Here is a 288,358-nt window from a genome sequence, read left to right as displayed (position 1 = left end):
TATGGAAAGAGGCCCCTCCAGCCCTGCTTTAAGAAGATATGTGGGCCATTTTGAATTGACCAAGGCTGAGATCCACAGACAGACTCTCCCGACTGACTGGATCTGTTAGTATAAGACCGGAGGGCATTTCTTTCATCATGAGCTCCATTTTGTCTCCAGTAAAAAAAGAAGAAAAAGGAGACAAACTGAATTTTCAAACAGTAATCAGTTTTCCTTTGGTTGTCATCTTCACAAATCCGGTCTATATGGAAGTCTGGGGAGACTAAAGCCTTTCTTGAAATAAACTAAGAAGCTGTTTGCAGTTCATGCCAGGAATACAGCACACATGAACAAAATGTTCTGGTCATTAAACTAAAATTCTACTTGTGGCCTTGAAAGCAAAAATAATGTGTGTGGTAGAAAATTAGCAATTACACATCACCCTGAACACACTATTCCCATGGGGAAACATGGCGGTGGCAGCATCATGCTGTAGAAATACGTTTCTTAAGGAGGGACGGCTAAGCTGGTCAGAGTTGATCGGAGGATGGATGGAGCTAAATTCAGGGCAATACTGGAAGAAAGCCTGTCAGAGGTGGGAAAAGGCTTCCACACCGTCCAGCAGGATAACCTCCAAAAAACACAGCGCCACAGCTCATGTGTTGGAGTGGCCCAGTCAAAGTCCAGATTTCAATCCAAACACAAATCTGTGTTGATCTCAGCCAAATCTGGCAGGAAGAAAAATTAGCAAAACCTTTGGTTTGGTAGAGATTCCCCCCTAGAGCAGCAAATGCAGGAAAAGAGCCTTCCATGCATCATAAATACATCACACCGTTTCAGACTTTTATTTCTTTAAAAAAAAAAAAAAAAAAATACATTAAACAATGTATGGTTTTCCATCCAGCTCACAAATGCACACCATTTTGCTGGTGAAGATTCTCAGTCATCCAGGTAATGGTCATTCCAAAAAAAGTAAAAACAAAACAACTGGACTTGTTTTCCGTAGTGAAGACGTTTCGCTTCCTCTCCAGGAAGCTTTCTCAATTCAAAAAGTCAATTTGCTTTTGAATTGAGAAAGCTTCCTGGAGAGGAAGCGAAACGTCTTCACTACGGAAAACAAGTCCAGTTGTTTTGTTTTTACTTTTTTTGGAATGCACACCATTTTGTTTTGGTCTATCATATAAATCCCAGTGAAATAGAATAAAGTTTAGCGTTGTAATGCAATAAAACCTTCTAAAGGTGATGCTCATTCTGCAACCTGTTGTCTTCTAGTTATATGCAATTTAAAGTATAAACTAAGTGCAAGGCATTCGAAGGAAAAGTCCCGCATATTTGTATTTTTTTGGTCTTAAGACAGTTTTTGCAGACGGGTAACTGAAAGTTTGGTTTGATCTCCAAGATGACGACCAATTCCCCAAGATGTGTTCTCCACAGCCTTTTTCCCCCCAATCTTCTCTTAGCAGAAAGGTCACATTTAGCGCTGAGATCCACAGATTTGGTCAAACTACCTTATCTGATCTCTGCCATCAATAGCATTTTATCAGCACCTTTTCCTCCCGACATGGGCTGGGCTTTTGTCCTTTGGCAATTCTGAGGACTCAAAACGATTTGTTTTTGTCCTGATTCTACCCACAAGGTTTTATTTTTATCGAGGCGACACAGTAGCATGCTGAATATGCTGGGGATTATTTTTTTAAGGAAGGACATTTGATTAGATCTGTAGAAGGGGAAAAAAAGACAAGGATGCAGAAATGCTTGTGTCGTGATACAGAAAATGAGTTTATTCTCATGTTAATGTCTCAACATACAAATAACATTCTTTTAATAAAAGAAAAGAGTTCAATCAGTACCTGGCATCTAGACTCTTTAAAAGACCTTTTTCTCTAAATACACAACCATCTCATCTTGCATTTTCGCTCTAAAGTTGGTTTACCCTAACTACTCAGAAAAATAGTAACATTACAATTTGCTTCTTCTCCTTTAGCCCAATAGTCACACTCATGGACAATTTTGCATTAAAAATGTGCAAGAACAGATCCCTTTTAATAACTCAAATAAGAACTGATCCTTTTTTTTTTTTTAAATCAACAGTTTAAAAAAAAAAGGCCATCAATGAAATGTAAGGAACTGATGTGAAACATAAAAACAATAATTAGAGTAGAAATTATAGTACCTATCTGTAGTATGCTGTAAACCTAACAACAGTTACATGTTTAGGGTTCACAGATAAACAAGTGCAAAAAGGAAATATACGGTATAATATAAGGATAAAGGTATTTCAGTGGATTTTGGCACAGTAAGATGAAGGATATAGCTTTAATGAAGGGTGATTATTTTGGGGATTGTTTTTTTTTTTTTTTTGCATCCTGAATAAACAACAGTTAAAAGTCACTAACGTTTAAAATTTGCAAGAGGAAAATCCCTAAGGGTGTCAACCTGCAAACTATGCTTCGTAGCGTGCCTTTAAATTGAGTACGGTGATAAGTGACTGACAACCAACCACGAGGAATAAAAGAAAAAACATGCTAAAAGCCTGCTGAGGCGTGACATCACTGCCAAACGCTCATAGGAGTGTTACCAAGAGACAATACATGTAATATATAGTTCTATACGTTTTCTTCCCAGATTTGTCTGCATACTACTTACGCAGCGCACTCTATAGTATTAAATATGTTTTAAAGGAACAGACTGAGCTACACAGTGGTTAGTCTTAACCTGGAGTCGATTCTGACGAGATAATCTGCTGGCCGCCGCGTCGGCGTCAATTCACAGCCTCACCGTTGTTACATGCTCTAAACTGTGCTGGGATCAAATCAGCCTCTTAATCATCCAGTCCATAACAGGTTAGTGGACTGTTTAAAAAAAAAAGAAGCTAAAAGTGTTCCTAATTAGTATTAAATGACCCAGGGTTGGTTTCAGATAGCTGTTCTTTTGTAAAGGCACTTCTGAAAGGCCTACGGACTTGTCCACACACCCAGCTGCTATGGGAACTATGCATAGAGCGAAACATGAGAGACTGGTGGGAGGCGGCTTCATTAAACCCACAGCTACACATGTTAACGAGGTTAAATGCGTTTGCACTTTTGGAGAAACGTAATGAGTGATCTGGATGCTGGTTTTCCACTTCCATGGCACTGCATCTCTGCTACAAACCATGACGCGTCTCTGCAGAAATCGACATTATGGTTTCATCATAAAGCTGTTCTCCCAACCCCACTTTCAAACCCTCACGTGCACAAAAAAAAAAAAAGAAGAAATTTAAATAAATTACAATTAGTTGTCAGTCATCATCAAATGGGTGCATATTTGTAGGAAAAAAAAAAAAATCACAAATGTCAGGAGCGGCAGAACTTCATTAGTGTTGAGGTTTATGGTCAAGGGACACTCATTCTAGCAATTATTGAACACCAATATTCAGACTTATCTCAGGACTGTAAACGGACGCGCACAATGCAGCATAACGAACACACCGACAGAAATCCTCAGGGAAGACTGATTGAACCTTAACGTTAATATGCAATGCTACCAACCTGCTTCAGAGTACATCAGAGATAAAGGAGACCGATTATAAAACATAACAAAGACAAAATAAAAAAAATATATCAATAATTTACACAACTAGCTCACGGTAGTGTACCTACTGGTAAAGTGTGAAACAGTTAATTAGTGTGGGAGGAATGAAGAGCAGAGCCTCGGCTCGCTGTAGTGGCGGCCAGTCTCCTCTAGGGGGAGCCAAGTGGAGTCCACAGGACTTTACTTTGTTCTTGATCAACTATAGTGGTGATCTGAGTGCAAATGTACGGGAGGTTGCCGCCTTGGACAATACCTGAGAAGAATAAAAGGAGTTACCTAAGGCTGACAGATCATGAATCAAATTACAAAAAACCTGGAGATGTTTGGGTTTAATGCCACTTTTTCAGCGTGTTTTTGTTTACGGACGGCATACGAACCTGTGAAAAATTTGCTGTATTCTTGCTCTATCTTCTGCGCGCTTTCAAATTGCTCCTTGGAATGTTTTTGAGATACTTTATCCCGCAGAAATATGGGATCCTTCTGTTCCCTGAGAGGAAAAACAAAGGACGGTCATAACCAAGTTCCCCGATGTGTCAACTTAAGCAATATTTTTATTTTAAATCAAGCATCTAAGCACTTAAAGATATTCAACGCTAAAGTTACAAGTGGGGCTTTGGGGAGCAGGAAGATACAAAAAAATAACCAAACTGGAATGTGTCACACATAAATTGAAAGATGAAATTGTATGCATTGTTAATTTTGTGTAGCATTTGATTTAAAACTTTACATCTGTTTTGTCACTTTGGACAAAAATGTTCACCTCAAAACAACTATAAAAATAGAGATTCATTTCCTTTGAGTATTTTTGGTACTAAATTATCAAATATTAATCATTGTTAACATTTGAACCCTTTAATTAAACTAATAATAAAAAATACTTTTTTCCCTGAAAAATCCACAGAAATTAAATTATTTTTCATATAACACATATTGGGGGCCAGGAAATGATAAAAAAAACAAACAAAAAAAAGCCTTGGATATGTTAGGGATAAAATAGAAGATCTACTTTTATGCATCATATTTTGTGTAGCAGCTCATTTGAAAATGTCCCAGTGAATCAAGTTATAAAAAGAATTTATAATCTCACAGATTACAAAATACAACCTGTATTGTTCCCAGCTATAATTATAGACTTATGTATTAAATTAGTTTTTCATTTGTAATCATTTTTAAACCCACCGTTTTGGGGGGGGGGGGGGGGTGATTTGATGCTGATGTGCTAAAAAGATTGATTCGTTCTGTGTGAAACTGATACCAAAGAATAACTTTACAAGATGCCCCACATTCCTGGTTTTAATGCAGGAGAAAGGCTTCTCTTTTTTTGGAAGAGTTCTTACAAAAATACGACTTTATTTTCGTAATTTCCCAAAAAAAAAATAAGGGGGAAAAACGTCAAAAAGGGGTGACCAGTCTCAGGCATTGTTACTTTAGGGGGCTGCAGGCTGAAATGTTTGGGAACTCCTGGTCTAGCACATAAAATGTCAAAGAAACCCACTGGAGTTTGTGGTTGTGATGAGGTAAAATGTTCTTATATCAGCCTCACACAGAGCAGACAGGACACCCCTCCATCATCCTCATTGCCTCCTAATCTATGTCATGAAACGGGTTGAAACTTACTTAATTTGCTTGGCGTTTTTGTAGCGAATGAAGACAACAATGGGATAGATGTGAACACTGTGGAGCCTTTCGATGGCGTGCGGGGCGATGTCAAGCAAACAATGACAGCCCTGTAATTTCACATAATAAAACAAAAAACAGTAAACAATTTGATGTTACCAGCAGGAACGTGCAATCAACAGCATCCAAGAGTCTGATAAGCAGCAATCTTGATGATTTATGGGTAAAAGCAGATATTAAGGACAGACGGAGGCCACTTGGCTCCTGATAAAGTAGGACGCGGACCTGAGGGCATTGACGCATACCTTATCAGCCATTTCCTTTATAGACGCGACGGTGGTGACATCAAAATGTCCGCTCCTGCGCTTGTAATCGATAAAGAGGCAATCTTTGACGCCGCGTTCGATGGCTTGCTGGGAGGCCTTCATCACCTCTGCAGACGTGACAAACAGAACAAGAAACAAAGTACATGACGCAAAGCAACGGCTCGCTAAAGTCTCATCGGTTCCCGCAAAACGTTTGGCTTTTTATTAGAAGTGACACATCTGGATGAGGGGGATCTCACCCAGCAGGCATCTGCAGAACTTCCCGGGAGATTCTTTAACCAGCATCTCCTTGACCGGGTCGCTGAGAGGCCCGAGTACGAGTACCGGTCGGGGAGAGGTGCACTCCACCTTCTGGACCCTCTGGTAAGCCAGGCTCACACAGTCTGGAAAGAAAAGGTGAAATATAATCCCTCCTGTCGTTTCTACCCATAATCCCATCCGTTCTTCCTCACCGTCCAAGAAGGGGATGGAATCGGTGCTGATGGTGTCCAGAGCCACCATCTCTTTGCTGTCTTTGGAGCTGCTGCGTTTGTGTTTCTGTTTCCTCCTGAAGAACGATCGGCGGGCGGCTGCAGAGACCGTCTTGCTGGAATCTTCCTTCATTTCTGTCACGCTGTGTCGACGGTAAAACTCTTGGTCCATCCTACATGGCGCCGGAAAAAAGCCCAACACAGTTTCTGTAAAAGGTGCTGCAGCACCACGGTTGGAGAGCAGAGCTTTTACTTGATGTGTGTAGTTATTAGAGATGCACAGAGGAATCAGCTGACCGCCTGAATTAGCTGGTAACTAAAAATCCAATTGTTTTTCTGGGCAGTGAATGCACCACATGTGCCCAGGTTTTGCTCGTCGGAGCTGAAGTTGTTACTGAGAGAGGAAGCCTGAAAGGTCGGCATTTTCAGTCTCAGTGGGGTGTTTTTGATGGAAAAGGTGACATCTTGTTGAGCCACAGAGCTGTTAAACACCTTCTATCTTATCCAAAAAGTACAATAATAAAGTAACGTGTTGTTAATTAGAATTATTTTGAGTAAAACCGTAAAAAGTGGCTATACAGGAATCGGTGACGCGAAACTGGCCGCACATGTTCAGGTCGGTGCATCTCCAGTAACTTGCTCGCTCCACCCACATGTATTTGCTGGGGATCTGTCCTCTCTGGATCTGCTGCGCGTTCTCATCCAGCTGCCAGGCCATCCAGGTCCCAAAGCTGCCCTTTGGTAGCGACTCATCCACATAAAGGATGTCATCCTTCTTAAAGCTGAGGTCTCCTTCAGCCTCCCCCACCCTGTCGTAAAGTGCTCTGTTGGGAGGCAGAGACAAAGATAGATAGGGAGTTATTAAGAGAAGGGCGGCACGAGGGCACCGGGAGGAGCGCCGGGCTGATAAAAACGGGAGAGAAGACGAGGTGTGAGGAGAACAAGATCAAGAACCTACAATGCAGGAGTAGGGTGACAAAGGAAGCACAGAGCAAGTTTATCTATCAACACCGAAGGCCTGGCTAGCGTCTTGCTGGGGGATCGTAAGTTATTCCCAAGCGGCCTATCTGTGTCAGCCAGGCAAGCTGAGTGTATTTACTGCAGATGACATCACAAACCTGCCTGGCTTCATGACAAGTGACTGTGGCAGCTGTGGCAACACACCGAGAATAAAACTCAATCAAAGCTCCAGCCTCCGTAGTGTGATTTAACGGACCAAAGAAAACAATAAGAACCAAAAAGGATTTAGATCACTTAAAGTGGAGGTAAATTAGAGCCGCTGCAGTCACACAATGGATCTGGGACATAAATGGCCGGCTAAGAATGGGACAAACTGTCCGAAGGGCTTTCTAGTCTATACATAGCGTAGCAGCAATAAAGCTGCCGTGGAAGAAAAAAAACTCACGACAGAGTGGAGTTAATTGTGATACCATACAAAAATGTTGTCTCAGTAAAGGAATTCATTAAGTTAAATTGATGTAAAATACACAGAGAATGTAATTACACAGAGAATAACATATTTCAAGCGTTATTGTTGTTAATTCTGATGATGGTGGCTTACAGCTTATGAAAACCAAAAATTTGGCTTTTCATAGAATCTGGAAATTATCCAAGAATTAAAAATAATTTTAATATGGAACCGGCACGGCCATGTTAGGCCCTCACTCTCCTGGGGAAGACAGTTGTCCAACAAACAGCAATTGACTCTACAGGGAGTGCTGATCCCAAGCCTGTTGTTGGAAAGTTGAGAGGAAGGAAAAAGTGTGTGGTCTTGTTCAGACCACACACTTTTTCCATCCATGTTCCAACATTATGAGAGGAAACAGCCCACCAGTCCAACAACTGCCTGCTGGACAGCGGTCAAGTAAACGCTTTTCTCCATGAATTTACAGACAGAAACATTACATTCCTGTATTTAGATACTTATTTTATAAGTATTAGGTAATATTCAAATTTTCTGAGTAGCAATTTCTGAAACATAAAATATCAAAATTAAGAAAAATAAATAAATAAATAAATAAATAAATAAATATAAATATATATATATATATATATATATATATATATATATATATATATATATATATATATATATATATATATATATATATATATATATATATATATGTAGACTTTTTTTCAATGAACTACTAACTACTAAAGCATGACTTTCGAAGGACATTGTAATATATAGAGACGCTTCCTTTTACAGGCAAGTACACACCTAATATAAAAACCATCTCCTGGTACGTCTTTGACGGTGCTGAAATCATCCGGCCGATGCTGCACCTTTAATGCAACCGTCTCTGCAGGTTTCAGCATCTCGACGTACACCTCTTCAGCCGTCTTATTCTTCATGTTCACCGAGTTATACTGAAGCAGAAACAAGAGGATGAGGACAGCAGACACAAGTTTCAACCAAAGCACAGGCGAGTACAAGTGTTGCATCATAAAAACTCAGACAAAAGGAAGAAAGTGATGACTGCAAAAATTATTTCCCCCGACTGAAGGCTCAGCTAGTAAATAGCGACATTTCCTCCAAGCTTTCAGCGCCATTAAAGTGTCGCAGTATTGATTTGTGCCACGTATGAGGAAGGAAAACAAACAAGGAGATTGAAGGACGGCGTGAAGCTGTGCGGTCTGATGACAGGACTGCATGGCAATTTCCACCGCAGACTCTCTGAGGCGGAGAGCTTAAGTAGGAGCATGCCAGGAAATGTCTATCAAGAATTTGTGGGGTTCTAGAAAGATTACCAATGTGGAAGGAGACCGAGCAGATCAATGAGACGCGATGGCATGGAGGAAAATGCCAGCACCTTCTCAGATTAAAAGGAACAGAGGAAGCACAAAGCTTATCGAGGCTGAATGGCTTTAAAATCTACAGCTTGCTTCAAAAAGTGTTTTGCAACCAATTTTCTTTACTACTGAAAAAGAATGATGAAAAAAACTGATCAAAATCTCCAGTTCTCTCCTAAAGGAATGAAATGTCCAAAGTATGTTAAAAGCAGCAACTTGTTGCCAAAAGCATGAACAAACCTGCCTTGCGTTGCAAAATGATCGTATGCGTACGCATGCCCATACCTCCAGGATGAGGTCCCCAGGAAGAAGCCCATCAGGGCCTCTAGCAGGACTGTCCTCCTCCACACTCTCTATGTAGACGCCCCGCAGGTTCCCCCCGCAGAGAGTAACTCCCACCTCCACCCCGGGCCTGTGGACCGTCACAAGTCGGGGCTCGCCGACCTTCCTGTTCCCCCCAGATGGCACTCTGGAGGAGGACAAGAGACGGCTTCAGATGCTGGTGAGGCCCCGCCCCTTCACATTTTTCTTCAGGGAATCTTTTAGATCAACGATTTGGACATTTTTACCTGACGAAACTGTTAGGGCTGGTAGTAGGAGTGGTCTGCTTGGATGAGGGAGTGAGCGTGCCTTCGTCCTGCTCGCTGAGCGTATCGATGGCAGAGTGACTGTCAGGAGTCGCGGTCCCGCTCCCCTGGGGAGTCACCTGAGTGCTGACGGGCTCAAGACGGGAGCTGCAGGGGGACAACAGAGGTTTCAGCTGATAAGAGTGGATTCATGGAAAAATATAGCTCAAATTATGAAATATAATTAGATTTAATTAGCTGTGCTTTTATATTTCTGCAAAAAACAGGTTCAATATAAGAATAAACAGACATGTTTCATGTGAAGACAGGGACACACAAACCTTATCGTAGAAAATGAAAAGCGACGTTCAGCAAACATGGTCCCATAAATAAATATTGCACATAAAGTGTGTATAAATCAGAATTTACATGTTTAATGTAGTTCACATTGTTTCTATTATTCTGGCCTCTCGAAAGGAGAAACCAGTCGTGTGATTTTTGAAAGGAAAACATCTTAAGAACAAAATGTTATTAGAATATGCAATATTGTGATTTAAAATAGGCGGGAAACGATGGCTACTTTATAAGAAAGTTGCTTTGCAACCCTTGAGGCATGTGTTGTTGCACTGGTAACAGGCGCCACAAATTACTAATTTAGATCACATCGACCTTTCAGAGAGAAGCACAATAGCTGGCGGGGCTCATGGGTTGCCTTGTTTAGCTCATATTTAGGCATTCATGCCTTTTACGTCTCGGTGATTGCTTTTACAATGATGGAGGGCTTTTCAAACAATGTCATTAGGAGAAAAGATGAAGAAATAAATTTGAATTAAAAAAGTTTGAAGATCAAACAAATATGAGACACCGCTTTGGCAGAATTTATCCCTTTTCACTGCAACTACACGGTTTCATAGAGAAGGAAAGATCTACAGCTCTAACTGGCTGCACATTGAAATGTTTAACTAGTAAAAGTATGTTTAAATTCATTATAAAAGAACAAATGAAAAAGTTTATTTTTAGGAACGAATAGCACCTGGATTTCTGAATAGTAACTGGTGGATTTAAAGTAAAAAAAAACAGTGTTACCTGGAGCGGGAGTGGTTGCCCAGCTGGTACATGTGTGGGTTGTACTGGGCCATGATGGTGATGGTGTCACACGGCGGTCCAATGATGAAGCGAGCTTGCTGCTCCGTAGCGTTCCGTAAATTGATACCGTTGAACTGATGAAGGGAGGAGAGAACATTAGGAAAACTGATGTGGCTAAACGGGCTTTGAGACCCAAGACCAGCGTGTGTCCAGTCTGTAAACAGCTTGAAATGATTAGAACTGCTGGTGAAAACTAACAGGGGGGGGTTGGATTTACATTAATATTATTGCTCTTTAAATGTATGGCTATTTCAAAAGCTAGTCATTAATATTTATCACTTAGATGCCCCATGTGACAACATGCTTAAAACTCGCAGTTTGGGTGCACTGAGGTGAGGAGGCCCTCATTTAATACGACAGATATAAATAAGGTGAAGAGGAAAATCTGGTTATTATACAGAAATAAATGAATAATATGTGAAGCAGACTAAAACATGCAACAATGTTTACATAATCATGCAGTTTGGTTTTATTTTTAAACTCTTTAATAACCAAACATTGCACGATAGGTTGCAGATGCCTGCTTGATGTGACGCCACTGCAGACGCTCCGTCGGCTCAGTTTGTTACGCAACAAAAAGCTGATTTCGCCTAATCTATTTAGACAATAAACAAAAAAAATTCTAAATAAGTTTTAGAGTTTAAAAAAAAATCCTGAAATTGCCACACTTGTAAATGGAGCCTAACCAGATAGTAAAGTTATAAAGAATACATGATTGATATAAAAAGCAAAAAAACATCATCAGGCAAACGCTACACCTTTGCCTTCTTTCATATTTCTGAGAAAACCTTTTATTTTCTGCAGTTTTTGAGCCATGATCTGTGGCATTCAGCGGGTTGTTCTTACCTCCAGTAATTGGTCTCCATACTCCAGCCCTGCCTGGTGGGCGATGCTTCCTCCAGTAACCTTTGAGACAAAGATTCCTCCGTTCTCCCCGCTGACGATAGAGATGCCCAGAGGCTCTGCGCCTTTGTGAACGATGACGTTGCGCGGCTCCTCCAAGTATGGCCTGGGGTCAAAGAGGGAGCCGCATCAGTATGGAGCGCCACAGGAACACAGCTGGATGACTCCACACAGTAGTGAAGAAGGTAAGGGATAATGGGGCTTCCATGAAAACCTGGGGACTCTACAGGCTTTTGCTAAAATTATGTTACTCAGAGAATAGCAACAGAAAAATGATGTTGAGTTTCAGGTTAAATAAGAGCCCCTTAAGTCTGTGCTGGTTTATGTTTCAAGAGCAATGATTTTCAATCCTGTCCCTCAGGACCCAGTGTCCTGCATGAATGCGGTTCCCCCTGGCTCCCACACACCTCATTCAAATCATCTAGTCTTCTGTTCAGACTCTAAAGCACTTTAAGACCCTTGTTAGAATGCATGGCATCATGGCCTCTGCTTGTAAACTGAAAAAGGATCACCTTTGGCTCTTTCAGTACCCCCCCCCCCTTTACCAATGAAATACAATGTTCTGAATAAACGTCCCCCATTTGGTTTTAGCTTTTTTTGTTAAATGATCAGTACAGCTTTCAAGCTGATTCAGACATTCATTGGAAAAGGGAATCAAATCCTGTGGCCTAGGTTATCACAGACATGGTGATAACAGATTGAATAAGATGTTCAAGTTTCAGCAGTTTAATCATAACAATAATAATAACTTATTTAACCAGATCAAACCTCATTGAGATATAAAATCTACTTTTCAACAGGGACCTGGGCCCTACTATCCCTGTGTAGATTTGGCGCTATGATAAAACACGCAGCCAAGATTTACACATAAATGCTTCATCGGGCACCAAACTAACTTCCTTACATGGTGCTCCACGGAGGAAAAGCCGAAGATTTCCTCTCTAGGGGTGGAGCGAGTGCTTCTCGTTAGGCAAAGCAAAAACACAGTGGGGATCTAAATAATTGTGCCACCATTGGTTTAGCTGTAGGTGCTCATTATTTCTTTGTTGCTTTTTGCTCCCACTTGATACATCTACTTAAATTGGATTTTTTTTTTATTTATAGGTACTGCAAAAAAAAGATGAATTTACAGCATTTTTTTTAACCAGGGCTGTCAATTAGTTGCCCCGGTGATCCAATCTCAGATTGTACACATAGGTGTATAGTTACTTAATTTCATTATTCCTATTTTCCTTTCTGATAGTACTTGTACAAAGAGGAAAAAGGGATTGTATATATATAAGATGTAATTTGCTAAAAAAGCGATTTAAAGGAAAGGAAACAGCGAAAAGTCAAAACGATGCAGGGCAGTGGGTCTTGTGGACTGCTACTGAAAAGCACAGTTCTGGAGTTACTTTAGGACTGGCTCACAGAAGAACATGGAGGGATTTGGATAACACCGGATAAAAAATAAAGGAAGCAGTAAAAGCACTGGGGATCAGGGAAAAAACCCTTATGTAAAGGACACTTGTATGAACCTTTTGTCTTCATAACAAGGTGGGCTTGAGCATGCCTTCCAATTTCATGAACACTGATAAGAGGAAATGGACGGCAGCCAGACACTGAGGTAAACAAGAGTGCTGGTGTACGGACAGGAATATGACCCAGAAGCTGGATGTTGAATAATACATTGCATAACATACATACTGCAGACTGAAGGTGGTCTGGCCTAAGGGCAGAGATGCACACATGCATACAGCATTATTGGTACATGCACTGAGATTCAAGTGGGTCTCTGGACATGGACGGTGTAATGTGCAGGCACAAAAATAACGCAGAACCTTTGAAGTTCACAAAGTGTAGCTAATCTGAGTTTGTGTCTTTTCCTAAGGCACAAATCATACTGTCGCATGCAAAGAAACAGTAATCTCCAAATTAAACTGCTCTCCCGGGGCGCTGGGTGAAGGAAAAAAAAAAAAAAAACATCACAAAACCTCTTTTTGCATTCCACAAAGTGCACATAAACTGCAAAAGAGTGTTCTGCTCCTCCAGGATATTCACTATACATCCACCATCTTATCTGCTCTAAAACACTTGAAACACTGTGGACTCGTGGGGGACAGGGAAGGGTAAGAGTGGTGGCATTCCCTGCTTTGCAGCGTGGAGAGGGAGGACAAACCTGAGGCTCCTGAGAGAGGAGAACCTCGGCCTTGCAGCCAGAGGAATCCTTAGAAAAGAGCGATTACGATAAAGAGATCTGGAGGGGGAGGGTTGCAAAGAGGTGGGAGGAAGATAAAGAGAAGAATGGGGAGAGACAGATATATAGAGACAGAGACAGTGTCAAAGCCAGGGACATGCCGTCAATAAAACATGGGACAAGAACGTTGAAGGAATGAATCAATTAATTCCTGTAAAGTTCGTCAACAACAGATCACACAGTTGATAACGGCAGCCTTGTCGCCAGGCAACTCCTCGGCATTATCCCCGAGAGCTGATGTACCAGCTATAACTATAAACACCAAGGCTACACTGAGGCAACTCAGATAAACTAGACAGCCACCTGCAACATTTGAACAGAGCGATTAAGAAACAAGTCAACGACACAAACATGTGGTCCAGATGCTCACAAGCTCCTTAAGGCGAGCTGGACTACCCATTAAATTAGATACCTGTCTTTTCTGCGCTCCCCTATTGGCACAGGACTGACTGAGATGCGCGGCAGCGTGGAAATGGAGCCTTGTGATTGGCTGCTGGCAAACGAGGAAGTCTCCAGATTGAGTGGCGACTGCGGAGGGGTGATGAGGCTGGGACTGCTACACTCAGACTGCGACAGAGAGCCTGGAGTTATGGACAGAGAAGCAGAAAGGGAGACAATGAGAGTGTGTAATTACCTCTAAATGCAGGAACCTTAAACATTTGTCATACAGAGCTTCAGAGACATCAAAGATCATTGCATTTGTTATGCTTCATTCTTCTCGAGCAGCTTTTAACCTGTGGACAAGGTCTTGTTTTTAGTGATTATCTGATTTGTACAAATTGAAAGTACCGTTTCTGGTTCTTTAAATGCTCCAGTATAAAAAAAAAAAACATTTTTCTTTCTAAGCACAACCAGACATCATTAGGGGAGGATTGATCTGTGTGCATTTCAACACCTGAGACGTTACCATCATGTTTCAGCGTGAATGAGGATGTAAAAATGTCCATAGAGTAGAATCAGCATCAAATCATCAAATGTGTTAGATGTAAGATTCCCCCGGCCATCTCTTCTGTGTTGGAGTTAGTTTCTCCAGTTTAATTCTTTCTCCTGCTAAACTGTCTCTGTGGCTGATTAGATAGCAATGAAGGGCACAGGAAAGAAAGGAAGGACACAAGTGAGGAAAATAGGAAGGTGATGAGGAGGGAGGAGGAAAGGACAGAAGGAAAGAGACTAGGAAGGTAGAAAGAAGACAAACTTTAACAATAGAACATAGAATAAAATCTGGGAAGAATTTTTTTTTCCCCCAGACTTCTTGAAACCTGAAAAAGATTTGAAGCAAAGTCCAAACATTCCCCACTTAGGTAGAAACCCTTCGCTCAGCTTGTGTCTGGGGATTTTTACTCACTGGGTGACCAGACTGGCCTCTAAACTTTGCTCCAACACTGAACCTAAACTCTAACCCATCAAGTAACAACAACAACAACACTCTTCGGTGTGAATGCTGTAACTGTATGAAGGAACGTAAAAGTTAGCCAGCATCAGTAATGTTCTTAAAGGGATGCCAGAGAAAGCAGAAAAGATGTAACAAAAAAGCTGACAAGGAAACCATTTAGAAAAAAGCAGAAGCGTGATGGCTGGTTCATTCAGACCGACACGGAGACATTAACAGATACCACCCTGGTATCTGTTGATGTCTTATCTGTTTTAGCTTCCAAGCTCTGTAGTAGGATATGCTGGATGTGGAAATGTTGGCAACCTTTAGGAAGTCTCAGAGCTGAGGTAAAGGTATATATTATCTGGAGAGAACACAGAATGCTGAATGCTGTTTACAGCCAGTATGTAAATGGCTGGTTGGATATACGGATGTCTTGTGACAACTGCTCTGTTCCACACATACACAAAATGTGGAATCATGATCTCTCTCAAAGAAACTCAAATCTACTAAAATACTTATTGGTAGGTAAGAGCTTTAAAACAGCTTGTGGAGTGAGGAAAAATCACAATCCTTAAATGATTTTAATAAATAATTTATAATAAACACATTTAGTAAATCTTTCTCCAATATGAAGCCCTTACCTCTGTCTGAGCCCAGCATGGAGCGGGGATAACGGGGAGTTGAGGGGATTTTGATCCTCTCAGTGCGGTACTGGACATTGCTGGAAGAACCTGAAGATAACGAGACGTACGACTGAAACCCTTTGTCACCATATTCAGAAGGACAAAGCGGAAAGGAGTTAGAAACCCTTCATATGTGTTGGCGTGCGTGTGTGGGTGTCAGACTGACCGAGCCGGGCGCTGGAGGGCAGTGAGTTTGTACCGTGTGACGCTCTGCTGCTGCGTGACGAGGACGTTTCAGAGTAATCGCTAGTGCGCTTCTGCTGGCTCAGGTCCAGGCTCAGGCGACCCTGGTGCTGGGGGCTGCACAGACACGCACAAAGTTAGGAACCGTGCACAAAACATGCCTATTAAAAAAAAAACATGTTTTATTAAAGAATCAATTGAATCAGTGGGCTGAGCTACACAAACACAATGTAAAATTTAATTAGCAATTTTTGCCTTTGGGATTGGAATAATTTAGAGTTGCTGGTCGTTACAACGAGCCCATAAGGAACAGAACATTAAATAAGCTGTGCAATAAAACCTTAATGCAAATTTCAAATGGTACGCCTCATAGAAGTGGACAACAATAATAGAGGGCATCCCCACACTATTATTTACTGGGTATAGCTAGAAGACTTATCAGCCATAAAGAGGGAACAGAGGGAGAAACTGGATGGTCAAACGGCGGCGTGCCTTGTGGATAATCAGGGCCATTTTTAGAGTAATTCTCCATTAAATAGTATTTAAAGAAGCAAACATGTTGATAGTGAAAGGACTTTAGGAAGTTGCAAAGAATAAACTAACAGGAAGTTTGTAGCATGTTTCACTGAAGTAAATAATATTGATAAAAAAATATAAACCACGAGGTGCTTTACAGTAAGAATCTGCACAGAAGATAAAAGTGTCAGAGATAAAAACGCACAACATAAAACTAGTTAAAAGCCAGTCTGAATCAATAAGTCTTCAACTGCTTCTTAAAATTACCAACAGAATCAAGACAAGAGCGAAGTTGGAGGCAATGCATTTCACAATCTTGGGGCCACTGCGCCAAATAAGCTATCCTCTCTCGTCTTAAAATGTGTTCCTGGAACTACTAACAGCCTTTGACTAGAAGATCACAGACAGCGAGAAGAGCTGCAGGGCTCCAGAAGGTCAGAGATATAGCCTGGGGCTTCACTGTTCAAGGCTCTTAAATTTTAAAATACACCCAACAATGTATGTGTAACCAATGTAAAGAGAGTGAAACTGGGGAAACGTGCCGTCTCTTTCTTTGTGTTGGTTAAAAACCTTAGAGCAACATTCTCCACAGGCTGGAGACAATCGAGATTTCTCTTATTCAGAAACATATAAAAGCTGTGACAGTGATCACGATGGGATAAAAACAAGAATAATCATCTCTAATTCAGCATCTGACGTCAGAGCTGAAAGCTTAGGAATATTTGTTAGCTGTGACAAACAGTTTCTATTGAATTCATGAAAATGGCACTCATCGACTTGGCAGAATCAAAAATGGCACCAAAGTTTCTGATGTTTTGTTTACCAGAGGAGGCCAATACATCAAGATATTGCTTTATTTCAGATATTCTGTTCTCATAGGCTATAATTAGGGAGTGAATTCTTTAGTCACTTGCTATTAGTTTCCACAGAGTCACGGTTTGATACTACCAAACGAGTTTATCGAGGACAACTTTAAATATTCAGTTGGCTTAAAACAACAGTAGAACTGAATACCATTAGCCTAAAAGTAATAAGACAAACACAAAAACTGCCTGATTATTTGGCCTAGGGGGAAAAAGAAAGAATAGGTCATATGAGTGATCCCTGTGGTACCCCACATGGCTTTTAGAGTCTGACATGTTCTGGTTTGCAAAAACACTGAATATTCTGCCATAAAGATAGGACTTAAACCACTCTAGAACCACAAATATAGACTTCTGTGGCTCTTTTTTACCCTTTAGAGCCTGATCAATTGAAATACTGTAATCTACAGCATCAAACACAGATTTAAGATGCAGGAGAACCACTACAGCGGACGCTCCAGAGTCAGCCGACATCAAAATGTCATAAAAATTTGAGTAAAGCAGTTTTGGTGGAGTGGAGCTTACAAAAGCCAGACTGAAATTTGTCAATGTCATCATGCTTATCAAAAAAAAAAAAAAGCAGTGGGCGTTTAAAACTACCTACAGAAGCAGAGTACTGTTTATAATGCTAGATTTGATTGAGAAATGAAAGATGACAGTGGTAAATCGAAGCGAACCTGGTGTGGGTGTGCTGGTGACATATCTGAGATGCTACAGATGGACAGTTGCTAGTATGAACACGGTGACTGCGCACAGTATATACAGGATTCCTCATCACAGCAGTAACAGCGGGGCAAGGGGACAGACCGCGATGGGCTGAATCTGGTTAGACACAGACATGCCAACATGTTAAAAAAAAAGAGTGTAATCTAATTATTCTGGCTATGTTTAAGCCTGTGTCGCTTGAGCAGCTTACTAGGAGGTAGGGAGCCGTTGTAGACAGCGGGTACCAAACCGACGCTGTGGCGATTTGAGGGGCCAGGGGAGGAGTGCAGCACATCCCTGGACTCTGGTGAATGCTCGTCGTTGGAGTAGCTCTGTGCAGAATCGGAGACAAACAACATGTCTAGGAAAGCATGTTTGAGCCTTTATTGAAAGGATCCCATGAGGAAAAAAATGACAGCATGCACATCCTACAAAATAAAATGAATGGATTTTACAGAGCCCAGTAAAAGTATTTGTACACCTTAAGCATTGCTATGTCACATATTCTTTTGAGATTTTGTGTGATAAATCAACACAAAGTAGTGCATCAAAGTAAATTGATAGAAAAGATATTTAGTTTATACTTTCCATTCTGAAACATGACTATGCTTTGATCTAAACCATCACATTGTAATTCAGGCTGTATGTTAGGGCTATGCTGCTGGAAGGTGAACCTCCATCCCAGTTCCAAGTGTTTTTCAGGCTCTAATAGGTTTTATTACATTATTTTCCCACATTTAGCTCCAGCTATGTCCAAGTATGACCAACTTTGCTGTTCCTGCTGAAGACAAGCATCCCAACCGTGCTTCCATCATTTTCCTACTACTGCCCTGCTCCATGTTGATTTATAACAATAAATCCTAATAGAATACACTGAAGTTTGTGGCTGCAATGTGAAAACGTTTGAGAGGGGTATTAAGTCTTTTGTAGACTCCATATTTATGCTAAAGCTGCTCACCTGGAAGGTTGGATAAGTGATATTCTTTGGGGTCCGACGTCGAAGAGCAGGGGCCGATTTAGGACGAGGCCTCTTCACTTCTGGCTCCTCCCCTCTGGTACGGCCAATGTCCTCGTCACAGGACTTCCTTGAAGTCAGGACCTTTCCCTCCAGGAAGTAGTGGTTTCCGTTCCTGTCCCTTTCTCGCTCGCTTCTTTCTCTGCTCTCTCCTGCTGCCATGGAGATGGACGCCTCCCCTTTGCCATCGGAGGTTATCGTGCAGTCTGAGGCGGAGCTGCTTTGATGTTTGTGCTTGAATTTGAAAGAGTCACTGCGGGTGGGAGGGGTAGGAGGAGTTGGGGTCGGGGTAGACGAGGATGAGAGAGACTCCGTCTTTGAAGGCTGTGGGGAGTGCGAAGCTACAGCTGCAATCTGATTGGCTGCCAAGTACTCCAGCTTGGAGGAGGGGGTTTCAGGACGCTTGAAGGTGTCTGGGTCGAAGATTGACTTCCTCTGCTTGGGTGATTTATAGATAGAGAGTTGGGTGGCTGCTGTGATTGGACTGGCATTGTCTGGAACCACCGACATAGCTCCAACAATCATCTTGGGCCACGTGCCGCCGCTGTGCTTCTTCTCCATGGCGGTCTCCATACTGATGCATTCAGGGTGAGAAAGGGGCTCAAACGGCAAGGAGGACGGCGCCTTCGTGTACGAGCAGCACTCCTGAAACGCACTGGGTCCGTAGCGGCCCGTTCCCAGGTCTACCAACGGTCGCAGACTGGTGGCATGCAGGGAAACGCTGGAGAACGGTTTGCTCACGTCCCCGTAGAGCTCATCAGATTCCCCTCGGACCTTCCTCCTCTCCCCGGAGATACTACTTGAGCTGGCGCTTCCGACGTCAGGACAGAAGATGTCCGTCTGCGTCGAGCTGTTGTGTTTTAGGTTGCGGCCGTTTCTGGAGTGCATCTCCGACAAAAGAACCCGCCCATTGGACTTCTCTGATGAATCCCGCAGGCTCTCAAAGATGTTCTGGCCCGATGTGCTGTGAGGGAAAAACTAGGGAACAACAAAGTAATAAAAAAAAAAACATGATACATTTATAAAAAGCAATAAGAGAGGTATAACATAATTTGTGCAACTAAAGTGTTTCAACTGCTATTTAGGGCACAAAGAGTTGGAGAGAAAGTTCTGGTTTCAATGAGAAAAGGAGCTCGGGAAGAGAGATGAGAACTGGCTCACCTTCATAAGGGAGAGGCTCAGCGAGTCCCTGCAGCTCCGCAGCAGAGCCTCACACTCTGTCACAGATTTGTTATCAAGAGCAATTCCATTAATCTGCACAGAGACACAATGAAAATAGGGACAGGTCACTATACTGAAAGAAAAGCACTGGAAGTGAATCTTCTACAGTCCTTCTGGTGTGTACGAGTGCGTCTTTGGCATCAGTATTCTTAAAGAAATGCAAAACTACGAGCACACTGTGGTGACAGCGGCAGTAGCTTCAAGTGCGTGTCGCAGTGTTATAATGGGAAAACTAAAAGAGATCTAGGTCAGCACATTTTAGTCTGCGGTACTCTCACATTTCCACCATAAAAGATTCAACTGGAGTTTTGAAACTGAGAAAGTCTAACGTGTGCACGCATCCAACAGACGCTGCCTCTGAAACAGAGTATATTGCATATCTTTGTTTCCTTTAAGCACTCTGTAACATTTTGCACACAATTAGGCAGCTAAGATAACATAAACTCTAAAATGTAAAATGCATATGTATCTCCATTATTTATCGGGGTTTTAACAGATCTATTATTAGGTGTATTAGCATCAGACATGAGCTGGTATGAGATTCTCAAAGCATATTAGCCTGGAGCGAAGATTTTTGCTTTTATACAAACATCTTAATAGAAAATCTGACATAATCAAAAAGCTTTAATTTTAAATATGAAAACCACAATTATCAGACATATACTATTAAAGTAGCATTGATTATAATGCTATCCAGATCTAAGCAAAATGTAGAATAAACACCTGGCCTGCTAAATAAAGCAGCATTTAATTGGTAGTAGTTTTCACCATTCTGCTCTTCACAGACTAACATGAAAACCAAGCTCATATTAGCCTGATATTAGTCAGGCTCTCTGCTCAGGTAGAGCTAGCAGTCAGCTGATTGACCGATAAGCAACTCATCGCTTACCTGCAGCTTTAAAAACGTGTCACCTTAACGTGTTTCTCATAACTGGAGGTAGTTCTCACAGCCAAAACTGTCTTTTTGTAAGCTAAGAAAAGGGCAGCCCCTTCCTTTGGACCAACTGGTGGTGAGGGGTCACCCTGAGTTACTCTATGCTCCTGGAAGCTGGAAAAAAACACTAAGATCGGTCTATGACGTTCTCTGGCACCTCATCCAAAAAAGACTTTAAACCGAGGGAACAGTAAGATCTAGTGAATGCTGCTCGTTACGACTCTTTGACCAATCAATCTGTGTGATTCGCCTGAATTTGACTTTGTAAAGTGCCTTGACATGACGTGTTGTGAATTAGTGGTATATTAATAAAATGTAACTGAATTAAGATGAAAACTGTTGGTGGTTTTAAAACTGAGGTAAACCTTGGTGTGCTGGCTAAGATCTAATTTAGCTCACTTAATAAAAAGTGGGTTACAGCTGTGTAGTAAAACACAGATGTTGAGGTTTAATAACCAGAAAGAAAAACAGAATCTACTCCTACTGACAGATTAATATTACAGACGCCATGTCTTTTTAACTTTGTTCAGTACGTGTATATTGTTCTATTTGTAGAGAGAGACTCAGCAAGTTCTCTCAATCAGCTGATTCTCAGGGATTTAAACACAACTAAATCTCACCTTATCTGGGTCGGGTATGTCTGTTCTGGATTGGTCTACAGTACTGTGGTAAGGGAACCTGCGCTTATAAATGTTGACAAAACAAGCCCTAAAAAAAAAGGGATTTGAAGGTGTATTTAAATTACTCACAGCAATAAGCCTGTCTCCGACTGTGAGCGAGCCTTCCCGGGCAGCGGGACTTCCCTGGGCAACGGCAGTGACAAACACCCCACTCTCCAGACCAATACCGCTGTCTGAAACAGAGGAGAAAACGAAGTGGCACAGGGGGACGGAAAATATAAACGCATGCAGAAACACAACAGCTGCATCTCAATAAAAACTTAATGACACGTGCCTCGATAAACTGAAAATGAATCCTCGCTGGGTCTTGCAGCAGAATAACGGCACATAATGGCTCAGACACATGAACCTTCCTCCATGGCTTTATCAGTTTTCAGAACTAAATCTCACAGAAAGCCTTTGGGTGAAGCGGAAGAGAGTCTACAAGAGGACCCCAGGACCAGATGCGCTCGAGAGATACTGAAACATCTGTATGTTTCAACCTTGTAAAAAGACTAGTTTTTTCTCTGAAGAAATTAACTCAAATTCAAAAGTGGGAGTCATCCCTCTGAGATGATGCCACCGTGATAAAAGAGGACTTTAGTTCAAAGCTTATAGATAAGAAGTTTGAGTGTCTTAGGGCTGGACGATAGAAAGAAGTGTATTGATAAAATAGAAATCATATTGATCAATATCAATAAATATCAAAAAATTCAAAACATATTTTAAGTGCAGCCCTGCTAATTTTATGTTGGTGCTTGATGACCTATTTTAGATAAAGAACTAAAAGACTGAGATCAAGATAAACTCTCTGTTAAACCAACTTTTTACCAAAACTGCAAGTTTTTAAAAAATAACCTGTGCTCTCTCAACTCTTTGAAGGGGGCGGAGCTTGGAGCATTCCTGGGTCTGCGTTTGTGATTGGTTGGGAGGATGTACTGAGTGTAGAACTAACCTACATAATAGGTCAGAATGCAAAATGAAGCAAAACTGTTCTTCTGCTGAACTTTTTACTGACCTATTTCTCCCCATTAGACTACACGTCTATAGATTAATGTATATTGTCATTGAATTATGCTCCGGCTCTACTGTGTCTGCTACTAAAGTGTAATTTACCTTTATGTCCCATAAGGTTGATGTGAACAGGAGTGACCAGCCTTCCGCCCAGAGACTTCCTCCTTCGTACCACCATGTTGATCAATCCGCCTCCGTTCAGGACAGCCTTCACCACTTGCTTTCTGTCCTTGTTGGTCAGGTCGATGTCATTAATCTTTAACAACCAATCGTTCACCCTGGAGTCCAAACAAAGGAAACGGTGATGAATTCGACAGACCTCCGTCCACATAATAATGTTTATTCAGGAGGCTCATACCTTAACCTTCCATCAGCAACACTTCCTTTATCCACCCTAGTAACAAATATCCCACAGTCTCCAGGTAAATAGGGATCATTTACCCCCTCGGCAATGTCAAACCCAAGAGCCTTCAAATCCATGTCCTCCTATTAAGGCAATGACAAACAAGTCAGTCAACTTTCTTCTCATTACCTCCTGTTTGCTGCTGTCCTTTTCTGGCCGTCTTGAGACGAGCCTCAGTCTCACCCTGTCTTTCTCAAACTCCACCACCTCCGTCTCCCATTCCAGGGAGTCTGTGTCAATGGCAGAGTCGTGAGAGCTATGCGCCATGAGCTGACAGAACCGGGCCTCCTTCTCCAGCTGGTTCTCCATCTTTTCCCTTAACACAAAGCAACAGGGTCAACGGTCAGTCACTAATGCCAATTTACCCTGGCTAAAACAGATTTTTCAAACAAACCAATCGTTTCTTGGTAAATCTAAATCTGTCCAGAAGTATGTTATTGAGATTTTATACATTAGACCACAGTTTGAGTTTTTTTGTGTTTTGTTTTTACTTAAAAAAAAATAAATCAGTAAAATCAGATATTTTAGGCATGCATTTGACCCCTAATACATCACTCTGGAGAACCACTTTTCTCTGAAATCAAATCTGCAAATCTTTTAGAGCATTTTGCACATCTGAAAGAACTGAAAGTTCGCCCACTATGGTTTGCAAAATAGCTCACCTGAGATGAACAGATTAGAAAGCAGTTTTTACCCCCCATCCATCACCACATAAACTTTAACTTCCCCGTTCCTGCTGACAAAATGGGAATGATGCGTTCAAGATCATCTGCCGTGTTATTGTTCCTCCTCACGTAGTATTTTCCATAGAGGCCAAAAAGCTGCATTGTGCGCTTATCTGATGAGAGCACCTTCCTCTATGTGTTCACTGAGTCTCCTTAGTGGCTTGTTGTAAATTTATTATGGACTTCTTATGCTTTTAATCTACCCTTTTTGTTGCCACTCTGCCCATAAAGGCAACATTTGTAGACTGGATGACCAATCTTTGTCCTGATATGTTCCATTACCTGCACTGTAGATCTCTGCAGCTCCTCCAAAGCCCTGAGAACCGTCCACAGACATTTTACCCATTTAATAGTCAAACGTACCTATTGCCTACATTTCTTGTGACAAATGTCTACATTTCCCACGCTTTCTGCCAGTGGGACGAAGCAGAGAAATGGATAGCAGCATTTTTATATAGCTAGTTGAGCACCTAGAGCAGCTTCTTGCCCAGCAGGTACCCACCACACACCTGTCAGCGTGGCACAGAGAGGCTTTGACGCAGCGCGTCCTTGGGATCGCCTGACCTGTCTGCTGTGTTCACTGGTCTTCATGGTGCCATTTGCTCACTAGTATTCTCTAACAAACCTCTGAAGGGTCCACAGAACTGCTGTGGTTCTAGTTAGATTGAGTTACCGAGCTGGACTCTGCTAATAAGGTGACCTCTGAAGGCGGCTGGTTCCACTGGTTTTCATTTCGGGGACTAAACACCGATCTAAACTAGAAAACCTACACACAGTGATGATTTACTAAATTCCCAATTAAATACATTCAAATTGTTGGTTGTGATGTCAAAGATGTAAAAAAGTTGAAAGATACAAATACCTTTGTGAGGCACTCACAAAGGTATTGAAAGCATTCAATTTAAACTTCTGAAAATAGGCCTCAGAGTTTGTTTTAAAACATCGGACGTCCTTTAAAAAAAAAGGAAAGAAAAAAAACTTTTCTGCTTTGCCGATTGGGGAATATAAATCATATTTAAAGCAGAAAAAACTAAAAGCAGACTGCACTTGTCAGCAAGATGTATGAGGTGCTATTGAGGCTTGCCTGCAGGGTAGCAGTGACATTCAAAGCCCAAAGGTACACGTCCTTTAAGGAGGATAAAGAGGGACTGTTTAGAAAGTTACAGCGTGATCTAGAATTACATACAGGAGAAGCAGCTGATTCCCAAGCTTGAACGTAGAAAAAGATAGATAGATAGACAACTGGGGTCTTGATGAAGCAACTTATAGTCAGGTAACATCAAACTTTTAGCAAAAACCTCATTTTAAGCCATAACAGTCCACATGAGCTCTCCATACACAGATTTGACTAAGAAATGACTGTCATGTACGCTTTCACCAGCAGAGGGAGCCTTTACATGCAGTATAGCTTCAGTCATAAACACAGAATTAGGGACAGTGTGACTTGAAATGTTTACATGTGTTCAAAACACTAATGCTTTCCGGGATAAAAAAATTTAATCTGCGTAAATGGAAGTGCTGCCAAAAAAAAAAAAGAAATCCCCACCGAGCTCCATGATGGCTCGATGTGAGAGGGGGAGGGCAGCACAGCGGGGAGGAAACGCAGATACAAAGTAAAACCATGTGCTGTGTGCTCCAACTATGGTGTGGGGAGGAGGGGGGGCTTTACTTGGGAGGAGACTCACTTTAGTTCTTTGAGTTCTCGCAAAGCATCGTTCTTCTGCTTCCTCGTGTCGTCCAAGTTGCGCAGGGCGTCGGCCAGATCGCTCACGGCCCGGTCCCTTTCTCGCCGCAAGTTATCACACAGAGTTCTGAGGGAAGCGGGACAACAGATGGTGGCAGGATGTGAAGAAAAAACAGGTAAAAAGCATATTGGAATGAGTATAAATAAACACTACTGATACAGCACCTTGTGTTTGAAGATTAAATAAATAAAATGGGTTTAAAAATACACACACACACACACACCTTATGCTCTCTCTCTCTGCCACTATTTTGTCCCTCTCTTGGAAGGCCCAGTCCCTTCGACATTTGGCCACCTCGGCTTCCTGCGTGGCCTCCTTCAGCTCCTGGGACATGGCTTCATACTGTTTCCTCAGCATCTCGATCTCCTTGTTGGCTCGTTCCATGTCCAGGGTAGCAGAATCTTGTTTCTGAAGACATTCATTGATTTAGTCTTTATATTTATTTCCCAGACTGTTATAGCTTGCATATCCAGTATCTGCTCTATATGTGTAGTTCAAAAGGAATAAGCAAAACAACACAGGAAAGCAAATTTTTCAGAGCAAAGAAGCGCTGGAAAAACTTACTGAATACAAACATGGATTTTTCTACTTTTTTAATGTGGTAAAACAAATAATTATCTAAATAAAAGCTGGCCTATTTTTGGCTTCATGTTAATGGTTTCAGGGATCGATCCCTTACTCTTAAAGATTTGTGAAAAGTTTAAAATATGTGGAAGGACACCGTTTCATCCACACATAAATCTCCATTATGTCTACAAGTTTTATCCTGTACAGAAAAATGAAATTCTACACTGTGGCGCTCCAGCTAAATGGGTTATTTCACGACGTTTTAAGTCAGGAAAATGCATTTATTCTGAGCATAAATGCTTTACATGTCCCATTCTCTCTACATGTTTCACTAGAGGAAGAGGAGGTGACGCATGGCCTCCTACCTCAGGCTAACTTAGTCAAAAATCCATTCATGGGCCATGACAGAGGTCGCAGATGAGACGGGCATGATAGGAGATCATGGGAAGAAAAAAAAATAATAATAATAGAAAGATGCCTTTAGGAGGCTTGAGAGCGGCCGGATGAAGGATCACCTGTCTGGCCTGATAGTATTCTCGGAGCAGCTGATCCCTTTGAATGATGGCCTCCGTCCTCTCCTTGCGGGCCACGTCCCTCTCCTCCCGGACCATCTCGATGTCCTTACAGGCCTGGCTCAGCTCCTTCTGGGCCTCTGCTTTGTCCTTCACTTCGTCGCAGTACTTCTCCAGCAGCTCGTTCCTCTCACAGATGGCTCGGTCCCGGTCCACCAGCGACGAGTTCAGCTCCTGTCCCAAAACAAAAGGAGGGTCCTAGTGAGAGAAAGGCTAGCATCCACATCTGCTCCTTGTTAAAAGTATTTTGACTTATTACCTGCTCCCAGAGCAGAGCATCAGCTCAGATTTTAGAAAGCAGGAACTGGCCAATATAATTTATAACTTTAAAAAAACCACAACAGGCAGCTAATCCAAACTTGTGTGGAAACTGCTGCTTGCAAAAACTAAATTCAATTAGCACAAGGCACTTTATATCCAGCACCTATTAATGTATTTTTTTTTTATGCATGGTTAAGTGTTAGTAGTTATGTTACCTACTCGGGGACGACGAACACCAGGAGCTGTCCTGTTAACATGTTTATATCTGTATTTGTCACCGATGGTCGTTATTGTGCTCCTCACTTGTAAAAGGCGTCACCTCTTCACTAAATATTGCATTTTAAAACAATTACAAAAATCTATCTACTTTGAATTGAAATCTTTCAACAACAAAAAAATATTGGTTTAGCTTATAATATAACGACCAGTCGGCTATATTTCAGGATTAACCAACTTGATCTTTCCAACTTGACAGATTCTGCAGAGGGAGTGTAACACACGTGTTTAGAGAGATGACTTTGATCAGAACGATGTAATTCCTCCGTAGCCGACGTCTGAAAGGTTGCAGTTAGGCACCATGAGAAAACCACTGTGCTCTGTGCAACATCAAAATTAAGAATTCAGCCCACGAGTAGTCAACTTTACGGCATCTCCGTTTTGCAGCAACGGCTGCTAATTTGAGGTTTAACAGAGATTTTTTAAAAATGTGGCAGAAGAAATGATGACGCAACAAACAGTCCTTTACATGTTCATGTGCACTCAATCTGAACCCATTTAGACACGGAACATCATAACTACTGTCAAAGTAGTAGCTTTTGGTTGCATTAATAAAAGCCCCGCTTTGCATAATTTGCTCCCACCCCCCACCAACCCCACCACGAGGGCATAAAATTGTGCAGATCAGTGTCTCGTTTTCTGTCGGCCTCCTATTAACGCAGCAGTACAACTGGAACACAGCATGTGGAAATCTAAATTTAGCACAATGTTTACCTCCTACGTTTTTTTTTTTCCTCTAATTTTTTTTTTCCTGACAATTAAAGCCCGCCGCTGCTAAAATTTCTCACAATCAGGGCGCCGTTTCATTTTAATTGGAGACGCAGCAATCAGGCTTTTCCTGGCCATTACACATCAGTAGTTCTCTCAAACATCTGACCTTGAGATTTTGTCTGATTCCTCTCAGAACTGTAACAGTGTTTACTGCTTTGATTCGACAACTGCATGCATCAAAGGTTTAATATACAAGGAAAAAAAAAAAAAAACATGCTTCAGGTTTTTAATAATCTTTAATGATCAAACAGAAAATGAAAGGATTTTAAGATCATCCTCATGTCGTTAACCTTCATCTGATTTTTAATAAACTCTAAAGAGGGTCCATCACTGCACTGCTGGTTGATGCATTTATAGACCAAAAGAAAAAAAACCTGGAAGCTTTGACGCCCTTGTCGCATGGTGAAAAGAGGCATTTTTTTCCCAGTAATCTGACCTACTCATCTCTAATTAGAGCCGATCGAGGGGCGGCTGGTTAATGCATAAAGGATGCATCCCTCATTTTAACCGGTAGTCTGTGTGTAATCTGCTCCTCAGCAGACATGCAGCCTAAAAATCGGTGCTCACTCAGCCAGTGAGATGGTACAGCAGGGAGGGCTGTGTTTACATAACGGCATTTTAACACTACATTTGAACTTGTGGGTAGAAAGGGACAAAAATAACATCAAAGTGAAGTGCAGTTTGGGTCTGGGTGATAAGGGGTCTGGCATCTGCAAAGAACCGCGCGTCATATCTGACGAAGCGCCTGCACGACCCGGCCAACCCGCTCGATGCTACAGCCCCAGAGGTTTGCCTTGAACCCTGCAGGAGCGGGCAATATCGGCAGGAAGTTTTCAAACATGACCGGTTACATGGAGGATAAAATGCTGCAGATGCAATGTGCAGAGTCAAGGTTGCACAGAGCCTGGTAAGCTTCAAACTGCTAGCATCTGCTGCTAGCATTTATGGTCCCATCCTGCAGAGTTACAGATAAGCAATTATGTTTTATGACACCTACAGCCTATTTGGTAACTCACTGTAGATATTTAACTCCTTTTCAAACAGTAGGAGAGGCTAAGATCTCGACATTAAGACCAGTATTTGAAGTAGTAGTTACATTTATATGCATTAACATTTGTGTATCACAGTGCAACGCAAAACTATTTGTACATTTTGAACTTTCGTGGTTTTCGTGGGTTTTTTTCCCCTCACATTGCAATCACAGCATTTCGTGTATTTTATTGGGATTTTGTGAGAGACAAAAAATAACTATGAAGGAAAGGAATAAATCCTAACAATTAATATGAAAAGTGTGGCTTCCAATGCCACTTTTCCCCAAGACCGTATAAATAAATCCAACACTTAGTTGTTGTTTTATTGCAAGGGGCTCATCCTTCTTTGCAAAATAGCTCCAACTTGCTCAGATCGGCTGAAGCGCTCCTATGAACAGCAATTATCTATCAGATTTAGGTCTGGACGTGGCCTGGGTCGTGCCAGGAGCGGAATAAGCTTTGAACTAAACCATTTCATTGTAGCTCCAGCTGTTTGTTTAGGGCAGGGCTGCCAAAGTCCAGCCCTGGAGAGCTACTATCCTGCGACTCTTAGATGACTCCCTTCTCCAACGCGCCTGAATTAAACGGCTGAATTCCCTCATCAGCAGTCAGTCATTCAGCTCTGCAGAGGCCTGGCAATGAGCCATTCACTGGATTCAGCCATGCTTGAAAGTGGGATGCAGCTTAAAAGTTGCAGGACAGTAGCTTCCAGGGCTGGACCTGTGGAGTCCTTGTTCAGGGTCACTGTTCTGCTGGAAGGTGGACCTCTGACCGGGTCTCAAGTTGTTCTGCAGCCTTTAACAGTTTTTCTTCCAGAATTACCCTCTACTGAGCTCCATCCATCTTATCATCATCATCATCATCAGCTCCCACCGCCGTGTTTCACTGCACATTTCCTACATGGTCTGTGGCAAACTGGACTTTTTACAGCCTTCTTTCAACAAAGGAGTTCTTCTTGCCACCACTCACTAAAAGAGAGCCAGACTGATGGTTGTCCTGACCCAAGATGCTTTCCCCTGAACTGAGGGTCTGTGCACCTCTTCTGAAGCTACCATCCCTGAGTCGTGTTGGACTCCCGTGTATCATTAGGAGCGTTATAGGAGCCCGCTTTCCATTCTCAGATAACGAACTGAACACTGCTGCATGCTATGAAACTGGACTTATAATTACAGCATCTTTCACGAGAAATGACCCCTCTTCCCATTACGCGGGCTCAAAACGTACAGTGAGGTTAAGCTGCACACACCAAAACATGTGTTAGTCTCATACCTGTCTGAGGGCTTCCAGCTCTTCGCTGGCCACCACCCGCTCCGACGAAGTGTTCTTCAGTCGTGCTTCGGCGGCCTCCAGCTCCGTCTGCAGCTTGTCCAGCTCTTTGATCACCTGGTCCCTCTCGCTCATGATGAGACGGTACTCGTTGAAGACAGAGTCCCTCTCCTCCTTGTACTTCTCGCAGTCCTTGGCCGCCTTCAGCTGCAGGTTTTTGTAGCGCGTCACCTCCGACTGCAGCCGCTCCATCTCCCTCTGCAGCTCCTTGTTCTGAGCCGAGGACTTGTTCAGCTCCTGCTGCACCGAGTCAAACCTGAGGACCGAAAGGATGGCGGTAAGCATCCGGGCCTTTTAGAGATTCATCATTAACTCCTCTGACTGAATTATAGGAGATTTAAATCGCATGGTGTGAGTGCTTTCACCTCCTCATCGACGTGGAGAACTGCTGCTGGTAGTGCATGGCGGAGTCCCTCTGCTTTAACAACGCGTCCGTCTGCTTCTGCAGCCTGCGGTTCTCCTCCTCGGCCTGCTCCAGGCGGCTCAGGTCGGTGTTGTGGTTGGCCACCTTCTCGCCGTAGCGCTTGCTGAGGGCGTCGTAGTCCTTCTTGACGCCCTCCAGTTTGTCCATCGCCGTGTCGTACAGCTTATTCAACACCTCTGAGGAGCCTTTCTCCCTCATCACCTGGACAGGACGACGCGCGGTAAACTGGTCACTGGTGCCGTCGCTGTGCAGCTTTTTAGCAGCAGGTGGCATCGGTGTGCAGAGAGGCTTCGATTTTTACAATCAAAAAGGAATTTGGTGCATTTCTAAACATAAACAGACTCCTTGACCTGCAGTTGTGTTCCCGACTGAAACCTCATGAGTTGGATAAAAAGCTATTTATGGACAACGTTCGGTCAGTCAGACTCCATTATTAATCCTCAATGAGACTCTCTCTCTCTCCTGCCCCTGACAGTCTTGCTGATCCAGACTTGCTGATTCCTGAGAGAGCCGCTGTGACCCGAGGGCTGGATTGACCTCAGCTGAGCAACATATACTGCATATACCGCGATCTTGTAGCTACACGGTTTAGGTCAGCTTGCCCTTTGCCGGAGCCGAGCCCCTATTCGTCTGTTTGCCCTTTTCAGAAATGCTCTGTATGCATCTCCCTCCCGTTGCCTGCCCTGTGTTTACAGGGCGCCCGTGGGTGCTGTGTAAGAGAACTTTACTGTAATACAAAAAAGGGTCACCACTCCCTTGGGACAAATTGCACACAGCATAGAACATAAACGGACAGATTTTTTATACAGTTTAGGTAAAAAACCAAAAGCTCTGTGAAGTTTCAGCACATAAACTCCATTTAATGCGAACTGAACTGTGCGTCATGTTCATCAGACGACACGGGGACAGCGTCATCCGCCTCTCGGCTGTGTGTTTTTTGTCGGAGGCGTACCTGCTGTTGCTGCAGCCGAAGGTCTGCCAACTCCTTCTGGTCTTGACTGTGCAGCCGTTCGAGCTCCTCGCAGTTCTGCTTCAGGTGGTTGTGCTCTCGGACGAGCTGGGCGTTTTCCCTCCTGACCGTCTCCACCTCCTCCTTCAGCTGAGTCTGGTCGCCCAGGACGCGGCTGTGCAGCATGCTGGGGGCAGACGCGCGGGAATAAACAGCGTTAAAAGCCCAGAACTTTGGCAGTATTTAACTGCAAATCGAAAAACGGTTTCAGGGACAGAAATTGATTCGATTTTTAAAATATGGCAACAGAGTCATGACCCAACTATTTCCTCATGCTTTTTTAAAGGTTAGAGGTTCTTGTTTCATCCTGCACAGTAAACCGGATCCTTGCATGCTCCACACAGACCTTACAGGGTTCCTCTACCTCTTTTACCCTGAAAATTGCTGAATTCTCAGTCATTTTAAACCAATTATTGAATTAGAGAAATAAAACTTCATAGTGAGGTTATAGCTAATATTTTCAATAGAGGTCAGGGTTTAAAAAAAAAAAAAAAAAAAAAGATCTGGACAAGGGGACGGCTTGACCAACAGCTGGCTGGACAGATGGACGGATGTCGGGCTGAATGCACAGAGGGACGAGCCACACGGATGGATGGATGGATGGCAGGTTAGGTGGATGGCTGCATGGCTGAATGAAGGATGGGATAAATGGGACAGAAAGAGCAAGATGGCTGGAAGGTTAGGTGGATGTCTGATAGATCGCAGGAGAACGGGATAAACAGACCGATGGATGGACGGACACGACTGATTAATAGAGAAACAGATGGGGATAAGTAATAAAGCCTGGACAAACAAAGATTTTCCCAGATTACCATTTCCTTTTAGCATACTTATGTGGTCCTGGGAATTTAAATCAGCTACTTTTCCAAACTGTATAGAAAACCATGTTTATTGAGCAGTGTGTGTGGATTACAATTCCTAAATGCTCTTTTACCCCAGATATATGATCTCTAAAGGCTATAAGCAACAACAGCATTACAGTAATAAGCCAACTGCATATCTTAAAATACGCCAACTTGCTAAACTCTCTAACAGCTGACATATGATCTCCCTGGATGCTACTGAAACTTCGCCTCGACTCCCAAGCTGTTCCGCTGAATGATTCAATCACATAAACGGCTTCATTTCAGAGCTTTAAAAAAAATAAATAAAAATAAAATAAAAAAAACGGGCAGGATTGCTGTCCTGCCGGGGCTCTGGTGGTGCAAAAACTGGCTGCAGCTACAAGGGAACGCTCTTTCAATCAGGCTAATGGAAGCGCCATGCCAGCATTTGGTACAAACGCTGTAAAACAAGGCTATAAAATTTTATTATTCCAAGCAGGTTGCTTGTGACAAAATGCTCAACCTCCTTTTTTGTTTGAAAACGAGTAGCATGACAAACTCACCACTGCAGTGCAATCTGAATGTGTTGAATGCAGCGCATTGCATAATCGCCCTTCATTATTGCTGTGAACGAGAAAACAGGTGGAAACGGGAGAAATGCTTACTGGTAGAAGTCGGCTTCCTTCACAGCCTCCTCACACCTCTTCAGGGTTTTGGTGTGCTGGTTCTGGAGAGACTGCAGATCCGCCATGGCCCTCATGCACTGACTTTTCAGGCGCTCATAGTCATGGCTGGCTTTGGGGTTTGGCCTATCAAAGACAAAAATGTCAAAATTCTACTCAATTTGATTATTTTCTAATTAAAAGATGTGAAATGGCAGGAATTTTTTTTCTCATTGTCCAGCAGAATATAATACCAACAGGAAATGTCTGGGCAAACAGAAATTTAAGCTAGGAAGAAATGTAAGCAATCATACATTATATTGAAAGGCCTGATGACTAGAGCACATCGGGCTCAAAGACAAACAGCTTCTGTGTTTGTGGAGTCAACATTATTCCTGAGAGCAGGGAATTAGCAGATGAAAAGACGGCAGAAAGAACCGACGACAGTAATCTCAGTGGGTTTACCTTACCGAACAAACCATTACTGATCAAACTATGCCACTCTCAGGAGGATATTGTGTGAAGAAACGAACAGCCAGAGCCAGAGCAGCTCCGCCCGGATTTGTACCTGCAGTCATCGAAGGTGGTCCCGGGCGACGCCAACGCCAGACGCTTGCGGAGCTCGTCCCGCTCCCTGGTCACCTGGCGGAGCTGCAGGAGGATGGTGTCCAGGTTGTCGCCCGCGTGGCGGTTGTCGTTGACGGCTGGGGGAGGGGAGGACGTTTCACCGTTTACAGGCGAGCCTGCAACAATGAGGCCGTTACCAGAGGCTGGAGCTATGGGTCGCGTATTGCTCAATTATTTACCATCTTAACTGATTCACCAATGGTTACAGGGATGACACAGAATCTGGGAATAAAGTCAGGAAATCTCTTTTTTTTTTTTTTTACTTTCGGTTTTAACTTTGCTGAACTGCTTGATTTAAGAGGTCTAAATACTATGAAAATGATCTGAGGGACCGCAGGTTTAGGATGATCCACTGTATCTCCTAACAGACTTGTTATTTAAGAGCATTTGCTTGAATTTGATTCTACTTTTTGGAGCAATTGTTCAGCTTTAATTCGAATGAAACTCCTCCGGCCAGTAGATAGACTTGTGGTACTTTGTCAGTGCAGTAACAAGTCCATACTTAATTGTTGTAACTCTTTGCCAACTAGACAAATCAGATTTAAGGAGAAGGATAATTTAGTCCCATTGTTTTTCTTCAAAAGGACCCCCCCGGCAGGATGTCAGGCGATTATGTGCATCTTTGAGTCAACTTTTGGATCTTTCTCGGGTTTATGTAACACAGCTGAGTCATTTGGACCTTTGTCGGGAACAGGGAGAGGCAAACGTGGCGAACTTCCTTCCAAAACAAGGACAAACTGATCGACTGTTTTTGCACACATTGTGGGCTTTAAAAGGACAAATAAATCCAACTTCCTGTCCTTCAACTCTCAGCTTTCCTTAACCTCCCTGATTTTACTCCTCCGGTGCATCTTTTAAACACAGCCGCCGTCCATCGGCATACATACCAACGCTGCTGAGAGAGCTGCTGCTTTCTGAGTCGGACGGCATGGTGGACAGGACGCTGTAGGTGGAACCTGCCGGGAGAGGAGAGCAGAGCCGTTCAGACGTACAGCAGGATCAGATTTGTAAGCCTCCCAAACACAGAGGCCTGAATTAACAGCCAGCGCAGCGAGGAGAGAAACGACTGCTACACAGTCAGCTCTTTACTTAAAGCAAAGTCGAGTGATAAATGTGGAGCGGGGCTTGTACTTGAAATAATAACTTCCACCGCTTCTCCTCACTAGGCTCTAGATCATCGCCGCAGACCCTGTTGTCGTTAAACCTCCCCCCCCCCCTTGGTGTGCAATCCGCCCTGCTTTGATGTATCGTCTCCAGACGTTTCTGCTACACGGCCGTAACGTCGCGGCGGATATGGGATTTACCCTTTTTTATGACATGGAGAAGAAGAAGAAGAAAAAAGATGGAGAAAGAAGATTATTCCTCGGTCTGAACGGACGCAGAGGTCGTTAAGCGGGCGGGTATTCCCAACAATCCAAGAAATGAATAAAATAAAACCCTCAGGAGATTCCCGATACTTTACAGGCAAAAGGCAGCATAAACAGCCCTGAATCCAATGAACACCTCACTGCTTTTATTCCTCAATTTATTCGATTTTACAAAAGGAGAAATCGAGGTGAACTCATCTGAATATATATTTTAAATCTAAACCCGGCTAAAAGCTTCTTCGTTAATAACTGCTACAAACTGTAAACAAAAAAAAAAAGCTTTAGTTTTATAAAATACAGCCATTAAATAATTACAATTGTTTTTAAAAATAAGATATTTTCCTCCACATATGGGTAGGTGCACCTATTATTATTTCTGGCCATTTTTGATTCATTTAAAGAATTACATATGACATGATTACATTTGTATTGGCCAGTAAACGCCTGACTGGTGCATCTCTGAATAATTTTAGTCTGGCTGTAATTATACATTCAGCTCATGAGACAAGACTGCACCGGTTAATTAAGCTCAGGAGAAAGAGGCGCAGCAAGATTTTAAAAATATTTAAAGGACACAAATTTATTTTTTTGTTTTTTTCCCCACAAGCTATTTCAAATATTCCAAAATATTAATAGAAGCAGTCCATCTAGATATTCCCAGCCTATATAATGTACTTTTTATAAAATAAACTACTCCTTAAACTGGTTTAAGGAATCTTTGTGTAAAAAAAATACATTTTCAGGCACAGATTACCATGTAAAAAAGCAATAAAAATAGCTCTACAAAATTGGCTTTACTGCTTCGCAAACAATACATGAGTGGTGGAGTTTTCTTCAGGCTTCTTTCTTACAGCAACCAGGTCACATTAACTCATGTTTAGCCTCCTCACACACGGCAGTGTTTGTGGTACTGCAGCCTTTCGCTGTCATTATCAAGGACAAGCGTTTATTTAATTTGCCCCTTGAGCCGGGGTGAAAATCCAACTTTCCAATCGTCTTTAAAAGCACCCTCAGCATATTAACTCAGGACATCCAATAACATACCCAGAGGTTGCAGCAGCTGAATCGTAGGTGTTGCCTTTTACAAACCTCTGCCGGATCAAAGCAGGACTGAATGTTTCCATTTATTTGCACAGAGCAGGTCTGAGCTCAGATGGAGGGGTGAGCTTTTTGAACAGGCAGGCTGGTTTCTATAGGCTCCTTCAGACCAATACAGAACAACATGTGCGGTCCTGAAATACCCACAGCATAAGAAATGTTCAGGGCTGCAGCTATCAGTTATTTAGTAATTGATTAATGTATTGGTTATTGTTTTGATTAATCAATTTATCTAAAAAGAAATACTCTGAGTACATTACCATCTTGTAATTAGCAAGAGTTTATTGCATATTTTGAATGCATTGTAAATGGCAAAAGTATGCAAAAAAAATAGATTCAATGCTCACAACATGGCAGTATAATTAAGGTCTTTAAATATAAAGCTCCCCTTTATTAGTAAGATTATTGAAAAATCTGTGTTTCAACACATTTGATGTTTTCCAGTCAGGTTTCCATGCTCACCACAGTTCAGAGACCATCCTTGTCAAGGTGTTTAGTAACATTCTGATAAATGCAGAACCACTGTGCTGATATTATTGGACCTCAGTGCAGCATTTGATACCATTGATCATTCTGTTAGAGCGCCTAGAAAACTAGGGTCGGCCTTTCTGGTACAGCACTCAACTGGTTTAAATCCTACTTAAAGGACAGGGACTTTTTTGTGTCAGTAGATAACTTTACATTATGGATGGCAAAAATCAAGGGTCCATCTTGGATCCTCTCCTGTTCAGTATCTACATGCTCCCCCTGGCTCAGATAAAAACAACATCAGTTACCATAACTACGCAGATGACACACAACTCTACTTCACCATGTCACCAGGTGACTATGAACCCATTCAAGCCAAAATGCCAAAATGTTCTTCAATTGAATAAAACAAAACTGAAGTAATTATATGTGGACCAACAGAGGAGCAATGAAGAGTTAGCTTCAGTCTCTTCAGCTATTAACCACTAATCAGGCCCGAAATCTGGGTGTAGTGATCGACTCAGACCTGAACCTCCAAAATCTAAAGACAGTTACAAGGTCGGCTTTCTATCACCTGAGGAACATTTCCAGGATTAAAGGACTAATGTCTCAGCAGGATCTGGAAAAACTAATCCATGCATTTATCTTTAGCAGGATTGATTACTGCAACGGTGTCTTCACAGGTCTGCCTAAAAAGTGGATCAGACAGCTGCAGCTGATCCAGAACGCTGCTGCCCGCATCCTCACTAAGACTAAGAAAGTAGAGCATATCACCCCAGTTCTAAAGTCCTTACACTGGCTCCCTATATCTCAGAGAATAGAATTTAAAATACTTCTATAAATCCCTGAATGGCTTAGCACCTAAATACATCACAGACTTGTTATCAGTGTATCAACCCTCCAGACCATTCAGGTCGTCTGACTCCAGCCTGCTCTGTTCCAGATAAGTGGAGCATAGGAACTAAATGCTGCTTCTCTGTGTCTGGTTCTGATTCTGGGTCTGCAAAAGTGCTGAAAGCCTGAGTTCTTTTAAATCAAGATTAAAAACATTTGTTTAAGATTGCCTTTGACTGTTCCAGTTAAACTGTTTAACTTACTGAAACATCATTAGTTTAACTTTGCAGTCCAACTGTTTTTAAAATCATTAATATTTGCTTTTAGTTTCCATTTTCCTCCAACTTTTTTTTAACCTAATTTTATTCTTTTATTTTCCTGGGTTTTATTAATGCAACGTACTTTGCGTTGTCCTTGTGCTGAAATGTGCTATACCAATAACTTTGCCTTGCCTATGTGTACGTATGTATAACTAGGGTCGGATTATTTTGTTAATTAATTAATCTGTTGACTATTTCACAGTTAATTGACTAATACAGCAAATTGTTAATAGGAGATTTGTTTTTAAAGAACTTGAACCAGGTGAAGCACTGCAGGAGCTTTGGACAGAACATACAGCACTTCCCGACGAAAAAGGGTTTTCACCTTAAATGCCAAACGGATATTTTAGTGCTGTTCAATTCCTAAATCAGTTGACGATTATTTCAATAATCAATTAATCAAGATTAACCCGTTTGTTTCAGCACAATAAAATTTGATAAAAAGAAAAGGCTTTTAAAGATCTAGGTGAAAAAAAAAGATGTATATATTCTAATGAAGCATCCTGAATCAAGCATACCACTGGAATATTATGCGGTGGAGTCATGTTGTGAAAATAGGCCATACCGACGCTACATGTGCTCCTAATTAGCGCATCCAAACAAGCTCACCTGAATGCAGGCATTACAAGAAATCCAGGTGGAAACAGAGACAGACAATTCATTTCATCTCGCCAGCTTTATACAGGCCAACGGAGACGACTAACGGCTACGCATACAGCTTGTGGTTATAGCTCAGAAATCAGTAATAGGCATAAAGCTAGTTGTAAAAGAAATTAAAAACAAGGCTTAAAGAGCCATCATCAGCGGCAGGCTAGCCGTAGTTTGACAGCCACAGTTCTTGACTTCTACTTCTGCCCTTGTTCCCCACTGGCTTTAGCTGCGGCTCTCCTGTGTGACGAGGCCAAGCCTAATTAACTATGAGCTCCGTGCGACTGAGCCACTCCATCTTAGGGCCGGCAGACAGAGGAGAGGAGAAACACAGAGGAGGCATGGACAAGCAGAGGATGGACGAAGAGAGATAGCCTAATAAGTAAGTCAGAGAAAAGATAAGAAGAAACGTAGATGAGAGGAGGAAAAGGGGAGAGGAGCAAAGCGCAAAAAAGGCTTTTAATATGTTCTGACATTCCCTGTCTGACGCTCAGCCCTCCTGCTCTGCAAAGTGCTCAAAGCACACAGCTTTGATTGCATATTGTTCCACCAGACATGATGAGAAGCGCTGTGGAGTTGCTCAGCAGTCGCTCTCTACAATCAGCCCATCTATGCAGAAAGCCGTTCCTCGTTTCTTTGCCGGCGTTCGGAAGCGACGTCTGACCGTCTCGAACCCGGCGCGTGACCGACGGCGTCTCGCTGGAAACAGACGCGAGCCACTGGGAGGCGTTATGTCACGGCTGTGGGATAAATCCTTTTCATAATATCCTGCAGACAAACTCAGCCGAGCTCTGATAGCACGCAAACACAACAACAACAACAACAACAAAAAGCAAGGAGTATTTGAGGGCGACCTTGTGGCAAAGTTATGAGGACACACGCTGCTGCATCGGCTGAAACCCCCCTCATCTGATAAAAACTCAACTCAAAAAGCTGCGTGTATGCATCTCCTTCCTCCAGTCTTCATGTAATCCATATTTACAGTTTTTTAGCATTTATTTTCCACCTCTACGTTTTTAGAAAGAAAAGCAAACAGCTCGACATTAACTAGATGTGAACGGATCAGGCTTCTGCGCCCAAATCAATGTGCATTTTCCTCTCTGGTCCGCCCTCACGTTTACAACAGATTCTGGCTTTTTTTTTTTTTCTCCTCTACTCTCATTTGAAAGACTAACCAAAGAAAAAATATTTACGCTACAGGTGATTTGATTCAGGTAGACACACACGCAGCACTGCAGCAACTATCTGGGTAACTGTTCACACCGACTGTCGACATCAATATCTTTAATGAGCAGAGTTTTTTTTTTTTTAAACTAACAAACTCTTTTCCTTTAGTGCTGTGTGTGTGGTAACCCCCCCCCCTCCCGGCTGCCGTCCTCAGCTGTAGCTGTGTGCGCCAGTCGTGTTCAGCCCCGGCCATTTGCTTGGCTACAGCTAGGCTGGTTATGTTTCCCAGTAAAATGAGACGGTTTAGAGGCGTTTCTCAAAGACCAACGTGGTTCTAAAAGCATGGGAGTGCATCTGTCAGGACAACAGCCAATGGGGAGTTGGGTGCTACGTGAGGTCACGTTACATCATCACAGCAGTTCAAGAGCGACGCCTGATGAGCATCTAGAGAGACGACACCCGGGGCTAGCATGGGCCCACAGACAAAACACGCATGTAATTTGGATTACTTTTAAACATCCATTTCAAACCGTCTTTCATTTCAACGTCGACGGAAATATCCAAGTTAACAGCAGTTAAAGCAGACAAACTCACAAAAACACTCATTTCAGGCTCCATTATATAAACCAAAAGTATAATTACGGCAATATCACTAATATATATCAAGCACATCTTTGCAATGTCAGCAAAATTCCAAAGAACTGCTTGGATGCCTGCAATAAATATTAGATAAATGCTTTTCATCTCATATTAATATAAAAATAAATATATATTAAATGAATGTACAAAGCTTTTAGCCTCTCCATGCCAGTAATACGTTTGGTGGTCCTTCTCGTTTAGTGCAGAAAAAAAAAATCCCACAGACATTAAGAATTAGGATGCTTTATTAAAGTCAACAAAGGGGACCTATTGTGCAAAATTACCTTTTCTAATGTTTTTATACTTCCATTTAAGTCTCTACTGCTTCTAGAAACAGTCCAGGTGCTAAAAAACAAAACCCATCTAGCTGTTTTGGGCAACATGTAAACGTTTTGTTGGTTTCTGGAAAATTAAATGTTTCAAATCCCGCGATTATTACGTCACAATCTGCGGGCTCTGCTCCTCACCTAGCAACCCCAGCCAAGCTCCGCCCACTTCATCAGCTGCTTTTACCGGTGTATATGCTGTGTGTACTGGCTGTTCATCATGAACATGATTAGTCATTTAGCACAAGCTAGCACTATCAACAGGTCACTGGTAGCCTTGTGTCCATTTAGAAACCACTGTAAGTGTTGCTGCATCCTTGCTGGCTGTGCAGGAGGCTCCACTTCTTTTCTGCTCCTGCGTCTGACTCAGGGTCAGTGATGTACAGTTGTACCATTGTGCATCTGTTTGTAGCCATTTTCATGTGTATTAAGTGTGAGTGTAAACGCTGAGTTGGGGGCGTGACCGGCTACAAAAAAGTGCCAGTGCTCTAAAAACGGCTCATTCTGAAAGGAGCTCAAACTAGGTGAAACTCGGGAGATGAAATCTAATTATCTGACAATGATTTTGCGCAGAGAATTTAATGAACATGTTTTGTTCCTATCCTATCCTAACTCATTTAAAAAAGGAAGCTAAAACCAAGTTTGTCCCGTGCCAGAACAGCAGCTGTGCCAAACAACGCTTTCAATAAAACAATGTCACTTATTGTTATTAAACATAAGCCATGTAAAACTAAATTGCGGTCTGTTTTTATTGATTTTCATGTACAGTCGGCATATTTGAAATTCTGAATACTCAGGCTTTCTTTATTTGTAAATATATAAACAAGCGTTTCATTACATTTTTATTGAGTTCAATTAGATCTTTATGCATGATTAAACAAATGCATAAAGATTTATGATGAAATAAATGTTTGAATAAATTTTTTTTTATCCTATAGAATAAAAATAGATGACAAAAAAGTAGTTGTTAGTGTCAACCTGAATTCACCAGAAAATGAAGAGATCATAAGATTATCCCCATTTATATACCAGAGCACGCCCCTAAACTTTACCTGGTTTTTATGAAACTATAAAGAGTGCCGGTTTATAAACCTAGATAAATCCTGATTGTTAATGCATCAGTAGGACAAAAACAGCAAGAGTTCTTAGTTCTGATGATATTAATGAAATGAGCCTGATTTTTCCACCACTTCACCTTCTGACCACCTTTGACGCTCCTGATCGACTAGATCAAGAGAAAAATGTCCTGTCCGTATCCCTGGCTGACTGACCGGTGCATCTCTGAAAATCGCCTTCTGTGCGATTTGAAAAAACACAAATCCCGGTAATCTCCGTTCCTAAAGGCACTCAAAGCAACACGCAGCTATAACTCCCACGCTTGAAGCAGTTCTGGGACAGTCTTTAGAATTACACAACATGGATTCTCTGCGAGGACAAATTATGCGCACCCCTATTTCTATAACAAGATCACAGACTGATAAGTCGGCCCAGTAGGCAGGACAACGAATGCAGTATGGGATTCATGTGAGACACACGTTGGCTCTCTGTAGTCAGCGATGAGTCGGTGGCGAGAAGCTTTTTTTTTATTATCGATACCAATTAGCACCAGAAGCAAACTGTGAGGCTGATCATTTGTTCACTGTATCAATAAAATGGAGCTCCATTAGGGAAGCATAGATCTAAGCCCTGAGTGGAAGAAGGTACCAGTCTTTACCCAAAGATACAAAAAGGACCAGAGGAGTTCTGTTAAACGGTGAAGGCTAATCCTGCTTCTAAAACCCCATAGTATATTTTAAATCTATTATAAACAGGCGAGCATCTAAGGTGAGGCTCATTCCAGCGGTGGACCTGAGGCAACGGTAACAAAGGCCCTTTTGCTGTGATCTAAATAGGTCAGGGGAGTGCTAGCTCCACTGACGGGGGTTCCACTTCCCCCACTCCTCCGTCTGCTTCTCTTCACGATCAAACCGCGTACGCCGCTTCCAACGGTCGCTTCAGACAACCAGATTACGTTCTCCAGCTCATAAAGCAAGATGGCACGCGTTGCCATGGAGAACGTGGATGAGAGGGAAACCGACTTTGCAAACGTGCTGAAAAGAAAGAGCCTCAAGAGCAAGATGCCGAGCGCGGCTCCAACCTTTCGCTGCCGGCTCAGAATAAAATGTTCAAGCCCCCCCTCCTTCTGACAAAAAATAACAAGAAAATACAAAAATGACAATGAAAATATCAGACAATATACCGCTGTGCTCAAAATAGCAGCGTGTTCAAACAAAAACATTCACATAATATTTTTGATCGGATATTTCCACGTATGAAAGGCGTATCAGGAGCACTGCGCATTCTATTGCAAAGCAAAACAGGAAGAAAATAAATTATCCGATTTTATACCAGAAAGCGCGGAAAGAACAAATATTACTGTTAAAAAAAATTGTGAAGAAAAATACACACACCAACTCAAACAATTACTGTTAAAAACGAAATGCGCTTGAATAATAAGCTTTCATGTAAATCAGTGATAATAATATTTAGCAGAACAAACACAGGTCCCAGCTAGTAAATGGTTTGGTGGCGCAGGTGTTAGGGAGTTCGTCCTGGAAACACTCCTCCAGCTCCGACCGTCTCAGTCGTGCCCCTGGGCAAGGCACTGCTGGCGGCGGTCAGAGGGCCCGGTATACAAGCCATTTGCCATCTAGACATACAATATTTACTGATTTGGTTAGTGATGGTGCATCGCTTATGTCTCGAACACAACTGTAAAATGTAAGAAAAAAATTAATCTTTGTGAAAGGAAGCCTTAAAGTATCAACTTTAACAAAAAAAATTCAATATACATTTAAGAGTCACTCAGAGCATCAGGAAAGGTATATTTCCATACAACTATCCAGCTTATATTATGGTTTAGAAGCCGCTGCAAGATTCACTTTCTGTCAGAGAGCAACAATGAGAGCAAATATCCCTCGATTCCTTTGTGTCGCCTGCTTCACGCTCATTTAAACGACAGTGGAGCAAATACAATCAGCACTAATGCTGCTGAAAACTACCCACTCATTTTACTGCGTATTTAAGTGAAGCTAAAGGATGCGGCAGTGTGAAGCTAGAGAGCTGAAAGGTTTCCTTCCCCAGTCTGACAGCTAAATCCTGACGGGGGCTCCATGCGCTGTACGGATGATGTACTTTAAATTAGCAACATTTCAGTCCCGCAAATCTCTCCGCAATACCGCTTCCCATTCCTCAACTTGTAATATCTACAGAGATTGAGCACCGAGCCGGCACCGGCGCTCCGTTATCCCTCGTTTCCAATCTATATTCTGTGTATATCACTTTCTGTAACGGTTTAGGCTCGGCGACAGAGAGCTACGTCCACTCCGCATCTTAAACGTAGCAGATTTATAGACTGAAACAAGGCATTTTTCAGACTATTTCCTTCGAGGCGTGAACGATGCGTCTGCTTTGCACATGTTGCCGAGGTCTAGGAGGGAAAGCAGCGCAGGGGGGGGCAGGGGTTTAAGTTGCTGTGGTGCCAATATACCTTTAAGTCAGATCAGAGCTGGACACAGGGCTGAAAAAAGTGGGTTTGTAAAGGAAGGCAAAGGAGACTGAGCTCTGCTGGCATTCAACAACTTTCTATTCGTAAGCACATTGATTATATTACGCTTTGCTTTATCAGGGCCCGATTGTACCGCTGCTGTTAAGATTTTTTTTTACAGCTAAAAATCTGAAAAGGTTGCATTTAATCTCCCTGACTCAACATTTTGTAGAACCAACGTTTCACGTGATTTCAGCTGCAAGCCTTTAAGGGAGCATCTCCGGCAGCTGTGCACGCCTACACACCAAAAACGTTGGCCGTTCTTCTTTGCAAAACGGCTCTAGCTCAGTCACAACAAATTAAACGTTTCTGCAGACGTTACGCTCTTGCCACTAATTCCCAACTACATTTAGGGCTGGGCTTTAACTGGGCCGTTCTAATACGCAAATGTGCTTTGATCAAAACCATTTCATTGTCCGTTTAGTGATAATCCCCGCTGCTGGGTGATCCACCTCCCAGGTCTCAAGTCTTTTGCTGCCTGGAACAGGTTTTTTTTTTCAGGATTACCCTCCATCCATCTTCCCATCCGCTCTGAGCAGCTCAATAAAAAGAATCCCCAACACATGATTCTGTCCCTGATTCACTATTGATTGCAAGCTGTAGTTAATTTGAAATGCTTATCCTTCTGCCACGACGAGAGACGGAGGTTTGCCCCGGGAGGCAGAGGGATGAAGGTGAGCCGTAGCTAAACAGAATCCGTGGGTGAATGAGAGGGACCTTAGTGGAGCCGTGAGGTTACAGGGAGCAGAGATGGAGAAGGTGGAGGATTTTATGGACTTGGGGTCAAACGTCCAGAGCGGCGGCGGGCCCGGGAAAGAGGTAAAGGAAAGGTGCCCACGCAGGTTGGAAGAGGCGGAGAAAAGTTTCAGGTGTGCTGTGTGATAAATGAGTATTAGCAAAAATCAAAAGAAAAAGGTGTACAGGACAGTGGTGAGACCAGCGAAGTTAAAGTTCTCTTTGGGAGAGACGAGGATGGAAAGCAGTGAGTTAATCAGAGTGTTATCAGAATGTTCTGGTGATAAAGGCAGAGAGACCAGACTGAGACGGTTTAGACATGTACAGAGGAGGCATCGCCAGTACATCGGCAGAAGGGTGCTGAGGCTGGAGCTGCCAGGCAGCAGGCCCAGAGGAAGATCGCCAACATCTGGTCGTTCAACATCTGCAACAAGCTGTTGGAGATGTTCTACCACCAGTCTGCGGTTGCCAGTGTCCTCTTCTACGCCTGGGGGAGCAGCACATCCAACAAGGACACCTCCAGAATGGACAAACTGGTCAGGTGAGTCGGCTCTGTGATTTGCAAGAAGCTGGACTCTCTGGAGACGGTGGCAGAGACAAGGACACTTAAACTGCTGGACATTACGGACAATGCCAGCCACCCTCTGCACATCGTCTTCACCACTCAGAGGAGCCTGATCAGTGGGAGATTGCTGCTCCCCAAAATTAGGACCAACAGACTGCTGAACTCCTTTGTTCTTCAAGCTTTACAACTCCTCACTTGAGGGAAAGAGGAGGTGATAGGAAGAGGGACGAGGGACAAGGGTCAGCCCCCCCCCCTTTGGACTTCTTGTCCAAAACATTACCTATTGTCACTCATGTGCAATATTTTTTATCTCTCATTGCAATAAACACATGCCAACTACCGTGTAGTTTGGGTAATTTTTTATTTGTCAGATTCCAGCACATTAAAACTTTTTTATACTCTTTTGCACTATATACACTCTTTTCATATTGTATTTTATTGTCTGTTGTATTCTATCTTTAATGGCTCCAATTCTGCCCTTTGTATTCTGTATAGCAGGGATGTCAAACTCATTTCTATATGGGGCCACTTTGGCATCATGAAGTCATTAAAAGGGCCGGTAGACGATACTTTTCATTTCATAATTTCATTCCAGTTTACATAGAAGTATAAAAAATGCACAGCAACATAAAAATATCAACCTTAGGCCCAGTTTATACAGTTTATCAGCAAGAAAAGTTGATATTGCGGTGAGTTACACTTACAGCAGGCACAGTTTTAGCCACTTTATACACTTTAAAAGGATATATACCTCTAATTTATGACATGATATGCCTTTTTTTTTTTTGGCTCTTGAGGGCCGGATAATTTACCTTGACGGGCCGGATTCGGCCCGCGGGCCTTAAGTTTGACACCTGTGCTGTATAGGCTACTGGAACCAGAATTTCCCTGAAGGAGCAATCCCAAGGGATAAATAAAGTTGAGTCTAAGTCTAACAAGGAGGTTTATGGATTGTGTTACAGAGGACATGCAGGTAGCTGGTGTGTGAGAAGGGGGTCTGGTGCCTATCTCCAGTGATCATTGGGTGAGGGGCAGGGTACACCCTGGACATGTTATCAGTCCGTAAACAGGGTGACAGAAAACAATCACAACAAAGAACCCTGCAAACAAACACACACCCACCTAGCCGTAGTGACACCAGCACAACAGGCAAACTTTAAAAGGGGACATATCAAGCTTTAAGGCCTTCCTCGTCACATTTACACCATTTAGTGGTGGTCCATATAAAGTGGAACTGTAATCCTTTGGGCTGAATTCCTTGTTATTGTAGCTCTACAGCCCCTCTTTTGCCCCTGTTCTGAGGTGCATCAGAGAGCAACTCATTTTGGTGCCGTCTCTTTAAATGCAAATGAGACACTTTATACCCCACCCCCCCTTCCTGGTCACAGAGCATACCACTCCACCCCATTCGGCCATTTTTTTTAAAGTGCTGAGGGACGGTGTAATGAAGTGTGTTATTACACCCAATGACCGAACATTTTGGCTAATCCTCTTGTAGCTTTGGCATCCTTCAGCTTGGACTACAAAATCACAGCAAACAATTAAAATGTCATATTCACAAAACGGGTAAGCTAGAAGTCCAATGGTCTTGTTTAGCAGTTCCGCAACAAATACTGTGATATAACTGTTAAAAAAAAAACGCAATAGACAACAGATTTGCTTAAAAAACGAGACCCAAACATAAAGATATCAATGCAGCACCTGGAAAGACTAACTAGAGACTCCACATTATTAAGGGTTAAAAAATTGGGCTTTGCATGATATGTCCCCTCTGAGCAGATCACCGAGCCGGGACCTTTCTTGCTGTGACGCAACAGCTGAAACAATATTAACAGTGAAAACATACTTCTTCTAAAAAAGCAGCTCAGGGCTTTTTCCAGTTAAGACAGCAACACTCCTCAAGACTTTAAAAAGTTTAAAATGGTAACTATGTAACCTAAAACAAATGCTAAGTAATTTGATATATCCTTCCCTGTTTTCTGGGTCTTACTGTAAGCTGTGAGGGGGCCTGATTTCTGGGATGGCAGCAACACCACTGACCAGGCTTCTGGGCATGGAGCCAGAGAAACCTTACTGACAGAGTGAAAGATTGATCATCCGCCTTCGAGAGTTTGTGCTTGGCCAAAAACATTACGACAACCACACGATGACTCTATGAGGCAGGGGCACTCCGAGGCTAGGTAGCACACCGCCTGTCTCACGCCTCAGTGCTCTTCATAACTTGGTAAATCCTACATATATTTTGCATGTAAAAGGGCCAACGCTGGCCTCCGGTGCATCCCAAAACATTCTCTGTTCCCCCATCTGACTAAAAAAAAAAAAAAAAAAACAAGGCTGCTGTGAACAGCTTTAACCTTACAGCATCTTCAGACGTGTGCAAGTCATCTGAAGCCGGGAAGAGAAATGTTTCGTCCCAATGAACCTGTCAGAGCAGCTATGCAGCACTAGAATCCAAAAAAAAGCACATGGGTGCCATCCAGTCCAGCCCATTATCTCTACGCTAAGAGGCCTAGCTCAGCAGAAATGAGGCGTAATTTCCCCAGCGAACAGCTTGCCTCTTCCAAGGGTCAGAATTAAAAAGGGTGAAAGATGTCTGCGACGTGTCCTCCAAATGCTGCGTGACATGCTGCGGCGTGCACAAACACAAGCTAAAAACCGAGCCAAAAAAGCCCGCGCCGAGCCAAAAGAGCACAATGACTTCAAATGGCATTAACTAAAAAGGGCTTCTAATCATTACTCAAACAACGCTACAGATATGAAAAATGAGATTTCAGCAAAACCTTGCATCTGATAATGTTAAGAAAAAAAAATGATCTGGACTCTTGAATAAAACTAAAAATCTTTAAAATGTATCATCATTGCAATATGATTATATTCAATAGTACTATCTCTGAGGACTGCAATAATAAGTTGAGCATTGGAAACGGGCGATAAAACTAAAGCAATATACATCTCAAAATACTTTTTCCTCCATAGACACGACAAATGGTCGATAAAGACCTTCAATAGACATAAGATGAAGAGCCACGGGTATTAAAAGTCGCTCCACGCGGGACCAATCTTGGCTGGAATAGAGCCACATAGAGACATTACCGAAGAGAATAAAAAAAATAGCGTCATGGAGGAAGAAACGACTGAACAATTTACATCGTTGACGAGAAAAGCCGGAAAAGGTCAGTTGCGACGAGGCATTTGGGCCATTTTAAGTCAGGGCGTGGCGCGCACTGCAAATTATGTCTGTTTTACCATTAGACCAAACCGAATGTAAAACTTTACAATCCCAGATGAGAGCGAGTGCTGAGCCCCCCTCCCTCCCCAAAAACAACCCACCATAGAGTCGACTGTCTCTAGCCTCATGCCTGATTTGTTTTATATCATGATATATCGACTGATATGACAGATATTATCGTGATAAGATTTTATTCCCATATCACCCAGCCCTATGGGCCATTATAACTTCAAGTGCCACGAATTGACTCTCTGCAGGCCAAGCAGGCCGTCAGATGGAGCCTCAGTGCCCTACAGACCCACGCCGTGACTCTGATGCGCAGGGACGGTAGCGCTGCAGGGAGCGCGTAGGACACAGTGGGTTTATTTAGCACACGTCGCACTGCCGTCACATTACTAAAAACAAATCCATTTATTTAAAAATCGAGAGGCCGGAATTAGGAGATAGACAATTTATTCTGAATATTACTCATTGAAGCCTCAGCATCTCCTTTGCCAACAACCCAGACTTGATTAAGTTCTACAAGCAAGTCAACCTAGTTCGGTTTTCGTTACCGGGGGACGTCTGACATAAGAGCTTTAGCAAGTAGAACCAGCGCCGCAGTGAGATCAGGCCAGTCTCTACTGTGTTGAGTGGAAGAGAGCTGCATGTGATTCCCTTTATCTGCGTTAGATTACAAGTGCTCCAATGGCGTGGTGAAAGCCAGGCTTCTCCTGTAAACACCAACCTTTTCTCACCCCTTCAGACAGTCAGGAACCTTTAGGTTGTAGTAAAGCTGATCTGAGCCGGGGTATTCTGTGGTTCTAGGTGGCTGGCTGCCTGTTTTGACACAAGTACTTAAAAAAAATAAAAATTCAGAGGGAGCATAAAATATAACGGGCATTGTGTGCGTGCACAAACGTGTTCCCGTTTTATTTTCCCATCCGCTGCCATCTGGTTTCATTATTCGGGGACAGAAAGTGTTTGTGCAGGAACAGGACGTCACAGAAGAGAAGTTTTTATTCCAAAGTGCAACGAAAAAGGGCCTGAAGCGTTCTCGTTGTACTTCAGCAGCGTTTGGACAGAAGACGTGAAACGGGTCATTTAGGAGCATGCCAAACACAGGCGGGGGGGGGGAGAAATCTACAAGAAGCATCACACCGCATCAGTTTTAGAAACAAAAAGGGCCACTGAAATTAAGCATGTTTTCCAAGAACTTCATCTGTTTTTACCATTCTGTTTTTTTTTTGTTTTTTGCTGCGTTTATCATGGAGTACATGAATAAATGTGGCCGTTCCCGCTCTGCAGCCGCTGAGGCGAGTGAACGTAAAGACAGCTTTGGCTCGAGCCATTTCGGTTTGGCCTGTAACGTGGAGCGCGCGCGTCAACGCCGATGGAAGATCACCGAATCAAAGTGACGCCTGGTGTCAGCCGCAGCTCCACCGCATATCCAACCGAGGTCGTGATCGCAGAGTCTGCAACGCCGCTAGGACGCCGTACACGGCGAGCTGAAATCTACATACTGTGACGTCTGACATCGAAGTAATCAGACAAATGCTCACGGTCTTGGTGTACGTGCACCTCCTCGGTATCTGATATGACCTGGGACGGTCGTTTCATGCATCCTATCACCAGCTTTTCACAAGAGTTCGCCTTCATTTTGTCCCACGCAGCTGACAGAACCGGCTCAGCCGAGTCAGGCTCACGGGTCACCTTTTCCATCGCTGCCGGCAACTATCGCTTTAAACTCTGTCTCAAGTTGGGGCTTTGTGGCGGGACAGCCCAAAAACACTGACTCCGATGTCCTGATTTGACAGGATGAGTTGGACGGCTGTCCATTTGGAAGGCCCGTTATCACCCAGGCTTTAACTTGCTGCCTGATATTACTGAAAAGCTTCTGTTCTCATGGTGTCATGCTTTCTCCTGCAGCAACACACCCACACACCATGATGCTGCTGCCCCCGTACTTCATAGCTGGGATAGTGATCTCAGTTGCAAGCTTCCCCCTTTCTCCTCCATATATAAAAATGGTCTTCATGGTTAAAAGCTCAATCATCATGCCGGGTATGGAAATCTCTGCTTTCAACTGTATATGTCATGTAGCACTCATTACAGCCCTTTAAGCCGATGGTTGTGATTTAATGTACTGTGCAGCTCTACTAAATCGCTGATAAGCCTAGAATTAGACATGGATGCATGTGGAAAACCAGAGGAGACGTATTAAACTAGTGAAAGTGACAAGGCCTGTAAGTATCCATGTGAATGTCTTCCAACGGCCGATCTGTGTGTTGACAGCACTGCTTGGAGGCGGTGAAGTCCGGGGAGGGGACAAAGAGCAACGAGGGGAGAGATGGTGGGGTGACAAGGTGAGTGGCAGCGTGCGTCACACAGTGACGGACACTGACGCAAACTCGGACTGACGAAGACAGCGGAGGCAGGTCGAGCTCCTGGGAGGTATTTAAAAGCCTCGCCTGAGACAAAGAGCGCCGGGGTCATAATTTATTTTGCCAGGGAGGGGAAAAAAACAGAAAAAAAAAAGATGTAGTTTATGGAGAGGGAAAGAAAGTCGCTGACAAAGAGGACAGCAACCCCCCCACCCCACCCCCTTCAACACAGAAACACTGCCCCATGTCCTGGGCTGCTGTACACAGAGCAAGCTGCTGACTGTGCACTTTGTGGGGCTGCTCAACTTCTCAACAAAAGCCCTGTTGTCTCCATCGCTCTTGCTCCCTCTGCCTATCGCCCTCCTCTGTCTGGCTGGCGACTCCTCTTTAGCGTGCAGAGAAATATAGCAACACATACGGAGAAAGACTCTTAATGAGTCGTGCTTAAAGCGTGTGTGTGTGTGTGAGAATGAGTCCAAAAAAAAAAAAAAACTGTACAAAACAAAGGATCAAAAGACTCAAAAATAAGAAAACTAAGCCTAGAAAGTAAGACAGAACCAGACCAGAAATGTAGGCCAACACAAACTAGGGCATAAGTTCAAGAAAAGATGATAGAGGTTTGAATATATGCACTTTTTATACAAATAAAAATCTAAAATGTGTGCATTCATATTCACTCCATCCGTCTTCCCTTCAGCACCGACCAGCATGATGCTGCCAACGTGGGCTTGTTACAGCGAGGAAGCTTTAGTCCCCACACCCCAGATACCATGTTTAGCATGGAGGCTAAAACAGAAGCTTGGCTGTGTCCCATACGTCGTTTATCAGCTTGCGATGCAAACAGTCCATTTTATGGCTCTCTTTCACAGTCCTTCTTCTTGCAACATTTGCGGAGTGCATGACAGATCGTTGTCCTGTCCATGGATTCCCCCACCTGAGCCGTGGATCTCTGCAGCTCCTCCAGAGTGTTACACAGTGTGAAAGAGTTCAAGTGGCATGAATGTGTCAGCAAGGAGCTGTAGATCTTTACTGCTTCGATCTAAGGGTGCGTGGAAATTGGCACACATGAATACAGCTCAGTTTCTAGTGCTTGAACTTCTAAAACTGTAAATAAATCAGAGAACACACGGAGACTTCTCTCTCCTGCAGCACGGCGAAGTAAAAGCACATCACAGATGCTCCGTGTTCCAAGCAAATCTTTTGCAGAGGGAGAGCTGCAGCGTCTCGGGGGCGCAGGTCCAAAAAAAAAAAAAAAAGGAGAAAAACCAGGCCCTGAATAATGAGTGTTTGTCCCCCACAGAAAATACAAAGCAGTTCGCCATGTTTGCCACTAATAATTTACGGATCGCGGGCTCTGATCGTTGCGTATTAATGCGAGCACCTGCGCCCATTTTCCTTTGGCAGCACCACGTTGTCTGCGGACGGTTGGGTACGCCGCGTCTTTGGAGGCTTAGCTGGCGCACGGGAGGCAAAGCGGGGAACGAGCGCAGGCAGGCGGCATGAGACGAGGACGAGCTGAGAGCAGGCTGCTGTCAGCCCCTCTCCTCTCACACCCTGCCTCGTTCACAGACACGCCAGCACGCCGAGGATTTCATCCCCCATGATCCCTTCCTACCAGCTTCTCTGCCTGAAGGTACACCGTGGAGCTGCTTCTCTTTAAAAAAAAAAAGAATATATATATATATATATATATATATATATATATATATATATATATATATATATATATATATATATATATATATATATATATATATATATATATATATATATATATACACACACACACACACACAGAAGGTCACTCATTTCACTGTCTCAAAATGACAAACATTATCAACAACTGTGAAAAGAGTGAAGGCAGAGACCCAGCCACTAACACAAATGAATTAAAAAGCGCGTCTCGCAGGGAAAGTTTAATCCCGGAGCGAGGAGAGCCGGGTATAATCCTCTGTTGAATAACCACAGACTGACAAGTCAGACCCCGCCACTGGTGCTTGCTTTCTCCAAACACAACACATGTCGCCTCCGAGGCCCGGTGCTTCGCAATGAAAAAAAAAAAAAAGGTGTGTGTGTGTAAAGCAGCGCCCAGATCCTTAAGGCTGAGCCCGATTCTGCAGCAGCGGCGCTCGATACAAGAGAGTAATAAAGCTTAAGGGAGGCGTTGGTGATCCTGTCTGCCGAGCCACGGCGAACCAACTCAGCACAAGTTGCAACGGTCTACTTCCAACCAGTAGACTAGAGGCGCACTTTGCTGCAGCTCGGAACAATAGATTTGACCCTCTAGGAATAAAGCTGCTGCTATGTTATTATTTATTATTTACTTGCAAGGTTGTTTTCTATGTGACTCGCTGTACATGTCTGCATCTCCTCTGAACCTTCAGATCTCAAGGCTCATCAAGCATGCCAGCCTCCGGGGTATGGTGCTGGTTGCGAGAGAGCCACTCGCTGGCTTTAGTTAGCGAGCCAACCACATAAACCACAAGAGCAAAACGGGCTAAACTAGACTGGACTTTTACACTCGGGTGCCCTTTGTCTCTGAGAAACAGCAACCAAAAACACTGAAGTGGAGGCAGTAGCTGTGAGGACAGGAAACAAGTCAAATGGCCACGCTGGAGACAGTTGGTCGCAGCATAAAACACTCACTGGTAGGACTGGAACGGCGGGGGTGGGGGTGGCTAGTATGGGACCACTTTGTTTAATTCTGCAGCTAAAAATCTGCTAAAACAAAAGATCCCGTGTGGCGTCCCTCAGGGCTCCACTCTCAGGCCACTTGTGTTCAGCACAGATACGCTCCCACTCACTCACAGTGCCATAAAGTCCACTAAACATAACTAAATATAAACTCTTAACATAACGCACAACTAAAGCGTGCAGCACCAATGTGAGCAACACCAAAACGAAACACAGTTGCGTGGTTCCTCAATAAAAAAAATTAAAAAAAAAAAAAGTGTCCTGCTTGGGAACGTTCGTTTTTTTCTGTCAACTACGTTGATGATGGAGAAAGAAAGTAGGAGCAGACCAAAGCTTTTTGTCAACACTTCTAAAGATATGTAAAGGGACTTTATTTTCTTGAAAGAACATCAAGCATGAAACCACACAGCTCAGAGCTGAGGTCGATTTCAAACTATTCTTTTAGTGACAAAATCAGATGAAATCTACAGCCAGTTCAATACTTTTTGAAATGCCAAAACATGTTGGGGGGAGGGGTGAAAAAATAGAATGAGATAGAAATTCAACCATTCTTCTTCACGCTTTTGATTCTCGTGACTGAACTGTGACTTTAAAACGGAGGTGCACACTGACTGAACCATGGTTGACTGCCATTAAATCACTAACATGTACGCTGACCTAATCAACAAATCACAGCAAAGAGTGCTATATGTTCTTTGGATGTTTCAGTAGTTCTGATCATTTTCATGCTGTCTGGGCACCTGCAGCTCATGCAAAGTGCTGCCGCCAGAGTCTTGACCCATAGCAGGGAAATGGACCACACTCCTCAAATCACTGCAACGGCTTGTAAACATATACACTGTAAAATCTTGATATCCAATATAAAAGGCACTGGAGGATCTTGGGCCCTCAGAAATTTCAGAGATGCCCACAAGGCCTGAACCATCTTGATCCTTCTCCACCAGAGACCCGTTAACTCAGTGTTTCCAGGGCCTCCACTAAACAAGGACCGGCGGTATTTAATTTCTAGTCTTCTGCGCTCTGGGACCAACTTTCAGAAAACATGGAATAACTGTGGAACATTTTTTAAGAATTTTTGATAGAGATCTACTGCAGGAAATATGTTATTGTTAAAGAAACGCCCTTTATGTCTGTTTTGAGGTTAAAAAAAAAGAGGATGGACAGGATGTTGATATTTGTGGATAATGATGATGAAAAATCATAGTATCCAACATAGTGAAAAAATATTGATTTAAAATTAAATACTACTGGCACTTTTAGAATCAATCATTCTGTTGTGAAAATTAAAAGCAATTATTAGCAAAAAAAAAACGCTAAAACTTGCATTTATTATCCTTATTACATTTAAATACCATAATAAAAATATAATTTGCAGCCAAAGTCATTAAGAGCCACTGTGGAAGGTCCAAAGAGCCACAGGTTGCAGACCCCTGATCTAAAAAGTACTATATTAATTCATTGGTTCTTTTTTTGTTCTATTTAAAGTCTGCAGTTTATTTCCCAACCATGATTGTTTTCTGTTATTATTCTTCCTCTAAGCCACTGGTGGACCCGCTCCACAAACACATCATCCTCCCTTTCCAACCGGAAACGGAGAGCGGTTCTGAACGTGAACGCACCATCACTATAACCGCGACAAATTCGGGATGCGGACTCAAACGTGTCAGCAGCGACGTCCAGTCCCGTTGTCATGGCAACAACTCACAGACTACGTACGGCGCTAAACCGTAACGTCTGTGGTGGATGTGCAAAAAAATGGTTTGCCTTCCAAAACAGAGCTGCGTTGATCTCGACTCCTACTTCGGCAAAAATGTGCTCAAGATCGGAATCTTCTGCTTAAGTGTTAAACTCTCAGCTGGTTAAAAAAAAAAAGTCATCTGGTGTTATAGCAACACGGCTTACGGGAATATGTTACATCACTACGCATCAACGTATTTTTTTATTTTTCTATTTATTGTAGTTTTTAGCCGATAGTAAAAACAAGCTTCGGGTCTTGCACGTTTTTCTTGCACCAGACATCCCAGATTGCATTCGCTGCATGTGGCCAAGTCGGCAGGCTTTTTTTTTTTTTATCGTTATTACTGTTGTTATTATTATGCGTGGCGCTCTTACCGGTGGAGTGGTCCACGGGTCCCCCGCCGTTGTTGCCGAACAGGGCAGCGTACAGGTCAGGGTACGCCTTCTCCAGGGCCACACACAGGTCGAGGAAATGGTCGCTCTCCTTGTTCATCAGCATCTTCAGGAGGTGGTCGACTTTCTCGGCGCTGGACGAGCAGTTCTGGTCCAGCTCGAACCGGTCCAGCTGGCTCAGAGTGCCCGAGACTATCAGCAGCTCGATCACCCGGTCCGCATCTGTTATGGACTCCAGTAAGTTCTGGTGGCACTGGTCTAGCAACTCTTTGTGCTTTGGCTCCATGGCTGTGTGCCGTAGTTCCGTAGCTTCCCCAGCTAACCCCCCCTCCTCCCCACCCCCCCAGACGGCCAAGTGAACGTTAAGGATCCTCACCGATCAAAAGTACCGAACGATAGCCGAACTGAACTCGCCGCAGCTCGCAGAAGTTCGCCGGAACCACCACGGCATTGGGCTGCACGGGAAATCGGGTTTTATAGCATGTTGAAAAAGGCACAAGAAGCCATATTTGTTGCCCAAGGCTGTTGACTGCACTAAACAGCGATACATGTTTCCATCTTCCTAACGTGGAGCAGTTCCGGTTGTTTTTTGCGTCGCCTCCGCGTACGCGTCGCCGGAACACGTTCTTCTCCCCCTCTGTATCATTTCAGGCTCGCTTCGCTAACTCGACCGCTGGGAAAAACTCACTCAACTCCGCCGCTGATCCTCAGTTACACTGTACCCTCCGCCATGTCTGAGCAACTCAGCAGCTGCTGGCCGCTGTCAATCAACGAGCCGTACGTTACCATATAAGGCAAGGAGGGCGGCGCCTGGCACAAAGCCCGCCCATTTCTTCAATGGGCGTGCACGTTACTCCAGCCTTCAAAAAATCCCGTGCGGATAAACTGAGAACAGAGAGGATAATATTCAGGAGGAAAACACACATTTTAAGATGATCTTAAAAACGCTTTGCTGAACGTGTTCATTATATCCAAGACAATTACTCCTCAAATTAAATTCCTTAAACTTTTTTTTTTTTTTTTAATTCCTCAAACTAAATGCAAGGGAGAAAATCAGAGGTTCCTTGCTGACTCAGAGCTCTAAATTCAAAATGGCTACGTTTGGCCGTAAAACGTAGTGATTCTAAGAAATAAAACAGTTTAGTTTCCCAAAGTACGCATCTAATTAAATGTTTTATTGACATAGTAGCCTAATAAACAACCTCCTTAAGTGAACATGCCGCAACAATGTTGTTAGCCTGTTATTGCTAATAGCAGATGGCTAGACTACTGAGGGCATCTATGAGCATATGCTTTTCAAGCTTGAAACTGGAACATGTTTGGGCTGATGTCCAAGTTTCCACTTCAGAGCTAACAGCAGCTTTCACAAGTGCGCACACCTCTGTTAAAATGTCATGTGTTTGTGATGTAACAAGAAGCACCAGAAGTATTTTTCCACATACAGTACAAATCTATTCAATACAATTCCACCGTAAAATAAAGAAATCTTTTTGAAGAAAGAAAAAAAAAACATATTATAATAAAGTTTCAATAATCTGGTTGGCATTGTTCAATCTGTTTACAGTCTTCTTGAGTTCACACCTATCATCGATTTCATTGCATCTGGTTGACTTGAAATAAGCTTCAACTTTCCTTGTGGGATTTTCCTGACTTTTCCACTGTTGTATCCTATACCTTGAAGCCATAGCTTGGAAAGAGGTTACAAAGGATCACATGGAACTCAAGGTACAAAGGTATCAGTCAGGAGAATATTATATTTATTATTATCATTATGTTTTGGTTATCTATTCATATCATTAGCATTTCTAATGTTTATACAGAGACTTACAGAAAATTAAACAGAAGCAAAATGTAGTACTAGTTTTCAAGTGCTTATTGTGCAGGGTGTTAAAATGTTTGTACTTCTGCTCTTAACCTGAGGGTCCGTTTTGATACTAGCTGCTTAAAAAGATGGACTATGCAACTGCAGGCGGCTCCTTAGCATGCTCGCTACTCATAGTTGCCAATAGTATTCCTGCGACAGCTTTCCCTTAAATGAGGTAAATGTTTATCATGACATTTTGTTGAACATACTGAACGATGATAGAAGTGACCGTAGAAGTGTTTGTGTGTTTTTGCCTGCAAACATGTTACTGCATGAAATCTGAGCCTTACAAAAGCAAATAATGCTCTGAAAGTAAAACTCACTCACTCACAAAAAGGCTCAATCACTGGCCTACTAGACGTTACATATTAGTAACATGTAATCATATTTTGGGCTTTGCAAACATCATCAGTTGGCACAGGTCAACTCCTTTTTATTACAATATTTGATTGCAACAATACCAATAAGTAATAACATAATTACCAGCATAGACAACTTGTAGTTATAGCTTCAATGAGCCAGCTGACTGGCAGTGAGCAGTAACAAGTGGAGGAGGGGGAGCACTGTGTGTCTTGAACTGAAAATTCAGATCAGTCTAGCGCTTCCTCTGGCATCTCACTGATATAATTGTAAAGGATCAGTATGGCTGAAAATAAAAGGGGTTTTGAAAGCATAGCTTTTTAAAACATTGGGAGCCAATCCATGACTCTTTTTAATAAAGTATAATCATCGGTTATTCAAAACATAATAAAGTTCTAACTTTTTTTTCTGCTTGAAAATGCTTTCATAATTAATTTTTTAATCTATCTATTTATTTATTTTGGAGAATTATGATGATAGCTTTGGCTTGAAAGGCGATCTTAAAAATCTGCAATCTAATCCAGACATTTTATTTGAAGAAATAACAGAAGAAAAGGTCACCCTGGAGTGTGTGAAATCGCTTTCAGTCAGTTGCCCGGTCACATTTCAACAGAAGAAAATAGGGCTCAGATTCCCTGAGGAGCTGCATCCTTCCCTAGCTGGGATGTGAATGCAGTTTAATTAAAGCTGAGTGTCCCGACTTCAAGTCAGTAAATGTATTATGGAACATAACTTGAATATGTTGTGTTATAAAAGCTAAGCATATTAGCTACTGTGCAATTGTCCAAGTGCTCAGTTGTAGTGGCATAAATTAGTAAAACAATAAAAGATTAAGCCAACAGAGCTGCATCAAGTCAGCTTTCTGACCACATGAAACATCTTATTCGTTGAAAAATGCTTTTTTTTTTTTCTTCCATAAATAGAGATTTATTCATTCCTTGCATAATGCTGCTGCTACAGCTACAGGCTTATGCACCTTTTCTGAGCTGCAACCAATTTCATAGAGTGCTCTGTCTCCATGAAGGGATAAGATATTAGAGGGCGGCACGCCGTTTATCAACAACCGGGCCATTTATGAGGATGACAAATGAAATGTGTATTTTAGGAGGATTTGTAAAACGCAGTGCGATGACGACAGATGCGCCCTGCTTCCCAGTCTGCCGCTGAAACACAGAGATTTGTTGGCACAGAGGCAGGCGACTGCGGGCATACCTCTCAAACCGTGACCTTATTCATGCATGCCGTGAATCCCATTGTGACATCTGCAACTCGTTCCCCTCCTCCCCTCTCCCTTTCCCTACCCTGATGGCTGCATAGCTTGCGCAACCATGTGCCTTCCATTTGGATGAAAAATTAATTACGATTCATTCATATCAAAGGGAAGCGAGTCCCTTCTGCTGACACAGATTGGACAATTGAGTCTGTATCCGGTTTCTGAGGACTCTCATGTGAATGAGGGGCAGCCTGATGCTTTTTATCTTGAGGGGTTTGAGCGTGTTTATTATTTAGACAACTAAAGGGCTCTTTCTGGCTGTCCTGACTATTCACTGAAATATGGTTTCAAAAATTTGTTTATCAGTCAGCCTAGAAGTGGGGAGATAATAGCCTTATCTTTTATTGAGGCGACTGTCAGCAAGGATATCCATCACTTATGCTGGCCCGGTGGCCTCAAAGGAAAAAGAATCCCTGCATTTTACAGATTTATTTTTTTTCCATTACAAGCTGGAGTAGAGATTCAGCTAAAGCTGTCAGAGTTAAGGGTGGCAAAACAATTACTGCAGTGTGCACTCTTTTTTTCTCACTCTTTTATTCACTGCATCACAGGAATGTAACAGTTTTATTCAAATCCTGCCAGAAAGCAAGGAACGATACAATCCCAATATGCTGAGTGTTCGCAACAAATGAAAAAAAAAAAAAACAAGCTGTGAAAAGGAGGATAAGTTTGTTCATGCCGTTTGGCACAAGCTAAAGGTTTTAAGGATTATTTCGAGGCAGAATATTTTTTATAATGCTCAGATCTATAGAGCACGACAATCAAAGGCAAAACAGTATGGGCAGAATTTCATAGAATACAATAAAGAACGTTTCTCTCTAGCTAAAAACATGTTCAAGTGTAGGTAACCGAAATGAAAAAAGCAAAAAAAAAAAAAAGATAAAACTGTAACAAAACCAAGTACTGCACTGCATTTAAAATCACACTGGATTACATTCAATGTCACTTAAAGGGGCCATATTTTCAGTTCTTCCTTTTTGACATCGAAATCATTCAGTTGTGGTGTCTACAAAATTGAACTGCAATGTTTTGGTCTGAATACCTTGTTAATTACCTCCACTTTCCCCAATGTTCCCCCTGTTCTTAGGTGTGTCTGAGAGCAACTCATTTTTGGTGCCATCTCTTTAAATCTAAAGGAGGCACTTTGCCCTTAAATAAATTTTGTTGTGTACTTGGAGTCTCTAGGAATCCGGAAAATTTCAACATAGTCTGTCCCTGTTCTCTATTACATTTTATTTAACAATTTGCTGTATTTGCTGCGAGGTCATGCAGCAAGGTCATGGACGTCCATTGGACCAATTTTGTGAATTCGCCATTTTTTTATTTCTTGGAACAATTTTATAGTCCAAGTTCAAGGATGCTGAAGCTACAAGTGGCTAAGTGAAAGTGTTTGGTTGTTCATTACGCCGTCCCCTAGCATACAAGAATGGCCTAATGCTATGGAGTGGAACGCTCGGTGAACTGGAGCGGGACAGGGTGTGAAGTGCCTACTTTAGATTTAAAGAGACGGCACCAAAACGAGTTGCTCTCAGACACACCTCAGGACAAGGGTAAAAAGAGGGAACGTGGGGGTAAATTAATGAGGAATTCAGACCAAAGCATTTCAGTTCCACTTTATATAGACCACAACTGAAGGATTTCAATGTGAAAAGGAGGAACTGAAAAGCATGTCATGTTCCCTTTATTTTGTTTCTACATTTTATTCCAACTTGGCTTTATTCTGTTTTATTTTCCTGTGTTTTAATCATGTAAAGCACTTTGCATTGTCTTTGTACTGAAATGTGCTATACAAATAAATTTGCCTTGCCTTGCCTTCAAGTGGATAAAACACAGATGACTATAACCTCAAGTATATTTTACGAAACACACAAAATATGTGCGAAAGCATACAGTGCATAAGCTTGACAGCAGTTCAGTTTTCCACACCTTAAGGCAGGAAGGTGTTCACCAATCTTGTGGGTCTGCTGTTGATTTTGCCATATCATCTTCCTGATGGCAGCAGATTAGAAATTTCACATGGGAGGGTGTGAGGAGTCTCTGTTCCTGCAGCGGCCCTGAAACAAGTCCAGGACAGAAGGCAGGGCATAGGCGTTGCCAGACCCATTTTATGGCAGGCCTACATGCCCCAGGATATATCTTATGCGCTCCAGTAAAATTCCTAATCACACTTTGACAAGTTGCCATAGTTAGATAAAGAAAGGTGCATAAAGATTCACTTTAAAGATTACAAAAAAACCAAAGGATTATGCACGGTTTGTGCAGACGGGACTGCATTTTAAAGCCAGTTAAATTAGCATTATACTGTACATGCCCCGTGAAAGCTGAGAGCATTTTAAAAACGTTAGAAATACAGGGACTCTGAAAAGTCTCATACCTGGTAAAATGTCAGAGATTTATTTTGTAATGTGACAAAAAAAAAGCATCAATAATGTCAAAAGGTGATTACTTTATAATTTAAAAACATTTCTCCACACAGTTAAACTTAAACTGCAAACTCAAACAATATGTAAAATAAAAGTTACTGGTTGCATAATGTTTAACAACTATGTTGCTGAAGCCCATTCTCATTCTGTTTCAGCCTTCTTTGGTCAGAGGGTGTATCAGCATGCCACATCTTGTTCTACCTGTAAATTGTCCAAACCTGTCAGGTTATGAGAATATCTTTATTTTTCCACAGTCCTTTTCATGTTAGCTCACTGATTTTATGTCAGATTCTGGTTCTGGAATCCAGCTAAATCATTTCAAAACCTTCATCTTTACTCCCAGAAACTTATCCTGGGGTGTTCGAAACATTCCCCCAAGATTTTTGTCCACACCGACATGAAATAATGGCACAGTTGCTGCAGCTTCATTAGCTACACATCTGTGATACTCATCTCCCATTCTACCATAACCCATAGGCACTGTGTTGGGTTAAGTTCTGGTCACTGTGGAGGACCCTGAAGAACAGTGCACCTGGTGCCATGTTTAATAAACCAGTCGGAAATGATTTCAACTTTGTGACACAGTGAGTTCTCCTGCTAGAAGGAACCTTCAGGAAAGGGACACACTGCGCCATTGAAGGCATGAAAGTGGTCAGCAGCGATGTTCAGGCGCTCAGGTGGTTTATGAACAGGTCAGTACTAAGGAGCATAATAAATGCCAAGAAAACATCTTCCACATCATTACACTCACACCAGCAACCCAGGCCAATCCATGCTGTTTTGCTGTTTTATCAAACTTCTGACCCTACCATTGCCACAGAAATCAAAGCTCATTGAAAAGCCAGCGACTTCCCAACCTGTTAATGTCCAGTTCTGGTGAGCCTGTGTGAGCTGTAGCCTCGGCTTCTTGTTCTTATCCAACAGGCATTACGCCTAGTGTGGTCTTCTGCCGGTCAGGTGGTTATTTGAGCAATTGTGACACTCTCAGATCAGCACTTTCTGAAACACTCAGAACAACTGGTTTGGCAAAAAAAAACATGTCATTTTCAAAGCGACTTAAATCCCCTTTACTAGCCATTCCGATGCTTTATTTTAAAATTCTGCATGTTGTCTTCACCAAGGCTATAGCTGCCTCGCCGTCCAGCGCATGTGATTGGCTGATTTAATATTTGAGTTAACAGGTAAATTAACAGGCGTACCTGATAAATGTGACCATTGAGAGTATAAATCTGTAAGTGCGTGTGAGTAGCATCTGATCTTGCGGCTCAGTCGGGTTTAGGAACACCTCAGAGACGTTCTCAGCTCCCTTCACTCTCCTCTTCAGGGCCCACTCGTCTTGGCATATTGCAGCTCCAGTACCATGCAAAATAGTCAGTCATTTCATTTCACAAAATAAAATATATATAAAAAAAATTCTAAAATTCTGTTTTCTTCAAACAATAAGTCAGCTTTCTAGATTATTCCTTAATGTAATTAGTTGTATTACATAACTACTGAATGAGGGAATGGATTTCAGTTTGTATTTATGGTGAAAAGCTCGACGCCTGAAAACTCTCAAGTGGTTAAACTCTGATCGTTAACAACCCAAATCTTGGTAAGGACAAGCAAAAGCAGTTTAGCAACACGTAACACAATTCTAAGTTTTTCTACGCTGATGTAATCACATACACTTCTTTTTGTTTACCTGACATGCTCCAAATCCCGCTCCTCCATGTTGGCTTTGTTTAATGTACCAAAGGTGTTTTACAGCAGGCAGCAGCTCCACCGGCCACCCCCCACATTACTGACTGTCCTCCTCCACACTACTGCAGCCAGCCAGGCGCAGCGGCACATCTTTACAGCCAGGTGTGTTGAACTGACAGCATTTTAAGTGAAGTCCACATTATTATGTTTTAATGACAGTTTGAAGCACAGCCACACATGTTGGCCTTACACAAGAAAGACAAACGAGTTTTCATTTACTGAATAAAATGTAAAGTATCTAATGAAAAAAAAATGAATAACTGGTTCCTGGGATTGATCTTAAAAGCTTGGTTTTAAAAAAACGAATCCGTTGTTGCCTGTACACACTTTAACTTTTGTTCAAAGTCACAAGTATAAAGCTGACAAAGGATTTTCCATAAGGTGTGAAAGATGGAAATTTACATTTTTAGTGAGATGGTAAGAGCTTAAAAATGGCTTCACTGCCCTCTGCTGGCAGGGATATTCAATGGCGCACCATCAGCATCTGAGTAGCCATGGAAATGCATTTCAACAAGTTTCAAAGATTTGAAGACAGTCTATTGAAACCTCAAAGCTGTCATTAGAGTTATTGTCACATGCTGCTCTCCTTTTTCCTTAGCAGTGTGTGTGTGCGTGTCTTAATGGTTATTCTATTGTTCTGGACGTTGGTGCTGAAAGGTTTGGTTTGGATCCGGCTTTTTAAGCCTCCGTTTTGCAATCCAAGTTTCACTTTGGCATTTGAGATATTTTGCAAATGTTCCCAGGATCTAAACCAATCCTCTTCCCAGAATGCTTCATACAAACTCTGCATTTAAAAAAAAAAAAACATTCACCGCATTGTGTTTCATTTATTCATCTGTTTTATTTTTTGCTGTTTTCTTTGCAATTTATTAACTGGCATGCTAAGATTTATAAGAAAAGAAAAATAACAGGCACCTTGGGAACAAACTAGAACATCAGCTGCAAACACAGCCCAGATATAGTAAACAATAATATGTAACTGCAGACAAACTACAGATTAGATTAGACATTGGCAAACATCATCTTGCACTTTGGTACTTTAGCATTCCTGCAAATTAACAAACCAGGTGATGAACATTTATAATGTTGTAATAAAAATTCTTCAAAAATATATATATAGCCACAATTTGGATTTAAATTTTTAAAATATATATATATTTTATAATAAACAATTCAAAAATCCTGTGAATATATATAGCAAATAATAAAAAATAAAAAGATATGCATAGAAAAAACAACCATGTAAACGTAGCATTAGAAGCATTGGCATAGAGTGCAGATATGTAGTTGGGGTATAATTCATACAAAGGAGGCAGAAACATTGTATTCATAGAAGCATTTTAACGCTGTAAATATCCCAGACTTCTCGTATGCTGCTGCAGGCTGTGTCCGCCTTTCAGTCATTGCCACCGCAGAGCTTTATCAGCAGTTTCCTGTAGTCCCCTGATGTGTCTCCCTGTTAATTAGAAGTATAAGACATTCATTGAGAGATGCGTCTGGGAAAAGTATTGCATTTTTAAACAAACAATATTTTACAACATGTCTGAATGATGATAGACTCTTACATGGATGTGTGTGTACAGCGACTTTCCATAGTTTTTAACGTATTCCTGACGAATATCCAGCATGTCGACCTCTGAACGGGAGACCATGATCCGGATCAGGGTTCTGTCTTTAGTCCCAAGTCCCTAAAAGAGTGCAGAGGTACACATATTTAGATGAGTTTCCACAAAATATCCATATAGGCACAGCTAACTGAATTACAATTGCATTAAAGTACATTTATTTTGGTAATTCCAACTAAAAAAAAAAAAAGTGAAACTAAAATTTCTTTTCGATGATTTATGTAGATGGATGACACTTTAACAAGTTGAGATTTCCCTTTAATGTACAGAGACCAGAATAAATATTTGCTCTACCTTCATGGACTTGTAAAGTCTCCATGCAAAGAAGGCTGGTGTATTTTTAATACACTTCACTGCGAACAGAAACATCAGTTAATAGCAATTAAACATAAAGAAATAAACAAAATGACTGATGCAACAAAGACATAACTACACAACAACAACAAAAAAAAACACATCAAACGAAACACAGCAAAATATTTAGCTCAGGGTAGAAATCATAAGAAAAAAATAGGTAAAAACGGAAAACAGGTGAAACGCCTAATGGAGAAACCGTCTTTGTTTGAAAAATACTGCTTTAAGGCGCTTATTCTACCTTTAACAAGCATGCATCTGGTAGGCTATACTGTTCCACTGAGGGACTATGTAGTTTTTACCTTAAATCCCTTAAATATGCATATATATAAAATTAAAACATGTCTAATAAAGTAAAATGACACAAACCAACAGCACCAGAAAATAAACACAGCAGTGAATACAGTAAAAATAAAGTCTGTGACTCTAATACCTAAATTGAAATCGATTACCGCACCACAACCCTTAGAAATGTTTGCAAAATCAAGAAGAAAACAGATTAATGCGATTAGCATTTCCACAACATATTAAACATCAAAAGTGGTTCAAACGTTGCAAAATATCAAAGCTGTAATGAACATAACATGCGTGCAGCCATTTTAACAGATAATTGTTGCATCAAATATGTTGTTATGACAGTTTTCTATTATAATTAATGAGGAAAAGCGTGAATACCGTCTTTATAAAAAGGTGCTGCAAACCTAACAATAAAACACACTGAACCCATGAGAAGGCGCCGTTCTTACCCACTGCCAACATGCCACTCTCAAGGTCTCCAGACATCTCTCTGCTAATGCTGCTCTCAATGTCTCTGCCACACATCTTCTGGTATTCATAAAACACTACACACACACACATACACACACACACACACACACACACAGAAATACATCAGTAATACGGCCATTAAATTGCAGATTTAAGAAATGCAAACAGATCACGTTTTTATGCCTATATGGTATTTATTTGGGCGATATGTCACACTAGTAACTCAGAGTCCATATTTCTAAAGTATAATTTATCACAATCAGCTGCACTTTTCTAGTAAATTCATTAGGAATTTAGTTAATGTGTTATATGCCATATGACAAAACACAATTCCATTTGGTCATTTGTGTTTTTCAAAGCCTGCAGTTGGAAATCTGAACATCCGACTTTGTCACATTTACTAAAAAAAAAAAATCACTACTCTAATGGTGTGTTCCTTTTTCCTGGGAGGTCAGAACTAACGAGTCGCAGATTGCGTAATCTCCGGCTTTTCGCAATTCCAGTTTCCCTCTGTAGGAAAGTAGGAAAGAACATGGACGCTCGTACTGTTGTTAAAACAATAGCAATGACAATAACGCTGTTCTAGGTGGTATTTTGTGCAAATAAACAGCGCCGAAACATTTGTCTGATGAAAACTGAAAGGTAGCACCTGTGTACGACGGACTAAAAGTTACATAAATCATGAATGTATAGTTGGGTACAATCCTGTTGCACTGACTCGTCTGCACCCGTTCCAATTAGATTTTCTGACCCAGAGGTTGAGAATTACGACTACCGGGAACAAATGGATCGCTACTCTAAAAGCAGAGAAATGGGCCCGACAGAAAGAGCCAGACATCATGGAGCCAAGATTTTGACAGATAAATTGCAATAATGAAACGACTCAAGTATTAACAGGCCTGGCGGACTGTTATTTTCCTTTGCGTCAGAGGTGAGAGTTTTAATCAGCCTTGATGTGCACAAAGCGTGGCTCATGACAAGACTTAAAACACGGAGTTGAAACAAACCATGGATAAATTGCTGATAAGCAAGAGTCGAGTGCTTTTCATGCTGCGGTCGAAAAAAAAACACCTACCGTAATTAAAGGCAGGGAAGGAATACTCCACTCCAGGCCTGACTCCAGGCCTCGGGAGCATCCCTTCTCCAACAAACCTGGATCACATGGCAGAATTACCTCGCCGGGACACCGTTCAGCTTTGCTGAAGGTTACTACCCAGCTTTTCATTTGATTCTGACGTGCTGGAGAAGGGATGGATTGAAAAGGTGCATAATAGTAGCCCCAAGGACTGAACCTCGGCACCCCTGCTCCACAGGCTGGAGAAGTAAGCTGCACTACACTATTCTATTTGTGATGAATTTCAACCAAAGTGTGGAACCTATTTTAAGAAATAGCTCAATTCTGGTTGGTGCACGTTCTTAGCAGGTTTGCTTTGTCCCGCTTTTAATTACCTGTAAACCACCTTTCTGCTCGCCACTATTCATTAGATAATAACTCATTCTAATTATGTAAACCACTACTTTTAGGGATATCAGATTAAAGAGGGCTAGATACCACTCCACTCTTCCCAGATTTATATTTCTCCCACTACACAATCAAGCACTTCTTTGTGTTGGTCTAGCTCCAAAAATCCCAAGAAAATCCACTGAGTTTTGTGGTTGTAACTTCGTCTAAATGTTTTACAAAGAACTTGTATTCTTACAGGCATTTTTTTTTTACCTGTTCTGAGATGTGGTTTGCTTCTTGCACACAAAATGGCATTGAATTTGGACTCGTCTGTTCCAAGTTTGTTTTCTCCAGCAGCGTACAGGGCCTGCAAGACACAAAAAACAACAAAAGCATTCGTATGTGGAACCACATCTTTGGAAACTGTAGTGCTGACCAATCAGACAGAGGAGGAAGCAAGCAGTAATCTTTTGGCAGATTCATGCGGTGTATCTAAACACTAATTATCCCCAACGTGAGATCAGACTTCACCTGAGCGTCTTGTTTAGCCAGGGAGACGTCAACGTTCTCCCTTTCATCTCGATTACCCTGGGAGGTACAAAAAAAAAAAAAAAACAGCAACACAATGAGCAGATATGTCACAGCTGGGGCAACAGAGCAGCTGAAAGATACGCAAGATAGTGAAGGAAGTCGTCTGCGACAAAGCTGTACCTGAGACAGAGCGATCAGGAGCCGGCCGAAGTGGCCAGAGGTATCGCTTTTAATGGCATCTTCCAGAGATTTCTTATAGGCTGAAAAAAGAAGAATTTAGATGATAAGGACAAACAATTTACAATGACTAAATAAATAGGACTAGTAGCTATTATAAGCAGAAGTGGTTCCTGGCTGATGATGAATATTTGTCCACAAAGATTGAAAATGATTCCGTCTTGGTCATCTATCATGTCATTTTTCCATCATTCATTCATTCATTCCCCTTCTCCCACTTACTTGAACAAATACTCATTGTGGACTCCATTCAGACAAAAAGCTCAACTGGGTTTACTTTCTAGAACCCCAAGACTGATACAAGCAGTGACTCGGACCCTGTGAGTAACCTGGCGTGATGCCTTTACGTGTTCACAGTTGTACTATTAGAAAGCAGCACATTCACAGTCCTGATGCAGCTCACTTTCTTTGTAAAGCCGGTTGATTTCTCTGATTTCAGCGTTGGAGCGCGAGGACAAGATCTCTATCAGGCAGGCTTCGTCGGTTCCAGCTCCCTGTGGGGGAGACAGCAGAACAAACAGAACATTAGATTGTTTTGTCTTCAAGAAGATCCGCTTAAAACCTGCAACCAGTGGAGTCATCTGCAAGCTCCTGGGTGTCCCGTATCGGAGCACTTGCCTTCATAGCATCGTGGAGTTCGGAGACGTCCAACTCAGTCGGGCTCTTCAGCATGGCCAAGACCAGGGACCTGAAGTCTCCAGAGAGTTCTGAACGCAGATCTTTAACCAGATCCTGGAGATAGAACAAGAGTTTGGAATAATTTACAACCAGCACATGTTGGGAGAACTTAAAGGTTATCTGATCCCCGCTCCGTTTCCCCGTTGGCACCATCAGCTGATGTCTACTAGTCACCGATATCCACCCACTGCACAGGGATCCATGTCTGTTACTATGTTTGTAAACGGTGTCAACTACTGGAATTTTTAAAGTAGGCTATTCCAAAATCAGAAAGGTATGAGGTATAACAAAAGAAAGAGAAATAAACAACAGGACAGCCCCATAATTATGACCACAAACAGAAATCCCACCTTTCCGTAGGACGTTTTGTAGGCTCTGCATAAAGGTACTCGCTGCCTGATGGAGCGACTGCCCAGAAGGTCGATTATGGCTTGCTCGTCAGTTCCTGCAGACAGTTTTGAAATGTAGCGTTAGGCACAGACAGAAAAATGTGGCCTAATGGCATTTAGTATTCTAGTTTTAAAGTAACATCTGTACTTAATGCATAATTTTTAACTGCAAAGAATAGAACAAATAATAATAATAATAATAGCCATCAATGTTAAATTAAGTCAACTCATTAAACCAAATTTACACTAAATTAAAAAGGTAAAAAAGGTTATTGAATTGAATAGCTACTATGAATTAAGTCTAAAACATGACTAAATGAATGATAATGTAACCATGTTTTATATATATATATATATTTGTTTTATTTTATTTTTTTCCATTTTTTTCAATATTCTTAAAAGAACAGAAGAGGAGGAAAAAATAGTCCAACTTTACAGTGTTCATAGCAAGCAATTGGTCGAGGTTTTATTTACAGGGTTTGGTACACAAAGAAAGAAGAAAATAAAGTGCACCACGTGCATACAGAGAGCCCACCTATCTATAACAATATGTTTTGGTTATTGCAGGTAAGGCTAAAAGCACGCCTTAATCTACGGATCAGTGTTATTCGGTTTTCTGCCCAGAAAAACTCACCAAAGCCCTTCATAGCTTTCCTGAGGACCTCCACATCTCTCAGTGGATCAGCTCCAGGGAAGTCCTTGATTGTTCCCCTAAATCCTCTCTGATGTAGAAGTACACAAACCAAGATAATAGTTTTTTTTTTATTATTATCAATTAAAATTTTTTTTGCATGCAACAAACAAGCAGAGCACAGAGATAGATTTTTTTCTTCAGGCAATGTCATTATTTGCATTCCTTACGTTGACGGCTGGAGCTACAGGCATGGCTCCCCCTCCTCCTCCTCCTCCATATGCCGGCATTGATGGATTCGGTGACGGGGCATTCGGGTAGCCTGGCATAGGTGCTGGTGCTCCTCCAAAGCCAGGCATGGGCGGGTTGGGTGACGGTGCTTGGGGGTATCCAGGCATTGTCTGTCCTGGCTGGCCAGGGAAGCCCATCGCAGGATACTGTTGTTGGGGCATGGTGCCTCCTGGCTGTGGGTACAGGCCATATGACTGTAGGTTAGGATAGAGGGCACCATTCCCTCCCACATGGGGGGCAGGTGGGTACCCCCCTGGAGCAGGTGGGTACCCCCCAGGTGCTTGGGGGAACATGGATGGGTTTGGAGTAAACGGCCCCATGCCAGCAGAGATCTGGTTGCCCTGTGAAAGATTGGCATCCAAAGTAATAACGTTTTATTCTGCGCAGAGAACATATAGCAGCACACACCTTATTTGGAGTGGTTTCGTCTGTGGAATTTGCATTTTACACATTACATTTACATTTTTCAGGAACACATATCCATGTCTTCTATCTCAGATTAATCTCATAGAACAGGTAGCTTGGGTTAATGTTTCTCCTGTTTTAGGGTAACAAGTTAAATGATGTTCAGGTCTCCAAAGTGAGACCATGCTAAGTAAATGCAATCTTAAAATATCTCAAAATAGGAACCAAAACAGACAAAGCAAAGAGGACAAAATGGAGGACAGATAAAGGCGGCGTCAGACTGATAGGAAACGCAGGCATGGAAGAGACTTTGGCACGCGACTGATTTACATGCAGCAGAATCTGAGAGGAAAACTGGCAAGGAAACCGGCAACGGCGAGGATTTTACAGTTTGTACTTTGGGAGAAAAAAAATTCTTACCGTTAAATGTAAGAGCATCAGTTTCCATTATGGCCTGTGCCAGTCAATCTAACTGCAATACTTAGTGCATTAATCTGAACATGTTGGGTTACAGGTTTACTGTATATCAAGAAGAAATGCGTGCTGAAGTAATATTCAAGGGCTAAACTGACCATGCCTGCATTGTATCCAGGGGCGGGAAAGCTGCCAGGAGCGGCGGAGGGATATCCACCAGAGGGGCCGCCTCCCCAGGAGCCTGCGGCACAAAGAAAACATAAAAATGCATCATGTGGCATAAATGGCTGATAAAATTGACATTATATGACTAACAAACGACAGTGATCCTTCTCCGTGGATTTATTGCTCTTCTTTTTGTTTACCAACTTCATGTAAGGGTGCTGGACAGAGAAAGGGAGCATTGTGTGTACAGTTGACTGCAGGATTTCCTCATCTTAGCAACAGCAGAGATATGTTTGCTTTTGAGGGGGGGACATGTTAACAACGCGTCATGTCTCATGACCCTTGTTGCCTGCAAACACAACTTAGCTGACAAATCCTGTGTGAAAGCTACCAAAACCTTTAGCACTCAATTCTTTTTTTCTATTTAAATTTTGAATAAAAAGATCATTTTCACTCTAAATTAAAAAACATGCACATCTTCACAAACGTTTCACAAAGGGGACATGTGCAAAGTTCACTTTTGCCTGTTTGCAGAAGGCAAGGCAAGTTTATTTGTGTAGCACATATCAATAACAAGACAATTCAAAGTGCTTTACATGAACAGACATAAGAAAATAACACATATAGAGGAAAGTACATTGCAGTGGAATAAATGGACTACAAACTTCCGAACATTGTACTCCCGTTTGGGTCTCCACTGCTTGTAAAAACAGTCCATGTGCTCCTAAAAAACATCCAGACATTTTTGGTAATAAGTAATGTTTTGTTGTGGTCTAAAAATAAGACGATTCCAAGACCTCCCGATTATTACGTCACAATCGACAGGCACCGCCCCTCACCTAGCAACCCCAGCTGAGCCCAGCCATTCACTTAGCAACCCAAACGGAGCTCCGCCCACTTCATAAGCTAGTTTTACTGCTGTGTGTGATGTACAAAAAAATCTAATGAACATGTTTTTATAGCCCATACTAGGCCTGGAAGATATAAGGAAAAAATGCATGTTGATAAAATATAAATCGTATTGATCGATATCGATAATTATCAACAAATTCAAAACATATATTTTAAGTGCAGCCCTGGGCATTTTATGCGGTTGCTTAAAAACACATTTTTATATAAAGAACACTGAATTCAAACTCAACGATTTAAATCAACCAACTTTTTACCAATACTGCAAGTTTTTAAAAAAGAAAAAAAGAAGTCGTGTTCTCTGAACTCTTTGAAGGGGGCGGAGCTTGGTGACAGCGATCCTGGGTCACTGTTTGTGATTGGTTGGGAGGATGTTATGACTGTAATATTAACCTACATGGCTAGAATGCAAAAGGAAGGAAAATTGTTATTCTATTGAACTTTTTCTTGACTCTTCTTTTTTTCAATCACCGATATACGTCTAATCGATCGATATATATATTGTCATTGAAAATGTTTGCTTACCTGTGGGTAACTGTGGTGGGTAGGCTCCAGCCTGTGGGGGATAACCACCTGACTGTGGTGGATAGGCACCAGGCTGAGGAGGGTAGCCTCCAGGCTGTGGAGGGTAGCCTCCTGTTTGAGGAGGGTAAGTCCCCGGCTGAGGTGGGTAGCCAGCTGGTTGTGACGGGTAAAACCCAGGCTGTGGCGGGTACGTGCCTGCCGGAGGGGGGTATCCCGGGTAGCTCATTGCTTTGAACATAGAAATGAACAGTTAACCAATTTTGTCATGTTAAATCTTTAATGTGTTTTGAGGTATTTTATGTGATGGAGCAACACAGACTAGTGCTTAATTGCCAAGTTTGAAGGGATGGGATCTATGGCTTTCATTTCATTTACAATAAAAATCTAGCCTGGCATGCATTTGTCTTTGGCCCTCCGAGTCAGTGTTTGGTAGCAACCACCTTCCTCTGCCATCACATCTGCAGATCATTTGGGGTCCGTCTCTAACAGCTCTGCGCCTTTAGAAAAATGTTGGCCCTTCTTTACAAAATAACTCCAGCTCAGTCAGCCTGGATGGAGGACTATCTGTGAACGGCTAGTTTCATGTTTGACCACAAATCCTAAATTGATTTTAGGTTTGGGCTTTGACTAGGCCATTCCAACGCATGACTGTGCTTTAACCTAACCTATTGTCGCTCTAATTTAGGGTTCTGCAGGAAAATGAGTTTCCACCCGAGTCTCAAGTCTTTTGCCGCCTCAAACAGGCGTTCCTCCAGGAATTCCCTGTATTCAGCTCGATTCCAGCTTCACTGACCCTGCTGAGGAAAAATTCATCCCCACAGTATGATGCTGCCTCCATTGTCTTCTACAGCAGATAAGGTGTTTTCAGGGTGACGTGCAGTGTTAGTTTTTCCACCACACTGTATTTTGCATATGGCCCATTGACTTTAGTTGTGGTCTCATTTAGAAAGCCTTCTTCCACATTTGTGGCAAACTTCTCCTTCGCTTTCAACAACAGCTTCCTGTTTGATACTTGTTCCATAAAGAGCAGATTTTTGGCATGAACAACAGTGGTCCTATTGACAGACTCTTCCACCTGAGCTTTGGATTGTCGCTGCTTCTCCAAAGTCACCAGGAGCCTTTTGGCTGATAAATGGTCTCCTTGCTCGGTTGTTTAGGTGGCCGCTTATGTCTTGGTAGGTTGACAGTTGTGCCACACACAACTTCACCCATGATTAAATGACACAGAGCTGGACTCTATTTACTCACTAGATGCTTTTTGTCTATTTATAAAATAGGGTTAGGGTATTTAGTTTCAGTTTTACAAGATACGTTGGTCAATCACACAAAGTAAATTTTACATTTAAATGTGTGTTGTTATGTAATGTTCTATAACAATTATAAGACATGGTAATTCCCTGGCATGTAACAGATAGACCAAGATGACAGCGCTGCCTTATGTAAGAAGCAAAAAAGTACTTTTTTTGTTGTTGAGCAAAAAATAAAATAAATGAGAATAAAAAAAAAAAAAAAACATAGAAGAACACATCATATTATGGAACATTTAATTCATATCAGATACAATGATACCTTATTAAGTCACTGGATATATCTTTTCCCTGACCATAAAAAACTGATCTTCTTCAGATCTGGGATATGGAACAAATAAATAAATAACAAACAGCTATGCAGTATGGGGGGGGGGGGTGATCTTGGTTTTGCTTATGGAGAAACTGCTCTCTACAATTTAGATTTCTTTTAAGACAAAAAGAGAAATTGTCTTATGGAACTTTACTCTAGTTTTCAAGTCATTAAGTATTCAGTTATTTAATAGATAGATAGATAGATAGATAGATAGATAGATAGATAGATAGATAGATAGATAGATAGATAGATAGATAGATAGATAGATAGATAGATAGATACTGAAAGCTGGTGTCCAAATATTTGAGTGAAAGCTAAGTTTCCCCCTTTTAGTTGCATTTAGTAGGAGAAGCCTGCGCTTGTAAACTTTTCCATGGGAAAACTGACCTCACCAGAGGCAGTCCTGAGCTTTGCATGTCCAGACATTAAACCCAGATATCTCACCGTTTAACATACGCCCACAGTATACATAGGCACATTTAAAGCAGGTGAGATAAAGCTGACAACTGTCTCTACTGTTCTTCCGCAGCTTTACAAGCGAGACCCCCCTTCCTGATATTACAGCATCTGCTGGGCCCAAAGGCCCAGCAGATGCGTTCAGAGTCACCCAGAGCAAAGATTTCACGTTAAAGGTTTCGTTAAAGTTTTCAGTCTCCAGGTACAATCTGTTCCAGCTCAAGTACATGACGTTAATCCTGTATTATTCAGCAGAGACGACAAGCCCTGGGCCTTTTCCACACCTCCTCTCTAGGACGGATCCGAGCAAACCGAGTTCACTTGAACCCCCCACCCTTCGCCTCCCCGGACGGCTCCAGCACATAAAGCTTGTCTCCTAGGCATGTGCTGAAGCCTGCCAGATATGACCCACGGAGGAACCGCGGCGAGCCTCCACGGCAGGGGGGGGAGAAAACACGGCGTACGGCGCAACTACGTGGCGAGACGAGCTCCTTTGCAAGGCTGACTAATAATGAGCGCCGAGAGGGCAGGAGTGGCCAACACGACGCCAGCAAAAGACTCCGCAGACCGTCGACGCGCAAACAAACTTTACTCCGTACAGAATAACGCCATCGGTTGCGATGTCGGATTTTTTTTTTTTTTTTGAGTAATTAATTTCTAAGGTACTTACTTTCAGTCTGCTTCCGTTCTCTTCCTGGAGTGCGAACGGCTGCTGGGGCAGAGAAACAGAGCAAGAAGTGTCAACCTAATGGGTGGAGACGCGTTTTTCCGTTCATGGTCAGGAGGAGGGGGGGACACGCCCATCTCTGGCATGACGCAGCTCTGACTCAACCATAAATAACAACAGCAAAACTGTTTACGCCACGCTGAGCAGCTGCTACGACGTCATCGTGGGAGAGAGTATACATCGTCGTCTTCTCGCGATGTCCGCGTCTTTATCAGATAAATCCGTCAGATAGATGGATGGAATTAAAAATAAATAAATGTCTATATAATAAAAAAAAATCGCATAACCAGCCTTCCACCTCCGTGCCTGACAGTGAGGCGAGGCGGGATGCCAGGTGTGGTTTCCAACATGGCAACATGCTGGAAACATGGGTTCTGGATTCCGCCCCTTGGACAAAAGAGCGTTGGGGAAATCCTGAATGTGACATTTTAAGCCACACGTCACCGGGCTATTTTTAGAGTGACCATGGTTGGTTGCCAAACAAAGCCAAAGGTGCTCCTGGTATGAGCTATGAGTAATGACAGGGTGAGTCTGAGAAAGCTGTCATGGGACTTTGTGTGACAGGTTAAGCTCTGCCGTGTGTATGTGGTGGTTAGAAAACCCAATGCAGTGCCAGTATACCCAAGCTGGTACCACTTTATAATAAGGCTCTCTTTATACATGGCTAATGAATAGTTTATTCTACGGTTCCCCAGGAGTGAATGCTGCTTGTCGGGACTTTGATGCAATCAACTGGTTTCCTTATATAGGACATTTTTGACCAATCTGTATAATCTGACCCAATCTGTATAATATGATTGAACTTGACTTTGTAAAGTGCCTTGAGATGACATGTTTCATGATTTGGCGCTATATAAATAAAATTGAATTGAATTGAATTGAATTTATAGATATGCTATTAATGAATCTGTACACACTTTATAACACATTCATAAGTGTTTATTATACATGAACTATGGGTGACCAAGACACAAAACTGACCTTTTTTGCCAAGTCGTAAGCCTAATCTGTTCAACTATGTATTTTATCTGAAGATGCCTATGATAAACATTTCAGACTAAGTTACTACCTTGTAAGCACAAACCGGTCAGTTTTGTCTCTTGCTTGCCCTTAGTTAATACATAACAAACACTTCTGAAGGAGTTGTAAAGTGTTTATAGTTTTGTTTATAACATATTTATAAACTAATTATTAGCCATTTATAAGGGGAACCTTATTGTAAAGTGGCACCCTCAACTCTTCCCAGAAGGACAAGTTTTTACTTGGTAGGAGGAAATGGAATACATAACATTTGTAATGGTCCTGGTGAACACTGGACAAGACAAGTATAGAAAGCAGGGCACAGAGGAGTACAGAAGACACAGGGGAACACAGGAATGGTCAGGTATGAACAACCAATTCCATCAAATAGCCAAATTATGTGTAGTTATTCAAATATTAACAAACGGGACGGTTACGTTTGCAGCGGGACAGAATGTCCAGTTCCTGGACAGCCATGTGAAAATTTGTATTTTTATTTTTGAACAGCTTCAGCAAGAGCAAGAAAAGATGTGTGAGAATCAGGGGGATGTGAGCTCAATTCCAAGCGTCATTTAATGTCACAAAAGATAAACTCAGGGAGGCGTTAATTAGTATGTGTTGTGTGACAGTAGGGATTAAGTCATTTATTGGCTTCCCAGATAATTTTCATGCACTATTACAGGTTACATTAGAAGTAGATAAAATAAAATAAAAATAATAAGCGCACCGTTGCTCTACAGCCACTTTAGAACCTAGAACTAAGATGTTACCCATTTTTTGGGCCGTAGATAAGGAACCAAACTGAGCCTGAATGTGTCACACAAAGAGCAAGAATGGCCACAGTACTACTCACAAAAACAAGTGCAGTAATTCACGCCTGGTTATTTTTTATCATGGCGAAACAAACCTCACCTTATGGCACTTTACAAAACTGTGGGCAATTGTTCTTAAAGTCTGGGTCTATTTCCAGATGTCTGGAAGCTTGAAGGTTTGTGAAGGTTTTACATAGACCAGCCAAAGAGACGTTGAAAATTTTCAAAATATATTCTTAATTTATTACAAAAATTGTTCAAAAATTATAAATTGGGGCCCAAAAATAGAGGCCAACATAACAAAGTACAAATCAGGTAGTAACACAAAGAACTCAAGCACAAAACTGACCTAACAAACGAGACATGAGGGGGAACTTAAATAGTGGCTGATCAGACCACTGCTAATTCACACACGGGGGTAATTAAACACACAAGAACTTAAACAAACACTGGTCAGCACATTACTAAATCTTTAAATTAAATAAATATTAGCATTGAACTAAGTTACAAAAAGAAGAAACATTAAAGAAATGGTCAAAATAAATAAAATGAAGGCCAAATTTCCCCTTCCCCTGTCATACAAATGGAATGACCCGTTGAGGAAGCTTGACATCCATATAAGGACATCAGCTGGAGCACATCTGTATGATTTCAGCAGCAGGTCCAGAGGAAACTGGTAACTCAAAAGAAGAAATTAATTTGTTGCATTTAACAAAAAATACAAGAGAACTGACAAACAAAGTTAACTAAATGTGTGCACTGCAAATAGTTAACTAAAGAGTCAGACTAATGAAAACAATTTTAAAGATAAGTATCTAAACTACTCAAATCAATATGTAAAGTAATATTAAGGAAGAACAGAAACCCATTACCCTTCCTGCCTCTGTGTGACAGTTGGGACAGCTGTCACGTGTAGTAGGACTGGACGGTATAAAAAAAAGCATATCAAAAAAATAGAAACCATATCGATCGATATTGATAATTATCAAAAATGATCAAAACATATATTTTAAGTGCTGCCCTGGCCATTTTATCCTGTGGCTTTAAGACCTATTTTTAAATAAAGAACTCTGAATTTAAACACAACCCTTTATTCAACCAACTTTTTACCAAAACCGTAAGTCTTAAAAAAAAGAGAGTATAAAAAAAGAACACGTGCTCCCTGAACTCTTTGAAGCTTGATGAAGGAGCTTTCCTGGGTCTGCGTTTGGGATTGGTTGGATGTAATGACTGTAGTATTAACCTGCTTGGCTAGAATGGAAAAGGAAGGAATACTGTACTGTACTTCTATTGAACTTTTATTGACCACTTATGTTCACATGTCTGTCTGTCTGTCTGTCTGTCTGTCTGTCTGTCTGTCTGTCTGTCTATCTATCTATCTATCTATCTATCTATCTATCTATCTATCTATCTATCTATATATATATATATATATATATATATATATATATATATATATATATATATATATATATAAGTATCTGTAGCTTGAGCAGCACGTATCCTTTGAACACGTATATGAATGTGTGTATAGTTTCTGTTAGGAGAAAGCGGGTTCCATCGGGTAAAACACATGCATACATGCATTCACAAGGAGAAGCTCCACAGAGATCAGCTTGTTTAATCTAATAAACCCACTAACTTGTCGGTCAGAGGTCTGGTTGCCATTAAGGCCAATTAGCCACAAGAGGGAGCTATTTTAAAGGTTTTTCCTCTCACACGCCACCAGCCTGCCTCTCCTGTAGCCAGTAAACCTTTCGGTGTTCAGCGTTGTGTTTGCATGCAGGGCGGGACATGCTCCATAAATGTAGACGGCAGACACCTTCAGATTCTTAGCTCAGTTTGATTGCCTGATTGGTGGACTTACTGCCGGTCTTCTTGGCCAACTTGCGTCCGTCTGTTTAGCAAAATTTATCCTTATTTCTTACATGACAGAAGCAAACTAAGCTGCTTCTCATAGAATACAGATTTATAAGCTATGAAATACCTTCAAGTTCCCTTTGAAGGTTTAAACAGCAAATATGAGACTTTATTTTGTAAGTTATTAAGTGCTAGGGCTGGACGTTAATTTAATAACTATATATCTATATCTATTTATCTATCTATCTATCTATCTATCTATCTATCTATCTATCTATCTATCTATCTATCTATCTATCTATCTATCTATATATATATATATATATATATATATATATATATATATATATATATATATATATATATATAGTAAGTGAGAGAAGACGCTTCTCTCACTATAGAAGAGAGAGAGAGCGAGAGAGAGAGAGAGAGTGCAATAGAGAGAAAACAGGGTCAGTAGAAAGTTCAATAGAACAGTTTTCCTTACTTTTGGATTCTAGCCTATCATGTCTGTTAATACTCTAGTCATTACATCCTCCCAACCAATCACGAACGCAATCCCAGGAACGCTCCGTCACCAAGCTCCGCCACTACAGAGTTCAGGGATCATGTGTTGTTTTTTTCTCTTTTTAAAAAACTTGCAGTTTTGGTAAGAAGTTGGTTGAATAACGTTTGTTCAGTGCTCTTTATCTAAAATAGGTCATCAAGCAACAGCATAAAATGGCCAGGGCTGCACTTAACATCAATGTCTTGAATTTTTTGATAATCAACATCGATCAGTACGATTTCTATTTTATCAATATGCTTTTTTTTCTATATTGTCTAGCCTTACTTGGTATTTAAAAGTACTTACAAAGTCACCAAGACGGTCTTGGATTTAAATTCTTGTTAGGGCCCTTTCTTCCTTGAGTTTGCATGTTCTCCCTGTGCATCCATTGGTTCTCTCAGGGTACACCAACTTCCACTCACAGTCCAAAAGCATCCATGGTGGGTGGGCTCATCTCTTTTCACTGTCCGCTGGTGTCAGTGTTTGAATGCATGGTTATTTGTCAGATGTCTCCCTGTGTTCTCCTATCACTGACTCACAACCTGTCAGCGGTCCACGCTGCTTCCCAACCACTGACCACTGGAGACTAAGACTATCCAACTCCAAAACCTTCATTTAGAGCTATTTAGAGGTGGACTTGCCAGCATGTCTGGATTGTAAACCAATTGTGGTTGAGTTTAAGTGCACAAACTTGTGGTGTGAACTTTTCTTCAAGTTTTTTTTTTTTTTTTTTTTTTTTGGATAGAGGGGGGAAAAATCACCGTTTCATCAATTGCGGTAAATTATCCAGGTCCTGAAGAAGAAGAAAAGCAGCCCACACCATGACACTGCCACCACCGTGTTTTAGTGTCAGTATCTACGCTACTATATCTACTTTTTGTTCAGGGCATGATGTGTTGCTCTTTGAGATAGCTTAGCTTACTTTGTTGTATCTAGTAAAATTGATCTTCTTGAAAGTAATTTCACTGTTTTGGAGCGGCTCAGCCAGAGGCTTTATTCTGACAGTGGATCTGTGGAGATAGCCAAAGATTTCGGTGATGGCAAGGGGGCCTTCCGACCTCAAAGTCTCATTAATGGAACATAAATCATCAACGCGAGAAACAAAATAAAAAGAACAAGAAAAAACAACAACCTTCAAATTACACTAAGGGTTTGATTTCTGTAATGCCCAGTTCGCATATGTTGGAAATGACAGAAAAGAAAACAAAAACGTAACATGACTTCTTTTTTTTATTGAATTGTACTCAAGTCAGGTTTGATTTAGTCAAGTTGGGCATTTCTTGGTTGATCTGTCAAAAAATATGGACGTGCCTTGTTCCTGGAGGTGAACGAGTCTCGACACACTCTACGCCGATTGGCTGTGCGTCCACGGTGACGCGGGCGCGCTCATTGAATATGCAGAAAGAGCGTCTCTGCCCTGCCGCCGCATTAAAGTTGGACAGCGGACCATGGGGAGCGATGGAAAACTTTTAATCCTGGGATGTTAGCGCGATGACTTTTTAGGTAACATCCATCTGGGACGAGGCTCCCCGGGCGCGAGGAGGGCAGGGTGATTTTCCAGGAAGAAGCGACACCGACTGCCGGGACAGGGTGAACGGGACAGCGAAGAGAAAGAAGAAAGAAAGGAGAAGAAAAACTTGGGAGAGTTGCGGCGCGTCCCGAACAGCCAGCGGCGGAACATCCAGTTTTGCTCCTATTGATTTGAAAGATGAGCTTGCTGTCTGCCATAGACACGAGCGCCTCCGTGTACCAGCCCGCGCAGCTTCTCAACTGGGTCTACCTCTCCCTGCAGGACCCCCACCAGACCAGCGCCTTTGACGCCTTCAGACCCGAACCCAACTCTTCCCACACGGAGCTCAGCTTCAGCAAGACTCCCGCGGCGGCCGACCTGAGCTCGTCCCTCAACTCCAACTATCTCAACAACTTCTTCCAGCTGCAGCGCAACGAGGTGAGCGCAGCGCACAGATCCGAGCCTGCTCTTGTTGGCGACCGGGATCAGCTGATGTGTGTGTGGGCAGCGACAAATGCGTTCCAGGGGGAAAGATCTGGGTTTTTTTTTTCCTGCTAGGACGGATATGCAGAGCGCCATGTCTAAACTTATAGATCACTGTTTGGAGTGCAACATTGTTTTATTTATTTATTTATTTATTTTTCATTTACAAGTATTCACAGAGCCGGTCTTAGATTTTTGTGGGACGGTACCCAACCCTGTCAGTCAGTGCAGCTCCACGGAGGGCCCCCCGTGTTTGAACATGTATGCATCATACACTAATCTTGTTTGTTCATGATTCTGCAGAGTGGGAGATTGTAACATGTAAGATGGTAATCTATTCGTCACTAAATGTTTCACTCTGTCTAAAAGTCTCCACTGTTGGACAACAGGAACTGACAAACAACCCCGTCCATGCAAAACGCCCAAAACTTTCTTAATCCCAACATATAGCTAGGGTTCCTAGGGGCCCCGTGTTGGTTTTGGAGCAGTTGTTTTCATTTGTCCCCCCCCCCCTCTTCCAGTCAGCATAGCTAGGCTATTGTCCCCTTTATATTCATATGTTTATACATTATACTGTATGTTTATACATCCAGCGTAACCATTATTACTGGACATTATAGAAAGCAGGAGAGTAAAAAGAGCTAGACTACTTTCAGGATGTTTACCCTTTCCAACAATAAAAATAATAATAATAATAATAATAAACTGCTGTTGATGTATCAGTTGTGCCAAAACAAGCAAACAAAGAAAAGCAAAAAGCTTGTTGCGTGACCATTCCAGTACTATTTGGGGCCTAAGCCGATGCATAGTTCCCCTATGCCTCAGGCACTTTGTTCACAACGTTCATATTTTATAAAGCATTTTAAAAGTTAGTGCAGGACTTCATGCTGGACAAAGCTCCCCACTCTTGGATATGATAACTCCTAGATGCTCGCTTGTCATTTATGAACTCCAACTTAATCCGAGGATTCTCCCCTTATAAACCCACACGCTTACGGTTTCCTGCCTCCCCCCCACGGTGCTGGTAAATAATCCGCTGAAGAGGTCAATCCTCTGCTCGTCGACGTGTTTTAGTTGTGGGGTAGTTTGAAAAGGTTGAGTAAAAATATGCATAGCTCAGATCCGTGTCTGGAGGAAGCAGTTGAAAATAGCCCGCCCGGGCCAGCTCTCCTCCGTCTGGAGAGAACCGGCCGCTGCTGGGGTCTGCTGTTTCTGCCTCCTTCAAATAGACCAGGTTGTGCAAACAAAAAATCCGCTCTTGTTTACATATTGTCTATTTTTGTAGCTTTGTGTAATTTTAGGGACAAATATGCTTATAATGTGTACCGCGTGCTAATCTGACACTCCAGACCGCTATGTGCACGCACACACACACGCACACACACACGCGCACACACACAAAAATAACAGCATCCAAGCAGGCAACCACACCCCTGAACCTCAGCCCTGTAAACACACATGTATACATGCATCACGCCATAGAAAAACAATTACGCACTGAACATGCTGGTGCAAAAATACACTGTAATAAGTGTTAATTACGCTTCAGCTCAGTTTGCCAGAGGTCAGGTTTCGGGCACTCGAGTAACGGATGGATGATGTATACGCCATCCGGGCCTGGTATACTTTAATATTTTAACCAGGGAGCCCTTTTTCAAATCGCTTAACGTGGAAGGCCTGCAGGAAGCGGGGTTTGCGCAGAGCGTATCACATGCAGTCGCGCAATTCCATTCGGCCCACATGGTTTTTAAAGTGTTTTTCAAACTGTGAGAACACACATAGAGTCTGGAAACGGTTTAAAAGGTGGGGTCATTTTCAATTTAATGCACCGACTAGGCCAAGTAAAATAATCCGCTGCAAACGCGTAATGGATGAGATGAGTAATGCTAAATGCTATTGTTTTTGCAGTCTAATAGGAGTGAGATTGGGAGGAGTTCAAAGACGCCTACCATAGGAAAGATCTGCTGTTCATTTTAATTAAATATCATCTAGTTTTGGGGAGATAGTTTTTTTTTTAAGGAAACTTTTTAACCTTTCTCCTCATTTTGTGCAAATCTAAACCACTGGCTGATTCCACATATCAGTCACATCCAGCAGACAGCCCCATCCTGCTTTAAACATACCAGTGTTTGATTAACTCCCCTCATTGTGACAACGCATCCCTTGGATCTGTTTAAACAGCCGCAGATGTGTCAGACTTGCTCAGATCACTTCGGCCCACAGTGAAAAGTAATGGCGATTGCTTAAAGAGACAGTTTACGATTTTTGGTTCTGTTAAAGCATTATGAGCAGTTAATACCTACCCCTTGAGTAGATGACTCTCACGACGTCTTCATTTAGTGTCAACCTGAGTTAGCTGATCCCAGAGGCTGAAGATAATGGCTAGAGGGGACACATTTTACTTCTTTGGCATTTGGTTTATCCTAATGTTGTTATGCGCATCCTGAAACCGTCGTCACGTTTGCAGTGGGATGTTATTTACACAGAAAATAAAGTTAATAGGAGATGGGGCACCAATGACACAAGTAATGAGAGCAGAACTTACAACGCTTCAGAGGAGTCTGTGATTTCACAGCTTTGTTTGATTTGGTTCTCCTTCTCAATACACTACTGAAAGCGGACCAGACCGCCTTGGAAATGCCATGCAGTTACAACATCAACTTTGCTTTGAGCTGCCCAGTATGGCAAGTTGTTTAAACATTTAATCAAAACTGCGTCCATTTCTAATTCTCATTTGATCAAGGGCTATTTGATTAGGGTTTCTCCTGGTAAGTATAGTCATTTGATCTCTGAAGAATAATAAGGCTCGAGTCAAATGAAATATTGGATTATGAATGAAATTCTGGATATCTAAAATACGAGTTTTACTACTTGGAAGAATGATTTGTGGATATTTGGCCAATAAATGTTACAATGTTTTGATTTAAGTGAGGCAGCGCACTCTCTACCTGTTGCTCTGGGAGCATGAGAGAAACGCAGCAGTGTACCAAAACAGGCTCCACTGTGCTGCTGAGGTTACACAGACACCGAGTGAGAATATAAAACCTTTCAGATCACATGAGCGTCTTCTTTGTGTGTCTGCTCTGGCTTTTCAGACATCCAGTCGGTCGTGACAGATGAGTGCTCAAACTGAGTCAGGTTCTGCTGGAGGTCTCTTCCTGTTAAAAGAGAGTCTTTCCTTTCCCCCGTTGCCACATGCTTCCTTGGTTTGGGGGATTGCTACAAAATTACCGACTCAATGCAACCAACTTTCAACTGTTGCTACATGCTCCGTCAGGAGGAGAGATGGACTTGATGCAAAGACCTTGGGTTTATATCTAGGATTAGATTTAAATGTACGTCATTAAATTTGAGTCTGCCTAAATCATTGGAATGGACTGAATAGACTTAAAAAAAATTCTGTGTGGAGTCTAATTCCTTTTATGTGCACTTATACCTGGCAGATACAGCTGATTCCTTTATATATATATATATATATATATATATATATATATATATATATATATATATATATATATACACACACACACACACACACACACACACGTTGGTGATGTTATTTCCTGTTTTTGGCTCCCTGCATCTCACACATAGATACCAAATAAGATATAGATTGTTTTAGATTATTTTTATTTGTGGAGCATAGAAGCTGAAAGCTGCTTCTCCATGTTAGGTTCTGGTTCTGGGTATGCAGAGTAGACCAGAACCAGAACACCTGAGTGGTCTGGAGGGTTGATACAGTAACAACGGTTCTGTGATGTATTTAGGTGCTAAGGCGTTCAGTGATTTATAAACTAATGGAAGTATTTTAGTCCATTCTCTGACCTACAGGGAGCCAGCGGAAGGACTTTCGAACTGAGGTGATGTGCTCTATCTTCCTGGTTTTTGTGAGAACGCGAGCAGCAGCGTTCTGGATCAGCTGCAGCTGTCTGATTGATTGATTTATTATTTTGTTTTGAGCAGACCTGTGACATTGTTGCAGTAATCAATGCAACTAAAGATAAATGCATGGAGGAGTTTCTGTAGATCTCATGGGGACATCAGTCCTTTAATCCTGAAAATGTTGTTCAGGTGATAGAAGGCTGACTTTGAAACTGTCTTTATGTGTCATTGAAGGTTCAGGTCTGAGTCCATCACTACACCCAGATTTCGGGCCTATATCTGTCTTTTAAAATGCCACCAAAGTAGGCAGTGCCAAGAGACCCCGAGGGGCGGGGCTAAGTGCGGGGATGAGCGGTGGTCGGGGGTTTCAGCGGGGCTGTGGTGAGGATGAGAGAAAGTGACACGTTGAAACATGTAGAGTGACCAGGGTGAGACTGCTGGTTTCGCCACAGATCGGTCTTTTGAGGCGGACAATTTCTTACACCGCTTGTCACTGGAGGCTGGTGGAGGCTTTGCAGAGTGTCATCAGTTAGAGCTGCTGGCGTAAGGCGATGCCTGAAGTCAGCAGTGCTAAGGCAGTGGAGGAAAGGATGGGTGATGTTAGCAGCATCATTCCTGTTACGGGCTAACTTTCAAAGCAGCAACAAATGCTAAACACTTCCCATCAATGCTCTCAGTGCTCCTGATTCAAACTCCAATTGCACTCACCACAGTGTGTCAGAGATGCTTTTATACCCGATCGCTGGGCTATGATGACAAAAGCATGTACCGATTGAACCAACAGGAAAATTCAAAAAGTTGGTTTTAAGACAAACATACAGCTTAACAAGTTCCCAGTGTAAAAAAATACACAGTAATATTAAAGTAGCAGCCTTAGGTCCAGTTTATACAGTTTATCTACAAAACAAAAATAATTAAATATGGGGTGAGTTACACTTTAAAGTGGTGTACAGTGCGAGAGTACATTGATGTGAAAAACAAGATTTTTTGCATTCCAACTGTAAGAAAACCACACCAGGATTCACTCCTAAGTAAACCGAGACTCACGCTTTCAGGTGGACCAGAGCTCACTTTTCTGGTCCACAGCACAGTTCGGTTGAGCTTTCACACCGGCCCAATCAAAGGAGACTTGCGCTGTGAAGGCCAGATAATCCTAGTTTGGATTGTTCAAGAGATTTGAGTCTCGGTTTGGGACTCAAGTCTCTTTAATAAGCTTAATTGTATGCAACCAGGAATGACGTCAAGCGGTTAAAGTATCGAAAATAAGTAAATAATTAACATTTTTGCATTGTCTCAGTTACTGTGTTATACATGAATGATTAGCTGCCTTGGTAACAATACCCATAGTACGTATGGGTACTCTATAATGTTTCTGGACAGTGCGGGCCAGGAAAACGACTTTTACTGGATTATGCAGACAAGTTTGTCTGTTTTTATTTCAGTCTACCATCCAGTCAGCATTCACAGTAAGCACGCCACAGACCACAGCTCTGACAGCAATGCTCATATCCTACCATAGAAGGGCGCATTTGATTTATTAGCCAGGGATATTGGTAGACGTTAGGTTATTAATGGGTTATGGAAATCTGTTTATGTTTATTGTAGCACTATAATAAAAACCCCATGAATGTCTCTCAAACTGAACGTCATGTTAAATAGCTTTGGGTTGTTCCAAAACAAAAGACGTTTAAGTTACCCCTGATATCTTACTTCTCGCTGTCTAAGCTAGGGCCAGTACAAAGAGACTTCAGAGTTTCTTCAAAATAAAAGCACTTCCTGCAAAGGTTATTTAAAAAATAATCAACATTAACTGGTGTTAATCCATTTTTGCTAGTTTTAGCATAAATGTATATGTATGTTTGTAGTAGGGTAAATATAATACCGTATTGTCATTTTTTTACATGCCAAATTGAATGTTGTGCAAAACCAAAAGAATTTGAATTCAACAGCAACAGCTCTGTGTTTTAGAAAGACTAGAAGGATGAAGCTGATGGGATTCATCTTATTTTTGGTCATTAGAGACTTGAAAGTAATAAAATAAATATTGTGTTAAGAAATTCTGCTCTAAAGCGCCGTGTTGACCTGTTGGCAGAGTTGCTGGTGCCAATAGATTAGATGGTCCGAAAAGTGGAATATTCACGCTAAATGCCACTGAATCTTGTTTTAAACAGCGGTATTAAATTAAGCTGGACATACAAGGACATCTGTTTGTATGAATACTGCAGCTGAATAATGTGATTAGTGTGGTTAAGCTGCCTCCCTGCACTGTCATAACTTGCTGAAATGAAAATTAAAACAGACAGTGGATCGAACTTTCAATTTGATTCGATTTAACTCAATTTATTTATATAGCGCCAATTCACCAAATCAGACAAGACACTTTGCAAAATAAATGTCAATCCAGCATCGTCATACAGACAGATTGAAAGTCAACCGCGTCCCATCGACTACGAATGTGGTATTCGCAGAGATGTGATGTCGTGGTGCGGGGCTCGCTGTTGGTAGTGGAAAACCGACTCAGGTCGTCTAGAAGCAGCGTATGTTCTGGTTTAGCACTGGAGCTTTGCTTTGTTGGGCAACACCCGACGAGAGGTTTGATTTCTTCTGACTGTTTAACAGAACCTGGCCTGAAACAGCCGTCTTCAGGGTCATCGTTTGCAACCACTCGCCCCGAAACTCACAAAATAAACAAACTCTCCCCCTCCATTAGCAGAGGTGTGTGAAGTCTCTTCCACTTGTGCAGACGGATAGTGGTCTGAAGCCAAAAGGGGGGAGTGGTGGTGGTGGTGGGGGGGGCGGATGAGACACCGAAAACAGAGTAAAGTTTCCTGTTTTGCATCATTGTTAAAATAATTTCATTGCCTTCTCCAAACGTTTGACGTCTCAGCGAGCGGAGAAGCACAGTCGCTCCCAGCAGCAGAGCAGAAACACAGGGCAGATGGAAAACTCTGCGAAACCAAAGCGCCTCAATGCTTGATTTACAATGGCTGCATGTAATAAATGAACACGGGTCTTAAGGCTGGGGCTGTTTAGCAAGACAATCTCACAGCCGCCAGATAAAGATTTGGCTTTGGGTCGTGGCAACGTTGCCAAGGCTAAAGTTTCTGTGCTTTGCAACATTAAAAAAAAACTGACAGTGAGATGTCAGGCCAGACATAAACCTGAGCCTCCAAGCTCACGGCTGGGAGTGATGAGGAACAGTCGAAGTGTGGATTTCACAATGCACTCTTAATGTTTTTGCTTCAAATTTTGGGTCTTGAATATTTGTTATAAGTCAAGATTTAAGGCAGATGTCAGGCAAGATGATCCGTTGCAACTTTTCCCTCAAGGTTATTGAGGATTTGCAAAATATTGATGTTTGCACTGAAACTTGCCTAATTTCGCCCAGAGGCCAACTCCTGCATTTTGTTCCCGAATTGCAATTTAACAAGGAAGACGGCGAAGGAAAGGAAAGAAGCACAAGCAGTGCATTCCCTGTTTTTAATACTCAGAGGGCGCCCTCTATGAATTCACTGGGCCTTGTTGCATGCGAGCCTTGGATCCGTCGCAGGCAACAAGCCGACGGAGGCTAGCTTACCGCCAACAGCGTGTGATGACATTGCTGATGTTCCACGGACCGGTCAGGGAGCTTGTCTCTCGTCTTGTTTACAGTGATTCATCCGTTGTAAAGTCCCATCTTTCTCCACGAGCATGCTCAGTACTTTTCCAGTTCCTAAGTGCAGCTGGGCACGTCGCCAGATGTTCTGACTTAAATAAGAGAAACGGTCCTGGAGGCTTGGAGGCCTCACGTGTTTTCCTCGCTGCAGAAAACAGAGCCATTAAAAATGACGTGCAGATCTGTTTAAGCAAACCAAATCACAGCATGTTTTCAAAGTGTCAGAGCACTGTGTTGAAACTGTTCTTGCTTTGCAGGCCTTAAACAACAACGTGTATAAGAATGTATCCCCCTACGGGTCCCTGAACAACATCGTGGATGGACTCAACTCCCTTACGGACCATTTCTCCGACCTCTCCCTTTCTTCGGAGCCCAGGAAACCCAACAAAAGACCCCCGCCCAACTACCTGTGCCACCTGTGCTTCAACAAGGGCCATTACATCAAGGACTGTCCCCAGGTGAGACGCGCGACACACATTGGTTAAGTACGCTGGTCTTCTGTTGACACAGAAATCCCATAAATAACAGTATTATTTTCCAAATAATGGATATGCATCCTTTTCCAGTGCTTACTGAGTAATATTAAATTTTTCAGTAAAAAAGTTAAGCATTTATATTTTGCTTTTCTTCTTTATAATTAAGTACAGCATTTGTATCCATTGACCTTCATCACATTGTCTTACATTAGAATCACAAATTTCGGTAGAGCAACACAAAGTGGTGCCTGATTTTAAAATGGAAGGAAAGGGATTCATGGTGTTCAAAGCCATTTCACTAATAGAAATCTGAAAATTGTGCTGAGCCAACAGTGTATATGGGTTTGAACCTGAACTTCTTGCCCATTCTTCCTTACAAAATAAAAGGAACCTCAAGCCCTGTCTCAATGCTTATGTGTCACCTACAACGCAAAGAGGAGCTTTCTTTTCCCCAACAATGCTTTTCTTGATGCCATTAAAGACAGATATGTGGAGGGCACAACTAACAGTTGTCCTGTTAACACGTTATCCCACCCGAGCTGTGGATTACTGCAGCTCCTCCAGAGTTATTAGTGACATTGAGTGTAGCTGGACAGCCTTGTGTTAGCAGTTGTGTCATACTCTTTCCATTTTCAGGTGATGGGCTGAACTCCATGAGATGGTTAAAGCTTGGCTTGTCATTTTACAGCCTAATCGTGCCTTAGACTGCTCCATAACCTCACCTCTGATCTGCCTGATGGGTTCCTTGGTGTTCATGATTTTATTTGTTCTCCAGTGTCCTCGAACAAACCTCTAGACCTTCACAGAACAGCTGGGTTTATAATTAAGTATACACAGGACATTTGTATTTACTATTAGGTGACTTAAGGAAATTGCTTGTGCTGTGTTTTTTAAGGGATGTCAAAGTGAAGGGGACAGAACACACATGCACTTCACACTTTTCAGCTTTTTGTTCGTAAAACATGATTAAAAAAAACATGCATACCCGACCACTTCACAGTTAAAACAAGATACATTAAAGTGTGTGGCCCTAAAACAACAACAATGATAAACAAAAATGTCCAAATACATTTGTAAAGCACTGCAAGCGAGAAATCTTGCTTGAGTCAGCTCCTGCCTTTCTCTCGATCTTTTTCTCTTGCTCTCGTTGGACCTGGGCTGACCTACTTGTTGAACAGGCTGGCCTCTGTCCCCTCCAGTCGTGTGTGTGTGTGTGTGTGTGTGTGTGTGTGTGTGTGTTTGTGTGTTTGTGTGTTTGTGTGCACGCGCATCTCTCCACATACGATTATGTGCATCTTGACAGCAAGACACACAGTTTATAGAAAGATGTTTAACAGCCAATAATTGTTTGAGAAATGTTCCTGTTTCTAATTTGTTCTGTGTGGACCATAAATTGTTTGTAAATTTCCGGATCAAGAACCATGATCAAACACGGAGGGGTCCATCTTATCTAAAGCTAAAGATAATCAATATAGTTGCATTCTTCTCCCTTTTAGTTTTGTGCAGACGGTGCCTTTTAGCGTATATGTATAATGTCACTAATGAGTACCCTCTGATTTTGTTCAGCTCAGCTCACAGTCAGAGCTTTAGTGAGAGAAAACCTAAAGAATCGTTAGGTTTGGACTCCAACATGTGCTATTTGTTGAAACTACTCGGACTTAAGTCTTGGTTTCTGTTTAATGGTCCTGGGTTTAAAAGTACTAAAATCCACAACATATAAACTAAACAATGACCCACTTCCATAATGATCTGCTGCATAAGCTGGACGGTATTCACATGTTGCATTAAAAAGGCCTCCAGGCCACGTTGCTGCCTGCTGCTGTAGGCTGGTTGTAGGAGACATGCTCATATATGAGGACACGCTAAGTTCAGAGAGAGAATTACCATCAGCACTGAGGCTGAAGACAAAGGTTTACCAGTGAAAGTACATATAATAAAATTTAGACATTATTCAGATAAGTTATTTGTGGTAATGAATCCAGACCTGCTTTACTTCATTGGGTTTTTAGTATGACTAGCAATACTCTCTCATCAATTTATTGTACATCTTACAAAACCCGTAAATGAGGTTTCTTGTCTTACAATTCTCCTTTTCTTCTTCAAATATCACCTCTGCGGCAGAACTACAACGTTTTACGAGCTCCAACTATAACAGTACTTTCCCGCTTACAACGCTCCTTGTTTTCTAAGTAAATGGCTCTGGGTTATTTTGTCCTTTTGCCAATTCTTACCCTGATGTTGTGCATGCTATTTCATTTTGTTATTCTTTAAAATTACAGATATAAATAATAGAAAAAGCTAAAATTCAACACGCTGTTTCAAAATGTGAGAGATTATAAAGCATGATGAAACCGAAGAAACTCTACCTCAACCTCCAGGTGGGACATAATATAGTCACAGAACCTGATTTCCTTACGGAGGTCTAGAATATCCGCAGATTATAGATACTAACTTTAAATCATTGGTTTTTAAAGTGTGTCTGCAATGTGGGCACATATTGATGCATGGTCAGTATGAAGCATCTTGTGCCAAGATAACTCCTTTCATACCTAACCTTTTTGGTTATGAAACAACCCAAACAGTAAGCTACACAAAGTTGACAGGCAAAAATCACCAGCAACCGACTGCAGAAGCTCCTTTAATAGTATATCTTTTTTTTTTTTTTTTGACTTTTTTTTTGGACTTTACATCAAATTTAGTTTGATTAAAGAGTTATGGAAACAACTTTTGATTTGTAGACTGTCTGACTTATTGATTGATTGAGTAAATGCCCAAAGCAAAAAAAGTAAAGAGCAAAAATAAAAAGGATCCCTTTTTTTGAAAGCGACATTTTCCAACAATCCTTTTAATGCGATACTTAAATGTTTCATCAATGAAGGCTGCAACAGTCATTCATTTTTAGTGCTGGACAAAATATTGCTTATTTGTAATTATTGCAATAATACTATCACAAAGAACTGCTTGGATTGCAATATAATTTAGCTAATTATATAGATGCTATGCAACTCATGCTCTGTAACTGAGATTGCAATAATCTTAAAACAGACCAACATTAATTCTGCAAGCTTAAGTATTTCTATATATTCTCATTGTCGTTTTGACATTCGTCAGCAATATCAAGTGTTTTTTTTTCTCTGATACTACGCAGCCCTGCTCACTTTTCATCATGAGGTACAAAACCCCAAATTATGGTGCTGACCCCTTAGCATGCTAAAGTTTCTCTCTACCTCGGCAAAGAAAACATTAAAATGTCTCGGCCATGAATTCAAAGCTATTATCTTTTTACAATGTTATGATAAGCGAATAACTTTATAGCAGTTGGTGTCCAACACTGAACCATAAATCTGAATAGAAATACTTAAATTTTATGGGTTAGCTGCCTGTTGGTGTCCATTTACACACCCTAACTTCACAGAGAAGAAGGGCTGTAGATAATTGTAGATTCAAGTATAGAGTTGAACTATGCACATAAACTTTAAAACAAGAAGATTGATATTTGGTGTCCTTTTTTGTGTATTTAAGCAAGGACTAGATCATGTAACTTCTGGATTGCCATTGTGTAATATAGCCTTTTTATGAAGGTAAACTTCATAATTGGGACTGCAGCCTGAGTATGATCTAATTTCGTAAAGGGAACAGCATGGCACTTTCCCATGGACTTGTACGATGGTCGTATGGAGACGTTTTCTTGTTGGACTCAAGCGCTTGCTAATCTCCCTTGGTTCAATTTCTCTCTTTTCACCTCTTCCCCTTTGTCAAATCTCCCTTCCTCTAGTTGAGGTACTTGTCAGCACAAGCCTCTAGACTTGTCTTGTATGAAATAGTAATGAGGAGCACATGTGAGGTTAAAAAGCTTTGACTTGTTTTGTGACATATGATGGCTGGTCTCCGGAGGTCTGTAAAAGACCTGTGTGCTGATAAAAAGTTTCCTGGACAGCTCAGAGCTCAGCTCAGAGTGTGGGGGAATTAGATCATCTAATAAAAGCCCTAATGGGAATTTCAGATTTTATATTTAATGCAACATGTAACTCTTACCTTTGTTTTGCCTTGGAGTGAATGTTCAGCTATGATGATTGATGAAATGATGATCACTCAACAAATGGAGCAGGATTCCCAAAGTGGGGGTCACAAGATGATCCAAATGATGATCAAATATTTCTGACTTTACAATGTCAGATATACCTGTTTTACTATAGCTAATTTATGCCTTTATTCATGGAAAAATATTTTTTTCTTGAATATTTACAACTTTTAGACATGAGAAAACATTTTTTTCTTTTTTGTGGAAATGTACTCCTCTGCGGCCAATAATTTATTTTCTTTAATCTACAATGACTGTAATACAAATTAATTTTTTTTGTTGAAAATTACAAGAATAACATCATAATATTAGGTGTACAAGAATAGAGAACATATGAGAATAAAGTCATATCCAGGAATTAAGTCATAATATTACGATAATAAAGTCACAGTCCTGACACTAATAACAATTTGATACTGATTTGCTAAAAAGATTTAGTATTTCTTTAAATGTGAAACAGATACCAACATATAACTTTACACGTTGCTCAACATTCCTCATTTTTACACAGGGGGAAGAATTTTCATAAAATCAATACTTAATTCTTGCCGCATTAGGACTTTAGTCTCTTAATTTCCAAAAACAAAAAAAGGGGGTCGCTGGTCTCTGGCGTTGTTATTTTGGGGGTCACAGGCTGAAAGGTTTGGGAACCCCTGCTCTAAGTTTTGTCAGATATTTAACAGTAATAATGTTCATAAATAAATTAAGCCCTGTTTACATGACAATGATCAACTAAAAACTGGACTTACACGACAATGTTCTAATTACAATCCCCATTTACACAACAACAGTACAAACTTGAAAACAGTGTAATTCTCACGCCGTGCCACTAGTGGTGCCATGTTTTTTGAAACACAATATGTACATAGGTATCACCTAAAAGCCGCCACAGCTGATAAACCTTCCAGATGCAAGTTTTCCAACCGTTGCTCCAGGTAACTTTGAATTATATCCGTGCCCAGCCGTGATTGTATTCACAAAAGTCAGCAGCTAAAATAGTACTCTGCTGGCTGCCATATTTCTTCTTCTATGGTTTTTTTAAATCGTAGGCAGCCACGATGTTGTGCCTGAGCATTCATTTCTCCGTGAAAGAAATGTTCAGTCTTTTCCTGTTTACACGACAGCAGAAACCGGGACGTTTTTCAGCCGTTACACTCAGAACAGATTGGAGTTGTTCCGTAATTTGACAGTGAACGATGGAGAGCGGGTCCGTTGACTGTGACATCCGGAGTAGTCATGGGGGATGTGGAACCGTTCTCATTAATTAAGATAATAAGGTAGTTGCTCCGTCGGTCGGACGTGAACGGAACGGAGCAAGCACGGAGGATGCGGAATCTAGGGGTTGGTCTCATTATCTATCAAAAATTAGAAACATTCATTATTACTTTCCTAATTAGTAACATCTGCCACAAATTAATAATAATAATCTGGAGATTTTGCATGTTTCTCAGGTTCAAAACTGATTGAAGGATGTTTTCTGTTGTGTTTACATGCACTACACTTGTGTAGTCAAAGGTGTGAACAGCACGATAAAATAATGCAGTTTTGTTAAATGTTGCCATACTACATATAAACAGTTGGACAGCAGGAGCCTTGCAGTTGATTTAGGAATTCATCTGAGTTTGTTAAAATCACTCTCAGATGTCCTCTGGTTTGTATTTCAGCTGGTCATTAAACTGCCAACAGTAACTCAAAAACTACCAAAGTCTCCAAACATGCTCTGCAGTGCAGTCCCATTCCAGTTATTTAGGTTTCTCCTGGGCTTTTTCTCCATCAATTTACCCTCCACATGTGCAATGTCTTTAACACCCTCACTGAATGCTAACCTTATTTCTGGCTCTTTTCCATCACATAGTTCAGTACCATGTTGAAAGGCTGGTGTTTTTTTTTTTTTTTACCAGAGGCTTTTATTGTTGAAAGTACCCCCTAAAGCTGATGCTTTATGTTCTTTTAAAGTGGGATGTTAACACTGTAATCACTGATCAAAAAGAACAATCATTTGTCAGTGGGAACAACAGCAGCTAACACTGACACAGTTCCCTGGAAAAGCATGGTTTGCGTTCAAGGTTAACACCAATTTGCTGTTATCGTCAATTCTGAAGGAGTTTGAAACTCTTCTGTAATTAAACGATTAGCATCCTACTGCAATTGCAGGGTGCCACCATTTTTACAATCAATGCCGGACGTTCACCCCAGAAGTTTTGGACATTTCTTCATCTTCTTCATAACATGTGCGACTGAGAGAAAGGGAAGGAAACCTTAACCTAAGTTCAGTGGATTTAATACCTAAACCTAATTTAATTTCTACAGTGTATCCCCTTTCCTGAGGGCTAACCCTAACTCTAACAGGATCAGTGGATTTAATATGACCTCACTAACCTTCTGTTGGGACCAACCTTATAACTTTCAATACTAAGTGACTTTGAGTGGAACTGTTTGCTAAATAAATGTTAAGCGGCCTCGTAACATTCCATAATTAGAGGGGAGTTTAGTTTTCGTTTCACTACAAAAATGCCAAAACATTCTGCCAAAAATTACATTTTTGCTATGATTGTTTTCTCATCCCATATTTTTTGGTTGCACAATATGCAATCATGACTGTATGACTTGTCAGGAGATGCTTTGGTAACCGAAGCTTCTGGGGAACAGGGTGCATCTAAGCTTATTACCCCGTACAGCATGAATAATCGCAGTCTGATGATCTAAAAATGTGGTAAAAAAAAATAGTCCCTCTTACAAATTTATTCTGTTTTTGCTTCATCTTTTTTTTTTTTTTGTCATGTTCACCATCACACAAATTAAATATCAGACAAGTATAACCCGAGTAAAAAAAAAAAAAACAGTTTACACATAAAGATTTAATTTTTTAAATGAAAAAAGCCCTCTAGACCAAGCAAGATATAATTAGCCCCTTTGGTAGATCATAAATTAACCACATTTGTTTGGTTCACTAAAACTAACTACATCCAGGCCTGTTTACAGCTTGACATGTAGACTTAAAATAATCTAAATAGAACCCATCTGACAACACCAATAAGGCGAAAAGATCTCAAAAAGCAGCCCACTGTGGAACAGTCTGGAAACAGTTACAAAGCAATTTCTAAGGGTTAGGAACTCCAGCAAACCAGTGCGAGCAAACACACAAAACACACAGCATTAAGGTTCTGGACTTCAACTGAGATGCTGGGGTATGACCTTCAACAGACTGTTCAAGCTGGGAAATACTACATAGCGGCTGAAATATAACCGTTCTGCAGAGAGGAGTGTGCCAAAACTCCTCCCCAGCAATTCGAAAGACCTTTCGCCAGGTATCACAAATGCTTGATGGCAGTAGTTGCCTCCAAGGTTGGCACAACCAGTTATTTGAAGCAACCTCTAGTTTTCACAAAGAGCAAGGTGGATTTGGAAAGATTTGAACTGAAATCGTCTTTTTAAAGCAGGATTTTGTGTTTACTATGGTTATTTTTTTATTAGTTTGACGATCTGAAACATTTTACTGTCAAAAAGGAACAAGAAAAAAAAAAAGAGAAGAAATCCATAAGGTGGCAAATAAATTTTGCAGCACTGTGCGGATTTCATCTTCCGCCACTCACAACTAGGATTTCGTTAAATAGTTTAACAAAAATCAACTAGAATCCAAATTATATCTACATTTTATCCTCTTATTTACCAAACATTGACAGCACACGGGGCAGGCATGTGTGAACTGGTTCTCTTGTAGCTGAGTGAAAGCCACAGGCCTGGCAGCAGCTGCCCCGTGCTCCCTGTCATGGGGACAGAGGTGTTATGTAAACTGGCTTTTATTCGGAAAATGAGGTCGGTCCCATAGTTATGAGCAGAATGCCTCTCATGGCCGTGCTTTTGGCTGTAGTTCAAGATGTCTTCCACTCGCACTTGTGATTTGGTTTTGTTCAGAGGCCTGATTCCCTCAGCAGCTGGACAGAGCTCTGATTTAGGTGATCGTCGTGATAAATGCAGTGGCATCTACATGCTACGTGTCCCTGTAGGAGGATTACTCCAGAAAATGAATTCACCATTGTGCGGATTCTTGGGGATATGTGGGGGTGGGTTCTGCTGCAGTGCATGTTTTTTATGTGTCCGTGAGAGAGTGAGCTCCTAAGTAATATTCCTGCTCAGCATCAAATATCCAGACTCTCATCCGTATCCTCCTGAGTAAAAAGCATACATTACTTATGCCTTTAGCTGAGATGAACAAATGAAATTCCTGTGGCATTGATTAACAGTCACCAAAAACAGACACTTTGAAGCATGCTTTACTTTTGATTTTGTGTTTCTTAATGTGTAGAGATATGTTTGAATCAGTACCTAAGGGACAAAAGCATTTTATAACGTTAACAGAAACTCCACATTTAAGTATATTGCTTTTTTTTTTACATGGCTTGGTTCTTTTCAGGTCAGCTTTACTCTTCAAAGATGCATTGACAAAAAGTGTCCATAAAATAGTGATCATAAAAACTACAGCTGAATCACATTGGAAAATGTATCAAAAATTGCAAAATGTACAAAAATGTATCAAAAATGAGATACAAAGTGAGTTACCTACATTTTCAACAATGCCTCACTTACTGATGTTATGAACATAGTGCATTGCCATGAACAATAGACATTTAACTCAATTTAAAAACAACTACTATATTTTAAACAAACAGGAAAATATTGACACAAAATGTTCCGAAATTAGCAATCTTTTTAAAATGGATGGATGGATGGAAGTAGATCTAGGAGCAACATATCTGGTAGTACATTTATTACATTTATTTCTGCTAATCATTTTAATTCTTTTATGAAGGACAACGTAATGTATAAACTTAAAAATATTGCTAAGAATACTCTTGGTCACTGGGTAGGAATTATTGCCCAACTCCTATTTAAGGTTATACCGTTCCAACAGCATTGCTCAGAATAAAAACACACAAAAGCTTAGGTGATTTGTGGCATGCCACAAGGACCAATTCTGGGTCCCATTTTGTTCTTTGTTTATGTTCTTCCTCCTAACTTACTCACCTCACAGCAGTCTCATAAGTCTTGCATGTTGTCATTCTGAAATTGTACTCTGTATGGCTCAGAGATTCCTCCCTTTTGTCAGTAGAGCTACAGGCCACTGTGGTTGGTACTTTAGTCATTTTGGCCCGAACCGCAGCAGTTAAACATGTCAGATTTGAGCTTAACATGATAAACAAAAAAATCTGATTCATGTTCTCAAACAGGTATGCTCATACTTGTTCATATTTCCTTTGTTATCGACCACATGTGTTATTACTTTTGTAAATAATAATTTATCAGCTGTCTTGATAATCCTTGCAAGAAAGCTGAGGTTTATTTTCTTAGACATTACCCGTTACAAAGGAAATGTCAAAAACTTTCCATTCAATCCCATATTTTATGTGTACCTTTATATTTTCCGTTGTACTGAATGTATGCACAAATGAAATTTATTACACATGGATAATATATAACATTCAAAATGTTCTGCACAAATATGAAAGAGTCGACGTAAAGAACATTGCTTTTGCTGTTTTGAGAAAGAACACATTGAACCACTTAGGTCATACTTAGACCCTTTTATTTCATTATAATAATACTTATTTCCTTCTAAGTGTTTGCTAAGTGTGTACAAGGAGTATAAAGTTTTAATTTCAAAGCATGCTTTTTTTTCAAGGTGCAGTTTCATCCAGAGAGCTATTTAGACTTTTATGGCCAGTTTTCACTTTTTGGTAAAAAGATGTAAGAACAACTTTAAAAAAAAAAAAATTCCTAGCCTTTTTCGCGTATATCATGAGAGAATAGTCACTGTGCTGCTATTACAAAAACAATGGAGTTGACATCTTAAAGTAGCAATAGCGCAGTATTACAGAAACAACAGTTTCTGCATCTTCCCAAATTGTTGACCTTTACGTTGATTTACGAAAGGCTGCCTGCATTTCCAAGTCTAGCATGTTCTATGACTGATTGACGTTGAAAGCTAAAAAGGATAAAGAGGCCACCATTACACCACTCTGTTTAACCTTCCTGTTATCTGTTGAAAAGCTCGCTCTCTCCCACAATGCTGTTGACCGAACGACCCACAAGCCAAGTGTTGGCATACGACATACGAAAAATTCAGTTTTTCCTGTTTACAAGGCAACAGAGACTGTGACATTTTCTCATTGTTACACTGGAAACATTCTCAAATTGTGCCATTGTCATAGAAAGGGTTTGCCATTGTCATGTAAATGAACAGTACAAACACAACCAAACTTTTCGGTTTTATCAGAAAATGTCATGTATACAGGGCCTCAGTTACAGTGTATACTCTCAGGAGTGTTGTTGACTGGAAAATTACTATATTTTTGAGTTTCCAACCAACCAGTTACCAGATAAGACTGAATAAGCTGAAAATCATCCCATTCCAGTCACTAGCCAAATTCTCAGTGCATCTCTAGTTTTGTCAGTAGCTTTATCAGGCTAAATATTAAGTATCTTTGCAATGAACTGGACCAAAAGAGTGAAAAGTAGATCAGTAACTTCCATTGAATAAATGAGGATGAGTCTTTGTTTATTAAAGTATTTCTCCCCTCAGTAAAGCCCATATGATTTACCTATGCCTGAAGCTCTGTTAGCATTCATCTGATTTGCATCTGTGGCCATATGCTATGACAGCTCTGGCGACACTTTCTCACACCTCATGCGGTGCAAACTTCAGCAGCAGTCTGTCCTTTGAGACAAATGGTCTCTATGTTCTCCCATACCAGCGTAAGGATGCTTGGACCCCTCAGGGACTCTTCACACCAGATGCAAATCCCACTTGGAGTAACGTGTGAGTTGCCAACTTGTGTGCTTTACCTTCAGTCCTGGGGATAAACATAATGACTTTCCATTACAGCCCACCAAGACAAATCTCACTGACTGGTGTTTAAAAAAAGAAAACTTATTTGTTTTCCTGTGGTGGCCTCTAACAAAGCTTTAATACCTTTTTTTTTTTAAATTGGCTGGCATCCATGCTGGGATAATTTACAGTGATGAAAAGAAGTAGTGTAGTAGGGGATAAAGTGACACACAATGAAAATGTATAAAATTAGTGTTACGTGTACCACATAGAGTTACTCATCTATAGGAGTCAGTCTGAACACCCAACAATTGAAGACATGCATACGGGTTCAAACTCAGTATGGGCAATCTGGACAAGAAATATGAATCCAATAATTGGTACAATCTATCCCAATAATGATGGGATTGGGAAAAGTATTTAAAAATGATCATCATTGTCTTTTTGGCAATACATCCGTCATATGGAAAGCAACTTTAGTGCACCAGTCACATAAATTAGTGCAGATGCACCATACATTAGAGTTGTATTCTGAATCATGTTTTCAAATCAAACAATTTCAGATGCCCTCTTATAAAACCTAACTATATCTAATATTCAGAACAGCTCTGCCTGACATTAGTCAGTCCTTTCACAAGAAACCTGCAATCAAATGTCATAACAGTCTCGCTGGAGCTATATTTGATATAGTCTAGTTCTTACTTACTACAGCCATGAATTAGTTGAAAAAAGTGTAAACGCTTGATGCAGGGTGTTGCAAGCAGTGCAGGTCTTTGAGAATCTTATGCTTTTTGTGTTGGCTGTAATTAATATTGACATACTTAAATACCCATTGATTTTACTGATTAACAACATCCATAATGCAGCATTTAAATGTGGGAAAACTAGGTCAGAAGAGAGAGATATAATTTCATAAGAAGAGAAATTTCAGGAGCAGATGTTCCTTTGGATTGTGTTGGAGAAAAGATGGTCTTTTACGTCATGTGAACTCTTTTGTGAAGACCTTTGTGAACTTATATTTGAATCCTAAAACGAGCCCCTCAGAGATATTAAAGATGTATACAATGATTGAAGCGAAGTTATTGTAGGCAAAGTTTAATTCCAATTTATGCAGCTTAATAAAGCTGTGAGCTGCGTCGCTTCTACCTCACATTGAGGGCATCTCTGCCTTAAGCCTTCAGCTCAAGATTTGTCAAGTCTTGCACTGAAAACATGCAGCTGGATGGATTAACTGTCTTGGTAGCTCTCTCTTTGATACCCAACCTTATGCTAAATTTTTGTACAGTTCCAGGAATTATGTGGCTTCGAAGTAGCTTCAGCTATTTCCTGTGTAGGTGGAGAGAGCATATGTACTACATTTTTCCATTAGCCTTTTTCTAACATATGTCCGTTCAACCAGAAGTAGCCCAGTTTTGTACAGATGCGTCTTCTCTTTCCCAACTCTTTTATACTTTCCCCTCTGTTTGCTTCCTGTAGTTTGGTAATCCTGTCAACAGCCCATCTCTCTACAGCACGGTCACACTTCAGCATTTGTCAGGATAGAGCGCTTCACATTTCAACTCCCCCCAGCCCCTCATAGCCCCAGAGACAACTCTGATGGGATTGTGATTATTTGCCGTGGCAGGCAGGCAGGCAGGCACTTTGGATGTGTCCACATCATGTCACTCAGGGCTATTGTGTTTGCATGCGACAGGTTTTGGAGGTACAGTCCCGAGAGTGGCGCTGGATCCGGGAGGCAGCGGGAGACAGTGACAGGGGAGTGAGGGCACTTCCCCTGAAAGGAAATCAAAGTTAAAAGAATGATAAAAGTGTCGTTTCCTGCCAGCTGGTTTGTGTTCTGGACAGAAATCCCATTCTTCCTCTCAATTTTTGCTGAGGCAACAATCGCACCACTTCCTGTTTTGTTAACCGTGACACTGAAAACCCCATTTCTGGGAGGCAGCACGCTGTTACAGCAACTAAAGTTAGGTAAAGTTACAGCGGGGTGTGGAAATAGTTGATAGAAACTCCAAATCCGGGACCCTTGTTAAAGATAAAAATCTGACCGTCTCCCAAATAAAGTCCAGTTGACCATTAGAAAGAACAATAAGGCAACAATTCACAAAGCTTGACTATTAGATGCATTTTTTTGCCCACTATCTGCTCAGTTTCTGCACTCAGAGTAGAGAGCTTTAATTGCATACTGATGCATTCCTATCAAGTCCAGCAGATGTGAGCAACCGTGTTTGTTTGTGCCAGGTCGCAGCGGTGAGTGCCACAAAATCTAAAAATGACAGAAATGTTCTTACAGCAAGCTCCAGGTTCTGATAACATAAAAAACATCTAACTATATCAGAGAGGGACCAAAGTCAGGATGGTACTTCCAAAAAAACAAGTGAGGGGGATATTTTCAGCGCAGCGCGACAGATTGTAAAACGGTAGAATGATCTGTTCATTTAACTTTTATTTTCTTGAAAAAAAAGTCAAACAATTTGTCAGACTGACCAATTTTTGCAGTTTAAAGAAATACTCATTGTAATAATTTATGAAATAAAGTCACCATAAAAAAAATGCTTTTACTTTACTGTTGACTCCTGTACCAGTATAAAAATCTCTCGATACTGTGAGTAAAAATACCACGGTTTTATGGAGTCATGTTAGTCATACCAAACAATTAACACAAAAAATGTGTAACATGATGAAATGGTGCTAATTTATAACAGAAAAGGTGCTGCTAAAATAAATGTAAACTATTGGTTATTAATTTATAATGTTATCTACACCATGCACTTATTTTAATTTCGATACATCGACTTTAAGCTTTAGCAGTAGCTTTCAAGAGCTTATTGTGCACAATTGTATAGCTTTTGTCATTCTGCTCTCTATAGAGTAACAAAAGTATGTTAAGCTGATATAAGCTGCTTGTAGTTCACCAGCTACAAGCTGTTGGTTGTTAAACAGGGTTAACGTAATAAGAGTGATTTAGGTAACAGCATTTACTTATGATCGTTATCGTCTTGCTTGGAAATATCTCTAAAAAGCCAAATTTGTCTTTCTTGTGAGCAATAGGGCCCTCTATCAGCCAGCAGGGCGCAGCAACAGGTGGGGTAGGGGCAGTGCTAAATTACTCTATACGCCGTACAGGTAGGCGATGCTCCAGTCTTTCCTTTTCTATGTGGTTTCTCTGTGAAAACACTTTGGGCCATAGGAACAGCGTGGTGGTAGATGTTTGCAATTTTATATCATACAGTACGTGCATTACATCAGATGTTGGCTAGTCCTTCCCTTTGCATGGTGCGTCGGGGGTATCATTTATGACGTCTCCCTGATTGGGCAAACTGCCCTCACCAGAATCCTACTGAACAGTCATTTTTCACGTCTTACAAGCAAAAACATTGTTTTATGCGGCGCTTTGATCATTTGTTTCATTAGAGAAATGACTTGAAACAAGATCACAGGAAAGACAGGATGAATTATGCTTTCTGTTACACCCCAGCACCTTTGTTGTAATGTCGGCTGTGCAGTTGGGTCACTTTTGTTTCTTTTTCTTCTTCTGGGTAAAAACAAGCGGCTCACTTTGAACTGGTTTGAAACACTTTGCACAACCTACGTATCCCAAACAGCACTAGTGATTGAAAAAAAGATTGCTGCTCTGATTTAAATAAATAGACCTAGATTTGGTTGGATTGTCCTCAAAATGCATCCACGATTGTGCATTTAAATGCGGGGAAACTGGGTCAGCACAGAGGGAGAGCTTTTGCTCAGGACCACAGTTTCAAAGAGCAGATTTATATATGTGTGAGTTTTGTGAATGAAGTGACCTTTATCATAAGCAAGGTGTTTTGTGGGTTTGCCTGTTTGGCATTTCTTTGGGATGCTGAGATGCTTCATGATGAGTTGTCTCCTAAAAGATGGATTCTGCACATCTTAAAATCTGATAAATCACTTTCTAAAGCTTAGAATAATGATCTATTGTTTAAAATATGCCCGATTGCTTCATTAGGCCTGTTTGTGTTAGAGTGTGTTATGTAAAACTTTGTTAAATGATCTTTTTTTTTCCAGTCGCACTGTTGAGCCAGCTCTGTAAAAATTCAAGCTGGTGCAAATACAAAGCAAATAAACAGCAACGTGTTTGGGGCACTCACATTACTTTATGTAATTTGTTGATTTTAGCATGAAGCAAACCAGGTCAGCTCCCATTTTAGAATATTGTTTTCTTGTATTCTAGCATTTTCTTTAGTTTGTCTAACGAGAAAAAAAAGCACCTTAAAAGTCCCCTTCCAGGTCCCTACTGGAAACAATTTGACCACCAAGTTTACCTACACCCTGGGTGGAGAATGTATGGCAGCAGCCGCATTTCTTGTAAAGTGAAACCCCTCCAGCCTGCGGTTCACTTGAACTTGAACTCAAATACGATGGGTGACGTTATGCCGAAGGTGTTGGGTAGGCTGGGAGTTCAAAGGTCAGAGTTTCTCTATTTCTCACCAGTTAGATGTTTCTGCTGGCTCCAGGAAATGTTTTCGTTTTACCCTTTACACATTTATTTATCTAGGTTTTCTTATTTATGTAATGAAATCTTTTAATTTAAAAAAAGTTAATTATTTCTGTTCTGCTTATTGAATAATGGTGTGTGAAAGTAAGGAACGAACAAGGCCATGCGCTCCAACTGCTGCTTCTCAACCATGACAGTGAGACAGGTGCAGGATTAATGAATGACCAAAACACTAAAAAAGGGATTTCCCTTTCTTATCCCGACTGGTTTATTGGAGCTTTGTTAAATTAATGTGCTAACGCAGTACCTCTAAATCTCGTCAAACGGGACAACGACCTTTTTCCCCCCCAATGCCAGCCTTGACTGGAAATGAGAAGACGACGAGGCGAGGGTGAAGCTGCGAGCGCTGGCACCCTGGGCAGGAGTTGGTGTCAAGAGATCAGGGACTGACACTGCTGGCTTTGTGTTACGCTTGAATGGGCACCTCGGGGAGAGGCTGTGGTTATGAATGGCCACCACTGGGGAAAGACCTAGTGGTGGGAATGGAGTCTGGTAATTAAGGCGGTCATTGTGTGCGTGTAGGATATGCTAGACTGAGAGGTCAGGAAGGCAGAGCTGTATTGTTCCCCCACGAGGGCCCTCACAGCATCGCAGTGCTGCGTCACACACAAGTATGTTTGGACAGAGGTTTTACCTCTTTCTGGAGGAACACAAAAAAAAAAGGACCTCAACAACAAACATCTCAGTTTTGGTCCCACATTATCCACCTCTTTCAGGCTACAAAGGGACTTTACGCCTGTTTAATACCCCTTAATACGTTTGAATCTTCATGGCCAAAGATGAATATGTAGGGAGCAAGAAGACAAGAGAAACATAAGAGGGAATACATAGGACAAATGTTTGATTGTCAAAGAACTGAAATGGTTTGTTAACTTTTTAGAGAACCTATACTTGCATATAGATATACAAAGGGTTCAGCTACGTTTTCTCGGTCTTCTCCGGCCCCAGTACTAAATGGTCTAGTCCTGGGTTGGCCAACTCTCATACTCAAGAGCCAGGGCCTGCCGTTCTTAGAGCAGGGGTGTCAGGGGCCATTTGCAGGCCTCAGAAGGATTTTGAGTGGCCCTCAACTACAGAATAGCATAAATGTGGTTGCCAGCTTAGGCAGCTGATGCAGAAACTATATATATATATATTTAAATAAAAAAAAACAAACAAAAAAAAACACTTGTGTGGGGGAATTATCATTGATACAATGCTTTTATAAAATTGGTAATAAATGGGACAACAGACATCAAGTGATTGTTATTCAAAAGTAGACAGTGCTATATCCTGTTGCTGAACTCACACAATCTAGATAACCAACCTGTAAAACTCAAGACATTTTTCACACACTTTGTGTCTGTATAGGTGGTCCTTGTACAACAGGACTTTACTTATATTTTAAAACTAAGACAATCTGATGACAGAGTTCCGATTTGAAACCATCTCTAGTATATATATATATATATATATATATATCTCTAGTATATATATATATATATATATATATATATATATATATATATATATATATATATATATATATATATATGCAATTTGAGCAGTTAGCGCTGCTGAAACAGCAATCTCCCTGTTTATTCTCTAAAGAATGTCAAAAGGATAAAACAGGGTAGCTTTGTTGCCTGCTGATCAGCCTCCCTGTTATGGGCTGAAGTCTCATTCATGTTTATTGTTGAAAACAGCTAAGTTTGGTCTCCTTCACTCTTCAGCATCTGTAAAGTTTTTATCTATGTAACCTAGTGGCACATTCACTAATCAGAAAATCCTCTGGCTTTTTAATGAGCAAATCAGCCAGTCACCAGTCAAGGCTTATAGAGCTGAAAATGATCCGATTCAGGACAACTAATTCACTGTTTAAACCAATGCATTTGGTGTTAGATTGTCGTCACGGATTGTGTAGCCACGGTTCTGAAATAAAAAGACTTTTTGTAAAATTAAGTAAATAAATAAAACAAAGACATAAATACAGTTTCTTAAGCCAAGTTGACACAACAGGCAAATGCGACCCATATCCGTCTTCATGGCAGTGAGAGTGGCCCGATTCTGATCTCATATCAATTCCATATATAGTGCTAAATCGGATAAGTTTTAAAATTGGATGTTTTTCATAGTGTCTGCCGTCAAAGAGGTCATGTCGCATTTTATCCGCCGATTACCACACGTCCACACAGATTTCTCTACAGCAGCAGCACTCAAACCTCCACATTGACCACTGTTAACAGCTATGCTGTTTTCTTGAACGAAGCTTTATTGACCACTTATAGTAACAATTACATCCGTCGTTTCTTCCATTAAACGGCGCGCCGCTGTGTGACATCTTCTTCTGTTATCTGCTCATGCGAGTCGCTTTGGGGTCTTGAACCGTTCAGACAGTCTGATGGCAGTCACATTTAATTAGTAGTATGAAAGACCATGTCAAACAAATATTGATTTTAGCAAAAACTCAAAATTGAGCATCAAGACCTGGATTGTGAAGCTTTAGTTAGAGTTTTATTCTCAGGTTGTTCTTCCTTTAGTTGTAGGGCTTCTTGCAGCATTATTTACTCAGCGAGCATTGGTGTCTGAACAATGAGCGTTGTATTTAGACACTTTCCCTGTCTCCTCTTTTTCTGTGTGCACTTCCCTGTTGAAACCTTCCTGGCAGGGATAAGAGCTGGTGGGGGGAGGTGCTCCATGGGAATGTTTTCCAAGTTTGACCCCTGATCTTCCTTCCAGTTGCAGCAAAGGCGTCTGCCTCTTCCCAAGCACTCAGTCTGTCAGGTTACCAGAGAGAGGAGCCGAGACCGCTCCGCGAACAGATAAGGCTTATCGCGGATGCAGGGGACGCGTCTTATCAGCTGCAATTTCTGTTTTCATTGTGTCACGTCGGGCAGAGGACCATCACCGCTGCAAATAACCGCTGTGAGCTCCAGCCGTCGAGATGTTTTATTTTTGAGGAGTTAAACAGAGAAGGGGCCTGCGCTCAGCTTGCCATTGAGAAACCATATAGGGCCATAGGTCCAATATAGAATTCAGTATGAGTGGCACTCAGATTAGCAACACACATGCACGACATATCCGGCAAAGTAACTGTCAGAAAGGTGACACTCGGGCACACGCTCTCCCGCGCACAAACGGCTGCAGATCGCCTGCGAGTTACATTTGAACGAGAACGGCAGAAACGCTCACTTCCTGTGACAATGTTTTTTTGCACCTCTGTGTGGTGCGCTCAACCTGGCCTTGTCATTCACAGGACTGGAAACATAACCCCGCAGTGCAGCGGCACAGCTTGCTGGGACTGGCGGGACTGTGGCTAAGTCCAGGGCCAAGGGAGGGCAAAGGGGAAACTCACACCCGCACCTTCGCTCCGCTTTGGCCCTCGGCACCAAGTAGATGTGGGGAGTGTGGGAGAACGCCAAAGCGTACGCTGCGGCGACTTGTGTGTGTCAAGCGGGTTGTGTTGATGCGAGCGCCGGCTCAGAGCCGCTCTGTGCTTTGTGGTCTTTATGAATATGAAAAGTGATCGAGTGAAAAACATGAGCGTTTGAAAGAAGAGGGCGTCGTTGTTATGAGTCTAAACACCCACACGCTCGACTCTCAGGGGTGTCCATCCATCATCCGAGAACATGACACCGAGATCCGTGGCCGATTGGGGAAGCTGGGTTGTGGAAATCTAGGAATCTGGGAATTTGCTTTTGGCAAAAAAGAGACACTGACCTGATGATATGCCTCTGCAGCTGTCTTGGACTCGGCCGATGCTGGTCTGTTACTGAAGAGAAAAACATATTTAAACTGTGCGCATTGAGGGGAGGATTCCTGTGAATAAACGAACCTGAAGTATGACGGAAAATTAAAATCAAATAAGTGAATTTCCTGTAGCGCCACTAGAAATCACCTGCTTGCAGCCATTCATAATGAAAAAGCTCCACCTCAAGTTTATCAAAACAAGCTAAAATTGCAGGTCGTGACATTTCATTTGTGAGGAATAATGTTAATAAAAAGGACTTAGTGGAGATTTGGTTTAATCTGCATCAACAGATCATCATATTGGACTGCTAGCTTCCCGGGCTTCGTCTCACTGTACAGCTGCGTTCGTCTTTGCCACTCAACAGATGTGTTATCATGTTTTTCTGGTTCCCTGTATTTCACTTTTTTTGTCGTTTTACAACCACAGACCTCAGCTGCGATTTTCTGCCACTTTTTTTTTTGCGATAAACCAACACAAAGTAGTAAATCAAACCAAGTACCTTAAGGCCTCAGAGGCTTGTCAGAGAGCATCAGTGAGCAGAATTGCAAAGACCAAGAAACACCAAACAGGTTCAAGGATAAATGGAGAAGTTTAAAGCGGGTTTAAAACCATTTGCCAAACTTTGCCCGTCTCGTGGAGAACTGTTGAGCCCAAATGAAATGAAAAGAAAAGAGCAAGGCACAACAACAGCAAAACTCCCAAGACCTGGCTGCGCACCTAAAATAACAGGCCAGAGCAGGGGAGCATTAATCAGAGAAGCAGCCAGGAGGCTCACACTGACTCTGCAGGAAATACAGAGATCCATAGTTCACGTGAGACAATCTGCTGCTAGACAAACTATTAGCTATACAGTCCACAAATCTGGCCTTTATAGAAGAGTGACAACAACAACGTCATTTGCTTAAGGAAAGCTGTGTACGCCGTGGCAAGGTGGGTCTACAAAACATAAGCACACCCTTTTCGTCAAATTTATTTGTATTATTTTTCAAACTATATCTTGTTTCCTTCCACTTCCCAATTATGCTCTATTAATGTAAAAAGGCTTGTTCATAGTATATTTGTAAAGCCGTATCATTATTGTGTTATTTTCGTAGTCCACGTGTAATTTCTCTTAGGGGACTGATCCCATAAAAAAAAGAACGCAATATTTGTTTTTCGTCTATTTTCTGGCTATAAAATAGACGAAAAACAATAAAATGCCCTCCCTGACACCTTGAGGGCACCCTAATCCACTGAGTGTTTTAAAAAAGGCCTTTCAAACATTTCTTTTTAGCAAAGCTTTTGGTCCCCTTTAGATGTTTTTTTTTTCTCTCTCCTAAAATAGCTTTTTTAATTTTTTATGCTTTTTTTCTTTTTTACCTGTAGCACTTGGAGATCTTTTGATGGAAAGTGCAGTATAAATTAAATGTATTATTATTATTATTATTATCATAAGATCCCAACTTATCTGCACAACCGAAAGCCGTGAGATGTGTCATTTTAGGCACAGCTGTCTTGATTTAGCTTTTCCCTGAGTGATATATCGTCATGTCAAAGAACAGACTAAACAGCGATGATTCTCTCATTACTGTTACAGGATTTCACTGCCGTCTGAGAAAATCAAGAAAAAAGAGAAAAAAAAAGGATCCTTATTCAGGTTTAAGATTGTTATAAAGGAAAGAGCTTGTTTATGTACTGTGGCCCAGGATCAGTCTCGTCCAGTGTAAACGCGCTGGCAGGACTTTGATGTGCAGCCTCTCCCAGCGAACCTCTGCCAGCCACAGACCGTCTCCTAGAAGGAGGTATTTTGCCATCTTCATGGGGCTGGAAACGGACTTTCGGCGACGGCCAGTATAACCGTCCTCCCCTCCCTTCATGTCACAGTGAGATAAAACACACGCAGATGAAAAACACCTGATCGCGGAGGTTAAACCCATAAGTGAGATGGTGAACGTCATCCCTTACTTAAGAAAGTAATCAATTATCGACCGACTTGGCTTCTGGAATTTGGGTGCTCCGTTTAGCTCCGTTTGCGTTTTTGGGGTTTTGGGAAATGTTGCCTGTTAAGACTGCAGTTTTCAAATAGCTGTGGATTTGATTACATTCCAAGATTGTTCTGTTATTTGTTTGGTTTTTCTTTCCTCCACATTCCACATTTAGCTTTTTTTTTTTTTTTTTTATCCCAATGCAATATCATTTTAGTTCAGTCAGACACTATACCCGAGGGAGATTACAAATTAAATCCCCGAGCACCTCGTGCATTTTAGGATCGGAGAGCAGCTTGGATCTACTTTAATAGCAAACTGCCTTTTTTTAGAGTAATAAATGGCAACATATACAAGAATAGCTAGAATAAAGAGCTTTTAGAATATGAAACCACCGGGAGCCACATGGGTGCAGAGCAGGTGCAGAGGAGGGCTCTCTGGGTGGGTGACGACGACCGTGATGAAAAACTTAGAGGGGAAGTCGTATTTAGGGAGAGGTCATTCCATCTGATGACTAATATTAGAAAATATAATGAGTGTGTGTCCGCTTGCGTATTTATATCATATTCTGGCTTCTGTATTATTAGAGTCAGAACATTTACAAGTGGCATACGTGACCGTTTCTGTTCTCTTTTGGACACGTTTGCTCTCCTTTGGTTCATTTGGTTCAGTCCCATTACAATTGAAATTTACTGGCTTAATGTTTGCCATGTTGGGGTTCTTCGTGGTAAGAATATGATGCTTAGTGCAAATCTACACATATCTGTTGAGTCTAGAAGAAAATCATTCGATTTTTCCTATGACATGGTTCGGAGTTGCCCCTCCTTTATGTCTGAAGCACCATGTTTTAGCCGTTTATCTTTAAAAGCCTTTACTTTTAAGAGTAACTGATTATCTGATTGGTCAAAAGCCGATGTACGAGGAACTTAGTCCTTTGCTGTTTAGGCTCTATAGGCCTTTTATATGTAATTAGACACACTGGAGGAATGGGGAAAAACTCAAACTGCATCCTCACTCCTACCAAATGTTGTTAAACATGTATTTCCATTTCAGGAACCCGGTTTAGGTATCAGGGTAGTTTTTGGGGGTCCTTCTATGTTCCCCTCTGTTTCCCTTAGATCTGTTAGGGTAAGACTGATTATCTTGGCAGAAATTTGTCCCAGGGAAAGGGACCTAAAGCCTTAATAGGGATGTTGGTTTTTACCCTGAACCATTGGGTTTGAGCTTTGTGGAGGGAGGGTCTTAAGCATGTTAGGCTACTTTCATTTACTCAGCAATATGTTTCGGCCCTTTCAGTTTGGATTTCACTAAACTGTACTTTCTAACAAGCACCATCAGCATACCGCTTCACAAATGTTTGCTGTTTCCATAATATAGTCTACACCGACAGACGGAGATATAAAAATCATCTACTGGCAGGTCCGGAGTGGCTAATCGGGAGGACCGGGACGACTGCCGGTGGTCCGGTCTGAAATTTGGGCCATTGACGCTGTTCAGTCATGGATTACGTAAACTTCGCCGCTACCGCTATCCCTGGGTAGCCTCCGCCACCTCTGGCAGCTTTTCTTCTTTTTTCGCGCACCCTGATGTCAGACCACTAGGCCTGGTGTTTGAAAGGTGTAGAAAGAGCAAGGGCGGCGAGGCAGAGAAAGCTAGAATTAAAGAGGAAAGCTCTAAAAGCAGTAATGTTATATTGTTTATATAATATGATGAAACGCCACATAACTGGTGAGGGTGTGAACAAACAACCATTAGTTTTATCATGACTGCCTTCTATACCTAAACAATCATTGACCGTTCTATATTTTTTATCATCAAAAGTAAGATAGTAAATACACAAAGCCCACAAGTGAAAGAGAATAGGATGAAATATAAAATAAATCTGCATATTTCTTTAATGATAATAGGTTGAGCTCCACACCGGCCCTGTCTACTGGTATGCTATTCTGACAGGGTATGCCACACCGACAGAACACCGGATCTCCAAAATGGTCCCAGGTCATAAAATAACATCATTATCAATGCAATGAGTCCGTTGTTGCTGACTTATGTGCGAGCGGTTTACGGCAAACAAAAAACCTCGGAGGTGCACGACCTCGGCCAGGGATGGTGCGATTGTGTCACTTTTGGCGCACGCACACCCTGACGCCCTGTTCAATCAAGCATAAACCCAGCCGTCTAGCTCTGGATCTACTCTGGGACGCAGGAAAGTTGTCAAAACTATTGTAGGAACTGGAGCTGCAGGGAATATCAAAATGGTGAAAAACAAACTGGTGAATGTGTTTGCCTCAAAGTTGTCACCTGATTTACAAGCGGAGACACTGTGCCCTTCTCTTAAAGTCACTGCTATGTAAATACCAGATAGGCTTAATTTAAAGTCTCAGCTGAATGCAGTGATGTAGCTGAGATGTATAACCCAGAGCTCTGGCCTGAGGGAAACTGTAGTCGGCACAAATGCTGCCGTTTCCTCCATGGATATAGGAGTGCCTGTTATTGGCATGAGCAATATAAGGGTGCGTTGACACCGAACGTGAATGAGGCGACCTGAGCAGGCGATTTAAATGTTCTCTCTATGTAGAGGCCTGATCAGGAGCAGGACGCATTTCTAGTGGTGTGAACGATGTGATTAGGGCACATAGAGCAATGTGAGATCAAAGCCAAACCCGCAATGACTTTCGTAGGAGATCAAAAATCTGAACTTTTCTGTCAATTTGCGTTGCGTCAACCAATCAGTCTCTCTCTGCCCGGCCTCTTGCTCTGCTCTCCTGCTGTTCCTGCCTGAGCTCCAGAGCAGGGCACTTCTGCCCCGCTCAGTGCTCTCTCTGCCTGGCCTCTTGCTCGGATTTCCCACTGTCCTCCTGAGCTCTAAAGTGCTTCCTTGCCTTACCTCTGTCGCACGGGTGAGCCATCCCAGAAGCGGGATAGTTTCGGATCATGGACAGACAGTACCACGGGAAAACGACTGTGATCCAGCTGTAGCTCCTGGACCCCCCAAACTGGGAGCATGTCTGCAGCATCTGGTGGACCCAGGGACGCCGGCGCCGTTGTCCAGCACCGTTAAATCCTGGCTAACGTTGGCCACACAAACTGCTGCCGAAATGTCAGACTCATCCATTGTAGCATCAGCGAATCTATGATCGACCTCATGAAGAAAGCTGCAGACGCACATTTACCTGAATTGCTTAAACCCGTCTTGACATAGTCGGACCTCCTGAGCCTGGTTTGGCCTTGGTGAAACGGATAAAGCCGGGATGCTCTGATCACACCAAGTCAAGCCTGGCTTTATCACTTATCCTGGATTTCCAAATTCTGCTTTTGTGGAACAGCCCTCTGGAGGTGTGGCTATACTGTGGAAAAAAGAGTTGGACTCTGTGATAAAAGTCTTTGGGCTTGGTGTGGACAAGGAATTTCTTATTTTAAATGTGTATGCCCCATTTGAATGTCATTATAGAGGGCTGAGAATACAAAAGCTTTTTGGAAAAAGGTGACAACTATAAATAACAGTAAGCCCTCTGTCCCCTGTGCAGTAGATTGTATCTCTGGGGCAAATATGGTCATAGATATTTGGACACAAAACTCTAGCAAAGTATTTACCTTTGCACAGAGTGAACCTTGCCAGGTTAAACATATTTATGTCATAGAAACTATCAGAACACATGGGGTTTATTAAGCAATCACATTATTTGTCTGTAAATAAGGCTGCATGTATGGACCTTATCTCTGCTGAACATCTCAAACTTGCAAGTTTTAAGTTAGCTCCTCTGCTTGGGTTGTGCTTCACTGGTATTATTGCGCATTGGTTTTATTCCAGATTCCTTGATGAAGGTTCTTTTACTTCCTCTGGTCAATGATAAAGGAGGAAAAGTGGGACAGAACGCCTGTCAGATGACGAGGACATTCATCATCAGTGTTGTGCGCTATATGCACACCTGTGCACACGATGTAATGTCTTATTTGGGTCTTTTTCTGATGAAGTTAAACTGAACTTGTTTAGATCATACAGCAGCACAGTTGTGGTGGAATTATAAAAAAGCTAACCTTCAGAGATCGCAAGTAACATTTAATGATGCATTAAGACTTTTGCTAAAAAAGCGTAGATGGACCAGTGCCAGTGAAGTGTTAATGTCTGCTGGTGTCAGCCTGTTTTAAGAAACTTTATGTATACATTTATTTGTCGACTGAATGAGTCTGATACTAGAGTCATCTTGTTACTGACTAACACTGACCACAGTGCTGTCCGTTATACATCTGTACTCTGGAAACATTGGTATGACTGCGTCCAAAAAGGAGCTTTTATGTATTTGGTTGTTCTTCTTTATTTTATTTTTTTACATTTATCGTCTGTTCTTTTATGAATTATGGACCACGAGTTCATAATTCCCGCAAGAGTACCGCTTTTTGGCCATCTGTGGATGCAGACTGTTGTCAAAGTAGTATTTTAGCATTTTGATCCAGTCATGTTTGAATGTTTTACAGCTACAACCCCCCCCCCCCCAGGAATGTGGTTTATGAACAGTATTTAAGGTTTTTCCTCAGAGATGGGAGGATTTTGATTTTGTTTTGGAGTTTAACCAAAACAAAAATCAAAAGTCGAGGCTGGAGATCTCGTTTGTCTCCCAATTACAAGTGCGAGTGAAGTCTGCGTCCAAAAAAATACCTTTAAATTTTGTTACAATTACATCACTGCATAGAGTTGGAAGTGCCTTCACGTAGGTTATCAAGTGTAGCCAATAGGAAAGTATCATCAATTATATTTTTTTTACTGAAACTCACAGCTTTTTATTTTCATTTACATAATCAGTACCCCAGATATAACGTATAGAGGAACAGCCCAGGAAAAGTAAAGGTCCAGGGTAGCATAATGAAAAGGCGCCTCAGTTACTAACCCTTCTAATGTCTGTTGGCATGTACATGTGCAAAGAACAGGAGTTGTTAGATAAAATGCGTTTTAAGGCATGTCAATGCAGGGAGATGTATTCGGTCTGTTAAATCGTTTTCCAGACAAAGATTTTCAGGTATTTTCCAATTTGTAGGATATTGTTTTCAGACTGAAATAATGCACAATTTAAATTTTGACTTCTTCTCATCACTTAGTCATTTCCTTTTCTCTGCAGCCATTTCTTCTCCCTGTCTACTGTTCTCATAAACTATGAAGAAATGTTTGGCATTTTTAAGAGTTTAGTAGTCTCCTGCCATCCCCATGTGTTACCCAGACTCTTTTTTATTTGGTTGTAATAACATCCTGCTGTAATTCTTGCAACCGGGTTGATATAGCCAAATAAATAAATTCCCGCCAGGTTCAGTTTGGTACTGAAGAGAACTCGCTCCATTTGCAAGGCATCCACCTCTGGCTGTTTAGTCCATTTGTGCTTTTTTTTATCATGCTAAAAAGTCTAAAAGCCTTTACCAGAGGTTTTCAAACTTCATGTTCAAAGGTCCAATCCAAATCGGATTTCTAGATTGGGTCGGAGTTCTGGAACAAATAGCTTTGAGCAAATTAACTTATAACTTACAGGCAATAAAAGCTACTCTACTCCTAGAGTTAGAGGCACTCCATCTTTTAACAGTAAACATTTAAAGATGAACACTTTAATTTAACCCTAAACTTAATTAATTTCATTACTTTCCATGCTTGAACAAATAAAGTGCCTCTGCATACAAGAAAACAAACAAAAAAGAACTGGCCTTCAAGTCAACGTGACATTGTTCCATCAAAAACAACTGAGGTAAACTTAAAGTAAACCAGAGACGGTCACATTAGCCACAACCTAAAGTGAATAATGACACGGTCTGCCCTAATGAGCGGCCTGCACCTAGGTCCACATGCAGGAATATCTATATTTTGTTTTATTTCCCCCAAATTCTCCTTTTCCCGTTACAATTTCATGTGTTACAATAGAATAACATTTGTCTGATATAAAGTGAAAATGTACACATATTCATTCAGACTATTTTAATATTTTTTTTTATATTGTCTGTAAATCTCTTAAAAATCAGCTTTCACTTATCTAGTCTAGCAGTATTTTTGTAATATTTTGATAATAAGCATATTTACACTGCATCTCATCAATATTACACAGTTTTCAACAGTACTGTTTGTATTCCATTTTTTAATTAGTGACCTGCATGAAATTAAAGCTGCTATAACGTTCTGTCAACAATTTACCTTTTAACACAGCTTTACAATTTATTTCTAAAGGACTATCTCATTCTGCACATCTGGTTTGAAAAGTCTTTTGCGTTTCCGGCCCCATTTTGTGTGTATGCATGCTTTAAAAATGAGGCATCATTGCAAACGTATGGCTCAACGGCGGCTTGTCAAGTGGGCGCAGCACCCATCGAAACTGCAGGGGAAAAGAAATTAGACAATGTAAATTACGAAAGAAAAAGTATTTGTCACATCAAATGTGTCTGGCTTGATTTTTCAGCATTCCCATTCCGTTTTGGATTTCTTAGTTGTTTTTCTGTGTAGATTTCCTAATTTTAACGTTTCAATGCCGAGAGGCACCGAACAGATGAGTGGGGGGAGTTTTGCTCTCCACTGTCGCTACATGCATGCTCGGTATAAGGGATTGCTGCAAAGCCATGGACAATGCAGACGACTGTCCACTGTGGCTCCACACTCTTTCAGGAGGAGTGAATGCTGCTTGTCAATGACTCAATCCAGTCTGCTGGGTTTCCCTAGAATAGAAAACCTTTTGACCAGTCTTTCTGTATGATTTGATGGAATTTACTTTGTAAAGTGCCTTGAGACGACATGCTCTATGAATTAGCGCTATATAAATAAAACTGAATTGAACTGGTATGGGTTTCTCGAGGTGCACCTCATTAACCCTGTTTAGGTTCTAACTCGTTTTCTTAGCGTTCCCACCTAGTCGCGATTAGAGAAAATGCACTGTAAAACTCTTCCTCATAAATATTTATATCTAGCGCTATAACTCTATGTTCAGTTCTATGTTCAGTTCATAGCTGTGGTAGAGCCTGAACTGAGCGTGCCCTAGAAATAACACGTCCGGGTTGACTTGCCATTCGGTTCAGATCAGGAACTGCTGGTGCGGGTCTGTTTGCGCTAAAGATCCCTAACATAACGATCGGTTCCAATGTGTCTGGAGAGGTTTATCAGAAAGATTTAAGAGACGATTGTAGGCAGAGCTGCACTGTTGAGTTATAATTGTTTAGTGTTATTTGATTGGATAACTTTGGTGGGAACCTGTGATGCATTCGGACTTCTTCTGGCTTCGTGAAACTTGGCCACGCTTTGTGTCTCCCTCCCTGTGCTGTGTTGGAAACGTCGGCAGAAATAACTTGCGGGCATGCGTCTGTGCGCTCGGTGGTACAGCTATTAGTGAGAGATTGAGGTGGTGTGCAGCAAATTATGTGTGATTCTATAGTTTATATTTAGAGACAGTTGAGCGAGATAAGACTGCTTATCTCAGCTGTGTGGTGAAGTCTATACACAGAGCCCACAAGCATCAAAGAGGTTCAGCCTGTCTCTATGAGCAACATGTTGGAAATGTAGGCTGAAGCAAAAGCAACCAAACCGCATGATTAATAGATATGAAGTCACTAAATCTCTGGAAATATTTCCTGTGAAGTCTTAGACAAGAATCAGACTTGACTGATTCTTTGATCCTATTTGATGTTTCACAGAGGAGAACAACTTCTCAGGTTGAACCCCCTTGTCCAGGTTTCTGGCCCTGCAGCATTCATCACAAAGCCAGAGCTAGCGCCCTAACTGAGGCCACATTAAAGCAATTAGAAGCCTTATCAGAAATACCACGCTTAATGAGCAAACCAAACACAAACCCAAAGCGAGAGCCTCAAAGCTAACACGGCGAACTGAACCCCGTCCTCGCTATCTGTCAGCCTATCTGTTTTTGAACGGCAGCCAAACCAAAGACGAACTCTGAGATGCGGACACGGGACCGGGCGCAGATGAAAGTTTCCCCACTCACGGGCGCATGGAAATGCAATACACACAGGTTGAGTGCCGTTTTGGCATTCCTGGGCTGCTCTCTGAGTGATGTCCTGGGGGATGTGGAGAGTCAGAGCGTGGCCTGAGCTCCTCCGCTGCTCCTTTGTTTACACTGATGGTTTCCAGATGCTAGCCGGTGACTGGAGCTCTGCAGAGCGCCGGGGAGCGGCCCAGCAGTTCAGAGGCAGCTTGGACTGAGGCGGCTCTATCTTCAACGCTTGAAAAAGCACACTGCTGCTCCTTTAATGACTCTGCAATTGTTTCCAAAAGGGTGAGAGAGTTTGAAGGGGGAGAAAAAAAAACCAACTCTGGATATGATATGGGCTTCGTCCTCATTTGCGCCAGCAATATCAACAGCAAACAACGACATAGCTGCTCATTAAGTGTGATTATTAGTTGCAAAACGTAGACCTGTATTAATTTCATCTGACTCCAATTAACATATTTGTTTTGCCGAGTTATCTGATTGCACGTTTCTTTTAAAGCAACACTAGCCAAGCCTTTGTTCGGATGCTGATTGCAAAGGAAAATCTTGCTCCCTATAATTTGCCCCGACTCGTTTTTTTCCTCTTACTTTAAGTATATTGTCCGTCTTCTCTACGCAGCCTCCTTCGGATGAGATTATGTTCCCAAAACAGAGGTGCATTGTGCTTGATTGAGGCCAAACGTACCCTTCAATCGGCGCACCTGTTCCTCCCATCACTCTCGGCCTCGGCCACTTTTCCTTACAGGCATTATAAAGAGACAGCTGCACCAGCAAAGGAGCTGACAAGAGAGAGGGAGGGAGGTGAGGAAGACTTCAGGGGAAAAGGAGAAGGGAGAGAGAGAGAGAGAGAGAGAGAGAGAGAGAGAGAGAGAGAGAGAGAGGGACGAATGGCCAGAAAACAGTGGCTGTATTTAGAGCTTGCAGTGCATGGTGGGATTGATAAACAGTCCCCATAATGCACCTGGCTGAGGTTCTGGCATGAAGCTGCAGCTGTTAAACCCAATGGCGGAAACGGCCAATAAAAAAAAAAGCTCGTCCTGCGCGCAGTGGGACACAGCTGAGGTGGAGACAGCGTCATTCTTTTGAGATGCTTGAAGTTGCAGCCATCTGCACGCCCTGGCTTGGCCCCCAGCTCGGGCCCGACACGCAAACCCCCGCTCAGATCTCCCTCTCTGCCGTCGCTGTTATGTCAGACAACACGTTAGACGTGATGCTTTCGCAAAACAACGATTTCCTGTTTTCACGTTGACAGGTATCCGTATCTCTTCCACATGCGAGCCGACCTTAATGTGGTCGGCCAGAGCTAAGCTATTCCCTTTGGTGAAGAAGAGGTTCTGCAAGACTGCTTTGCTCTAAATGACCCAATAAAATGTTCTTTCTTTCAACTCTGTGGTCTGCAAAACAACCCCAGCCATTTTCTCTCTTCGAATAGTTGACACAGTCTCGGTTTTCATAAAAATTCATAGTGTGCGAATAGTTTTAACACGGCGAACAAAAACCCCATCCCAAACCGGAGCTTGGCTTTTGCTCCTTCGTTAAATGTTGACAAATGGAAAATACTGAGATTTTGCATTTGATCATCCCGTATTAACTACAGAGGATTAGTGGAATATACAGCGCTGCGTAAAATGATTAATGTGTTGCCTTTGCTATCGTTCACCCTACTTCATTTTGTCAGACTGATTCTGTTTTAAGTATTTTTTCACCGTAGAGTCTGGCAGTAATCAGGCCTGCGTGCAGTTAATGATAATGACGGACTCAGCTGTCCCAGAATGCCGTTCTTCACACTTAATTTACGACGTTAACAAGTGGGAGACTTTTCCACGTAGCAGCAGATTGGTCCTGATCGCTTTTTTCCCCCCCTTTCATATATGAAGTCATTTGAAAACTTTTGCTTGAATTTCTTCAAAATTTGTTTGACCAAGAAACGATGGAGTATTGGTAGCACTCGGCATAGCAGACAAGGTCACCCAGCAGCTATTAGAGCACAGACCAGGTGTAGAGGGGGGGGGGGGGGGGGGTGGTACGGGTCCTGACTGAAAGAAGCTGATCAAACAGGTACGGTGCTTGCTATGTTATCTCAGCTACAGTTCATCTAAGGGACTGAGCCATCTGTCCTTCCATTGATTACGCCTGAGTTTTTTTTTTTTTTTTTTTTTACGCTGTGACCAGTGCAAATGTTTGCACTAAAACAGGTCACATGGGCGAGCTGATCTGCCTTGAAAACCCCCAGACTACATCAAAACAGGGTAATGGATTATTCTCTGGTTTACCCAGAACAGCCTAATGAACAAAAAAAAGAGACTTTGCTAAATCAAAGTTTTTTTTTTCTAAGGAGTTTTCTACAAACTGGCTGCTCCTTATATCTGACGGAGCCGTTTTCTGCTTGCTGTTCAGACAGGACTGCTAGTTTTAAACACTTTTTCTCAAGCTTTTATGGTAAATAGTGTTTTCCACACTTATTGGCGTCCCTGAAAAACCCTTAAAATAAATTCTAGTTTAGGAAGCTGTAGAAAAAGAATCCCTATCTTGTAGCCTGGCTTTAAATTCCTCTTATGCCAATCAGATAGCACTTTATGTTTCCCTTCAACATTTCACAAAGGCAGAGCATAAAGGAGTGATCTTTAACCATTCCTCTTTGACATGCTCTATAGACTTCTGATCATATCTCCCCCCTCCACCGCCAGACTTGATATATATGTTATTATATGTGACATTAGGGTTGAGATTATGCTACTGCAATTAAAGACATTAATCGATTAGATCAATTTTTATTGATGGCCTTGATGCTTTTTACACATCTGTACCAGGAGTGCCCATAAATGTGGACAGTACTGTTTTGTATATTTTATTTACAACTTCTTCAAACCATGCAGCCCTTTTTTTTTAACTAACCCAATAGTGAATGACATCAGGTATTTGCACAAAATAGTTCTTTAGGCTTTTTCTCCTCATACATGTTTGTGGTCTGACCTCAGGTTAAATATGGAGCCCTCGCCGTCAAAGGTAGCCGTGTCTCCAACACATTCTGAGAAAGTATGAAATCTTGTCCGCAGCCTTGAAAAAGCAGCGGCCTCGGTGATGAATCCTGTTTAGGTCTAACATTAAAACCAAGGCTGGCCTATCCTGCAGATAGAGGATTAAGGTTTCAGGTTTTTGGGGAATTGTCTGAAGCCCGGTGTCTGTCTGCTGGTCATCGCTTTTGTATTGATTTAAGAGTTCAGCTTCGACTTCACCACCGCCTTTCAGCCCCAGACGGCGGTCAGGGCTGCGTTTTTGTCTGTGGTCAGCGATAGAAATATGTTTTTAAAACGTAAAGTTTGGTTGTGATACTGAAACTGCAATGTTATGGTTAAATGTCTGGACCACATGCCTTTTTAAATCAATGTCACCCCCGTCACCTGGCTGATGTCCAGACTGGAAAAACTCACACTTTTTTTTTGTTTTCTTCTAATTTAGTAACGTAAATGATAAACCGCACATGCTTCAGATTCCTAATACGGCTCTATTTGTGCATGTCTGACACATGTACAGTTCCTCCTGAGAGGCGCTCTTTTCTCCCTGCATTCCTCCACATAATGGGCTCGGTCCGATGTCGTTGTGGCCAGAACTACGGCGGTGTGTTAACACCGTTTCACCACCCCCCCCCCCCCACCTCTCTCTCTCTAGTCTCTGAAATGTACGGCCTAATTGAAAGCAGAGCAGCAATTTTACGACAGCTCTCAGTGTTCTGCCCCTATGGAGGCCATCTGCTTTGGATTTGGATTTCAACCTCCTCCTCCTCCTCCTCTCTCTCTCTCTGTTTCACCTTCCACCCCCCCCTCCCCCCCAACCCCACAATCTTTGACGGGCTGATTGGAAGGTCTTTCTATCGTCGGCTTGTGCTCGCTGAGTTTGTCCGCTTCCCTTTTTAATCACGGCGCAGGTTTTCGTCAGACCCTAAAGGATTTTCTTGCCCTTGTGTGTCTCATCCTTGTCTCCCGTTTTCGTTTCGCTGTTTCTACTTCGGCTCTGTTTATTCTACTTAATGCAGTCTGTGAGCTCATTAATCCTGCGATAGGAGCCAAGGAATGACTTGTGTACTTGTAGAGAGGGTTGGGGGGGGGGGGGGGGGGTGAAACTGAGTGGGAGTACTGCCGGAAACCGTTCACTGAGACTTTCCAGTCCAGTCTTGAGAGCGTATGAAAACCTGTGGATGTGGAAGTTGTTGGGTGTAGGTGTGTGTAGGACTAGCGTTTGCCTGCGTCTGTGTGTGGTCACGCTCATCTTGACGCCGCCTCTTTGAGTGTGTTTAGTTGTTTTTTTTTGTTGTTTTTTTTCCTGAGCACACTGTCCTTTGCACACTCTCTGACCCTTATCTTGCTTAAGCTCGCAGGCCTCCAGCCTCGGCACTTAAACAAACACCATGCACTGTTACAAAAAAAAAAAAAAAAATACGGTGACAAACTCCACTCGCTGCCTTCTGGCACACAAATCAGCAGCTGTTTCGCAATGTTTTTCCAGTTGACGGACAACTAAAATGCTCTAAATTGCTCAAATGTGTCCATTTGGCTTTTACTCTAAGCCTTTTATATAAGAAGTGCAAGGAAATACAAGCAAAAAAAAAAAAAAGAGAGAAAAGAAGAGTTCCTATGTAGGCTCATCTACCCAGGGGACTGTGTGGTGTGATGACGTGGGTCCATCCTATTAGTCATTGCATTGTGTACATCTAATAAATTCTGCTTGTCTGGATATCAAGTCTTACTAAAATATTTACTGGTGAGAGCTTTGAGCTGCTGTCCACCATCAGTAAAAGTTTCTATTTATCCAAAAGAAAGGGTAAAAGTCTGCCGTTTTCCTCTGCTTTCTCAGTGTGTGCCAGCTGTGTTGGCACTGCAGTCCAGATGTTGTGGCACTGTTTTTCCCACGTGTTTGCGTGGGGGTCCGATGGAAACAACCAGGCCTGCGAAGCTTGTGACTTCAGTGCCTAAACCTTCTGCTTTCGCCTGAGACCTCCATGACAGCCAGTGTCACAACGGCCTCATAACAGCTGACCACAACGCGGAGATTTACGACTCCAAGTGTCCAAACGAGCTCCGTGGTGATTTGCAGCTACGCGCAGCCAAATTTGCACAGGGAATGTGCATGAAAAGTGGGGGAACAATTAAAAAATGCAAGGTCCAAAGAAGAAAAAAAGAAAATACATTGACACTTTTTTTTTTTTTTACAGATTAAACTAAAAAGTCCCAAGACAAGAATTCCCGAAACCTCATGGAGGATGTTCAAAGACACTCTTAATTCAATTTAATTTTGCATTCATTTGATTTAAACTTGGGAGTTTGGTCTTTTGATGAATTCCGAAGTTAGATGTTTACAAAACACTAAAATCTCACATGCAATTTGATTTTACATTTATGAAAAAATGTCTATGTTCTATTAATTGTTTGCTGCTGTTGCCTCCTATTTGATAAGAGATAATATGAACCCTGATGAGAGCAAAATAGCAAAGTGGCCAAATTTAATGCAGCATATTATGAGCAGATTGGACTCAGTTACCTGAAGTCTTAATGAATGTGGATAAATCATACAGCGTACAAACAAATCCCGCTACCAGTGCTATACGTAATGGCCCATGTTGTCCTCTGCGTCAGATGTCAACATCTTACTCATAAACGGTCAGGGTGTGTCAAAAATGATCATCACCCATGCTGCTCCTACAGCACGGCTTGGCTGCTCAGAGAGGCTTGATGCAATCTGAAAGTCCTCCGCCGAAGGCAGCCAAAGGCCAAGGCCAGACCTTGGAAACAGCATGGAGCCAAATAACGAACGGTCATGAGATAAATGAGTGCTGCTTCTGTCCAGCTGAGTCCTGGCTGCGGCGTCGGGAGAGATCTTTAGTTTTCACATCAGAGCAAGGAGCTCGAAGGGGGAAACTACCTCTACGTTTGGATTCTAAACCAATGTTGTGGGTTAAGGTTACCCTCCCCCGGGGTTTAATCTCAAAGCTCTCGTACGTTTTTATTGTAAATCAAAAATTGTCAACTTACATCAGCGCCAACGCTGCGGTGTTTAGGTTTTTGTGGCGGCGAACGTCTGCCTGTTTATACTTCGACTATATAGCGACTGGGTTATTTGTAGGAGGGTTTCCAGCAAAGCGTTCTCATAGCATTGTTTTAATGCTATGAGAACTGACGTGGATTAAGCCAGCAGGAGTCAGATTTTCCAGGCTGCATGCTGTCATGGTGGAAGATGCAAAACTGACACCTGGGGCTTGAGGTCACGCTCCTGAGGAGCCAGATTGAAGCTCAGCCCTGCACACGTCCTCCGGACCTGCTGGTGCTGATGCAGACCGCTGACGCCTGCTTGGAAAGCACCAGATGCTGCTGCTGATTTAACTTTCTATTACTCATACTCAGGCCGGGACCCGCGGTGGAGGAAAGGCCTGGAATACAGAGCCTTGCACAAGTGTTCACAGACCTTGAACCTTTTCACATCTTTTCGTAGTGCATAGTTGTGAAGAGGAGGAAAAGTGATACGTGGTTTTTGTAAAATGCTAATTTGAAAAGTTGCATGCATTTGGACTCAGGCCCCTATATATATATATAAAGCAGTGCCACCAGCTGCCTTCAGACGTCACCTGATTAGTAATTTGATTCCTTTTGTGCAAGTTCATCTCAGCATTAGTGCACCTCAAAGGTTTGTTGGAAAATGGTGGTGAAAAGAAACGGCATCATGAAGTTGATCTTCACAAACAATGGCTAAAGCTTCAAACACCACGCACAGCGTTGTTCAGTGCCTAATCTGAAAATAGACAACATTTGATCGCCCGACTAAACTAGACTAGCTTGGAAAACCTGAGTGAAGTTGGCCCCCCCACCCTCTTCAAGTCAGACAAAATTGGTGCCAAACGTTTGTGCTACGTTTGTGCTGGTTTGTGCAGCAAAAATTTTCGTTTGTGCCGCTATCATATTAAAGATATAAAAAAATGTTTTTAGAGGTAATCAAAGGTCAACCAGCCCCCCCACCTTCTTCAAATCAAATGAAATTGGTGTCAACAAACGAAAACTTTTGCTGCACAAACCAGCACAAATGTAGCACAAACGTTTGACACCAATTTTGATTTGATAAAGGTGTGTGTGTGTGTGTGTGGGGGGGGGGGGGGGGGGGGGGGGGCTGGTTGACCTTTTGACCTTTACCTTTTCATTAATATCTTCAAAACCAAAGCAGCACAAATGAAAATTTTTGCTGCACAAACCAGCACAAACGTAGCACAAACGTTTGGCACCAATTTTGTCTGATTTGAAGAGGGTGGGGGGGCCAACTTCACTCAGGTGCTTGGAAAGGAGATCAAGATAAACCTAATCAACCCCAAGGGGCAATTGGGTTTGATAAAATGCAAATGCAATTGGCGGCAAACAAGCGTAGGCTTCTTCAGTCTCTTTTTGGGCCTGTCAGGCCAAATTATTATACTAACAGGGACAAATGAACGCTTGTATCGTTTTCTATTGCAGTTTGTTACCATATATCAGCAACCTGTCATAAATGAGGCATTCTAACCATCATATAAAGTAAAAAGTAAAAACTGAGAGCATCGATCAAATAAGTAACCAAGAGGTCCTCGGTAACGCTGGAGGAGCTGCAGAGATCCACAGCTCAGGTTGAAGAATTTGTTGACAGGACAAGCGTTAAGGGTGCGCCCCGCAAATTTTGCATTGATGGAAGAGTGGCGAGAAGAACGCCGTTGTTGACAGAAAGCCACAAGAAATCCAGTTTAGGATTTGCCCCAAGTCAAGCAAGGGAAACAGCAAACGTGTGGAGGAAGGTGCTCTGCTCAGAGGAGAAAGTTGGAACTTTTCCGGCTTACATGTAAAACACTTTATGTGGCAGATAACTTATACTGCATAGTGGTGGCAGCGTCATGCTGTGGGACGCTTTTCTCCAGCATGGACAGGCGAGCTGGTCAGAAATGGACGGTTGTACATATAGTGATCCTGGTGGGAAATCTGCCCTCAAACACTTGATGCTGGGGCAGAACGAGCCTAAATATATGGAAAGAGGGACAATGAAAAGCTTAGATCAAAGCAACAAAATCTCTTCAGATGGTCCAGTCAAAGTCCAGATCTTAACCCAATTCAGAATCTATGTCAAGAGTTTGAAACCGATGTTCCAGTCCAGTCTGACCTCATGTTATTCTGCAAAGAGCAATTTTAGTCTCTAGATGTGCTGCTAAAACAAAACACATCACTAGAGGCTTTAATTGCAGTGAAAGGTGGTATTAATAAAGAATTAAATCAGGAGGATGAATTTAAAAAAAAGATTTTTACTTGTAAAGTGTTTAACAACCCTATTTAATTGTCATTCCACTTACCATCAACATGCTATAAAATCCCAATAAAATACACTGCAGGGTGTGGTTGCGACTTGGATAAACGTGAAAAGGTTCAAGAGGTGCGCTTTTGCGAGGCACCTCGCAGACTGCCTCATCGCCTCCATCCAAAATGTCAGCGTGATTACCAAAACAACCTCGCTCGAGGACTCAGGAGTGTCAGGATAGTTCAGATTTCACTTTAAAGGCAAAGAGCTTCCTGACTTTCTGGAGAGCTGCCTTCAGCTGCACGCATGCAGTGCGTCAAGATTTCTTTCTTTATTATTATTTTTTTTTTTTGGTCCTGCCACATCTGATATCACTCTGTGTGCAAAAAAAGACATTTTTGGCAATTCCCAGCCCTTATCTGACAGAGAGATAAAGCTGACAGAGATTTGATATCGATAATGACATGCTCTGACAAACTAACAGATGCATTTGCATTGGGGGTTTATTTTGGCAGGCTTTGATTTATGCCGCTGATGTCATCTGTGGCAGATTTGTTTGTGACAATCCACTTTATTGGGGAGGGGGAGGGGGGGGAGAGAAATAGTTTATTTCCCAAATGTTATTATAGTGGCCCAAATACAGCTGCCAACATGAAGTCATGGGGCGGCGCCTCTTGACAATATGGTCCTCGGGCGAGTGCTCTTTCTCATGGCTGACTGACTGTTTGCAATCATCTCCCAGTGGAGAATCAGAGGAGTAATTTAACACAGCTGTAATGGAAGCAGACGTCATTTATACGACCTTGTATCGAGCCAAGACCCTGTGTAGGAGTGTTCTGCGTGTGATGAGGTTTGATATACGAGCACAACAAAGATGGAAACACCCTGTTGTTACCCCTCTGCTGCAGGACTGTGTGTTAGAACGACGCTCTGCAATGCATCAGTTTATTTATTGGTCTTTGTTTTTTTTGTTTTTTTTTATAGGCCAGACCCAAAGGGGAAGGACTGACACCCTACCAGGGGAAGAAAAGATGCTTCGGCGAGTACAAGTGCCCCAAGTGTAAGAGGAAGTGGATGAGCGGCAACTCCTGGGCCAACATGGGGCAGGAATGCATTAAATGCCACATCAATGTCTATCCACACAAACAGGTACCTCTGCTTACATATGGTGGCATGATCTGACCGGGAAAATGTTACACACACACACACACACACACACACACACACACACAAAATCTGGCTCATTTCAACCAAAACGCAAATGAGCCAGAAACTGAATCCAGACTCTGGTTTAGGGATTTTCCAGATGGCCTCACTTAAGTGAAATAAAAACCACTTTATCTACACTGATGTAAAAGTTTTGGATAAACAAATTACATTTCTTGATGCATAAATGTTTACAACTGCACGGCGAATCCGCTCAGAACGGCAAGAAGCGCGTATTTATGAATGGCTCGGTTAGAAATGCGCCTCATATTCGGGGGAGAAAATAAGAAATCATATGAACCATAAAGTGTTTTTCTAAACCACACAGGCTGGATAAACCCCCGTGTTCAGCCTACCCGGCTTGTTTTGGTGTAGAGGCGAAGAAAGAATCCACTGTTTTCCAACTGGAGATATATTTATCCCTAACACTTCATCTTTTAATATTTATGCTTCTCCACATTCTTGCAATTCCACTTGCAGAAACAAAATTAGGACTTCTCCTCGGGGCCCTGCTCTCTGGTAACACTTGCATGAAACCAAGCAGGAGAGGACAGACTTCTCCTACGTGTCGCTGCTGAGACCACTGAAAGTCAAGCTTCAATTTTATTTACTCCGTTTTGTCATTTTCATCTGTGTGTAACCCTTACCAAGGTCCTTAACCAAACTGACTACAGCCTTCTTTTATGAACTAATCAACGTTTATCTTGTTGTTTTACTTTGAACTGCATCTGGAAGTCAAGTCGTTTAGGGGACAGGAAATGGGAAAGAGTCCCACAAAGACCTGAGAGATGCATCCTCCTTCAGGGTTGCATCTAATGTTGGACACATTTTTGGCTAATGCTGATTGGGAATCATCTTTTTGTTAATAAAAATATCTTAAATGTGTGAAACTGTTGGTATTTCTCGTAGATTCATGTGAAGAACTGGGCAAAAACTGCATTGTTGCGAGGAGCTATCCAATTTACAAATCTAGGCGCCTTTTTACACAGATGGACAGGTCAGAGTTAAGTTAGCAAAACATAAATGAAAATGGTACCAGGCTAAAAACGAGTAAAATGAAATCCAAAGTCCAAAGAAAACATTTCAAAGTCCTCTTAAAAAAAACATAAGAATTATTGATCAGGACCTTTAATACAGAGAATGGGTACAGGAAAGCAAAACACAAATAACAAGCTGACTCCTTTTCTGGTAAACGCTGTATTTTATCAGAAAAGGAATAAACTCCACTTTATTTTATGTTTTCTATAATGTTTTCTAGAAATGCTCCAATTCACTTTAGTTTAATTAGGATTTGATCCTAATGTTTGAATTGAAATCTCATATCGATCAGAATTTTGTGGCCGTTTTTTTGTTGAAGCATTGATCTGTCAATAGTGTTGGCGATACAGTTCCTGTTTCTCTTTAAGACTATAATACAGCAGCACTCAAAATACAAAAAAAAAAAAAAAACACTAAATAATTACAACGTTATTGTTTTAATAAGTGGTTACACACATGCTACTGGTTCCACAGGTTCTTGATCTGATCTACCATCATTTATACCCTATCTCTGATCCTAATTTCCGTTTGAACACTTTTTAGCTTTTCTGGGAGCATTTATTTGTGCAATCATGCATATTGCACAGCTTTCTAACAATCTTCTGTAAATCGGCTGCTGTTTTTTGTTATTTTAGCTTGAACATTGCATTTTACCTGAATATGCTGCATTTATCATTAATAATTGCACATTTTTAGCCGTTTCTGATCAGTTCCTTCTTTTCTGCTTTAGGCTTACCTTTAAATATTAGCTATTCATTCCTATTATATAGTCATATTATTCATATTATTTAAAAAGGGGAAAAAAATGTTTGGACTTGTCTTGTTGTGTCGGCGTGTTTTGTGTAATCTGTATGCATTCTAAGCCAGTGTCTCATCAAAAATGTCATTATGGTAACACATAATGACAATAAAGATTGTTGATTCTAACCTAGTTTTTAGGTCTGGTGTCTTCTGTCTACGTGTTTTTGCCACCGTCACACCCGAATTTCCCCATGGTGGGACAATAAAGGTATTGCTATTCTATTTTGAATAGCGACCGAATGCCTGAATGAACTGTAGACATGTTCTGGATCCTAGAAAAGACACATTCCTTTTACATTTCTTCCTGGATCTCTGCGCTTCCTCTGACTGTAGAGTGTTGTTGTCAGAGTGACCTGGTAGTGCTCACTGATCAGGGAAAGCTCTGATGTTCCTCAGCCCATCGCCGGTCAGCTGAAAACCGTACGACTGCATCTCAGTCGTAAAACTCTTTTACTTAAACATTTACTGTTGGTTTATTTACACTTAAAATACTAGTAATTACGCAATGTGTCGGCATATTATTATGTCATGTTTTTGCTCAGCTGTTTAGCTGAGCAAAAACATAATAATGTGTGTGCTGCATACTCGAGTGAAGGAGGGGTGGGGGGGGGGCAAATTAAATATCACAACACAGATGTAGTCTTTGAAAAAATGCATGTTAACTCGACGACCTTTTTTGAGGGAATAACTGTGATGAGATGGTCCGAAAAAGCCGCTTCATCCAGGAACAAAATCCTTTAGTTATTACTGTCATTCAGCAAGCCTCTCTGTCCTGAACTGTCATTAATTATGTGTACACGAGAAACCAAAATAATTAGCTGTGAACAACTAATTCAAAAAAGGAGTTCCTGTTTTAGTGAAATTAAGCAAACAACGTGTGATGGTGACATATCAGCTTTTATTAGTGTCGCTAACTGTAACATCGTCTCCGTGGTTTTTATAAATCGTAAATATGCCTAACTTGTCTCAAAGTCCTCTAACAGGCTGCTGACAGAGCCTGAGAGCTCAGAAGAACACAATAAGAACTTTTTGATATTCAGTAAAGCACGCTCATCTCTGCTGAGGCTTTTTGTCTCTCTTCTATGGAGTGTCACTGCACAGAGTTTTCTCTTATGAGAGGATTTCTGTGTTATTTGATCAGATTCCTGACAATATTATACTATAAAGGCATGGAACAATATTTTGGCCACAAGCTTAACCTCACAGGGCCACAACAACCAGGACCATTCCCGGATCGGTAATAATGTGTCCTCGCCCTGATATCCGATCCAAGAACATCAGAGTCAGGTCCTGTACCAATATTGGATCAGATCAGCCCCAACCCCAATATTTTCACACTTTGTTGAATCTTTATTTTATATCTATAAATACATAAACATATATTTATATGATTTTTTGAAATACTCCCCCTGGTTTGAAAGACTAATTGTTGTCAGATTTAGAATAAAACAAAAAACATTTGTGAAGTTATCTTATGCAGTCAAGCGTTTAAATCAGCGTTATCTGCTAGTTTCGGATATTTGAAAAAGGTGTGAACTGAATGAATATTCATATGTTTTTAGTTGTGATCTATTTTTGTAGAGTCCTGGGTTTATATGATACATATTACTCATATTTATCCCTAACAGGTTACATCATGATCTCTGAAACTGAGCTTATTCATACTTTTTGTTGAGTTGAACAAAATATTTTATCGTATTTTACATGTATACGCCTTAGTTTTGAGGTGTGCTCAAATGAATTCTGCCCTAAATACATCTAAAGTCAAACCTGCACCTGTGCTGTAAATAACATTATTATTGTTTCCAGTTTATGTACCAAAGGCTTACACACAGCTAGTGTTTAAAGGGACAGGAGCTCAGGATGCAGCTTTAAGTCAAAAGATTTCCTCGATCGAATCGAGTTCTTTGCTTGAGTCCAGTTCGGCAGGAACTCGCGCGTCTTCCACAGGGCTTCAACCTACTTCCCTTTAGCTATGAAGGAACGCCATAAAATCTCCCATCAGATATTTCCAGTTTTCCTTTAGGACCTAATGTCTTTGACACAGGGGTAGTAAAGTCCCAGAACTCGCTGGAAGAGTCATTAGTGGAAGCCTGAAGTATCTCCTTGTAATGACCCATGCTAACTGGGTTTCCTTTAGTCTAACCAGTTGGAATAAATAGGTGTTTGGGGGGGGGGGGGGGGGTGAAGCTTGGAGAAGAAAGGAATAAATGAGAGGTAAAAATTTCCAGATGTACTGTTAAAATCACCTCCAAACGTGCTGGCTCAGAAAGATCCCCTTTGTAGCTGATAATGATTCCAAGAAACCTGATGCTAATATTTCCAAACAGACCATTATAATCAGATGATGGTCTCCCTCTTTGTTTTCTTTTTTCTTTTTGGTACAGTTAAAGCACGCTGCAGCTCTCCAGATCTCTCAACTAACGGCGTTCAGTGCAAGTCTGGTCTGTGAAGAACGTCCGCCGGGGGGTTATCTAGGCTAAACATACTGTCAAAGAAGTGCTTCCGAAACTCAGTTTAGTTTTTACTTTAACGTGCATAACTAATTCAGTTTTATGAGTCAACCTGAGAAATAGTGTTTCTCCTTCTTGTTTAATGGTTTCTGCCACAACTTTAAAGAAGTGAGAGCAATTTGGTAAACAAAAAAAGAGCATTGCAGTGGTCTAAACGCTCAGGAGACCATGTCTCTTATCTTTAGAAATGCTTCTTAAATGAAAGAAACAGGAGCGAGACATAGATCTGATGTGTGAGTCTAAGCCTAATGAGGCGTCAGACGTAGCTCCAAGGTTTTTTCACATTGGATTTGGTTGCTTGGCAAAAAGAAGCAGCTTAAAGGAGCTATTATCAAGGTCTTATTTTTGTTTAAAACCAGAAAATAGCTGGAGACCTAGTCACTCATCCGAGGTAAACATTGGGTGATGCTTTTTAAAAGACACATACAGCTGAATGTCATCTGCGTAGATGTGTTAGGAGATGTAAAAAAAACAGGCCCTTCAACCTGTTTATTAAAGTTGTGTAGTTGACAGTATCACAGGCAGTGCTGAGATCAAGAAGGCCCAACACAGAGCGTTTTCCTGCATCTGCAGACATTTAAAAGTCTAACTTTTACTAAAGCAGTCTCAGAAGAGTGACGCTTCAGAACACCAGACTGAAAAGGGTCGTAGATCTGTAATCTACACAGCCGGGATCAGAGCTGGGTTTCTACAACTGCATTTTCTAGCAATTTACTGACATAAGGAAATGCTTTGGAAACTTGCCAGCCATGCATTGTTACAAAGCCAGGGAGAGGTAAATACTATATGTTTTTTTTCCTTAGACATATTCTTTATAATGTAGATCAGAAAGATCGATTTCATCAGCTTTTATTGTATTTTTATTGTGTATTTTCTCACAACTGGAGACGTTTTCACATTCAAGGTTTCAAACATGTGATCATTTTATTAAACAGTAACATAAGGTTCGCATTCAGCATTTCAGACATTAATCAACATTTAAAGGAATGATCATCTCTCTGAACTTGAAATTTAGCAGAATACTGACATATTCTGACAAGCAGAACTGAGCATAAATCACTGATATCATAGAAACCTTCATATTCGTTAGATTTTGAGGCGCCATCTGTTGGTAATAAGAGGTTGTTGTGACTAGATCTATGGGGTCCAGCGAATGACCTGGAGGTAAAAGGTAAAATCTGAAAGTGTACACGTACACTCTGTTATTCTGACTCAGCATTTGTCCTGTTTGCTTCTCCAGCGACCTTTGGAGAAGCCGGACGGCCTGGATGTGTCTGACCAGAGTAAGGAGCACCCGCAACACCTGTGTGAGAAATGCAAAGTCCTGGGCTACTACTGCCGCCGCGTGCAATAATCATCTCCACCCAGAGGGAAAGAACTTTGGCGTCACAACAAGTCCCGTTGTCTGTCTGTCGGCATGCAGCTCTGCCCCTCTTGTCCACTCTGTGCTTTAATGGTAGCTCCAATCCTCTCTTTTTATTTTTGTTTCTGTTTCCTTCCCTCTATAAGATCAGGATCAGTCATCTTACGCGCATTTCAAATATCGAAACACCATATTCTAGAAACAGAATTACTCCAAGTGTATATTTAACTGCAGCCAATTAATGTATTGATGAGTAACACCAAGCATGTATCGTCTTGGTGTCTCTGACGATATGTTCAGGGTCAATGCCTCACCTCGGGGGTTTGTTGGCTTTGTGTTTACAGAGATCTGCTTCCCTTTTTCCTGCCGAGTGAAGTATGCGATGTGATGAACATTTTTAGTCGGGAGGCGGGGAGGGGTGGGGGCCTTCTAGCGATGGTAAAATGTAAAAAAAACAAAACAAAAAAAGGCCTTTAAATCCGTTATAGGGGTCAGCAGCACATCTTACTAACTGTGAATTAACTGAGGGATAAAGTGCCATACATCCCAAGCTTACATTTCACATATTTATTTCCTTTTCTTGTAGAGTGCAATTTGAATTTTAACTGGGACATATAGGATATTTTTTATTTCTATTGTTGTGTATCACATCGTGTTACTGAGTCCGTGTGTATTTAGGAACTACTGTAGGTTCAGTCATATAGCGTTGCTCCGCAGACGCGTTTTTGTAAAAAAAAAAAAAAAATGTTGATAGAAGCGGTTTCACCGAATTTTCTCAGCTTCGATATCGGTGTTCAGCAGAAACAGATGCTGGACGAATCAAACGCAGGATCAATATGTAGGACAACAGGTTTCAGTCCGATCACCAGCTTGTCAAAATTTAAACAGTATTTTTCATAGCAATGACGTTCTTGGAATATTTTGAATATATATATCACTTAGAGGTTGAACTGTTACATTAGGGTTTACAACTAGCCAGTAATTAAAAATCAATTTTAGTTATATCTGGCAGATTTTTTGATTTTCCTTCATGTCCAGTAGCTAACAGCTGAATAGGGAGTCTGGGGTTAAAAGGTATAGTTCAGGATTCATGAAGAGAGGTTCTGTTAAAAGGTTATAAATAGCAAACATCTTGCCTTAAATAACTGCCGTGGTGTTTTTTTTTTTTTTATATATATTGGCAGAATTGAATTTGAAGTCCTGTTTGTGAAAGGCGAAGCTGATAATTGTGTACGGCATGCTGAAAGTGATGTAACACAGTCATTTTTTTCAGTGCCTTCTATCATAAGCTTTGTAACTTAAGGAGGTATTCCTAAACCGTAGGCCTGAAGCAATACCGTGGAAATTTTACTTTAGTTTCCAGTGATTCAAATCTGCCTTTCAAGGATTGTTTTCCGCAGGAGATGCGACCCGTTATGCGTACTGTATTTGGAGCCTTCCGAAAGTCGGTTGAGTATATATTTTTATAGCGCAACATGTAAGTGCCTTCAAGAGATTTGGAGACTGTAAGGGTAAGTGTCGTGGGCTCAGAGGTGGAGCAGCGTATGTGCTAACCGATGATCAGAGAGTCTTGATGGAGGTTCAAGATGGGACAAAGGATGAGAAAAAGATTAAAGCCCCTCTATTAGCGGTTAAACTGGCATGGCGGGTATTCGCCTCGGAGCAGTTTGCTGGACCAGCGTTTCCAGCTGGCAATAACAATCCCACTGCGGTCTGTTGTCATGGAGTATCAACATCGATGTTATTCCTCCTTTGGATCCTCACAACAGAACGAAACGCTTATGAAACGTTGGACCTCACGCTGTGTTTTGTTTTTCCTTATAATCTATTGTGGTTGTGTTTATCCAAGAAAATGTTGGTTTTGACAAAAAAAACAAAAAAACGTACACAGTTGCTTGCAGCATTTGGAGTCATGTTGGAACATTGCTGTGTGTGGAAATGTAACTAAATGCCAACTGTTCAGTTAAAAGGGCGCTCCGGGGATTCAGTTCTTCAGGTCCACAACGATGAAAGGCGTAATACAAACAAAAGCAAACGTCTTACTCACTTTAAGTCACTTGAAGTAAACTCAAAATCCCACTAATCTGTTTTCCATATGGTCCCCATAACATAATCTTCTATAAACTACCCTGCCTGTTATAAGATGACATCATACCTGGTATTAAATAGTGTTTTTTTGGGGGGATGATTAAACCACATATGCTGAGCTCAAAGTACACCGACTCGTGCCTGGGATTAAAATGTGATGTAATCCGACTTCCATGCTATATAAAAGTTTACAGGATATTTGTTTGCAAAAACCAGGTGTCACTTTTTTTTTTCTTTTTTTTACCAGCTATGGGGTTTAGTGCACTTTTCATTCCTCGACTGCTCGTAATGAAGTGCTTATGCAAGTAGTTGGCACCTGAATGTGGCACAGAACCTGTTGCCTATTGGGAGCAAAAGGCATTTGGCCAAATGTGTTTACAGAGAGACCACCCGTAAAAGTGCAGTTAACAATAGGATCTCGTTGCATTCACGCGACAGGTGTAAAGATCACTAGTGATTGGATTTCCAGGTGGCGTCAATGGTAGACCCGCACCGATCAGAGATCTCCGCCCTGCCCATTCGGTCTCCCTTTTAGGGGCTACAATATACAAAATAAAAAGTGTTGGGTTTTTTTTCAACCATCTTAACAATAAAATATAAAACTAAATCATTTTCTAAAAAAAAAAAAAACTTTAAAGAACTAAATCTCTCTGCATCAGTAAAAAGCTACAAAAACAGCAGAGTTCCAGTAGTTATAGGACCTTATTATCATTACACCCAGAAATGTAAATATAATTTTTCAGTCTGCAAAATTATTTCAAAATTACTAGCAGATGTGTCCAATTTGAGATTGGAGAGGAAAAAGCTTGGGTTTATGGTTATTTCATGTTTGATTGTTAAATAACTCGTTCAAATACAGGACTAGAGGGGGCGCCCCGCTGTGGGAGAAACAGCAGCTGGTGTTTACACAGCTCTACAGTTAAACTGGGTCTCACTAGTCCACAAAACAACATTTTCAGTCTTTAGCATCTTATATTAGTGTTTGGCACAATTAACACGGTCAACTTTTCTAACTGTAAACATCAGTCTCTGTGTGATTTCCAACCTTACCTACTCCTGCATGTTTTGTAACGGACAAACTCATCAAATGAAGAAAAAACAAAACAGTAAAGGAGCTTTGATGCAATATGTTTGACTTGCTGTTAATCTGCTGAACTCTCATTACCTGTGTAAAAGCAGCAGCCTGGCCACCATGCATCTGTAGAAAACAGTTTACTTTCTAGGAGCTTCTCACACTGTTTGCGCTCCGTCTGACTTCACCTTTCATCACCTCATCAAGCCGCGTCGAGACCGAAAACAGCCGAGTCGTCTTTCCTCGGTAACAACCTCAACACTGAAGAGTGTTAGTGCAACCTGTTGAATCAGGTACTGCACGTTCCCAGATGGAGGGAAAAAAGATCTGATTTTTTCATTTTTAGGCGTAAAATTGTTCAATTCAAGACCAATCTTGACGCTTCTATATTCAGTGGGTTTGAGACCACAAAAGTCCTGCTTGGAAGGTTTTCGGTTTGCATCACCAAGCTTAAAGTGAGATCCCGCGTGACTTATCATTAAGACGCTACTGAGGTCACTTTTCTCGGGCTTGATCAAGCTCATCTGTCAGGTAGAGTGCCCCTTTTAACAGAAGATTTGGCATTTAAAAAATATATATTATCCCAGACTCCTAACAGCCGTCCATTATTGGGAACAATCCATTTGTCTTAATGTTGATGCGTTGCTTCTGCTTTGCTCAGTGACACTAACCGGTTTGCCAGACTTAACGCCATCGATGCCTTATAAATTAACCTCATGAGCAACAGTGTTATTATGGAAGAAGATAAATAAAGATCCTGTCTAAAAGTTTGATTCCCACCCGGAAACGCGGCATAGGGGCGCCTTTATAAACGGCATCTCTGGAAGCAGACGATGGAAAACATTAAAAAAGGAGAGAATGAACTTGTAGACATAAATATCTTGAATTTTCTAGTACATTTGCAGATCAGAATGATTTTTTTTCCTCCTATGAATAAGATGTGTATTTTGGAAACATTTACTAGATGTTGAAATTTCTAAAGCAATCTGCAACCTGTTTCCTTGACTAAGATGTTTTTATGTATATATTTGACGGCCACGAGTTGCGATGTCTAGCGATATATAGCTTTTTCTGTTTGTTCGTGTCTATAAAGAAGGGCCTATTGCTGAGAAATAATCAAAGCTGGGGAATTGTTTTTTTGTTTTATTTTACATCGATCTGGAGGGATATCCTGCAGAAATATTTATGGAAAGACTTTTTACAACACTTTTTGTATAGAATATGCAACAAAGCTATACTGAGAAGGAAATATTGATGCTTACATAGAATATTATTAGAGAAAAAGCTGGTACATAATTAATGCCCGTTCTCCCTTATAAGCCATTGTATTTTTCATGTGTCAGCAGTGTTAAATAACCCCCGTGGCTATGCGACTAACCATCCTTTAAGGCGTATGTATCCTTTTTTTGTAAACACTAATATGCAGATTTGTTGTGTTAACATGCAGAAATACTTCTTTTTTTTTTTGTTTTGTTTCTTACCTAGTGATGGATATTCACCACTGTATAAGCACATGAAACTGTGAGATGTAGTTTGCTTAAAGCAGCGACGACAGGAAACTGTTATAAACCATGTTTATTCGTAGTTTAGGACGTGTTTATGCTTTTGTCAGGAAAGTGTGTTTGACAAAGAACTGTCCGAGTTTGCATGTGCATGTGTTTGGATTTGAATAAAATATTACTTTTTGTGCAATTTACACGTATTTAAATCCTCTACCGTAGCTTAAGGTTAGCAGCAACGTTAGTCCTGAAGTATTTCATTTACCACAAGTGTAGCCTCTATGATTAACACATATTTACTGAATGTGATGTGTTAACGCTTAACGCGGTCGAGTTGGAAGGTTTTGTGTGTGCGCGTGAGATGTTTGCAATGCAATGTTGCAATAATGTAATGTTTGAATTGGAAGGAACGCAGGCGCAAGGTGAATGTTTTTATTTTTTTGGTGTTTTTTGTTTTTTTGGGAGACAAAGACAGGAGAGGTCCGGCGCGTCGGCCACAGGTCTGTCTTTCACGTCCATGAAACGGCATTCCAAAATGTGCCTTATTTGATAGATGGGAAAACATTTTAGTGCTTTGGAGCTGTTGAGAGCTTGGTGAATTAAAGTCAAATTTATAACTGATCAAACAGTCTGCTGTTTTTATTTACCTTTGGTCTGTTTTTTCCCCTAGAGTCCCCTCCCTGAGATCGTATTGCTTTCTCACATTTAAGCATGTAACATTTCTGTGATAGACTAAAACAGTAGTTTAAAGAAATTACTTTGGAGTTCGTCTCTACGACTCTGCACGTCTAATGGCTTTTTCCCTCCTTCAATTATTCTTAGCAGAATAGCTCAAGCTCTATCAGTATTTTCAAATACTGAAGCATTCAAAGTTAGATTCACACCTGGACTTTGACTTGACCACTCTAACACATTAATGGGCTTGAATCGAAACCATGTAGTTGTCTCCCTGGCTGCGTTTTCGGGGCTACTGTCCTGTTGGAAGGTGATACTCCTCCTTAGGCTCTTGTGTTTTTTTTTTGTTTTGTTTTTTTAGGATTATTCCAGTATTTTTGCTCCGTCTGACCAGCCTCCCTAACCCATCATGAAGAAAAACTTCCCACAGCATGATGGTGCCACCACCGTGTTCTATTGTTGGAACGGTGTTCAGGGTGATGTGACACGCTAGTTCTCCTCCACACAGCATACTTCATGTAGATGAAAAGGTTGAGCTGTGAGCACCTTCTTCTACATGTTCCCTCTGGCTTTCTTTACAAAGAATAAAAAGTACACAAGTTATAGCTGTCCTCTCAACAGATTCTTCGACCTGAGCAGCGGATCTCTGCACCACCTCCAGAGTTACCACGGGTCTCTTGGCTGCTTCTGTAATTAATGCTCTCCTTGTCTTGAACACTTTCTATGGACGCCCACGTCTCGGTAGAGTTTCGATCTTTCCGTTTATTTGTGAAATGTCCAGAACTTGGAATACAACCTAGCTTTGCTTTAAACGTCTCCACAACCTTTTGCCCCTCCCTGTCTGGTGTGTTCTTTGGGCTTCACGATGCAGTTTGTTCTCTAGGGAACCTCTGAAGCCTCTGCAGGACGGCTGTGTGTGCACTCGGGTTCAATTACCGGTGCACCATGGTTACTAATTAGGTGACTTTTCTAGGCAATTGGCTGCACTGGATGTTATCAGGGGCTATCAGAGTCAACGGGGCCACATCCTTTTCCAAACACGTCACAGACCTGCACTACCTTATGTTGGTCAATCACGTAAAATCCCAATAAAATTATTTTGAAGTTTGTAGCTGTAATGCAGATAAAAGGTACTTATGCTAGGATCTGTTCATGTTGTTTTTACAAGTCTTCATTTCTGCATCTTTGAAGGCCCGTCTTTAAGTCAAGCTTTTAGACTGAGCAGCATAGATTACGATGAAGGGGTTTCTAATGGATTGTCCGTGAAGGCTGCGTAACGCAGACGAGGGAGAAACGTGTAAAACCTTTTTTTGTTTTGTTTTTTACATTCCGTGAAAGTGCTGAAAGATAACAGACACATAAAGCCGTGAGGCCTCGCATTTCAACACCCAGAGTCTGACTGTGGACAGAAACCCCCCCCCCCCCAAACACACTTAAAAAGGACACCAGCTGACACGGGTGCTGGGTGATAAAAGCGAGCTGTTTCACAGAAAGGCCGGCTGGTCCTGGCTGTAAAGATGTCATCGATTACGCGCGTCGAGCAAATCTTCAGCCAAGCCTTTAGATTCCCAATATTGAGCATGCATTGCAAAATGGCTAAAACAAAGAGAGAGGGCGGAAACCCTAGTTATACCAAGTTTGTTGCTACACCTCTTGGCCCAAACAGAGCCTGAGCAGAAAAAAAGGTTACTATGGCAACAATGCAATCTGAGAAGTCAAACAAACGATGGAAGGTCAGGACACATGTGCTTTCGTTTAGGGGCGAAAGCTTGGCTTTTCCCGTCGCTTCATTATTTACTTTCATAAAGTATTAGGTTGATAAGCAGCACCACCCATTCCCGGGCCCTCAGACCTCCTCCTCTCTTCCTCCCCCGACTTTCAAATAAAGAGCCTACTTGCTGATCTAAACACACACCTTCTGGTTTTCCTGTGGACCCCGGCTCAGAACCCAGAACGCGCACACGGATGTTCACGTGTTCATCATCTGGAAACTGTGTTCACATCGGTGGATGTCACATCCTGCTCCAAAGGACAGGAAGTCGCTGGTGCTGGAGTGCGGGTCTAAAAAAAGCAAGGACAACTTTTTCCTTTTTTTTTTTTTTCCCGGGAAGCTTTAAAACCAGCAGGGCCGGGGGCACATGTCCTGTAATCAGGCCGCAGCTTAAAAGAAAAAAAAATAAGGAAAAAAAAAAGCTGTAAAACTGTTTCTTAATGGTGCATGAAAGTACAGAGTGAGTCATGTCATTCTAAGTTTAAAATCTCATCTCTAAAGCTAAAGGAAATGCTGTAAAATGTTACCGAGTATAGGAAGTGCATTGTCTGTGTTACAACTTGGTTATTACAACGGAATGCACGCAGGGCGTGGCAATAGTATTCACACCCCTCGGACATTTTCACCTTACGCCCACAAGCTTCATGTAGTCTAAGAGGGAATTTATGTGACAATAAACAAATCGGCAAATAGCTGTGAAACGGCAGAAAAAGGATCCTTGACTGTCAAAATAAATTTTCTTAACTAATAAAAATACCAATGAATTCAAACTCAACCCTTTATTCAACCAACTTTTTACCAAAACTGCAAGTTTAAAAAAGAAAAATTAAAAAGAACGTGTGCTCTCTAAACTCTTTGAGGAGGGGGCGGAGCGTTCCTGGCTCTGCGTTTGTGATTGGTTGGTTGGATGTAATGACTGTATTATTAACCTACATGACTAGAATGCAAAAGAAAGGAAAACTTTTATTCTATTGAACTTTTCATTGACCCTTTTTTTCTATCATCAATATACGTCGATTGATCAATATATACTGTTATTGAATTATCGTCCAGCCCTAATTCAGTCCCCGTTACTCTAACACTCTTGAATAAAATCCAGTGCAACGGCAGATTGCCTTCAGATGGCATCTAATTAGTATTTAGCGACTCAGTTTAAATAGTTTAATAGGTAGAGTTGTTAAGAGTTTTCCCTTTTCCTTCCACATCACCAATTATCCAGCACTTAATGCTGGTCGGTCTCATTAAATCCTAATAAAACCCAGTGCAATGACATGTGAGCAAACATTTGAGACATGTAAACACTACCTTTGTAGAAAGACTACCTACTGTAGAAGAGATCTGGTAGATTTGGTCCTTCTTGACACACAGTAGACAAAGTTACTAAAAATCTGAATTGATTCCCTGGTCTTTGGGTATTAACTGTGTCAAAGAACACAGGAAATGGCAACGTGTTCAGCTCAGTAAACGTAAGTTATCACAACCACAAATGAAGCGTTTGCCTGTTGCATTAAAGCTTAACAGAGGATGAATAAGAGAAGCTGTAAAAATGTCTGAAGAGTCGGGGAAATGGCATTTCATCGGGACAATTCTGGGCGCTGCATTCAAAAGCTTAAAGGATAGGCTGGAGTCGAGCAGCGTGTGGGTGGGTGCATCGCTTCATGGCTGCACATCTGCGACGTTTCCCCACTCCCCACATATTGTTGCTGAACAATACAACACACACACACACACACACACACACAAACACACAAACACGTTTTGGATCGACACACTCCACGCTCCCACGCGGACCACAATGCTTTGGGAAAGTTACATTTATGCAGAACGGGCCACTTTTAGCGGGACTTGGGCAGAAAGCCCCCCCCTGAGTAAAAAGACAGCACAGGCCGGCTGCGCTCAGGCCCACCACGCACCCAAACGTCTGTTTCACCACGAACTGAGCGCTGGACCTCTTAGGCAAGAGGAATCCCACAGCTAGAGAAGATTGCAAAACATTTTGGATGTAAAACCGCAGAAACAGGGTCACCAGAGTGAAAAAAATAAAAATCTGATTTTATTAGAAGTATTGCACAGATAGAAAAATTTTCTTTTTTTTAGATATCTTTTCAACTGTAATTAAATTCTAGAACATAATTGATAAATAACTGGATTTTGCATATTGTTCAAACTCTTGTACATCAGATTATACAAAGTGACAATTTTGTGCATTTTACTGAGTAGTATTCACAACAACAGGTAAGTTTCACTTATTGCATTATTTCCATTATTAAAAATCTATATACATTTAGAAATGTTCCTCACTCGATATTGATTATCTCTTTTTTTTTTCTTTGCTTAAGACCAGAATCTTGATCACTTTGCATAAATATATGAAGGTTAAATATCAGGTCATTTTTAAACATGACCATAAGTACGGAAAGGTTAATAACCATTGCCTGCAGAAGCATCCGAGGAGCAGCCCGGGGATTTTATTTGATCTCTCCGCAGTCAGTGATGACTATGGCCTTGAGCACGCCTCCGTCGTGTAGACCGAAGGCCTGCATCTTCACGACCACGTCCATGCCGTCCTTCACCTGGCCGAAGACCACGTGCTTCCCATCCAGCCTGTCGGATGAAACGCCACAAAAAGGAGCTCAGCGCTTCCCTAAAAGACGCAGATTGGGGTGTGATGAGGTTCTGTGAAGACGGGTGAGGGTCTACCATTCGGTTTTAGCCGTGCAGATGAAGAACTGAGAGCCGTTCGTGTTCGGCCCCGAGTTTGCCATGGAAAGTGTCCCTGCGGAGACCAAAAGGCCGATCAGAACCAGAACACCAGAACCCGTCTGTGTGATCCGGCGGCATTGAGATCTCGCAGAGGCACATCGTACAAAGTCAAGGAACGTGTGAGGGGAAAAGGAGGCCTGTTTTTCTTCCTCCAAGGCTTACGCAACGTGCAATCTCTCAACACAACAGGCCCCTCAAAAAAACATGAACTATGTGTGAAAAAAAAAAAAAGTTGATCCGAGAAAAGAAATTATTTTGATTTGTGCGTGTTGGCTCAGTGAAAAGTAGGTCATTCACATCAGGGTTGCAAAATCTATATGACCAGGAGCTTTTTTTTTTCTTTTTTAAATGCCTGCATAAACTTAGGTGCTGCCATCTGGTGGAGAGAAAAAGTCAATCTGGCACTAGAATGAAACTAGAGGTGTGGAACAGCTACTGTTCGGGTTTGTTTGGGTGTTTTTTTTTTTTGCTATTATTGCTCTTCTTTTCTAATGTTTTGTCTTCAAGGTGAATTTTACTACATGTTTTTGCCGTTCTTTCTGATTGTTGGTTTTAAATACCGTCGTGTTTTATGTTGGGGTCTTTACTTTTGCAGTATGGATGGAAACATCTCTCATTGTCTCAGTGTGTTCCAGCGGCCCTGAAGCACACAGAAAAATAAACTACAAATAAACCAGACCCCCTTGCCTTCTTCTCTCTCACGGTTGCTGAAAAAAAAAAAAATTCCATTCAGCTGAAACATTTTTAAACAATAATTATGAATGGTTTGAGTCTAGCTTTAAACAACATCACAGCATTAAAACGCTGTGGGGAGGGTTTTCGTTTAACAGTGGATTCAGGTATCTCAGGTGTTTTGGTTCCTCTGGATCTAAGTGTTGTCTTTGGTGCCATGATCACAGCCTACTTTCATCTCAGCTTGAACGGTACTGCTTGTAGCCACTGATCTGCACTGCTTTATGTCCTATTTTTCCTCGGCAGGAGTTTCCCTGTCCACGTGTGTAGATATCTGTAAGTTACAACACCGTCTACCTGTGGAGTTCCACAAGGCTCCCTTTTAGGCCCCATTCTGTTTTTATCATTTTGTTGTCTTTTAGTTCCATGTTTAGGAAATGTGATCCCCTTCCACTGCTTCCCTGGTGCTAGAAATCTAAGAAGTAGTGACTCTTTAAAGTGTTTATAGGTCTTTGTTGATAAGATTAAATCATGGTTTAATTTAAATTTCCTTCATCCTATTGAAAACAATTCCAGGGCTTTTAGCTCCTTTTAGTCTATCTTTTTCCCCCCAATTATGTCTTCAACCCAAATTGAAGTGGAGTTCATCACAACCAGTTTAGACTGCTCTAGCTCTCTGTATAAAGGCATCAGTCAGTCATTCCTTCATCGTCTGCAGCTACTGCAGAATGTGGCGGCACCAACTTATCACAGGAACTCAGAAGTGGGGGCGTATAACTCCATAGCTGGCCCCACTCCACGGATTTCTCATTTAGTGTGGAACTGACTTTAAGATTTGACTTAGGCTTTTAAGGCTCCTAACAGTCTGGCCATGTCAGATATGCAGGATCTTTTACACCATCAACTTTCACCTAGAACACTGAGGTCAGACAACCAGATACTTTAAGATTTTTGTGGAACTGCTTGGCTTTTCAGGCACATTTTCCCTGTCCTTCCAGTCAAGGGGCATATATATATATATATATATATATATATATATATATATATATATATATATTATTATTATTATTATTATTATTATTATTATTATTAATTTATTTTTCCACTCATTTATTTTTTATCTAATTTGTTTTGTCACTTTGGTTTTCTTGTTTTAAGAAACAACATTCTCTTGCTCTGTTTTCTAGGGCAACATTTTTATTTCTTAAAGATGCAATAAGCAAGATTTCATCATTTTAGAACTGAAAAACGGTGATGTGAAGAACTAAAGGTATCTTTTTAGATGGAATATATTATGACGTGTTCTCCAGTCTCTTGCTTACAAAGCCGAGCCGACCGCATGTGCCTGTGAACAGCTGCCACTCAGGGCTTAGCCCCTACCTAATATGGCCCCTACAGAGCAATTATAAAGTTATGAGTTACTTAGTTCTTCACTAGACACTCTCCTCAAGAAGAGGATGTTGTTTTTAACCTTTGCAAATATGCGCATAGGAAGCGACGGGTAAGAAGAGGAGAGGAAAAGAGGGACGGAGGTAGAGAGTCGTTGCTTGTCACACATCTTATTTTGGTCTACAGACAGTGCTTAAGAGCCCACCTAGTGGTGACATTTCGCTTATTGCTCCTTTAAAATGTTATATATATTAACTTGATACAGAATAAAATAAAACCCAGACATGAGAAAGCTGGAATCAGAGAGAACCTCTCAGAGGGTCCAGAATGAGCCAGGATGATCTTTTACAGAGCCTTCCGCAAAACAACTTGAAGCGTTTTTCTGTCCAGATTATCCGTCATTTACTGTGTTATGAAAAATAATGTTTTTACAATGTGTTGACTTGTACCTGGACCTGTGTGTTTCAGTTTGAAGTTCTCGTCTTTGAATGTTTTCCCATATATAGACTTGCCTCCTGTGCCATTGTTGTTGGTGAAATCCCCTCCCTGTGAAAAAAACCCCACAGAAGCACAGAACACAGTCAGCACTCTGCAGTATTATTATTATAACTATAATAATAATAATAATAATAATAATAATAATAATAATAATAATAATAATGATAAATTATTATTATTATTATTACTGTTTTTTTTTTTTGCATAATGTTATCTCTGTAAAATCCTACCTGACACATAAATCCGGGGATGATCCTGTGAAACCTGCAGCCTTTGTATCCAAAACCATGCTCTCCTGTGCACAGGGCTCTGAAGTTTTCTGTAGACAATTAAACTTGTGTTACAGTTAAAAGAAACACAGGGAGGTTTTCTCCAATTTTATTTCTTTTCTTTTTTTAATGATACCTGCAGTCTTTGGCACTACGTCGGCGTTCAGCTGCCAGATAAAACAGAAAGAGGAGTTACTATGAGTTCAGAACCAAGGTCAATGGGAGAGGCTGGTGTGTTAGCTGCAGATGCTACCTCAATGGTGACTCTTCCAAGAGGTTCGCCGTCGGCCTCCACGTCCAGAAACACGACGGGGTTCCGGACGGGCCCCGAGGAGAGCAGCCTGGCAGCAGCGAGGCCCAGCGGGCCGAACCTCGCGCGGTTCTTCAGCTGCATCATCGCTGCGCAGCTGGCTGAGCGAAGCGCGGCTACAGGCCATGGGTGCCGTTGGCTGTTGTTTACACGTGACGTCACGGAAGGAGGCGGGCCTTCCGCGGGGTGAAACAGCGACACCACGTGGGCGGAAATAAACCGCAGCTTTTATTTTGCTCATGCTTCTTGCTCTTCTTAGCTGACAGCAAAGCGGCTAAATCGGGATTCATGCAGCAATGACTGAGGTTTTTATGTTGTAACACCTTCTTTTGTCCTTGATGTTGGTTTGGATTTTAAAATTAAAATGTAACTTATTGAGATTAAATAAATGTGATTATTTTTTCTGATATGTATTTTCAGGAAAGAGTTTTCAAATTGTGAAAATACACAATACAATGTTCAAACTTCTTGTGCCGTCTAAGTACGTCGATTTTTCTTGTTGACCTTTGAATCGGTGGTTCAGTAGAATTGACATGTTTTAATGTGACTTGCTGTATATGACTCTTATGGCACCTTCACTGAGAATAAATCCAGTATAATAAATAGTTGGTCCTATAAACTACATCTAGCAGCTAAATCAGAGGGAGGCTAAGACCAAAAGGAGACCTTCAGTCTCCAAAACTTTATTAATATGTATGCTAACTCTTTCTCACAAACAATTTATCATATTTGCATTGGATGGTTGTCAGAGGTAGGTTGTAACTAGTTATATTTACTCAGTTAAATTTTGTTCTCTTTTGTTTCTCATAGTTGAAGTGTATCTTTGATGAAATTGACTGACTTCTCTCATACTTCTAAGTAGGAGAACTTGCACAATCAGTGGCTGACTAAATACTCTCTTGTCCCGCTGTATACGAGAATATATATTTTTTTCCATACTAGTTACATGCATTCCACATGCAAATTAATTAATAGTTTTATTTCAGACATTCCGCCAATATGTAAGTTACTACACATACCTGTGGATATAATCATATTAATAAATACCTACACATACAGAAATCCACCACCTTGTTTTTAGAAATAAAACAAACACAGGCGATAATGTAATAGTTTAATGCTTTACATGTTCTGTTCTCAGTACCTGCGTCAAAGGAAAATCATAAATGGCTCCTACATACATTTCCACTGTAAACAATTATCAGGTTTTTTAAATGAATAACCATCCTAACAGAAAGTTCAATTATTTATACTTTGATCAAATTTCATTTGTTTCTTGGCCCTTCTTGAACTACCCATTAACGTCAGCCTTCATGACCGGCACCTATTATTATTACAACATGGAGTTGTCCTGGGGTGCGTCTCTTTGTGGTTGTTTTGTTTTGCACTTGGAGGGTTTGTTTCTGAAAAGCACACTCTTAGCCTCACAAAGCACACAATTCTAGTTAAAAGTCAGTAGTGTTCAGCAAATTCCACACATTTTTAGATTTGTGATGGCTGGAAAGGAGAGGCTTTTGACTGGCATGCTTTCCAAACAACGGGTTGACATGCATCTGGTGGTTGTTATGGAGACTTGGGGACCCCAGGAGGCCACTCTTTGTTCCACTTCTCTCAACCCCCTTAGCTTTTTTATCCTCAATGCCATCCTGCTCACTGAGCATGGCAGCAACATAAATATGGCTTCTTCTCATCCAGCCTCGTGGCCAGCGGCTGAGAGAAATGGGGAAATTATTTTCATGCCCCAGTTTGAAGAAACTCTGCGACCCAGCAAGGATCAGCGGGTATCGATAATGGATAGACGGATGAAGAAATTTACTAAAATTCAAGGCTGTTAGATTGTGTAACTTCAATAGACAAATGTAAGGCTTTTTACACATTCTAGGGTTTATATAGATATAGTTTGTTAAAAGAAAATGAGACAGAGGCGGTTCAGTGTGTTTCATCTGAATACATATTTATTAGATAAATATTAGGATGTCACATAATCTAACTACATACAGATTTGCAAGACTAAAAATCACAATGTTCTTCTGACCAGTTTAGAATATGAAATGATTGTACACAGAATGTACAAAAAAAAACAAAACCAAATAAGACAATTGCCACTTGTGCCAATCGCTTCAGATTGTACCTTTACAACACGTTTGCCATATTTCAGAAAAAGTTACAAATTTGACAAAATTTTGTTTCTACAAACTGTAAATTTTTGGATGCCACACTCGGGAGCCACCCGAGGCTCAGTCAGGCCTCAAAAGCTTTTTTTTTTTTTTTTTTTTTCAGAATTTTGTAGCACCTTTGAAAAGTACACAGGTAAAGAGTGAAAAACAGAGGTTTAAAGGTTACGCAAAGCAAAACCCTCTTTTTTTTTTCTGTTCCTGAACCCCGTGAGGAAGGTGGCATTGAGTATCTTACATTGAATGAACAGGCGTGGTTAGAGAGGTCCGCACAGAGGCAATCAAAACACAGACTGGTTTTCCCAATGCGACGTCTGACAGGAGGATGCAAGCTTTACAAATTCTAAATACACTATGCACACTCCCACAGGAGAAAAATGAATACATTTCTGTTAATGTGTCTCTATTTTGTCATTTACATTATATACAAATATCCCTTACATCCCCAAGCCCCGCCCACAAATCCTCCCTCTACAAGGAGAATACTCTTCAGAGTCCATTGTATGATTTCCACCGTCCCCTCTTTGGGATCCCTCCGCCTCCTTTTCCCACGTCTCCCACCAGAAAGTACAAATCGGATCGCAAAAACTGCGAGGCGTGATTCTGTGAGAGCTTACGTGCATCATCACGCACTGTGCAGGGGTGCAAAAACCTCCCGACGCGGCAGTGCATCGTCTTAAACACATTTGATTCTGGAAGGTGATTTGAACTCAAATTGGGAAGCTTTCTTCTTCTTTTTTTTTTTTTTCTTTTTCTTTTTTGCTAAACTCGTTTGTACTGCATCACAACTGCATAAACCAAATCAAACTGGTCGTAAAAAAAAAAAAATAACATTGGACAAGAATAACTTAAAACAATACAAAATATGATGAAAATACACAAATTCTGATAAGTGTGGAGATGGACCGCTCGCCCTCGGGCCTCGTTCTGCACATTCTCACTTTAAATTAAGAGGACGTTACGACAATGATGAACAAAATACAAGTCAGGGAGAAATTTGGACCTCGAAGCTGCGTTAACAATCTTTTAGAACAGAAAGAAAAGGAACTCATTTAAAGCTGATTGGACGTTACATACATATAAAATATAAAAATAAAATAAAAAATACCCCAGAAAGGCCTGCAGGATAGTTTTAAATATTTCTTTTTTTTTTTTTGCTGATGCATTGTCACAGGGTTGGGATTCAAAATACGGAAAACACTCAGTACAAGGCCAGTGACAGTGCATACGGATAGATTCCCTACAATATTAGGTTGTTACCAGGGACCGTGTGTGTGTGTGTGTGTGTGTGTGTGTGTGTGTGTGTGTGTGTGTGTGTGTGTGTGTGAGCGAGTGCAGGCCTGGACAGACACACAGTACCATGACGTAGCCACTAATAGTTTTAGGTACAGCACTGTACAGTCACAAGGGGGATATAATACACACACTTAGTCCGGCAGCACTGCTGGACCATCATGCACAATGTGTTTTTGCTTTCACCTAGACGGATGCAGTTCAAAAGTGAAAACATGACGGAAGGAAATCATGTACACTTACACAGATGTTGTTGTTTTTTTTTCTTTTCCTTCACAACACGGAGATTTAAAAAGGTCGGGTCTGATTAATTACGACGTGGGGGCGACGATCACACATTTAACCAGGACAACAAGCAGGAAGTAAACCATGAGATTTCAAACGAAGCCACACAGATGAAGACGAGATTGCTAGAGCACACCCGGGCTGGACGAAGACGACGGGGGGCTGTTGGCACACGCGCACTTTTGATGAAAACGGCGCAAACCTTGACAAGGAAGGGCAAATGATCGCTAGGGAGAACAAGAAACGCCGCGATCCCCCTCTCCGTCTTTCACATGAACTCGTAGGCAAACAGAAACAGGACATGTACAGGTGTATCTCAGTAGATTAGCAGATGATCAAAAAGTTGGTCTGTTTGAGTAACTCAAGAAGTGGAACTGATTTTATAGATTCACTACATAGGCTGATGTCGCTGTAACTTTTATTTCTGTGGATTGTCGTGATTATGACATACTGCTGATGAAAGCCTAAATCTCACGGTCTCAGAAAATCTGAATATTAATAAAATAAAAGCTGTTTTTGTCCTGTACAGTGTGCACTCAATACTTGGTTGGGGTTCTTTTAGCCTGAATTACTGCATCAGTGAGGCTGATGGTGTTACGGTGATACTGATGGTGTTAGCTCATCTACACGGTCGGATCTGGTCTCTCTGTCATCTTCCTCTGAAAATGACATTACAGCAACTACTGCTACTTTAGTATCTAAGTCCTGCTGGGAAAAGAAATGAAGATCTCTGTAAAGCTTGTCAGCAAAGGGAAGCATTAAGTGCTTTAAAACATCATGATAGACAGCATACGTTTGCCTTCCATTAATAGGATTCAAACTCTGAGCAACCAGGGCCTTTAGCAATGATCTTCAGCGACTCGCCGTCATTGTAGATGACGTCTGTGGCGGTCTGCCCGAACACTGTCGAGTCAGCAGTATTGTGTAGGTCATGATATAACATTTCTATACTTAATAAAATCATTTTTTGATTGTTATGTCAGATTAGGACCGTCATTTTCTGAGATACCGTGATCGTCAGAATGAACACAAAACATTTGAAATATTTCACTCTGAGTTTATGGATGTCCTGTGATACGACGGACTTTTTATTTTTGTAATATTTTCTTGTTTCTTGAAGCTGTTTTGCTTTGGTCAGCAACAGCACAGGTGCAGGAATCAAGAAGAAGCTCGAATTACACTTAAAGCTTAATTATTGTAACTTTTAACCAATCGCCTGTTAGATTTTGATAAGCATGGCTACATGTGATCATGTTGTACAATCGAATCTTATTTCATGATTTGCTGCAAATGAAATTGGTGGCAATAACAGTTTTAAATCTAATAAAAGCCAAAACCGAATTGTGTTTCCCTTTTCTAATGAAATAACAGTAATGGACGGACTTTTTAATGCCGTTCTGTCTTCCTGACATACACCTGTACACAGACAAACACGCAACGCTGCACAACATGCGCTCACTTCCTCGGCAGACACGGGCATCAGTGCTCTGATTCAGACGGTTTATTCAGCTGTCACACACACACACACACACACACACACACACACGCACGCATACTGGGAAGTCTGGGGTTGTGTGCGTGTGTGTAGAAGATTTGGAAGAACAAATTTAATTTGGGATTTCAAAAAAAAACAAAGACTTTCGCAACACAATGGCTATCCCTCCGACTCTTCTTTTCTCAAAAGGAACATTATGTAAAAAGAAAGAAAAATAAAAGAAAGCTACAACCCAAGGCTCCTGTCTCCTCTGTGTTGACATATATGATTATAGCTGCACAGTTTTCAGTTGAAAAGTCACACATATACAAATTATATATATATATATATATATATATATATATATATATATATATATATATATATATATATATATATATAATGTTCATATACACACATATACTGTATGTGTATAGAATATATAAATATCTCATATCAATTTAGTGCCCACCAACATGGCTACGAATGGTGGAGCCAGAGGAGGTGGAACTGGTGTGTGGAATCGTTACACAAGACGAGTACAAAGGGGGTGTGGGGGGGAGTGCAGCGGGCGAGTGTTGATGTCCCGCTTCCTTCACAGCCGCGCTCCTGTGCCACAGGTCCGTCGTCGACGAGGAAACAGTTCCAGCGAGTCAGCGTGCACGGCGACAGGTAGCGGCTCCAAGTGTTCGCAGGAAGAGGACGAGGGGGGCGGGGCTAGTTGTTCTCGAAAAGGGAGAGTAGGTCGTCGTTGCTGTTGGCGGGCAGGTCGGGAGGGTCCAGGTAGGAAAGTAACTCTTCCGGATTGGCCAACTCCGGAAGCAGCTGGGAGGGAAAAAGCGAGAGAGAAAAATCTGTGAGAGGCTGAGGCACCTTCAGAGTCGCGTTTCTGTTCGGTTCTCTGCAGGAGCAATTGGAAGTAATCAAAGCGGACAGGAAAGAGATGAGAGCAGCTGCTAGCAGACAATGTTAGCTGTTAAACAGGTAGCTTACGGCACCCAGAGCGAGGCACACTTACATCCAGGGAGGGTTCGGGCATGTCCTGGGCTCCCTGGGCCAGCTGCGCGTCTGAGGAGGGGTTAAAGCTCAGATCGCCGTGGGGGTGACTGTTCTGCCCAGGGTGCTGAGGCTGCGGCTGGGGCTGCGGCTGGCGAGGAGGCTGCGACGATTGGCCGCTGTGATGCAGGGGCTGCCCTGACTGGCCGCTGTGATGTAAGGGAGGCCCTGATTGGCTGCCAGCATGGGGAGACGCATGCATGCTCGGCTGCATGGAGCTATGGGACTGATCTGAATGGGACATCTGCAGGTGCGAGACGCAAACAGAAAGCCAGAGAGTGAAAAGGAAGGATAAGGTACAGGCTGGAAGACACAGAGGGGAGGGTAACGTGTTAAGGCGGGGGGAGGTGGGGGGGGGGCGACTAAATGAGTATGAACAACGGTGGAACGGGCCTTTAGAATGGAAGCGTGAGCATGTGAGCATGACTGAGCACACATGCTGGCCTAGAGGCACAGGCTGCCCCTCCATCCCATAACAAGACACTTATAAATATGACAACAGTTGATTTAAAGCGTCTTACAAAAGTATTTATACCCCATGCTATTTTTTCCCTCTCTTTAGTCACATTACAACCACAAGCTTTAGTTGAATTTTATGTGATAAAGCAACACATAGTAGTGCAAACAGTTGTGAGGTTGAAAGAAAAGGAGACATTTCAAATTGTTTCTCTTTTTATTTTACTAGGCAAATCTGAGAAGTGTGGCTTGCATTTCTACACAGCTTCCCTACCGAAGCATCAAATGCAACCTCTTTCCTCCAGCATAATGGAGGAATGTGTATAACAACAAGTTATACACATTCATGGGGTATTGTATTCTATGTTTCACGACTCGAGTGCTACAGTCGCAGCTCTTTATCTACAGGTTATTCACTTACTGCATCGTTCATGGCGTGGCTAAGGGGCTTGTCCTGGGGGAGAAGACCACCAGGTCCATCAGGAGGATGGGAGAGCTGTGGGCCATGGATGAAATCATTCATAGGAGGACCACCTCCTCCTCCAACGCCACCACCGCCACCAGATGGGTTCCCGTTGGGGAAGTCGAAGCTACCTTGACTGTGGTAGCTGTGGCCTTCAGGGAGAGAACAGAAAACACAGTTAGTAACAAAGAACACAAATCTGTGGGCCATTAAAAACAGATCATGTAAGACATTTCACTTCAGTGCTGCAGAAAAACAAGAATCAGCGAAGGAACAAATGAAAACAGGCAGTACATCGAGCTGTTCTATCTGGCTGTTTTTTTTTTTTGTTTGTTTTGTTTTTGCTTTATCCTCAAAAGACACATGAGTTGTTCCAGCTGAAAAAAAACATCCATATTTTTAAGACTCAACTTAACTTAAGACTTAAAGTAGCAGAGCTGGATGGATGGGTGGATGGATGGATGCATGAATGGATGAATGGATGCATGGATGGATGGATGGATGGATGGATGGATGGATGGATGGATGGATGAATGGATGGATGCATGGATGAATGGATGGATGCATGAATGGATGCATGGATGAATGGATGGATGCATGGATGAATGGATGGATGCATGAATGGATGCATGGATGGATGGATGGATGGATGCATGGATGGATGGATGGATGGATGGATGGATGCATGGATGGATGCATGGATGAATGGATGGATGCATGGATGAATGGATGGATGCATGAATGGATGGATGGATGGATGCATGGATGGATGGATGGATGCATGAATGGATGCATGGATGGATGGATGGATGAATGGATGGATGGATGGATGGATGGATAGATGGATGGATGGATGGATGCATGGATGGATGGATGGATGGATGAATGGATGGATGGATAGATAGATGGATGCATGGATGGATGCATGAATGAAAGTATGGATGGATGCATGAATGAAAGTATGGATGGATGCATGGATGGATGGATGGATGGAAGGATGGATGCATGAATGGAAGTATGGAAGGAAGTATGGATGGATGCATGGATGGATGGATGGATGGATGGATGCATGGATGGATGGATGCATGAATGGATAGATGGATGGATGGATGGATGGATGGATGGATGGATGGATGGATGGATGGATGGATGGATGCATGTAGATAGTGAATTATGTAATAAAGTGTGAAAATAATTTTCCATCCTGAATAAACCTCAGTGATCCTGACTGCTTCTTGTTACCTGCTCCAGGGTAATCTCCTCCATTTCCGCTGGGATGCTGTCCAGGGTGAGGCGGGTAGGAACTTGGACCAGGTCCTGGCCCGGGCCCTGGACCGTGTCCTGGACCGGGCCCCAGCTGAGCGATCATGTCCATAACGTTGGGCATGGTCATCTGACTCGGGCTCATGGTCTTAAAGCGCTTCGCCAGCGGTCCATCTGGATCCTCCTTGATGTGCACCTCAGACTTGATGGGAACCGGCCTCCAGCTACACGTGGGGTCTATGGTGACCTCCTCGAAATCTGAGCTGTAGGGGGAGGACAGCAGATTGTGTTGGCTTGAAACCACCAGACTAAATGAGGAAGAATTACCCCTTCAAGAAGAGAAACTCACTTTTGGATGGCGTTGAGGATACCCCACATATACTGGTCCACCTCCAGACCTTCTAGTAATGCTGTTTTACTGAGGGGACAAAAACACCTATTAGCGTTATTCCTTTAACAGTCCCGCCTTTACACTCAGACAAGACCAGACTTGCACTTACTTGCACACAGGACACCTCCATGTCCCCCTCTCACAGTTGAGCTGCAAGTAGGACTCCAAATCGAAGCACTGAAGAGAACGACAAGCAGCCGTCAGGAGAACGTTCTAACCCCCATCGTCTTTATTTGCTCCTTAAATCTAAAACACACCTGCACGTGCTTGCAGTCGTGCCCCCGTGCGGGGAGCTGGATCCGTCGAAAGGTAATGGGACATTTCAGCGACACTTTGATGGCCGTCTGCTCCACGCCGTCCTCTCCGTTGAGAGTGGTGTTGCCCGCCGACGCTGCTACGCTGCTGAAGTTCCTCTTAACTGCAGAGAAAAGACGTTGCGGAGGGAAATTGGCTTTGTGGACAGAGACAGGAAGTCTGCTGACGACTCCTTTGGAGGATTACCATTAAGAGACCCTAACCGTAATGTTCACCTGCACTCCTGACTGTTACCATTGTAACAACTGTTTACATGCATCTTGCACATTCATGACTGAATATTGATTTGCACTGCGGACTGTTTATTTCACAGTACCAATTGTTTACATATACATTTGCAATACCGTACTTTAACTGTAATATGCAATTACCTTCCACTGCACTTTAATTTAAATAGCCTCTGTCCAAACTTTCTTTATTCATTTTATAGTAATAGCTACCTGTATATCATGCTCACAATTCTGCCTATAGTAATAGCCATATGTACATATATTCATAGTACATGTAAACTCTGTTATAATAATCATCTGTATATTATGCTATTGTACATATCTGTAAAACTCTATTCATAGTAATATCCACCTGTATATTATATTCGGTACACATCCAGCTGTAAATTTAGTTCACAATACTAGTTACCTATATATTATATTCATAGGACAAATCTATCAGCAAAATTCTGTTTATAATAGTATTCATCTCTATATTTATTCAGTAAAAACCCATGTCCTGTACTTATGGAACCATTGTATATCCTGCACTTCCTGCTATTGCACTTCTGGTTAGACCAGGGGTGTCAAACTCATTTTGGTTTAGGGGCCGCATACAGCTTAATCTGATCTCAAAAGGGCCACACGAGTAAACTCATTGCAAGATTAAATAGAACTAATAAATGTGGACTTGTTGATTTTTATATTAAATTAATTTCACTTTTACACAATATATTATGAATAACCTCAGCGTTTTTAAGAAAAGTATGTGCAATTTCAACAATACTTTTACTCAGTTAAACATTTGCTTGTGCATTGTGCATAAGAACTGATCACAGTGATTATACAATGTTGAAAAACATTTATTCACATTTTTTGGAACTTAAAAACACTGTCCTGCATGACAAAATACATCAAACAGATAAAAATTAAGAAATGATTAAAATTTTTCCACACCTAAAGCTTAATCAGCTAATTAAAAAACATCGCCCCTCGTGGACGATATAGGAACTGCATATTTTCAATTAAACGAAGTACATGTTTTTTTCAATAATTGTTTTATCATTCTCTTCCCTTTATCTCCTCTTTCTTCTGTACTTGGAGTACTGCTCCACTTGTGAAAGTCAAATCTGATGAGCTCTTTGTGGCATTAAGACAACAATTCTTATTGCCACATTGCCAGACAGGACACTGGGAAAATAATGATAATGCATTTAGCCACAGGGCCGGACTAAATTGTTCGGCGGGCCGTATGTTTGACAACCCTGGGTTAGACCTAAACTCCATTTTGTTGCCTTGTACCTGTACCTGTGCAATGACAATAAAGTTGAATCTAATCTAATCTAATCTAATCTAATCTAATCTAATCTAAGGCAAAAGCAAAAAATAAATAAAATAAATCGAGCCATACTCTTGGTGATGCAGTGCTCGGCAGGAAGGAGCCTCTTCTTCAGGAGCCCCTGGAGGACGGAGCGCACAGAGGGCCGATGGACCAGCTGCAGCACAAACAGGTGGGACTGAAAAGCAACGAGAGACAGCGTTAACCTCCCGCCTCCTCTGTGGCAGGACAAGCAGTTTTTGCTGTCTCGTCGCGCCGGCTGGCGGACACTCACGCAGCAGCAGGCGGTGACGGTGATCTGGATGGTGTTCCTCCCCGGCTGGCAAACGTGCTTTAGGTGCAGCGGCTTGTGGGAGGTTTTGTTGTCGCCCCGCTCGATGGTGAGCGGCGTGGCGTTGACGCTGACCTGAACCGAGGCCGGCCAGTTGGTGTTCATCTGCCTGTCCTCGTGGTGGTAGCACTTAAACTGGAGTTCAAGGTCGGACCTGCAATACGGCAGCGACGTGTAACACAGGACTTGCTAATGTAGGCACAATCACTGAACTTCTTCTTCATGTTGTGAAAAACAGCCACAACCACAAACTTCCCCTGTATTCTAGTGGTGATAGGCCAACACAAAGTGAACAGAAAACAAGTCAAAGTTTCTTTCTTCTCCAGACGAATGTAGATGGTTGATCTAAACAGTTCCAGAGTGGCTAAGGCTGGATGTGTTCAGGGCTATTTTTCTGTAGGGTGACCCTCTCACCCCAGTCTCTAGTCTTCTTCGTCCTGTGATGAGGGTTTTTTAGGCGGCATTTCCCTGTTTGTGCGTAAGAAAAGCAACTCCACAGCATGATGCTGCCTCCATCATGATTCAAAGTGGGAATTGCACCTCCATAGGGACATGCAGGGTAAGTTTTCCACCACAAATAGCATTTTGCATGTAATACAAAACGTAAAATTTTGGTCTTTCTGGCCCCTCTGCTTTCTTCACACTTCTCTTTTATAACCAGGTTTCAATAACTGGTTGGACTGGATTGTAGGTGTTGTAGCTTTTTTTGGTAAAATACTTGAAAACCATGTATCCTTATTCTTCCACTTGTCTATTATGCTCTACTTTGTGTTGGTCTAGCCCATAAAATCCCAAGAAAACGCACGAAGATTCAAGGTGACAAAATGTGAAGCAGTATTCAGGTGAGGTGAACCGAGTTTATTGACCAGCTTCCTGCGTGGTTTTGGGCCTACCTCCACATGAGCGTCTGGTGGACGGAGGGTCGCAGATGGAAGACGTGGTTACTGACCGCCAGGTTGTGCTCCAGGCGGAACGGCTCCAGCACCACCCCGTCCCTGACCGGGAACGTCAGCCGCAGCTCCTCATTCGGGTTGCCTTAAGAGGAGAAAAACGCCGTTCAACCTCGGCCCCATGGAGACTCGCAGGGCAAGGTAAAGGCCGACACCGTAAGTGTTTCCGAGCTGCTGCCTAACTCACCCGGAGGGGGCGGAAGTGCTGTCATATTTGGTTTCATGTCAGGTGGAAACGGGGGCTTCACGTCCTGGTTTGGCGACAGGTAAGGGGGAATACTGCTTCCTGGGGTCATGGGAGGAGTCGGGTTTCCAGGGACCGGAGAGTGGGGGTAGTTACCCGGCCTGGGGGGCTAATAGAGTGCAATAATTGAGATTAAACAAGTGCACAAACATGACTTATTCAGGTGACAGCTGAAATAGGGAAGTTAAAACACACCCCGCTGCCTTGGTTATAGGAGTATCCACCTCCTGTGAAGCCGCTGCTCTGACCATTGAAGGGCTCTTGCTGCGGGGGAAAGCAAAAGCCAAGATTGTTACGTTCCCAGGCCTGATCTGTCTCCAACTGAGCAGGACGTGTGGAGAGTGAAGACGACGTGGGAGAACTGACCTTGTAGTACTGGCCCATGGGCATACCAGGGGGGTACTGTCCCTGGCCCTGCTGCACAGGCATCCTCTGGCTGGGGTAGTTAGGCGAAGGCAGCGGCCGAGACGGGTTAGATGACGGGTACTGTCCCTGCTGCGGCTGGAACTGGCTGTTTGGCCCGAACTGCTGACCCCCATAGCCCCCCTGAATAACCAAAGTCAAAGACATTAAAGTTAAGAGCAACAGGTAACTAGGGGCTGGGTATCATCCAGGATGAGCTGATTCGATACGATTCTCGATACATAGCTCACAATACAGTACGGTTCTCTATATAGCTCAACTTGATTTGATTTGACTCCAATGTTGATATTTATTACTTTCAAATTAATGCTCAAAGTCATTCAATCAACAAAACCAGCCAAATATTATATTTATGTTCAATGTATTAAACACTGATATAACAACAGGAAAATAAAGTGCATTGGTTCAATGCATTTAATGTATCACGCAACCAAAAATGTGCCCAAATGTCTGATCTAAGGGATGAAGGCGCTTCTAAAATCCTGTCGGCCATTCAGCAAATGTCTCACTTGCACTTCCTGGCTGTGAACAGTAATGGCACGCTGTTATAACGCCCCCTAGGGGTTGGGAGGTATATCGATATTGAAAGCCAGAATATCGATATTAAATTGTTTTTAAAAACATCAATATTAATCTTTGTATCGATTTTTATGCACAGCGCTACAGGTAACGTCGTATTTTTAAAGTCTTTTAACTTTCCACTGACCTCCCCAGGATACGGCCTCTTCATCCCCTGCATGGGAATGCCCTGTCGCGGGCCCCCAGGATACCCTTGCTGAGGCATCCTCTGGCTGGGACCTCCAAAGGGTCCGATGCCTGGGGTTCGAGCTTGGTTCATGCCCATCGGAGGACCGCTCATGTTGGGGTTGTTCATGGCTGAGCCCATGGCGGCTGGATTCATACCACCAGGGGGTCCCCGTGGACCCGGCTGGTTCATGAACTGGCTGTTGTAGGACGGTGCGGGGCCCATTTGGAACGACGGGCACATCTGTGGGTTAAGATAAATAAATAAAAAAGAGGTCAAGTGATAAACGGGCTTAATGTGGGTCACAAGAAGACTGGCGGATGTTGTCAGATGGGTTCCCTACCTGACCGTACTGGTTCATGTCTTTATTCTGTGTTTCCTGCAGAGCCGCCACTGTGGCGGTCGCCGTGGCCGTGGCTGTGGCAGCAGCAGCGGCAACGGCCGCAGCCGCAGCAGCAGCAGCCGGGGGAGTGAAGTCACCAGGCGGGCGCGTGTGGCCGCTCATCCCCATACCTCCATGAGGGGCGTTTGGACCACCAGAGTAACTAAACCAACAACAGCGGGAGTTGTTAGGTTAATTGGGACTTTCTTTCAGTTTCAGTGTTCACCCCTGACCTCTGTTTGCACAGCTCTAGTCAGGGTTCCTACAATTCTATGACATTATGGACATTTGACTACACAGCGGGTTTTATTTTCTGCTCTCTTACCCACAATTCATGACAAAACACAGAGCTGATACAAAATTAATGTCTTTCATATCCCTGTAAGTAAACTTCTGACCCGCCTCGTCTGTGCCTCTTGGCAACAGCGCAGATATAAAAAGGTGTTTTGTGTTAAACGTACAAACCCTTCTTTTCCCATCAAACCTTAACACGAGTATATCCTGTCACAGGCTGATACCACATAAATAACGGCTTGATTTAGTCTCTCACCTTCCGCTGTATCCCCCAGGACCGCCGGGGTAGCCGGGCCTGCCGTACATGCCCTGCTGCATGTACGGCTGCCCAGAGCCTCCTTTGTTTGGGAACTGCTGCTGCTGGGCGCTGAACTGCGGCGAACTGAGCCCCGCTGCGCTGGCAGACATGCCCGATCCCATGTGGTTCCCCCCGGGGTTCATGTGGTTGTTGCTGTTGGCCATAGGGTTACACAGCACCTACGGATGGCAATTAACAGTTACAAATAAAAACAAACAAACATGCCAACAAGAGAGAACTGATGAGTCTGATCTGCAAATTAAAGCCGCCTCATAAAGAAGGAGATACCTGACTCTGTGACGTGTTGGTCACACCCCACACTGTTGTAACCACGGATAGTGACCCTCCTGGGGGCTGGTTGGTGTTTTGTTGCCAGGGGACAGAGTCATAAGGAAAGGATCCATCGCTGGAAAACAGATAAAAACACAGTTATGAGTCTTAAGCTCGTGCTGTGCTGTGGCGTTTGAGTCAAGCTAGGAGGACGCAGAGTGAAAAGCTTTCAGTGACCTGATAATGAGTTTTCTTATTAGACACACGAGGACAAAATTAAACGTGAGCGGCTCTTGCAGCTGTGGAAAACATTTCTCGGACATAAATACGAAGATGGGAGTTGGAATTTAAGTAATTTCGACATAAACAAATAAGACGGAGTCTGGCGCATATAATAAATAAACTAAATCCTCTTGGGTAGAGACAAGTGGTCTGTGCAGAGGGGGGAGAAGTGCTGTTTTTGGAAGGCGAAGTTGTTTTCACTGTGAGGTTAGCTCTTGGAATGGACGACATGTTCAATATTTCCTCATAAAAGGCACAACATTCCCCAAAAGATCCTCAGAGGGGGGGAGAACATGCACCGTAGCTAATTCCAGTATTTTCTCTTAGAGGAAAAGAAATGGATGAGGAAAAGAATATGTTTCTGGCTCTTGGGATATCTTTCTCTGCAAACATCTGCACCTTGTAGTTGATAGAAAGTCTCGGTAGCAACTATCTCTCCTTTTTATTACCGTCTGTCTGACGGAAACTCATTCTCATGCATGCGACTGACCTGTGTGTGAGACCAGGCTTCATGCTGTTCATGCTGGGCTGCATGGGGACTTTTCCCTGCGGTTCGTTCTGCCTGTTCTTCTGGTGACGCAGCAGGAGGAGACGGCCGAGCTCCTCGCACCACGACGACAGCAGAGCTGCATGGAAAGCAACACACATATAAGCACATGTCAGTCAACCTATTCTAGACCCCGTGATGCTGCTGCATGTGCATCAGCTCCTGTTGCGATATCCAACGCAATTATGACAAGAATCAATTTTGATTTCCATTTTAACTCTCTGTGTTTAGAAATGAGTTGTGGCAGCGATTATGGTGCCAGATGAGCATATTTACTGAGTAATGTATCAATTACACTTAAAATATATAAGGATGTTCTATAAAGAACTATCTTAGCCCCAAATTATAATCTCTATTTTTGCACATTAGTTTGAACAGTGATCCTATAGCAATAACAGCATGTTTATGAAATAATACGCCTAAATTAGCCCACTTAATTGATCTAAAGGTGTTCCCCAAGTCCCTGTCTTAGCCCCCAGTTGATTCTCTGTTTTTAGAAATGAACTTGCACTTTGATCACACCATGTTAAGAGTTTCTTTATGTAACAATACATCAGCTGAATACATTAATGTCTAAGGGCGTTCCACAAGGATCTATTTTAGCCCCCGTTTTAATTAGATGCTTCTAAGAAAAACAGTACAAACTGTATCAAGTTCCCCTTACTACATCTAAGGCTGTTGTATAAGAATCTATTTTAGTTCCCATTTAAATTAGTTAATTTTAAGAATGAGTTATCACATTGATTATTCTGCATTAAGTGCATGTTTATTTAATACTACATCACTTCCACTTACTGCATCTAAGGCTGTTCGATAAAGATCTATTTCAGTCATTTCTTTTAATGCTTAATTTTCCTAAATGACTTTGAACAACAAACTAACTGGATGACATTTAAATTAAGCCGTGAAGCTTTTATACAGAAAGCTTTTCAGTCACAGCACCAATCTTTGTTGAAACTTAAACAGGTTTGCAGGTAATCCTTCTACTGTCAACGTGGGACGGTACAAATGCAGCAAATTTCACTTCTCATAATGCTTAGAAATCTGACTAAACCACAAATTATTATTTGACACTTCCAAAGATGCTATGTTAAAATGGGAGTAAAATAGATTTTTTTTAATGTTGCATGAAATTATTATTTTTTTTTTAACTTTGCAATCACAACAAAAACTAAAAATTGTGTTCAACTCTCTTTTCTCTCTGTGTTGGAAAATGTCCCACATATATTACTTATACGACTGGTCATATCAAACTAGTATTTTTTTTATTTGGTTGTGTAGGGCAAGGGAACGTATCTAAACACCGGCCCTCAAAGATTTGAGTTTGAGATCATTGGGTTGAAGGTTAAAATAGGTTTCTGCTTGATCACTTGGGGTCATAAACAATGGATGTCTGATGTCTTTAAAATGTTGTACTGTAGAATGCTATTAAAGTATTTGTTTTTTAGTAGTGGCAATGCATAAGGTTGCTACTAAAGTTCAATGATGAAACACTAAATTTTTTAAAGCTGGTATCCTGGGCTAATTTTTCAGCTGCTAGCTGTGGCTAAAGTTTTGTCTACCAGTGTGGATTAAGCTCTGAGTGGCTTGCTTGGGTAATTTTTGTAGTAGAAAATGTGATTTAACAGAGATCAGGGACAGACACTTGGCATGTATGGCTGTTCGTAGGAGCTCTTAAATCCATTTGTTCAAAATGTGGTACAAACATGACTGCTTTTTACATGGTGAAAATGTTCTGTATCTGCAACAAACGTAGATTGAACTGTTTTGTCTCAAACAAAAGAACTGAGATGTTAGATTTCACCCCATAGTCCTAGTTATAACATACCCTTAGGTGATATATAACCCATTCTGAAATGTTTTTTTTTTTTTTGTAATGCCCTGTAACAGACTTTTTTTACGGTCTGTCAGTGTTTGTCATACACAGTGATTTACAGAAGTAACATATATAAGGCGAATGATGCAGCAAGAATCTGGCCTCAATGGCTGACCAGGATAAAGATTAACGTACACACTCAAGATCAGTGGCAACATGTTAATAGGAGGTGCTCAGGTATCACCCCCATCAGAATTGCAGTAAAAAACTGTAGAGACAGTATACATAAATTATGAAATAAAAAGTAATTATTCCATCAACAAAAGAGTATTTTTGATACCAAGTCCTAAAATAAAAGCTGTTCCAAGAATGAAAACAGAAGCTGGCAAAGCTGCCTTTTTCTATTGCGCGCCACATTTCTGGAAATTTAAAAGCTTGAAAATATATCAATATTAAAACACTCTCTTCCTATTTTCAAAGGTCTCTGTAGAAACAGCTCTTAATGAATCAATTGTGTTTATTAGCATTTTACTGGCAATGATTTTAATTAAATTTCACGTGGTATGGTTTCAAATAATTAACATTGCCTCTATTTAATTTTGCATTAACATCTCTAATTGTCGTGTTTTAGAGTTTGTAATGATTTGATCACCACATGTAGGTTTTACATAAACTGCTTTAGTTTATATTTAAGATGCCATGTTGACCTGAGCTCACCAGTAGGAAGTAGGAAATGCTCTCAGCAAGAACTTCCTGGCTAAATAAAGGCTTTATTATGCACATCTTTTAAAATAACCTCAGAGATCTTGTAAGTTGTTTTGCACTGAACTGTGTGCTTGCTCCCAAAGCCTCCAGAGGGCAGCCTAATGCAGCAGAACTGACTCGGATTATTTGCGGGGTGTGTATTTTACAGCAGTTTTATCCCATCAGATCTACCTGCAGTGTGAAATCAATCTGCAGTACAAAAGAGACCTCCCGGTTTTCTCACAACCGAGAGGCAGAGACGCAGCGTGAGAGTTGAAAGGAGAGAGACAGAGCGACTGGGGTTGCAGATAAGATCAATGTAGGAAGTAAGAAAAAGTGATATCTCCGCTGTCCTTTACTTCCTCTGTTCGGCACGGCCGCGCAACGCTAAGAATCCTCTGCGATCTCCCAGGCGCATTCAGACAGCCTCAGCAAGAAGGCACAGTACTCTTTGTTCAGGGCAATCATGTGCTAATCTTACTTTATCTTCAAATGCATTTTTAATCCTTCGTTGTGGCTGATTTAAACATCCCTTTTATCTTATCACACCAGAAAAAAGTCAAAATGACATTCGGTTGAATACAGCAACAGTTTTAGAAATCACAGGTATTTAATTCGGCAATTCAAGATGTGCTTTTTTTAAATGTAAATAGACGCATCACACAATTATTTTTCATTTATGCAGAAGTATTTTAGACCCTCTTGAATGCTCTAAACTAAGAGAAGTTCATTAATCTTTGACATTTTTTTTACATGTAATATAGTATATCTATCTATCTATCTATCTATCTATCTATCTATCTATCTATCTATCTATCTATATATATATATATATATATATATATATATATATATATATATATATATATATATATATATATATATATATATATATATATATATATATATACACACTTTTTCAAAAAGATAAACAGCTCATCGGACAAGTGCTTTCTCTGAATATGAAAACAGAGGGAATGAAGAGCGAAGGAGAGGAGCCACAGTGTTTTCCTCTTGAGGGTGAAGAGAGCCAAGCCTCCTTGTTAAAGTGGATTTACCCCACCCTGCCATTACACAGAGCTTATCTCCACACTAAATCACCACCTCCACACAGTGTGACTGTCTCTTCAACTGGCAACCCACCATTTAGGCCCCAAATCTCTGAGAATGAATGACAGAGTCACTTTGAAATAAAGACAGAGAATTGGAAGTTGTTTGTTGTTTTTTTTTTTATCGTATCAGAATAGCAACGAACTACAGAATCTGCCTGAAGTTCATCAGAAGCATGTTGGGTTTGCTCTGAACCTCTTGTGGAAAGCTAATTTCTTCGACCTTTATCTAACCTGTCCTCTGTTTGTCTCTGAAAACGCCATCAAAGTGCGAGACTACACAGCAACCTCTTCACAGCTTTTCTCTTTTATTTACTAAACAACGTCAAAGACCGATATGAAGCCATCCTTCTGAAGTCGTCCTCATTAAAAGGTCTGTTAATGTCATCAGCAGAAAGGACCCAGCGCCCGATGCCAACACTGAAGACACTCAGCCAACAAAAACCCGGGAATGAAAAAGCCAAGGTCTCCGTCTTCTCGCTTTCATCTTTTCACTTATTCCCATTTCATTAACACTGAGGCCTTTACAGTTTAATTACGCACTTAATAATGAAGATGCTAACTGCAGCCCGATGAAGACAAAGCCAAGGTTAACTGCTCGCAGGCTTTCAGATAAAGCCATTTTTCCCACAAACACACAGTCATATAGAGCTTCCCTGGAGCACTTGACAACAACAAAACTTACACCGATAAAAAGGAAAATAATCAATTTTAGATTATTTATTTAACCCAAATGCTGGGTTTATGCTGGTGGCACAGAAGTTGGGCAATCTAGCGGCAGCAAAGAGACAGGAAAATGGAAGAGCACAGATACACAATATTTGTTCAGATAAGCAATAATATAATTTTTATTGTACACAATATTTATGTTAAAGAAGCACAGACATCTGCCCCCTCTGGCAACTAGTTGAAATGACACCAGTGGCGTGCACGTTCATGGGAGGAGAGGAAAAGCATCTGATAATGTGTCTGTGAAAGAGAGCGTGCAGCGCGTCACACCCACGCCCAGAGGATTTGAACCGAATCACTCAATCATAAATGAAATATCCAGCATATAGATACAACTGCGGTAAATACATGATATGGAAAACAAAATAAACAATATTTAACTTCAAAACTTGCACTATGCACCTTTAAGTAATATATAAAGTTTTAATATTGAGTACTGTGGGTCACATTTTGTTCTGTTGCAATGTCTACAGTTGTTATGATTTTAACTAAGAGTGTATTTAGTACATCAAATGTGTACTTGAAAGCCCTTTTTTTGTTTAAATTAACTCTGCCACAGAAAAGATCAATAAGGCTGTAATAAATAATACATTTCCTACAATTTACATACGCTATTTTTCATAGCTGCATAATTTTTCTGTTGTATATTTGACCTTACTGTACAATCTCTGAGTTATTTTTAATATTATTGCTTATCTGCGTGTACCTGTGTGCTTCCATTTTCCTGTCACTTTGCCGCTTATAGATCTAAAGGACACAACGGATCACTGCATTCGGCTGGGCTTCTTTCCACTTACGTGGGATAAATTCAGAGTTTCCGTTTATTGCTATCTTTTTATCTTTACAAGTAGTGCGGATCATCAAACTCTACTTTTCTTAAAACGTGACGTCTACGTTTGTTACTAGGGCTCTGCGGAGCACAGCTGCAACTTGAAATATTGCAACATCAGATTTGTGGACAACAACAGAATGCTGCTACGTGGTGAAACATAATGCGTATTAGCAACATGTTACAACGGTGCCTGATGGCTTATCCTCCAGTGCTGAAGGGACGCTTGTTGCTGCTGCACCTATTTTGACGCTCTACAACAACCCCAGTACAAGAGTTTCTGTACAAGGAAGTTAGGCAGCCGGTACACAACTGTGGTGCATTGTTAAACATGTAAATGGCATGACGGCTCTAATGCGCGCTTAACAGTCTATTTCCTTGTCGAGCTCGCCACTCTACGACAGAACGTGACGGTGTTTAAGACAACTAAAATGTTGCAGGGAACATGTTAAGATAAAAATGTTTACGGTAAAAGTGGACTAACTTTCTCCTCAAGTTTCCAGCCTCTTTAATAGCGAAGCAGAGAGAAATGCCTTTTATTTAACACTGAACCCAGACCAATGCATGATACAAAAAAATCACCTTTATTTTTTTTTTCAAAAATATGAATTTATTTTCCTATATTTTATTTGTCTTTCTTATGCCTTTTGACTTTATCCTCTACACTTTTATTAGTTTCGACGTTAAACTTAGATGAGAATATGACCTTCAGATGTACCAAACAGACCTTTAAAAGGAGCTACTTCAACCACACAATATTTTAGAGAGCCCCCCAAATTAAACTTATTTTAAACGCTTGCCTAAAGACAGCTATGGTTGCAAAGTGGCTATAACAGTGAGGTCTGTGCAGCTCAACTAACGCTCTGATGCATTGCACACAGACTCTGCAGCCTCTCTGACGGACCGCCTCCTTAACAAGCGCCGCTGCTCCTCTGTCCATCTCTGCAGTGACATCAGGGCATAAGCTGGCTCTCTGAGGAAGCTCCATTTCTCAGAAGCTGAGGCCTTTTAATTGAGTAATGCCTGGTAATGACACACGGGACATATGGGCCCTCCACACTCAAGCTGTATTTAATGCCGTGTGGCTGATTGATAGATAGCAGGAGCTCTGGCACGTTCTCACCTCACCTCGACCGCTCCTCCTGGGAGCAGCCGGGAGAGACGCAGAAAGCGAACCAGCCCCATTAACTAATGACAGAGTGGTAGTACAAGTCCTTTTTACAAGGAAACCCAAATGCTAATTGCTATGAACTCTGATGGTGCCGAGCACGAACAAGCATATGTGTGCGTGTGTGTCCAGATATTCTGCCAAAGAAGTCTCCACCCTCTGGAAGTATTTAAAATGTGCATACTCCGACACAAATCAGTAAGCTGCCCGATAGCAATCTGACTTTCTTAATGAGCATCTAATGTGTTTTAAATATAAAGATGTTGATCTACCACATAATCAAATATGCATACACGCGCGTCAACACAAACGCGGTTGTGATGCTAAGCCAGCAGCAGAGGCGTGTTAATGGGATGGATATTTCCCAAACGTAAACTGCAAAACCTGATGAAATTCTGCAGAAACTCGTTTTTGCCGAATGAAGACAATTTGTGTCAATTTATCCCAAATATCTATGATTAACTTCATTGTGTTACATTCTCTTTTATGAAACCAATCAGCAGTGTTGTCACTTATTCCACTTGTTTTCAACCAGAAGAGCTTAATCATGAAATATGGTTTTAATCTTGAGATAATCGACAACAATAAAACGTGGTGCTGCAATTACTGGTTTGCCACTTAATTTTTTATGGAAGAGAGGATACCAGCGTAAACACGTTTTATCACGGATCTATTGACAAAGACTCTTTAGTCCTGGTCACAGTTTAAAAAGATAACATTTTCTGTTAGAGTCCCTTTAACGCGGCGGCGTAGGAAGTGCCAGAGTGAACGGAGTTTTGTCAGTGGCTTTATGGAGCTGAGAACAACGCAGCAGTCTCCTTTCCACCTGTTGCTGTGCACTTTTGGTCAGCTGGCTTAAAAAGAAGGCTACTATTTTTTCCTCCCCTTGCGAGACAAATGTGTGCCCATTTGAAAATGCTTACGGATTGTTACAAATGTCCCCTCCAAAAACAAACAAAAGAAAAGAACAAGAACAGGTGTCACGATGCAGAAAGTAGAACGGCGGCAACCATCACTCATCTTTAGGGTAATGTGCTAACTGGAACTGCTAACACCGTTTCCTGTTTCGCCACGCATGCTAGCATATTGAAAATGCACGTTACAGTTCAGGAATTGAATGGGAGTTTCGTATGTGCTCCCATTCTAAAGGGCCCATTTGTTATATGAGCAAGGATGTGGAACATACAGCATTTCCCTTTGTCAGTACATTAGTTTTGCTATTACATCAACTGTCTCATTTTAATATCTTCAAATGACCGTCTGGGAATTCAACTTTAATACTTTATTAAAGCATCGATGTGGTCAGTTAGTTATTAGTCGAATTAATCAGAAAGCACAGTATGCCATTTATATCACTTGCTGTTTCCAGTATCCAAGATGGCGGTGTGAGTGAAGCATTTGCGCAGACTAAAGGTTGCTTTATGCTTGATGCACGAACAAGTAGAGACGTGCGGACACGTCTGCAGCATTTATTCTCCGTGCGGCTTTTTCTCCAAAGTTGAGCTATACTCCTAGACTCTAGAGGGCGTTTTGCTCCTATGCCAAGCGTACTACGCCCCGCTATACGTAGAAGTAGAAAACACAGTTGTTTCCAACATTTTAAATCCTCTTGCCTTTCCAAGAGTGACGGCGATATCTGTCTGATACAATTTGTTGATCACGGTGATCTTTATGGGCCGAAACACTAAGATATATATATATATATATATATATATATATATATATATATATATATATATATATATATATATATATATATATATATATACACGTTTTTCCGCATGGGGCTGTCCACATGGTTAGGAATTTTTCTAGGTGCGTGGAGCGGGAACTTTTGTGGCGCGGTAGCCAAAATGACGTAATATGGCAGTGCGGACCTCGCAGATGCGTCAAACTTAAACTAACCTTAAGCCATAATGAAGTGATCTCAGTGAGTGCTAGCTAGGCATATTTTGTAGTGGTGAATATGTGGAGCTTACACGAGAGGTGGGGCGCTCAGGTGGCGGCATTTTGCAACATATGCAAGCAATCAGTGGTGCAAACTCTACCCGAGAATACAACCCAACTAATTAACCAGCTAAGCTGTTATTTTGTGTTTATCTCTAAAGAGCAGAATGTCAAATAGGAGTAATCTTCTGGGCAATAAACAATAGAAACTTCAATTAAGCAGGTGTTTGCTCCCTACTTTGAATTGCAAGGCTATGTACTGAAATTAAGAGAAATAAGTCTTATAGATAACTTTAACATAATTGAACATAATTGTTTAAAAAAGCAGTTTGAAGATGTTATACATTCTGGTTTTATATTTTTCTATAAATACTATGACACTGAGAAACTAGTATTTATGTATTTATTTAACCTGCCTATACCTAAATAATAGGAACATAATAAAAACTTGATAAAGTGCGCATCCTTCAATATACATTTACCAAAATGCTGCAGATAAAACTAAAAATAGTAAGTAAATAGTCCAAGTTCAATGAAATTGAACTAAAAAGACTGTTTGACCAAATATTCTGCACTTTCATGCCATGAGGCCTATAAGGCGTCAATACTGTCACACTGTAGCTGTAGGTTCAGTTCTGCTTAACTACTACAGTGTCCGAGAAATCCAATGTCGCAACAGAAAACAGGAATGAGAAATGCTGAACAAAGTCTTTTAAAACTGAAGAAGAGCCTCTGCCTTTGAGGCAGGCATTGCCAAATTTAAAGCACGGCCCTTTATGTTGAAAACAATAGATCTAAATGAAAAACTGTACATTGTGAATTAAATCTGCTTTCAGTCTACTGTATTTTTTTTAACAATAACATAAATGAAGGAACTACTACATGAAAATGTACACTTTCTGAGCAAGAAACACTGCAGCATAAGACAAGGAAGCCTTCAGAGACAATGTGTGGGATGATAAAGCAGCGATTCATGATAGATATTATAAAGCAGAACTTTGTACAACACCGGCAGGTAGGCCTACACTGTGTGGGCACAAGATATTATGCAGAGAAAGAATATGGGGAGACAAAATAAATCCTTTGAATTGTAAATAAAAAATAAAATCATGCTTTTTGCTGAAAGTGTAATGGAAGCCATTTAAGCAGTCGATGAGATCCCCCTTCCTGCCCCCTCTCTGTAAAAGCCAACTTCTTTTAAGAGAGAAGCATGTCAAATAGGCTTTAGTCTCACCAGCTCGGAGGCAGAACAACCTAAACATGCCCTGCAAAGAGACAGCTCTGTCAGGAATCATACTTAACCAAAACCCAGTTCACAGTCAGGATATTTCAAATCTGAAGCTCCTGTTACAGACGGGCTATGCTGAGTTATTTTCAATAGTGTTCTTTCCTGTTTTTGAAGAATTTGCACTAGAAAAAAAAATCTGCTTTGTTATCGTTGTTCTTTTTAATCTGACTAATTTGACAGTATCCCCTCCACAACCTCTGGTGACGCACCAGATCTGAGACCAGACAGTGGGCGGGGAGGAGGAGCAGGAGATGATGAATGAAAATACTGAGAACAGGTTGAGATGAAGGGAGTGGGCAGATTCCCACCTCCCCGGCGATGCGTGTGTGGGTCATAAAAGCCAAAAAAATAAATAAAAAATAAAAAGGAAATGATGCTGCAGCCCAGAATGGAGGGGTAGCTCTACCTGAGTCACTCTGACATCTCCTGCAGGTGCTGGTTTCTGTGGGGTTCAAATCACACATTTTTAAATGGGGTCAGAGGTAGAAGAAGAAGAAGCATAAACACCAAACAATAATGCAAGTGTGATCTGACCAGAAGGCGAATGCAGGGCTATTTTAGTCACACTTAGCCACCAAAAATACAAAAAGTTATGTTCACTATGCTTTCTTTTGATACTACTAAGACCTAAACTGGGACTCGACATGAAGATAAACATCCTGTATGCAATTTAAAGTAGATTTTAAATGGGTCTTTTAATGAGTCTTCTAGCTTCAAGTTGTATAGCATAAAAGAGAGTACAAGAATAAAAATTACTTTAAAAGCATTATTATCATTATTATTATTATTATTATTATTGTTGTTATTATTATTTCAATTTGAGGTATATCATGATCCAAAAATACACCTAGATCACTGAAAAATGAAGAGCATGTCAACATTTAGTTGATGTCGCCCATCTTTTAAGTGACCAAAGTTACTTGAACTTGCAACTAACAGGTGGTTTTGTTGCTGACCAAAAAGTTACCACAAACAAAGTGAGCTGATTTTTTTTTACCACTTCATCTGGGGGAATTGAAGGAACAAAAAAAAAAAAAAACTCCCAAAAGAATGATCAGAAACAGGCTGCGATGAAAGCCGGCATAAATCATAGAAAACATAGAATGATGATGTTGAGTGATGGCAGGAGATCGCAGAATTAAGCAAGGTTAAGTTTGATATAATTATAATAAGACTGCATGTAGTGTCTGGCAATGCTATTCCTAACCCCTGAACCTTTTTGTTGCATTACATCAAAGCTTGGATGGATTTCATTGGGATTTTATCCAGCATGTGAATAGTGTGGGCAGGTTTGTCTCTATTGGTTTTGTTAACATAATTACTGATTTTTTTTAGTCGTTTGTCTTTGCAGAATACTGGAGAACGAATGGAAAGTGTAAATGAACATCGATTTTTAAGCAATACTTAAAATTCTCTCGCTAATCTAAGCCAGTGTAGCTGTGTCCACAATTTGGATTGTTGTCCTGCTGGGAGGGGAACCCTAACCTCAAAATGTCCTTTCCAGTCTCTAGTTGTTTATTCTTCAAGGATTGCCCTGAGTTTAGCCTAATCCTCCCTGTCGCTGCTGAAGGAAACCATCCTCAGACCATGATATTGTCACCACCATGTTTCAGTGTAGGGATGATTTGCTCGTGATTATGTGGAGTATTCCTTTTCCTCCCCAGATATCCTTTCCATACAGGAGAAAAGGTTCAGTCTTCATCCTATATGTTGTTGTGTGGGCAGAAAAAAACTGTAAACAGGACCTCTTATGACTTTCTTCTTGACAGTTTTTTCCACAAAAGGGAGATTAGTGGAGCACACAGCTAATGGTTGTTCTGTCAACAGATTCTCCCACCTGAGGGTTAGCTTCTCTGCCTCTTGGCTGCTCCTCTGACTAAAGCTCTCCTTGCCCAGTCTGTTAGTTTACGTGGAGGACTAAGGGTTGGTATGTTTGCAATCGTCCCCATACTCGTACGGGAAATTGTTTTATAACCTAAGCCAGCTTTAGACGTTTCCACAATTCCATCCCTGTCCTTGGTTTTCATTATGCCCTTTGTTCACAAATTTCCCCGTAGAAACCTCTGAGGCCTACAAAGAATAGCCGTATGTATACTAAGGCAGTGTGTTGCATTGGATTTCATTTAGGGGCATCAGGGCACAAGGGTCTAGATACTACTGAGAGACACTGTATTTCTTAGGTCGATGCATTTTGACCGTGAACTACAGCCATGGCAGACATAATGAATGTGAAACTCAGGTGGCTGGAGGTGCAGTGTCAGAAGCTCGGTGACTCATCGTGTTCAGCCTACTACATCTGTCACAACAATCACAGGCACATCCCCCAGACTCACATTAATGCAAAATATAGCCGATATTTTACTCCAAAACACTTAAAATCCAGCGAATGAGCGGCTGTGAGGACACAAGCATGCATACTAAAACAGGAAAGAAAAAAAAAAAGAAAAAAAAGCAAATGCGTAAACTTAAGTGTGCGTTCATAAGTAAACAAACAAATTCAGCGTCTGGGCTTTGTGAAAACGAGCTTATGCAGAAACATGCTGGCTGCGAGGACTGTCAGAGAACAGCGGGCTGTGAATGAACGGCTCTTATCAGCCACGTGCAGTTCCCCGCCGCTGGAGGGGAACTAGTAAATATCACATGCTCAATTATAACCAGCCACTTGTCTCAGTTTTCACAATGACACTTTCATCTCACCCCGTCGCTGCTTCAATGAAGGCACGAGAGTGAAAGGTTCTGAGATTTCTTTGGATTCTTTAAAAAACACATCAGTTGAAAAACGGGAAGTTCTCAAACGTCTCGGGGCGTGAGAGGATGCCCAGACACCTGTAACAAAGATCTGTTGAGCACATGAATCAATCCGGCTGCACAGCCAGCAGCTCTCTGAGAGCTCCTCCCTTGCTGTTATCAACGCGAGCCATCGGCTTGCTCTACCACACATTCCTTCCCCAACTGTCAGGCAGCTCATGTAGCAAAACTTAATGTGGCCACTTGCTGTTAGTGGGAAGAAGGAGGCGGCTGCCAGGCACGACAATGATTTACAGAAAAGGAAAAAAAAAAAAAAAGGAGAAACAAGCTGCAAAAACAAACGTAGGCGCGCTCACACACTCCAGCGCCAAATGTCACCAATGAGTCACTAAACAGTCTGATGGGAAGTTCTCGGCGAGCGGCAAGAGGTCACTACAGCGCGTGGAGTTGGTGATTCGAACAAAGCCTCGGAGGGAAAAGGAAAGAGGAAGGTTGACGACTGTGCAGCGCGTGGCTGTTAGCTTGAGGATGCAAATGGTTTCAGTGGTTTTAAACCCGGCGCAGGCTAACAGGAAGTTAGCGGCGTGCTGGAAGCAGTGATGTGCTATCTATTGTGTTTGCTTGATAAGGCGTCTGAAGAGTGAGGTGTTTAGAGGCAGGGGACATTTGACTAATTGACTTGTCAGTTTTAAGGTTAAACATTGATTGAGAAGCTCGCAGAGAACCGTCCAGGGTTTTATAGCCTGGATGCCCTTTTACACATTCAAACTGTTTTGCTCCATGAGACACACAATTTGGCAACAGGGATTCCATCAAAACTGGAAAGCATGGCTCGTTTTAGCTGCCTGTTCCTCATAATGAGTGGACGACCTCTGGGTTTTTTGCCCGAGAGACGCTTTTCAATAAAGAATCCACAGTGGGGAAATTAAACATCTTTTCTGGACAGAGAAAAACACTTTTATGCCAAATAAAGTGGCATAAACTGGAAGGAGTTATAGATGTTGTGGCTTGGTAAACTATATTTATAATTAGGTATCAGTCAGTCTATCAAACATCTGTCTGAAGGACAAATTTTTTTACCTTCCAACTGAAAAAGGACTAATTTTGTATATATTTCACAAATTCACATCCATTTAGTATCAATCGAAGAATGATGACACTTCAATCAGGAATTATATGTAAAAACTAAGAACTGGTAGTATAACGATGATTAAGACTCCTAATGAGTACATCAAGTAAAAATAAAAATGAAAGCAAATGTATTAAAAAATCATGCTAACAATACATTCTCTACAATCTACTAGTTAAAGATGAGACAAAATCTTGTGAACTTGGCTCAGAAAATATTTTCTAAGCCAAGTGAAGTTCATCTTTTGTCAAAGGGTTAACAGTCTTCAAGGTGTTTCAAGAAAGGAGCCTGTGGCTTAAAATAAGCGGTTTAAAAAAAAAAGAAAGATAAATTTAAAAACCACCTTTGATCCGTCAGCTTCAACACCACAACTACAACGATAGAACAGGAAAAGGAAGCGCCAGCGTGAGTCAGATTGGGCTGTTTACCACTTGTGTTTCTGCCACCTCAGTCTCTCACAGGTCAATCTGGATGATAAGTGCTGCTCGATTTCCTGATCAGTTAATCGCATATTAGGTTGTTTCCACAATATATTCAAAACTGAGTGATATGAGGTAAAAAGGAAAAAAAAATGTTGCCACAATTTGACAAAAACATGACAGCAACGAAGCAAAGCATATGATTAAAAAAAAATTAAATACAGCACAAACACAAAAAGACTAATTGCAGCCAAATCACAACAAACTGATCAGGCCTCACAGTCAGGCAAACAAATGTTTTTAGTTCTTGTTTTTGTGTGTGTGTGTTTCTTGACTGAGTCAGAACACAACTCAGGCGCAGCAGTCAGTACTTTCGAAAGAGGGAGTCATCGCAGGCTGCCGATCAACCAATGAGGGAACACTTAGGATAATGCAAGAGATTCACCATGTTAGACGTCTGTAACCCAGCCACTTTTAGTGCTTGAGGCCATTCTCTCCACCTTATCCATTTTCATCTCGTCCACCATTCCCAGACCAAGTGTGAAATACTTTGATACTTTGCAGGATTTCAGATTTTAAAAACTGTGACTGGGAAAGTTTCAGATCTGCAGGTAGGCTTCAAACCGTTTAATATAATTTATTTTTCACTTTGTCAGCTACTTACTGGTAGAGCCAGACGATGTTTCAAATACAATATATATATTGATCGAAAGACATCTAGTGCAATATAAAAAAAGGGTCAGTAAAAAGTATAATAGAAGAACCTTTCCTTCCTTTGCATTGTAGTAATGTAGGTTAATATCACAGTCATTACATCTTCCCAGCCAATCACAAACACAGACCCAGGAACGCTCTGTCACCAGGCTCCGCCCCCTTCAAAGAGGTCAGAGAGCACGCAGTCTTTTTTTCTTTTTAAAACGCTGGTAAAAAGTTAGCTGAATAAAGGGTTGAGTTTGAATTCAGTGTTCTCTATCTAAAAATAGGTCATTAACAAACAACATAAAATGACCAGGGCAGCATTTAAATATGTTTTGAATTTGTTTGATAATTTTCAATATTGATCAACATGATCTCTATTTTATCCATAGGCTTTTTTCTATATCATCCAGCCCTACTTACTGGTATGCCTCTATGCTGTAAGAAAACTGTGTATTTTGTGCTTAGAAACCGGAAACAAATGAACTGAGGAGTATCTGCATTAGTGTTTGTACCATGCTAATGCTAGCACTAGCATGCAAAGGCTAATCCTAAATGTTTACAGATTTATAGTCTTTAAATCGAAATGGGTAAACACTACTTAATGGATGAAACTTTTTTATATCAATATTGTATCATTGTGTAATGTTAACATTTACCTACTATGACGATGAATTTGATTTCATATGTTTATGATATTAATAGTTAATTTGATGGTAATACTAGAAACAGTGCTAATACTGGTCATTCTGACAAGAAAGACGACGTGGCGTAAATAAAAGTATCACTCTATTAAATAAAGAGAGAAGTTAATATTCAGAGTTTAATAAATCAAACGTTTTAAGATTAACTGATTATGGATCAATAACAGATTAATAAACCTTCTGAACTTTTAAATTAGCAATGCAAGCTCATTTGCATTTAAACTTTTAGACATAACGACAGAATCGTGGTATCACGAAAATCAGTGATACACAAATATCCTTCAGTGTTGCAATGTCAACATCACTGGCGATAAGAACATTTCTTTCAGCAAACATACACCTCAGACAGAAAGCAGTCTATCCAGGAGACAGAAAAATTAAATACATAACTTCCCTTATATCTGGTCATCTCTTCGGTTTGGGAAATAAAAACAAAGTTTGTTAATGACTTTAGCCCAACATCTTAATGCTGCTACCGCTACCACTTATTGCTGCCATAGAAGTTTGTGTTGTGGTTGATATTGCAATGACTATAATTTTGTGATATATTGTGCAGCCAAAATTTACATTCAATCCAAACACGAAGCTTCAGTGCATGCCGCTGGAGAGCAAGAGCATTTGAAGGAAAGCAGTTCTCACTCTGACCTGTATCTTCAATCCACTACAACGAATGGATACAAAATTGACTTCATAGCAATGGAATGCATTTCATGTTCAAACCAAATGCAAAAGTCAAAAAGTGCCATTATGCCTACAATTCAAAGACTGGTTCTTAAATCTGTCAAAACCTTTCTTTTGTCCTGTCACCGGCGCCAGAAATTAACCAGCATACTAAACTGTGAGTGCATGCTTGCACAAAGACAAAAACACCCACACAATAAACCCAGGACAGAGCGGCATGTAGGTCAACCTGTGGTCAGCTGATCTGGACTGATCCTGTCTCCGTGTGAGCGACCGGTGCTTTAAAGCAGAGTAACAACCAGCGCACAAAACAAGAAGGATTTCCGAGTACAAAATGAGTACTTCTGCTTTTATGCCCGGTCAAGACGCAACGCTCCAGTTCTGCTTCGTTTGCTGCTTATTCTAAACACAACATTAGCCCCAAATCAGCTGCACCCTGCTCATGTTTGATCATGCCTTGTCTGTGAGGATACACGCAAAGAAAACAGCTCCCTGCAGAAAAAGAAAAAAAAATACACTCTCTCACACTTACCCAAAGCTGAGCAATGCTGCACATCTCATCTAATTCCCTTCATAGCGTAGAGGAAAAGACTCAATTGTCACAGATGCTGGTGATCCCGCAGAGGCCAGCGGCAACTCTTGAAGCTTTCGCTGCTTCCAAGCTCCCTGCCAGCACCTTCTCACTCACCCCCCCTCCTTGCACATATCCCTCATTCTGTTCACTCTCTTCCTTTCTTACTCCCTCTCTCCTCCTCCTCCTCCTTCTGTCTTTCTTTTTTCCTCCACCCTTGCACTCTGATCCGTCTCTTTCCCCCTGTCCGGCGTCTGCACAATGCACATCAATTATTCAGAAGCAGACTCCCGGTTTCTCCAACTTATCCAATCAGAGCGCGGCTCAGCGCTAATGGGCTCCTGCTGTACCTGCTACCGGCTCCAACGCACTCTCGAGACATCGGGAGGGGAAGGAAGAGTGGGAAGGACGGGAGGGAGGGAGGGAGGGAGGGAGGGAAGAGAAAAACACAAGACAGCGGGTAGCAGTGGAGACAGCCGCGTAAGAGCAGAGGATGAGAGGAAGCGATAAAGACAGCGAGCCGACGCAGACAAACAAGAGGAGAGGATTGAGGAGGAAAGGTGCGAGAGCGCTTCTCACCTTTGTCGTAATGGATGCGTTCGGTTTAGCTCTCCATTTCCTTGTTTTTCTTTTTTTTTTTTTAAAGAGTGCGCAGGGAAGCACACATGCGTAATCCAACCCCTGCAAATGCCATTTGTCAAAAGAAGGGCAAAGAAAACCAGACTGAAAGAAAAAAAAAGCCCTCGCAAGCTTAGTTTGCAAACTTGCATGAAAGGGCGGAGCTTAATGTGCGATGTAGGCTGGCTGGGAGCCAGTGCAGAAGAGAGGAAGTGGAAGAAGACCAAAAATCCATCTATTCAGAGGCAGACAAGTAGTAATTTATTTGTCTTATCAGAGAGCGAGAGAGGGGGAGAGGGGGGGAGGGGGGTCCCTGCTTGGAGGACAATATAATCTGATCATGTCCCCCTTTGTCTTCATCAGCGGATCTAACAAGGACGTCAGAAGTGAGCAGAATGTCTGAGAGAAAAAGAGAAGAAGCCAGGTCAATGAATCTGAGTTTAACCCGACACGAAGAAACAACCGAGCTGTCACCTAAATGTAGAGGAGCGGGCTGAGAGAGGGAGAGGTGGTTGGGGGGGGGGAAACAAAGTGGCCTCGTGACAGCAGAGGGAAGTTTTCTTTTGTGTGGCTTCTTGTGCAGAACACTCAGTCATCAATGGCTCTCAAAAAGAACCCGTGCTGTACTGAAAGACACACACACACTGAAATATAACGTTAACAGGGTGTGCCGAAAGCCCCTGGGGAGCAAGAGGGGTGGGTGGTGTCCTGAGGTGTGGGTGCCGGATCAGTCAAGCAAGAACAAAAAGAGGATTTAACTGATTTGCTCATCCGGTTTTTGCACGAGCACAAAGTCCTCTGTGTTTGGATTACGAAGTGCAGGCGCGGTCCGGATTGGACCGGAGGAACGAATTTGCCTGCAAGTGTCCAAACCGAGCCAATTAGGCAGAAAGCGAGGAGACGGACGCGATCGGCTACAAAAAGTCTTCCTCCCACCTTGTGGGCTTCAGTGAACTCCAGAGGAACAGTTCTGACGGAAGATGCGGGGTTGCACGGGGGTTTCATCATCTGAGGAGCAGCCGCTAGAGAGTGCCAGAGGAGAGAACCGTGGGCTAAAAATAAGCCCTGTTTCTTCTTAATAATTCAGCGCACTGCTCTTACGCAGCGGTAATTAAATATAAAAGTATGTAGGGTTGATTGGGTCAATAATGAAGGATCTATATCCTTCTATAGTTTTACACATAGAGAAAATCATTCAGACGAGAGCTGACCCTGGTCCCTTCCACTTTGCTACATGTTATAAAATACCCACAAACTTTAATATACATATTTTTGAAGATCGTTTTACATGAAAATCTAAAACATGTAATGAGCATTGGTAATTAGCTCGTACTCTTGGCACCCCTGAATAAAATCCATCCAAACAGTATACAGAATCCATCTGTGCGTAATTTAACCACACCATAGCTGAAGCTGTTCTGTGAAGGCCTCAGAGGCTCCTCAGAGAACCTCGGTGAAGAAATAATGTCACAAGGACCAAGGAACACACCAGACGAGAATAATGTGGAGGATAAAAGTATTTTCCTAAGCTTTGAATATCACAATCCATTGTTGGAAACTGGAATGAGTCCGGTTTAGCTACAAACCTGCCAAAGTGGTTCATGGTCACTTTGGAGGAGCTGCAGAGCTTTGGCGGGAGTATCTTTTGACAGCACATCATGACAAATGTCTTTTTTACAGAAGAATGGCTAGAAGAAAAAAAAACTGGTTGCGAGGAGTTTGCCACAGTCCACATCTGCAAGAGACATACTTTAGAAGAGCTGCAGCTGGGACGGCAGCATAAGGTGAGCCTAAAGTCTATTGTCCTGGTTGACAATAAGCCATATTTCTTTATTCAAAACATAATAATAACAGATCTTGAATCCTTTTCCATCAACTTTACATTTATGTCCTATTGTGTGGTGGACACGTAAACGTAGAAAAAAAGATTGAGGACATTTTTCTAAAAGCCTAATGGAAGCAGCAGGGCAGATTTCTCAGTTTTCTTGAGTTGCTTTATTGAGCAACGGGGGGGGTTGAGGTCTGTGTGTTTCTGTGTGCTGATCAGAGGACACGAGGTGAGCTTTAGCCACACCCAGGAAGTTTTCTATCACCGCTGACAGAACAGCAGATCTCACTGTGTCCACTGACCGAGCTCTGACAGCTTCTGTCTGCAAAGCTAACCGTGGTGCTGCAAATGTGAGTGTGTGGGAGGGAAAGCTTTGTTCTCGGGGTTGTTTCCCACCAAACCTTCATTCTTCAGACAAAACCAAGACGTGACTAATACTGAGAAAAATTGCTTAGTACTTTGCACATTTCTCAGCTATACACATTTAGGATGACAAGTTAACCGGGTCAATAATATAAAATAAATCTGCACTTTCATAAGTAACAGAGGCACAAAACTCAGCCACCGTGTCTTATGGAACCATTGAAGATAAGAAAATATATATTATTCCAAAGACTAACTTCCCGCAAACCGCATGTCTATTCAAGATACAACCCATTTTGGATAAAAAGGCAACAGATTTGACATTTAATCCGAGTTTATCGTCGTAAAGAGAACCGTTGCGAGCTTGATGACAGACTGGCATATTCACAGAGGATGGAAACAGCAAAACCACGGAGAGATTACGGCCATAATCTGATTTGCTGTCTGCTGAACTTCACAGTATCCCAACAGCTCAATCTGTTGGGGTTAGCTTGTATTTGTAGGGCAGCTGCACACCTAGTTTATGACAAACCTCTAATGAGCTGCGAGCCTGTTGGTAGCAGAATACAGATTATCGGGTAAGAAATGTAAACAGGGATTTATGGGAGGACGGGTGGACGCATAAAGGGGCGGCTTTGGAGAGCACAGCGTGACGACTCGAACTCAACCCCCCCCCAGCAGCCACCAATTAGAGGCTTCCAGGCACAGGTACAAGTATATAAGCAGCATTACAGCCGAGTATCTTTACTCCAGGAATTAACAGTGCCAATGTTACATTGCCTAACGGCAGATAAGTCTCTTCACTGGCTGATTTCAGATTAGAGCAACACAGTAATCCTCCAGGCTTCACTGCAGGGTCACAATCTCCAAATTCGTGCTAGATGCTGACCGATATAGGCTTCTCCGACAGCCCAGGCTGACAGCGGATGTTCCAGGTCAATTGTTCTTATGCCGCTTTTTTATTTATTTATGAATTATTATTATTATTATTATTATTATTATTATTATTATTATTATTATTATTATTATTATTATTATTATTATTATTATTATTATTATTAATATTATTATTATTATTATTTCAAAGCTGAAGAAGGAGATCCTATCTGCTGAAGAAAATGTGTCGTCTTAATTTATCAGCCGCCTGAAACAAAGGCCATGTATTTCACTGTGAAATTGTGTATATCATTAAAAGGTTAGTCCAAAACTAATGAAAATGCCCCAAAGCTCAGGGTCTAGCTTGGTCTGCAGGGACTTTAGGGCTCTCTTAACACATAATGTACATTGTTGTCATTTCGGTTTTGATTTACAGTCAAGCACGGTTTATATGTTTTCAACAGTGCTACTTTTTTTATTAGCTGCTAAAGCTAAACAACTTCTCCAACATCATCAATAAAAAAAAACTGCTTTTTATTAAAACGTGCATGAGTTCGCCTTGTAAAAATAGCGCTAAACATTTCTTGTTCCGACGAGTTTTAAAACTGAATCTTGGTCTGACGGAGCTTTTCCCTGAGGAGCCTGAAGACAGCATCCCAGACTCATCGGCCCTGCTCTGGGCTCTCGGGTGTCAGACCTGCAGGCCTCTGTCGCCATGCGGGCTGCCGGAGGATTACGCTGAGGTGGCACGACTGAGCACACATCCCAAGGCTGCTCAAACACACGCAGTGTCTTGCAAAAGGATGTATACTTCTTGAACTTTGTTCACAGTACAACCACAAACTTCACTTTAGTCAATTGAGATTTTAATGTAATCGACCAACACATAATTGTGAGGCAGAAACAAAATAATTTTTAAAGCTCTTTACAACTAAAACTAAGTTTGGCGTGCATTTCTATTCAATCCCCTGACTAAATACAACCTTTTCATGCAATAAAAACTACAAATGTTAATATCTCAATGTGTTTCCAAGAGTTTTTTAACAAAATCCAGCCATTTGCAGCGTCTGACAGGTTTTTATCTGGGATTTAGCTCCATCCATCGTTGCATCAACCCTGACCAGCTTCCCTGTCTCTGATGAAAAAACAGCATCCCCTCAGCATGACGCTGCCACCGCCATTCTTCATGGTGGGGATGACGTGTTCAGGTTTGGTGGCGCAGTGCTAGTTTCCTGTCATAAAGCATTTTAAATGAATGCCCAAAACTTTTGTTTTGTTCTCATTGGACCAGAGTCTCCCTTCCATTTGTTGGTGCGTCCATTACGTGTGGAGCATGTTTACCAACGCGGTGCCTTCTGAAAGTACATATCTGTATTTAGTGGCAGAAAAGTAAAGCAGGCTGACTGCAAATCCACGCCACCCGTCTCAGATTTCTATTTAGTAAAAAACTAAAATAAAGCATGTATCGTTTTTCTTCCACTTCACAAATACGAGCTACTTTTTATTAGTTTGTCACGTAAAATCCCAATAAAACACACAAAAACCGTGAAAAACTCGGCGTATGGACAGAGCAGTGAAGGTTAATCTAATCTACTTTCTTTGTCCTTGTCTGTTTTCCCAGAAAAAAACCTCCACGTATGGAGGTTCCCCCCCCATGGTCAGACTCTGCCTGCCTGCCTGCCTCACATGATGAATGCCTGTATCAGATCCTCTGCCCTGGCCCTGCATAATTACAATAAATCTCCCATTTGTCCAGCATGTATAAACAGCTTTTCCTGAAACTCTGCGTCGCCTCCTAATAGATCCCAGAATCATCAGCAGCCCTGAAGATGATTCCGACTGTCAGCCGGGGCCCGGCCAGCCAGCCGGTCCGGGCCATGCCTGGACGGCAAATCACATTATCCCGACACAAGAACACAGACAGACAGAGAAATACAGTAATCAATATTGCGCGCTGACGTCTGTCAGAGCACTTAGGGTTCCTCCCAGCAAGATGCTGTCTGCCGCGACTGAAAGAAGATATTCGGCTTTAGTAAATGTACTTATCGCGGACAATGCGAGCGAAAAAACCCTGAAGCCGATACGTTTCTGCCTTTTTGAACGGCGGGCTGCAACACAATGGAGCTAGCACAAAGAATAATAGGATGAGATTACAGAGCGGTACGCAGTTCCTGTTTTGTGCATGTGAGATAATTGGCCTGTCAAAAAAAAAAAAAAAAACACAAAGAAATCAGAGAGTTTAATCAAAATATTTAACTCTCCTGCTTATCTAACCAGCCGAGCAAAGGTTTATCTGTGCTCCGTGTGGCGGAGTGAAGGGTCCAGCGCGTAGCGGCGACACCTCTCCGGCTATCCATCTCTTTATTTCCCCTCCCTTCACTCCTCCACTCTGCCTCTGCGTGCTTCACTTTGACAAATGCACAAGAAGCGGCTGCTGCTGGAGGAGCACAGGAGGCTGGGAGGGGAGGTATGGATTGGAGGAAATTGGATTTGATAGATAAATGTCTGAGGATAGCATTACTGCTTTCTCTTCCCTGCTACACATGTGTGCATGCAGGCGGTTCACACACGCGCGCATAAACACACACACACACACACACACACACACACACACAGGTAGGGCTGCACAGGCTGCAAGTGTTGAGAAGGCTGTTTTTCTGAGGGTACCACTCAGACAGCTCATCTCAATAGCACATTAATGTTTAATGGAAGCTAAAAATATCTTGACATTATCATACTCTCTGGGCTTTTTGCGTGTTGCCTGTGGTTGATGTCGGTGGAAAGAAATCAAACACTTCCAAATGTCAGATTTACGGTGACTTTAACATGCGCATTTATTTGCTTTTAAGCGTTTAACGGTTATAAGTCTCGGTTTGCATAAACTGGTAAATTAACAGCGAGTTGAAGGTGTAGTTTACTGAGAGATTTTTTTTTTTGCCTCTGTCGTGAATGGCGTGATGGATGAGCATGCATCTGCTTGCATTTTCTTTCTTTTGTTTTTCAGCCAGGGGGGGGGGGGTCTTACCTGCAGACTTGGGAGTGAATTTGTCCCGGTTGGCGGCACACACAGCGAGCAACCTGTAGCCCAGGTCCAAGTCGAACCCCTGCTGAGCTGCAACGCGGCTCACCACCTGCAGACAGAGTCATAAATCAGCGAGCGTCTTTCGCGGCTGCGTTACAAATCTAGCAGTCGGTCTTTTCTAACCTGAACGGGTTGCGTTTCCCTGACACGGTCGAGGTTGGGATTTCTTTACAGAAACAATTGGCCCCGATCAACACGTTTCAGTTCATTTTTCATTTTAGCTTCCCCCCCCCTGCATTTTTAGGCTTTGACAAACACAGAGAAAACATTGGAAACCCAAAGCGCCTTACGGACGCATCCATACACCTTAAACTTTCTCAAATGTCGTCATAACACCATAGCAAATGTCCATGTATTTCATGTGACAGATGAACACCAAGTACACCCTGATTGTGAAATACGCAAAAGAAAAATAGATCATAGTTTTTAGAATTTTTTACAAGCAAAATTTCTGACATGCATTTATATTCAGCTTCATATAATAATCACTCCATCTGCTCCATCTTTCCTGTTCTTGCTAAGCTAAAGCCCCCCTCCCTCCTCCCCCCCACATCATGATGCTGCCACCACTATGTTTCACAGTGGGGATGGTGTGTTCAGGGTAATGTGCATTAGTAGTTTTCCCTCACAAACAGCACTTTGCGTGTCAAACTGTTTTATTCTTATCTGAGAAGCACCTTCCTCCACATGTTTGCTGTGTCTCTTGCATGCCTTTTAGTAAACTGGAAACGGGATTTCTCAGTTAAAGATGCGATTTATGGATTAAACGACTCGTTACTGAGCTGTGGATCTCTGCAGATATATTTTTATTTGTAGAAAAAAAAAAGGTAGAAAAGCATGTATAATTTTCCTTCCACTTCACATTAGGGCTTCTTTTTGTTGATCTAGCTCATAAAAAGCCAATAAAATGCCGTGAAGGTTTTGGTTGTAATCTGATGAAATGTGAAAAAGTTAAATGGTCATAAATATTTTTTACAAGGCTCTGTGTATAATGAGAAGCTTCATAATTATGCTGATCATTTTTTGTTAAACTGAGGGAATGTCTAAAGTGTCTTCAGAGAGAGGCTCTTTATCTAAAAGGGACTCAAAGCAGAACCTCCAGACTCTAATATGACATTACAGGAGACCCTGAGGGATATTAAGCAGGATTACAGGCACATTTGCAGAGGGGGACCCCTTCCACTCTTTTTGGGCTCAATCTGTCCAGAAAACACACGCTGGCCTTCCTTCATTAAACCTAAAGAGCCCTTTACGGCTTACAAGAAAGACATTTTGACATAAATAATAAGTCGGTGAAAAAAATACGCCGAACTTGTGCCAACAACTAGATTTATTAGGCTAGAACGAACACAGCTAAATTACTTTTCTGCTTGTAGTGCGCCGCACCACATTTATTTGGACATGTTTAGGAGTCATCAGCACGTCAACAGAATCTATCCAGCCAAAACTATTATGCAACCTCGGCTGAAAAACAGTCAAAGCTGGTTGCTGTCAATCGTTTGATTTCCCTGGTGAGTGGGTCGGCCCCACGGTTTATACGAGGCAGGCGGCCAGCTACGAAGGCTAGCATAGATTTGACATGGATTTAACAGTGTTTCACCTCATAAGCCTTTTTTTCTAGCCTAATCTCCCTCTGAGGATGTGCACACAGGCCCATATTTCTGTCAATAAGAAAACAGTCTTGGAGCAAGTGCTGCAGGGTTAGTGGGCCGCTCAGATTTGCGCTCTCTCTCTCTCTCTCTCCTTCCTAGAGCAAAACAAAATACATAAAACGAAACGTATTTGTGCTTTAATCCTGCTTGTTGCTGAAAACGGACGTCCTATTTTGCCTCGGGTCATCTTCTGATTGACAATAACCTCTAATAGGTCCAATGGGGGCAGTGCAGTAATATGTCAATGCACTTCATTTCATAAGCTTGGCCCACATAAAGACTATTCCCCTCTGCATAATTCATCAAGATCATCCAGAGGCCTGGGTCCTCTCTTCTGCTCGCCTTTCTTCAGCTCCCACTGAAAAACAACATACTTAACATCCATTTTCCACATTTCTATCCTTGGACTGACACCTCTTTCTGACAGAGGAAACCAGACTGCGTTGTCTAGAGCAGGGGTTCCCATACTGGGGGTCATGAGATGAGAAGTCAGAGAATATACTAGTTTCAATCTAGCAAATGTATACCTTTCATCACAGAAAATTATACGATACTTCTTGAATATTTCGATACTGGACAATATCTGCTATTTTCCCCTCAGAAACATGAGAAACTAATCTTAATTTTTTTGTTGTTTTCTGTGGATAATTTACTTCCCCATGGCCAATAACTCAAATATCTCTTTAATCTACGATTGCCCTAATATAATTTTTTCTATGTGTAAATTATAAGACTGAAGTCATAGACTCGTAATATTACGAGAACAAAGTGAAACTGCTATGAGAATAATGTCATTTTGCACAACCGTTTCAAAGTCCTGATACTAATAAGAATTTGATGATGATGTGCTAAAAATATTTAGTATTTTCTTATTTGTAGAACCGATCTGAAAACCTAACTTTACAAGATGCTCCACATTTCTTATTTTAACACAGGGAGAAGTGCTTTATTTGTAAGAGTTCTGATAAAATTACGTACCAAAAGAGAATTTTTTTATCAAACTCCACTTACTTAAACTTGTTATGATATGACAGGAAAAGCTTTTGTCCTGGCGTACTTTTAAAACAAGGAGCTGGCATTGTGGATGGTTGTTGTGGAGAATTAGTGACCTCCAAGATGCCGCTGTTTACTGCAGTCCTCAAGCAGTGAGCCTCTGGGATTTTTACTGATCCTTCTGTTAGGTTAATTGTTGAAAAAACACCTAGACGCCTTGTTCTCAGAATGTGATGGGAAGCAGGAGTACCCAGAGAGAACCTACGCATGCAAAGAGACAATATGCAAACTCAATGCAGAAAGACCCGGCCAGGATTCAAAGCCAGGATCTTCCTGCTGCTAGGCGAAAGTTTACACTGAAAAAAGGCAACTAAAAGTAAAATGTTCTTGAAATGAGTACCTTTAAGGAGGTAAATAAGATTATTTGCCAATGGAATAAGATTTTTGCACTTAAAGTAGGAACAATTCTCCTCCATCATCAAGTGCAGATATCTAATTATCTTAATTTAGGGGTAAAACTACTAATCCCATTGGCAAATAGTCTTATTTACCCACTCAAATCAATGGAAAATACACTAATTTCAAGAAATTTGTACTTACTTTTAGTTGCCATTTTGCTGTGTAGGCACATGGCAAATCTCTTGCAGTCATTTCTTGACCTATGAATATTATTGCTCATACACCTTACTTGAACGGAAAGCTCTCTTGTCCTTTACGAAGAGAAGAAAACTCCAAGTTCTGTGCCGTGTCACATCTATACCCCCGGGGGAAACAAGAAGTTATGCACTACGAAACAGTTGCGAGTAAAATATGTTTTAAGGTTTGTTTTGGCAGGGAAATAAATTATGCCGCGCATCTGCACCCGCCGACTTTACACGCCCCGCTTTGACACAGAATGCACAAAAGGCAGGCAAAAAGCTACAATCACGGCTCAGAAAAAGCTGATAGCGATGACAGCAGCTGTGTCTCCTTTGTTGCCTCTGGTGCCACCGTGGATGAGCTGAACACGCGGAAGATCACAAACAGAACAAGCCGCCTCACATGTGGCACCCGTTTGATTTGCAGAGTTACTCATAAGAAAGCTCAGACTTGTTGCCATAATTCTTCAGATAAGCAGCAGTTTGTTCTCGGAGTCTAATGAAACAATTTAGCTGATGGAAGGAGCCCCATGGTGAGCGGGATCCCGGCAGTGGGCCCCATTGTACCGCTCTTTATCACCCTTTAAGAGGCTTTTATTTTGATAGACACTAATGAGCATTTATCTGTTTGCTCTCGAGAACACATCGGCGGGAAACAATACCCTTAGAGTGAGTTTTTTTTTTTTTAAGTGACATGTTTATTTCTTTGTTGGGAGGGCTGACACAGAAATAGATTTGCGCGTACTCTTTGATAAAATCTTTCATCGTACTTTTCCTAAAAGTCCTTCGAATAAGACAGCAGAAAAAGTGCAGAAGTGACTGGAGTGTGCGGACCGCTGAGAGCGACGGGCCTGCCCCTCTTCCATCTGCTGCTGCACACCAGCTGAGACGAGGCTACTGGACTTTTCCCTCAAAAGAAAATGTGGCTATTTGGACATTTTTTTTCCTGTTGTGAAAAACCTAACATGTAGGACCAGCATGACAGATAGCCATGGTGTGTGCTCTCTCTTACTGCTTTCAAGCCTCTACGCCTGTACAAAGGCTCCCCCCAATCAAAATCACAATGGGCTCAACTGACTCTGTGCTGTTAAACACACATTTGCTCCTTGAGTTTTGCTTTAGATAAAGTTTACAATCAGTTATGATCAGTTGCTACCATCAAATCTTGCGTTGCATGGTTGAAGTCGCACATCTCAGATCTTATAACATTTGAGATCATAAGCTTCACCGTTTGTCGGTGGTGTTTCCCATGGATCTGTGTTTGGCCCCTTTTTTTATTATCATTTTCAACCTCTAGGAAACGTGGATGAAACTCAACTCTATAGACTCACACAACCTAATTCCACTCTATTAAATGGGCAACATTCCTTTGATGAAACAGCAACAAAAAAAGAGGTTCTTCTGGTAAGAGCTAAATCAGTTATGGCCAAGTCTAGTAAATCCTCTCCAATCTCTTCTTCTTTGATGTTAAGAACTTGGGTGCCAGTTTTCATAGCACCTAATATTTTGGAAAGCAGATTAGTAACACCCTGCATACTTTCATCCAATAGTAAGCTACACTGTCTGTTTTTGTTAACCATGCCGCTGTCTGTGTACATGCTCTGGTTACGTCTCCGATTGATTGCTTTACCTCCGTTCTCTCTGGTTTACTACATAACTTGTTACACTTTGACTTCCTTTTGTCGAGCATATTCTCCCCCCTGAAAAGTTCATAAGCTTGCTGTAAAATGCTGCATTGATTTTAAACCCCTTCTTCTCACTTTCAAGTCCCCCCATAAGGTTAAACTTCCATATATCGCTGATCTTCTGCACACTGCCAATCCCTCACAGATTCTGGGATCCACATCCTCTACTTCTCTAACTTCACCAGCTACTCGCTAACGTCGGCTTGAGAGCTTTTCACGCGAGTTCCCGCTCCTTGAAACTCTTCCACAGCTATTTTCCAAATAGTTAATACAATATCCTTTCTGTGGTTGCTTAGGATGTTTAATGTTGTTCTGTAGATTTTATTTTTTATGTCATGCTTTTAATAGCCCGCTCCTGGATGCCGCGACTTGGCACTATAATTGTAACGAGTACCTTTATTTATTTAAAACTATGGTTTCAATACTCAAACTCATTCTAATGGGAGAATCTAATACCAGTCGGAGCCAAGTTGAAATTTAAATGCCTTGACCATAAGGTTAAGGTTATGAACTGTTTTTAAAAGATTTGCAGAAAAACAAAGACACGGCCTAAACATAGAGGCAGAAGAAAAAAAAAAAAGACATTGTCTCATCTTTTTTTTTCTTCTTTTCTTGGACCAAACTATGCACATCTAATTATTGTTTTGCTCATGTCTTCTAAAAAAAGTACCTGAAAAAAAAAAAATCTCCCAAAACCATAATTGTAGTTTGCGTACCGTCAGACATCCCATGAGACTTTGCTCGAAAGGTCGCTGGAAGGCCCGGGGATCTCCACACCAGTCGAGCAGCTCCGTGGCAGCCGAGTGGAAGTTGGCCGGGTTCTGTAAGTGCTGTGCAAACACACGTAGGCCCGTTAGAAACAGACAGAATCAGTGTTATTTCTTCCCTCGCGTGTAGCACAAATAAAAAAAAAAAGAAAAGACAGCACCAAAAACCTAATCGTTCTGCGGCCTCCGAGCAGCCTTGATTTAACGTCTTGTGTTTCTTCGCAACCCTGTGAGGACCTAGACTCTCTCCAATCTACGCCCACTTGGAGCTCCGCTGCATTGTGGGAAGCAGATCACACCCATATCAACAATGATGCCAGTGTTTCTTGTTAATCTCTCTTGGCAACACCCATCCCCTCGCCTCCGTGACCCACACGGCAACCGAAGCGTTTCCCTCCAATCTTCCCTCTCCTCTCGCTTTGCCTTATTCATTGCCGGGTTTTTTTTTTCAGAGTGTAACACACCAGAGGTCCACTGGCTGACTTGGCTGTGCACAAAGAAAACAACCTTGGTCCTGGCAGCTATGTGTGCAGGCTCAATGTGAGCAGTTGGTGTGCTGTCTAATCTCTTTCACTCTCTGTCTGCCTCTCTTGCTTGTTCACTGAGGCCTGAAACAGTCGAGTCTTTTCTTCCCAGTGTTTGAGGGCTTCTGAGGCTGGCAGGACACAATAAGCGGTTTTTAAAACTGAGCTCCCTTTCTTCGCTCCTCAGAAGGTTAATAGCTCTGAAAAGGCGCGGAGCTGCGGCTTGCTCAGTTGGCCAGACTGGAGCCCACTTGAAAGCGTTTATTATTCCTATCTGGAGCAAAAGCGTCTTGCTTTGTGTTTTCCTGCAGAGGAGGTAAAGCTATATATTTATATATATTTTTTTTTTAGATAGCAGCAGAGGTGAGTGTTTTCAGAAAGTGGGGCTATTTGGATGACAAAAAAAAGGGAGCTTCCTAGCAAACATGATGTCACACCTAGTGGAGGCTTATAGCAAAAACCCTTCTTGATATCATGGGAGTCAGGAGAGACCTTGATGGGGAGACAAGCTATGATGCTTCTGTGATTCGGACTCTCAAAGGTGTTTGAACGATTGTATGACACGGAGGGAGAGGGAGTGGAAGATGCTCTTGCTGAGTAAGAGCAAGAGGAGGAGATCCTCTTCTAGATGAGTGATATGATCTGGCATTGTTGCTGCTTGATGGGAGGAGTATCAGCCTCCAGCGTAGGGAAAATCAGACCTTGCACAGCAGGGGCTGTCTGTCTTGATCTGAGCTCAGCTCCCCCTGCTGCAGCGGTCACCAACAACTCTGCCTGACAACCTGAGCTCCGGTGTGAAGGAGGGGGGGGGGGGGGGGGGTCGGAAGGAAATATCTCTGCTGAGCTGCTGAGAGCGGAAACGGCTCTGAGAGTCGTTCCCACAGTTATTGTTGTTGAGGGGTTGGATGAGGATAAGAACAACGACTGATGGCCACTGCAGCACACAGAGAGCCAAACGACTGACAGATTGTCCTCTGAGAGATGATTTACCCACGTTTCAGGCCAGCTTTACATCCGGCGGCTCAGTTCCTACCTGGGCACGTACAATAAAAGCACACCGCTCAGCGGATTTCTCCCAAACCAAAACAACCCCCTTCTGGCATCTCAGAGCTGGTGTGTGTATAAACCACACCAGGCATCTAGAATAATATATAGGGGACTTGATTTTGTTCAAATTAATATGAAATCGCTGACATAGTTGAGATCAGTCAACAGCACTTGTTTCAACAGAAAGTTTTCTCTTTTCTTTAATATTAAAGGCATCTTATAAGTACTGCAAATTTAGAGTTGGGCCTTTAAGCTTTGCTTCTGACATTTTTTCAGGTCACCTTTTTGATTGCTTTTGTGTATTTTTGATAGAAATTTGTATTTTGTGATTGCAAAAAAAAAAAAAAAAACTACAAAAACATTTACTCAAACCTTTATTTTTCTGTGACGACCACATTTCAGCTGAATCACTTTCAATTTCAATGTGCACATTTTTGCAACAACAAATGACGTTATCGTCAGACTCGCTGCTCCAAGACGCTCCCCAGCCAACGTGACTGAGCTTGACTTTTCGTTCTCCTCCCTGTTTCACAATCATGCACTGACGGGACAAAACGCGAAGAGCGGATGGGGTGTGAATACTTTTGCTCGGCTATCAGCGGAGCTAAAAGAAAACACAGTAAGAGAGACACATCAGCTAATAATCTCTGGCTGAAGGCTTCATCATTTGCCTATTTATTCTAAGACATGGCGTCATTTGGATGTTGGGAGATATAAAGGCTCACACCCACGTATCATAAACAAATATGCCAACAGCCCGCCAGCAAGGCAAGCAGTCTATGAGCTCCACAGACCATTAATCACACGCAGAGGCGGTAGCCCTGGGATACGTTAGTCTGCTTGTGAGGAGTCTCCTGAAAGCTGACAGCCAGGGAAGCGTTTAGGCAAAACTGCAGCAAGGGCTGGCATACGTCAGGAGGGAGCAGCATGATGTCAGAGAGCGCAGCTTTGAAGTCCGCTCTGGTGTTCAGAGCCAGATTTGCCTCCCTCTGTGTCCCTCTACAACAAGATCTGTGCCACTGAAGCGAGGGCCCAGACACGTCGATGCCTAAATAAGGTGCTGAGAGGAGAAAGTAAGGCTGGAAGTTTTTGCCCACTGGGAATCCACGTCTCAAGTGCAGGAAAAGAAACTGAAGCGGGGGGGATTTTTTTTTCCTTTTATGCCTAACCTGTTTGATGCACTGCAGCCTGTCGTTGGTCTGCTGGATATGCCGGTCCATCGATGGTAACGTGTTCATCTTGTTGCCTCTACCAGGACTCCATGAAAGGTTTTTGGGGGGTTTTTACGCTGCAAAAAAAAGAGGAGACATACATTTAGAACGGCCGTGAGTTTAATGCCTGGAAAGTTCAAAAAGCATTTCAGGCGTTGAACAGAAGAACAAAACGGCTCATTTACAAACTAAATCACTGAAGAGCCTTAACATGTCTTCACTTCTTTTTATTAATGCAAAGAAGCTGGCAGGCTGGATGGAAGATGGATGAATGGGTGGATGGATACAACTTTTAGACCAACAGGACAGGGTGGAAGAGATTTTCAAACTATTCCCCAATATCTCTATTTTTCTTCCATATTCCTTTACTGAACCTGGAAACTATTTGAATTAACCTCCACAGTTTTCCCGAATGCGTAGGAGTCACAGGTTACCCTGATTTTATTTTCAGATCCCTCAGTGAGGAGCGACGCTCTCAGTCTCATATTCTGCGACTCCGGCCATCGCACATCGAGGATTGAGTCGGGATTAATGGGTATCGTGCTGGTTCACCGACGAGGCCTCCATCCCTCCACCATCCCTCCACCATCCCTCTGCGTTTATCTGCACCGGCGTCGGCCCTTCCCACATTCCTTCACACAAAAGACCAACTGAGGAACCACAGGTGGGGGGTGTGTGGGGGGTGTGGGGGGGGCACGGCTCCAGAAAGCTGCTAAGCACTGATAAAGGGTCCCCCAAGATTCCCCACTGAGTGAAACCAACACAACAGAGGCATGGCGCTCAGTCGGGGAGTTTTCATTTCAGTCTGGAGTGCTTATCTTTGATTGACTGCTGCATAAATGCACAGTATTTAAATCACACACACACACACTCATTTAAGAGCATATGAACTCAAAAGCTTGAATTCTTCACTTTGAAAAAAATGGGTAAAGAAATGTGGGAAAACTTCAAAGGGACACTTTGAGAATGAGACTGTATTACTAATCCTCTCAGATTTAAGCATTACTAGAGCAGAACTACCTGCAGTGCACTTTAAACACACTGCTTGCACGAATAAAGAGGAATTCTGGAGCAGGAATCTGGTCAAACGACATACACTTATCAGTTTCCGCTGAACGGCGTTCATACAGACAGCTAAAATTGCCTTCTGCTGGGTCTAACGGCACATAGCGTAACCATAACACTGGGTGGCCTAGTTCTGCTGAGCGGCTGTGCCCCCCAGTGTCCAGCAGATGTCTCCCTCTCCTGCTGCTAGCCAACGTCTCCCCCTTTCACACGCTCCACCTGCACCAAGCCGTCCAGAAAGGGCTCCTTTAAAGCCTTTTGACAAGTGCTACAAATCCCATCCAGCAGCCAGGCGGGTCTGCCGAGCACTAACAGAGCACGCTGCGGCCCGGCGCGGGCCGTCTGACCTTGTGGCTATTGATTAACTGCTTCTCCTGCTGCTCCGCACCGAGAAAGCAAGGATGTCGTGCCTCTTTTAGGTATGACTCTGTTCTCTCTGTGTTTATTTTACACTTTGGTCTCACCTCCGATGACAACATGTGGCACCTTTGCTAGTCAATGAAAAGAAGAGCCCTTTCGGTTCTGGAGGTAAAAAAGCGAGATGGGGGCACAATGGCTGGGCCCGGCGCTGTAACCGAGATGAGAGGTGAGTCTACCTGACAGGCCGACTGGGCTAAAAAGCTCCTCGTTTAGCATTTCCTCACATTTAAAAATCAATTTCCCCCCCATTGATGTTTTTAGAAAAGCATAAAACAAAGGCAATGCTTACACGTCAGATCCAGAGCTGGGAAAAAGTATTTGCACCCATACACATTTCTTCTCTCTTTTTTTTGTGTGTGTCACACGTTAATGCTTGGTCTACATTTAAGTTTTAATATCTGAAAAATATAATGAGGATGAATAGGAAAAGCAGAATTTCAATGGTTTCATTTATCAAAGGAAAGAAAAAGACAACCTGGCCATATGTGGAAAAGCAACTGCGCCCTGAATTGTCCGTGCCACACTTGGCGGCAACAGCTTTCATCTAGAGTTGGGAATGAGTCTACTGCATAACTCTGGAAGAGTTTTGGTCCACTTTTATCTGCAGGATACTTTTAGGATTTTTCTAGCATGAATGGCCGGTTTAAGATAATCTAACGGCATGTCAGGTAAGTGGGGACTTTGACTAGGCCACTCATAAACATTAATTGTGTTGTTTTATTCAGTCGTTTAAAGTTGGACTTGCAGCTGTGCTTTGGATCGCTGCACAACCCCAGCAGGTTTGAGCCCAAGGTCACAAGCTGATGGCCGCATATTTCACTTCAGGGTTTTTAGAGAGCAGAAATCATGTTTCCATCCATTACAGCGAGGTGTCCAGGTCATTAAATAACGAAATAGTGCCAAGACCATCCCATCACCGCCGCCGTGTTTGACTGCCGTTCTGTTGCTGCTCTTCTGAAAAGCGCAACAACAACAACAACGATGTAGACCAACAATGTTCGTCTACAGAAAGGAAAACATCAAGGTGTTTGTTTTTTTTTGGCAAATGTGAGACAGGCTATTGTGTTCTTTGCCAGCAGTGTTTTGGCCTAGGAACACTCCCACAGATGCCATTTTCGCCCCGGTCTGTTTCTAACTTGAGTCACAAATATCATAGTTAACAAAGGCAAGTGAGTCCTGCAGTACTTCAGATGTTCTCTGTGACTTTTTGTGTTCCTGGATGAGTTGCTGATGCTCTCTTGTACTAATTTATGGAAGGACAGCCGTACCTGGGAAAGCCAAACACTGGTCCATAATTTTTCTATTTGTGTATATATCGGCTTACTTTGTGGTTTAGTTGAGTCCCAAATCCTTTGAAATGGTTTTGGTGACTTTGTTTCTCATCTGCTTCTTAAATTTCTTTAGATTAGGGCTTGATTTATTCCTTATGGAGCTATCTCAGCCTACCTCAGGATGTGCCACAGCTTCTATTTAAGTTTATTTTTATTTATTTTTGTTTTGACAGACATTAATCAAGTCTTGGTATGGCTCGAGAAATTTAGTTTTCCCCACAAGATTTGGTTAAATTTCAATAACCTTATTTTTCCCTTTTATAAAAGGAAATCCTAATTTATTTGATATTATCTTTATGTGACAAAGAAGCCAACCAGAAGAAATGTTGTTAAAATTATTATTACCAACAAAACATTTTAAGCAGCATGGTACACGGGTTGCGAAAGAAGGAATACACATTCTGTCGGTAAGCGCACATTACAACCTCCCCTTTAAACAACAGAGGGAGGATGCAGGGAAGGGTAACAAGCCACATGTAACACCAACATCCGCGGAAGCGTCTGTCTCCTCCTCTTGCCTTCTTTCTTTGCCTCCCTCCCTCCCTCTTTTTCTGAGCCCAACAAGCCGGGGAAGCAGCGTGCTGAAACAAAAGCACAGTAATATGAAAGGCACTGGAGTACGGAGGCAGGGGGAGAGCAAGAAGGGCCGGGCTCGACGAGGAAAGGAGACGGAGGGAAACACAAAAGAGAGTGTTGGAATTATGTCGCGGTTACACGTGCGCACGCACCTACTGTATGATCCCTCACAGCCTGAGCGAGTTCTCATTTCACACAAATGACTACCACATTAGTCAGCTGCAAAGTGCTTGGTAAAGGTGATCAATCACCGAGGGTTACACCGAAGCGTCGGTGCTTGAGGTGGTGACAGGCGTCAGTGCTTGCAGGGGTTGGATATCAGTAGTTATCGCACGTGTTGTCATGGCGGTTATTTCTGATGATATTAAAATAATTGCTGTGATGTCCGCCTGTTTTCCTTTTTTGGTTATCCACCGCAGGGGTCCTCTGGGTTTTATTTGTGGTAGGACAATTACTTTTTTAAAGTAAATATCAACAGCAAGCCCCTTTACTAATACTTTCACCCTCTGGAGGCTCTTTGCTTCAAGTCATTTCATCAAATAAACATATCAGCCTGTTTGATTTATGCATCCTTCAGTCTCTGTCAACAGACCATTACAGAGGTTCAAAACTATTTCTATAAGAACCTAATAGCTGTATTTCATGGGATGGGTAAATCCCAAGAGTAGTTAAATCAAGGCGGTGGTTGTTTGTACCTGTAATACTTTACCGGATGGCTTTTATATCTCTCTCAGCAGGTGTAGAAGCAGACTCCTTTTCCTCTCCTCTATCTTTGTCACTTTTTCTCCCTTTTAGCATTTTGTCTCATCTTCTACCCTCCCGTTCTTGTGTCCACTGAACGTGAAATAGTCCCAGAGGAAAATCTAATAAAGATTTTTGCATATATATAAATCAAGCGGAGCACTATGGTGAAAGCAGCAACGCTCCACTTAATGCTCCACTGCCAGAGAGGACACAATGAAATCAGCCCAGTTACCAGCTACACATCCTGCAGACACATGTGAGAGGCATGTTTCAAGGTTTGCCTAATGTAGTGTTGCACCAATACCGATACCAGTATCGGATGGGGCCCCGATCCAGCACTAAAATGGTGGTATTGGTATCGGCGGGTACCAACAAATAGGTCACCGATACCATTTTGATGTTTGTACGTCACATGAATGCAGCCTTCTCTCTCCTGACTAGAATTATACATGTTATATAAGTTCATGAAAGTTGCACTATTTTGGCAGTTGAGAGCGAAAACTCGGGGTTTAAATGAGATTATTCAATTATTAATGTAATTTTACTGTCTTACTGTTGCACTACTATTACACATGTTATAATTTCACGAATGTTGCACTATTTTGGCCTTTGAGAGCCAAAAGTTTATTCAACTATTGCCACCCATTACAGGTAGGCAATAAAAAGTTCTACTACCCTAAGTAGTATGCAGTTCTTCATATATACACACACACATAAATTTCAAACAGATGGTATCAGTATGGTATCGGGGCCAAAAAATGGCATCGGCGCAACACTAGCCTAATGTAGGTACAATTTTAAACCTGTTGACAACACTTGTTAGGTTTAGGGTTGAATGGATTTCAAAAGACTTTCAGAAGAAAATACACTTGCATGGCGTGTTATTTCAAAAAGGAAATGGGTAAATGGTATATTAGGAGGGGGGCTGATGCTCTCTGTTCTGAAGATAAAACAAAATTGCTAGGAAGTTTGGCTTAATATCAACTTCATTAAGGAAAGGAAAAAAACTATCTTTTCTGCTCTCTGATCACAGGAGAACCCCCCGCCCCAACTACCTCTTCCTCTCTGTGCGCTTTATGCTCTTCTTCTCTGCAGCCCTCAGACATCATTAGAGCCACCCGGCATGCGACTTCCCTAACACCACCTTCCATTTTCTGTTCGATCATTTTCCTCTCCTCATCCCTCATATCTCAACCCTCCTGCCACTCTCCCGCCCCCCTCCTCCTTTTACTGCCCTCCTCCTCCTCCTCCTTCTCCTTCTCCTTCCTGGGGCCCCAAGTGGGAGCTGCCATAACAGGAGGTGGAATGGATTCATTTGCTCTAATGTGGTTTGGGCTGCAGCGTGGCACGGCACACACAGAGCGACACTTTATCCCGGCGCACAGGGCTTCTCCTCCTCACTGTCTACAGTTCATGTGTTTTCAAACAGGCCAATCAACACCACTCAGCTGCACTGGCCTCTATCTCTCATTCCCTCCCACGTACACTGCTATAAGTAAGTCTGCAAAAAGCCACCAGCCATCTCTCGCTCGCTCACACACACACATACTATTATCTCTAATGGCAAACTCTCATAGCCAGGCAGTCCCCTTTGCTGCCTTTATTTCCCCGCCACCCAGTCTGCTGCGTCCACAGCTGCTGGTTCTTTATTGTCTCCAAACCTGCTTCCACCGTCGTATCTCTGCCCCTTTGCCTTGTTCCTGCTTATTTTCTTGACTCTGTTAATCCTCTCCACCGCTTAATCTCTCTTGCTCTTCTTTTCCCTCACAGCAAAGCCAACTATTAGTCATATTGCCCCCACTGGGCTTTATAAAACTCAGCCCTCTGCACACCCTCACAACCACTTGGCTCTGTAAAAATGTGAAATGGCTTGTCCCATGGGTGGGGGAAAAAAAAATAAAAAATCCAAGTAGTCCCGTTTGTTTATCCTCTGTTTTAATGTGACAACCACGGGAGCTGCGGGCAGCTATGCGACACCCAACACTGCAATGCAAACAGCTGTGATGTGGGGATACATGAGCTGTCCTGTTTCTGCCTATAAATATGGCACTTCAGTTGTGGACTATTGCAGGTATGCACCGCAAGACCCCCCCCCCCCCCCCCCCCACACACACAAGGGAACTGATGAGTACTTCCACACTGAAAGTGAAGGATCATAAAAGTGAAAGCAGAGAATTTCAGCTGATCCTGCATAAGGTTTTTAAAAAGGATTAAACAATACCACCGCGGCGTTTGTGAGGGGAAAACATGCAATACAATAAATACTTTTAGCTGATGCAAGGTTGCATTAAAAATAACATGCATTATGTTTATAGTTTTAAAACAAACGTGAAAAGATAACGACAGGGTTGACATTTCAACCTGTTATTTTGCATCTTATATTCCCTAATAGCTAGTTTAGCATAGCTAGCATTGCAAAAACGTCCAAAACACTGCCTGCCTGCACAAACAGATGCAGATTGTTCTGTACCAGAAGGAGGTCGCCGAGTCATAAGGACAACTCCAGCAGTTTTGGCTGTGCAAAGTTCGTTCTTCCTGTTATCTGCTGAAAATGTTGCTCTCTCTCACAGCCTGAATGAACCGCAGCCATGACTCAACGTGTCGGGGAAATTAACAGCCTCTAACATTCCTGTGCTCACTTTTGACTTCCTTTTAAAGAACTCACTGGTACAATTAAAATAGTTACGTTCAAGGAGTCCTGGGTCTTTAGTAACATCACCCTCACCACAAAGTGTCGCTGGAGTGACCTAACAGCGCTTCATATGGTAGGTCCTTGATTTGAAGATAAGACTTTTCAGTCTCCGACAACAACTGATGTGTCTGATGTTTACACGCATTTTACAGATGACTGTACTGTTACAGGTTGCCAGTGTCAGCCACTCTGGTTTTCCCAGAATCTGGATCTGAAGTTCCTTTTTGCTTGCAACTTAGTCACTGGATGACTAATATCCCACAAGAAACTTCCAACGCTCTAAACAGAAGCTTCCAAACATGAAGCTTTGACCAAAACGTGCTTAAAATTACCAGAAATGCATACCAGGGGTAAACAAAAGAATTATTTTGTTTGTACCTTTTCAGCCAAACGAACCACTAATAAAAATCTGTATGAATAGACATTAGTTTACACACAAAACCCAAAGGGATTGTACACCAACACAGAACTCCTGTTAATTAAAGAAATTGTTAATTTAAGAAACAGCACTACAATATTATCCGAGCGGCAGAACATATAAATGTCTTAATCTTAAACAGAACCTTTTAAAGTATATATTAACATCTTAAGGGTGGCAAGGTGCTGATTAGACACTTAGAGCTGTCACGTCATATTAAAATTACAAAGAAGCACTCTGGGTAATGCAACTAATGAACACTACAAAAGATTTCATCAGAAAAAAATAATGAGTATATGAAGCATGAACAGTAGCTGCGGATCAGTTGTAGATTGGGTACCATCTTCTACTGGGAGTTTAATCCCAAGCACTGTGAAGCGAGGAAATATCCCTGGGCAGAATACTAACCCCCAATTACTTTGGACGTGTGAGAGTAAAAGGCTCTGCACATATAAATCGCAAACATGTACTATGAGGGCGAGTAAATGCCTCTTTGTCAGAAACCAGATAAAGTAAAAAAAAAAAAAATGCATTATATAAATGGAGCTGCAGGGTTTGCTCTACCTTGAGGAAATCCTGCGCAGCTGCTGTCTCAGATCAGAACAAGATACAATCTCAACTACATAAAATCCAGTGTTGTGGCTTTGTTTGCAGTCTCCTTAAGGTGACCATGGTTTTGCTTTTACGTTCGTCTATGAGCTAACGGGGAGGGTCGGCCTGTTTACCCGTGAGATAGAAAATCAGGTCATCTGCGAGCGGTGAAGAAGCCCGCACATCACATGATGAATGAATGAACTCCTTATTCCGCACAACGTTTCCAGTTGCCGGGGACTATAAATACCAGCTGTGGAAGATTGTATGTCCTGACTGCCACATACAATTTTCCAGTGTCACGGAAGACAAGATTATATCACTCGTGATGCTGGAGACGTGGTCTGCGTGTAAGGAGAGCTCAGGGCCAGAATGCGCGCATTTCAAGTCACCGAACCAGGTTGGCGGAGGACAGCCCACAATCTGCCTTGGTGGGCCTCACAAAGTTTATTACTTCTGCGTTTTTTTTAGGGGGAAAATATAAGAAGAGGTGACGGTATATCAGAGGAGAGGAGCATGATTGACAGGGCAGTGTGACAGGCTCGTGTGAAGCTAACCTTACGGGCCCGGCTCCAGCAGAGCTGTTAGCTCACACGCCGCCTCCTGCGGCCGCCGAACGGGTAAGCTGACAAATTCCACGTCCTTCGGTTTCAGCGCTCGCAAACTGCTGACCCGCACGCAATTAAACAACATCCACCGAGGGGCGAGAGCAACACGCCGGACGCGCCGGACGCGCGGCGGCAAATGAGCGGTCTTCTGCGAGGAGACAGAGTGATGAAGTGTGTGCAGCAAAGAGAAACAGAGAGACAGGGGCAGAGAATGAGACTTACAAAGACCGAGTGTGATTCAATCTGCTCACCAAGCCATGAAATGGTATTGGTGTCATTAGGGAGAGCAAAAATATATCTGTGCCAGCCTGCCCTCCACTCTCCTTGCCTGCGACACTAAAAGCACAAACCTTAAATAGAAAAAAACAGCAATCGCCTCGACCTTTTTGCACTTGCTGGACTAAACATTCGACACCGCAGCTTATTCCCAATTATTAGCAATACTGAACGCCCCCACCACCACACACACACACGCGCACAAAATTATGTCCTTTCTTGGACGTCTGGCAGGAACGAGGTTATTAGATTACCATTCAAGGACGGTTTGCTAAAATACAGCTTATTCATCCTTAACAGCCATGAGAAACAACATGACCTTAAGCTCTCACAAAAACTGATCAACAACCCGCAGCAACTATCTAATCACACCGATAAAGACAGCGAACGCCTGATGACTTTACTCAGGAGTACAAAGCGTGATTAAAAAAGGCAAATCAACATTTATTTTGACGTTTAATTATCGATGAAACAACTTTAAGTGCTTGCATCGGATTATGGACCAATTTTGGTCTTTTTGTATGATTCCTGAGCAAAACAGAAAGACAGAAAACACCTGCAGACCAGATAGTTTAATCATTCTTGCTGAACAATAACATCAGGTCAGCATTTGGACTGTTTAATAAGTAAGTCAATTGCTGATTTGGATCAAACGTATCTTAGGAACAGCACTGAATGCAGGGTTGTTGCAAATGTTTCAGGCAGAAATTTCTGATTTCAGGCAGAAATTTCAGATTTTTCCCGGACACCTGTGTATCCCCGGCTCGGTGCTACCGTATTTACCCGAGTCTCTTTCCTGGAGGTAATAATTGATAGATCTATTGCTGCCATCAATTCTGTATGAGAGTCTGTTTTTCTTTACAAAAGAATTTAATTCTGGGTTTAGCTGTGCCTCTTTCCTGGAAAAGGCCACTGAAGGAGTGTTTTTTTTTTCCAGGAAGTCTGACAGCTAAAACTTTGTGTACTGCAGTGTCGTTGCTTTCCCATAGAAAACAATCAATGCACAGTGCTTCTGTGTGGATTTTCTACCCTCTCCACTCCCAGCTCGTCTTGGTATTTGGCTTTTCTTAGTAAGCCTGGTCCTGCTGAAGGCCTCTTTCTGTTAAAAGGGAGTGATTTCCTTTCTAATGTCCCCACATGCTTGCTCAGGATGAGGGATTGCTGAAAAGTCGCGGGGCTCAATGCAATCAGCTGAGCTTCCTTTTCACCATTTGGCATAATATCATCCAAACTCTGAGTACTACAATGAACGGGATCACATCGAACCAAATGGAATTAGATCTAAATCTGACTATTTTCACCGAACTGTACTGAAATGGATTCGACTGATTTGAGCAGATCTCGGCCCGAAATGAAACCCTTTTATTTAGTTATAAATTGGATGTCTTAAACTGCATTTGGTAATATTTGTTGTGTATTGGTGCGATGAGTTGAATGCCTCTACAAAAAAAGGGTAAAGAAAACAGCTCAAGTTATTCAAAGGTGTCTCTAAATGAAAAAGTTAAAACTTGCTTAACTTTTAAGCCAAGGACCTGACGTGTTTTGACAGGAAAAAAAAAGGGCTCATTCAAGGACACCACAACAAAACTGATATTTAACAGTTCGAGCCCCTTGTTCTCTGTTGCAAAAAAACAGCCAGCAAAACCCGGCGACGCAACCAACACAAACGAAATCACGAAACCCACTGACAGGGTAGCTTTACACAAACAGCAAAATAACCTCCGAGAGACCTTCCCACGCAGGTACATGGGAGAATGCTGCACTCATTCATCTTGCTCTGTTGAGTTTTTGTTCGCCGCTGCGCGAGAGCAAGAGCCTCGGATGGCAAAGACGACAAAACATCTGCTCGCTGCGAAAAAAGGAAACGGCCCTAATGGCGTACACAGAGCCTCCAGATTCATTCACTGAGGGAACAATTCATGTCGGTATTATCTAGCACAGCGAGCGCATAAAACAGCGCTGAAAGGGTAATGTGCTTCGCTGCAGCTTTTACAAAAAAAAAAACAAAAAAAAACACCCTACTGCTGTGTAAGTGTTTATTTGTGAACTTAAATCTGGTCTATCAGTTTATCTTTACGCATGCATGTGTAACGTGATCGCTGACGTGGATTGCAGGTACTGGAGCCGCGAGAGGCTTTAATGTGTCGCCGCTTAGCCGCAATGCACGTTTGCTATTAAATATTCTTCTTCTGGCCGAGCTGGGGGGGGGGGGAGCATCAAGGTGTACGGATGGAAGAAAAGAACAGAAGAAATGACAGCCATGCAACCTATTACACGCAGGAGGAGGTGGGGGTGAGTCAAGCAAGAGAGAGTGAGATAGGGGAGGAATGGCTGCAGAGCGGGAGGGAGATGGCGAGAGGTCATCCTTGGGTAATTTGTTTTGGTCCTCTCAGAGCGCAGACACACGGGGAGCAGGTAAACCAATTACAGTGTGACATGAATCACTAAGACCTACAGGCAGCCACACAGCTGGCCAGCCAGGCAGAACACATGAGCAGGCTTGCCTCTTACCCTAACGGCTGGTCAATCACAAAACGCAGCATCCGTCCCTCCTGTGACCGCGACCGGACATCTGGAAGAAACCGAGCAGCCCCCCCCCCCCCTGACGGCTTTTAAACGTTTCCCTCTGACTTCTGAGGAAAACGTTTTGGCGAATCGCACCAACACAGAATCCACCGTTGGCTTCTTTAGGAATAGTTCGACGGTTTCAGCTCCAGAAAAGTAAACATAATCCGACAGCAATTTTCATAACCGAGTTCCATCTGATGTGTAAACCCAGAATGATAACAATGGCGATGACATGGCTCCTCTGAAGACACACAAGGTTGGATGTCAAATCCCTAATGGATGTTAAAGCCATGCCAAACACTCCAGGCTAAGTATTTACACGACAAAGACTTTAGCAATTAGTTTAATTTCCTTAATCGCCTGACGGCTGCCGTAATGATGTTGTGTCAGGCCTCAGTCATATCAACGCCACCGGCGATATAACAAAAAAACCCAGGAAGGAACCTAAACAAACAACCATTTAGTTCTCGCTCGCTGTGACAGCAACCATAATCCTGTGGCTGATGTAAAACTGACAGCAGCGCCACAAAAGCTCACCCAGATTTAAAAAAAAAAAAAAAAACAGAACGACGCTGAAGAGGAGAGGAGAGGGACTGGACTGGATTAGATGCCGCCTGAACACTTTTGGTGTATTTGCAATGTTCTTGGTAGACTGAGAAGGGGTAAATATTTGATAAAGAGTGTTGGTGTTGGGCTGCGTACGACCAGGAAGCACCTGGTAAAGACCTGGAGACTGAAGAGGAGTCTGTCATACCACCCTGTATTCCCTTTGTAACTGGCTCATAGGCAAGGTTTATATACTTCAGCCAAGTGACAGGGTGAGAAGTCTTGGTCACTGGTAGGACAATCAATTATAAGGCGAGGCTTTAAACCCTAAATAGTGCTAAAAAGTGTCTGCTTTGCTAAAAGCGTCACTGTGGCAAAAGAGCCAAATCATAGTTTCTGGTGGATCTTTGCTATAAAAGCCTCAGGGGGCTGCAGGTTGTAATTTGTATGTGACATCAATTAATAAAGTTGCTGATAAAGATGTCATCTTTGTTAATCATCACTTGGAAACAAACTTCATGCTGGATGGAATGCTCATCAAAGAGAAATTAGTTATTTCACAAATACTGATCAGTCATTGTTGAGAATCCGCACGAATATCTCCAAGCAGTAAAAAACATCACAACTGTCTCTCCTGTAATTACAATACACTCTGTAATCACTATCAGTATAAAGTTATCTTAAAGTTGCATAGCCATGTTATTAGACTTTTTTTTATTTATAGAGAATAAAGGTAGCTCACCCTGGTTGCATTCAACTTTTTTATGAAAGATTATCACGTCCTGCTGCCGCATTAGTTAATTATTTTGCCGGTTTACACTTTGTTTGCTCAATTTGTTAGTAAATAAATAATAATTGAACTTTATTGATCTCATAATGGAAAAAGAGTGGCTGTGGAGTTGAACTCAGAACCTCCGGGACCCAAGCGCAATGCTCTAACCACTGGACCACCGCACCCCCACGTAAAGCCTTCCGTGTTTATTTTTAATAACAGAGGAAGTACAACACTGCACATGCGCAGCAGGGGATAAAACAAGGAAGCAGCTAATGGCTATTAGCATCTCCCAGGGAAACAATGAAGAAAGGTGCCGCCATGCACAGTTTGAGAGGGGATACTGCCGGTGTTTATATCTGCTCGTCGCGCAGTGCTGGGTTCTATTGTTATCCACAAAAAGGATCATCAAAACTATCAGGATGGAGGCTTGGTGTATATAACTTTATTTGATCTTCAAACGGTTTTTGGTCTTTTATTTAGAAGCATATAACGTGGCAATTTCAACAAAATTGGGATAATAATTCTGACAATGTTTAATTTCCACGATACTCATAACACTAAACTTTTATAGCATTAGCTACATCGCCGCGTTGTATTAAGCTAAAGCACTCGCTGATTTACCGTCAGTTTAGCTACTGCTTCCTTTGGTTCAACATCGCTGACCAATGATTGCAGAGAGGTGTAGTTGGAGAAGAACTCCTGACACGTTAAACCTGCCGTCATAACGGCCCTAGAAATTAACAAATGACCTCTGAACTCTTCTCTCTGAACCACTAACTGGTCGTTTTGCATCGCCTGCCCCCGAGAGAAAGCGAAATCAGGATTTCCTCTCTTCTTGTCTCCATCACACCCTTTCCTCCCAGTGTCCCTCTCCCTCAACATTTCTTATATTTTCCTTCCATCTCCATTGTCTTTGCTCCATGTCTTCGCACCAACTTACCCCTCCTCTTCTGACTCCTTGTTCCCTCCCTGCCTCAGTCACTCTCTCTCTCTCTTTCTCTCTCTTCCTCCCACCTCTTCCTTCCCTTTTTTTTTTCCCTCTTCATTCCTCTGGCCCTAAAACCAACCCCTTGGCCGCCCGCTTGAGCTCGCTCAGATGGCTGTTACCATGACAACCCTGTTCTTTCAGCTCTCACAAAATAATGAAGACAATGTGTTTTCCATTTAGATGAGCTTTCTAGTGCAGCGGGGAGATATGGAGTGTCCATCTTGCCTCCTCTTTCTCTGCGGAGGAAATGTAATAAAAAAAAAAGGGGTTTCTAACCTCTGCCTCCCCCGACACTCTTTCGCTTTTGCTTCTTAGCCGTCTCTACAGACCGGCGCACTCACAGGTGAGGGTGCTTGAAGCCTGCTGGGAGCTAAAGTAAGCTCAGTCCTTTTTTTTTTTTTTTTTTTTTTTCACTAAAATGCAGAGACAAGCAACAAATGTTGCCAGTTCATTGTTTCTAATTGGTTTACGAGTAGTTTTAAAAGAGAAGAAAAACTACAAACCAACTTATTTTGGATATACTACAGCGCACTGCTCCAAGCTGTCACATTGTAACTGTAATGATGATCATCATAAACCATGAACATTTCACATAATTTTATTTATTTATTTATTTATTTATTTTGAACAACCTGATGACATTTTCACAAGATAATGCTCCACCGGTGACAACCCGAACTGACGGCATGCTAGATTTATTAACTTGTGGAGCATGTGAAGGGGAGACGCTATTCAAACACTTGTTAGAGCCAATGAGCAACATTTACGCTACTCTTCGTAGATGCAATTCGTTGGAAAACCCACAGGTATGTTCCAGACTGGTGTTCAATATAAACAAGCTGCATTCTTTTAATAGTGCATCACAATGACCTATAATGACAGCCGTGTCATGAAAAAAAAAAAAAAACTTAGCACCGGAAGGTAAAACACAGACTTGGCATCCCAACTCTAATACATAAGTGTTAAATAACATCTGTGTTTTTTGCCAATAAACACCTTTTAGACAAACCATATGAGCGTAAAAGTAGATGTAGATAATCTGCCGAATCAGGAACTGGTTTTCTGGAGCTCACCATCTGCCACACTGCGCATAAATATACACCTTTCCCCCCCCCCGAGAAACGGCATAGAAACATATGAGAGGAACAGGGAGGTGGGAGCAGTATAATATTTGTATGTCAGTGTGTTTACAGTGGAAACAGTGAGTCTGGGACATGTTTTTTTCTTCTTCTTTGGGTCTCTTTTCCAGTGTTTATGGGGAGCGGTGAGGAACAACACTTCCTGAGAGGAAAGCCAGCTTTCCGAGTCCAAACCCCATTCCAAGCTGCTCAGACGGGGAACGCTCTGTCTCCGGTTTGTGCTTTCCACCCATTTGCGACGTAAACACGTGGACGGAGAAACTGGCACGTGGAGGCCTTTTTTTTTAGATAACCCGCGAGCATAAACTAAAGGCAGACAAGCAGACTAATCACTGACAAGTGAGCCTAAACTTCTCAGCTTGGGTAATACCTCCTTTGACAAAGTTGTCGCAGGAACATTAAAAAAAAACTATGGGGACGCGTCATTATAATCTCACTTCCATGACCTCCGCCTACTTTTGCCACAAGCTTTCCCCTCTACGCTCTGTTGACACAGGTGAGATCAAAAATAAAATAGAAAAACAGAGGCTCTTCCCTGTTCCTTGTTTTTTCTCATTGTGTATTCACTCGTAACAGATTACCAAAATGAATTTGTGGTAAAAACACCTCCAGGAAGTGAAAAATCTGTTTCAGCCGCCATTCAGCAAATCAAAACAAGCTAATTGGCTGGTATGTCACAACTCAAAAGCAAAGAATACCTTTAAAAATGCATATGTGAAAGTACTTGAAATATTTGTTGGTTGTTTACTGAATACGCTTGAAAACAAAAGTGTTGGTTGATTCCTTCAAAAGATGAAAAACTATTTATCTTTATCGTTTTTAATCTATGCTGAACATTTGTACAGCCGGTGCCTAAAACTTTTAAATGTTTGCTTGAAAAGTTACTCTGGTGAGCAACTGACTTCAGGCTCTTTTGCAGAAACATGTGTTGTTTCGGTGTCTGGGAGGCTGCAACAATTGTCACCTCTGTGCAGAGAAGTGAAAAATCACTGCCTGTGTTATCTATCATGTTGGCTTAAACATACCTGAGCATCTGCTGCAGTAACATCTTCATATCACCTTCTGTTCCTCGCACTGTTCACTTGCTCGCTGCGATCTACGATTTTTCATGCCCGATCCCCAAAGGGTACACCGATGCTCATGACGGTGCAGGATCAAACACAAGGTGGGGTGGGTTGTACATAACTCACTCCCATATGTATTCAATAAAGGCGGCAGTAGGATGAGCAAGCCGCTTTTATTGGAAGGCCCTAAAATGTTCTAGTCACGCAGCTTCTTCTGTCCATATGGAATGAGGTGGGGGTGGGGGGGGGAAACATCCTCTGCCCCATCTTCCAAAGACACAAGAGTGAAATAGCTACACGCGTACTCAATGTCTGTCTTTGTACTGTCACACTCCCCTCCGCTGCCACCTGGACTGAAGACGACGTCCACACCCCAGCCCAGACAGACCCAAATCCCCACAGATCAAAACACGGCGCTCTATTAAATCCTGTGAAAAGCCTGTTTACTGATCAACCAGGGCGAAGACAAACAGAATGAGAAATGGATGGAGATGTGAGGAGTGGGGTTTTTTTTCTATTGGGTGGGAACACTGGTCGAAATTCAATGAGCGACGTGCACTTTTGGAGAGCACATTGTTGCTAATTTACGACATACACTAGACACGGAAGGAGATAAAGCTGGATGAGAAGCAGAAACAAAATCTTTCACCTGGCAAATCACATCTTGTTAATTACAGAAACTTAGAGCAATTAATGGGTAATATCTGTTTAAAGAGAGTATTTTCTCTGCTTTGATAAAGAATTCAACTATTGTAAACCCCACTACTGCATACACATATTCACATGTGTTTCAACTGGAAAATTCACTTTTACTAATTTTATCTAATTTGTTGATTAATTTCACATCAAACTGCTTGCAAATCATTGAGTATTTTTGAAAGATTCATTCAGAACTAATTATAAAAACCATGATACGATTTTAGAAATGTGCAAAATTTTCCCCTAGTTTTTTGTATAACATTAAAGGTAGAGTTATGATTGAACTATAAATTAATATGAAGCACCTTTGATTAACGTAAACTTAGTAAGATATAAAATCTGGAAACTCAAACTTTCAAACTGCATTTTAATGTTTCCATACTTATCAAAACTTTGAAAACTATAAAGTAAAATTTTACATTTTTTTAGATTTTCTTCTTGAACCTTCTTGTTGGGCCAACTTAAAATGCATTGCATTTGTTTTACTCTTTATGATGCGGATGTTTTATTTAACCTTTGCTACACAGCATATCCACATGTCTGTATCCGAGGGTCTTGGTGTAACATCCTGTCCTGGAGTGGCCATAAAACAAACCCTAACGTGATTTATTCTTTAAATTCACCCAGTAAAGATTCAGAAACATCTGAGAACGATTCACTAACTCTGGTCAGAAGAGTTATATTTCTATTTTACACAAAGCAAAGGCTGCATTTGAAATATATAGGGTATTGTATTACAGACTCTTATTTGGAAACATGTAACAATTGTGACAAAGGGCTCCATGGTGAAAAAAAAAAAGGTCCAGCCCTTGTTGCTGAATGGTATACAATTATACGTTTATTAAATCAAATAATCTGTTATGGACTGGAAAACCTATCCATGGTGAACCCTACCTCTCACACAATAACATCTAAAGATATGCACCAGCATCCCCCGCAGCATTTATTTCATTTTATTTTTTATACTCCTGTAAAAATCTGAGACTTTCAAAATCAGAATCGGCAGGTAAGACTTAAAAGGGAAATCCGAAATCTGCACCCATCATAAAAGCCTGAATAGTTTGTCCCTAATTCCCAGCTAAGATAGGAGCTCAGTCAGTGAAATCACATCTTTCATTCATACTCTGCAGGGCAGAAGAGTTAGCAAATAAAGCGCAGACCAGCAACAGCCAGGTCTTCTGACCTGTCAAAACACCTCGTAATGTTCAGACTGAGCAACGCTTTACATGGCAGAGGTCTACAGTAAGCATTAGAGGGCACCGACCACAGCGTTAGCAGGCTAATTTACAGAGAGGAAAAACACACACACACACAAGAATACCTGAATAAAGAGATCATTGCCATTATTAACCAACGCATAACACCGTTTCTCCTCTTTTTTTCTTTTTAAAAATGCAGCGCCGCCTGAGCTACCACATCATAATAGCCTTGAAAACACTGCAAGGTGAACTCTAAGAGGACTTGACCTGGAGGAAAACAATGAGCGCAATTCAAAAGAGGTAGCAGGAGGGGTAAAGAAAAGGAGGACAAGAGACAGAAAGGAACGATGGCAGGTGGAAGGAGTTTGATTAATGACAGCTTCCCTCTCCAAACCCTACGGTGCTTCCTTCAGGGACCCAGCGGACCTCCCTCAGCGTCCCGCTCTGAAGCCCTCCACGAGATCTCCAATATGGGTCCATCCATCAACGATAGCGCAAGCCACATTAGCCCTCCTGACTCCCTTGTGTTGTAACCCTAATTCTGCCAGAAAGGAGAACCGACCCCCTTATCTCCTCACCTCAAGGAGGACAATGATCACGCCTCAAACGCAGCATGAGAAGTTTTAAATTCAGCTACCTTCAGCTGTTCAGAACAAACAGCTTCCTTTTAAACTTGTTATACAACAATAAGAATCAATGGCTTCCTGTGACCATATAAGGCAAATGGACGACTTATGCGCTCCGTACATACAGTCCCGTTCAGGTTTCTGTTTAGACTGTGCCGTGTCAGGGTGGTTAAACAGAGCATGCTGTCATCAGGTTGTGGCTGCTCTCTTTGATGTGAGTACAAAAGCTCCACAGCGGATGTGAGCTTTCCCCGCGCCTCCACCGCCGCACGTCCCCGCCCCCCCCCCCCCCTTCGGGCTGGCGGCCAATCATCTCCTCCGACCGAGCAACAACTCCACACAAAAACACGCGCACGGAGCCCAGCGTAAGCATCTGGTACGCACAAAATGAATTCTATTTTCTGACAGCAGACAGACGGACCCGCTGGATGGCCGGCGCTAATCTGCCACCTCCCTTCATCCTCCTCCTCCCCTCCCATCGCCACCTATAATCCCTGGAGGGGACGCAGACAGTGAGAAAGACAGAGTTTTAGGACAGTTTGAGGGGGGGGGGAATAAAGCAGAGAGGCAAAGGCAGGGAAATGTGCATGCTGGTGAAAACGGGCTTCATCTCATCCCCGCGCCCGGGATGAAATGTACCGCCCCGACTGGCTGAGTAAAGACTTGCAAGCAACTTCGTTAATGCTGCTCAACACAACGGGAGAGAAATGATGCTTCAATCGCCGTTTTTGGCTGCCCTATTTGAGGTACTCACAGAACACAGTTTATGTAGCGGTGGGATAACAAACTTCACCGTCCAGTGCGCGGTGCGGCAGTGCACCTCTCAATTAAGGCTAGTTAGCAAGGCCCCAAAAGACGCGACGCCAAACACACTCCGGATGAGAGCCATCTTTCTTCCAGTGAAGCAACACTGGCTGGTGATTTAGCCCCGATATCCTGTGGCTTCTTATGTGACCCCTACCACCGCAGTTAGGAAGTAAGGAGACATAAAAAAAAAGTGTATTTTGCACCACAGTATATGTGCTTTGTATTCATTGCGGATAACAGGAGGCCGTCGGAGAGAGAGGGAGGGCCGGCGGCCATTGATTTTGTGTGCTGGCCAGGCTTTTCTCCATTCCAGAGTCTGGTCGATACATACAGCGAGGGCAGGGAGAGCTGGAGTGGTAATACACCGCTCCGGACAATACATACACGCACTGACAAACATCAACAGTCAGCGACAAGTGGACATAAGGGCCACCTGGTAATCACGCCGACCTTATTACCTGCCAACACGTTCCCAAACAGATGCAGGACATACACAAACAGAGGCGAATACCACCGCTTTGCAAACATAAAGGGCTGGGATGGAGGCAAGATGAACAAAGGGATTGAATGAGGATTTTTTTTTTTTTACAGCGAGAGAGGGGGGGGGGGGGCTGTAGCGGCATTAAATCCTTTATCAAGTCGCGAGCAAATCAAACGCTGATTTCCATGAGCCACTGTGCCGGAGGGCAGTACGGACCTCCCTCATTAACCAAGGCACCGCGGACCACATACACACGACTGGAAGGGCACAGCAACATCAGCCGCTAAATGAATTTTATGTTGAACAGTAATAGCTGCAAATCTGAATTGGAAACAAAAAAAAAAACTTTCAGAAGGCCATTTTGTGTGTGTGGCTGGGTTTGTTTTGAAGCCAACGGAGGGCAGCTTTGATCGGAAACGAGCAACCTCACCAGGACAAAGCGGCCGTCATAAGGACGTGGTGACAAATATGAAAGTTCAATCCATGTTAATGTTTAATGACATGAAAAAAATAAAAAAAACACACTGTTTGTTCTTGAATTCTTGCCCATGTTGTGCCATTTGAATATCCCCACATCAAAGTATGACAGTCTGAAGCCAAATCTTTACTGATCTAAAGAGTGAAGAGTTCAAACTCCTACCTGCTCAAACTTTTCATCAGGTCCTTCTTAAGTGATGAAAGAAAAGAAGAAAACAAAGCTGTCAACCTGTCAGCGCAGAAAGATATCTTGACAGAAACAGGGAAAGAAAGCTTCGACAAGAAGTAGGGTGCAAAAAATACAAGCAGAGTAGTCCATTTAGATAGATGGAGCTGAAAAGAAAAGAATATTTATGGAAACTAGTAAAACGCAAGATTTGTTTACATGCATTATAACATCACCAAGTTCACCATCTATTTGACTTCTTATATACACATGTAAATATATGTAAAATTGTGTTCTGTTTGGATAAACTAAGTTCAATTAATGTTCTCATTTACATGTTAAAGAGCATGGATAGTTCTGTGTCATGTCTCGCAAACCAAAGTGTTGTTGGTGCACATTTAGGCCTCCATTATATCCACATCCTTCAGGGACGTGGCGTCAAAGTGCATCATCCTTTTATCCAGCTGCCTTCTTGTCCTGGGCCAGTGTTTCCAGATCTTATAACAAAAACAAGAAATCTCAATGGTAAAATTAGGCCCAAGACGACGGCGATGTGAAATCGGAGAAAAAAAAATCCAGTGTTATTAGCAAGCTCAGAAAAGTGCTAATGACCCCCCAACCCCCTTGTCTAATATTGCAACTTTACTCAAAAGAAACCGAAAAAATAAAGAGGCAGGAAAGTCAAATTTAATGTATTGCTCAAGAGAAAATCCTAACAAAATATGCAAGCTAATATTTCTGTTTGGGTGCTAGCGAGCATTGGCACTACAACCTAGCTAGTCTTAGCAGAGTAACAGCTGAAAACTCCTATTAGCCATTGTGTCAAAAATAATAATATTTATTTCACATGCATCAATTCTTTGGCGATCATTGGTCAGATAATTACTAGATAGCTTATTATAGTCACTGAGGATTAATGGTGGCTGCTACTAGCTAGGGTTAGGGTAGCTCAAGTTCCCTCTTGACTCATATGTGGCCATGATTGAGCCAAATCTGTGTGGTCCCACTTACCAGCCACGACAGAGTAATAGAGTACCACAGGAAGTTCAGTGAATGTTTTGTGAACGGCGGTTTTTGAGGCTTTGTGTTGCAGTTTGATCCTCGCAACCAGTTTTTTTAAAATACATTTTTGAGCAATCAGACTTTAAACCAACAACATTGAGCTGATATTCAGATTTAAATCTGTTAGCTGTCAGCTGTATTACACTTTAAAAGGTGCATAGCCATGTTATTTGACTTTTTTTTAGATTTATACAGTAGCTCAAAAATAAAGCCCTTTGTGTTTATTTAGAATAACAACGGAAGTACGTCACTGTGCATGCACAGCAGGGGATAGAACAAGGAAGCGGCTAAAGGCTATTAGCATCTCCCAGTGAAACAATGAAGAATGAGCCAAGATCCAGTGAAAAAAAAAACGCAAAAAAAGAATGATTCCAAGAGGGAAAGGACTGGAATACAGTATGACCGCTGGTGTTCACTGAAGCGGACGCTAAACCTGCCGATTACTCAGATGTGATGCAGAGTTGATTGACGTGAGTAAACTTTCTGATATGAGGCTCTTAAAGTTGCTGTAGATTGGTGTATTTAATTAATAACAGTTGGTCTTTAATCACGCCAAGCTGCCGCTTTACTGTGAGGTATTGCAGAGGGTCAGGCTGGGTTCACCATTATTTACAAGTAATTTATTAATTAAACAAATCGGCATTATGACAGTTCTGCGATACCGCCGGTAGATGGCACCACGTCTGTTTATATCTGCCCATCGCGCCCGGTGCTGGGTTCTATATAGCCTCAAAAAGGTCCATCAAAACACTATCAGGATCGACGCTTGGTGTATATAACCTTATTTTATCATGATCAGACAGTCTTTGGTCTTTATTTAAGCTTGTAACATGGCTATATACCTCTATGTTTCTCAATTTTCAATTAATTGTTTGCTATGTTAGCACCACTGGCATTCATAGATCTGGATAATAACATACTAGGGTTAGCAACTCTCACTATTCTGGAGTGAGACTTCTGCTTTTCTTCTATTTCTCACTTTCTCACTCCAAATGAACAAGTGCCAGCAAACAAAGAAAAACTTTATTTTCCTACACTATTTGTGATTGCTTGCTTTTTTATATCCATGTATACGCAGCTAGGAGTGTACCACTTTCACAGTATCAAATTGCAAGGTTTGCATGGACACGACTGCAGAAATAAGGGTAAACAGCAACTGGTCGGTGACAGCAGTTGTTCTAAACTGATCAGTCTATTCGTCCCAGTTATGTGATCCTTCCTACCTACCTACCTACCTACCTACCTACCTACCTACCTACCTACCTACCTACCTACCTACCCAAGGTTTGGATGTTGAACAGTAAATCGTCTGCCATTCATTTAAACGGTCAAAAGCTAAAAAATAATCTCACAGCAGAGACATACACTTGGTGTATTAATCAGGATAATCTTTCAAGCCATGATCCTCTCCTGGATTCAAAATTACTACCCCTATCAAAATATCTGCACTACATGGTCTTTTTCTTCTTTTGTGTTTTAGTCCTAAGAATAAAGAATATGAATTGTACCAAATCTGAATAGACGAGCCAAACAGGGAATTGGGATCAACAAAGAAAAAGCTGATTGTTGTATCTCTGTTCTTTATCAGTATATATGCTGACCTTATGTTATAAACAACAACACATATACTATTTTGAATATGTATAACATCTATGATAGAAATATCAAATACTTGACCTCTCTTATTTTACGTCCTTTGTGGAGTGGAGCAATTATATTTCTAAATCCTAAATTAAACTTACAGATAAACACCATAGTTCCCCGTCAACAAATTGTTTACACAACATCCAAACAATTCCTTTTAATGAGCACGTCTGACTAAAAATGTCAGAAATTAAGTCAAACAACACAAAGCTCACTGAGGCATCTCTTCAAACCAGCTTGCTCTCGTGAAATTAAACTGATGTGACATTTTAAGCTATTAGCCAAGAGCAAGTCTGGAACAGAGGACAGCGACCGCGCACACACAGAGAGGAGCCCAGAAACAGGCATGTAAAGGATACACGCAAAGGCAAGCCAAATTAACAAAACAGCATCAGGAAATTTGTCGGTTCCTGTGTAGGACAGGTAGGACATAGAAAAAAAAGGCGCAAAGTGGAAAAAAACAAGGGGGAAAAAAACAGTAATGTGAAGTTTATTGTTTTAAGACTTTTGTATATTAGAAGTTGAAGAGAAAAAGTGGTGCAAATATCATGTCAAAAGGCATTCCACATGTTTCCCCACACACACACCAAGCGTTCTTAGAAATGTCTCACAGGAAGTCAAAAAAAATATTTAGATGAAGCAACGTGTGCATCTAAAGCAGCCCATTCCTCCGTGCCTGAGCAGAATAAACCTTAACCCCTGAGGCCAAAGGAGCAGGACGGGGGACCCAGGCTGAAATGCGATCTCCTGGGTTTCCTCTTAGACACAAAAACAGACACCTGACTCCGGCTACGGTATGTGGACTCAGTTTCATGCCATAAAACGCACAATCAGAAACCCTACTCACGCAGGCAATGTCCAACAGCAGTTCTACATGTCAACCCGGTCAAGAGGGTTTTGTAATAATTCACAAAATCCACGCACAAACGAGTCTCGTGCATCACTGTCCTTGTGCGCTGAAGAAGCTCTCACTTGAAAAAGGCGTGAAAGTATCTATTGTATCTGCTTCCGTGGGAAAAAATGTGTTTGTGAGAAGAATGGAAAAAAAAAAGAAACAAATAAAGCATGTTCTCCGAGACGTAAAGTCTGTTAATGAACCTGAAGACAAATACAACAGGAACAATAGGCTTTGCTTTTAGCCCTTATAGATTCTCAGAATACAACAACGAAAAAAGGATCAACACTTGTCTCAACGAATTTAAAATTCACTATACAATTATTAATTAGGAAGAAAGAAGGAAGGAAAACTTGAAAAATGCCTCTTTCTGTTACACCAACCATCTCCATTCCCTCCTTCGCTGTGTCCACGACTCTCTTTCACTCTTGCCGGACAGCTCCATCTCCAACGTCCTCTTTCAAATTTATTCACTAGATTTTCTCTGAACATGCCCAAAACCATGTCAGCCTCTCTAACTTAATCTCCAAACCGCCCAACTTTGGCCGTTCCTCTGATCCACTCATTTCTAATCCTGTGCATCCTGGTCAAAACCCCAGTGAAAACCTCAACCTGAACCAGCAGGATGATGGTCTTTACTGTTATACCTGCCACCAATTATCATTTAAAACAAAAAGAAAAAGCATCAACGTTGTGCTAAACATCTCTTTTCCCGTGTTAGTCCGGCATCTACAGACAGTGAGAATGTGTGTAGATCATAATTACACGTTAATATTACACCACCACTACCGAGTAAGGTGTTAAAATTTGTGGCTGTGTTTTATTTGTACAAACGGAGTTGATCACCGGTATGAATGCCCTGTCCTTGTCTGTGCTTGTACGCGAGCATGTCTTTTTAATTTTGCCAGTTAATTAAGAGCAGCCACTTCACCACGAGCTGAATGGGGGTTGCAGCAGCTCCAGGCTCATTGTAGATCCACTAATCCTTCACTTATCTGCGCTGCGTCAATACTCCTACTTGCCCCCCCACCACCACACTGTGATTCAGTCTCTCCTTGCTCTCTCTGTGTCCTTCCTTCTCTCCACCCTTGTGCCCCCCCCTCCCAACCCTTCCCAGTTTGCTTGAAATCCCACCTTTTATTTTGGCTTTCCTCTGGACAAAACAGACAGGTTGTAGGGAGTAATAAGACAGAGCAGCAGGGGTGGGTTAGCCCTGCTAAGGTTATTAGGGCTCACGCACAAACACACAGTTCCTCACATGGCGACTGAGGTGAAGCCCCATGGGGTCGGAGGCCCTTTCTGCTGATATGAGTGTAGGTGTGTTTAGAAAGCATTTTATGGGTTCCTGCTCTGGGGGGGGGTGTACCACCTTTCACTGAGACTAACAACTGAAGCTGCTCTATGTTGCAAGCTGGTTCAAAAAGAAACATGAATAATAATCAGATTGATCAGAAGTTTGTTTTCTTGAAAAGCTAATTACACATTTAGTTGCCAGCTTTGCACTGTGTGTGCCAGTACCTGAGTCAGGGTATTAAAGTTTAGATTTTCAAAATGGCCAGAGCTCATCTGCCCTGCTATTCCCGCGGGTGTAAATGCTTTGTTGAGACACCGCTTGTGACTGAAGACACCCTTTTGCCGTCTTTGTGGGTTTTTCTGAAAGGGCTGAGGCAGTAAGGGAGGTTGAAGTCAACCCGCCGCCGCTGAGGCTCAGAGTCTCAAAGGCAAAGCTGTCAACTTCTGTGAGGGTTAGCCGGCTTCACGGCTCCGGAGTGTGATGTAGCGCTGACAGAAAATCTGCGTGACCCACTGCCGGAGGAATACAAAGCAAAAAGACCCATGTGGTGTAGTGAACACTAATAATTTCTTGTTATTAAGACACTGAATGTGCGCCTGAGAAAGAGATAATCACCAGACTTCTGTTTTGAAAGCTCACATGCGCAGATACTGGACAAAGCCGCCTGGATTGGTGACTTATGAGCGCCCAGAGACTGCTGCTCATAGGGGGCTTTCTACTGGAACGTTTCTAGATCTGCTGCCTGTTCCCCGTCTGCTGCACCCTACTGTTCAGCTGGCTGAAACATTGCTTCACAGTCCTGCTATACGCTGTCTAACTAATGGAGACCAAAGGAGTGCCACTCGTTGCTCTTATTAACGTAACGTCTGTGAAAGAGCAGAGCAGTTTTCTGAACAATAAGAACATTTTCTTAAAAACTACAGCTGTGGCGGTGTGTTTGTTCTAAATCCTAGTCCAGTTCTATGTATCGAAATCTAAGAAATAATAGATTTAACATAAATATTACTGTTCTTGTAATAATCAAATAGTTTTTAAGCAGCAGGAATAATTTCAGCTTTTGTTATTGAACCAAACACACACAAACACGACAGACTGACCCATGGATTCCAGATGTTTTTAACAACTGAAAAGAGGATACAGATATTTTTATTTATTCAACATTACGCTGCTTGAATCTGATTGGATCACCCCATGTCCCCACCTATTTATACTCGCTCTTTGCCAAATGTTTTAACTAGTCTACTTCATCGTTTCAGGGTTTCAAATCTGCACTCAAACTGAGTGGCTGCAAGAACAGAATTCCTCACCGGGAGCAATAAAGTGGTTCTAATTTTATCTAAATACTGTGAAACCCTGGTATTTTTCCTTGACATTATCATGCAGTTAGAATCTTATAACAGACCATGCCTAGCTGCAACTTAAAAGACAAATGCATCTGCTGTATTGTAGTCTATTACTGTTACTGCCAGACTCCGCGTCTTTGACACAGGGGGACCCGGGTTCGAATCCGGCTTGTGTCCAGAAGGGAACGCGGTGCCAAGTTTGTGTGCAAGTCGTAATGACTTGCTGTGTCCCTGAATCAGGGAGGCAGTCGAGAGGACCGGTTGACTATAAATAACCTGTGCATTAAGCTGCAGGATTTGTCAAACATAACAATGTACTGCACAAAGACACTGTTGGTGGAGTCACAGCTGACTTACGGTGCAGTGTAGTAAACAGTTTTATATCCACAGCAGTAAAGATAAGAGCCGTTCAGGCAGGGAGCTGGAAGCTGATGCTGCTGCAGAGCACGGTCAGCAGTGGATCATTTTGAATTTCTCTAACCCTTGCTACGCCATCGTCACTCATGCCACTGGGCGAGCGCGTCAGCATGCACACAGACTGGGGTACGGAGGGAGGATATGAGACGCAAACAAAAACGCCACAGACAGCGAAGGAGGGAGGGAGGGGCCACCGAGTGAGGAGCGCTGTGTGGCCCGCTTCTTGTGTTTTCCAATAGCGCAGCTCTGACATGAGGCTGGGTCCTTCCTCACTGCTCAGCTGAGCAATCAGGTCACCTCGTCTTGACAGGCACCAAAACACAAACGCACACGGACATAAACACACGGCGACAGCTACACACATGCGCAGACGCACTGTGCATGCGGCCCGCAGCTGTTGCCAATGATGTCAGTCCTGATTTGGCCAAACTAGCCTTTTGTTTCGCAGCGTGAACGCGGAGCAGAAGAGGAGGCTTCGTTTGGCCGTGAAGCGGGAGTATTTCCATCCCTGAGACTGTTTGGATTAGCGGCGAGCTACTGGTTGCTGACTGGAGAGGCTCAGCACAAAAAAAGATCTTACTTTTAGGAACTATGTGGAAATGTAGAAGTCTGCCGTACCTTTAAAAACTTGGTTATGGATCAGTCCCGTTAATGTAAGGACCGCATCGACACTTGAAAGGAAGACGCATGTTTAGGAGACAATCAAAGCCAAAATATATGGATATGAATCCCAGATGCAACTGCTGACATCAGTCACTGGTATCATTACTATTGGAAAGTAAAGAGATTATTTATCCATGAGAACTGATGTGCAAAGGACGTGTTTGACGAGAGCTGCAGGAAAATATCACTTATGAAACTCATCAATTTATAGGAGATCAAACCAGATTAGGGCTGGACGATATGGGCAAAACTTATATCGCAATATATTTCTTCATTTCGGTTGATACAATACAGTTATGATCCAGATATAAACAAAATATAGCCTCAGAAAGACTTCAAAGGACGCCCACAACAGATGCATGTAAACACTTCTGACAATTATTTTGCCATGTTTATAAAACTCCTCCAATATAACATTTTAGAAATACTCTCTTTAAAAAAATAAAATGCATAAAACTACATGAAACCCAGAACGTCAGTCAGTGACAAATGCTGTGATGTATATTGAAATATCGGAAATGTCATTATCACCGCTGTTGAATAAAGTTATATTGTGATGTGTATTGATATTGAATTATTGTTCACCCCTGAACCATAGTGAGACCTACTTCGGTTAAAAGCTTTAATATTTAAAATATAATAATCATGTTCACTATAAACACTCACAGGTGAACTGAATACCACTTCTTATCTCTTTGTCATGGCGACAGCGAGTAGGCGGCAGTATATGAGGCAGCAGGTAAACACTTTGACCTGAGAGTTGATGTGTTAGAAGCAGGAAAAATGGCCATGAACGAGGATGTGAGCAAGTCTGAGCGAGTTGCTCATCGATGCACATGGGGTACAGGAGGCCTGCCTATGCGATCTGCTCCGATGAGCCACTGTACCCCCAACTGGGAGTCCTTTCTGCTCCTTATTCAGGGAGACGCCACAATCATTACAACTGAGAATAATGCAGTGAGATCCTTTCTAGGCAGGACTCTGCAAGGACACCTTAGGTCCTGCAATCCACCTAGCCGCTCCTTTCACATATACCACCAACCTAAGCATTATTAAAGACCTGCCTTTAATTCAAACTGTGTTCTGTCCTGACTATGGCCTCTTTCCGCGACATAGTGCTCCCTGCTACAAACCAAACATGCTCCAAGAACAGTTTAAGGAGCACAAAAACAAGCCTTGAATCTTTCGGATGCTCTCAGAGGAATTTTTCTTGCCTGTATTGCGCAGGAGACGTCGACCCTCCTTTGCTGTGCAGACCAAAAAAAAAGCACAGAGAGAAAATCCTACCGTACACGGCGTTCGGCTAATGATGCTGACACCCAGCCATCCAATTTTCCCTACTGAAGACGATGCAATATCGAAAAAAAAAATTGTATCCACTCAGTTTTTTTCTTTTCTTCTAAATGAATCCGTGCGAACGAAGGGATGTTTTACGAGGTAAAAGCAAATAGAGGGAGCAAGCACACGGCGCGCTTGTACTTCAGCTTCCGTGCACAAAACTGTCAAAAAACAAATATGAAAGGCTACGCGCTATTAATAATTGCCAGCCTCCCCAGCAGGTTATGAAAGTACAAACCAAAAAAAAAAACATAAAAAAATTAAATAAAGTTTGACACAGTGGCTGTGGCAAAACGCCCCCCCCCCCCCCCACACCCCCACCCCAATCTAACATGCACACATACAGACACACAACATTCTCCGCCTCCAACCCTCTGATGTCTGTTGGCAGATCTGTCTCAGGAGCCTAATTGGTACTTTCTTATTTTTTCCTCTCTTTCTCACCCTCTAACTCTGTCACTCTCTCATTCAGCTGTGTGTCTGTAAATGCGTGTGTGTGTGTGTGTGTGTTCCAGTGGATAAAAAGCACAAGAGTCCTGTGTGTTTTCGTGGCAGGAGGATAAGAGCGTGGGTGCCACTAAATGAAACAGAGGCTGAAGCAACTGCACACTCTGCGGCTATGTGCTACGGCGAGCCAACTCGGTTAACCAAATCTTGGAATGAGCCGCTGAAACCAGGCGTGCGCCGCCGCCGGCACGCGTGCACGCGTGCACACACACACACACACACACATACACACACAAGGCAGCGGATGAGCACAGAGAGGCCGACACACACACACACACACACACAAATCCAAAAAGTTGTCCCAGTGCCCAGGCAGGAATGCTGCTGCCAGTAATGAGGAGGTTTGGAGATGTGCATTTGTTTGAGCGGATCCAAAAGACACATTTTAATAGCTAACCGGATGGCTTGCATGCACTGCCTATCGCGCAGCAGCTTCAGTCCACAGATTGTTGATTTTGTCTGCGGCGCTTCTTTTTCTAAGGAGGCACACGGTTACATCTCACACCTGCTGACACGAGATACAAACATAACACGAGACATTCTGCTACTACTGCTATTATTCTGTCAGCGACATTTTTTTTGTTTCTTCCTTCTTCTTTTTTTAAAGCGATCCCCGTTCTCTTGACGTTTCACGCAGCCAGCCGACTGCTCACAGCACACTCACATGCCACGAGACGTGTTTCTTGGAAGCGCGGCAGCCGGGGCAATGATTTGATTAGGGTTTTGCGCTGATTACAGTGTTGCTGGTTACAATACGCGGTTCTGTCGAGGAGAGCAAGAGGGCAGGAGCGGGAGTGATTGAGAGTGGGAACGTCAGTTTGTCAAGCTGTCAGGAGCGATGCTGTAACCGTGCTTCCGAGGTGTTTGTGTGTAGGCGAGGCGCTCAAAATGAATCAGTTTAGATCAAAGGGTACCACAGAGGGTATTAATACAAATCTTTTAGCAGCTATAAGCACTCAGAAGGGGCCATACGTGTGTGTATGTGTGTGTGTGTGTGTGTGTGTGTGTGTGTGTGTGAGTGAAAGGGCTCCTTTGAATTAGATGTTGGCAATGAGAAAGTAACCGAGCTGTGCTTTTGAAAGCAAGTGCCTTCTCTTTAGAGTTGCACAGGAGAGCAACGTCTACAGCAGCAGCAGCAGCAGCAGCACACCCCTGGTGTGTAACATCAGCCAAGAACAAAGCCTCAAAGGCCCTTTGCCTTTGTAAGCTTTATAAAATATTAACCAAATTAATCTAACTTCTTTTTTTTTTTACTCCGAGAACCCGGCGTGCAGACACCGATTCCCTGTAAATCAACAGCCACTCCAGAGATTAATTCAGAGAAATGCAGCAAAGCATTTGATCTCTGAAAGCCTGGGACAAGGTGTAATTATTCCCTTCCGTGTATTGTGCTTTCCATTAATTAGACGTATGCCACTGAACCTTGCCGTGATCGTTTAATTGACAGCGGTAGAGGGAGAGACGCACAGAGGCCCGTCTCAACGCAGCCTTGCCTCCACCATCGAGCGCGCCTGGCAGAACGTGCAATTATGACATTATGCCGGACCTAATCGCAGGTCACATCTGTGCTGCACCCTGGGAGAGGCTTTCTGAAAACTGGAGACGCTCCGATCACACATTTGTTGATGAGCTGGGATTTTTTAAAAGGCGTTGAACTGCCTTTTTAGTTGAGGACAATGCATGCAACTTATGCATGACAACATAATATTTAGGCTGCTGGATGGACTTTCACATTCCCCAACGCCAGCACCAGATATTTAATCTTAGTGGCTGAGATGCTAAAGAGAGGCGGGACGATCTGATGAAGGAAAAGGAAGAAAAGACCCACAGCCATGTGAGTTAATATTAATCAATATCAACATGGACGCGATGGTGGCAAAGGGGTAGAGCCTACAACCCGTATATTGAGGCGTCCAGGGTTCAATTCCCTGCCAGTGGACTTTTGTGCTCTCAACCTCATTACCTGTCAGCCTACTTCCAATTAAAGGCCACTAGTGCCAAAAAAGTCAAACAATATTCAGTAACATTATTGCAATGACATCTTTTCCTGGCATTGTGCGTCCCTGTTTGCAGTACTGTGCAGTGGTCTCCCTACTAGGTGGCTATTAATAATTTGTAAAAACAAGCAGAGCTGGACAGCTGTCACTCTAAACTATCTTATGGTGAAGGTTAGTGTGTTTAGTGCAGCTAGCAGTACCAAGACAACAATCTTCTGCTGTATTCCCCAGAGACTCCAGATTCTTACTCTGCTGCTGAGATTCTGAAAAGCTCCCAACATTTCCAAATGTTTAATTATAAGCAGGTGTAGTGAATGTGATTGACATAATTCACCTTTGTTATTAAGTATGGTTCTACATACCGTTCATACTAGACACAGCACTTTGTTCTGCCTGTAGTTACTTCATGTAAGTATAGCTGTTCAGGGATCGCGGTCCCTTTAAATGTTAAGAAGGGTGATGACGTGTAGCCCCAGGCTTTTGTTGTTGCTGGACAGCGCCATTTTGGAGCTCAGTGTTTTTCCTATTGAAATAAACGACACACGCATCTCGTGTGCTCAAAGTGAGAAATTGTCTTTTACGATTTACTGCAATTTCCCACACAGGAGTACTTTGCTGTAGTCTGGTCAAGCCTTCCTGTTGTCTGCTGAAACTCTCTAGCCAATATGCAGCCTGAATACTGAATAAATAAATTTCACATCCAGACATGAAAGTACGGCTCTCTTCCAAACGAGTCCTTATATCCCCGTGATTCTGCTGACATAATTTCTATACCTCAGTGATACTGAGAACATCTGGCTTTGGGTCTACCTGCAGTCACAACTACCGCACTGAAGAGTGTTGTAGTGACCAGAGCCTGGTAGTGTTTAGTTAGGGTGCGTTTGCGGATCGTTTCTGACCGGCCACTCCCCCAGTCCGGGCGGATCAGGCTGAAAGTCGTCCGATTACGATCACCAGTCGACTTCTCGGTTGATCTCTTCAGATGGTTCGTGTTTTCTTGATTTCTACATGCCTTACGTCGAAGAAGCAAGGCAGAACATTTCACTAGCAAGCGGAAAGAGATTCACCTTCAGCCACACGCAAATAGAAGAGGAGCACAAAGTAAATCAGAAAATGGTCTGAGAGGATTTTATAGATTGCAGATTTAATGTCTGTCTAAGGGGAGGGAGGGAGATCAGAATTAATCCTCTTTACTGTTTGTTTGGTAATCTGATTTAGTCTGATTTTTCAGCTGCTATCTCTGGTTGTGGTTACTGATTCTGTGCCTGGATTGACCACAGCCATTTTCACCTTCAGGGAACACCCCCCCCCCTCATCGCCCTCTTTTATGTTGATGCGTTAACATGACATATAAACAAAATATGGGTAAACGCAAATCCCTCCCTCTGTTCGCCAAATCCTGCGACGTGTCTGCATGGGAACTATTTTCCGCTCAAGAGGAGTACAGCACGGCTGTCCCCTGCTCCACATAAATGACCTACTTTGCACATTAACACACATTTACATGACAGCGAGATCCAAGGAAGCTTCATATTTTCTGTCTCGCTTTAAAGTGCAATACGACTCTTGTTCAATTCTTAGAAGCTGCAGCGCTTCTTTTTTTTTTTTTTTTTTTTTAGAAGCCTCCTGTCATGTTTGAGCCGATCACAGAGACAGCAGAGATATGTTAAGCCACACAAGGGAAAACGTGTGCATAATGTGTGGACCGCTCACCAGCAGAATTGTACTTTTGTCGTGCAAGTGTGCTAAAAGGAGACGAAGCTGACAGAGGCCCACCTAAGGTGCTCTCGGCTCAGGCGCAGCTATTTCCAGACCGGCAGCCCCTCCCGTCCCCGTACCTCCAACCTCTGGTGGGGAAACCACACCGCTGCTCAGGCCCCAGTCACAGACACGACTCAAGAATGGATCCATTATTCACACAGACGCACACGCAGACACTCGGGGGACTGGCATAGAAGGCTGGGATGTGGCGGCGCTGGGCGAACGCTCACGTTTATTTAACTTTACTTTGAAATGCCCAGCCAAGTCACCTAAATAGATTCCAAGTTTTGTTTTTTCTTAACAAGGCACTGCTCCGATTTTTGCGTCATTAAATATGTGATGAGTACCCTCTGTGATCTGGGAACACAAAGTGACTGAGACAACCTCGAGCAGAATAGATTTGCTGCTCTGTGAATGAAACGTGCGCACTAGAGATGCACCGATCAGGCCGGTACCGATTTTAGATCCTCTCTGACGTACGAACCACACGTTCCAGCTTTGACTGACTCGCTTTGCTCCCAAGGGATGTAACAAACAACAACGTTTCACCAAAATGTCTGCATGTTCCTTGGTTGACAGAAGTATCGGTTCCTGACCGATCCAAGGGCCCGTTCTGAATCTCGGATTAGTCGACATCTGCATCCCTAATGCAAACAGTGGGCGGACGTAGAGGAAAGACAGCCAAAGAGCGATGGAGGAGAATGCATCTTCAGACTTTGTATAAAGTTTAGAGCACGCTTGGCGGCACAACACAACTCCATGAAACTTGACATGGATGAATATGTGAGTGCTCTCTCCCACTCGGTCTCACACACCGACACGCACGCATACACAAAGAGGCCAGATTGCAGATTGCGAGTTTTGCTCATGGACCATGATAAGAAAATGTGGTAAATGCATAATCTGATATGCATGACTGGAGGTTTCTCTCTGCCTTTCTTTCCCTCTTGGAAATCGCAGGTTGCATCCATAATTTACACCAGCCTCCGTCTGTTTCTCTCTCTCTCTCTCTCTCTTCCACGCCGCTCCCTCCCTGTTCTTCTTTCCTCTCCATCTCCCCTTCTCTCTCCTGGCAATCTGGCTTCTGCAGCTTTGCTCATTAGCATACTGCAAAATGTGCAGATGCCACCAAAAAAAAAATTATTCACCTTCAAGCGCTCTGACGCTGTTTTTTCGCGTGTACACAAACTACGCCGTCGACGTTTTGCAGAACGTCTCGAACAAAGGCAGCGAGATCAGATGTGCCTGAGAAATAATACCGCGTCCTTTTGGTCTGCGGTCTGTTGTTTCCTCACACCCTCATTCAACCCAATTACATCATCCATCATGGTGGTCAAAGGTTTTAGACACTGCAATGATGACTGCCATGGGTTTAAATAGACACTTAAAATTCATGGAGTCCGAGGGATAGGCGGACGCATAATGCTCATGCTGTTCAAAGGCTAATTGAACACAATATCCATGCATGTTTTTGCATGAAATGGAGCCTTGTCCTGCAGATCGTGGAGCATAAAGCGAACGTTGGTTGCTGGTGAAACGGAGATTTAAACTTCCCCTTCTCTCTGAGAGTGATGTTGCTTATGAAGGCGGATCAATGGCAACACATGAGAACTTCACGATGGCTAAGCACTGCTGTTGTCACTGCAGCGTAAATGTATTCATATCCTTTGGACCCTTTTTTTTTAGCTTGAGATCCATCAGACTAGGTGGACAGTGTCTTAACGCTAATGTCAAAGTCTCGCCACAGATTCTTGGTTTGGGTCTTTACTTTGACTAGGCCATTCTAACACATGAATGTGCTTTGATCCAAACTATTTTATTGTTGCTCTGGTTGTGTGTTTGAAGCTGAAGGATTTGGTCTCTGTTGATGTATTTCGGCCCATTTTAAAACAAGTTTATAAACAAGGTTCCTGTTTGTAAATGTTTTGACTAATTTCAAATCATATTTTTTTTTTCCCCAATAAAATTGTACCCTTAATTTATTTTCATGTTTGCAGTTTTTTATTTTATTTTTTTGAATTGTCTGTGCCGCTGCCATTCTTGGCCAGGTCTCTCTTGAGATCTCAACGAGATCTACCTGCATAAATAAAGGTCACAAGCATACATGTTTAAAGTCTTCTGAGAGGGGAACGGGTTTTCTTCCTGGAAAGCCTGGTGTTTAGCTTCATCCGTCTTCCAATAAGCTATACGGCCAAAAATGTTCAGTTCAAGTCTCATCTGACCAAGGAGCCTTCACCCACATTTGTTTCGTTTCCTACATTGCTTGGTGCAAACTGTGAATAACACTTTTTATGGCTTTCATTCAGCTTCTGCCAAGGTTTTCTTTTTGCCACTCTTCTACAAAAGCCAAATGTGAGCTTAGCGCAGCTAAAAGTTCCTCTGTTGACAGATTCTCCCATGTGAGCTGATAATCTCCTTTCCTGTCAGTTTAGGTGGACTTACAGTTGTGCATTGTAGGAAAACCTAAAATTGTGACATTATTGTTTAATTCTGCAATGATGACCTACACTTTCCTCATTAATCCCTTTCTTCTCAGTCATCAGGACATCCCCGTCCCTCTCCCAGAGCTTTAGGATCTTGTACACAAAGATCTACATCAGTAGTGGACAAAATGGACCGTGAGAGTCTGCCTTACGTGGTCAAACAGAATTTTAACGTATTGCAGCTGCAACCTACCGATTATTGCATCCAAGCCAAGCAGGCTATTGCAGTTGTGATGCTGAACGCATTGATCTTTCTGTAAAGACTGCGATTCAAAGTATTGTGCAGACAGAACAGAAATGTTCAAAGCTTATAGATATTGTTTCACAAACCAACCCGACTTTAAACTTCTCTAAAAACTTCCTCCTGATCTGTCTGCTTCATTCACTTAACCAAATTAGTCCCGTGTTTTTTTTTTTTTTCCCCCACCAGCGTTCTCTAACAAACCTCAGATTAATCAACACACAGGTCAACTTTATGCACCAACAAGGCACTGGGTTCTAATTATGTGAAAACCCTGTTTACAATTATGTACTACTGTGTTTTAGCCCACTACATTTTGCTTTCAACGTGACAAACAACGATGACGGTTAAGGAACATTTTTAGCAGAGCACTGAATGAGATTAGGGTCTTTCCCTACACAGAAGCCACAAAACCCACATCAACAAAAGGTCCTGGTAGCTCTTCTCACAGATTGAAACCTTCCAAATAACAAGCACTAGTTGTCTAACCATTTAAAGAATAAACACAGTGATATATATTATACATGAAATATATAGGACTATAATATCATGTCTACCCCATGTAGAATGATTGGTACGGCGAGAAAAGCTCACCTTTGCAAATGATTGGATATTCAGATAAAAAAAAAACAACTTCTAAAGTCTTTATGTTACTGTACAACATGAACAATGCCAACAATGTTTTTTCAAGACAAAAAAGAGGCTGGGTTGACACAACAAAAAGCTACATCCAAACTGCTGCTTCATGTGTTTGAGACCATGCGGTCACGTCGGCATCAACAGCTCTGGCTCAGCCTGAGGCGCTCGGACAAAGACGGAGGGGATGAATCAGGAATCTTACCGATTCGGACGAGGAGGCTCCTGTGTTTGCTCTCAAGCAAAATCCGCCTCTTAACCTTCATCAATCACAGAGCGAGTCTGAAAAAAAAAAAAACAAAGAACAGTGCAACAAGCGTTAGCGAGCGTGACGATGCAAAGCGCGCTTTTTGAGGAATAGGAACATAGACGAGATAGTTGGTGCGATTCATTAGGAAGGAACAAAGCACCCCGCTGTTCACCTGACAAATTGGGAGGCACGTAACGAGAACTGGAAAGAATACACGTCTACGTTCCTGTCAAATGCGAAGCATAAAATACCTTAACGATAAACGGGACATGATTTCTGGCAGAAGCAGCCGTCTTTGAACTCTTCTGCCTCTAATCATGGAGGAACAACTCTTTTCTTTCGCTTCTGGCTCTTTTCTAACAGGGATGTGCGGATCTCCTGACGGGACAGCAACTTGCTGCCTATTAACAAACCATAACCTACTTTGCAAGGCTGCATCTTTGCCTCGCTTGATTCTGTGTTTTAAACTCCAATATAATGTTTTTCAGCATGTGAACAGATATAAAAAAGTAATTGACTTCGGTAATTAAGATTACCTCACATATAATAATAACTGTTAACACCAGTGCTTTAACACTAAAAGCTCCTCCATGACTTATTCATTTCTCTCTTATCTGAATCAAATTAAATTAGTCATGTGAGTTTAATGAACTAAATACAATATGATACTGTAATTTCACACTTGGTTATAGGGAACAGAGGATGGTGCTTGAATATGGAGAAAGAAAGTCAGCAGGGTGTTGTATGGAGGTAGTTACGGAAGTTCAAAACTGCCACAGTTAGATAAACAAATCATTTAACCCTCAAGCCTGAGACAATAAAGAATTGTTAGAAAGTTAATATTACTCGTGTTACTCATCATAATTCATACATTAGACTTTTTCAGACATCTAATTCTCGTAAACAAAAAGATAAGCTCTAGATGTTATCAAAGATACATGCAGCATGCAATCACTTTAGCAATCCTTTATAATATATGACAATTTTTCCAGCCGTTTCATATTTCTATGGGGGTGCGCAGATATATGTTACAACATATTTACAGCAGGTTTGTGAGATGGTATAGGGCTCAGTTATCAGTTTCATGGGGTTGAATGTGTTGTCAGTTAATAAATCAATTGATTAAAACAGGAAAGATATATAGATAATTAGTTAAATACGTATATAATCAGTAAACTGTGTCATTATGAACACCATTTAAAAAGTACATAATACTTTTTATTATTTCATAGTCTGCAGCTGCAGCAATTTACTCATTTTATCTGTCAGCTTTCTCCATCAAAATTAATGGGCAGGGGTAACATTGCTCTAGTAATATATAATTGGTCTGAAGCGGACTGGATTGGAGATTATCCAATCAGATGTTAAGGTTTTTTTTATTGTTTTTTTTTTTTTTTTTTAGGATTTGCATACCCACTGCAGTTTAGGAGCAAATTAAACAGCTTTTTAATTAAGAAGTCTAGTAGAGTTAGGGACAATTTGTTTCCGACTGGTTCTTCTTTTGACTGTGACTTAACTTTGGCTGCGGTGTGTTCGGAAAGGATTGATAATATGTAAAATAATAATAATAATAATAATAATAATAATAATAATAATAATAATAATAATAATAATAATAATAATAATACATTTCATTTAAAAGGCGCCTTTCTGGACCCTCAAGGTCACCGTACAAAAAAGATAAAAACACAATGTCAGATACAAAGTCAAAACACGTATCTGTCAAGAATGAATCACATTTTAACTGAATAATTCCTATTATTTAATCAAATATTAAATACATCATTACTAGATTGATTCACAGTTTTATTTTCATTCTCTCATATAGAAATAACCCCATAGTGACTGACCTTATCATTATATTGAGGCGCATTTGCGGCTTTTTAAATATTACTAGCAGCAACATTAGCTGGATGACTCTGGGTGCTCCTAATCAAGGTTTCCACACTAGGAGGTTCCCTTTATGTGTGAAGAAGCAGAAACACTCCCCTCGCATCATTATTCTCAGCTAGCATCAGTCACTGAACCCTAACTAATACAGGTAACACCCTTCATATTTTCTGAAGCCAGCTAATTATTGCCTCTAAAAAAGGCAACAAAACTGCAGCTCGGCGAACTTAAACAGAAACAAACGGGGGAACAAACGAGAAACAATTCTCACGCACTAAATGCACACATCCACGGCAAAAAAAAAAGGTGAACGCGTTGGTCCGAAAATGGCTCGTGATAAAGCGTCCGTCCAGCTTTAAAAAAAAAATTATGAAAACACGCTTGAGAAAAAAATACTCCAAACAGTAAAATATTGTCGGCACTTATCTAAGGAAGGGTCATCCTTCTGCGCTGAATCAATAATGCTCACCAAGACTGAAATGCATTAACCGCAGGACCAACTGTGTGTTCTCGTATTCATCTGGGCCTCGCGCGCCTTTGTTGGACTGAGATGTTTCTAAAGCACAATTTCCAATGCTGGTATTATTTCCCCCATTCATACAAAGACTCCATCACAGTGCTAAATGAGCTGCAGTGGGTGATATAAAAGAAAAGGAAAACACACACACACACACACACACACACACACACACACACACACACACACAAGGTAATTTACTGATCCTCTATAATGAAACATGAAGCCAGCCAGGCATGTTTTCCCACTCTCACCAAGAGGAAATACGGCTGCTGAGATCTACAGTACGTCAGAAAACACAGTCACGCCGCCTAAAGAGTAAAGGCAGAATTATGAGAGGGGGGGGGGGGACAAAAAAAAAAACAAAACAAATGGAGTCATTGATTCACTACTTGTTTATTTACAAGCCTCTCTGGAGAAGAGATAAATTCCCCTGTTGAGGCTCTGTTTCCCCATCACACGACACGGCGGGATGCATGAGAAGAGGGGCGAGCGGGCCGCAAGCACACACACACACACACACACACACACACACACGCACACACACACACACACACGTGAGCACGCAAACACAAACGTCTCGCATCTGGATTAATCTCCAATGGGCGTCATCGCAGATGCCATTAAATGTAGCAGAAGGCGAGAATCCTTCAGGGGAGAGAGAGAGAGAGAGAGAGAGAGAGAGAGAGAGAGAGAGAGAGAGAGAGAGAGAGACTGCCATCTGAATAATTTATTCCGAGGCTCATCTTGTCTCGCACCGGGGGGATTTCTGCTTTCAATTTACACCGTTTTTCCTCCACATATTCGAATCAGGAGGCAGATTTGTTGTGATTGGCACGTGGAAGGTCACCGTTCGCTAGCTGGTGTTGTCGCCGCTGCCCTCGACGGGGTTGGCAGGCCGGTCTATTAGCGCGCTAGGAGAAAAAAAAAAAAAAAAAAAAAAGAGACAACGCTTGTGTTTTTCTGTTTGCCGCTCTTTGTTTACATGCTCGGTGGCGCTGGGAGAATAAGGCCCGTGGTGCACAGAGACATCAGTGTGCCTGAGCTTATTAGACGAGCTTTCCAAGGACACAGGAGAAGCTAGAAATTACACTGGCATGGGGGGGGGGAGAGAATAAACACTACTGCTAATCATAGCAGGAGGACGTTACGCTAGAGGTAGGGGAGGGGGACGGAAAGGACAAGACAGGAAGGGAAGGACAGAAGGATGGGGATGAGAGGCTAAAGTAGGAGATCGCAGAACGAAGCGGCGGCGGCTCTCGTGCCTGTCCTCATGATGCGCGTCACAGAGGGACGGAGAAAAGGACAGAGAGCGGTTCACCAAGGCGCAGGTCAACTGTGACAGAGCGAGCTGCCATTAACCAGACGAGCAGAGGGAGAACTCTATCCGAGTGACAAACCGTAGCTGAAATCTCCAGCACCAGGGATCTGTTGTGTTTTGTGCGTGTGTTATGAGCTTCCTTGGGGGAAGTTTCGTAGCGAAACTGAGGGTATGGATTCTGAGCATCCTCCGAAATGTCATCAAGACTTTCAAACTACGGATTACTGAGTAGTTTGAGCCAGTGTTTTGTTTTTTTGGGTTTTTTTGAGCAAGTAAACTGCCCTTGTTGTACCGAGGAGTCAAAGGAGTCAATTGGTGTGAGCTAGATGTAGCGCCGGACGACAGGACTTGGCTGTTTCTGGCTCGGCGGGCATGAATGGCCCTGTGGTAGGCAGGCACAGTGCAGCGGTTCAACAAGGCCTCTTTAACCGGCTGAATGACAGGCGAGCAGACGGGCGGCCGGCCAGACACAGACATTCGGCTCTGGCTGCTGCTGCTGCTGCTGCTGCGGTGCCAGATCGGTTCCACCGCCCGATGCAACAGGAAGAGGCTGGAAAGAGTTTCTCCACAGTTAGGTCACCAGACGGGGTTTTTTTTTTTTCTTTTTCCACGTATCCCACCCTCCACCAGTTTTTCACCGTTGTCTACCAGTTTCCTTACGTGTTCTCTCTTTTTTTTTGTTACTGTGGAGAGAATACAAATGGCTTGTGCCTTGTTAAACTTTAAATGTCCCCGGGCGCTGCATCGGTGCCTCCTTCGCACTCTCAACCTTGTGGAAATCTCCGTGCAAGCTGAAGGGAAACTCAGCACCACTATGACACAGCATGCAGGAATGCACCAGCGGATGTGGCTCTCTCTCTCTCTCTCTCTCTCTCTTTCTCTCTCGCTCCTTTACTTCTCATTCAGCCCTCCTCCTCCCCCCCTCACTGTGGGCAGGCCCATATGCACCCAGTAATTATCAAGGTTATTTTCTCCAGAGGACCAAATCCCTGTTTATGGGCATGAGCGTGTGTCACCAGGGCCTTGGCTGTCAAACCCCACAGGATGCTGACTCTAGTGGACAAGCCCTGGAGAAAAGAAAAAAAAAACTGCTTCTCGGATAACCAAGCTGCTTCTTTCTTTTTCTCATTTTCTACAAAAAGACGCTCGTCATGACCTCAACTAAGAGATCAAAACACATGTTACTTAAGAGCCTCAAACCTTGCATTTAGCCTTGAAAACCAGCAGCTAGCAAAAATATTTGTTCAGAACGGGGAAAGTAAATCCCCAGACACTAGGCTGAAAAATGTACTGTAATAAACAGAGGTTATAAACTGTGCCGTAAAACAGCAGCCGCGGACTTCAAACTTTCCACACGTTGTCACATTACGACCAAACAAACACAAGTTATGTTGGAGGGATTGGTGAGACAGACCAACACCGAGCGGCGGAGGAATGAGGTTTTTAACAAATACAAATACGTGGCATGCATTTGTAGTCAACACCTTTTACCTCTGCTGCACTCAAAAGGAAAGGAACAGCTTTGTTTCTAATGAGATTAAATTATACACATCTGGACTCTACAGTCGTTAGTTGACGTCTGTAGTCAGTGGACTACACTGAATTTTATTTACAACTGGTGCTTACGCTATTTGTTTTGGTCTATCGTCTGGGCACAAGAGTTAAACGCCCATTCTTTATAAACTTTATTCTTTATTTTAAAAAAAATAATTTCAGTCGTATACTTTTGAAGTGTACCCACACAGTCTTAATTGGATTTAGATCTGTACTTTGACTAGGCCATTCTAACATGTTTAGGGCTGTGGTCCTGCTGGAAGGGCTTTTGTCTCAAACATATTTTCCTCCAGAATTTGCCCTGCATTTAGTTAAATTCATTCATCTGGTTTCACTGTCCCTGCAGAAGAAAAGCATCCCCACAGCATGATGCTGCCACCACCATGTTTCACAGTGTAGGGGGGGGGCGATGTCTGAAAAAAGTAAAAACCACGTACCACTTTGCCTTCTGCTTCACAACTGGTGTTTACAGTATTTGGTGTTGGCGTATCATAAAAAAAAATCCAAATAAAATAAAATGTAATGTGTGGTTGTGACCTGAAACATGTGGAAAATCTTCAAGGGGCAATGGATACTTTCAGATAAACTCTTTATTTCCTGCATGCATGCGAGCAAAAGAGTACATGTTTATGTTGGCTGAAATGAACTCTAAAAAGGAGATTACATTTTTTTTTTTTTTACTATCAGAAGTTCAGCTCAATCTTTTCCAAGTAAGACATTCCCTGGAGAACGGGGATCCAGGCTGCGGCACACATTTCCTTTTTGGCATTGGTTTACGAGGAAGGAAGACGGGGGAACGGCCAGTGGTTAACAAGGCCTGTAAAAAGCCCTAACTAACACAACAAGGTAGACATTATACCTGTTAATTAGAGGCAAACAGGAGGCGACTTTGTTTTGTGAATGGGACACAGGGTGGACTTGTTCTCATGGTACAGTTGGCTTGTGAGCAAACAAGAGCCCAGAGCAACCTGAATTGCAAGCTCAAGAGTATATTTGCATGTAACAAACTGTTAGCCCGGGTCAGTAGTGCACACACACACACACACACACACACACACACACACACGTGCACTTAGAAACAGGCTGCTCTCACACAAAAGCTGCTTCCTCTTTGTTTCATCACGCAGGCTGGGCTTTGTTGATGTGCGGAAATACCTCCAGAGGGAATGAAAATACCGGCAAGTCCCTGCAGCTCTTTCTGGAGCGGAACACGGGCAAACGGGGTTGCTCCTGCAGCTGCGAGATCGCCCGCAACGCGCAAGCATGCCAAGTGCCCTTGTGGGCTCGGAGCTCGGGTTACGCACAGAGATAACCGTGTTAACCTAAAGAACATAAACACCGGGGGTGTAGTTACACGGCTGTCAGGGCACCGGAGGAGCCGACCCTGACGGAGCAGAAACTGAAGCCGGACTAACGCTATCAAGGAGGCTGCAAAATTACAGCCGACGTCACGTTGAAAGCTCGCGCCACTACTGTAAGAAATCAGCCTGGAGAAGGACTAAGTGACCTTATTTCTTAGATTAACTGACTTCTTGCCAGAACACAGAAAAACACTTCAAGAAAAGGTCAGCAGAAGTTGACATGTCTCAGGAACATTAAATCACATGAGCTGCCTAAATTGTAGGACCCTGCTGCAAATTCACCCCGGCGCGGGGATCGCACACATTCACCCGACCTCTAACAAAAAACTGCCAGAAAAAACACGCGGCGGGTCCAAAACAACCTTCGGCGTACCAAACTCCGCCACGGCGCAGCCCAGCGCCACGCTTTTCTCTCTTCATATTCCATTACCTCACCCTGTGGACGTCTTTGCAGGCGAAAAAAACACGTGCTTGTAATCAGACGACAGCATTCTCCGCTGATGATTAAAATCAAACACTTAACGGTCCAAAGTACAGGCCAAAATACACCGTATTAGTAAGATATCCAGACCAGCCACCAGAAGAAAACGGAGGAATTGGGTCATTCGTGGGAAGCAAAGACCCGCTTTTTTTGTAACTCTGAGATCTTTGGAGTGGAAATGTTGAAAAGACACGTTTTTTGCGAAGCGTTTCAGCCCAACTCTTAACACGTACGCGGATTTTTAGCTTTGCCGTCTCGCTTTGCCGCCCACGCTCGTACACGGGCTGACCCAGGAAAATTAGAAACGACCTGCTATTTTTATCTAAAATGTCATGTAGATTTTGCCTCCTACATAAATCTGAGCGGCTACAATGTCTCTTTAGTACTGCGACTACATGTTTGCGGAGATAATCCTAATCCCAAATTCAGTGTAGATGCCAAATGTACGCTCTCTCTGCTACTTCAAAATCTCCATCGTGCTGCTAAAGGTTTGGATAGAAGGAAAAGTCTGAGGAAAAAACGCTGGATGAAAGTTCAGGTACTGGGTAGTGCACACAGGGGCTGAAGTGCTTCAAAAATAAATGGCTTCCAGCACTTCATTTTGCACAATTTATGACGTCTCCTTTCTTTTTTCCTTTTTTTTTGGTCTAGCTCCTGCGTTATCATGGCCGTTTTAAGTCTGAACAAGACAAAGCACTTCTCAAAAGGCAAAGATCCAACGCAGCACAAACACGCCACCGGTGGCTGCTTTAAACAGGTACAACAGTGTGGAGATCAGCGCCATCCTTCATCTCTAACACCCATATTACGCATATTCATATCAATCTGTGGTAAACACTGATGTAGTGCCATATAATTGAAGATTTAGCATGGCTGTACAGCACCAATCAACCTGTTAAGTGACACCAAGATAAAGCTCAGTCATTATCTGGGCACTGCTTGAGGCCAGAGTTGCAGATAAGTATTCCTTGACTCAAATGTGCTCAGCAGGTTATTTTGCCCCTCCCCTACCTACCAAGGATTGTCATTAAACCAGCCCCCGGGGAGAGAATAGGATGTGATGGTAATGAGTTATGGTTTTCAGCTGTTACTGGTTAAACAACCACGCTAATTTAACCATGTTGGATTCTTAATTTTTGTTTTACGCTACTAAGTTTCTTCCTACTTTTTACAGTAGTTATAGAGGTTTAATGGAACCATAATATAACATTTTTTTCAAAACAAAAACAACATGGCACATCTCCACAGGAAAAGGGTACCCACAGCAAAACGTGGTGGTGACAGCATTGTGGTGTGCGGTAACTTTATTTCAGATGAAACTAGACTTTTTGTCAAAATGGACCAAAAAAATAAAACTTTGAAAAGTTCGAAATATCAGTCTCTTTGAAAGGCGAAGCTCTCAATTTACTTGTTGGTGTACTTTGCTGGTGAAGATTCTCAGTCATCCAGGTCATGGTCATTCCAAAAAAAAAAAGGTAAAAAACAAAGCAACTGGACTTGTTTTCCGTAGTTGAAGACGTTTCGCTTCCTCTCCCGGAAGCTTTCTCAATTCAAAAAGTCTGGAGTAATGTGGAGTAACAAGCTTTATACCATTGCCAAACAAAGGCCTTGCAATGGATTAGACAACGTGCAAATGCGGTACCGCGCGCGAGCTATTTTTAGAAACACAACGTCACGATGACGTCACATCACGTGGTACGCAGTAGGGCATGCTTGCATAGTCCGCCGCTGTGTCGCTGTAAAAGAGACGTGCGTTACCCTTGGTTTTACTCGGTAAACAAATGCTTTTTCCAAATCTAAGACCATGGTTTTTAAACATTGTTGCTATGGAACGTGCAACAGCGACTCGAGTTACGCTGATCGGCCGTATATGAAGGATGTTTTCTTCAAGACTGCCAAGGAGAAATGTGTACGCTTGGAACACCGGGGCGGTCGGCCTACACAACAGTTCAACCCGGAAAAAGTTACCAAATTCAAGTACATATGTAGCAAGCATTTTGTCGGAGGAAAGGGCACAACCGAAGAACATCCTGACCCAATTCCAGCGACATCAAGTCAAGGTAAGAGTATTTTGGTGGCCGACATGTTAATAAAGTAGCGCCTGCTACCATGATAGCATATAGGCTATCATGGTAGCAGGCGCTAACATGATGGCCTGCTACCAAGATAGCTTACTCAAAAACATTTCAAATGAGACAAACATTAAACATATACCCATTCCTGGACGGTGATTGCAAACAACAACAAAAAAAACGGCCGACGCTGCCTTGATCGCCGCGCAGGAAAAAAAAAACAAAGCTTACCGTTCATCAACTCGGCCAGTTTTCCGGTTTTTTAAGCCCTCGAACCTCAAGCCATCGTTTGAGCTGAAGGTTGGTGTGTTCTTCAACAGTGCGACCAGTAATCCGTGTGCCTGGGACACCGTCTTGGGAAAGTTTAACGGCTGTAAAGTCGGTCATATCTGTTATCCGTGCGTTCTCTCCTGTATGCGTTCTCTCCTGTATGCCCTACCTAAGCGGCAAAAGGGGCGTTGCTCTTGAGACGGTGACGTCACGTGCGCGGTACCGCATTTAAACCGAAACAGGTCCACCCCTTAGTAATGGGCGGTCATTAAAGCCATTAAGCCAGCAGATTGAACCGAAACTGGTCCACTCCTCTGTAACGAGGAGTTGTTAGGGTTGTTATTGGCTTGGGTCAAAGGAACAATGTTTTGATCACCCGAATGAGGGTGATGATTGGCCGGAATGAATCCTATTGCTGTATTGTAAGTTTTTGAGAGTTGGAAGGGAGGCCTTAGGTTCCAACTCTCAAAAACTTACAATACCTTTTTTTTGGAAAGGTTGGTGTACGTTCTGAAAATCTGGTTCATGGCCAAAATAAGGAGATCCTGGATTCAAGAGGCTGAAATAAGTTTCCTCGTCAGGGTGGCCGGGTCCTCCTTTAGAGACAGGGTGAGGGTCTTAAGTAGAGCCACTGCTCCTCCACACTGAGAGGAGTCAGCGGCTCCAAAATGCTGCAGGACGCCTCCCTTGGGAGATGTTCCAGGTATGTCCCACCAGGAGGAGGCAGAGGGGGGCAGTCCAGCACACGCTGGAAAGACTAAGTCCAGTTGGCTGGCCTGGAAACACCTGGGGCTTCCACCAGAGGAGCTGGAGGAGGTGTCTGGGGAGAAGGAGGTCTGGGCGTTTCTGTTGAGTCTGCTGCCCCTGTGGCCTGGTCCCAGATAAACAAAAGACCATGAGTAAGATTACAAGCATCCCGCTGATTGAAAGCGTACATCAAAATCATATAACAAAAATGAAAGTTTTGGAATGACCTGCCCGGAGATCAGAATGAGAAGGATTACGTCCTCATAATCTGGGAGGTTTGGAGAACATTTGCAAGGTGGAGTGGGGAAATATTTCCAAGTGAAGACGTGGGATGATGAGAAACTCCAACCAAAGAAGACTGAATGCTGAAATCGAACCAAACGGTGGTTCAAGAAATGATCCAACAAACAATTCATGGTTTTATTCTAACTTTAACTGTTTTAAATGTGCCTTGTAAAATAAAGTTGGATTGGATAGATTCAATGCTGAGTTTATTTCTTATCACTCGGCCTTACATAAGCAAGTCATTGTTTGGCAGCAGGACTGTCATCTCTACGTAAAATGACTCATATAGAGGAAAAATGCACATCCTAATAAATTATAAATAAATCTTAATAAAAATGTTAATGTTTAACTTTTTAAAAGCCTGCAGAGGTCGTTGGCTATTTGTATTCTTATAAAACATATCTGCGTGGGAAAAGATTGTCACAGAAAGCAGAAGAAAAAAAAACAACTCAATACCTGATGAATTTTATGGCCCAGTTTTTGCCCTGCGGCCCTGTTCTGGCTTGTTCTGGCAGCAGCTACAAATGCTTTGGTTTTAGAGTTTAACAAAAGAAACCAGGTTTTAAGCAAACAATAAATAAATAAATACATTTTTGTCAAGTTATGTTTCTTAAATCTTAACGAGTTAGCCGTGCAACATCCTGATTCCCCCAAAGTGCTCGTTTTGCAGCAGAAGCGCTCCATCTTTTGACTAAACAGCTGAGTAAAACAGCACCGAGCAGATATCAGGGGAAAGCAGATTCTAGATGTACTGACAGAGGGGAAGAGCTTTCAAGACAGCTGCTCGAGTTTCTTTCTCTGTCACTCTCGCTCAAACACACACACACACACACACACCCTGAACTCCCTCTCTCCTTTTTAGCCAGTGACAGCAGGCACCCAGCGATGACACGAGGAGTGTCTCTGGCAGCCTGTAAGGCAGCACTAAACAGACAGAAATATCTGTTCTGACAGACGGACAGACCGTCACCCAGTAAGACATGCATGCAGCTGTCACAGAGCGCACTGCACCTCTTCTCAACCCTCTCGCTTGATTTTTATTTCCTATTTTAACTCTTCTCCCTCCCCACCAAACACAGTTCAACTCATTTTTTCTTCTTCTTGTATTGATTTTTCCACTCCTGCATTCACGCGACAGGGCTGAACACGGGCACATATCTCACGGCGGGAAAGGGCGCAGGCTGAGTTTCAGTGTCACGACCCCGGCATTTGAACATACAAGCTGTCCTCCAGCTGATCAACATCTTTTGCTGCTTCGGTTTGTTTATTCGTCTCTTGCTTTCTTTCGCGGGAGACTCTGTTCCCGACCTCCCTGTCTGTTTTAGCCCCGTTGTTCTCGGGAACAGACGTTCTCAATTAGGAGGGTCACGGAGTGGAATAACTCATGCACCGGTATCTGACTTTGGAAGATCCACAGCGATAACAAAAATGCTGCTATGAAGGAGCCGGGTCCGAAACTTGTGCACGTGCATATGTGTGCATAAATCTGCACCGTTTCAACAGGTTGTCAGCATACTCTGACGTCCATGTTTTACAACATGGAATTATGACAAGCCTGCTAATGTTGGGACTGATGTAAAAGCGCCGTTTATTGCCATTTATTTTAATGTATCAGTTATTGAAACAATGTAAAAGTTACTCCTGCTCAGCCTTGCACCAAAGTCTTCACACTGTGAAGAGACGGCTGTTTCAATGGCTTTGTTTCAGGGTGCCCACCCCGCTCCCCTGAATACTGTAGAAGCTGGCGGCTGCAGTTTACAAGGCACTTCTGCGGGTATTGCATTTCAAGCGGGGAAACTCAAGCTTCCAGAAAGAACATATACGCAAACACTGTCACAGGCAGAGGAATATTCAGACGACTTGCCTCGTCGTCTCTTGTAAAAACACACTGCAGGTGTGAACTTTTCACCGTGGCATCAAGCCTGAAAACAATGCCACATCCGAGGGAAGGTATAGTGACAATTTGTGTGTTGCTCTATAAAAATACTCACTTCAGTGTGGGATGATGCTCAGTATATGGTGAAGTGCATATCAAATCCAATAAAAAGAACGCTGATCAAAGGAGTCCCTATATATAAGGCCTTGAAGTGGGAGGACTGCGTACTGAGGCTGAATGCCACTCACACCTGTCCCTTAACCCTTAGACCCATCACCATATTTTATGCATTCACATCAATTAATTTTCTCAACTCATTTCGCAATATTTAACTATAACAAGCACATAGAAATTAACCACTGATCAAAATCAGACAATTTTCCATATTTTTCCTTTGACCAGTCAGTCGGAAAGTCATCCAAACACCACACTCAAATGCTATAAGGTTGCGGTAACACCAGCAACCTTCGGGGTAAATCTTAAGTACAAGTTAAATACTTGAAAAATATTTGAGATGTAAACATTTTTTAGAGAGGGAGCAGATGTCCCCCCCCCCGCCACACAAGCGGAAACATTTCTGCGTTTCAATCTGGCTACCAGAGAGAACAACATTTTCAGCTGATAACAGTAAGGCCAGTCGGCGTGAAGATAAGTTGCTTTGTTTGGTCGTTTTAAAGTTTTCAGCCTCTGTCTATCACTGGACATGCTTGAAATAGTGGAAGCCTTTTGGTAAACGTACAAAAACAGAATGATCTTTTAGTAACGCTAACCGCACTAACCACGCTAATTCCTTACATAAGATAAAGACAAAAATGCTAACTGGAGAATCTGGGGGTTTTATCTGTTTCAAAGTACTAATTAAACCCTTTTTAACTGCAAAGACATTTTACATACACAGTGTGACGTAACCTCAGCTTCTAACATACATATATAATGAATACTCAGAGATTAAGTCAGGCGCAGTGGTTTGAATGTCATTAATTACATTTTCTAAAAAGAATCGGTTAAAAATCAGTATCATCAGGTAAGCTCTTCACAAAAGCAGGGATCAGAAATCTGCAACAAAAATCTTATGTCTAGTTTAGAATAATAGTATGGATGCAGCTATTCCTTTGTAAGAATAAAAAAAATAACATTGTATGCCACAGCGAGTCTAGCATTTAACGATATTGTGGAATCTGTGTTTGCTGTTCATGTGTCTTAGATGACTCAGTCGTGTTTCCAGACATGCACCAAATCAGCCATGAAGCACTACTACCTAACACTAATGTCTGTGTGGTTTAACATTGGACCGCTGCTAAAAGACACCTCAGTATAATTACATTTCCTTACACCGCCACACAGACTCCTCAGAAGACAGCTCATACGGAGAAATTTCCCCAGTTTTAATTCGAAAGCTCTCAGAATAATGCCTCTGAGAGAATCAGATCTATTTGTTACAGATGAGCGTGGAGTAGTTTGGAGGATCATGGGTAGTATCTCTCCTAAATCAGCGAAAGAAAGAGCAATCAGCTAAGCTTCAGATGGCATTCAACAGATTTGAGCTCCTTTCTTCAAGGACCATTACTGTGGTGCTCCCACACACTGGTGATGTGTTGCTCTCATTTCATATAATTTAAATATGTCACAGAAGGACAAGAATGCATCTAATTGAGAAACATATGCGCCACACTTACAGAGAATAATAATTCCAACATTTTTTTTTTTTTATGCGGTTCTGTCATCTTTCATTCTTTCACCAAGAGTTGCTGGAGACTGATGCTGGCATTTTTGCCGCACAATTTGTGAAATTATGCAGATGATGACACCGTGTTTCTTTTGTTTACTGGCACCAGGTTGGAACATTTATAAACGTCATTTCTCACCCTCACACTACAGCTACCACCCCTTCCTCTCCTCAACCTCCCCTCTTTCTCTCTCGGTGGAGTCCTGCTCCGGCATTGGAGGAACGTCCTCGGCATTATGAGAAGCCATTAATGAGTGTGTGGCGTGGTATGTTGTGATGCGCGGCATATTACAGCCATTCATCAGAGGTAGGAGACACTTGACAGGCGGACAGCCAACAGGTTGTGTAATCATATAACAGAGCCATGTCAGGCCTGCCACGGCTCCGTGTCCCATTCAGGCCTCTAATGTTGTTTTCCTCTGGGTAATTGACAATGCCAGACATAGAGACCCGGTGATGGATAACATAATGGACCCACTGCCACACAAAGATGGCGGCCGACTCGAATGATGTCATCGTAGAACATGCAAGCATTTAGAAATATTTGAAGAAATATGAGGATTTACTAGAAACCGATTCTTGATTTTTCTTGGTTTTCCCCTATTGTCATTTCAATGACTTTGTACCAAGATTTAACCCACACTGCAAAAAGGAACTAAAAGTAAGTAGAATCTTTTTTAAATGAGTGTATTTTTCTTTTATTTAAGCAGCTAAATAAGACTATTTGCCAATGGGATTAGTATTTTTACCCCTAAAATATGATAATTAGATATCCTGCACTTGAAATAAGACGGTGGAGATGAATTGTTCTTATTTTAAGTGCAAAAATCTTATTCCATTGGCAAATAGTCTTATAAATTGCTCAAATCAAGGAAGAATACACGAATTTCAAGAAAATTTTACTTACTTTAAGTTCCTTTTTTGCAGTGCAACAAAGGGTTTTATAAAGATTTAATTATGTAAATAGTTTCTTCACATCTCCAGTAGTTATGGGCTGGCATAAGAGTCTGAAGGTATGACTTGTTAAAGAGAAATACCACAGATACTCTGTAACAACGGTTTTTTGTTTTGTTTTGTTTTTTACAAAAAGCTTAAACAAGGATAGACAAAAAGATCACATTATTTTTATTTACCATAAAACGCTGCAATTATTTCTACAACTTATTCAGTAGAATATCACAGTTTTTGCCATTTTTCGCCCGTATGAGAACCACTAGTTTCACAAGCTGGCTGGTGCTCCTTTAGTTTTGCCAGCATCACTGCCCATGTTTCCCACCACTGAACTATCCAGTCATTGTGCATCAGGGTGCATCTGTGTTTCTGGAACAAAGTCAAGCTTGTTCCCGGTGCACGTTAGACAAACCACAAGCATGTTGTTTGTGGTATTCATGGACATGAACTTAAGGCTTAGCCATGGAGATGAGGGCGTTTGGTGTGAGAACTCAGGGAATCATCCTGGTTTTTGGAAATAATGTAGTTCTGTTGGCATCTTCTTGTCATGACCTCCAGCATTCACTGGGGCAGTTCATGACAGAATGACAGTCAGCTCCTCTAAATCACATGCCATGGGTTCACAGCTGGTAAAGGGTGGACTGCTCCCCTCAAGGAGGGATCTGTCTCTGCTACAAGACAGTTCAAGTATCTCCATGTCTTGTTTATGAGTGACAATGGGATGATGGAGACTTAACTATGTTCATTAGACAATAACAGGACAATAAACATGGGAACAAGATTCTGGATACAAGCAGCCGAATCGGGCTACTAAGGTCTAGTTGGCGAAAGGGCCAGTGGTTCTCTCGTCTGGGGGACGCTAGCAGCCTATACTTGTCTTTATAGATAGGGCTGCCATCTTGGCTGTCTCCCTATGGAGGTTTCCTGAACATGTGCTACTGACACCCTGGGACAGACCCAGTTTACAACGGAGGGTCTACATATTCCTTGCATCCTGGGAACGGAACCTATTTCTCCTTTCAAGGAAATTTCCAAGGTTGTTGTGTATTTTAATGTTTGTGGTACCATCATCCCAGGGCAATATTCCCGACGTAATCTTTCTGGACGCAGAACGAGACAGACTTCTGCAATCAAGCAACTCAAAAAGTATGTTGAACCTCGGCAAAAAGGGAATACTTTTTAAAGGCCATGCAGGATGAACATCATGTTGTTTAAGCACAAGGAAGCCAAACGAAGAAGAATGCCGCTCTCATGGTGAAGCGGACAGCATGACACAATATGCAGTTAGCAGATTTATAACAAGACAGCAACATCAGTGAAAACTACTTAAAGTTTTAAGATGAAAATGTCAGACATAGCCTGAGACCAAGTTTGGCCTTGGGCAACACTAGACCTGCATCTCTAACGCAGTATATTATCATTATTTGTCTACTAATTACTGCAGTAGTCATTGCTTCGCAATAAATTATCTCTGACCTACAGTGAATACAACAATTAGTTTGAGACGTTTATTGAAGACAATAAATCTTTCAGAGCAAGCCATTTCAGTTTATGCAAGAATTACGCAAACAAGTACAAAAAAAAAAAAGTTTAAGCGAAACAACACCGTGCAGAGAAACATTCAGTTTTTCGCTAGACGGCTGTGTCAAAGAAGGAGAGGCGACCCCGAGGCAGGGTGAGACATTGTTAAAGAAAGAAAGTATCCTCACACAACCTGTTCTGCTCTGTCCCTAAGCTGGAAAGCAAAAGACAATGCTCTTTCTCATCCTCCCACTCAACACAGCTTTCTACCTCTGGTTGTTTGTGAGAAATCTTTTGCAGCACACAATCCCAAAGAAAAGGGCCAGCTTATAAAAGTGAAAAATGGGCTGCAAGATAAAAAAAACGGAATAGATCTCACCAGCAGAGATAAAAATACACATTCCTGCCTTTTGAACTGTTTCCGACGCTGCAGATAAGACACCTAAGCGAATCGTATTTTTGATCATGCTAACGTTTTGAAACTCTTGTCTTTATTTATGTCCGCCTCTGTTTTACTGTCAGGAAAGTAACGACGGCCAAATAATTGACTGGTGTTTGCGTGAACAGACGCTGCGTTGTCTGATTATCTTAAACGATCAGCAGCTCCGGTCGCTATTAATCAGAAACGATCTAAACTTCATTGATCACAACAGCAGCATTGTTCAGTTTCAACAGTGGCAGTATTTTATTCCAGTGTGGCTAAGAATGTACTGAGTTAAAGTTAGAGAGGAAAATATTTCTGTCCCCATCAACAGGCAACTTGATCCGATGACTAGTGAAATGGATGAACGTTTGGGTCCCAATCAACACATTGTTTAATGATTAGCAGCCTCTAGCCGCCTCCCTCACCAAACGTTTCCGTCATAAGTCCAAAAAGAGAAGCTGCCTCTGACCTCTCATGAATCTCAAGTGGTGGCAGCGATATCCTGCAAAGCTGTGGGCTTTCAGAAAAAGGCCGGCAGTGACTACCTTGTTTGGCAAGTTAGTGACACAGAGACGGCAAACGGGCAGCTTAATCCTACCTTGAATTGTTTGGTGAACGAGACTTCTGACTCAGCTCAGCTACCGATCCTTGCTGTCGATCCAATGTCTGCAGTTTTATGTTGCCCGCGCCACAAGTAAGGTTTGGGGTCGCGTTTGCGGATCATTTTTCTAAATCGTTGCCCGTTTGTTTCGCTTGGCTTGTATTTCAGTCCATACAGATCATTTTAGAGCTCTAATAAATTTTCAGTATTCCCTATCCATCATGTTTTTTTTCACCCAGTCTATAGTTAAGAAACAACCCTCTCAGTTTCAGTCCTCTCTAGTCTGAAGTGTGTAGTCCAACACTGTAGCCTGGTTACTTCCTTGTCGCTGCTTTGTTCACACCATTGGTGTTTGCTCCTATGCACACATACGCTATGGTTGCAGAGAGTAGATGCTCTCCAAGCTTTGTCTCAGAATCAAGCAATATTACCTTGCGCTTTCTTATTTATTTGTTAAGGCCATCCTTTCTAATACCTGAGGACAACACTAAACATAATAAAAACAAATAAAAATGTGCATTCTAAGTCCTAAAACACTGTTTTATTGGTCCTCGAAACTTACGTCTACAATCGTCTGAAACCCTGATTTTTTCCTTCCCCATATCTTGACAAAATGGAAAGACATTGTGAACCATTCCATCATGTTTCAGTTGATTTTTCCAAGTATTGACACTGGCCACAGGATTCTCAGTAGGGTCTGGCTGGATTTCTTTCCAGACACAGCCAAACAGGATCCTGCCCAGCTCCCCATTAAACAGCAGCTGCAGTCTGCTACTCAGTTTCCAGTTCCTCCAAAGCCACCAGCCCCGGACGGCCCAATCAAAACCAGCCCCGGCGCTCCCTCCGCTCTGCTTTCACAGGGCGCGGGGGCTGAAACAAGAAACGTTCAGTACCTAGATCCGTGGAATACAAAAAAATAGATCCTTTTACCTGCGTGACCTCGGAGGTGCATGTGCTGCGGCTGGCACCCCCTCCCCCGCCCCGCCCCTCATGTATTCCTCCCGCTCGGTCCGGTGCCGACCTCTCCTTAAGAGGAGATCTGAGGGGAAAGGAAGACAGAAGAGAAGGCTGTTAAATTTCCCCTTAATGGAATGCCGTGGAGAACCTGGTTCAGACAGAGGACAAATATATCAAAGAGAAACACGCCGCGGTGTTGAAAAATTTATGCAGGAAGCCATGAGGGAGTTTGCTATACTGCCCCATTTACTCTACCTCCTAACCCTGCTGGAGAGTCAATGAACCAAAGAACAACTGCACCACCAATCACACCGCCCTGTGGAGCCTATATACTGCAGCAAACCTGTGAGAACATCCTCTCCCCCTCAACCCCTCTTCACCCCAACACCCCCCCACCCCCCCCCACCCTACCCCCTCCACGCACAGGAACAATGTCCTTCCCAAAGGTTATCAGCAGTCAGGTGCTTGGTCAGCCCCTCATCCTGAGTCCATTACACACACACACAGAGCGGTGAGATTCACTGCCTTAACACACCCCTCTTAGTCTCTTCTCACTGCTTCACTGCCCCCATTAACTCCTCATACAAATCCAGCATAGGCCAGGAACACGCACCCACAAAGGCTTTGGGATTAACCAATCAAAGCATCTGCTGTGCGTTTCTATGCCTTTTAAAAGCAAGCCTTGCAATTTAATTTTTAAAAAAAACAACAACAACACAAACACTACAGTATTTGGCTTGATTATTACACAAATACTTCATTTGTTTCAGTTTTAAGCCTGATTAGCAAGTAGCTAATAAAGAAAAATGGAAGTCATCCAATACCGGCTGTTGAAATTAACACAATTCTCGTCAAACGTGATATGCAGATAGCAACTTTTCATTCAAACGTCACTCAACTGGCAGCACCCTGCACCCATACGTATAGCTTAATAATAAAAAAAAATCAATATAAAAAAGCCAAATATCAGTGACAAATTCCACACTGAATATGTAAAATAATTTATTATTTCTTTCTAAGTATTAAGCAATAAGGCAGAAGATGAGGAAAATATGAGAGTAAAGGTTTGTACATTTCTATCCAGTAAATTAAAATATGCACCTGATGAGGCTTTTGGTCAGACTAAAAGTACCTTTTAACAGCAACAGCCTTTAAGCTGGTATGAGACATACTTTGCATTAAGTCCACATTTCTGTATAGAAAAAAGTATTTTTATTGCTCTGATGTGATATTCTAATCTTAAATATCATGTTTCCATTAGCTGTTAAGTAGAAAATCATCAAAAGTTTTAAGATATCAGTGTGTTTGTAATTAATCTAAATAAAAGGTTTTATTTAGTAAACTGAATTACTGAGATGAGTTAATTTTTCAAAAATATAATTATTTATTGAACGGGAACTGAATTGTCCCTTTAGACTCTCCATGAACAGACAGAATGTTTTTTTTTGACAAAGTGTCGCTTTGTTCGCAGCCCAAGGAGAGAGGACAAGTTTCTCTGTTACTGTCAATAAAGTGGTATCGATTGGCGACAATGCCTCTTCTGCACTATTAGGTGGAAGACTACTATTTGATTTGATAATAAGCTGCCAAAAAGGCCAAGCTGCCGAAATTTTATGTAATAAAAACAGCAGTTTCATCAGGCAGAGGACAAATACATCAGTTACATTTTACCTTGCAAGAGACCCCTAAAAAGTAAACAAACTGAACTATGGCATGCACATTTAGGCCAGTAACCATACAGGCTGAGCATGTAGCAACATCATGTAGACCTTGCATTGTTTAAATATGATAAAATTTCCTGTTTAAGTGAAGCTTGCCTTGTTCTGAGGTTTTTTTTAATGAAATAGCTATTATATAAGTTATTTTTAGACATGCAGCAAATTCTTTGCTTTAACTTGAGACTGTATCTAGATAAGAGGGTCATATTTTCAGGCAAAGAACTAGTTCTTGAGTTGTCTTGTTGAGTTCAAAAACTGACATCCTCATTACAACGTTAAAGAACAATATTACGATTTTATAAAATCGTGTGGCCCTGGTTAAAATCTCATCCTCCTGAGCTGGACGAACAGTGACACCATGAATAGATACAGAGAGATAAAAAAACATTAAAGCTCTAAGATATCAGAACAACCCATTTTGGTGGTGATCAGCTCAAGTCCAAGTCAGTTCAGTTTAGTTTAGCTTATTTATACAGTACCACTTAAAATCAAACGATAAGTCAAGACTCTTTAGAAGTAAAACAGGTCAAAAGGTTTCCAATTACACAGAAATGCACAAGAAATCCAAATAATACCTATAAAAATCAAGTTAGATCTAGTGGTGCTGTCTGATCAGATCCTATATGTGATATAAGAGCATCTAATTCAGAAGACGTGAAGGACCTGGATGCATCTATCGGTCTTACAATGCGCCTTTCGATTTCAGAAACAACGGAGCGAAAGCCCGGTTGCCTCCGATTTAAGCCAGTTGGATGTTGCGATCTACACTGTATGTAATATCTATGGTTAATGTGGGAAAATGCGAGATAAATTAATATGGCTGTAAAAAACTTACGAAGCAATACGACATTGTTTATAAAAACCCTTTAAAAAATGATCTAATTGAAGTTTTATGTGCACTACCTACTTTTGTCCAGATAGCAAAACTTTTATGTTGTCAAAGTTTTTAACAACTTACAGCAACAAGTCCCGCAGGAGGATAAACCACACTCCCACTGCTTCTCCACCTACAAGCTATCGTATAGCAGAAAGCAAGCGTTCTTTCGTTCAGTGGGTCTTTTAACCAAGAGCTCCCAGCACTCAGGTATAAAAAAAATAAATAAATTTATTAATTTGTCTAAATGAAACCGGCGCAAGAAATCAGGATGCTAGAAATCAGCCTTAAGCCACGACACAGAGAGCCTGTGAAATGCACAGATTAAAACGATCAAAAGTGACATGATTTGCTTTGTTGTCAGGGCGATAACTCTGCCTCATCTGCTGATAGTCAGAAAAACAACAAAGATATTGTTTATGAAGAAGGGCAGGGTTGTGTGGAGAACCCCCTCCTCCATACAACACAACACCTGCTAGCTCATTTAATCCACCAAAAGGAGGCAACACACTGAAGAACATAATGTGGGAAGAGGGGGTTGACTTTGGATGAAGGCCAAAAATCCAAGAGGACAGGGGGGGGGGGGGGGGCATAAATACACAGGGAGGCGAGCAGGTGTTGCAGACAAATGTGATTTACAGCTTCTAAGTCTCATACACTGCTGACAGGTAAGCCTATTAGCTTGATATTACACAGCTATAACACACACACCGGCGGACCCCTTTAAAAGCATTTGTGCACTCGGTGGGCAAGGGCGACCTGTTAAAGAGAGATTATATCAAGTTGTTAAGGCAGCCGTATGTTAACTTCCTTATTGTGGAATAACAAGGCTTATTAAGGAACATTATCATCCCTTTTGGTTTTAAGGGGATCTCATTCAGGGGTGGTGAAAGCGATCCTTCTTTATTGTAGGAGAGGGTCAACAGAATTAAAGGTTAAAAGCAGAGTAAATTGGTCTATTGTTCTCATACAGTAGAAGTCTCAGAAAAGAAGCAAGCGACCCACTTTTTATTTTATTTATTTATTTCTTTATTTATTTATTTTTTTGCATATTGGGAACTGCCAGGGAGCAATCACCCTGGAATGCAAACATTTATGAGAAACTAAATGCGCTAGAACCGGCGAGATTCGCAATCGAATTTCACTCGTAACGCTGCATGAGAGACAACCAGACTGGAGGAAAATTGCTACCACTTGAGCGGCTCGCTACAGATGGTGTCGAGAGCAACGCGGCACAAAGCAATACGTTCCTTAATAGCGCGGCAGCTTCTGCATACCCAAGCTCTTTTTTTTTTCCTACCTCTCCTGTCAGAAGTGCAAACTCTTTCATCCTCGATATATAAGAGTCTGCAGTAAGAAATCCTCAAAGAGACTAATCGTGTTAAATGAGGTTTGTGTCTGTAGCCGTGACTTCTGAGCCTGTGTGGAGCGACGTTGGCTGGGGGTTGTAAAGGAGACTGCAGTTTTTCGTCACCTCTTGAAATCTGAGCTAACTCTCTGCAAAAGCCAGGAGATCTCTGTTTTATGACGCCGATGGACTCTCGACGCCTGAGTAGGGTTTGGTTAAGATTAACAAATTTGCTGTGCAAAGTCTTTAAAGTGATGTAGATGCTGCGTACAGCAAAGCCCAAGTTTGTAGGAGAAAAGCCCTTAACGCCGCGAGGTTTACTTTAGCTTGCTGGGGGGTGGGGGGAATCCTCCTCTCTAGTAGCTACTCATTGACAAGCTCACTAATGTGTGCATATGTGTACATAAACAGGTCTTATCATCAGAGACTGAGGATACAGGAAGGCTATAAAGGCCAACCTCATCTCCTTAAAAAACAGGCCGCACTGTCCCTGAGTGTCTTAACACAACTCATCAGCTGTTAAACCGGAGAGAGAGAGAGAGAGAGAGAGAGAGAGAGAGAGAGAGAGAGAGAGAGAGAGAGAGAGAGAGAGCAGTAAAAATCAATGCCACAAGCACAGCAAACGCCCATCAATTATGCTAGGTGGAAGAGGAAAGAGCAAGAATTTGCAATAGACAAGAAACAAACAGAAGGAGAGGGAGCGAGGCGAGTATAAAGTCCATGTTAAGTTAAGAGCAACGGTGGAGTGTACTGCCTGGGATTGATTACCTTTATGCAAATAAAAGAACATGGCAACCGGAGAATGCAATTTTCAGCAGCAGCAGCAGCAGCAGCAGCAGCAGCAGCAGAGGCTCGGAAATCGATCGAAGCCGAGAGAAGCCATTTTCCTCCAGCCAAGATAAAACACTTCGCTATGAGCTGTCAGATACTTATCAGGAGGAAATTAGCAGAGGAATGCCATTTTCCCCAAAACAAGCGGGTCAAGTGGTTCTCCCGAGTCTTTCGCTCGCACCCGAAAACTCCTCATCTTCTCCGGTTTGATGCTCCCTTGCAAAAGCCTCCGTCCTCCCTGAGCTTTATTGCGAAGTGGGTGGAAAAATAATGCACCATCTTTAACAGTTTTTACAGACATAAAAAGCTTAAAAGTCTGGCACATACTTCTATTTAGCCCGCTTCAGTCATATATCCCCCTAAACAGAACCCCAGAGCAACCAATCTGACTCAGGCATGTCCCAGACTTATGAACTTGTCATGTAACACAGCTCCAAACCCACCAAGACCTGGAGCTCCACCTGAACCAACAAGCCAGCCAAGAAGAGCCTTAATCAGAGAAGCAGCCCGGTGGCCCAGGCGGTAACACTGGAGGAGCTGTAGAGGGCCACGGCTCAAGTGGGAGAATCTGTCGACAAGACAATAGCAGAAATATGGACTCTATGGGCGCGTGGAAAGAGAAAAGCAATAAGAAGACGTGTAGAGGACACGGTAAAGACGAGGAAGGAGGCGCGCTGGTTAATTTAGACCAAAATGCTGTAAAATGGCAGAAAACTAATCGCCCTGTGGGGAGGCTTTATTCAACAGGGACAGGCAGGTGTGACCCGTCCAATACGACTTATTAGATACTAAATGCACCAAGGAGTTATTTTCAAAGGAAAAAAGGGCAGAATCTTCAGTCTACGGACATTTAAAGCTGGTAGAGACACATCTCAAAAAAACGTGCAGGTATAACTGCAGAGAAAGGGGGATCGTGTATTGATAAATCATGTATAGATGTGTTGGACTATCCCATGAAATCCATCCCAAACGGGGGCATGCGTACTTTTTTAAGCCACAATAACAAACAGTATAGGCATCCGTTACAGCAGGAGCAGCAACAACTTGCTGTTCGAAACCTCTCCGTTTCGCCGGGGCTCCCCCGGATTGACCCCGCGGCCTGCCGGCACCCGCACGTACGCGCTGACGCAAGTCCGTCGTCAAATCTGTGAGCCTGATCTCACAGAGACATTATTGGAGCTTTTTGGCCTGCGGTCTGTGTCCCCCACCCGCTGAAAAGAGAGAAGGGGAAAGACAAGAAAGAAAACACACACAAAAACTGAGCAAAAAAAAAAAAAAAAAAAAGGGATGTCAAAGCAGGCAGCGGCCCACGCAAGACAGCCATGTTGGTAGAGAGAGAGAGAGAGAGAGAGAAGAGGGCAGCTCGGTGTCAACGTCAACACCGCTTCCGCAGTCATCGCTCAGCAGGTAATTATGATAACAACGTGTTCCCTAGGCAGCCTCTCTCTGATTTAGTTTCCAGGCACTTACCCTTCCTAAAATCTCCCCTCGATAACATCTGATATGATTACAAAGTCGAGATCCTTTTCAAGGAGCACCCACTTATGCGCCTCTAATTTGCTGTATGCTAACCTTCCCTCTTGTGACTCACTCTGTGATGTTTCTGCTCTTATTTTGTACGCTTAGTTAAGACGTTGCACACACTTTGGATTGTCACAACGAGCCATACCTCCAAAACAACCGTCTGTTGCTGAGAGGGCCGCCGCCTGCGATGGTAAACACAGCGTTGCCACGGATTTGGTGGGGGACGGCATCATTTCGTGGGGTCTTTTAACATCCAGGTTTAGCAGCGGGACTCCGACCCAGACACAAGTCAGCCAGCGTTGACCCCGCGCTTACCTCCGGCGGCGTGGCATTTTCCTCCGCCTGTCATCCCAGACGACCTCCTCGAGCGGGCCGGAGCTGCTCCGTAACAGAACCGGGGCTGTTGACACGCCGAGGACGTTTAAGATAATCCCGGAGATGTCTCTGTGTTTTGCCAGATTACATCTTCAAAGGGGAAGCGCCGCTCCGTCAGCCTCCACTTGAAAGGGAGAGAGAGATGCAGCGGGCCCTTGTTCTGAAGGAGGAGGGGGTGGAAGAGCTAAAGAATGCAATCATGGTTTTTGGAGGGGAAGAAGGCCTGTCCTGGCTGGCTTAGCTGCCAGGAGGGTGAGAGGACAGGAAGGGGCGGGGAGTGATCAGAGCGGCAGAGAAAACACACCTGCTGGATGGGACAAAGCGGAGCGACTCTCACCGGTGGGACCTGACACGGGCTGTAAATCACTGAGGCTCCGTCGCGTTGCCTTTTACATCGTTTGCATGCTAAAACTTTCATTTCAGAGACCTAAGCGGGCTGCTCTCTTTACCAGACAGCCTTTAAATTGGTTAGCTTGCAACATATTAGGCAAATCAAACAAATTGAATGATATTGTGCCACATGTCGAGCTGGACTGAAGAAACTGCTGTCCGTTTTGGATCCCGATCAGCGCGACGCGTAAAGGCTCGCCCCTCGACTTTGCAGTGCTCTGTTGCATTCCACCGTTTTTATTACACAAGTAAAATCAGATTTAAAACCTTCCAGTCACGATTTCTCCTCTGTGAGCTAATAAAGACTGGAGGGTGCTGGAGAGGCTGAGGAGAACCAGGCAGCAGCAGCAGCAGCAGCAGCAGCGGGCCATGAAGGGATGCTTAAATAGACCGCCCAGATAGTTGGGGTATGCTCCATATATTCTGCAGCGTGTGTGAAAAGAGTGTGTGTTGATTTGGCGCAGCTCATTACAGTTAAAGTGTGTAACTTTGACACTCTATGGCACAGGTTTAGATTATGGAGCTTTTTTTTTTTCTATCTACATTTGTAAAATAAAAAGAGCTAACCCTAACCCTAGACAGACGCGTTTCAACAGATGAAGCCCATAATCAGTTCAGCGCTGCTCATTTCGCCCCTCTGCCGTGCCGTGGCAGACCGCTCCTTTTCATATTTACAACCTGGGGTACAAAAAAAAAGAGCCATTTGGCATGGGACGCCTGGTACACATCTGGAATATAACTGATAAAACAGGGATTTAGGGTCATTTCTGTTATCTACTTGTTGTCCACTGTAGAGAAATTTGGTTTTGTGACTCCTGTAAACCAGCAGGTCCTTGGAGGGATTTAATATAATATTTACATAAAACAGTACACACTGAAACTGAACTACAATAGAAATGTTAGCATGGTTATTAACTAGAGGTGCATCAATCAGCTGAGCCAGAGATCAAAATCAGTTTTTATTATTTCTTGATAGCTGGTCAAATACTGCAAAATCTGGGTTTTCTTTTGATTCATTAAACAGAGTTGCACAATAGTTTGAACTGCAATCATCTCCATATCAGTGTTTACAGTACTGCAATAGCGATGCACTGCTTGGATGCAACATCGGTTGGGTGTCGTATTTTAGGTGTCCTGCGTTCACTCTGGATGCCAATTACATATTTACTGCCTGCTGGGTGGTCTCTAGTTGCCCTTGATCCACATCATCTGATTATTTCCAGTAGCTGAGATGTTAAAGCTCACAGATAATAGTGGGAAAATTGTGATGATGAAAAAGAAAAAACGATTCCCAAAAATGTGGGTTAATTATGGTAAACACCTTCCTTTTTATACTCAGCAGTAATAACACAATAAAAAATTTTATTTTTTTTATAAAGATGACGCAGCAGCCTGATCGCTTCAAATGAAGGCAAATCAATCATGACATTCACCGTTTTTTTTTTTTATGTGTGTACAAAGATACTTTGACCGTGTGGTGCTTTTACTCGACGTTTTCAGACCGTGTGAATGCGATGCTGACCCAAACCTTGTAGGTACTCTATACTGATATTAAAGCCTGACTTGCTGAAGATAGATAGACACGGAAAATCTCAACGACTTGCTTAAACATGTGACCGTTAGTCTGTCTGTGTTTATAAAGGCGGGTCTACATTAGGGCTGAACAATTAATCTCATTTTCAATATAATCGTGATTTAAAATAACGCAATTTCCAAATCGCAGAGGTCTGCAATTTTTGGCTATGTAACAATTAGGGAATTAGACACGTCCATTAGCTGTTGGTAAAATGTTTAAAGTGGGTTTGCCTCCACATGGAAGGGAAGACAGTTGCAGCAGTGAGATAATCTAATTTTATTACTTGTTTTAGAGTTTGTATAATCATACAAAGCATTAAGTACTCGTCAATCAGTTTAATACATAGACTTGCTTGTTGGTTGGACTTTATGTTCAACAAGGATTGATGTCCAATTAAATTAAAAGCTGTTCTCTTGAATAATATTCTGATCAATAGAAACATTAAAAGTTCATATTTAAAATAGTCCTTGTTTACATTTTGTATATATTTTGAAACACCTGATAAATGGAAAAAAAATTCATATTAAATCACAATATTAAGAAAAAAAATCGCAATTAGATTATTTTACAAAATCGTTCAGCCCTAGTCTACATAGAAATATCTATTCGAGTCAGTGTAGTTGTGATTGTGAAGTTCGTATGAAGTTAAAAGGGATATTCACCCATTACACTTTTCCTCATTCTGTCGGCGTAGAACCTGGCTGCTGTAACTCCAGCGATAATGACTCCACTCCTCTGTAGCCTGCAGCCAGCTCTACGTCCTACATTATGTTTTATAGATTACATCACTTCCTGACACCCTTCGTTTAGCACTCGTGCGTCTACCTCGCACACGAGCGTGAAATGCGTTTGATCACACGCGCCGTGTCCAGATGACTTATTAAATAAAAAGCAAGGCGGCAACAGAAAGGAATTGTGACTCATTTCTGCACAAATGTCAGCGCTGACGTCCAGCGTGGCCGTGAGCGCCTCCTGATGACTCAGGGAAGTGTCGGCTGGCGTGGCTCTGACGGACGTTAGCGTGGCTCCGTCCCGGCCCGCTGACCGGCGCTAATTATAGGCGATGAGTGTTTTTCGCACAGTCCGCGAGTGGGAGCTGCGAGGAACAGGGAGACTATAATAGCAATTCCTACTACAGAGACAGAAACGGGGTGTTTTTGCGCCTCGTTTTTTGGGCCCGAGATGACATCGCCGTTGAGTCAAAAGACCAGAGTCCCCAAACGACGGACCGGAAAGCACAGGCTGAGGTCTGTCTATTATCAGAGGGGACGTGCTGTACAAAACACCCAGACAAAGAGGCACAAGTCACCTAACCACCGCGGGGTTATTTATGAGCAGCAGAAGAGAAGGAGACAGAGCAAAACAAATTTGTCATCTGCAGGGCGGCTGTGAGTGAGTCCACCGGTCTGCTGAATCATGATTGAGCCTCACGGAGGAGGACTGATTTCAGAATGAGCCGCGATAAAACCGCACAGGGTACAGTGTGTCTCCTACTCTGGGCGAGCTCTGCGCCGGGGCCCCTCCTCGTCCCTCCAGCCTCGCTGGCCACGGTTGAAAAATTAATGCAGCAAACTGACAACACTTAGGGGCTGCCTCCCTCCCCCCCCCCCCTTCCCCCGTGTACCAAACAGGATCAATTACCCAAGCAGGGCTCCACTCAGCAGCGCCGAAGAAACAAGAGGCACTCTCCATCACAGCTGTGCAACTGTTCCTGCGCGCGCACGTGTGTGTGTGTGTGTGTGTGTGTGTGTGTGTGTGTGTGTGTGTGTGTGTGTGTGAGAGGTTCAGGCCAGCTTATGATGAGCAGAAAGAGAAGGAGGAGGAGGAGGAGGAGGAGGTGGTAATAGTCTGTTTGCTTCTTGCTAATGACAGCAGCAGAGTGGATTAGCGAGCCTCCTAGCCCATCAGCATCACTCCGCCCAGTAAGTGACAGAGCATGTAAATAACCGGTTATGGCCACCAGCAGGAGAAAAAAAAGACAGAAGATGGTGAAAGTGAGACTAATAAAGTGAGAGAGAGAGAGAGAGAGAGAGAGAGAGAGAGAGAGAGAGAAAGGGCGTGAGAGCTGAATGGGCCGTGCGAAAGCGCGCCGCACGCGCCTTCATTTGTATGCAGGTGGAGGTTTTCGAGGAGTTCCATTTCTACAACATCAGCCAAGTTATTCAAATGCAGCACATCTGACTGGAGAGGATAACATAAAGAAAGGCATCAGCAGAAATGGCAGCAGGCAGTAATCCCCCTGGCCTGGGCCACTTGTGTTCGCCGCGCAGACAGGCTGCGCTGTCAGTGGCTGCGCCCATACAGGCCTTATCAGTGACAGCCACGGGCTATTCTAATAACCCTGCTGAGGCGCTGCGCTGTGGGGACAGACTGGGAGACAGGCAGGCAGGCAGGAAGACAGGAAGACAGGAAGACAGATTTCTCTTCCTGGTGTAAAAAAAAAAAAAAACAAGCACCAGGTATCAGCCAGTTGGCGTGTGCATTTACTCGTGTCTTTCCAGCAGCTTCGTACATGCCGACACTTCCATCTAAAAAGGTACTGCAAAGGTAACCGGCCCGCCTATTAAGTCAGGATGCGCTAAAGAAGGGGTTAAGGATCAGAATCAGAATCACTAACCTGCTTTGGATTCACATCCGGATGTGTCTGCCGCACCTTTCTGAAACAGCTCTTGCCGTTTAGGCGCCTAGATTTGATTTTAACCTGCTTCCAACCCTGTGATACGTTCAAGACCTGTATGGTTTCTGAATTTTCTGAATGAGCTGAGCTTTAGAGGAAGCAATGAGCTGCTAGAAGCTGTTTGAGAGGAAACTACATTTTCTACACTTCTATTCTAGCCGCGTCGATCATGTGTCTGTCGTGGAACACGTCAGATTTGGGAATATTGGCAGCCTTTTGAAAAGTTCAATATTACAGTAAAGGTCTATATTCTCAAGGAATAGACACATAATCGGTTTGCTTAATAATGCTAGCCCCGATAACTGCACTAATAGCTAATATACAATGCTAGCGTAATCAATCAAAACTCTGCGATGTGCTGTCCCTTTTTCTCCAATTATAATTAATAATTTATGGTCGGCACAGCTAAAAAAGAATATTTTGAACATTGATCTTCTAGCGTCTTAAATTACAGGTCTTAAGAGAGAAATTGGCATCAGCAGCTCAAAGCTTCAAAAAAAAAAAAAAAAAAAAACACGGCCAGGTGAATATGGGCCACAATCGGCCACAAAATTGTGATCGGTGCGTCTCTTCTATTGACCCCACGAGTGTGCACTTTTCCTGTAGTTATGACAGCGCAGCATTACAAACCCGCACGAGGAGCGTATCCATCTGGAGCTTCATTATCGCTGTGCAGAAAGGTCAATCACAGAGCTCCCAGCCTCTTCTTTGTGATTTATGCTTTTTGTGTTATAAGCTGTGTTCACATTCATCTCCATCAGTAAATCTAATCGCTCTGCTTTACGGCTGCGGTGCCTGGAGCTTTCGGGACGGAAGCCTACGGGAAGCGGCTTGTGTCAATACACCGAATGTTGACACAAGACGCGTAACGAGTGCTCCCTCGCTGACAAAGACACACCCACAAGAGAGCAGATAAGAAGAAGACACCACTTGGCTGTTGTTTCTTTTTAATGCCAATGACGCTATCTTTGCATCCCTGGATCTTGATAGTCATGTAATTTCTCCGGGGTTATTTCTCTTAGCTCCTCTCAGGAGGCTGCAGTCAGTGAAAAGGACCAAAAAAAAAAAAAAAAAAAAAAAAAGAAAGAAATGCTACCACAGTGCTGCAGGGCTTCATTTGTAGTCAATAAATAACTCCAGTATTGACACCAGTAAGTGAGGGTGTCGCTCAGATGATGCAAAAACAGAGCAGCGTTCTCACAGAATTGCTCCCAGGCATTCTCTGCGTCTATGCAAGGCAATAATCATTACCTTGGCTTAAGATACATCTACTCTTGCCTTGTCTCGAAGCATTTCCAGCACAAGTGGCTGGGTGCTCTGCTCAGCGGCTGCCACAAGCAGCGCAGGGACTTAATCTGGTCTCCCCGTGTGGAGCTGCGGCTCCGTTTTCTGGGAGAAATTCCCCCATGCGAGGACTGATGGGAACCTTGGTGATGACACTGTGAGGCCCGCGGGCCTGTCAGCTCGTCTTTCTGCTGCTCCGATCCGCAGTCGGCTCCGGAGAGCTTCCTGTGCTACACACGGACTGAAACGCAGGCTGGCACGACTCTCCGGCCTCGCTTCAGCCACTTAGTGCTTCAGCATGGCGAGCGCGCGTCAAAAGCTCAATATAACCAGAGACCGAGTCAGTCTGGCTTTCACGTTAAATATTCTGATGCACGGAGTCAGCGAGACGTTTTAGGGAGGGATGAACCGATCGAGATTTCTCGTTCCCCGTATGGGAGGTTACGCTTCATGCGCGTTTGCATGTTCCAAGTTCAGATACTTTGTTCAAATCAATGCCTTTTATTCCTGAAAACACACCAGCTTTAAAGTTCAGTAAAACGGTGCATACAATGTTACGTTATCTAAAATTATTATCGCCATTTTTTGCCCACTTACACCAGCCTCAAAAGGTTTTTCAGAGCCTGCGGTATCCATTTCCCTTTTTCTTTACAGCAACAAATATTTTTTCACCTAACAGGTACACTTATAAACATACACCTGACTTTACACATGAAGCTGCAGTGTTTCTCCGCCTGTTGCTGTTTACCAAATGGAGCTGAACCTCAAGGCTAACGCAGGGTTTCCTCTAGGATGGTTTTTTTAAACCGAGGTGTTTAAGACAAAGGTTTTAAACACAAGGGGGGAGGGCTTTCATGTGTAATATCTGGAAGATTGCGCTTTAATTGGCTATGTTACTGTCATTCAAATGGTTGAACTGAGAAGGAACATTCTGAAATAATTTATGAATTTCAATACATTGCCTGAATCCACACTGCATACGTCCAATTTTACCAAAAAGACAGTTATCAGAGGGACACGTATAAGGCGAATAAGGCTGCTTTCACACTGCAGATCTCGACACCCAATTCTGATCTTTTGCTGAAATCTGATTTTTTTGAGGTGGCCGTTCATACTGCTAATAAATGCCACCATCATCAGACTTTTGTCTGAATGGTTCAAGGCCGTAAAGTGACCTGCATCCACAGACAACATAAGGAGACATCACAGGGCAGCGCACGGTTTACAGAAGTAACGGTGAACGCATTTGTTTCCAGAAGTTTTCAATAAAGGTTTGCTAAAAACAAAACTTGAAAAATTCTAAAAACGCAGATACCGGGCGGGATCTCTCTCCTTGAACAAATCTCTCAGCAAATCTGATCTGGGTGGGACTTTGGGGGGTAAGAGGTGTACTTGTTATTCAATTGGGATTACTGTTTATTACTAAAGGCCATTACCCTAATATACTTGTTAAGGCAATAGCATGTTTAAAACATGTTTAAAAAAGTAAATTTTAGACAGATCAGGGCACATACAATGCCCTGAAACCTTAAATGGCACAATTGAATTCATAACTTTTTGTTCTATTTTTTGTGCTTATCTTTCCCTCTAGTCGAGCTTAAGGCCACAGTCCCTGTTTTTCCCATTTCTGGCCACTGCACTCACTGGGAGCCTAAGCTGCCCCCTGGGATCAAATCAGGACATCCCTACTTTCAGGAACGTTGGGTTAGAAGTCTGGAAACTTTAATGCGTCCAATAAAGGCGAGCTAACCGATGCTCTCGCGGAAACACAAAAATCAATCCACGTTAAAATGCACAACAAGCAACCCCTCCGATGCGCAGACTTTTGAGAAATCAATGCGGCGCCCTAAATTCCTTTGACAGATATTATCAACTCAAGATTTCAAGATGGTGACGGACTTTTCTGTGTGCCACCAAAAACGCAAGGAGAGGACTTTCAATAATTGATGGCGCTGGAGCGGGAAGATAACCGCTCTCCTCCTGTTATCAATCATTAATGCAGTTTCCATCAAAAACACTTCAGCCCCTCAAGTATCAAATCTCTCTTGAAGGTGAAGGAGCCACATTCAAAACATCCCACTTAATCGAAGGGGCGCACAATGTGCCCCGCGTTTTCCGCCTTCGTTTTTTTTCGCCCGGGCAAATTAGGGTAATAACGCCGCAAATTGCCAAATTGTTCACGGCGCGAGCGTAAAAGTGGGCATTTTAGCCGAGGCCCTCCTGCGAGTGATGGGGGTTAATGGGAAAATACTAAATGTTTAAATGACGCCCGGGTGAAACAGCCGGACAGCCTGGCCGCTTGCTTCCCGTCGCTCTTTGATATGTGTATGCAGAGCTGTTTAAAGCCCCCTCTGTTTATCCGGCTCACTCTTTAAACCAGCACGGCCCGTCTGGTCAAAGTCACACAGGACTTGATGTGCTTGCGCTACACTAATAAATTACACCGCTAACCTTTAAAAGCAACCACACTGTTGCTTACACACACACACACACAGAGGCCTGCGCAGGGGCCCGGAGAGATACGCCGGCACCGGGGCTGCAGATTACGGCAGAAGTTTAAAGGATCAGCACGGGTTAAACTGAATAAAATGTATTTTCAGCGTCCTCCCGCCCCCAGAAGTCGCTCGCACGTCGTGCGCACGCCAGACTGCATAAGCGCCGCTGCTATAGCTACAGCTGTAATGATAGAGTATCTCTAATTACCCATCAAGATGGTTTTGACAGGGTTCTGTGTGCCAGCGATCAGTGTCGTGGCGCAGCGCCAGCAGCGACTCGGTTCCGTGTGATTTGTAGCTGCAGCTGAGTAGCGGGTGGTACACCGCCGGAGCTGCAGTGCCACACACTTTCATTCCCTGTCCCCCCACCCCAACCCATCCCCCCAACTCTCCTTCTTCCATCCTTCATCGCAGCCCCTCTCGCAACAAACCCTCGGCGGTGCAGCATTCGGGCTGTCCTGCATCACCGCCCCGACCTTGCTTGTCATCAGTATTTACCAGCATCCCCAAAGCTGCTGCATAACCCAAAGAGAGGCGACGCAACCAGAATTCTGCGGGGGGGGATATGAACTTGAGGCACCTATGTTCAAAGTAGAGGGGGAATGGATTTGGGGTGAAAGACGTGATTGCACAGGAGTTGTGTTTTTAACCAGCAAAGCTGCAGTTCCCCCACAGCGGACCTTTGAGCTACATGCAAAACTGCAGCACCCTTAAAATGATAATGGAGTCATAATGTTAATCACGGCCGCCGTAACAGTTCATCACGTCAGCGTTTTATGGTTCCCTAATTAGCGGCGCCTGAGAACAGGTAATGGGCTCCACAAACACAGCGATGCATCCTGAACAGTGTGTGTGCACGGCCGCGTTGTTGTTGTTGTAAGCTCTCCAAAAAGCTGCAACAAAGCAGAGGAGAATAGCAGCAAGCGTCTAAGGAAAGGGATCTGAACGTAAAACAAAGAGAATCCGTTCAATGTTTAGGTCTGGGACAGAGCGGTGCCGTCCACCCAACATGGAGGTGAAAACTAGAAACGTACCGATTAGGATATAGAGGCCAATATCCGATTCAATTAGGAACAACGTTTAAGAGCATTCCCCCCGCCTCCCTGCTGTGAGTGGCCAATATTTATACCAGCAGGAGAGTCGACGTCACATGGTGTGTGTCTGTTAAAACAGGACTGTGCTATTTTTTAAAGCTAAAAGACAAAATGATTACAGAGTTGACCTTTGAAGCTGTCTTTAGCATCCTATATGATCGATTACCAGCAGCACAGTAACTGTAATCTCCTGTCTTTATTTCCAAAAGAAATCCTCGCCCTGACTCTGAGGTTAGGGCGAGGGCCTTCCTTCGCAGACAAAGGTTAAATCCTAAAAGGGATAAAGCATAGTAACTTTGCAGTAACTCTGCTGTTTCTCTTCTCCAATGGACTGCCTCTCTCTGAGATTTATCAACGCCTGCCTTTTGTAACAAAGACGCCTAACTTTGAGTCTCTTCTCTCAGTAACAGCGACCCTGTTGTCAGCGTAAACCTTTTTGGTGCTCATTTATGGTGGATTTTGGATGTTTACACCTGGCCAGGTCCAGTCTAGCTGAAAATGAGACTCTGGTCACCCGTCGATTTCTAGTTAAATCTTTATAAATGTGATGAACTATTTCTGCCTGATTCATTTAGCTAATTTTCAGGTTTAAGCTGCAGCAAAAAGGGGGGACTAAAAGGAAGTAACGTTTTCTTGAAATTAGTGTATTTGTCCTTGATTTGAGCCGTTAAATAAGGTTATCCGCAATTGGAATGAGTATTTTACCCCTAAAATAAGATAATTAGATACACTGCACTTGAAATAAGATGATGGAGATGAGTTGTTCCTAGTTTAAACACAAAAATCGTATTCCACTGGCAGATCATTAAACTCGCCTGCTCAAATCAAGGACCAATACCCTAATTTTAAGAAGATTCTACTGACTTTCAGTTCCCTTTCTGCACAGTTGGCTTCATCTATCATTTATGATGTTTAAAATGGGAACTATTCTTATCTGACGGGTTCTGAAGGTAGAACAGAATCTACCTGCACTGGGTTTGCGATCTAGCAGTAAATTGTTACATTTTGGAGAAAGATACTGGAGTGGTAACGAATCCTTTCCCTCAGAGACTGTCAAGTTGCAGAGCCATGACGCACACACTGCAAAAACAGAACTAAAAATAAGTAAAATGTGTGTATTTGTTCTTGATTTGAGCAGATAAATAAGACTATTTGCCAATGGAATAAGATTTTTCCACTTAAAATAGGAACAATTCATCTCCATCATCTTATTTCAAGTCTAATTATCTTATTTTAGGGGTAAAAATACTCATTCCATTTGCGGATAATCCTATTTAACGGCTCAAATCAAGGACAAATAGACTAACTTTAAGAACATTTTACTTGTCTTGAGATCCGTTTCTGCAGTGCACGTAGAAACTTTATGAATAAAGGGGAAAAACAAAGCAGAGATAACTCTAGATGAGTAGATCGTGTCCACCTGTATCCCAGTAATGAGGGGATATTATATATACTGGTCCAAGAATAGAGTGGGATTCGGCTTTGGATGAGTAGCGAACCAAACGAAAGCAGCCGGTCAATATTTTATGTACACTGCAAAAGGAGAACTAAAAATAAGTACAATTTTGAAATGAATGTATTTGCCCTTGATTTGAGCAGGTAAATAAAATTATTTGCCAATGGAATGAGTATTTTTACCCCTAAAATAAGATAATTAGAAATACTTCACTTGAAATAAGGTGATGGAGATGAATTGTTCCTATTTTAAGTGGAAAAATCTTATTCCATTGGCAAATAGTCCTATTTATCTACTCAAAGAAGGAAAAATACTTTAATTTAAAGAAAAATATTCTTATTTTTAGGTCTATTTTTGCAGTGTAGAATCTGCAGTGTGGGCCGTTTCTTAAAGAATTGAAAAGTATTTAGTGGCTCTTTGTCTTTCAGGTCAGTTAGGTGATAATCTAATCAGCACAGGAAAATGACACAAGCACAAGACAAACCGAGGGGCTGGACTACACTCTGGCCTTCTGTCTACATGATGTCAACACACATCTTCCTTCAGTTTGACCTGAAGAAAAAAAAATAATTTACATTCAAATCATGGAGCATTTTGTGGGCTTGGGCTCCTGCCAGCCGCGCCTCACAGGTCAATTATCTTTCAAAAAGATACCAGCCAGCGTCTTTTCCTCTTATTCAGGCGCCGTTTCCTTCACATGGATTCATACCAAGTGAGCAAGATAGGAACATATTTACTTTGAAGGGAAACAGGTGTAATAAGAGGGACTAATCTACATGTCACACATGCGTGGCTTTTACTTTGTGCTTCTGCTGACTCAGGTGGGATGAGCTGAATCAAAGCGAGCTTCAGATTCAGTGACTCCGGATATTTGGCAGGCGGAGCGTTTCCAGAGGCTCTGAACTGATCAAATGGGTTGGCTGATTTATCAGAAAGAAACCTAAAAAAAAAAAAAAAAAAAAAAAAAAAAAATCCAGTGGTTTTGAGGATCTTTCAACTGCTGCCTAGATTTTCCACTGTTTTCCGCAGTTTAAAGGCGTTCTGGCACTTTTATGGTCGTCCCTACAAGCAGAGCAGCGATGCAAAAATGTGGCATCAAAGTCCACGCCCCCCCCCCCCCCCCCCCACGCTCTTTTCCTCGTGCGTGCTTCCAACACTTGGTGAGATCTTTAGCGTCTGTCAGGTGGGAGCATCGACTTCACTGCAGGGAGACTCTCTCCAATTGACCAAATATAAAAACTGGTATGCTGCTAAGTGTGGACTCACAATACTGACATGTTTGTGTTCCCTAATAATTACTACAGTCCAAACAGTTCATGGTAATATTTATATTGTGACAAACACACGTTTGCGACATGTTTTGCAGTCATAGCACCAACCATCATTTTCATTAAGGTAAGACAGTTTTAAAACCACAAATAGCCTGCCTAATAACATCTAATGTCAGCTTCCCACGCTCCTGTCGCTCTAGAGATTGCAGAACTGCAAACGGCTTTAATATGATGCGCATGAAGTGCATTTACTTTAAAATTGTTACATTTACCAGCCGTTTATTGTATATCTTAGCTCAAGTTTAAGTATTAACATCAAAATCACAATGAAAAATGTTATGGAGGGTTTTTTTAAACTAACAAACAATGTGTTATATTACTTCAACAACAGTAGGAATGATTGTTTCTTCTATGTTTTAAATGAAAAACATTGTTTCAAATCTTGGGAAGACTACCATATATATTATATACCCAGGTAGATTTACTCATGTTTATCTTGAGCGAGCCCCTGTTCTGCCAGCCGCCGACCATTAAAAATACAGGAAACCATTAGAGGCGTAAATCTGCAGCTTTATCGCGATGCAGCGTTTTACCGATCTGCTTGGATGGCGATACGGTATTTGCCGATATCACAAGGTCTGTTACGACTTCCGATCATCTGCCCATGTAACACCGTTACGTTGATATCAATTCAGGCAAACCCAAACATGACTTGACAATTTTATTTCTAGGCAGGCATTTAAATCAAAAACAGAATTCTTCTAATTTTAAAGTAATAACAACATATCACCTGTTCACTATACGCCCAAATTTCAAAATAAAGGTGCATCTTACAAATGACAATATGGATCAATATTTCAATTTTGCATCGGTGTAATTGGATCATTAATAATTTAATAACTATATCAATGTAGAACGATGTTTTGTTAAACCCCTAGAAATCCTCTAAATTCTGGGAAAGAATAAAATGCATTGGAAATGCCACACAAAACACAAAATATAGTCTCCTCGTTATCAGCAGCAAGCATGGACACCAACTCCCCACTGATGGCACATGCAGCAAAGCAACAGAAGACCTGCACCATACCGATGCCCCCCCGGGTGTCTGCCCATGTGGCTCCTGTCAAGAACTGCCATTGCCCTCAAGCCCACGCCTAGTTAGACAAAACTGTAATGATGGTACTCTGACAACATTGTTTGAGAGAAGATTTTAATATTTAGCCACAATTGTCTGAAATAACCCTGATAGTCTAGTCACTTGGCATCAACTCACCTGCTTCCAGGAAATAACTACAACCGCAACATCATTAAACGTCAAAACAGAGAGCCCAGCTCCGTTCGCAGCCATCAACCTTTCAAGAAAATATGCGACGTGTCAAAACGGCAGCTACTGAAGGCGTCAATCTATTGTTTCATGTTCCTTAAGAAAAAAAAGCAAACAGCCGCAATTACCAAACCTTTTGTTCGCTCTTGTCACTGGTTTTGTCATTAATGACATTGCCCCAGGCAGAGAGAGAGAGACCCGGTTTGACTGTCAGAACTGCTCCTCTCTCCGATCGTCGCCACGGTTGACGGGCGGCCTGATAAAAATCCCCGCGCTGCAGCTGGAAGTCTGAGGAGGAGCTCCATCAGGAAGAAGTGACAGTGTCAGCCCACTTTAAGCGACACAGACCAAAGGGCAGGCGCTCCGCGAAAAAAAAGACAGCCCAACATCTTAATACTGTGGTGAGCGTTCGCCACCGCCAGCAATTTGAATTTTAATGACAAACGTGCAAAATCAGAGCAAGAGAGAGAGAGAGAGAGTCGTCTTGACTGGCGACTACTGCTCTTCGTGACCCCGCATCTTAGAGCAGATCAGATCAGGGACGCTGCGTGACAGATGTCCACCCTGGTGCTCCGTTCCAGGCAGGAGCACGGCGGCCACGCCAACCAAAAGTTAGAGAGAGGAGGGTCTGCACAGAGGGGAGGATGGGTTGCATTCAAATGAAAAAAAACGAAAAGGGGAAGTGGGAAGGGAAGTACAAGCAGCGGCAAGCAAAGAGGAGCAAGCCGTGGGGGGTGGGGGGGGGGGGCTGGAAAACAGAACTCAGACATCACATCCTGCAGACTCTATCGCTGGAATGAGATCTGCTCCGTCATGTTTCCATCAGCCAGCAACGAGCCGGGTCAGAAAGTGACACGACAGGTCGAGACATAATCTCAAGCAGTTCCTGTCAATCTGACTGACTTGGAGGAGGAATGGAGGACCACACATGCGTTTAAATCCAGACTGGACGCGCTTACTGGTATCAGGGTTTACAGAGTTATGGTTTTACAATCTGTAAATTCTCCATCAGGTCGTTTTTTATTTTTACTTTTTGTATCTTTGTGTTAATATCAAGGCTTACAACAATTAAATTAATCAAAAAAAGTTCCACACTTTTCCTGACTCAAGACTTAATAATAGTCTCTCCTTTTAGACCATGTTAATAAGGCAGATGTTAGTCAGGTTGAAAATGGACGGACCGGCAGAGATAGTTTCTTTTTCCAAATGTCTGGCAAAACATGCGAATCAAAAGATTCCAAACTTTTCCAGGCTTTTTCCAGGCTGCATGGTAAGTTAAAGAGTGAGGGAAAAAACTCAGCGATCATCCCGATCATCCTGCTAAAAAAAATAAATAAATAAATAAATGAAAAAAAACATCAAAAAATCCTGATGAGAGTAGAAAAGAAGAGCTAATTATAGCCTCACAGCGGGACGGCCAGAAACAAACTTGATTATCATCATCTTCAAGAAGGCACAAAGGAAACCTGCTGCTGCCGCCATCCACTCCCCCCCCCATCCCTCCTCCACATCCACCACAATCCAATAGAGAGGCTTTTAGCCCTCGTAATGATTTCAAAAGTGACAAGTCAAACAGATTTACGGTGACAGCCTGAAAGGAAGTGGCATGAGCGCCATTACCGCTCACGTGATCGGGCCTCCTAGCCTTCCGTCCCCCCCCCCCCTCGTCTCACGATCCCTCCCACCCCACAGTTCCAGGGGCTGGGGAAGAATGAGGCTGGTTCAGAGGAGCAACCCCCCCCCCCCCTCCCTTCAAATGAGAGGGAGTCCCTTTACTCTGGGGAAGTTAGTTACTTAAAGCGACAGGCTGCCAGATAAAGATCTGGGGACGGGAAACTTGTGGCGCACAATAAATGGAGACACCTCAGTACAACTTAAACACCACCACTCTGAGTTTGTCAGCGTTAACGAGACGCGATAGGGGGGGGGGGGATTATGCAGCTTCAAGAGGATGCAGAGAACTCGTCAGCTGCTGTATTTGCCCTTTCAGCGGCCTTAGAGCATGATTAAGATAACATACATTTACAAAGCAGAACAGTTTAATGGCAATTATGCCGTTTTTTGTTTTGCCCCATTGTGAGACTTTTTTTTCACCCAACCTAAATATGCACCAATCAATTGTCTTAAGTTTGAAACAGGCCGATCGTCCCTTAATCATCAGATCAAATATTGAAAAATCTGGCTATTGCTCCTGATGAATAAATACATCAGAAGTAAGAACTCCCAATACTTTTGGTTTTTAAATGTCCAGACAAAGACTATGTACTTAGATGCACTTTTCAGAGTTTAATAAAAATCAGATAAACGTTATGACATTTGCTCTGATACAAGGGGATGATCTTGTAATAACTTATATTACTCTTGGACTCAAAGCACATTCCTCCGTTACAGAACCTGCGGAACATTTTCTCTCCGTTACGTGTTACAGTTCTTGTGTAAAAATAGGAATTGGCAGTCCTCAAAGAAAACCTGAGACTGGCATTTGCCAAGAAAAGCCCGATCAGTGGATCTGTCTCCGCTGACAGAACCAGCACTTGACTTTGCACCACATTGATGTTTGAGTGCCATCAGCTCCTCCAGGTACGGGGAAACCACCACCCCCCCCCACCTGGCGCAGTCGCCCTCCCTCCCCGTGGAAGCCTGAAAACACCTTTGCCGCGCCGAGCTTTGAAAACGGAGCTGCCCCTTGAAGCCATCAGAGATGGCGTCAGAAGGACGTGAGCGGGGGGGGGGGGGGGGGGGGGGGGGACTTCTCAGGCTGTAGAGCCCCCGAGGCGACGCAGATTCAGTTTCCACCATTCCGGCTCCAAAAACAAAGGAATTCCTGAGAAAATCAGGGCAGGACCTCACCCCAAGCAACCGCTGCTTCTCCTACCCCCACATCTCTCTCTCTCTCTCTCTCACACACACACACACACACACACACTGACTATCAAACACACATTTCACATAAACACACAGTACGACAAAGGTGATTTCCTGCCAACATCAATGAGGCACCCCTCCTTTCTTGTTAAACAATCATGTTGATTTGGTATTCACAGTGACATGGTTATACAGACATGACACACGGAGCTGTGTGTGTGTGTGTGTGTATATGAAACATAATGTCAGGTCATTATTCATACTTCAGAGTGTAATATCTGTTGCTGTTGTTGTTGTTGTTAACCAGCACAGACTCGCTCCAAGCAGACAGTGACTTCTTCATGGAGAAGCACCCTTTAGGACCGCAGGTGAGCTCAAGACTGACAGAACCGTCCTCCTGAGACGCCGAGGGTGCTCGTGTGGACCTTTCAGCACACGCCATTCAGTTCCCCCCCAGCGGGAGCTGATATGTAAAGGTCGCGGTTTGGCTGTGGAAGCAATACATTAGAGGTGCTTAATAACAGTGGCGGCTAGACGTGATCTGGAGTAATGAGCCGTTGCTGAGATAAAAACAGAGCGGGGTCGGAGCGACGCGTCCCGAACGACGCAGAGTTCAGAAGAATAAACCAGGGGAGATGTTGGTCATGTTTTTGGGGGGGGAACAACCCAATAGGCTTGGATTATATGCCATATTAAACTAATGCAGTGTCAATTCTGTGTTATTTTTTTCTCCTTCTATATAACATTCAGATCCACATACAACACTGTGTGTGGGTGCTGTGGCTCTTTTCCGGTTCATAGGAAGAGCTCTTTCTCAGAACCTGAGCAGGTCCTTGCACATAAACACTGTTTGGAAGCGGAGACTGTACTTCCTGTGGCAGCTCAATTAGTTCAACCTTCCGGAGGAGCTGCTGCTCATCTTCTGAACTTGTTATCGGGTCTTTTTTCCCCATCACGGTGTGCTGTGGCTCATCCACAAAACAGGACAGGTCCAGACTGCAGAGAACAATCGGCTCAGCAGAGACGATCGTCCTCACCTCCCTTCCATCCAGGACTTGTACAGGTTTTGGGTTTAGGAAGGGCAGCTAACATCTCTGCAGATCCCACACATCCTGCACACAAACTCTTCAGACTTTCGCCTCCAGCTCGGCGCTGCAGAGCGTTATTTGCTAAAGCCAGCCCCCACAGAGACAGCCTCTTCCCTCAGGCTGCTACTGTGATGAACGCAGAGTACCAAGATCAAAGCCAAGCTTATTTGCACCAACCCAACCATGCCATAGTAAAACCAATACAAGATTTAGAAATTTTGACCTGATTATGACTGAAATATTTATGGCCTAGTGGTTAGAGAGGCTGGTAGAGTCTGCAAAGATGGGTTTTTTTACCGTTTGGACTAGAGAGTCTCAGAAATATTCAGGAGCGAGTTAGATTATCCCTCTTCTGTCACTACAACAGAGAAGAGTTTATTTGAATGAAAGATTTGATCAGATCTGAATCGACCTTGCCCTGCGCACCTCAATCATCCCTCATAAATCACCGTCTCCACAGTGCATGCAATAAAAAGGATGTTATTTGCTAGTACAGTCAAGCGGATAGATTTCGTTAACAGCGACCGGGAACGTTTTAGATACAGGCAGCGTTGCTGGTTTGTCAATAATATTTGCCAGATAATTAAACAGCCTTCGGAGACAATGATAAACATTGTTTGGAGACGGCTGATCCCTGGCCAGCGCCGAAGCCTTGCATCGTTGCCGTCTCCGGAAAAAACACGCGATTGCCCCACTCTCATTACGGATGTGATAAACGACGGATTGTCGAGTGTCTTTGGATCGCCGGGGGGGAGCACAGGGCAGGGGTGGGTTAGAAAAGAAAAGCATGGAGGAGCGGAGGCTCGTCTGTGTCGTGCCGCAGACGAAGCCGGGGATATTTGCACGTCTCCCACCAGAACTACGTCGCAGCATTCAAACACGTATCATGAATTCCAGCTTTCGCCGTTTATGAAATCGCTTTATTTGTTCTTCGTCGCCCATTGGCATCCTCGTCCCCCTCTCTCCCAGTCTGTGTAAAGTCATTTTCCGTTGCCCACCAACCCGTCTTTGTTTTATTTTTTTATTTTTTTTTATAAACGCCTGATGTATCCACACAGAGGTTTAAATACGCCCCTTTATCTGAGCCGCCCAGGCGGGGAAATGAAAGGGACGGCGGTCCTTAGAACCCTGGGAAAGCGGCTGGCTCAGTTGCCGGTGTCGAAAACCGAGGGGAGGGCACGGAGCGGGCAAACACACCGCACACAGTAACACACTTTTCTGCCACCCAAAAAAAAAAAAAGAGAAAAATGGGAAGAAAAACAGTCTTAGTAAGGCAATGAGGCTTATGATTATATGCCAAATATGATTTAAGAGGCTCCGCATAACAACTATGACTGGATGGGAAAAATCAACAGCTAGTGTCCATCCTTCTCTCTGCTTTCCAACACTACAGGGCCTTAAACCCCCTTCCAACTTTTCACATTATGGCACGTTACAACCACAAATCTCTATGTGTTTTAGGGGGATTTTATGCGGTAGACCAACAGAAAGTAGAGCATAGTTGTGACTCATTTTTATTTTTGTTATTTTACAAATACATTTCTTTTTTAATAAATCTAAAATAAGTGGCGAGTCAATGCTTTGTAGAAACACTTTTTGCTCTTTTACTGTATGTCTTTAGCAACATCGTATTTGCCCAATCGTTCCAAAACAGTTCAAGCTCAGGCAGTTTTTAACAGCAGCTGTCAAGCCTTTCCACAAATGATCCGCTGGATTCAGGTCCGGACTTTGACTAGGCCATCAAAACAAAGCAATATACTTCACGTCTAGTGTAGCTCTGGCTATATTAGCCCCAGTCTCAAGTCGTTTGTCAATCTGCCCAGCATTTAGCTCCCGCCATCTTCACGTCAACGCTGACCGTGTTCCACCTGAACAACAGCAACATGCTGCCATGTTTCAATGTGAGTATAGCATTTAGGCCAGAAATATGACGACAGCATATCTTCTTCCACATGTTTGCTATGGCCCCAACATGTAGCATGGGCTAAAGTTTGAACAGGACTTCTCATGGCTTTCTTTTTGCTACTTTTCACAAAATGTGAACTTTTAGAGTGAGAGACTAATATTTGTCCTGTAGACAAATTGCCTCACCTGAGCTTTGGATCTCTGCAGCTCCTCCAGTTACCATGGGCCTCTGGGTTGCGTCCCCTATTTCTCATCTCCGTGCTCTGTCTTTATTATTTGTTTGAACGCTTGAACGTCTTGTAAGGTTGGCTCCTATGCCATGCTCAGTGCTGCGTTAGTTGTCCGAGGCTTGCTGTTTTGATTTATAATGTAAATAATCCCTGACCAGTCTGGTGTGTATTAATTGGGTTACTTAAGAAGGCACTTGACTGGATTTGGAGGAATTAGAGTAAAGGGGCTTAATACCAGTGAAACGCTACACTACTGAAGAGTTTTATTTGTAAAAAAAAAAAACAGAAATGTGACGAAATACTTCTGCAAGGCCCTCCAGCAGGTATAGTCTGCTCAGCCCGCCTTCCACATCCTCTCAAATCTGAGGTAGTAAGGCGGAGAATAATTACCATTTGCAAATCCTAGTTAATTTACTTTGTCAGAAAACAAAGACGCATGTCTCCCCAGAGGGCACACTGGAGAAAAACTGACCGCCTTCACAGAACATCCGCCGTCCCTCATGCATCTCCCACGCATCCTCCAGCAGAAAGATCCGCATCAGCGTGCACACCTGACGACTAGACGGGAGACCGCTCATAGCGCAAATCACATCATAACGACAGCACTGGGTGTTTTATCTCAGGTAAATGATTCATTAAGGGTCTGTGAGCCAGCAATGTGCGCAACACGCTGCTAAGAGGGGTAGGTGAAATGAATTCAAAACATTTCAAAAACCCTTCATAAAGATATATTGCTGCTGCTGCTTTAAAGCACAGCAGGTTATTGACTCAATCCTGTAGGTGCACAAGTCTTTTTTTTTCTTTCTTCCTCCCCTGCCAGACTGGTCGGTTAGCTGCACGAGAGAGAGAAAGAGAGACGGGAACTCAGTCCTGCATTGCTTTCTGACAAACTGAGCCATGTGGGATGCTGTTTAAGGTGCGAGCAGCTCTGGGAAGAGGCTGCGGCGGCTAGCGGGAATGCACGCGTCTGTAACTACAGGGAAAAGGCAAACGCAGACGAAACAGTAAACCCGCCGACCCAGCGTGAGCAGGGACTAATTAGTGACTGTACTTACAATTCAAAGAAAGGGGGATGAGGAGAAAGGAGAAGGAGGGGATGCACAAACAAAAACACACACACACACACACTGGCGCAGATACGCAGAGCACACAGTTGGAGGATGAGGACAATGAGTTTGTTTAGCTTAAACAGGATTTACAAGCCAAACAGACACACGCCAACGCCACTCACTCAGACACATAATATTGCTTCTGTGACGCGACCCTTTTCTCTCTCTCTCCCTGTAACGCACTACCTCAGCCCCGCTCTGCGCAGATTTCACCGACAATAACCGAAAAATAAATAAAAAAATATAAAAAGTGAGGGTAATTGCTTGTGGCGGTGAGAAGTCCTGAGCGCAGGCGGTTCTGGTGGGCGAACGGATAGATAGAGGGAACATTTTGTTCTTTGACTCTCAGGCTGTTCCCGCCGAGGCCCCGGTGTCGGTTATGATCCAAGGACCCCGGTGTTTCTCCGGAGAACGGGGGGGAACAGGACGTGGCTATTGTGACGTTCCCTGACTTTGTCAGCAAAGAACAAACGTACAGGACACAGACACAGGGCTGGGACAGAAACTTTACTCTCCCCTTTCCTGGGCTCTGTTACGGCGCTTTGCAAAAAACTATGCATGCTTCTTGAACTTTTTCAAACAGGCTCCTCTGCAAACACAAACTTCACGGTGTTTTATTAAGAATTTAGGTGACAGACCAGGGAAATGACCAGGGATGATCTATATCCTGTGGCTCCAGACCCATGTTAGCCTCTTCACATTGACTCTTAACAATTATGGCTTGATAAGGCTAGTTTTAGCAGTTATTCTGCACAGAAGTTAATCGTACAAAGTGTATATGTTTGTTTTAAGTGGACTATTTCCAATAAAAACGCATAAAACCTCAGGAAAGTGTACTTTTTCTTGTAAATAAATGGTAAATGGACTGAACTTATAAAACGCTTTTCCAGTCATACTGACCACCCAAAATATGTATATGTTTTAAGTTTTTCTTTGTTCTAAAAGCTACAAATAGAGACAATACCAGTTGTTGGTATTTAAGATCCCAAATAGGTCCAAATTACCACATCTATTCATCAGAGTCAAATAAGATGTATGGCTCTGGACCGATTCCATTTAGGAGGAACGACGGCAAAAATGCCTCTCAGAACTGGATTGGCTGAGCGACACAAAGCAGCTATAGGAAATAATGCATGGTAATGAACCAAAATCCAAAGCTTTAAACATTTGACACAATCATATAAAACTGGGGGAGCTGGTCTCCTTAGAATCTTTTTAAAAACTTTTACATGACAGGGTTGCTGTCACGTTAACATGTGGTCGTTTTAACTGATTCTTTTTGAATTATATTGTAAAATCTGTTCCGACACGTGACACTTTCACTGGTTTGTAAATGTTTATTTTGTATGTGTGGACGAATGTTGTAACTGACATGTAACCCTGCTGCCTGTCTTGGCCAAGACGCTCTCATAAAAAGAGATTTTTTATTTTATTTTTAATCCCAATGAGAATTTTTCCCGGTTAAATAAAAGTTTAATAAAATAAATAAATAAAAAATCCACATAGCACTACCGAGAAAGAAGGGCGTTGACTGGAGAGGAAGCCAAACAGCACATGGTAACCTGTGGAGGAGCGGCAGAGATTCATGGCTCAGTTGGGAGAATCTGCTGACAGCACGACTATTTTGGCACAACTAATCTGGCCTTTATGGCCCCAATGCTGGGAAGGAAATCATTGCAGAAAAAAGAAAAACCATAAGAACCCTAGTTTGCGATCTGCTTCAGGACAGGTAGGGGATGCGGCAACAACACAACACCCACAGTAAAACAAGGTGGAGGCAGCACCATGCTGTGGGGACAGGGAGGCTGGTGTGAGTTGATGGGAAGACGGACGGCGCTAAACATGAGGTCCATTCTGGAAGAAGCGCTGTGAGATGCTGCAAAAACTCTGTGACTGTAGTAGAGGAAAACATACACACTGGAATGGCTTATATGCGAGCATATTCACGCTCCAGAACGGCTCAGTCAAAGTCGGGATTCAATCAGTCTGACTGGGTTTAAGCTTTCATGCAAACGGTGCAAAGAATTTGCTTAAGTTGATTTGCTTATCAAGTTGCAAGTGTAGCTGGGCTGGCTCCAGCATGGGACAGAGGATGGATATTAGCCTTGGCAATAATCCTGGTGTTTTTTAGTATTTCTGCAGACTTATACTATGTAAATGCATCGTCCCTTTTAAACAAATAAAATACAAATACAAAATGCAAATGCAAATGGGCAGAAAACATCAGTCTCTTATGTGCTCAAATGCTGTTTTCTGCCTTACCCCCCCCAAAAGACATTCGCTGAAGTCCGCGCTTGCCATGTGACCAAATGTAGAGAATCTCAAAGGGTGTGAATACTTTTCACAAAGCACTCTGCGCTGCTTCTTTAGAAGGAAAGCAAAACAAAAACCACTTAAAATGACTAATTTCCCTGATGGCTGCACAGCTCAAGGCTGAAGCGGCATCTCTTCAGGCACATTTAAAATGCAATGTTTTGTCTCCTGTTAAACAGCAACAACCGGCTGCACGTTAATTTCAAGGCAGCGCCGCGTTGCCGTGACACAGCCGCGGCCGAGACGCAATCCGGAGTTTGCAGCTGGTATAATCTGCTCCTCACAATGGGCTTCCGACGGCGGCAGCACCCCACTCGGCACTCCGGGGGGACTCCTCTACAGTAGGTGGCCAAACAATGCCGCCCATCTCCCTGTGAGGTTAAATGCCTTTCTAAAGGGATTCAGCATTATTCACGACGACTCTCCCGCCCTCCTCCCATCGCCTTACGAGTTCAAACCAGTCCTGCCTGAGCCACAAGCAGAAGAAGAAGAAAATAAAACGGCAAAGAAAAGCCCGCCGGGCTGAGGTTTTCTTATCCCGTCTCATCTTGGTCCATTTTGGCTTCCTGTACCAGGATGATGTCATGACAGCCAGTCAGCGGGATGACTTATTCTGACTTATATGCTGGCTGCTACATTTCTAGTGTATCACTTGAATTCTAAATACCAGGTTTCAACTGGACGAGAGAGCTTAGCTGCAGACTTATAGCGATTGGGAAATATCTCAGGGTCTGAAGAGAGCAAGCTTATGATAAAACAACTAGTTTTCTTTTATATAGAACAACAAAAAAAAAACAGCGAATGGCCCAATGGAACAGAACTAAAGCCAAACGTCTGACAAAAACAGAGACAGACGCAAAGTCTGGCTTCCCCTCTGGACAAGAATTCAGGCTAAAAGCGAGACGCCAGACAATAAAAGGAAGAAAGAAAGAAAAAAAAACTGTCAAGTTGAAACAAATTGAAAGTTCTGCAGGCATTTTTTACAACGGCTCGAACGGTCAGATGAAGTGTCAGGCAGTCAAAACATCGATTGGCCATCGGCGGGTTCTTCCAGCGCTTTCAGCGAGCCACGGGCCGCGCGTGGCTTCCTGTGAACTGCTGAGTAACAAAAAGCTCGTTACTGCGACACGTGCGGCGCGTTGTTTTCCTCCCCGTATGTTACTTTGAATCCAAATGACCTCAGCGCTGTACGGTGGGCTCACAGGGTGGGGTTCAGGATGCACCCACTGCCCCAGTGCCTCTGTGCGCGCGGCAGCAGGCGTGCCTGACGAAATGCGGAGGTGATGGACGTGCTGTGACTTGTAGCGACCTGGTCTTATATCTTGACACAAACATCTAATATTTCTCACCGTTAATGTTGTACTAATGTGGCGCTTAGAAGGGGATATTTTCTATTTGTCTGCTTTGTTTGGTAAAAGAAGACACGTAATATTATTGCGAGCAAACCTTTATCTTCCTCTTATTTAGCTGCAACTTCTGTTGTGTTTTTATCTCTGTCTCAGGTTCCTGTTAGTCTTCCAGACTTTTTTCTAGCAAACTTATATAAAACATTCCAAACTTTTAAGTGAAGAGCCTTAACTTACTCGGTTGGGTTCCACGGATGACAAAATAGCATCGTGCTTGTTGGTTTTCAGTTCAGACGTGTGACAAAGAGCGACGTCACTCCATTTCTGGCATCTGGAGCAACTTAGTTTCCAAAACCAAAATACGGATCATTCAAAGCATAGTTTGTGATCTGTGAAAAGCCATTTGCAATTTTTCGTGTTTTTATAGCATCTTACTGCGAAAATCTGCTGGTGACGGGAATTTGCCGGTGCTCGGCTGGGCAGAGACGAAGGCCCCGTCCACACAGAAAGGTATTTTGCCGTTTAGGCTGTGCGTCCACACGGATACGGCCTTTTGCGAAACCGTAAATGATCCTTTTTTGAAACCGGGGCCCTGAGCGGACATTTTTAAAAAAAATGTTTGTTTTGAGAAATGAATGAAATTGTGTTTTTACCGCTGAGCAGTGTAACACAGGCTGCTCTCTAACGTGCATTATGTGGCGGGACCGTAATAAAGATAATTACTGACCAGTCAGTGAAAGTCTTAAGGCTCCTGCATGGCTACAGTGAGAAAATGACCACTCTAACGCCATCATAACTCTAAGCGTTTTGCTCTCAGATATTAATTTAGGCTCCGTGGTTACTTATTTTAGAATTATCTCGTAAAAACGTCTGGTGATTAGTGGCCTTTACGTTTTCAGCTGTGCAAAAGTAAAACTATGAGTGAGCTAAGAGCCGTCCGATCAAGCTATACGCTGTTATCTTTTCTATTTGTCTCCCTCTGTCCCATCTGGATTTTCAGCAATTTTTTTATAATTATCTTATTATGCTGAGAAAGATTTTACTGTTTCAACAGTTTGATTTACAATTCATCAAGAAAGCAGAAAGACAGTATTTTCTAAGAGTTTGTAAGGAAGACTCAGAAATATATCTAAATGGAGATTTTCTCTGATTGATGCATCTCTGATAGTTTGTGATCTAAACAAGGATCAGTTTAACAAACAGGTCCAGTTGAAAATCATGATCCCAGAGTCTAAAGGCAAAAATAGCAGCAAAACTGTCCTTTCGCAAGCTGTGATGTTGCCAGTAAAAGTTAAAGGATCTCCATGTGGGAAATTGAGATTTCTATGTTTTTGATCAGTTCATAGGGAATAAATTAGAAACTCAGAGTTCTGAATTACACTGAAGCATTATTTTTTATCCAGACTTGGAACAAGATCAAATCATATGTCAGACTATCGCTGCGGCGCGTTGGAGACGCAGCCATTTTCCTGCCGCATTTCCAGTGTGACCTCTTTGCAGTCTGGCAGTCTGGAGAGGCAGAAAATCCAGCCTCACACAGAGCACTGCTTGTATTTTTCTCCCATCCTCTGAGCTTTTGAAAACATCCAAATTTGATTTCAGAGTGAGTCTACAGGAGCCTTTAGCCTGTTTACTGCCTCAGACGTTCCTCTGTCTGGTCTCGCAGCCTGCCTGCCCGCCTGCAGAGAGGCCCCAAGAGGGACAACAGACGGAAAGAAAAAGTTACACACACATTTCACACACACTTGCAGACGACTTTAATTCCTCCTCCTCCGTTGTTGCCAATTTATTTGGTAACCCACTTTCAAATGGACGCATCTTTCTTTTCACGCTTTTTTCAGAATGAGTTATAACTCCTCTGGTCTGTCAGAAGGAGGAGGAAATAAATAAATAAATAAATGAAATAAAGCCGAACGGCAGCACTAATTAATGTGGTGCGGCTGACAAGTGTTGCCGCTAAAACAATTTCATTACATCACCGATTTAAATTACAGAGCAAGGAGACACTGGAGGGTGCGCTCGTGCTTAGCGTGTTTACACACTTTCTTAGACAGACACGAGGAGGGAGTGGACGCAGCGACACAAACACCTGCAATCCAACGCAACACTTTTGCAACGAAAAACAAAGCCGGGTCTGAGTCCGCCGTCGGTGTCGGCGGGCCTCTTTGGGCGAGAGGCTTGCAGCTTTTCTAACGCGCGTTTCCAAAACAACGACAGCGTCTTTGTTGTCCTACGTGGATCTGAAAACGATTCTTTACTGCTCACTTAAAAAGTTTAATTCGACTCATTTCCCTCTCTCTCTCTCTCTCTTTCGGGCAGCCCAGATGTTTTTTTTTTTGTGGAGCAGAGGGAACGCTGAGGGTCTCACCTGAGATTTTTCAGGTCTGCACTCGGAAACAAAAGAGGGCAGGAGGTGCGCTTCCACAACCGCTCATTTAGTTTCTTACATGGGTTTAAAAAGGCACAATAACAACCCTACTGCTCCAACGTATGACATTTGGTATTACTGTTAATTATTATTGTTAAGCATAGAAACAGCAAAGACGAGACGTTTCACTTTGCAACATGTCACCGTCACAACAGCCTTTGGAACGTGGAGATTTCAGATGCTTTCAGCCAAACTAAAAAAGGAAACCAAAGGAACGGGACGCCTGTTTCAAAAAGATCATCACATCACAAAAAAAAACAAAAAAAAAACAGAATATTAAGATGTACTTCCCTGGAGAAAAATGAAATGTAATATAAATCAATACGGTCGGTCAGATTTTATGTATGGATCACTTTTCACCCAATCAGAGCTCAAAGTGCTTTATAAGTATTAGAACAAAGGAAGCAGAATGCAAACAACAACAACACTCGTGTTACCAACAACTGGTAAAAAAATAAATCAACTAAATACTATTAGATGACAAGAACAAAATGTAGAAGTGAGATAACACACCAGGGCCAGATGTGAAAACTACAAATGAGCGTTTGACTCTATACACCTTTTAAAAGTGGACTTTTCAATAAATAAGTGCATATAAAACAGATGTTTATGATAAAAATCTAAAATAGCGGTCAGAGCTAGAGCATCAACACTCTCAGCAGCCCTGCTGCACTAACTAATATTCCTTTAAGCATATTAAATAGGCACCAGGTGCTTCTGGTATACTACTCCTGAGTACAAATACCACATAGCCATAGTATTAGTTACACCAAAGATCGCATAAACACCCACAAAAATCAAGCTGCAGCATTTAAGTGCTCGTAGCACCGAATACTGTAACTGTTTGAGTGAGACTAGCATAACAACGTAACAGCTTCGTAGAGCGGTGGCTGGCGGTCCCTTTTATACGAGTGGGGAGATTCCTCGCGTTCGTCTGAACCAGCCATGCGTCCACACAGCCGACCGGGACGGCGCGGTGCCGTTGGTGCAGCCAGCTGAGCGGCAGCGTGCAGCTGACACGCCTGTGTTACTCTGTGCCTGTAAAGAGCCAGAGCAAAACTTTGCTTCCTGTTGCGTCTCTCTGAAAGCTTTTCGAATTTAGGAAACGGCGTTAACAGTTGCATTTTTTTATTTTATTTTTTTTAAACCACAACGTTTGGAAACCCGTGCATACTTTCGCAGCCGTGACAGCCTATGGACCGACAGGCGAAGTTACGCACGGTCTGTTCTTTAAACAACGACATGCCGTACAGTATGTTTTCTGCTGGGATTACCGGCAACAACAACAACAACAACAATAAAAACAGAGTATTCTACATCTTAAATACCCGTAAGTACATTTATTGAGCAATTGCATTCGCTGGGTACTATATTTGTTTGATTTAATCGCAAGGATTAAAACTGATGTACGTTGATATCTGTTCCTTTCTGCATGTTTTTTGTTTTTGTTTTTTTTTGTTTTTTTACAACTGCATGAATGAAATGCCAATGGATAGAGCTAACCCTAGGAAATGGGATTCAGGCTAAGAATAAGAGCGCTACATCACCCTCTCCTAAACTTCAGCTGTCCTGGAGCAGGCTGTAGGGCAATGAAAGAGCAGCAGCAGCAGTCCCCACCTCCTCCTCCCTCTCCCCTGCTATCCCTCCTCCCATCCAGAGCGCCCCCCCCCCCTCTCTCTCTCTCTCTCTCTCTCTCTCTCTCTCTCTCTCTCTCTCTCTCTCTGCCCTGGCTGGCCTCCCATCCAGACGGCAGGAATTTAACGGGGAGGGTCTGCCAGACTTAAGACACAGGGCTGCAGGCTGAGGCCAAACGAGGCACTGCCGGTTACCAACACGGATTCTGATTTCTGGGGGCTTTGTGCAGAGAGCAAACAGGACGCACAGGACCAGTCTGCGGAGAAAGATCAAGGGTGGGTGTGCGCGCTGCAAGGTTTCAGAGTGGGCACCAGCTCCACGGCCATCTGGGCACTGTCTCAACTCACATGTTGGTGGTACAGTGGATGGTCTTTTTATTATTATTATTATTATTATTTATGTTAAGGCATCTGTTTATATGAATAAAGTGAACTGGATTTTGAAAAAAAAAAAATGTTGCAAGAGGGACTTTGATCACAAACGTCCTAATTGACCTAGCAGGATCCGGTGAGCTTCTTCATTCAGCCAAGCAGCGTGCGTGGCGCACGCAAGAAGCCCGAGTGCCAAACATCACACAGAAGCTGCATTACAGGTGTTGTATAACACGGCAGAGCAGAGTAACACTTTGGACATGCCAGCTAATTGCATTACAACAGGTAGCCGATAATAGCCTTGATGGGAGTCAACAAGCCCGGACGCACGGCTGACTGTGAGCTGAGTGACAGACGTTCAACCGAGCCATCAGCTGATCGACCGAGAACACACGTTCACCCCCCCCCCCCCCCCCCCCCCCCCCCCACACACACACACACACACACACACAGACATGAAATAAAGCCGTAGCCGCTCTCTTCCCTGCATATTTCCACAGCCATGTCACAATGCAGTCACCTCCTTCTCGCGTGCAATCGCAGCAAAACGCTGCGGCTTCAGCGCAACTCGTCGGCGCCGTGTTTACATACAATGGAGCAAACAGTCTGGCGGCGCTCTTAAATCGCTCCGCCGCGGCTCACGCAACCGCAATTTGCCCCCTTGACACCAGTTCACCAGCGGCTGTTAAAAGGTTTCCAGGAGGTCAGCCTATTGTTAGCGGTCCTGCGGGAGGGAAAAGCCTCCCCCCCTCCACACACACACACACACAAATCCAGCATTCAAAACTTCGCTTTTGCAAACAGCAGCATAGGGAAAAAAAAATAGCCGGGCGCGAAACTTACTTTCTGCTCGGAGCCCAGAGGCAAAGCCGCGTATTGTTCCTCCGCACCGCGTGTTCACGGCGCTCCGCGTATTCGCTCCCTTCGCTTCACAAAGACGACGCGAGAGAGCCCCGAAGACGGTGTGACTGACTGACTGACTGACTGAATCAACTACCGTAGAGCACGGCAAGTTGAAGTGTCAGATTACACTGGCTATTCAGTTACCAGAGAGAGCCGTGCGGCGACGGCGGAGGGGAAAAGGCGGCCTAGATTTCCTGCGGAAGGACACCAGCGTGAAGACGCAGGTAGTAGCATAGGGACAACACGTCTGCTGGTGTGCACTAGTGTGCACTAGTTAATAAATATAGCATGCTCCCTATGACATAGGTTGCTGAGTATAATAATAATAATAATAATAATAATAATAATAATAATAATAATAATAATAATAATAATAATAATAATAATAATAATAAAGTTTTATTATTAGTGTTGTTGTGGTTGTTCTTGTTGTTGTCATTACTATTATTATAGAATAGAAAGATCCTTTATTGTACCACAGTGGGAAGATCCGGGTGTACCAGCAGCAAACAGCAGCTTTTAAAACTATTGTACAATTACCCAAAAGTAATTGTACAATTAAAATCACCCTAACTGAGTTAGGGTGATTTTAAGAAATTTGAAAAACGTATTTGTATAATTATTCATGAAAAACACCAGCAAACTGTATACAGGAATGAAAAAGCTGTGTAAAAACAGCAGAGATGATAAACACTTATTGAGTTTGTTGGGATCAGTGATGGTTATAAAGTCTTACGGCTGTTGAGAGGGTAATGCTCCTTTGTGCATTTAGGATAGAGCACTCTGTCGCAAAAGTAGATATTATTATTATTATTATTATTTATAATAATAATAATAATAATAATAACAATTTATTATTATTATTATTATTGCTGCTGTTGTTGAATTTACTCTTGTTATTAGTTGTTGCATAGTGTTATATAACATTAACATTAACTTTGGGTAATAAACATATAATGTTTATATGTTTATTACCCAAAATTTTGCACATAGCTCTTTTAAATTTTATTTTACACAAAGCTTGAGTAAAATTTACTTAAATTATTCTTTTATTTAAAAAGGTAACGTTAATATAAAAGTTCAAGTTCATCTATTGAAATTAAAGTTAAGTACTTTTGTCCATTTTTAAATTAGACAGAGAGTTGCTAACACGTAACAACAAAGTAATAAAGCCTCCTCAAGAAATGTACAATACAGAATTACTGTCTGTTAATTGATGTCCCTATCATCGTGAATAAGAATATTGTTATTATTATTATTATTATTGTTGTTGTTGTTGTTGTCATTAGTGGTGGTAGTAGTAGTAGTAGTAGTAGTAGTAGTAGTAGTAGTCTCTGTTTAATTATTAAGTTATATTGTACATCTAACCTATTTTTAACTGTACTTTATAAAGCATTGTTTATTTAAATTTCATGGTCCTTACTTTTACTGTCTGTTTACGTGAAAGTAAATTTGGTACTTTTGTTTTTATGTGTATTGTTTTCAGGTCGTATTACTCTTTTCAAGATTCAAACATTTGATGTCAGTACAAATACGTCTACTTATTGAAATCGGTGGCAGACTCGTTGGTGCTCTCAGCGTGTACAGAGAAACGCTCTTTGAATTCCTTATGATAATGCTTGTCTTTACTGCTGAAGAAGAAAAAAATGAGCGTAAATACGCCTATCATAAATACGG

The 288,358-nt window shown here is 42.3% G+C and overlaps 5 protein-coding genes across 23 annotated transcripts in view; 1 reads left to right on the top strand and 4 right to left on the bottom strand.

Annotated features, from left to right (window-relative positions):
• dlg5a (discs, large homolog 5a (Drosophila)) overlaps positions 1–56,931 on the bottom strand; it is a 101,644-nt gene extending 44,713 nt beyond the window's left edge. For 5 of the 10 annotated variants that reach the window (XM_036126665.1, XM_036126670.1, XM_036126667.1 and 2 more), the window contains exons 1-10: positions 56,155–56,931; positions 34,891–34,959; positions 33,945–34,119; positions 33,380–33,523; positions 31,834–32,017; positions 30,823–31,082; positions 30,401–30,713; positions 26,736–26,966; positions 25,877–26,061; positions 25,594–25,719 (exon numbers count right to left, since the gene is read on the bottom strand). In XM_036126665.1, coding sequence (XP_035982558.1) covers positions 25,594–25,719; positions 25,877–26,061; positions 26,736–26,966; positions 30,401–30,713; positions 30,823–31,082; positions 31,834–32,017; positions 33,380–33,523; positions 33,945–34,119; positions 34,891–34,959; positions 56,155–56,458 — 1,991 coding nt within the window. In that variant the 5' untranslated portion in view covers positions 56,459–56,931. Of the gene's footprint in view, positions 1–1,731; positions 3,806–3,929; positions 4,040–5,169; positions 5,280–5,474; positions 5,603–5,734; positions 5,879–5,947; positions 6,139–6,618; positions 6,790–8,189; positions 8,339–9,046; positions 9,231–9,330; positions 9,496–10,413; positions 10,548–11,319; positions 11,483–13,534; positions 13,613–14,024; positions 14,194–15,628; positions 15,749–15,836; positions 15,971–17,909; positions 18,055–18,148; positions 18,270–18,895; positions 19,931–20,113; positions 20,207–21,856; positions 21,961–22,882; positions 23,059–23,138; positions 23,267–23,366; positions 23,500–25,593; positions 25,720–25,876; positions 26,062–26,735; positions 26,967–30,400; positions 30,714–30,822; positions 31,083–31,833; positions 32,018–33,379; positions 33,524–33,944; positions 34,120–34,890; positions 34,960–56,154 lie in introns of those variants that run through there. The other 5 variants (XM_036126664.1, XM_036126666.1, XM_036126668.1 and 2 more) reach the window with 5 other exon arrangements.
• A 7,720-nt stretch (positions 56,932–64,651) lies between these two features.
• anxa11a (annexin A11a) lies at positions 64,652–76,088 on the bottom strand. Its single transcript, XM_036126672.1, has 15 exons — positions 75,951–76,088; positions 73,202–73,429; positions 71,761–71,843; positions 70,723–70,956; positions 70,496–70,583; positions 69,823–69,917; positions 69,413–69,526; positions 69,198–69,288; positions 68,738–68,817; positions 68,558–68,614; positions 68,300–68,393; positions 66,561–66,656; positions 65,755–65,813; positions 65,401–65,523; positions 64,652–65,291 (listed from the first exon to the last, which is right to left on the bottom strand). Exons 2-15 carry the CDS (start codon positions 73,425–73,427, stop codon positions 65,232–65,234), a joined length of 1,500 nt encoding a protein of 499 aa, XP_035982565.1. The 5' UTR covers positions 73,428–73,429; positions 75,951–76,088; the 3' UTR covers positions 64,652–65,231.
• A 5,764-nt stretch (positions 76,089–81,852) lies between these two features.
• On the top strand, positions 81,853–139,843 carry zcchc24 (zinc finger, CCHC domain containing 24). Of its 2 annotated transcripts, none has more exons than XM_012880584.3 (4): positions 81,853–82,194; positions 90,034–90,234; positions 128,622–128,786; positions 134,436–139,843. In XM_012880584.3, exons 1-4 carry the CDS (start codon positions 81,955–81,957, stop codon positions 134,547–134,549), a joined length of 720 nt encoding a protein of 239 aa, XP_012736038.1. In that variant the 5' UTR covers positions 81,853–81,954; the 3' UTR covers positions 134,550–139,843. The 2 variants fall into 2 exon arrangements, with proteins under 2 accessions (XP_012736038.1, XP_021163217.1); XM_021307542.2 differs by lacking the exon at positions 134,436–139,843 and adding an exon at positions 129,324–130,812.
• Positions 139,844–143,981: 4,138 nt separating this feature from the next.
• Positions 143,982–147,727, bottom strand: ppifa (peptidylprolyl isomerase Fa). Its single transcript, XM_012880553.3, has 6 exons — positions 147,508–147,727; positions 147,391–147,421; positions 147,216–147,304; positions 146,937–147,033; positions 144,364–144,439; positions 143,982–144,267 (listed from the first exon to the last, which is right to left on the bottom strand). The coding sequence occupies exons 1-6, from the start codon at positions 147,649–147,651 to the stop codon at positions 144,132–144,134; spliced, it is 573 nt and encodes a 190-aa protein (XP_012736007.1). The 5' UTR covers positions 147,652–147,727; the 3' UTR covers positions 143,982–144,131.
• Positions 147,728–152,401: 4,674 nt separating this feature from the next.
• On the bottom strand, positions 152,402–286,840 carry zmiz1a (zinc finger, MIZ-type containing 1a). Of its 9 annotated transcripts, none has more exons than XM_021307597.2 (25): positions 231,653–231,729; positions 215,502–215,663; positions 215,164–215,189; positions 194,869–194,987; positions 192,078–192,191; positions 186,337–186,442; positions 173,085–173,120; positions 162,992–163,127; positions 162,238–162,355; positions 161,908–162,128; positions 161,319–161,520; positions 160,937–161,218; positions 160,174–160,353; positions 160,003–160,071; positions 159,751–159,916; positions 159,507–159,648; positions 158,557–158,767; positions 158,355–158,460; positions 156,677–156,837; positions 156,529–156,596; positions 156,378–156,446; positions 156,008–156,291; positions 154,724–154,917; positions 153,809–154,090; positions 152,402–153,615 (listed from the first exon to the last, which is right to left on the bottom strand). In XM_021307597.2, exons 4-25 carry the CDS (start codon positions 194,935–194,937, stop codon positions 153,508–153,510), a joined length of 3,324 nt encoding a protein of 1,107 aa, XP_021163272.2. In that variant the 5' UTR covers positions 194,938–194,987; positions 215,164–215,189; positions 215,502–215,663; positions 231,653–231,729; the 3' UTR covers positions 152,402–153,507. The 9 variants fall into 9 exon arrangements, with proteins under 9 accessions (XP_021163272.2, XP_021163271.2, XP_035982357.1 ...); XM_021307596.2 differs by having other exon boundaries at positions 215,544–215,663; XM_036126464.1 differs by lacking the exon at positions 173,085–173,120.
• Positions 286,841–288,358: the final 1,518 nt, after the last annotated feature.

This window comes from Fundulus heteroclitus, chromosome 22, assembly GCF_011125445.2.
Source record: "Fundulus heteroclitus isolate FHET01 chromosome 22, MU-UCD_Fhet_4.1, whole genome shotgun sequence".
NCBI lineage: Eukaryota > Metazoa > Chordata > Actinopteri > Cyprinodontiformes > Fundulidae > Fundulus > Fundulus heteroclitus.
The sequence above is the reverse complement of the archived record's forward strand: the minus strand, read 5'-3'. Positions and strand labels throughout refer to the sequence as shown.

What these genes read in the sequence shown, in the direction of transcription:
- anxa11a (XM_036126672.1), bottom strand. Translation starts at nt 73,427, where the DNA reads ATGAGCTACCCGGGATACCCCCCTCCGGCAGGCACGTACCCGCCACAG. An exon ending in CTGGATACAATGCAGGCATG is followed by an intron (nt 70,957 to 71,760) that starts GTCAGTTTAGCC and finishes CTGTACCCACAG; the next exon opens with CCAGGAGGCACCATGCCCCA. An exon ending in AACTCCACGATGCTATGAAG is followed by an intron (nt 69,289 to 69,412) that starts GCAAGTGCTCCG and finishes TCTCCCCCACAG; the next exon opens with GGAGCTGGAACCGACGAAGC.
- zcchc24 (XM_012880584.3), top strand. Translation starts at nt 81,955, where the DNA reads ATGAGCTTGCTGTCTGCCATAGACACGAGCGCCTCCGTGTACCAGCCC. An exon ending in TCCAGCTGCAGCGCAACGAG is followed by an intron (nt 82,195 to 90,033) that starts GTGAGCGCAGCG and finishes CTTGCTTTGCAG; the next exon opens with GCCTTAAACAACAACGTGTA. An exon ending in ATGTCTATCCACACAAACAG is followed by an intron (nt 128,787 to 134,435) that starts GTACCTCTGCTT and finishes TTGCTTCTCCAG; the next exon opens with CGACCTTTGGAGAAGCCGGA.
- ppifa (XM_012880553.3), bottom strand. Translation starts at nt 147,651, where the DNA reads ATGATGCAGCTGAAGAACCGCGCGAGGTTCGGCCCGCTGGGCCTCGCT. An exon ending in TTGGAAGAGTCACCATTGAG is followed by an intron (nt 147,422 to 147,507) that starts GTAGCATCTGCA and finishes TTTATCTGGCAG; the next exon opens with CTGAACGCCGACGTAGTGCC. An exon ending in TGCACGGCTAAAACCGAATG is followed by an intron (nt 144,268 to 144,363) that starts GTAGACCCTCAC and finishes TTCATCCGACAG; the next exon opens with GCTGGATGGGAAGCACGTGG.
- zmiz1a (XM_021307597.2), bottom strand. Translation starts at nt 194,937, where the DNA reads ATGAACACGTTACCATCGATGGACCGGCATATCCAGCAGACCAACGAC. An exon ending in CCATGGGCCAGTACTACAAG is followed by an intron (nt 160,072 to 160,173) that starts GTCAGTTCTCCC and finishes TTTCCCCCGCAG; the next exon opens with CAAGAGCCCTTCAATGGTCA. An exon ending in CACCAGACGCTCATGTGGAG is followed by an intron (nt 158,768 to 159,506) that starts GTAGGCCCAAAA and finishes GCCGTATTGCAG; the next exon opens with GTCCGACCTTGAACTCCAGT.